The sequence below is a fragment of the Lathamus discolor genome, chromosome 5 (genome assembly GCF_037157495.1).
Source record: "Lathamus discolor isolate bLatDis1 chromosome 5, bLatDis1.hap1, whole genome shotgun sequence".
In the NCBI taxonomy this organism is placed as follows: domain Eukaryota; kingdom Metazoa; phylum Chordata; class Aves; order Psittaciformes; family Psittacidae; genus Lathamus; species Lathamus discolor.
In genome coordinates this window covers 79,117,341-79,405,698 of record NC_088888.1, presented here as the reverse complement: position 1 = coordinate 79,405,698, position 288,358 = coordinate 79,117,341, and the positions used below count along the sequence as shown (strand labels likewise).

General features: G+C 39.6%; 4 protein-coding genes across 16 annotated transcripts; all 4 read right to left on the bottom strand.

Moving 5' to 3' along the window:
* Positions 1-35,660: 35,660 nt before the first annotated feature.
* COL12A1 (collagen type XII alpha 1 chain) lies at positions 35,661-138,073 on the bottom strand. Of its 5 annotated transcripts, none has more exons than XM_065681412.1 (66): positions 137,718-138,072; positions 134,988-135,095; positions 126,642-126,758; positions 125,746-125,889; positions 124,820-124,876; positions 123,854-124,117; positions 123,576-123,740; positions 122,911-123,084; positions 122,125-122,415; positions 121,322-121,924; positions 119,710-119,982; positions 117,171-117,443; positions 115,970-116,242; positions 104,291-104,560; positions 102,205-102,471; positions 100,015-100,207; positions 97,207-97,328; positions 94,431-94,580; positions 94,225-94,344; positions 93,525-93,689; positions 93,197-93,343; positions 92,422-92,561; positions 91,139-91,268; positions 89,989-90,134; positions 89,582-89,711; positions 88,665-88,804; positions 87,786-87,915; positions 86,224-86,363; positions 85,830-85,962; positions 85,703-85,729; positions 85,270-85,412; positions 83,511-83,640; positions 82,553-82,692; positions 81,336-81,465; positions 80,495-80,637; positions 79,328-79,457; positions 78,239-78,381; positions 76,584-76,713; positions 76,266-76,385; positions 75,479-75,625; positions 74,569-74,685; positions 74,015-74,161; positions 73,481-73,555; positions 72,778-72,917; positions 71,585-71,708; positions 71,258-71,401; positions 68,867-69,031; positions 67,672-67,710; positions 67,440-67,578; positions 65,158-65,300; positions 64,654-64,763; positions 59,418-59,567; positions 58,129-58,206; positions 57,406-57,492; positions 56,491-56,544; positions 55,880-55,975; positions 53,541-53,594; positions 51,994-52,047; positions 50,669-50,722; positions 49,449-49,520; positions 43,446-43,481; positions 43,270-43,336; positions 41,501-41,689; positions 40,301-40,369; positions 39,109-39,279; positions 35,661-36,749 (listed from the first exon to the last, which is right to left on the bottom strand). In XM_065681412.1, exons 2-66 carry the CDS (start codon positions 135,058-135,060, stop codon positions 36,568-36,570), a joined length of 9,369 nt encoding a protein of 3,122 aa, XP_065537484.1. In that variant the 5' UTR covers positions 135,061-135,095; positions 137,718-138,072; the 3' UTR covers positions 35,661-36,567. The 5 variants fall into 5 exon arrangements, with proteins under 5 accessions (XP_065537484.1, XP_065537483.1, XP_065537488.1 ...); XM_065681411.1 differs by having other exon boundaries at positions 137,846-138,072; XM_065681415.1 differs by having other exon boundaries at positions 36,657-38,756; positions 137,846-138,073.
* A 14,347-nt stretch (positions 138,074-152,420) lies between these two features.
* LOC136015446 (cytochrome c oxidase subunit 7A2, mitochondrial) lies at positions 152,421-156,404 on the bottom strand. The gene is made up of 4 exons (XM_065681410.1): positions 156,296-156,404; positions 155,018-155,107; positions 153,499-153,583; positions 152,421-152,626 (listed from the first exon to the last, which is right to left on the bottom strand). The coding sequence occupies exons 1-4, from the start codon at positions 156,329-156,331 to the stop codon at positions 152,568-152,570; spliced, it is 270 nt and encodes an 89-aa protein (XP_065537482.1). The 5' UTR covers positions 156,332-156,404; the 3' UTR covers positions 152,421-152,567.
* Positions 156,405-159,714: 3,310 nt separating this feature from the next.
* On the bottom strand, positions 159,715-172,882 carry TMEM30A (transmembrane protein 30A). Its single transcript, XM_065681409.1, has 7 exons — positions 172,498-172,882; positions 167,240-167,356; positions 166,516-166,623; positions 165,343-165,430; positions 164,733-164,876; positions 162,666-162,872; positions 159,715-161,750 (listed from the first exon to the last, which is right to left on the bottom strand). The coding sequence occupies exons 1-7, from the start codon at positions 172,759-172,761 to the stop codon at positions 161,557-161,559; spliced, it is 1,122 nt and encodes a 373-aa protein (XP_065537481.1). The 5' UTR covers positions 172,762-172,882; the 3' UTR covers positions 159,715-161,556.
* Positions 172,883-176,725: 3,843 nt separating this feature from the next.
* FILIP1 (filamin A interacting protein 1) lies at positions 176,726-287,633 on the bottom strand. Of its 9 annotated transcripts, XM_065681402.1 has the most exons (8): positions 287,155-287,632; positions 256,414-256,554; positions 239,316-239,594; positions 220,511-220,684; positions 218,377-218,555; positions 192,002-194,804; positions 185,542-185,599; positions 176,726-177,535 (listed from the first exon to the last, which is right to left on the bottom strand). In XM_065681402.1, the coding sequence occupies exons 3-8, from the start codon at positions 239,586-239,588 to the stop codon at positions 177,495-177,497; spliced, it is 3,528 nt and encodes a 1,175-aa protein (XP_065537474.1). In that variant the 5' UTR covers positions 239,589-239,594; positions 256,414-256,554; positions 287,155-287,632; the 3' UTR covers positions 176,726-177,494. The 9 variants fall into 9 exon arrangements, with proteins under 9 accessions (XP_065537474.1, XP_065537476.1, XP_065537471.1 ...); XM_065681404.1 differs by lacking the exon at positions 185,542-185,599 and having other exon boundaries at positions 287,155-287,633; XM_065681399.1 differs by lacking the exon at positions 176,726-177,535 and having other exon boundaries at positions 179,659-185,599; positions 287,155-287,633.
* Positions 287,634-288,358: the final 725 nt, after the last annotated feature.

Genomic DNA, 288,358 nt, shown 5'->3' with positions numbered 1-288,358 from the left:
TCACCCAATCTTCTCATCATCCAGGCCATATATTCTTGGCTTCCAGATGAGCACTCTGGGGTCAGAAACCTTGCTAAAAGCACATCCACCTTCTTCCCCTCTTTCTCATAACCATCATCAGTCATTTCGCTACAGAAGGCAATCAGGATGACTGTTTCTGATTACCTTCTTGTCCTGTTTGAGTTTAGAAATGTGTTCCAAGAGAAGATCGTGCACCATGGTCTTCAAATGGACTGAGGTGAGCCAGCAGCTGACGGAGTTCCAGACTCTCTTTTTTGCCGTTCTGGAATATGAATGCAATGTTCCCTTTTTCTACTCATCACAGTTTTTCACAGACAATACACAGGAACCTTGTAGTCTCAGCAGCCCCCAAAGCGACTACAGCAGCCAACATTTTCAGCACCTTTAGGTCAGTCCCAGGAACCTGTCATATGTCCAGATGAAGTAGTTTGTAACTTATTCTCCCAGTGCTGGCTCCTTCCCAAACTGTTCTGATACTTCCAAGGGTCAGGGAGAAGGTTCTGTCTGTGATTAGTAAGATATAAAAAAGCCCCGAGTACCTCCCTGAGCCTTTTCCATATAAATAATACTGTATTATCTTATACATCAGCAGACCCACATCTTCCCTTTAGAACTTGTCCTTATTACTCAATTTCATGACCCTATTTTTAGATTTATCTGGGTTTTGACTTTCCTGATTTTGCCCCTAGAGTACCCTAGTGATCCTTTTATATTCTTCCTTTGTTGCCTCTTCTTTTTTTTTTTTTTTTTTTTTTACTTCAGACATGTTCACTGTATTTTAGTCCAAGAATCACTCTTTCAGTCAATCTGGCCTTGTGCTGAAACTTCTAGTTTTCCCACACAAAAGGATGGTTTGTTCCTGATCCCTCAGTGAGTTCACTTTGAAAGAGTCATCCAGCTCAGCTGGGCACCCTGCCCTGGCATGGCTGCTTCCCAGAGGATTTGCTTAGCAATTCCTTAAATAACCAAGTCAGTTCTCTGAAAACCTAGAGCCCTAGCTCTGCAATTTTATTTCCAGCCTTCCTCCAAATCCTGAACTCCATTGCCTCGTGCTCCCCACAGTATAAGATGCCACCAGTGACTGCATTTTTCATCAGTCTTTCTCGGTCTGTGGGCAGTAAGTCCTACAGTGCAACACACCTGGCCAGCTTAACATTTGCCTTGGGTTGTTTGTATGAAGCCACATTGTCCCCATCACAGTTGTCTGGATAGTTGAGGCCACCCATAATGGTAGGTCCCTGCAAGTGTGAGTGTGTTTGGAGATGTCTCTTCCTGTGTTTCCTAGCAATCAGGAGGTCTGTAGCAGACTCCTGAATGTCCCCAGTGTTACTTCCCCCCTGTAGTTGATGCAGAAGCTCCCAGTGGGCATGTGTCTAGTTTTGCCCTATACAGCTCTGTGAACACAAGATGTTTAATATAGAAGATGGCTCGCTAATCTTTCCTGCATGTTACTCCTCAGAGGCCTGTTTGCTCCGTGGGTTCTCTTCCCAGTATATTCTCTGTCTTATAAGAACAGCCCCTAACAGAGAGCAGCCACTTCACAACTTTTGTCTGCACAACTCCTGATTTCCTGGTTCATCAGAAGGGTCACTAGAGGCATCAGTTCATCAAGAGCAATGAATCACGCCATCGTTCACTCATCTGCTCATTGGCAGAACTGCCCATTATGTCACTCTGTTGTTCTGGTGAGACATATAGAAATTGCTTGGATTTTTTTTTTTTTTTCTGAGTTTCTCAGCACTATATCTCATTGCTTGCAATATCCTAGCATGTTAGAGGTATTCACTCTAGTTATACACCAGGCAATATGGACTAAGGAGAACACTAAAAATATCACTGGACAAATCAGCCCTTAAAAGATAGTCCATACAGGAAACAAACTGGAAGAAGTGATTTGCACAAAATACCCAAATTTCAACAAAAGCATATGAAAGTAGTAATCACTGAATAGCTAATGCACAAATATTCGCAGGAGCAAATGGGATTTTTGAAGAGTACTAAACCATCTAATATTTGCACATGGTTGCATATAAATGAACCTTCGTACCTTAGATTAAGTCATTCAGCTTGGAATCTTAAAGGTGAATTTGTACCCTTCACCCTTGAATCCATAAAATTATTTCATTGCCTGTGTTCTTTATGCCACAGTTTTAGAATTCATGCAAGCAACAGCTGAAGTGCCAAGGCAAGATCTAAAGTCTTTGTTCTATTAAATTCTACTGGTTTAGGCTGGAGTAAGTTTCACTTTATTTACACCTTTTCTTTGTTTTAGCTGCTGTGGCTCTTTCAACTGCCAGATTCTTTACATTTGCATTAAATTTTATAGTAATGCTAAGCATTTGTATATGCATCCATGTACTGAGTATCTTACAGACAGTAACTACGTTTATTTGCAGGAATTAATGTCATGTTGCTTTCAGTTAAATTCAAAACATTTATCTTCTCCTCCTGTAATTATATTATCTATTATATATGTTGAGAAAACAAGCTCTATAGTAAAAATTGTAAGTCACATTAAAACACACTGGCTTCCTAAATGTAATGTAAAACATTTGGGCTTCATTTTCTTCCAGGCACATGAAGTTTTTAAGACTTCATTTTTGAAAGATTGTCCTGTGCTCCATCATTCATATTTGTTTCTGCTCTGGCACATTATCAATTTATCAATCAATTTGCTATAAGATGGAATTTAGAATCCTTGTATTTTGTGGGTTTTGGGGTGGGTTTTTTACTCTTTTCTGAGTTCATCTAGCAACTCACTTAATGTCTCAGTCAAATATAAGCAATTGTCTGGAAGACAACCCATAGATAAATGCTCAAGTGTTAGCAGAGTGCACTATTTAACACTTCTTTGGTGCTCAAGCTGTATCAAGATATTCATTTTTCTTTTATTTCATTTCATGTTTGAAAAATAATATTATGACTTCAACAAAAAAATACTGTTTTCATCAACCATTGTTTTTAGTAACATAAACTAGGTGCCATTCAAGCCCACAGGGAATATTCTTAGATTTACATAAAGTCACTATTTTCTGCACAAAAACATTTGCAGAATACTAAACAATATTTTCCATCATATGAAGAAAACACCTTTTAATTTCTCATAAAATAGAAGGCATCCTGCTTTTAAAGAGTGGTTAAAGGCAACTTCTATTAGAAACATTGGAATTTACTGCCACTACACCACAGCTGTAACCCTCAGTATGCTTTGATACTGTTGACCATGTGTAGTTTACAGTTAGCCTCCAGATTCTAGAGTTAAGGTTGCTGTCAGAACAAAGATGGTCAGAAGGCTTTGTTCTTAAAGACCAAAAAACAGTCTTTGTGTGAGCTGATTCTAAAGAGAGTCCTGTTCCTGCATCTGCCACCAGCTCTTATTGAGACTCTGGGCAAGTCGTGTTCCTCATTTGTTTTTTCTGGATAATAATTCCCTTTTATCTGCCTGTTTCCAGTGCATCCTCTTTATTGCAGAGGCCATCTCTTCCATGGTATAAGAATTGCACCCATTGCATAAAACAGAGCTTGCTGGTCTCCAGTCAGGCTTGAATTTGATAGAGTAAATAAAACTTGTTCTTTCTTTCAGACCCGTGTCAAATACAAGGTCTAAATTGTAAAACGTAAAAAAACTGTATCAATGGGTAAATTTAAGCCATATCAAATTAGATATTTTCCAGCTCCTGACCCTGAACCTTTTCTTAAAACTTGAACTCTGCAAACCAAGTTATTTTTAGAATCAAATCCCTTGTCTAATTTATTTGCATTTCGCTTCAGTTTCGTATGCCTTTGTGCTTCTGGTTTCTGGCAACATCTGTGAGTAAGAATGCCAAAGACCTCTATTCAAATTGTATACTTTGCCAAATCAAAAGGGGAAAACACTCAAAATCATGCAAGGCAGTCTTTTCTCATGAGTTTTCTGTTCTCATGAACTTTGTAGGCCAATCTTGGAAATGCAAAAGTTCATAATTTAAGAGACATCAGATAAGGAACCACGCTTCTGGGATTCACCCATTTGTCACTAATTCCTCTTCCTTCTGGCAACAAAGACTGAAGACGGGAGGAAAAAACAACAAAGAAGGGCGAAAAGTCCAGAAACTTTAAAAGATGGAATAAGAGGATCCTTGAATAGACTCAATGTCCTGGAGAAAAAATATTAAAATACGACAATAGGATGTAGAACTGCTTTTAGAAGGTGAATTATGGAGAGGTAAAAGGAAGTGAATGACCAAGATGAACATCTAAACAGACAGCCATATGTGCTTTGCCTTGGAAGCCTAAGCTACCTTAGAGGACACACCACAGTTCAGAGAGTTAAAGCTGAGGTGAATGTTACCTAAAATATTTATTTTCCTATCACCTTTTTTTTTTTTTTTTTACATCAGTGACTGTTTTGTTCAGCAATATTGGTAGTATTTAAGGATCCTAAAGTTTATACATAAGAATCTGATTAAATATTTATAATAGGATTCTATAATTGTGATACAAGCCCATCAAAATTCTCTAAAAGCCACTATTACAACTCTTTGATAAACAATTTCTATTAAGTACTGAACGTCAACATGTGGGAACTTAATATAATTTCATAAAAATCCTGTTTAGGAAAAAAGTTAAAAAAATTATTCAGGTTAGTTTATTTCACTTGCATTCACACATCTGTACATCTACTTATGCACTGCAGTGTTCTGTGAACTCCAACCATGCTCTCTGCACTTCCCTAGGTATTTAAAGTCTCTTGGTAGAGAGAGCCTTATAAATTTCCATTGTTTGGAACTTGGAATTACATACACTTCAATCACATGGTTCTCATGTCACCTGATCAAATGATCTTAATCTTCTGAATTTTCACATAATTGCATAATTTTAGCCGCATGACTTTCATCACATTTGGTGGTATCAGGAGGCTAAAACTTCCCACATCACTTTGAAAATGTACACCTTTAAAGTTCTATTGTTAATCATGTTCATGGGTACCTTCTGGGATTCCCTGCAATACTTTCTTAGGCTCACAGCTGGTTTTGATTTCTGTGAATGATGAAAAACTCTGTTCTTCTCACCCACCACACACTGACCTTACTTTCTTTGCTGAAGTCACAAGTCTGCAAAATCTGTATTTTTTCACTAAAGAAACCCTTTTTATGACTACCTTGTTATTTTAATTACTGTTTGGCAGAAATCTGTTTAATTTTTATTCTTCAGTTCTAAAAGTAACAGAACAATATTGATTAATGGAAGAAACCACTTAGCAATCTAATAAATACACTAAATATGCATCTATATGATATAGATGCCTGTATAAAGACATACTTTTAAATGCTGTATACGGAAATAAGAAGGCAGAGGTATGAAATATATATTACTAAACTCTGATGAAAATTAAGCCTAATGATCTCTTAGATTTGACTCGAGGCAACCACACAAAATACATCTGCCTGGTTTGCACCATTGATTGTGATCTTTAGCATTTACATTGATGAGTACATGAATGGCTGAGACAATCACAGATCAGAGTGTCCCACAATTACTGGACAAAAAATAAATGGCACTGCCTGCCTCATAAATCACCCTGTCTAGAAGCAGTCACTTCCAGCTTGAAACTCTCTCTCTCCCCTTCTTTCTTAAAAGACTGACCTCTTTTCCAAAAAACAAAGCAAGCTCCAACTCCTGTTGCACAGTGGCCCCAAAGTAGCTTTTAACATTAGATAGCAAGTTCTTCTTTCAGTTTTATTGTAGCTGCTGTGTAACAAAGAGTAACAGCAAGCATTTTTCCAAGACTCATTTATGGTGTTCTATGATACCAGTCTATCTTTTTTAACTTTAGGCAGGATAGGAAATTCAGCCTCATCTAACTGCAGAGAGGAGCCCAGGAGTCCTGCCCTCACATGTAGAGCTCCACATGTTCACCTCCTTTCTCTTGTTTCTTAACAATGATTTCCAAATGAGGGAAGAGAACTTTGCAATCATCATTTAATACCTGAAATTATTCCCCTCCATTGTAAACAGCCTTCTGTCCGCTGTAAAAGAGAACAGAACACTCTGCTAGAATTCACCAAAATGGTCCTTTATTAGAGATACCTGATTCATGTTGCAGAAACACAGGATGGTGGATGAAAGCCAGTGTTCTGGGTCCAGTAATCCTGACCCCTAAACCCTAGAGGGCTTATCTTGTTGCAGCAATGCAATACAATTCACAATAACTAAAATCCTATCACCAACCTCCTTCTTTTTCAGCTTGCCACAAACTTGTGCACTTTAGGGAAGACTTTAATTTCTGCTGTCTGGGAGACAGACTGACATTGCTCAGATGCTAGGAATTTAACTAACGGCACACAAGGTGCTGGGCTGGTCAGAGGGAGTGACAAGCCTGCCCCGCTCTGGTCCTCCAGTCAACCTCTCATGATCCTGGTGAGGCCTTTCTAGACAGAAGTTTCCACTAAACATACACTTTTTCAGTGAAATGCAGTTAGGAAAAGCTATTCCTTCCCTTAATCACTTCAGCTTTATGCCTAATGCTCAGTGGGACATATCCAGGACTCGCTGACTGCGAAAGGCTCACAAGCCAGCCACTACTTTGAGGTGCATCTGTCTGCACTTACAGGGAGGGTGCCAAAAATAGCAAAGGTTTAGATCTCTACAGCCAAGATTTGTGAAAACACAGACCAAAAAGCAGTAATTTTCAACATCAGAATGAGTCAACTCTAACAGATGTGACAGATTAAAACAAGAGGTTAGAAAACAAAACTGTCCTTTGGCATGCAGGTCCTTTTCACCAGTCTTGTCTCAGGCCAACAGCTTTGTCCTGGCACCCTGGGTTGCAACAAATACTAGGCAGCCTGTGTGGGGTCCACTGGGAAGGTCTTCTTCCCATCACCTCCAAGACGTATACATTTGTTCCCTAAGCCTCTCAGAAAATTCCCAGTGTCCAAATGCTGCAGGGTCCTGCCTGCTGGCTCCCTCATGCTCTCACGCTGACTGCCCCATCTGCTCCAGATGTGCAAGCCTAGATAGTCCAATGAAATCTCCTCCTCTGAGGAGCTCCATCTGACCCAGAGAGCATATATCCAGGTCAAGGCAAGAAGGGGTGTCCCGCTTCCCAGCCATCCTTTCTAGCAGAAAACAACATGCAGTATATCTACAGCAAGTAGTAAGCATATCACACGAATGTGTTATCTACCACTGCCACTATTGCTTTACCTCTATGAAAGGCCACAATTATTCTCACGGAAGAGGAATGTAAATATTATAAGTCACTATCTGCACAAAGACAATAAATTCTGTATGAAAACAATTCTCTTCCCTTTTTCCTGTGTTTCCTCCCTCAGTTTCTCATATTTATCTTCAGAGATTACAATTCTGCTGACCAAAAAAAGCTCTCTCTCCTTCCAAACTTCACTTTTAAGTAGAGAGTGTGTTCTGTTTAGTTGCCTTTGTGATGTATGTTCACAGATGCTCCTCTGACTTTTCTAAGTTGAAAATGTCAGAGTCTTTTTTACCACAGCCATATATTTCTTCTACAGTTAGTCACTCACATGTAATGGTTCTTTTTGTTTTATTGTCTCTTGACATACATGTATCCTGACATACATCTCAGTTTTTATCTTTTTTATTTCTGTTAACCAGCTGTTGGTTTCCTTACAATTATCTGTTTCAATTTACTCTAAATTTCTCATAGACTATCTCTGGTCAAAAAATCTAAGCTCAGTGTGCTCTTACAAGATTGACCTGTTCATGTTTGGGGATTCATCAGATTATTTTATTTTAAATTTCAGGAATTATAATATTTCAAATAAGTATGCATACAGAACTGGCCAACATCCCTTCAGCCCTATTCTCACAATCCCTCTCCGTATTCAACAGCATACTTCAGTTATTATTGGTCAGTATTGTCTTTCTCCATTCTGTTCCATGGTTCTTAATCTCTGAAACTCACTTCTGTACTTGATTTTGGTTTTATGGTTATTAAATGCAAATAAAAAAATTCCAGGCAGCTCACCCTTATCATGGAAATGTAAATATTATTCCTTATGCAAATTAAACTAATTAATTTTTATTTGTTCCATACTTTTAATAATATTACATAACATTAAGATTCTGTATTACAATTCTGCTTTTTTGTTACATGTTTAAAATTAAAAGAAGCAGACCTCACTGTCTTGTAGGGTCCCTTCCTGGTGAAAGTGAAGTCTTTTTCTGTCCCCTGGCTATAGAAGGAGCTCCAACAAGTATAGACCCATCTAGATGTTGATTCAACTATGCACAAGTTTGAATGCCCAGGAATAGCCATAATGTAGATGTGTCTCAAGGCCTATGGAGGACTGATACTCTCCTTAAGCAGTATCCAGAGGACAGGAAAGATTGCCTTACAGATTGCCTAAACCTAGATGTTGTCATTGTCAAATGAATTCCACTTCTTGGTTTTGTTCAATTGTGCAAGTTTTAGTGCCCATGGCTGATTCTGGCATTGTCTGGCCTCTGGCTGCCACATTGAAAGAACGCCTTACCTAGCATATTTGCCAGCCTTATGTTGCAAAGAAATAGGTGCCCAATGTTATTTGCATCACTCTAAGGTATTTAAAACTTCCACACAAGGCTGACACATGTAGCCCAGCTTCCCTGAGATGCCTCATTACCAAAAATTCACCACCTTCATAGCCATTTCTCCCACACAGGATTTCTCCAAAAGCTTTAAAAAGGAAAAAGGTTTTCCAGTGTAACCACCAACAGAACAAAGGAGGCTAAAGTAAAAGCTAGTAAGCTTTCTTCTCTGCTAGGGACTACAGATTCATTCCCCCAAAAAAGAAGCAAGAACCCTTTCACAGTTGAATTAATGAACCTTTTTCCTCATTTGTGATTATTCAGATTACTCATTCATCAGCTTAATACCTCTCTAGCCTCAGTGTTCCCCATTCCTCCTAAAAGTGACCCAATAGTAAATTAAAACAAAGTAATAATTTAGCAACACAATAAGATATGTCATTACTGCAAAGCTACCACAGAGAGTTCCTCTTAGACATAATCAACAGTTTTTTCCTCTGATTATCTAATCCTGGCCAAGAATTGAAAGGCATTATGTACAACAGCACTTGCACTTTGCAGGGAAATAACTCCTCATTAGGTATGGCACTGCGTATTTATTGCTTGTTGCCATAATTAGTCGTAAGCATTAATGAGGGGGTTAGCAAGTGACAGTTTCACATACTCTTTCTTCGCTGGAGAGTCTGCCTATCTACTTTTTGTATCATGCTGTTCTCCTGGTCTGATTATTTTCTTCTTTGACACAGACATGAACCTTCCCCTGATCTGATTTGAGGACCCATGTCCTTTATTTCTTGTGCAAAGAACAGTGTTTCACTTCCCACTGCTGTGCTAGGCTCTTCGCTTCTGCAAATGTTTCCCTATGATCAACTCTGATTATGGGAAAATAGTTTAAATTCCCTGTAAGCATCATGTAGACATGTGACACTGTTACTTGCTTAATCATAAGCCAATCGCAGCTGAGAATGAACAAAACAAAACAGTGTAAATAATACTAGCAGTTGTGCAGCAAGAGCAGTGTAGTGCATGAGTCTTGCAGTTGAACTGAAAGTCTGTGCCTTCACCCATACTGGTGCTCTTTTGCTGCCTATTTGCTCCTAACAGTTTGAAAGAGTTGTCTGGCAGGTTGCATACAATCAAATAAAACTCCAATGTCCCTGGCATGTCTTTCTTAAAAACAACCCTCCTCTTTCTATGTCTTGGCTCTGTGAATGGGAGCTGTGTGAGCCATGGCACTATGCACTGACAGGTTCAAGAGTTGTTCTGTAGTTCACTCTGAAAGCTGCACTGGAGCACAGTGTATCTGGACTTGGCTGATTATACAATCTATTCTGAATCCTTTAGTCCCCTGGAGTGATGATCATTCCTGCTATTGCAAACTGTATAACTAATGTGTCAATGAAACTTAAGTAGACTTCAATTTAGACTGTAATAGCCTCATTTATCTTCAGTGTCTCAGGGGCCACTAACCATTTGCAGAGAAGCTCATTTTTCATCTTGGTGAGATTTAATCTTTGGAAGGTCTCTCTGACTTACTGATCAGAAAGACATTGAGGTGCTGGAGGCAAAGCCGGTGAAGGGTCTAGAGAGCAAGTCTTATGAGAAGCGGCTGAGGGAACTGGGGTTGTTTAGTATTTAGAAAAGGAGGACTGGAGGGGATCTTACCCCTCTCTAAAACTAGCTGAAAGGAGGATCGAGCAAGGTGGGTGTCAGTCTCTTCTCCCATGTAACAGCCGATAAGAGGAAATGGCGCAAAAACAACTGCATGAGAACAAGGGGAAAACGGTGCCTCAAAGGCTTTCAAAAGACATTGCCACAGAGCTTAAGTGAGAAGTTACAAAGCTGCCAGGTAAAGGCAGGCCAGAGCCTTGCAAATGGAAGACCCTAAGCATTGCAAAAGCTAAGGGACCGTGCAACACCACTTACCTCGCACACTGGAGTGCATGTGGTGCTCTACTACTTTTTGAAAAAATGAAAGCTGAATCTAACTTTGAAAGCTGATTTTGTAAAACTACTGTCTAACCAAGGGAATGGTAGTGTATAGTAGCAGAGCCGCTTCTCTACAAGACCTTACCTGTGTCCTTTACTTTTCTGGTACAGGATTTGTCAACTGAGGACATAATTTATGTAAAATGTATCTGTTAAAGGAACAGTCCACACAGACCAGTCTTTGGCAGCTCCTCAGTCTAAAGATGTCGAAAGCACATCTGATGTTCCTCCAGTTGCCCTGAATATCCTGTAAGTACCTGAGGCACATACTTGAGAAATGCTGGATTCAGCAGCAGCTCTTCAGGAAAGAGCTGGAAGTTTTGGTAGTTCCTAAACTGAAAGGATCAACTGTGCTCTGTTGTTGAAGAAAATAATCCCATTCAGATGGAGAAACAGGAACCTTATCTGCAAAAGACATAAAAAATAGATCCTTTTCGTATGCTTAGGATGACAAGAGTTTAGCTGGAATATTTTGTCCAGTTTAAGGTGTTGCTCTTCGAGAAACCTGTGGATCTATTAAGGAGAGTCCAGATGAGAATACTGAGGAAGTCTAGAGCAGGATAACCTGCAGGGGAAAAAAAATTGTGCAGTACACAAGAGACCAGATAGAAATAAGGCCCTTTCTTCGGAACAGTTTCTGTTCATCTGCTCTGTCCTACCTATAAAAATCCTAAAGTCGCCCAGGGCAGGCTGCCTATTTTAAAGTGTTTCCACAATGGACTGGGTTCCTAAATACCTTAGAACAAATTATAGGATGTAAGAATTCAGCTTATTTTCTTACTTTATGCTCTCCCTAGTAAAATCTAGTAATCCCTAGTTACATCTGACTTTAAAAATTACAATATCCTTCAGCTTCTGCTCTAGATTAAAGGATGATGACCTGAAGAATTAATCTTCCACCGATGTGCTGTTTCTTTCTTTGTAAATAGAATAATCTGCCAGCTCCTACATTTACACTCGTTGACAAGTGAAGAAGATGTCACTGTTCAAATATGTTGTTGCTTATTGCTTGGCTTTTGATGGCTTTATCAATAGCCAGTTAGCATGTGAGTTTTTTCCAGTTATATTGTTCACGTCAAAGCAGTAAGAAATAGCCATAGTGCCAGGATGCTGAGTTTATGGAAGCCACAATAATGTTGTTTTTTTTACTCTTGGAATCTTATTTATGGAGGATTTTGGATACTTTTCCAAGGTCAGTAGGTCTGTGTAAATCCAGAGGGAAGAAGGAGGCGTTTCTAAACATATTGTTTTCCAAAAACGCCTCCAAGTTAGTAGATGCTCCAAAATCTCCAGACTGTTGCAAATATCAAAACTTTTATTCTAGGCTTTAAATACATTGTCAACCTGATCCCACATAATATATGGGCACTAATTACGTGGATTTCAAATCAAGGTATTCATTCGGTCACAGGCATTTCTAGGTTAGATAAGCGCCTTGCATGACTGAGACTCCATGTCTCAGAATGTTTTATATTGAACACTTACTGGAGCAGGCACCCTGCAGAATGAATCCCACCTCACTGCTTTTTTGAGAGGTTATTATCCTGATTAATGAAGTGTTTAACTACATCACATATTCTCATCTCTAACACTATTCCCATGTATGCTATGCAGTCTTTCTTCCATTTCTTAAGTTTCAATTCTACCTGTATAAGAACATGAGCTATAGATTTATTTTTTTGTGAATGGTTTATATTAGGGCCAGAATAATTATAAAGAAAAATCCTTCCATGAGTAGCTATTCAGAACATACGGCAAATCTGAATATAAACCTAAAGGTATGTGAAGTTCAGTTTTTGACTGAAATGTCAATGACGATTTATGGGGTTGGGAAAAGGAGGGAAAAGCTAAATGCTACAAAATGTCACAAACTGACACTTTAACTGACCACATTTAAAAAGAAAATAACCTCTAGGATATTTCACTTCTCTTGTGATCTAAGCTGATGATAGAGAAGTTTGTAAGGACAATATCTTTTAGCAATTCAGTTCCTAGGAAAAGTACAGTATCTTACCTGTCTGTAAGCCGAAAATTCAGAGTAGGTTTCACCCTAACCAAGGTATTAATGTAGTTCTGCCTTTGTAGAATTCTTATTTATCGGTAGGAAATAATACTGTTGTGAATAGTAGTAATTTTGGCAGTGTAAGCAGCTATTTGGGAAATGGTAAAAATTATCCTGAAAGTTAACCACTGAAGAATTTTTCAATAGCCATTCTAGTCTGATTACCTTTTTTTTTTTATCTCTGAAGTCTGTATTCAGCTTTTCTAGTCTCTGCTAATCACCCCACTAATCTTTCTTGCTTTACACTCAGCCAAGCACACCCAAAAAACTCTCCTGTTAAAAGGGGATCAAACAAATTCAAGGGTAGCAGATCCACTAACGTGTATTTTTGGACTACAAACTGTTCTCAAGAGTAGGAAGTGGTTCTTTCTTTACTATTCTGTATGGCATTCAGCATTTTGTAGATGATTAAAACACATTCAAATAAAATTTTCCTTTAATTGCGCAGTTAAATAACTTGCAGACCTCCCTATAATTACATGAGTTCACTTCTATCTTACCTCAAGCCCCACTATTTCAGACACCAGGTCTTGATAAAGCTTAAGAAAGGAGTAGCATTGACTCAATATACAGATGGAAAGCCAAAGCCTGGAGATATTATGTGACTTGCTCAAAGTTACTCAGGAAGCAGCAGAGGAGCTAAATGAGTGCTAAGTCTCTTGGGTCTGGAACCACAGCCACGGCATTGCCTTCCCTCATCTCACCACTTCTATTTAAATGAAAGCTTCCTATATTAATCTTCTACAATTACATTCCTGGGGAAACCCAAGGGAATCTATCTTTTTTGGGCCTTCCGTGTGTAGGCATGTGGGCAGACGGGTGGGCAGTCTGCAGATGCCGTACATCTGACTGAGTAAGACTGTGCGGTAGCCAGAGATCAAGGCTGCCAAGCAGCTCCCTATGGACAAGGGTCAGAGCCTGCACATATCTAGTGAATGTCCAAATGAGGATGTTAGTAGACAAACTTCTGGAGCAAGAGAAATGTGTTTTGGCTCTTCCTTATGCCACCACGATGACTCGTCATGGTAAATCAAACTTGGAACAGGACAGAAACACTGGACACAAGTAAAAATACAGTTTTATCCAAAAGAGTGTTTTCCAGATTTCCTATGAGGTCAATGCAATGTTTTCTTGCTTTGAACGATATTGCTCCTAACAGTACAGGCATTATTTGAACAATACAGGCGCAGACTGAACAATTGCTCTTAACAATGCAAGCAATTAAGCTTGTCAGCTGGAGAGGTTAGCAGAATGAATGAAAGTGGAAAACTCTGCCATCTCTGACTATTTGCTTTGAAGTGAAATGAGGTGCCAAAAGAAGTATTCCCAAAAGCATAATTTTCAACCAGTAACCCCAAAACCCTTCTGTATAGGAAAGAAGTGGCTGAGTAACCTGAGATGCAATGAATAGGTCACTGGAGAAGAATATCTCCTATCTTTGTAGAGATGACTATTTGGGAAAAGCAGCTTCACAAAGATCTCAGAACTTCAGGCCTTTGTGAAGGAACTGCTCAAACTTCAGAGGGACCCTGAGTCCGCACAGAGAAGGGGTTAACTAACCACCCTTGAAGAAGATACAAGGAGCCATCTTTTTCTCTGACACAGGGACTTGAACTTTTTTCCCTGCTCACGCAGTGCTTTCAAGTCCACTGTTTTTCCGTGTCAGGGCACATCCTGTGAAATATATTAACTATTAACTAACAAACTGTAAGTCATACATTCTTTGTGCCTAATCCTCGGTCATATAGCTAATTGCAAGTCCAGATAATGTGCCATTAGGTGCAAAACCAGTACTCATAGTAAATGTAATAACTCCAATGTACCTTATGGGTCTGCCAAGAAACCTGGAAAATCTGAGCCAGGACAGGGAGACCCATTTATCCCTTCTTCTCTCATGACTGCCTATCTGTTGTGCTTCATCAGATAATTCTCAGAACCAGATTACATATTTCCAAAGGGCACACAGCTTTCACTTAGATTTCAATTGTGACAGCTTACAGAGCCTTAGTTGCAGCATTTTAACAGTTACCACACAGTCAATAGCATCACCTGGGGTTTTTTTGGTTTTCATTTCCAACTGCTGAATCTTTTGTTTTCTTTTTTAAGCTGGTTTGTTTTTTGTTGGTTTTTTTTTTTTTTTTAAGCAAATGAAAGTCATCTGTCCATGAATAGGTCTGGGGAAGTATTTCAATAAGTGATGGGACATGAACATATGTTAGTTTCTGAATGATACTGTGATCTGCTTCTAGGTTTCAACCTACATAATTATGTAAAACAGCAGTGCTGGGTAGTGATAACATGGCATTTTATGTAGATTTATGTTGCTTTTGAGGTGAACATTAATCCAGAAACTCAGGGAGACAAGATTGCTTTTTAAAAGTAGAATGTAAAGGATCGTGTAGATATGCAGATGGAGAACCATAGCTCAGGACAGTCAAACCTTATCTTTCACTGCCTTTTGAAAACCACATCCTGCAATAATATTGTATTTGAACAAGAACGGTGCTTTTACAAGCATTCCTTAGCTCATCAGCTCAAAGCTTTTGTTAATTATCTGTTTTTAGTCATGAGAGGTTATTTCAGTGTATGCATAGGCACATACAGATTTGTATTAAAAAATAGTGGTCATGTGAGTGTATGTATATTTCTACGTAGAGATAGAACATGATAGCTTTTTTAAGACATAAGACTGTAAGTTTAATTCGAAAAATGTCTATCCAATTCTACAAACCCCCAAACATATCAAGGCACCTGTTTCATACCTGTTTTCATTAAACAGAAACACTTCTCACCTGCTAGATTTACACATCATTTTTATCCCATCTTTCCCAAAGAACTTTTGCTCTATCTGCCACATCCTGCTTAAATAGGTGTTAAATCCGTGTTAAATCCTTGTTAAGTCTATCTCCCTTTCCCACAGAAATGACCACTTTTCTGTCCTGCATGGGGCCCAGGATGGGTTATGAACCTCATACCCCAGCACTGGAGAACTGTCTTGGGCTCAAAGAATAGGCCCAATTGTCACTATTGATCTCTGCTGATTATTTGCTTTGCGGTGATACTTCTTGTGTGTCAGTCATGGTCCAGGACTGCACAATCACAAAATGGGAAATTGATCCAATTTGTGTAGAAGATACAATAGTTCTACGCAGAGGAACGTTACTTAATCTGATTGATAGGCAACTCTCTCAACATATCACCAATTAGTGTTGAGTCTCTCACATACCACCAAAAAGGCATATGCTAAAATGTGTGTATTTATTGCATTTATTTGTATGTATGAGGAGGTTCCTCTCATTAGAAGAGCAACTTGGGAAAATGCATGAAGATGCTTCTTAGAAATTTGTAATAGAAGGACTTTGATAACTTTTACTGTGTTTTTTAGGACTGACTCTGGCAATAAATGGAATGGATAATAGAACGATTGTTGTGGTTTAAGCGCAGCAGGCAACCCAGAACCACGCAGTCTCTGTCTAACTCCCCCCCTTTTGGCTTAGTCAGTGGATCCCTTCTTCCAACTTTCATGACTTCCCAGCTACACATCCTCCCCCTAAGGGCTGACAGGCTTTGCCTGTGGGCAGTTTAGAGATGAGAGGAAGCAGAAGCTGAGAAGGAGCGACTGCTGTGCCTTTCTACTCAGAAGAACACCAGGACATTGCTTAGTTGCACCTGGGGGAGCAATTCCTCAAAAATGTTTACCCCATCTGAAGAGCTGGAGGATGTCTGTAGCAGACTGGACTACCAAAAATACAGTGGGAAAAACTGGGGAGTGAATGGAGCCCAGGCTGAGGGCTGAACCCTGGCTCACCCCCTGCAGAGAGGCAGCTTTGTTGCAAGCAAAGGAGGAACCTATGATGAGGTCTTACAAACCAGTGCAACAAACTTCAAAGTAGCCCCATGGAAGTCACAGTCTGCAGCAGTCAGCAGAATTAACCAATCTTTAGAAAGTACTAATGTGCTACCCATAGCAGAATTTTGAATACACAAAAGTAAGCCTCAGGGTCCTTACTCAGTGCTCTCAATTGAGGCTTTTATTAAAAAATGGGGATTAAAACACCCAGAACCCTGCACTATGCTTTGTCTTGACTCTTAAAATCTAAAAGTAGCCATAAGGTTGTGTTTGATATGACTCAGATTTGCCAAGAATAGCAGCCCTACCTATTCCTTCATTTTTAGATATCATAAAAAGAGGCACCACAGGAAACTATCAAATAGTAAGCACCTGCCCTGCATGCATTAGTGTTCTGGCATATACAATAAAACGGTGCCAAAACAGAGATGTACTAACCTTAGAATTACTGGTTTTGCTACACACATCCTACAACTCATTATGGCTGTGTGGTCCTGACAGTTCTTCCAGTTACTGGCAGGAACAAAGGGCAGTGGAAATCCTTAAATTGCCTACATGACAGATTAAACAGTCTGGTTTCGCAGTAGCATTGAGAAATGTTCTTTGCTTGAGATCACAAGGCTGAGCAAGTAAGCAGGATTTTGCTTGCATCGTATCATCATTAAATACGTACTGTGGTATTGACAAAAGCCAGACATTCAAAGATTGCCTACATTTCCTTCAGGCAATCCACACCAGATGCTGTCAAGTGACTTCTAGCAGTGCCCTGCTTGGAAAGAAGGATTAGCTGGATGATTCCTGCAAGGGCCCCAACTCATTCCAACATAAAAAATGTCACAAGGACAATATACAATAATTATTTCCATTTTTAACATATTTTAAGGTACATGATTTCAGGAACTAAGAAACATAGCTGGGAAAGCCTGGGCAGTGATGATGTGATTTAATCAGAACAATAATATGTAGTATAGCAGAAAGGAATTACTGAAAAGGCTGCCATGCATAAAAACCTTTGCTTCTACTGACTAATTGCATCTTTCTTTTTGGTATATCTCCAGAAAGCTTCCAAAAATATTCAATTAGGTTTAAAAAATATACACTTTGAATTATACTTCTGTTAACTAAAAGGTTTTGGAAGTGGTATGTCTAGAATAGGAAATTCAAAATCATAGAATCATAGAATCATAGAATAGTTAGGGTTGGAAAGGACCTCAAGATCATCTAGTTCCAAACACCTCACATTAAACCATCCCACCCAAGGCTTCATCCAACCTGGCCTTGAACATCTGACTATTGTTTAATAATCCTGTTTAGGATAGATTTTTGCAAGGAATTTATAGTCTAGTTTTACTTAAATGTAGATTCAGGAGCCAAATGCCCTTTATTTCAAAATGTCATTGCGATTTTAGGAAATTCCATTTGGAAAAAGATGAACAATTGCATGCCTGGTCATAGTAAAAGAAAAGCCTCCCAAAGGCTTGGGGGTGGTTTAAACTAATGCTCCAGACTTTCTTGTCTTCCTTCTGTTCTGGTACCCCCACAATTAGTAGCTATGGAGCATGAATGTATTAAGGATTGGATAATGCTGCACATAATAAGGAAAAAAGTTTTTTCCCCAAATGGACATCTATTTGTCCGTTTCTTCTGTCCATGAAGATGTGGAGGGGCAGCTCATATGGCAAGAGGAGGTGCTGGTACCTGTAGAGAAACCAAATGAAGTGAGATAACTACTGGCAGGAATAAGTCAGTGTGTGCCTTTTCTCTGTCCCATACCCAGTGCCTCATGCATCAGCTGCACTGTTCTCCTTTCTCCCCACACTCAACTCTGGCTAAAACAAACACTTCTTTCACAAAAGCTAGAAAACAGGAGTGCAGGGATCAGATAAGTTAGGAAATTCCTTTGTTTAAAGCTCTGGAGAAATTCAGATTAGATCCACGCAGAAAAGAAAAGGGGGAGAGGCAATAGACCCAACAAGAAAATCTGTTGTGGGGAATAGAATCAAGTCAGGAGGTGTACAAGAAAGGTAAAGTAAGACAGCCTTATCACGAAGTAGGGTTTCTTCTAGACCCAGTAGCAGAACACACAGAGCACAGGACCAGGAAAACCACAGGGGGGACTACAAGCAAGTCTGATATTTTCTCCCAGGAATGCCAACATGTGCCAGGCCCAGCTCCACCATCTGCTTAGCCAAGGTCACATATACAAGGCTGCATCCTCAGCATCCGTGTCACAATGCTCCGCTGTCTACAGGTTTGATATCTGCCCTGGACGGTGGAAGCAAGGCCCACTTTAATCTGATGATTCTGTACAAAGGGAGTCACCCTCCAGCAATAAACTCTTCCCAGTGAGAAGGTATAGGAACCCTGCTGAGGGACTGTAGCATGAGTCTGAGGGAAGACCATGATGGGCTGCAGAATGGGTCGGGTTAGAACCAGCTGACCTCTACATAGCGGTTTTGGCCCATCCTGACTCCCAGGAAAATCTCTAAGTTGCACATACTGCTCCAGTTAGTCAGTGTCCAATGGAGATCCTCTATCTCTTTGTATGACAAATGGAAAGAAAATCCAGACCCCAGAGGATTGCTTTGACTAGAAGTCAAAGTCCAAGGCTGAGAACACAAGCTGGATTTGACTCCAAAATATCGAAAACTATGCCTGTTATGAAGGAAAACTCAAACTACTCCCATTTTTTCCAAACATGAATTTGTACAGACTCCATCTACCTGGACTGTGCAGTTGTGCCAACTGGGCTGAAGTATACAGGCACAACCTGATCATGGGCAACAGCCTTTCTGATTAAGGGAGAAGTTTTTCTACTTCTATTCTCACAGGACTTATGGTGTCCTAAAGTGACTCTGAAAAGGGCACAAACTCCTGTTTCCTGCTCTTTCTGCTCACTAAAAAGGTCTCCTACAGCTCAGCCCAGTGCAACTGGGCTTGTTTTGAACTGTGGCTTTAAAGCTGATTTAAGATTTATGTGGTTAGTGTTTTATGTGGGAAAAAAGCTGTTTCTCACCCCCACATTCATTCTATGCTCACATATATTCCAAATAATCCACAAAAGGTCTGCAATATAATCATTACACTGGTCAAATATGAAAGGCAGTCTTGCAAAATTTTATTCACCCACACTGCCTATGTGAGTCACCTTTTATTTTAACCAGTAAGTAAAGCACTGTTTGTCTGTTGTTGTCACCACTGATGGAAGAAGATTTGAATAGATTTTCTGCAACAAGAAAGCATATTCTCCTTCAGTGCTACTTTTTTGATGGCATTTTTGCAAGTCTGAAGTCAAAGTGTTTCATTCTGATCTTATTTCATTGGGTTTTGTCAAAATCGGGGTGCTTGCTAGACATGAAGAACACCCAGAGCAAATATGAAACCTCATAATTTATCTGCAATTCTACTTTTCAGGATTTAATGAGATAGCTGGCTACCTTTCTGGAGAATTCTCCATTACTTCCCCAAATAATGAATAATTATCAAGTGATATTAATGAATCATTATCAGAGTTTGTGGTGTGTCCAACTGCTGATACATGATGTCTAGCACTTTCCCCAGCAGCAATGGACACGCTGGTAACAATCTGAGCATAAAGCTCTTCTGTCATAACATGGAAAGTGCAGTAAAGCTGAAGATTGTTTCTGTATTCCTGAAGCTGAGATTGATCAACCAGGTCAGCTTATAGGACTCCCATTGCAGAAAGTAATTGTTAATCATTTTCAGGGCATTTATAAGAAAAGCACAACAGGTTTTGCATCTTCTCGCTCCTGTTCATTATAGACACTACACCTCTTGGCAGTAAGTTACAGATGCTGAATGCAGTTTAAACTGTGCCATTGATTATGCTCACTTGGAGTTGCACAGGAATCCTCCTCAGTTCTCTCTCATAGAGAACTATTTTCAAGTATAGCAAACAGCTATTCTCTAGACCACCATTTCTCAAGAAAAGATCAACAAATTCTTAATTCTTTGGGTTATTTTTTTTATTCAGTGATTCCTGCAGGCCTTTTCTATTTGTGCATGTAAAGTTTCCCTGCAAATATTTTACCAATAGTCTAGTTTGCTCCAGTGACTGGAATTCTTCAGTCTGTTTTTTTGTTTGCTTGGTTGGTTGGTTTGCTTTTGTTTTTTTTTCTTAAGGGGAAGATAGGGTAATTCAAGTTCAAAGCACTCATTATCTCTCAAATATTGTGCATACAATCATCATAGAATCATAGAATAGTTAGGGTTGGAAATGACCTAAAGATCATCTAGTTCCATCCCATGCTAACCTTTCAGTGTAGTTTGACATTATGTTGCATTCAAACTAATTGTCTCAATAGACACTCAATAGTGTACATAGAAATCAATCCTGTGTGGTTTTTGCTGTTACATCAGTACCTGCATACTTTGCAGTCTTCACTATATTTATCATAGTATATATATTCATTAAGCCTAATCCCTAGTGGCAGACACTGTACCATGTAATCCCTTCCTAAATCACTCTTTGGGTACCAACTTTGCCAGGATCCGAATGCTCCTATAAGTTTCCCCTACCTACACTTACCTATCTTCATCTCAAAATTCAATGCTTCTGTAGGCTTATTTATATCCGAGGTCTGGTTCGGGAAGTCACTATACCCCTAATTTGCAGCCCAACTATATTTATGACCGTTTTCAGAATGACTCTTTCCCTTTGCTGAGATGTACCAGTTTGTGCCTAATATACTTCTAACCAGCAAAGTTTTTGTTACTTTTTAATAGCTGAGGAGTTGGATCACAGGGAAACTCGGCACTCTGGACAAATGCGGCAGGTTGGGTAATGGCATCTTTATTTTTGTCTGTGTGACTTGGATTTGAAAAAGCTGAAGCTTTGAACTCTGGCCTGTTCTCTGCATTTACTGGTAACTACAACAGACATGGCCCATTTGTGAACAGCTCAGACCTTTGGACACCACTTACATACACAAGACTTGATCCAAAATCCAGCGCACTGAATGGAAAGACTTCTGGTTGACTTCCATTCTCTCCGGACCACAAATACCTCATGGGTCTAGAACATACATGCTGTCTTTTACTGCTTTTTCTCCACGTAGTAGCACATACATACTGTCTCTGCAAATCTTTTCCAATTAATGGTCCAAAATAAAGACCCAAGTGCTTTAGCACAAAGTTTCCTTCTTCACAGCAAACTTTCAAAGAAGCATAGACAGCCACTGTGAGTCACCACACCCAAAACTACAAATGAGTAAGCAGCAAATGTTCGGTAAATATAGCACGGTATCTATAATATGCAGCAAAACAAACAGAAGCTTTGAAGCATGATTCCCACTATGAAGATATTTGTATAAATTCTGAGCCTTTTATGAAACTGCAGCAATCACAATAGCCAGAATCACGACAATTATGTGGGACTTAAACTCCCAGGTTTTTGGGTTATATATATATATAAATTACTTATGCCAATCTGTAGTGGGAGTCACTGGTTGTTTTCACTGACAAAATTTCTTGTTAAATTGCCAAAATCGCAAAATAATCCTGGGATGTTTCATTAAATGTAATAATTGAACTGAGCTGCTATGAGAATGGGAAAACTTGGCAGACTGCAAACTTTTGGCTCTTTGCACAGCCTGTGAGCAAAAAGAGATTTTCCCTGAGAGTTGTTAAGGATCTCAATGTGTTTGAGAGCAAAGAGAGCACAGAAACTTCTGTGCCTGCAGGGGCTCAACTAGCTCTTTTTGGAGAGTGGCAGTCCTGGGGCTTCTTGGCCACACATTGGCTAATTTGCATTAGTACAGTGTTAGTGCTGTGAACACATCAGTGGCACAAGTTAAAATTAGGGGGTTTAATAGTAATAGAACAGCTTGTCCAGTCACAGTGTCCACATAGCACTTCAGGACATCAGGACCACAGGAGATGAACCCGCTTCCTTGCGTGCATATTCATGTGGACACTTGATAGCCCTGGGAGCCGGGCGCTGGACAGGCAGCTGCTTGTACCATTTTGCCCCATTATTGCTCCCCTCTGAGAAAGACCTGGCTGTCACTGCAGGAGTAGGGCATGAGGCTCAGGCCATGTCAGCAGTTACTCAGAGCCAGGATGAGTCTCTCAGTTGGTCAGCCTAGGTAAGACACAAACTGAGCAGATCCTACTGTGAAACAACCATCTGTGTGTGTGTGTGCTAGTTCTTTAGGTTTGCTATGTGCTGTTCCCACCAGCCTGGCACTGCTTTGGTTATGCTTGACTTGGTCAAGCTCTGGCTAACCTTACCATGCTTCACAAGCAGTTTGTATCCCGCATTTGTTTCCAGAGTGTTAATGTGTATGTCTTTCAGCATCACAGGTCACAACACAGATGTGATTTCCTACAGTGCCTTTGTGCAAATAAGGCCAAGGCATTCTTCAAGCAGGCTCAGAGACACAAATTCACCTCACCTAACCAGATTAGGGAAAAGATACAGTGAGGAGAAACAGCTGAGCTGCAAATCAATATCCACACATGTCAAAATCCTCCCTTGATAAGAATGGTCTAAGTCCTCCTCCAGCCCAAGGTGGTGCCATGGAAATAATCTATTTACTGTGTCCTTGCTCTTATGAGGCTGCTGCTCTGTCTGAGGGTAGGGCAATGTCTTTCAGTTCATGAATTTCCAAAACCTGTGATCTGAAGTAACACCGCAAACTAGCGTTTTTTAAATTATACAGATTTGTGATCAAAGTGTTCATCATAAATCTGAACACATCCAAACCAAAGTTTCTTAGCTCTTCAAGGATGCAAAAATAAGAACAGAATAGGAAAATGTAAGAATCAACCTGGTTCCCGAGTTGCAGTTCCACCATTGAGCAATCCAGGCCATCGACCAATCCAGAGCAATACTGGATTAATGCCAAGGAGGATTATGATATCACAACAGAAAGGTTAAGATGACAAATAAAAGATCAAAAAGACAAGATGTCTATAGATATAAAAGATAATGATTGTTTTTCTTTCAGAAGTATTTCTTGGGAACCAAACACTGCAAGAACAGACTGTACTGGGCAAACAAAAGCAATGGGAAAACCCAGTAAGTTCACTTTCAATCACATCAACAAACTTGTCTCTAGGCATGACATCACAGCCCATAAAAGCCTTCAGTGCTAGGCTTTCATTCTGCTTTAAAAGCATCATGAGCATTAATTTTAGACTTGGCATGTTGAATAACCCCAGGGCAAAAAATGAAAACAAGTGATCAAGACTTTCCTCTATTCATCAAAGGTCTGAAGGCGGTGTTTCCCACCAGCTGACACAACATATTTCAGCCCTGTTCCTGAAGAGCAATGTAGCTAGAAAGAGCTATGGGGCACTGATAGTCCTGCTGGCAGCGATAGGAACTGCTAGCTTATCTTCTAAACGATCAGATGCTTTTTTTGTCAGCTGTACGTTGAATGCAGTAGAACCAAGGGGGTCCATCTAGAGGAAGGCATATAATTCATACCTCTCTGAAGCTTTGTGGCTGTGTTTCTGATAAACCATGGCAATAAACCAAGCTCTGATTGAAAGGCCTGAATCTACTTCTCCAAAAAGAACAATTCAGAGTAATGTCAAAATAGTATGTTGCATCTGAACAATAATTGCTACAGTGACAAACCACTGAAAGATAGCTGTCCGTGATCTTCCCTGGATCATTGCCTTTAGGAGGCTACTACTCTAACAAACGCCTCTTCTAATGGCTAAGAAGGCTCCCCCTTAGGTCAGTCACTGGCGTTCCAGTTAGCACTGGGGTCCATGCCCAAAGCTTTCACTGGGTGTCAGCTAATGAGTAATTTAAAGGCAGAGCATTTCAGCCACAGCGGGTGTTGATCCTCTATTGCCTTTAGTCCCTTATAATGAGGAAGGAGAGCACAATGGGACAGAAAGAGCTGAATTCATTATTGCCTCACATTTTTAATCTAAAAAAAGAAGTCTTGCAGAAATCTTGCTCCCCATGCTGACTACAGTTTCTTATTTTGCAAGGTGCCATGAAAAGGTTAAGAGCAGGAACTGAATGAGCACAGTCGAAATCAGATGCTGTATGACCTCCCCATTCCCTTGCTTTTCATCTGTTCTAGGATGGCTCTTTCCCTAAAAGCTTTTCAGTAGAAGTAATTGCCTTAATTTTCAATTCTGTACACGAACCAAATGACTGTTCTGGTCCAAATTCAGGGCTGCCTGAAAGCAGCTCAAAACCAGTTTTTCGAACTGTGGCAGAAGCTGGCCCTTGAGACAAAGCACATAGTTCTGCTGTGTGTGGGATCAGAGCTATGAAGTGCCATATGACCTGGGATGAGGAATTATGCTGGCCCTGGGACACCGCTGTGTCACAGAGGACCCAGCAGAGATGCTCAGAAGCCACCTCTGCACACATCAGGCTCCCATCCTCTTCCAAAACTGCAGTCACTATTTAGTGCTTTGTCATTTGTTTACGTTAAAATGTTGACCTCTCTAAGGGTTCACTTCTGAAAATAAGCCTCTGTTTTAAATGCTTTGACAGTGACTGCATGAATTTACATGACTCATGTCACAGTACTTGGAAACTTGCTATGTTAATGATGGATACTCAACATTTCTTTGAGATAAGTTTGCAGTGGGAGCTGCGGGGGAAGGCTAGACTGGGAAGACCTCAAAATCTGAGGAGATCATAAAACACTGTTAAGAACATGTGCATGCTGTATCTCAACAAATATTTTTACAGCATGAGAAATTGTGCCAGAAATTCAAATTCCATTCATTTTATTATACTTGCCCAAGTGTTTTGCATGCAGGTATGATTCGCTTTGCATGGCAGGAATTAAGAGCCGATTGCTGAATCAGAGAATCGCAGAACTGTTGAGGCTGGAAGACGACGTCTGGAGGTCATCTTATTCAATCTTCCTGTTCAGTCAGGGCCACAGAGCTGGCTGCCCAGGCTTATATCCAAAGAGTTTTTAAATGCATCTCCAAGGATGTATCTCCAAGGATGGAGACTGCACAGCCTCTCAGGACAACCTGTACCAGCGCTCAGTCACTCTCACTGTGAAAAAGATTTTTCCTTATGCTCAAAGTCTCCTGTGTTTCAGTTTGTGCCCAGTGCCTCTGGTCCTGATGCTGGTACTGGATACCGCTGAGAAGAACCTGGCTCTGTGATCTTTTCTCTCCCCATCATGCATATATTCACATTGATGAGATCTGCCCTGAGCCTTCTCTTCCCCAGGCCAACAGTCCCAACTCTCTCAGCCTCCTCTCACAGGAGAGATGCTCCTGTAATATCTTAGTCAGTTAGTGGCCCTCCACTGGACTTCCCCCAGTCTGTGCATATCTGTCTTATAGTGGAGAGCCAAGAACTGGACACAGTATTCCGGGTGTGGCCTCACCTAAGTAAAGAGGATCCCTTCCCTCAACCTACTGGCAACACTCTTTCCAATGAAGCCCAGGATACCATTAGCCTTTGCTGCTGGCTCATGCTCGACTTGATGTCCACCAGGAGACCCAGCTCCTTTTCTGCAGAGCTTCTTTCAATTTGAGTGGCCCCAGCATGTACTGGTGTGTGAGGTTGTTCCTCCCCAGGACTTCACACTTCTTGAACTTCGTAAGTTTCCTGTCAGCCCGTTTCTTCAGCCTCTTGCAGTCCCTGTGAACGGCAGCACAGCCCTCTGGTGTATCAGCTACTCCTCTCAGTTTTGCATCAGCAGCAAACTTGCAGGGACTACACAGCCCCATCGTCCAGATCATTAATGAAGGTGCTGAACAGGATTGACCCACTATTGACCCTTGGGGTACACCTCTGGTACCTCCAACTAGATTTTGCACCACTCACTGATCACAATTCTTTGGACTCAGACATTCAGCCAGTTTTCAGTCCACCTCACTGTCTCCTTATCTGTACATCATCAACTTCTCCATGTCAAAAGCCTTCCTGAAGTCCAGATAGACAACAACTACCTTTTTCCCTTAACCTTAGCCAAAGCACTTGTTAAGAGTTTTTTCTCCGAGTTTTCTCTGACACTAACCTCTATATTCATGTTCATTGAAGCAAGACAATGAGTTCTTACATGCTAGGCATTCTTGAAAAGATAACCATTTCATTTAGATTAAGGGTACATAATCACTTCAAGACAGGCACACATAAACTGTCCCTGCATATGAAAATGGGTTTTTACAAGCCACCTCCAACTTAGAACCTAAGTAGATATGCTAGTTTGGTTTTGAACGTTGGCAAAAATTGTGTTCTTTCAGCAGACCTAGCTAGCCATGACTGCAGAGCTAACCAGCCTACTTTAAAAAGCTGTTTAAAATCTGGACCCATCTAAAATCTAGTATAACTAGACTCAGTGCCGAAACAGAAGCTGAATTTTCTGGGAAGAAAAACTAAACTTAACTCAGGGTATGGAGACTTATTGGAAATCATAGAATGGTTAGGGTTGGAAAGAACCTTAAGATCATCTAGTTCCAATTCCCCTGCCAGGGGCAGGGACTCCTCACACTAGACCATGTTGCTACCCAAGGCTCTGTCCAACCTGGCCTTGAACACTGCCATAATTCATGAAATTCCATACTGATCCATTTCCAAAGAGTTTATTAAAAGCAAAACCCAATTGGTTTGGAAGGAACTAGTTCTTCCTCTAATGGAATTTCCACCAGACTGGGATGTGGCTTTTCCCACAGTACAATGCACAATGCTGCTAATGTTACAGGATAACCATAGTTTAACGTGATGTGCCAAAACCTACATACTAAGAAAGTGAGAAAGCTGGTTATAAATTTTGACTGCCAAAGCTGAATTTAGACATATGTGTAATTTTGCAGCATTTTGTGTAGCTGGTGATCCCGTGGAAAGAATAACAACAAAATCAGATGTAGCAGATAAAGCTGGGTGAACTTTAAACTGGAACAAAATGTCATACACTGTTGGTATTTCAGTAAGAACTTCCCAGCTGTTATATCTAGAGCTATTCTTGAAGCTGCAAAAGACTAAGTGTATGAAATATGTATCACATCAAATGATGAGAGTGAATATACATCTTATGAATCACAAAAGACACTTTTTCATCATGTATCTTGTATTCACTCTGTTTACACAGAATTCGAAAGAAAGAAAAGTTAAAAAGACACTCAACACAGGAAATACAAGCTATTTTGATCTTTTGGGGGTTCTGAAAGCACACTTTACCATATAGTATAGTATCTAAGTATCCCAGAAGCATTATGTCATATTGAGAAATATTTTCATGTAATTTTTGGTGTTGTAAGTTACTGTAAAACCAACATGTTATGTTCTCACTTACATACATTTGTGAGGCATTACAATACTTACAGAAAGATGAATAAAGACTGTTAGCAGCTAATAAAAATTAGGGAGATTTGACTTTTCTGAGCACTTTTGGGTAAGATCTGTACCTTGATCAGAAATGAAACTGTTGCTGCACATGCCCATACAGATATTTTTTCTTCTCTATTGTCTCTAACTTCAGATTGAAACTCACCACATGTTATGAGACTAGTTTAGAAGTACTTCTAAGAAGGGATACATCATATATTTTCTCTTGAGAGATCATGAATTCTTTATTTACTCTAATATGCAAGGTGGATCTATTAAAATGTACAATATTACCATGCAAAAAATAGGAAACATTGTTCTTTTGATATCTAGTCATGTATGGATGTAACATTGCCCATTCAGCTTTGAATAAGAGACAGAATGATTCATAATATGAAAAGATAATTTTTAAGATAAGGCAATTAGACTGAAGTTGAGACATGTCGCAAATGGGCTGAGGCAGTCACACACCATAATCAATTCTGCCACGAAGGATTGTTGAAGAAAACCTTTATTTCCGGAAATCTATAATATTGCTTCTGCCATAGCCCATACTCAGCTGAAAGATTATTGTCTGTGTCTCCTTTTAATATCTTTTCATCTAGAGCTAAATTCTGAGGAGAGCTGACTAAAATAGCTATTTATAAATAATTGGCTGTAGCTGTTATTCATTCTACATTTCTAGTTACTATTTCTATATACTGGTGCATAAAGCAGGATACAGCAATCATTATTCACATTTCTGAAAGTATGCATTTTTGAAGAAACACACCAATAACCTCCTGCTTCAAATTACTGTATTTTTAGAATATGTAGAAATTTTATCTGTGTATCTTCTGCCAGAAAGGGATAATGAGTATGTTTATTTAAAAATGTAGGTCTCTTACTTTCTGTTTTTATATTCCTGTAAAGCATCAGCTACAATATTCATCATTTTTCCCCCAGCTGACCTCAATGAATCACAGTAAATAACATTGCCTTAAAGACGACCATAAAGGTTTGTGCACAAAACTGTGGATTTTCTTACATTTTACATCTTTTCCAGTGTCTGTAGTCAGGTATTATATGCATCATATCTTAATGCGTATCTTAATTTATTCCACTTCTCTGTTTTCAGCAGTGGCCTCGTCTTTATTTAGTGACAACACTCACTTTATTCCATCCCTCCAGTAAGGCCGATGCTGCATTGAGTCATCTTCCAGTGTCAACAGCCATTGCTCCTCACAGCACACCTCCAGCCTTAAGAGGAACAGCCCAGATATTCCTAGTAAGGGGCACTTTTGTACAAGTTTACCATCCAGCCTGGTGAAGGAGTAGCCCTGGTGATAACCATTAAAACATTGTTTTCGTCAAGAGCAGTGGTGATCCTCATGAAAATGAGCAAATTACCTTGATTTCTGGAATTGCTACAAGTAAGTGGGGTCTGAATGAGGACACCTACCATGCAAGAGCTCCTTACAACATTCTCTGCCAAAGGTAGAATAGCGAGTTGTACTTCTCCATTCTCTTTCCCTAGTCAATAAAGGGTAAGCTTTCTTCCATCCTGGAAAACTAACCTTTCCTCCCACCCTACTCTAGGAGAAAATGCAGCCACCAAACTACACCAGCTGGTGACTGCAATTGGGTGTTCCCCTGTGCACTTTCCCCTTCGCTCCATCACATTTGATCTTCACTTTAGTTCCTTATTCTGAACCTTTTGGGTTCACAAATGTGCCAGTATAGCTCAATAAGAGAATAGTTAGGAATTTGTTGGACCAGATGCTGAGAATCACAGCTTGATATCCTCTACATGATATCATTTACCCGAGCAAAAAGTTAGGAACTTTCTCCTACCTCAGCTGGAGGAAGAGGTTGTGTTTTGAAGGAATTAAACAAAGACAATGTCCAGGCAAGATGGATACGGCCTTTACGGAATCTCTTCTTTTTTTTTTTTTTGCCTTGTCATTGTGGCTCACTGCTAAAGCTGTCACTGCTCTGGTCATAGCTCAGTGTTTGGGCCCGTGCTAATTAATCTATTACATTGAAGAAACTGTTGGGAATCAAGATGCTGTTTTCCCCTTCCTGCTTTTCTAATCACCTCTAATATCCCAGATTCAGGAAGAAATGGGAACAACCTGTGACCCTGTATATATTTCTTGTGCAAGATGGTGTCTCTACCCAATTTTCTTGACCTATGGATGGGGACTTACATTACGCCATCACATTTCTGTATCATGAAACACTTCAGTTTCACACTATTGTCTAAAGTAAAGCTTTTCATCTCTACATTCAAAACTTTTTCTCTTCAAATTTCTAAAAGCTTCACCTATTTCACAAGCAAATTTCTTGTCTCTTTTTTGGGGAAGTGAGTGCTGTAGAGGGAAAACATATCTTTGAGACATGCCTTTGAGAAATGGGAGAGACAGATGAAATGTTTGGCTCTGTTTTGACTTTTGTTGCTACTGAAAAGATTTCTGCTAACGAGATTGAGAAATATAACCTCAGGATACTACCTTGGAGGATGCACTCACTGGGATTTTACTGCCTACAGGAGTTTTCTGTCAGATATACTGTACACAAGGGCATTGCTAAATAACAGCAGAGAGTGTTCGTGGTATTCTGAAGAACTGCCAAGAAAACCAAGTCTGCAGATTACCCTTTATTTGATGTTATGCTGACATTTATCACATCAACAGAGTTTCTAGAACTAAAAACTTAAAACGTGTACAAAAAAAGCACTTGTTTTGTTTCTTGCAATTAGAAGACAGGTTTGAGTTAAAAAAATGTCTTGAACCATCTCCCTTGGTAATTGATACATGTAGCTACATATAAGAATCACAGAATCATAGAATGGTTTGTGCTGGAAGGGACCTTAAAATCATGTAATTCCAATCCCCTTGCCATGGCCAGGGATACCTTCCAGAAGACCAGGTTGCTCAAAGGCCTGCCCACCCTGGCCTTGATCACTTCCAGGGTGAAGAAGAAAATAATAAAATCTACACAAAAGACTTCCTGCTTGTTAATCTATTACAACAGTAACATAAAAGCAGAAAGAGAGGTAACAGTTAAGAAAGATACAGGGAGACTTGAAAAGGCCAATACTTCTACAAGTGTAAACAATAGGAACCCTAAATTCTATTTCTACACCACTACATCCAAAGCTACAGTTTCGGATGCACGACAGGCAGTAGCAAAATGCAAGTCACACGGATTGCATGATCTAGGAATCCTGGGAACTTTATTAATCTTTAATTTGTATATTGCCATCAAAATAAAAAGAAAACAAGCTTTTGGAATAGCAGGAGGGCAAAGGAAGTTGAAGACAGCAAAGAGACCCCTCCTTGTCAGACTTTTCTTTGCCAGGCTAAAGAGCCCCAACTCATGCAATTGCCGGGCGACCCAGCTGCCGGACCACCTTGGTGTTCTTCAGTTGGACTTGCTTCAACATATCCTTGTTCTTATCGCCTGGGAGTCCAGAGCTGCACAGGCAGGAGGGCTGAATAGGGGGGAATAGCACAAAAGCTTCAGGCAGGAAAGTGGACAAAGAAGAAGGGAAAGAAGATTGTGCAGGGCATGACATGATGGCACAACATAAAGACAAAACTGTTACTGTACAGTACAGTCATTTTAATTGTTTTTTTTTCTGCTCATTATCATGAACAGAGCCTGAAGCTGCAAACATTAAATAATGTGTTGCAATTTTCCAGTGGTGGTTGCTATGAAACATAAACAGCATGCCATTATAACTGATAAACATCTCACATTTGCTTCAGTTTGGCAGCTGTAAAACCAGTATTGCTCAATGTATTTATCAGTTTTATATACTTCTGCTTATCCCAGAAAGGAATACTTTTTTCATGATCAGTACTGGAGTTCTAGCAACTTTATTTTTCTCAGAGACCTATCATTCTGGTGAAGTTTATGAAAGAAATCTCTGGGTAGGTGCCCTCTAATGGAAAAAGACACAGCTTATGTTTTCTCCTTTATGGTATTTCCTGAGTATCTGAAGCTTTTCTACTTTAATTATAGTTAAAGGAAGAAAATCCACCTCCTTCAACATTTTTAACTGAAGAACTTTGCCGGGATAACACGCTATGAAAATGAGAGACAGAAATCATCTTATTTCTTCTCCTCTACTTTTATTGTTTAGTTAAATATTTAATATTATACAAATAATCTTGGTAGTGAATTGAAAGATAACTCGAGGCTGGCTACAGTGGTTGATGTTAGAGGCATACTGTGTTCTGAAACTAAGAGATCAATGGGTGTCTCGAAGTGAGCACCCAGAAATATCATGATCCCAAAACTTGTAGCAGCTGTTGAAAATCCAGTGATTAGCTTGCATCACTCCAGTGAGGGATAAATATGGGTTGCACAAAGAAAAGGCACAGTGGTCATGAACTAAACCTTCAAGACATCCTGGACTGTTTATACAGGAATAAAAGACAGTGTAAGTCAAACTGGGCTTTAAACCATTCTGAAAGAACAGTTCAGAAACAAAGAGTGGTTTTCAAGGCTGAAGAAATTCAGAACAATGCTGGCCCAGAAATGAAACTGAGAGCAGCATCCAGCTAACAGCTTCAAATGGTCTTGCTGCATTTCCTCGTCCAAAAGCAAATATCTTATTGTTAAGGGCTTTCTACATCTCTAAGCTTACAGAACGGATTTGCCGAATGAAATCAACACTGTAAATTGAGCCTTGCTAAATTCAGTGGCAAAACAGCTGATCCTACAAGAGGCAGGATTTCTGTTTGTATTTCAGAATCACCCTCTGAGGTGCAATTTGTCACAATTAGCTCAATGATCTCATGCATGACAAAAGAACAAACACAATGAGATGGAAACATTAAACAAGCAGCACAGAAAAATAACTCAGTGAAAATACAACTGAGCAGTTCTTTTCAGAGGCTAATAGTGTATCAGCACTAAAATCACTGTTGGAGTCTATTCTTTTTAGCTGAATGTCATCTAAGAAGTGTTCAGATGTGGAGAAGCCTTTGAGAACACTTCCTTTCATTCACACCTCTTTTTCCAGAGCATGACAGCGATGGCTGTGCATCTTTTAACTACCTGGTCAAGGAAAAAGTTTGAGGTCTTCTGCAGAATACCGAAAGAAGTAAAGCCTTTGTTAGAAGCTGTGTTTTATTCATGGCTGTAAGGTGCTCTGATCTTTTCGGTTTTGAAGACCAGAAATACTACCTTCATGTCAGTATCTTCAATTGGGTAGCTAAAGTAAAATCATACAAAAGGTATTCATTCTTATATTAAAAAGCCGACATGGAATAATTAGTGTTTTCACAACGCAGTCTCTTCCAAAAATGTTTTCCCACTTGTAACTTTAACCTGAGTTGCAGTCAAAAATGTCGACATGTTATCTCACTTCTTAAGGGCAGTGGACAACCTCAAGGACTATGTGACTCCTTTAATGTGTTTTGCAGGGTGGAATTTAGTTTGAAAACTTGCTATTATGAATTACTGCCTACAAGACCTATATTGATTGATCAAATTACCACTAATACACCTTTGCTATTTTTCTATTTATACAAAAAGGGACCTTCAGGGAAACAAAGATCAACTGCTTATGCTGTTGGTTGAAACTCTTCATGTCTGGCAAAATCAGTCACGGTGCCTTTATCCTCTTTTACAAGTACCTCTGTGCAGTCAGTGCTACGGCATCGAAAAGACTTGCAAAACCATGGCAGAAATAAAATTAAGGGAGACACTCTTTACACGCTTTCCTCCACTCCATTTTTGCCTATTATTGCACAGAGATCTCAGCCATAATGCACTACCACAATATTTAGCCTCATAAACAGTAACGCTGTCTGGGTGTTTGTGCAGTTTCCCTATCCATACTAACAGGAATGCAAAGAACTTGCTCTCTGAGCAAATATTTGTGGGATGCACAAAGACTGTCTTAGTTAAATTCCTCTCTGAAATGCCCCATCCTAATTTCAAACAAGCAGCAGCCCTTTCCCACCTGCTTGTTCATACCCACAGTTTTTGCCAAAAGGACAGAAAGCTTATACAATTAAAACCGAGCCTTTAAACATTTTCCTTCTTTAAAACTGCCAGACTACGTAAACTGCTCAGTTGTGTATGAGATACTCAGGAACCCAAACTTGTTTGAATTTGCATTTCTCCAGGATTTGCTCAGCTCAGCTTTGCAACAGCTTTCCCAGAAATGTCATCAGCACCCACACTTCCTCAAGAGTCATTCCTCTGAGAATTCCTGGAAATGTGTTGTTCTTCCTTGTTGGTCTCCATCAATAAATACTTGTTTATATGCTGTCCAAACATCTTAAGTATCTACTCAATATTTTGGATGAGCCAGTGAAACTCTTTTTGACTTCTAAATGCACTATCAGAAGAAGCCTCACTGTCAAACATTGCGGCACAGGTGAAGGGAGTGTTAACCAGGCTTCGGCACTATGGGAAAACTTTTATGAAATACATTTATCTCAAATTCAGAGATGGGCATGACTCATACAGCAGCATCTGTCAAGATTGGTACTAATAAAGAACATACACAGAAGGTGAGGCATGGTTGGTAGGCATTGGGTGTATTTGGGGAAGAAATAGCAAAATAATTTGAAATATATGTTTAAACAAAGTAAAAAGGGAAGCTTTTTTCAGAATACATGGGCATCTGATTAAGCTTGCCTTGGGGACACAATGGCAGAAAAAAAACAGGTGGGAGATCAATGCAAAACATCATTTTTTTCTGCAATTCAGAAAAAAAACCTTTCTAATCACTTCTCCAAATCTTTAGCAGCATCTTTATTTCTGCCAGACACACACGTTTCTCTATTGCACATGAAGCTGCAGGACATGTTTTTGATACTTAACTCTCTGCAATTAGAAGAAAACATGAAGAATAAAAGGCTTAGATTCTCTCTTAAATGTTCCTCAGTTTAGAAATTACTCTCTTACAGTCTAAAAGGCATATGGCTATAATCAGAATCACTCTTTGAAATGCCGTTTGCTTGGATTTCATTTCACTGATAACCGGTCAGGCAGCATATGGAGTTGTTGTATAATTTCCATTTTTGGACACTAAAATGTGTCATATAGCTTCCAGTGCAGGGTAAAATTCAGTGATCAGGAAGCCAGCCTGCTTGTCTAGCTTCCCTTCTGTGACAGATGTCTTGCACAAACTTAAGAAACGGCATTCGAGGTTTCACAATGAAGTCAAAAGGCTTTGCTCCAGCTTTTGTGGTGAAAGCCATTTCTACTTCTCTGACAGACCTTGGTTAAGATACCATGGATAGGGAGGATCACCACCAGTCCATTCTCTCCTTCTCAACTGTAAGTCACACTTCTGGCCCACCGCAGTTTTATCGTTCTTTCCAAACCATGCTCGCCACCCTCTCTAAGTAAGGTATGTCACAGCCATCACTGGGATCAGATCTTGAGCAGACACAGATGGCCTCCTGAGCAGACAGTAGCCAGCTTACATATGGTCCCAGCAGGATGGAGCACGGCAAACACCAGACACCCACTTCTTCAAGCAAGCTTTGTGTTTATACTGGACTCACTGCTGCCATGGCTACAATGCTCACAGCAGACAAGGAATTAAAAGCTTGTGCAGCTTTAGGTACCCACTGCAGGTCAATAGTTCCTCAGGTGGAAAGTCTATTTTTCTGCAACAGCCATCCATCCATCAGAAACGAAAAAAAAAGAAAGCAACTGCAGCTCGGAGCCCCTCTTTCATTTCCTTCACCAAATGACTTGCAGACTGAGTTGCTGTCTTATTCATAACTCACGCAGAGGAAGCCTTTCCCTCTTTTATCCACCCACCTCTAGACACCAAGCTCAAGTACCTATTTGAAGACTATTCCTATTCTAGTGGATTTGCCACCTGACATTTCCAAGTGATTAATACTGACAGAACACACACACATCAGTCTCACACGCCTTTCAAAAAAAGAACAGACATATAAATTTTCAGTAGTTTTATTGAAAAATGCCTCTTTCATTTCAGAAATAAATAATATAAGGCAGTGAAATTCACAATTTGCAGTTAAAATATAAAAGCAGCAATTCTATATCCATAGTCTTGCAAACAATTTCCAACTGCTTTTGATAACTAAGAAACATTGTATTCTGAAAAAAAAAACAAACCCATACTAAATATACAACATAAACATGCAATTCCATCTCTGCAGGATTGACTGCAATTTGGCATAAATGTTACTGTGTCTACAACAAGGAGATTTCAGGCATTATTAAACTGTATCCAGTTGATACAATGATTTCAGCTACTTAATGTTTGTGGTGTTTAAAGGAGATGTATAAGAGCAGTACATGCCCTGAAAAGTATAACTAAGCATAGAAGAAAATGACAATGATATTGGAAGGAGAGAGAATTTTTTGTGTCTTTCCTTTTAACTAGATAATGCGGACCTGTGACCTGACTGAACTGCAAACACACATTTGAAAAAGAGAAAGAATGTAAAGCTAAAGCAGACAGTCCTTAGAAAATTTGCAGCAGCTCTGTGGTTATTTTTGTTTTGGTTTTTCTGTTTTCTTTTTTTTTTTTATTTGTTTTTACATTATTTTAATGAAAAGGCAGCAATGAGATAACTGAATGCACATATTAACCTGTAGGCAGCCACTATAAGCAGAAGTATTTTACAAGCATTTCCAGAGCGATATGAAGTCTCTAGGTACACACGTTGCTATCCCCACATAAGCAAGATACAAAACAGGGGTGCGTCTGATATGAAAGACCAGAAAGCTATATTGCAAAAGAAATTATGCACTCTCCCTGTGTGTATCTGCAAATGCAAGAATAGCAAAACCAAAAACCACCAACCAAAAAAACCAAAACAAGACACAGATCTTTTATGGGTTTGTTTGTGCTTTTCTTGACAGTGATCTTTTCCAGCGCATGTGTTCAGGGTATTCTGGTGAATGCATTTCAACTCCATAGTCCTCATACTCGTCCTCTCTCCTGTCTGACTCCATAGGTACTACAAAGGGTTCACCTTCAGGTTGATAGGGTCCACTTTCAGGCACGTATGATTCTGGTTGAAAATAGTTGTCCGATTGAACATAATAGTTATCGCATGTCTTTGAATCCACAAATACAATGAAGGTTAGTTTGCCTACATAATGTTAGTCCAATCTTTTTTCCATATAATAAATATATAAATTAACAGTTCACTGGGGTATTTTTCACTGTTGTTCAGTAATAGCTTTTGGCAGTAAAAGGATAAAATTTTAAAAGGTTTTGTATTTATAATACACAAAACTTTGCAGAAAGAGTCTTAAATTATGCAAGGGACCAATTATTGTAGAACTATGAAAAAAAAAAAAAAAGAAAAACACAAAGCAAATCAAATTAAAATATTATTTTACAGCTATTTCAGTAAATACAAGCACTGGACTTTATTTTAAACTGTGTAATTAGTAGAAGACATGAAGCAGGTAAAATGAACAGGTGGCTTGGCATATACTAATTTTCTCTGAGGATGGGAAAGTAAGTGTAGACATAACTATCACCAGCGGCAATATACAGTACATGTCATTTTCTCGTGCTGTTCCTCGTAACAAACCGAGTTACAGCTGGTGCTTCAGGAACACCAAAAACTACAGCAAAACAGAAGAAAAATAATTATAAAACTTTGGTATTTATAACTGCAGTTACAGAATCCAACAAGATTACATATGAAAAAAAGGCACATGCCCCGATTCTGACATGTTGGTAACAAGCAACAGACAGGTAGAATTCGTAAGTTGTCAAAGATGTTATTCCAGCATATAGCAAGCAGCAGCAGGCTTTTATGCAAAAGCATCATGTAGAGTTGTTAACAGATTTTAGTGGATACAGTCCCATACAAATCATTTACAAGCCACAATTAGTTTACTATTTACATAAGTCATTTCTCATTTCCCAGGTTAAGTCTATCTCTTTTAATGGCATTACCTTTGCTGGTTAGTAGTTTTATAAGCCTCCTTCACCACTGAGGCTTTTGATGGTCTGGGTCTTTTTTAAAAAAAAGAAAGACTGTCTATTTTACTATTGAAATGCAACAGGCTTAATGAATTGACATCACTGTCCTTTATCTCATTCACAAGTTGTGTTAGTAAAAAGAATCTCCCCATTCTATGAGGCCAACATGGTTCAAAAACCATATCCGTGGTGAAATATCCATACGGACTCATTTTCTAATAAGCACGTGCGCAAACATCTCAGAAACAGGATTTTCATGTATTCAAACTGTAAGCAGCACTGGCGACTTAGAAAATGTGTTAGCCGAAACCTGAAACAGGTCAAAGATGATGTTAGTCTTTTAAAAAGTCCATCTGATGTGCAAAAACATACTTTCATCCAACTAAATAGATAACAGTTAAGTCATAGGCATATATTTATATATGTATACATAGCCGTTTACTAGAAAACACTGATGAATCACAGGTAGGATTTTCTTTCTTTTTCATTTAAATAAGAATTTTGTGTGAGATCTGCGCAACCCCCTGGCTCTTTAACCAGGAGCACTGAGTCTGCAAGTGTGTACATATATATATATATATTTTAATTTTTTTTCTTTTCATGGGTACATGCACAATATGCTACAGCAAAACATATCCAATAGTAGTATCACATACACTAATTTTGAGATGTTGCAATGCATACATATTAATTTGTTAACAATACTGTGGTCCTGCAGGATCCCCATGTTAAAATATAGTAGCATCTTTCCAGTCAGAAATTGACAGCCACTGTGACCCTTTATTTAGATTCTAGAAGCAGCCTACTGTTTTGAGCTACATCACAAAAGGGAAGGCTGATATTACTCAGGGCTAATCAGAGATTCCATGGTGCTTAACTTGGTAGAAATTGTAGGACAGTTGTGGGTTTCGGTTGTCTACGCTGTATAAATGAATGCATTTTATTTGTGGAAAAATTTTATTTCAGGTATTAATTTTGTATAAATAATCCTGACATTGCTCAAAAAGAGACACATGGAAATTGCCAACCACAGCATTCTTTTTATTTTTCAAGAGAACATGGAGAATTCAACCTTGTTCTGAAGACGATTGGAAGGGGGGGGGGATGAAGGGGAAAAAAGAAGAAGAAGAAAATGGTCACTTAAATCCTATGAGTAACATTATCAACTACTAACCATCTATGTTTAAAAAAAAATAAATACTAGAATATCTAGTTACCACTTCCTATTTAAAACAAAACACACATAAAATCAATTAAATCAAAGTCCAAATGACCGTTTATATACCTGCACACTACAATGAGGCAGGCCTGCTCATTGCAACCATTTCCTCCTGGCCACGCTAGCAGGACTGTCGCATGTAAAGCAGCTCAATATGAACAGCCACATCTGTGAAGGCTATTTAAGGCAAGTGAAGTTGTTCATAACCTACCTGGGAATCCTTGGCCATTGTAAGGGATGCTAGCACATTGGGATGAATCACAATATCCTGGTGGTCCTGGGGGACCTCGAATACCCGCATTTCCAGGACGACCTGGTGGCCCTGGTGGTCCTCGTGATCCTGTGGAGCCCGGTGGACCAGTTCTAGATTCTCCTTGTGGACCTAATTTTAGAATTGAAAGGCTGGGAGGCTGTTCTCTTTAAGAGCTAGCTTGACAAAATAGCTAACACTGCTGCTGTCTAGACTACACAGACTAGGTTATGTCTTTGGTGAGAAAACACTTGCACTTTGCTGCTACATGGGGGTCAACAGAAAGAAAAACGAAAGAAAACTAGAAATATGACTCATCATTAGTTGCTTCCCTGTGTGTGGCTTATTTAAGGATATTCACAGAAACTGCTTCAGTAAGGTTTGAGCCAAATGAGAAACATCAATGAATGCTCTGGTTTATTTCCGCTCTGTGTAAGATACGGAGATCTCAAGGGAAACTACTAGATCAGACGAGCACACTGGATTTCAATTAAAATATAGGAGTACATTAATCCTGCTGCCCTGTGGCCCCAGGATAGATGAGGTAATGTTTTTTTTGGAACCAATCTTATTATGGTTAGCAGAAAAAGTAAAGCTCCAAGTAACTGGGGCTACAATTTGCTGCAAGCGTCTTATGGGTCCTGTAACAAAAAACCATTTTAGCCTAGTAAACTGCAAGCAGAAACAAATGATGCAGCTGATTTCTGCCAAGGCATCAGTGAACAATATCGCATGATACAAAGACCAAAACCAGTGTTCAAATCATCTGACTCTGCCATCTTGTAACTCTGCATGTGGGAGTATTTTGTAGTCAGGGGCGATTTGTAGCTCTGTAATCACATATTAACCTACGCAAAAATTGAACTAGATACTTCAAAAGTATCGTCTGATAACATTTATGAAAATATCCATGAAATATTTGGACAATGTACTTTCAGGAAATGCATTTTCACACAAGGAAGCATGCCAGATAAATAAATTACATGATAAACACTTATTAGCCACATCCAAAAATCTTTCTTTTTTTTTTTCCCAGTAAACTCTAATACATGTCAAAAGCATGTATGTTCACCATATGTAGTCTGGTTCCCTATGAAGAAATTTTGTCTTTTTCTCCTACTTTTCTGTAATCTGACAAAACAAGAATATTTACCAGGTGGCCCCGGCAAACCTCGTGGTCCTTGAGATCCAGTCCCTCTTTCACCTTTCTCTCCAGGAATTCCTACAGAACAAAAAAACACCCCAAAGACAGACAATTAAAAAAAGCAATTAAAAAAAAAAACCAAAAACAACAAACCAAACCCCAAAGGAAGGAAACCACATCAACAGCTACTTCTTCTTGCTCTCTCATTGATATTAATATTTAGTTCCCATTACTTAATGCAACAAGGCTGGACAAACCTTATTTTGTACAGATGTCCAAATGTGCATTTGGGAAAATAATTTGGATTTAAATGTATTAACCTAAAAATAAAGTAGGATGCAGAGGTAATTTAGTGTGAACAAAGTTTCTCAGACCTAGAAAAGTCTTTGAGATACTTAAAGAAACACAGAACATTATTATTTTAAGCTACAAATAGGAAGGTATTTTCGAGCTTGCATAATTTTGTTACAAAGGATGCTTTATACATTCTTAGAAACAGTTATGATGAAACAAGTTTAAGAAAACAGAATTCAGAAATTCATTCTTCCTTGATTTTTTTTTCTAGTGTGTTTTTTTAAAGACTATATTAAAATACATGCTAGATAACACAGCACTGAGTTCATGCTAGAGTAGAGTAGCTGGAATAAGCAAAAGCCACAATATAGTACAGTCCAGACACCGCATGTCATTGCAGTCATCCAAGGTAGCCGTAAAATAGGTTTACCCATATGCCAAAACTCAGTTCAGAGTTGTTTCCCTCCTTCAGAGTGTTGTAGAGAGCCAAGGATGTAGACCTAATTCTTTCAACTCCTACTTTTTCTTCTTTGTAATGACTCATTTTCTCTCTTTAATCAAAGTTCTGTTCTGCAGAGTTGTGTTACTCCAAACAGCCTTTCAAGATGTAGCTGGTTAGTGCCAGAAGAGTTCTGAGAACATTCATTTTCCTGGGATATTCTGTTGAAGCAGCCAAAATGCTATACCACCTTGTGTTTTATGAAACATGAGCAAGGGAGAGACAGAGCAAAACACTGATGTAATTAACCTTGTCCTCCAGAACATCAGTGTCCCTCATGCAATCCAACTGACCTAACAGGCTACTGCTAAGTGTGGGCTTCCACATCTGACATGGTAAATGGATGAGACTGCTTCTCTGGCAGCCTCTGCGCTATGTCCACTGTGAAATATACAACTGCCTTGGAATCTACCCACCTCTTTCACCGGGTGGTCCTTGGACCCCAGGAGGTCCTGGGAATCCTGGTCTTCCTCCAGGTCCAGGCTCTCCTCTAGTCCCAGCAGCTCCTGGGGGACCAGGTGGTCCTGGTGGCCCTGGCTGGTTACGGTTTGAATAATAATCATTTGGGATTTGATTCAGCATTTGATTGAACCTGCTCATTTGACCTTCAAAAGGAAAACAAAATGGTTCAATAAGCTCTGTGAAATGAGTGAAAGTTTTTTATCATAGTGGGAAGAAGTAACAATTTATCTCTCTTCATTAAACTTTGTCCTTGTCCCCATTCAATACATTAGTGGTGAACTAGTAGAGATGAATTAGGTAGACATAACGTGAATGTCTGATAAGAAGTTACAACACAAATGGAGGATGGAGGGAAGAGAGGATAGGGACTTCTGGAAGCCAGTAACATTAATAAAAAATACTTTTAAAGCAATTAAAGTCACAAAATAAGAATTTGTTTACAATACTCTTGCTCTTAGAGTTCGAATTAAAGGTTATTTTTACTCTGAAGAACAGAAAGGACTTGTTACACTTCTAAAAGTTAAGTATCACATTTCTATATACTTTCAGATCTCTGAAGCTACCACAAATACAGTACAAATTATTCAGGTAAGAGACAGCAGCATACAGTCTATAAGGTCGCTTTCTTAAGCATGTAGGATGTACAGGTTTGTACCTATATACCTTCTGCATATAGACAAATTTAATTTCCAAAGACAGGTGTCTGAATAAAAGCAACAGCACTGTGAAATAATGCAGAAAGAAGCCTTAATGGGTGGCCTTATCTACCCCATTAGTGTAATGTGCCATTACACATTAGTATATCCCTGAAAAGATGAGCTGAATATTAAAAAAATAAGGCTGAGATGTTCAAAAAAGAGATGCTAAAAGATCTCAGATATGTTCTTATTCCTAAGTCTAAAACATTCATGAATGTATTTTTCTCCCTCTATGCTAGCTAACAGACATGTTTTAAATAGCAGCCGTAACAGACATATAAAAAGAACATACTGTCCTCCTCCCTGTGCACAAGCACTCTTAATGATCAAAAAGGTATATCTGTTTGCCTGAGTCAGAACTTACCCTTATTATAGAAATAATATTAAGAACAATTTATGGCCACATTTGTCTCTGTCCTTTTTGGAAGATGTACTAATAGCAAAAGCACTGCCTCAGGGACAGAGAAAGACTGTAGAGAATACTTCACTGGGCTGAAGAGCTGCACTGTGTGGCAGTAGAGGACTGAAAATCCATCTGGAGTGCTTCTCCAAATAAATATCATTTTTACTTGCTTAGCACATCCGATACTGTGCACTGTATTTACCCAACACTCATCTGTCTTTTCCTGTTAGCAGTGAGTATCCTTTTTCTCCCCGATTTGTTCCTTCTGAAGATAAGACATGTTTAATGAGAAAATGCATGCTGATTTTATACAAAGATGAAGTAATTTTGGACCAGACTGACAAAAGGAAGGTCATATGCCTCGTACAGAACATTAGACTTTCATGTGTATTTCCAAAGGTCACAGATTAGTTCAGGATCACACTAGCCATCTAGATCAAGCAAAGATTTAGTGCTACATTTTTTTCCACCAAATCATTGGCATTGGACAGCTATCAGATCACTCAGGCTCTTGTTATGCTCTGTGGCCAGTACTCCTCACCTTAAATTTAAAACATTGGTTTCTGTTTTCACAAAGTAGTAAATTACTAGATCGAGAAACAAAGCAAGCAACACTGTTTACCGTTTATCAGTTGTTCACAAACTTGTCTTGCAACTGCTCGCATCATGTTCTGAGAAGCAATGTCACCCTAAATAATCAAAACCAAAGCAAATGTTTTATTAGTAAGCATCTATGCTTCTAAAGATGGAGTTTTTAATTAAAAAATCTGACAAAGTCTGACTTTAAAGAAGACTTACTCTGTCACCTTTTTCTCCCTTCATTCCAGGTGCACCCTAAAATAAATACAGTAAAAATAAAGCAACTGAAGGATTATACGATTCCACCCCACCTATAAGTTTGAGACATGCAACTCTAGAACACATTTTGGCTTCTTCAGGAAAACAGACCTGATCCTCCTTGAACTTTAAATTTCAAAGATGCCAAAGCAGGTGCCAGAAAAGACTGGACAAGCAATGATCTTTTGTGTATGAACAAATACACTGACAGATGCAGAAGAAAAAGATCTGAATGAAATATTCAAATGGGGCCAAAGGAACTGACGTGTTCTGATACTGGAACCACACTGCCAATTTAAAAGTTGAATTTTTAGCATTACATTTCTGTAAATGGTGAATGGTCTTGTATGAGTTATATATGACTGTTTAATTTTAAGTCTTAAGCCAACTTATCATTAAAGAAGGTAAGTTAGGAAGAGTAACATATGTCTAGGAAGGGCAGCTGTCTCCTTGAACCCACAAGAAACAGACCCTGTGTTAAGAGATGGCACATAAGATGGAGACGCCATTAAGTACTTATACTATTTATAACAACAACTTTCCTGTGAATTTTCAACCATTTCTAGTCTTATGAAAGTATCATGGAAGTCTTAGCTTAAGCTGCTTTATAATTATTGACAACTAGACAACCAGAGCTAACTTTTGTCTAACAGCAATTTCCATTTGCCTTTGAACGCTTTAGTGGTTGTGGGGTTTTTGGTTTTCAAGAATACTACCTAAGTGAAGCAGAAGGGCTGATTCTAATTTTTATATATTTACGTGTTTATGGCTGGAAAAACATCAGGTGGACTGTAAAGATGATTTTAAATGCTGGTGATAGCACGCACTATCTACTTTGTATACAAAATTCTGTGTGTGCATCTCTCATACAACATTTTGAGATTTTAGCCTTATGTTTGCCTTACACCGCTATCAAAATAAAACACCGAGAAAGAGGAAACCGTACTTTCCAAAGAAAATGTAATTACAATGCTTGTTATGATGGATTTTTAAAGTTTTTCAAAATAGCAATGATCTCAGAAGGATGTTTATAACTTACTTTGGTCTATTTGACATGATTTTGGCCACAGTAGAAGTTGCCGATGTCCATTTAAAATAAGCAGAAGATTAGAATCACAATCATGTGACCCTTTGAAAAAATTTGAAAATCTGCAGTATTTTAAAGCTATTTTTTAATTCTGACATCAAAATATAAAAAAAAAAAATAAGAAAACATCCCACAAAATAAAACCAAATCAGAAAACAAACAAACAAAAAAAAAACAAACAAAAAACCCCCAAACAAACAAGACCAAAACCCTATATTTATTGCAAAACTTGCTTAGGAAACCATCACAAATAGCACTTCCAATGCTCTTGAACGCTCGCTGAGACAAATGTCATGTGTGCTAGATTCCAGGACAGTACAAACAAAACTTTGGCCATACCTATGGGTCCTGAAGTGGCAAGTGTGAGTTTTACAGATGACCAGCGAATGCAGAGTGAGGACACAGCTGAGTCCTAAAAATCTGTTGTAAATTCACCTGCCAGAAATGTGTCTAAAGAGCACAGCATCTTTGCTATTTAAAAAAAATGGACTAGCATGAGTTCAAATGGATTTTCACATGTAGCCTAAATTACTATTTGAACTCTAAGGCATATTTCAGAGGTGAAAGACCAGTATGGTCATTTGCTGTTCTGCATTGCTTTCCACATACTAACACATACATCATAAGTATTACTGCTTTTTTACATGGTGGTATTTCTTTAAGGAAGATTTCTGTTTATCACCATTAACAAAGCAAAGTGTGGGCTGCAGCTGTTTTTCATAACATTCCTACAGTACCCACAATATATTTCAACAACACAAGACAACAAATCATTCCACTGAGGTCACAAAAGATATAATTTGAATGCAGTGGCACTGTTTTGTAGACTTCTATCGAGGTCTGGAGCAAAATAATTCCTATGGAGTATGTTAGGGTGTGAACCTAGTATGTTCTCTGAGCTTCTTCCCAGCACTGTTACATACCCCATGACATGCTACAAAAAATATGAGGCAGCTCATCTATCACTGAGTTAAGTAGTTGGCATACAGTACATTTGCATCACACGTAACAGATCTTTCATAGAAAATTAATTGTACAGACTCAAATGAAAGGTTTAGAATGATGATGCCATAAGTGTGCCACTGGAATAAATTATGCCACCAAACAATTATTAATATGTACAAAATATATCCATCAAAACTACAAATATTCTTTCCTTTCTGAGTACATAATACCTGCTCATTGTATTTTCATTTTCTCTAAGGCTTTCATAGTACGTCATGTTGTTTTGACAGGAAGCAAATCATACAGTATGTCTTCTTGTTTACACTAGGTAAGTGCCAGCATTAGAAATCAGATTTCTGGTCTACTATCCTGACAATATTCTAACAATTACTTAAAATGCCATGTTCCAATGAATTCACTTGCTAGCACATCCACACAGCAGAACTACAGAGAAAAGAGAAAAAATAAGCAAACTTAAAATCTTCAAATCCTATATCGTGTTTCTAAAAATGTTTTTGCTGACTAGCCAAGTTCTTCAGACTGTCTTCAGCTACAAGTGATGTTAGTAAGACAGGAAGGTGCTCTGGTAACTAAAGCACAACATTGCTCAACAGTATTGCCAGCAAAAGTCCCCAGACTACAAAAATGCTAAGGCCTTTCTTTAATTATACTATGAAAATTGGAATAATAGTAAAATATATGATATACAGTCAATTTTACAATTAATTGAAAACAAATGAGCCTCATTCTTCAATTTATGACCTTGCAAAGATGTATTTAGCTTTATGACTGGAAATCTATAGGTTATTCCAATCTAATTTTAAAATCTGAAGATCAGAGGCTGACTATTTTAACAACAAAGTTAATTTTCTACCACCTGGGTGTTTTAGAAATATGATTTACAAAAAAAAATTATAACTGCAACTACTGAATTACTATTTGCATCTTCCTCCCACTTGGTTATAATTCTTCTTAAGTTTCAGTTTATTTCCTTTTAATAGACAAAAAAGTGCAACTTAGCCAACTGCTTGCCAGCACTTTGAGAAGCAGCAGCTGCTTCTGACATTCTCTTTTGTTGATATCCTGCAATGAGAGAGTCACTTGAGGTCAGTGTGAGGAAAAGCTAGTTTATGCTGCATGTGGGATTTTTCTGAGCTGTGGGCTGGGGCTGCAGCAAAGTTCTATGGCTGAAGGAGGACAAAACAAAGGATGTTTTGCTATTTTTACTTCACAGGATAATGCACTCAATTGTTTTCCCTAAAAGAATGTTTGCTCCCCACAAGAACCACCAGTTCGCTGCTCCCTAAGCAGCGTCTTTTTGAAACTTTATCTACGATGTCTGGATGGATGGATGCAAAGTCAGTAAACAGATGGTAGCAGAGAATGTAAAATGCTCAAAACCTGATTTAAATACCAACGAACATCTCCCTTATGTGCTCAGGATTACTCTAAAGGTTTTCATGTTGAATTTGGTCCTGGAGACATCAGTATGCACCCTATATAGAAAACATAATTGCCTTGCACCATGTCCTGGGGATTTTCTCAGTCAACAGTCAGACCCCGTTATCACAGAGCCTGTTTTAGAAACAAGACAGCTGTACCTTAAGATGACTTAGCCTGTCTACTAATCCATTGCCATTTTCACTCTCACACCCATAAAACAGAAGTACTGGAAATTTTCATCTCTGATAGGTTTGTATTTCCTATTACATTCATTCACAGAAAACATACCCATTTCTTCTTGAGCCAATATCCTCTTCTAGCTCAATGACTTTTTCTTACCCTTGCTGGTAGTTACCCTATGAAATGTGTACAGAATACTACCAAATTCTCACTCTCTGAACAGACAGACAGAGAGAGAACAGATATTTCAGCCTCCTCTAGAATAGCCAGTGCTCAATTCTCAACAGATTACTGGCTCATTTGTATTCTTATGGTTCTTTTCCCAGTCATTTTGTTACTACACTGAAAACAATGACCCAAGTTTCTCTTGGAAGTACTTATAAGCAGATTAAAAAGTCGAATTTCCTATTTCCATGAAAATTCATCTAGCAATTCAAGTATCAACTTGTTCTAGTCTAAGTACGCACTGAGGTAGAGAAATGTTTGCAGCCACATTTGTTGTGTGGTTTGCCTCAGCTTAACACATTAGTGGTATTCAACACATCAGGACAGAGCTCCAGTTGACTGCAGTCAGTGGGAATGTTTTCACAACACCAAGGCTTGTCATAATTTGCATAACTGTTCATCTTTTGCCTGGGGTGTAACATTCCTTGCTTTGCAGGGGTCCTTTACCTAAAATGTGCGGCAATATACCAGCAATACAGACTGTTCAGGTAGAAGAAAAAATGATAGGATCCGGTCAAAAATTATTTACTCCTTGTATTTATCAGAGGCAAGCAAAACCTTATTATCTTTCTCCGGGTCAGGAAGTTACAGATTTGGGCAGGCCTGACCCATGACACTGCAAGTTGCATTTGGCTATCAGGCAGCACTTTTGGCAATTCTAATGCTGGACACAAAGGAAAGCGTTGAAATTCTGTCCACCAGAAATCTGATAAAACATCTGTGCAAGGTGCAAGCCAGAATTCCTGCTGGGATCTGTTCTAGAAACATAAGAAATGGTAAGCATGATGCACAGTGTCCCATTACAAGAAAGTGCAACACCAGGGGGGTGGGTAGTGTGGGTGGGGTGGGGAGAATGTATTTCTAACTGAAAGGAACTCTTAAGATTAGAGCGTGGGAGAACTTACAACTTACATGGTGCTTGAGCAGGAGTTGACTGCTTTTGCTTTGCAAAAGCACTGAAACTGGGCTTGTAGCCAAATTTCGTTCTATGCACATTATTTACCTACAGAAGATCTTCACTGCTGAACCAGGTCAGCTATCCACTGTCCCAAGTGGGGGAAAACTTGGATATACCTGGTAGTTGGAAGCTCACTTGTGAACAAATTGCAGCACCTTGTGCACCGGCTGTCTATCAAGCATCAGACCTGGCAGGAATATCACATTAGCAATGTATTTCTAAAGCCAGGAAAGCTTCAGTGCTTTCTTAAGACTCTGTGTCCTCTATTGCAAAGAGAAATGGGATTTATAGGCTGGCAAATGCAGACTGAATTCAGTGTATATATGAGAAAATGACCCAGCTTCCAGGTGCTCCTGGGAACTTTCACTTTGTAACCATCAAGCTGCACAGCCTACTACATGTTCTTCCAAATTATCCAGCTGTTGTATACACAATGACACTGAAACAGGATGGAAAATTCTGACTGATTGCCAGACATTAAGTAGAAGTAATGAATGACTTCTCATTTCAATTGCTGTCTCCGCTTCTGAGTCAAACATAATTTTTCAGAGATCCTATAAATGAATCAGTTAAAATTTCTCCTGAAACTGCTGGTGGGAGGCAACACCTTTGTTCTTTCTCCCTATTCAGGATGTACTTTAAAAGTTTGAATTGATCTCACAGAAATCACCCCCAAATAATTTTGCAATTACCTTGTAAAAGGCACAAAAACTTTGCAAACCAGAAATTATTATATAATATTATCAAAGATTGTCCGCCTTCAGCAGTGTACCCCTCTTTTACTACACATACACACACACAAATATAAAGGCTTTCCAGTCATTTTGCTGACCTAGTTCTTCGTCCTCATGCAGTGTAGGAATATATGTCTTGGCACATAATAGTCTACGATCTTTTTAGTGGAAACCAGAGACCACAATTTCCAGCCCCAAGTATTAAACTCAGCAAAATGGCATACTGTAAAAATAAAATTGTTTGAAAAAGACAGGCTTGCGGTCTTAGGTCAGCTCCACTGTATTAACCACTGTCATAAGTGCAAGACAAGTATTTAAAGCAAAAAGAAGTCTCATATTCATAAAAAAAATGTAATTTTAAATTTGATACTGTAAGTGTATCATTATCTTACTGGTGTCCCACGATCTCCTGGTTTTCCTGGTTTTCCACTTGGGCCAGCAACTCCTGGAACTCCTGGGGCACCCTACAGTGGACAACATGTAAAATGAATTGTGTAAATCCACAACTGCCTAAGTGGTAATAAGAAATGTGTTACTGTATTGAGTGCAAAGCAATACTAAAAATGGGTCCTATCAGTCTTGGGTTTTTTCTGCTAGGTACACATCAGGCTTGAAAACTTTCCTTCATAAAAAATATTTTTGTTTCTTCATGGAAATGTGTCCTTTTACATAACACCATGGATTAACAAGCGTTTCTGAATATAAAGATTCAGAGTTTCTACATGGTTTTGGGATCACTCTTACTGACTGATTCCTGACGGAGTACAAGATAGTCTGGCCTTCTAGCTTCATCTAGCAGATCTGTGATCCATGTAAAAGTCCACAACAAGAAGTGTATAAAATTCATTCTAGTGATACTAGATAAATATGAACAAATGAAAGATTAGAGTTAGGTTATGTGATAAAAGCTTATCTGTACACCCACAAAGGAGCACATGAAAGACTGTTGCGGGAGAGCGGGGGGAACACATATAATATCCTGTCCGAGAGACTCCTGTCTATAATTTATATACACACCAGTTATATTTAATACCTGGTGTAAATGTGTGCTCTGTGCATTTGCTTACAAGGAACACATCTTCCACCTTGCTACTGGTTGGACCTGACAACATGGAGCTGCAGCAACTTGCCTATCTCCGGCTGTCTCATCCAGCATGAGTTTTTCTTATAACAACCAGCACGTTTTCTAACATGGTCCCACAAAACACAATGAAGTAGCTTTTTAAGCAAAAACTAATCCTCAAATATTCTTGTCAAGAAAAACTTGCATGAACAGGGTTTAGTTTTGTTTTTCTTACGTGCATACAAGTAATAAGCTGATTAGTTTTAGCAAATCTAGCTATGCATTTAAAGATCATGGCTAAAGTACCAGGTTAACTGGTCCTTCCTTTATGTACACTGGAAGAAATCAGTTTCAAAACCACTCTCACGAATGTTTGTGAATACATGCTTTATGCAGCTGTTTGCTCACCTTTTACTAAGGGTTTCCCAGATCTATTTAGGATATTGAAAAAAGGATCCATTTCATATTTCACAGAAACTGAATGTTAATGTGTCTCTCTCTGATCAGTTCTCTTATTCCATAGTATATCAAAGACAAAATTATATTTACCGCTGGTCCTGGTGGGCCTCTGGGACCTGTAGGACCATCTTTTCCTGTGAAACCCTGTTCAAAAACAAAACCATGGTTAGTGATTTATTTAAGACTGCAGCCCAATTAAAATGGCCTTTAAGATTATGTAACTGCAACACTCCTGGTTACTACTAGCATGTATTTTCAAACCTATCCATAATGTAATTTATGAAAATAACAATCACAACTAATCCTGTAGAAGGCTACGGAAGACAGCTTCAGCCAACTCACAAGATGTTCAGAAGCTGTTGACTAACTGAATATAGAATAAGTCTCTCTCAACATTTTTAAGAAAAGGAATCATTGCTCTATTCAGAGAAGAGCTCTCATTTTGTTGTTCTCTCACTCACAGATTAGCTGGAAAATCTGAGGTTTCTACTTAAATGAAGAACAACCTCCCTCTCAGATACTTCCCCTGCAAGAACAGATGCCATTTCAGTAACCTAACATAGCATACACATATTAGCATTGGTGGTCCATGGTCCACTAATGACTCACGAATCCAATGGTATGCTTTTTGGCAAGCAACCACTACATGGTGGTCTGTTTTCATTCCCAGCTACCAACTGTGATGAGAAGATAACCATAAATGTATAGCATCTCGGCTACTAATTTTGACTGTAAAGGCAAGTCATTGCATCAGTCATCTAAAAGGTGATATGCCACTGTGAAGACAAAAGAGATTTGCATAGCTGACCCGAAATTAGAAGAAAGGGATTGCAACACCTACACAGTTAAATACCTGTGTGCATGTCCTTCATTATGAAGGCATTTCAGAATTCCCCATTCAAAAGAAAGTTCTTAGCTCCAGATAGCCAAAAGTTAAGAAGCAAACTTCACCTTCACAGTAAGAATGCCACAGACAGATTCTTCACAGATATATCTGCCACACATTGAGAAAAGCAGAATTTCAAAGGGATCCTGTGCAGCAGCAACAGTATGTGGAAGAGAGCAAGGCTAAGTACCTCAGCAGAGCTCTGCTCAGTGGACATAGTGCTTTGTGGGAGCAGGCATCTAAGAACCCAGTCAGGAGAGTAAGCATTGCAATTCTTATAGTACATATCTGGCTAGCCTATGGCTATCTGGGAAGGTTTTCACTCCTAGATTTTTCCAGTCCTTCCACTTTTACCTCTCAAACTAGATACTGATAAAAGGACTCCTTTTGAAAAAGCATCTGAAAACAGATATGACAAAGTAAGAGGGGTGGAGGAGGGCAATGGACCAAAACAAAGAAAAAAAAAGCCAAAACAAAAACTACCAAAACCATTACTTGGTCTTTTAGAGTTAAAATGAGGTAATCTTACCCTTTCTCCTGGAGGTCCCATTGGTCCAGGTGGACCAGGTAAACCTGGGGTTCCCTAGAGGGGAAAACAATGATAAACTGCACCCCTGACAGAACAAATATCACTGCTATGCTAATCATTCCATTATATATGCACACATTTAAATATTAACTGTCTTTAGTTAAATGCTTTTTTGCATTTACAAAAATAAAACAAACCTTTAGGAGAAACCATTTATTTCATATACATGATACAAGAGTCTTCACCCTCACTCTACTTTTTACTTCCATTTCTTTATTAGCCCATAATTCAACTTCAAAAACAATTTTCAGTACTGGTCACATAAAACAGGTACATCTGCTTTACTGCCTTTACAAACATGACTTACAGATGTCATCTAATCCTTTAACACTTGGTGCTAAAGCATAGCTGCAGTCACCAATCAGAATGTATCCAAAGAAACAAAAATTAGACTCTTCCTTTAATATTCTTCCCTCTCCCCCCCTCCCATCGTCTTATTTTTTAACATTCTGCTGCTTGACTGTGCATATCAGAAATTCTCTGTTTCTCTTCCTTTTAGCTTCTGGGTAAAGAATAACCCCTAAAATTAAATAGGTAGGCTACATTAGAGAACACCTAGGGATAATTTCATTCAGCACTGTGTAGGATCAGTACCATTATTGTAGGAACCGGATATTGAAGTCTTGTATCATGTTGTCATGTTCTTCCCCATTTTCTGTCTAATTTCACCATACACTAAAATGTAGCACTGCTTTCTACAGGATGCTACTATTCAGGGTTATAAGGACTAATAAAACAGGTAAAGAATACAAGGCCCTTGGTCCATGACTGACCTTATCTGATATATAAAACTAAATCCACAAGACCATTTAAGTATCTCCCATGTAATATTTCTATCCCCAGTAAAATTAAGGATAATAAAGTAACCAAGGAATATTAGTTATATCACCACATGTTCAGATCAATGACCTTAGATTATCCACATCTGACTGATTATAAAAAAAAATCCTAATTTTTTCTCCTTAAAACATAATCCTAGTTTACAATATAGAAACCTGTAAGTAAGTGAAATTTAATATTGCTTTCTTCTTTCAGAAAGCATATGATTAATATCCCAAGACAATTTGACTTCCTAAAGTGGAAAGCAATTAGACAACAGTGCTGAAGAAAGGTTCAGGAAAGGTTCTGCAACTTTTATATTAGGAAGACATTCAAATGCAGGTGATCAGAAGTTAAGGGACCTTCCTGGGGAGTTATCAGTGTACTTTTCCTAATCCAAAGGCTTGTCCCTGTACATTCACTACTGCCCAGGTGGATATTTTGCTTGATTCAGTACAGCTGTTCTTTCACTCTTGCTGTTTTGAATGGTTTACTATTTCCTACATTTCACATTCCTAAGTGTAAGATAATTGTGTTTCCAAAACTATTGCTTAGGAAGGTATGAGAAGAGTCCACGATTTGTAGTGATGTCAAAGACAGCTGTCCAGCAGCCAACCTGCATCAGGAATACTGTGAAACGACATTATCTTGTCTAAGCGTTTACTTACTGATCGCCCTGGTAGTCCAGGCTGGCCAGCGTCACCTTTCATTCCTTGACGACCCTATAATTTTCATAAATTATTGTTAGAGATTCTACAGTAGATCAGCAGAATAATTAATTTGTGTAATGGACACAAAATATTTATGCAAGATACTTAAATTAAGGAATCCATAAGCCAACTCTGTGTTATGGAATAAGTCAAGATACATATACCTCCTAAAAGAAGAAATACTGATCTTCCCACAAATATTTGTAAATTCATTTGCTAAGGAAGTGACATGTCTTCTCAGTAAGAGAAACTGATATCAATGTCTTCACAGGCTGGAAAGCAGGGAAGGGTTACATGTTTTCTCTCAAACTCCTTTACCTTTCTCAATTGATGAACAGAGCTGTCTACACTCACCAAAGTTAAAGGCTTGGTATTTTTAAAGTATTGCTATTTTTCTCTGTCTCATGGTCTAAAAGGCATTACACACTTCCAGGACGGAAGATGAAAGAGCATATAATAGAATCATAGAATCATAGAATAGAATCATAGAATAGTTAGGGTTGGAAAGGACCTCAAGATGATCTAGTTCCAACCCCCCTGCCATGGGCAGGGACACCTCACACTAAACCATCCCACACAAGGCTTCATCCAACCTGGCCTTGAACACCGACAGGGATGGAGCACTCACAACCTCCCTGGGCAACCGATTCCAGTGTCTCACCACCCTAACAGGAAAGAATTTCCTCCTTATATCCAATTTAAACTTCCCCTGTTTAAGTTTTAACCCGTTACCCCTTGTCCTGTCACTACAGTCCCTGACGAAGAGTCCCTCCCCAGCATCCCTATAGGCCCCCTTTACCTTTCTCAACTAGCTTGTGTTCCACATACCCTAAAGCCCTGTAGTATAAATGTATGGTCTGAAATCACATGAGCTAAATCTGACAATACAATCTTTATTTTTCACAGTGGCTTGCATGATGATCCAGCATTAATAATTGTTGATGACACACCAATAATCAAATAATTTGTAAACACAGACTGCAATTACAATTGATATGAAAAATGAAATTACATGAGTCAAAAGTGGCGCTCTTACTTATTGTAAACTAATGAGAAGTTCCACCAATGTTTCTATTTTCATTCTTCAGAGGTTTCTAACTGAATATGACAAATACATGTATCTACTATTGTGTTCTGGCATGTGTTCTGTGTTATTATCAGGCTAAAGTCAAAAACACATTACTCCATCTACTAAGAAGGAGAAAAATGACTGCTACAGCTGAATCCAGGACAGTTGTGTTCCACATGTAAAAGGAATGTGATTGGCCTTTTTTGCTGTTTGGCACCTTTAGGTCATCTTGAAATTTCTCTTCACAGTATATAACAAAAAAATAAAAAGCATCTACACTGGTTAACAAAATCTGTCTACTTAGTCCTTACAAAACAGAAGGTGTACCTAATCTCTATCTTAAAGCACATTTTGTTTTCCATTTCCCAAATTACTTTACATACTGAGAAGGTAAAGTATGTACCAGTTTCAAATGCAAAATGAGACAGCATGCAGTCGGACACTACTTTTTTTTTCCATAAACTTTATATTTTAATCAAAAACTTCATCAAAAAAGTTCCTAATTATATTAAATTCCAAGCTAAACAGGAAACATCAGAATTATATTCCTGCTTTTGGGATGATTACTTATTAAAATATGGCAAAAGCAGTCAATACATTCAGAATGTAGACAAAGGGTTACCTATGCTATCTGCTATTAAAAACAGAATCTGGGGAAACTTCATCAGTGTTAATAAAGTTGCTCTGGCTTTGAAGGCACATACATGAAATCGGAAGTAGCCTCTCACTAAAATATGCATGCTGTTGCCAAGAAAGCCCCCTAGGAACAAAGGCCTGTTTTGTATGTCTAGATCTAGGCACCCATTGCCTCTCTGAACTTTCAGCTACTGATTTGAGCATCGAAAATACAAGTTAGACATGTAAACCTCTGAGAAAATCTTCAGAGTAATACTGTGTGCTTAATTTTCCTGCACCACAGTTTTATAATTTTGAATCCTAGAATTTGAAGGACTAGCAACTCTACAGAAAAGTTGTGAGACTGAAAATGGAGTAGCACAATGTACATTAGAACGCTTAGACTCTGTCCCTTCACAGGCATACCATAAGCACATGTAGCAATCAGGATAGAAAATGCAACCGTACTGAAAGAGACCGGCTTCATAATACTACTACATTGCAGGGAAAAATAAATGTTAGAGCAAAGCTGCCACTCTCTTCCAAGACTGCCATTCCCCATAGACAGCTCTAACTCCACACATTTCCAGCCACACTTAGAATGGCCACTCACCGGTTCACCTGGGATAGATAGCCCATTGGGGCCCTGTGGACCTGGGGGACCTTGAGGGCCAGGAGGACCCGTCTCACCACGAGGACCAGGCGGCCCCTTGAAGCAGAAAATTAAAGCAAGATTGTAAATGACAACCCCTGCTTAGATCTGTAACTGCAAAATCCTTTGGGTTAGACACTTAAGGTAAATCAGAAGCCTGGAGATACATTTAAAACTTCAGAACAACTGTGGAAACACTTATTCAAGCTGCATATCCTCCTGATTCATGTTGGCAGTCTCAGGCCAAAACACACCTTCTGGCAGCATTTAATTAGAAGTATAGCTGTCCCCTCTGTACAAAAGAAAGGACAACAATCCTGCAGGGTGTTTATTAACACCCTGATGCATGTACTGTAGTTTGCCGATGTGCAGTCAGTGCTTTCAGGGCTGCATACATGCATAAACTGTGTATATATAGTCTCAACAGGCAGGCTGCACATAAAAAACATATAGACATATTTCCAAATAAATTTTGAATTTCCATTCTTAGCCCAGCATAGAATTAAACATACAAAGTTTCATGCAGGTAAGCATGTAGCAACATTATAGATGCATTCCAGAAAGATACTTACAGATGATCCAGTCAAACCCCTTTCACCTCTGGGACCTTTAGCACCTGGGCCACCCTAAATTGAATATTTGGAAAGAAAAATTATTCCGTTCACGGAAAGCAGGGGTACATCATACCAGTGTGCATTTTGAATCTTTTTTATCAAATATTTACATGAAAGCCCAAAGTTCTGAAGTGCATAGATCACACTACTAAAAAGAGTACTAGGACAGAAAATGCATCAGAAACTCAGTTAAACCACACCAGCTTCAACCTTGCCAATTTAGCCCATGAAAAATTATTGTCATTTTTGCATCTGCAGATATAAACTTCTCCAATTTATATTCATCAAAATCTCTGGACACCTCTCTAGTAGACTGGCAGACAACTTAACTGGACTTCAGACTCCCCATGCAGCATTTTTGACAGCTTCAAAGTAGAAGTACTAATGGGCTGAGTATAATTCCTTTATATTCATACTGGTAGGAGGATATCCAACCCACAGATTGCTATCTCTCCACACACACAAAAAAAAAAAAAAACCCACAGGGTAACTAATTTATTTCCCTGACTGAGTAAAGAATCTTTCCTTGGAGTGAAATCCTGATTCTATATTTAGGAAAAATATTTGCACAGTCCATTAAAAATATCTTGTACATGAAGTGAAAGACAGCTGAGATTGAGCCAGATTCTTTCAACCTATCAAACAATGAGTAGTTATTCACAGTGATTACATTGGAAATATGGGAAAAGGATTATTATACAAATAAGTAGAGGTGGTAGAAGATGCCCAACTGTGGTTTAAACTAAGATGACAGGGGAACAGATTACCATGATATTATGGATGCATTGATCTCTCTGACTGACCTTTGTTTCACAAAACAACTTCCATAAATCTAAAAATGAGAAAATGTGTCCATTGCAAATAGTTACTTACAGCTGGTCCAGGGGGTCCTGGAGGTCCCACACTGTCTTGAGTACAGGTACAAGCATTTGGAAGAGCTGGGCATTTTGCTTCATCTCTCTGAAAATATAATCACAACTGTTACTGTCATTTTAAAGAGAAGTACTAGATGGCAGCATACTTTTCTAAAACAGTAACAGCAAGATTTTCTATGGTTGTGTTTGCAAGTAAAATACACAGCTAAACAGTGGTTTCCAAAAGTTTTTACAGGACCTTCCATATTTTTAAACAATTTTCCTTGTGAGCTATACATGATACTAACAACATAGACACAGGTAAAATCAAATTCATATGCAGTTTCTGTAGGTCTAATATTTATATCCATTAGACAATCAGCTTGCAATGACAAAGAATAAACTAGTTACCTTTGAATGTTACCTTAAGAACAGATTAAATTAAAAAAAAAAAAAAAATACAACTATTCCATTCATAATACCTAGGACCTTACATACCACTGGAATACAAAATATAACTGACATTTTTTCCACCGTTCCTAAGCAACTCAGTTCTAGCACATTATAACATCTCCCTCAGACACAAAATTTTGAAATCCGGTGTTGTTCACTGGCTGCTCCAACAACTGTGGTTTAGATATGTTGTCTATAGTATGAGATATAATACCAGGGTAATATTAATATTGTTAAATTTGCTATTACTAATGATTTTCTGAATAGCTGCTGGTTCTTTTATACTCACCATAGAAGGAAGATCACAACATCTGTCTCTGCTAGTCCAAACTGGACTACATACAATGTCAAAATTCTGGATTTCTAACTGTAAAAGAAAGGAGGACTCTTGAGAGATATTAAAGATGTTACTTATGAAATCTAGTGGCATTATCATTAAAAATTACTCCAAAACTAGTTTATTTTTATGTAGTTTACATTATTCAGACATTCACTTCTTTTTTTGACACTGTCAAAAAAAAAGGTTTAAAATTAAAACATTTCATAAATACATAAAAATTTATAAAATAAAATAAATTAAAAAAAATTAACCAAGTTTACAAAAGGTTACAAGAACTTCAAGCACTGATGATTGCTCTTGTTCTGTGCTAAATATGTGACTGAAGAAATATTTTGCAATACTGAACGAATATTACCAATGAACTTCTGCATCATCTGAGTTCCTGTGCACTTCAAAATGAAATCTGGCTGAAAAACTTTTGGACCAGCTCTAAGAACTAAAGTCCTTAGGTCATGTATTAATTCAGATTCATTTATGGAACTTTCCATTGAGATTATCAAAGAAAAGTTCTGCAAAAAGTCTGAATTTGGGACCTAGGTAGATTGTACAGTAAAAATGTTTGCCTTTCTTTTTTCACCTCAAGAGCTACAATCCTGTAGTTTGATACATGCAACCAAACATTTGATGGTGAGCACCAGGAGTCTTCTTCTGGGGTTCGGGTTTGCACATATGGGTCAGATTGCAGATTTAAATCTTCTAATATGAAGCCCAGGTGATAGCATTGATAGTATAGTTCATCCATCAAGATAATTGATGCGCCTTTCATAGCAGAAGCCACTTTTTCATTATAGGCTTATAGATCATAAAGCCAGTGTGGATTACTCTGATCACTCAGAGTAAGACACACCACAGTTCTTGACAGAAATAAAACCTGTTCATTGAAGAATGTCTTTTAGGAAAACAAAACAATATACATTTAAAGATTTCCAGTGATAGAGAATCCACAGTAAATGGTTCCAATGACTAAATGCTCTCTCTACCAGAAGAAAACCTTTCTGCTCTTGTTTGAATTTACCTGACTGCAACTTTCAGCTATTAGATTTTTATTCTTGCAATTCTGCTAGAATGAGAAGGTATCAAACCCAAACTCCTCAGCTGAGTAGATTGGGTCTTGAAATACAGACACTTAAAAGCTATAAGTACAATACCAGTTTCTCAGCAATCCTAAATCTTTAATAATTTTCCTCAGAAAATTTCAAGGACTTGAATTAATGAATGGATTAATATTTATTGCTCACTGTTGCTGATCTACGGTCGCCTTTTAGAAGTTTCCCAAGTATTTCATAGCCATCATTTGTGATGTTCCCAGCCTCCTTAATTGGTTTTTCCAGTATTTCACTGCAGTCAATATAAATCTTAACATTTGATGACGTTACGACAATATGGACCTGAAAAGAAGTTTAATGTAATATTTAGAAAAGGCACATAGGCATATTTGCTTTAATACTTTAACATAATTTCACTGTTTAGGTAATAGTCCTAAATTTTCTTCCTAGCAATCCTGCTATACTTTCAAATGGTGGAAAAAATTGGACATAAGGAAAGGCTATGACATTAGTAACCTCTTTAAAATCTTTTGAAGGTCAATAAGATGCATATAGAAGTACAGCTAAGAAGTACTATTTAATTTAATAGTTGAACTACAGTGATCTATTTCATTGCTTTAAGATGGCATTAAAGTGAAAAAAGAAAAAGAATTTTTGAGAGGAAATGAATAGAAGCTCTTCTTATCCTTTTCTGATGGCTAAGGCCACACAAGAAGTTTATGAGTCTGTGACTGCCAGTGGGCTAATAGACTGTCTGTAGTTCAGAGGGTAGATTTAGATCCAAGGATCCAGCGTTCATTTTCCACAGATGACTCAATCAGAGGCATTAGCTGCATTGAGATACAGAAAGTGAACAGAGAAGCCTGCTGAGAAAAAGACAAACTCATGGAAGAAGCAAGAGAGAAATTTCCATGAGAAAATTGGCTACAAAAACATATGCCAAAATAAGGAGAAACAGGGAAGAAGAGGAAGAGATTAATTATTGGAAAAAAAGGAAACTTAGAAGGGAGAAAAGAATGACTGTAGTAAAGTGAGAGTATGTTTACCAAGAGAATTAAGTGCTTGGGGAAAACACAGTAAACCTTAAACAGAAGAACAAACAAAACTGAAGTTTACGATTCCAAAAAATTTATAGTACAGATGGCAAATGTTATGCAAGTGAATTTCCTACATTTCTATGAAAACAAAACGCATTCAGGAGTCTCCAAGAAAGAAACAAGGATTGGACATTTTAAAAAATCTAATATGCAGTCTATGGAATAATATCTTAAGGCTACAGAAAGATTTTAGTGGCTTTATATACCTTATATACTGCATATACTTTATGTACAATATTATAATATCCATGTAATTGTTAAAATATCAACACAGTAAGATAAGCAGTAAAGAATCCTTGAAGTATGTATTCATGTTTTAAAGCTTCCGTTATCATACCACATAACCCTTCAGAAACATATTGCTATTTGATGACTGCTTAAAAACCTTGGCATGAAGTTGAAATAGAGATTCCCTTAAATGTGCTGAGTCAACAAGTGCCTCAACAATCTCCTGAGAATTTGTTCTTTTTTCCATATTAAATATTTTCCCATGCAGAATTGTCTCCAAGGTATCAGCATAGTTTATCTAACACTCTTTAAACATTATGTGCTTTAGGTAATTGAATTAAGACTTTTGAAACTGTCCTCACTTTTGTCATCTGAAATTTAGTTGGCATCACAGTTTAATTCTCAGTGCTGTGTATACGAGTGGGTTTTTAATTACCATTCCCAACAGTGTTTCTAGACCAAATTAAAAAAGTAATGAAAATATAACTGTGTCCAAAGTATAGTTTGGTATTACCTATCAAACTTTCCACAAAATAAGTACCATGCTAGAACTTTAAATTCATTATCATTTATATATCATATACTCAGTCATTTGATTATATGATTAAATTTTACGGATTAACTAATGCATCATGCAGTTTAAATTCATCACATACGTAATTTACTAATTCTGCAAGGTATCTAACATGCAAGTCCTTCTACTGGACTGAATTTAAATAAAGTAAATGACATCTGCATAGCAAAGGTATTTTCTTTTGCAGACATAACTTAAGAGACATGAATCTACATCCAGTGCTGAATTAGAACATCAATTTTAAAATGTTCAAACAGCAGTGACTGTCAAGCATTACATACCCATCCAAAGGAGAAGCAACCCCAGCAACCAAAAATAAGCAGAGCTTCCCTAAGTCATTGACTCAGCCAGCTAACTGCTGATTTAACAGCAGCTCTGAATTCCAGCTTGAATCTCATGGTCCAGGTACAAATCTAATAGAAATAGGCATCTAGTTTTTACTTTAGATAAAACATTTCTGTATTAAATTCTGCCACATTTTTGTTGAAAACAAAATCTTAACAGAAACATTCTCTTCAAGTCCGAACACACCAACATAAAGTATCAATTCTGACCATTTTCAGTGCCAGAAGGCACTGAGGTTTTAAGAAAACATACTTTAATCTTTCTTGCTGAACCCCTTCTAAGATAAAGTTTTATGGTGTTCTGGTCTACTGCAAAATGAACTACATCAATAAGCTAAGCAAACTATTATCCCATATGTACATCAGCAGAAAGACATACACTCATTATCAAATTTCCTGTAACTAACTACTATAAAACTGCAATCTAAAAGGAAGTCTAGCATGGTAAGAATAAGAATGTATATGTCGTCTGTCTCTCCAAAACATTCAGTTATAAATTTAACAACTGTCTCAGGCAGTCAGGATTTTTCCTATGGGACTTGCCAGATTCAACAGCTTTCACCATAGCTATGCTACACAAAGTGTTCAAGTATGCCAAAGTAAATTTCCCTGCACAGTTAGATGTAGTTAACTGTGCTTCACTGAATGAGCCAGTAAGTCATCAAATGAAAACCACAAAAATGTGTGATATTTTGGAAAACATATTCACACATTCTAAAGATTTGTCATTTCTTTGAAACTGGATGGTAGGAGAAATTGCAAAAGTACCTCTTGAAATGTGTAAATCTTACTTTCCTTCTTTCACCCAGCTGAACCTACTGCTATCCTTTATTTTAGGAGCTAATCAACATGGCTGATACATAGGGCTTTCCCAGCTGTGAGTTGTGAGTTGTGGAATCTCATGGTGGTATCATTAACAAGCTGACTCATATAGCACTCAGTAATCATTTCAGAGAGAATCCAGAGTCAGCTCAGTTACATGGTGAAAAATCCCAAATACAGCTCTTTAAATCAAGGCTACTCCTGTTACTTCAGATGCTATCAACACCTGAACTTTTGATTCCTTCCTGGGAAGAAAAATTAAAAAATAAAGGGGAACGACACACTGCACTAAATAACTCATATTTTTGCTTAGGAAATAGTCTCACAAGCAAAAATTCATAGTTCCACAGCTTTAAGGTAATGTGCAAAGGGCTGTTACTGCTGTACGTCATTAGGCATTTTAGGATTGCTTTCTGTTCATATGCATTTAACTACTAAAATAACACAAAATTCTGTGTTTTATTTCCCAGCTGTTTTCTAACAGCAAGTGTAATTAAACAGTTATGCATAACTGGTAGTATTGCTGGGGTTGCAGGTTGTTCCCCATTTGCTCTGAAAAATGAGTAGTGCTTCACTGTAAGCACTGTCAGACAATTGTGCTCAGCTCTATCACATTTAGAGGAACTACCAAAAAAAAAAAAAAACCAACTCAATGTCTATGAAATTAGCAGCAGATACTTCAACCAGACTACTGGCAGTACAGCATATAGAAAGTTTCACACCAGTGACTTGAAGAGGGGAAGTCTCAACTCGCACTGAAATCTAAAATGAGGCATGCTACATGCTGTTCTGTGTCTTCCTTCTTGGTGATGACTCAGCTTTCATACCAAAACGATGTCTATGCCAGAGTTTGCTGACAGTTTTTCTCATGCCAATAGATTAACACATTTCTTTAAAATTCAGTTTTCCTACTAAAAAAAGGGGGGAGGGAGGGGCAAGGCAAAACGCCGTATGCCAAGGACAAAATAGAAGCTGCATAAAGCAGGTGTAATCCAAACTTACTCATAAGTGTCAGTTACAAAGTCAATGACATAAACATTTCTTCATATATGCAAAACAATCAGCCATTAAATAAATTATAAACAAGAATTGCATATAACAAAGTAATTTGGGAAATTATCCTCTGTCAAATTCTGAGGAAACCAATAGCTTTTATAGTACTGTGTGATTTTTGTAGTCATCTGTGTTTTTAACAGATGAAGTCACAATAGCTGGCACCAGCTATCTTTCTCTGCTTTCAGCCTAGCAAAGTCAGGTTGACAGTGAGGCCTCTAGTACCAGGAAGTTGACAGAGACAACCTCTTATCAGTATCCTTGAAGGAATGCTTGTAGTGACCAGTCATGAAGGAGAGAGTATCATAAAGAAAACAAATGTTATACTATAGCCATATTTAGTCATCAGAAAAAAACTAAACTAAACAAAAGGGAGATAAATGAAAAGAATGTGCATAAATGAGAATGTGCATTTCAGCTGACCAAAAATGTTGCAACTTCAACTCAATTTATCTTAAATATACATACTTAACACAGCAAGAAAATCTTTTTAAATTGTGTTTTAGATATATATGTAGCCTGAGTTAAACACTTCCTGATAACTAGAGGTTAGGAAGCCTGGCAGGATCAAATTCTTATAATTAGGTGCACAAAATGAGAAAAGCAAACACAAAACTATCACAATTGAAGGCAGATGCAGTAATGGGAGGATTTTAATAGCCATTTTGACAATTCAAAAAAATATGAGCTTCATTCTAAATCACAAAGAGATTACACAATCTTTTGTGGGCTCTTTCCCATGATGGCTGTTTCCTCAGTTAATGTTACTTTGTAATATTTTAGGCCCAGTGAATTTAAGCCAGAAATATACCAATATACATTAACACATACAAAACATCCATATACATGTAATATGCTTTTTAAGCATATGAATCTTATTCAATGTGCTATTCATCTCCAAAAATTGGTTCCCTGACTTTATAAGTCAACAGCTATGTACTTTCTGTGGCTGCATTTTCCTTTTCTCTTAATGATTTCAGACTATTACACTATCCTCCAATCTTTTCTCATCACAGCTTCCTTTCCTATTCTTTCCAGTTTATCTTTTATTCTTCCTCTTTCATGTCTCAGGAATCAGGCTATGATGTCTTGTTCTGGTATATCCCCCCACTTTCACAATCTTGACAAACCTCTTAATAGGTTCAAAGAAGAGCTGTAACTTCAGAGATCTTGTTTTACATGATCTGTAAGTCTCTGTCAATTTACAGTACTGTATAAAGACTGGCCACTGACAGTGCCTTCTGCTTGTTTGTCCTTTGTTTCAAAGAACAGCACTTTAGAAAGCAAAATTCATAATTTCAATCTTTTACCTTATGGAAACTTCCATAAAAGATTTTCTTTACTTCATCATTATCAAAAGTTACAGTTTGAACCTCTCCACTTGTATCCTTGTTAAAGAATGACAGGACTTTGCTGGCAGCTGCAATGAATGAAAATTAAACAAATTTTATTTCATATGTACTACTGAAACCGTCATCCTAAGATACACTTATAGATAAAATGTAGCATACCATTCAATTGGGTAAACAAGAGTTACAGATGGTCTTAATGACTCATAAGAACATAGACGTATTTTCTTAGGTTTTAGAGGTAATACCAAAGTGGAAAGGTAGCTTAGGTGAATTATTGCTAGTCAAAAATAAAAAAAGCAATTGACGTACAAAGTAAAAACAAAAATTTCTTAAAAAAAAGAAAATAAAAAAAAATCCTTTTACCATGTAAGAATGCTTTGGGTTTGGAAATATTTTAGAAGCATGCATGCAAAGTAGCATAAAGTATTAATTCTATATGTGATAAAACATAATCATCCTTACGATCGAGCACAACTCCAACTTGTGGTTTGTAATCTCTGTCTGTAATCTGCCAAATCGCAAAAGGCTCATTAGGGGATTCAGGCAGAAGACGGAATAACAGAATGATAGTGTATGCCGGTGGCAATCCCTCTGGGTGAATCTCCCTGTTAAGACAATATGCAGATATTTTGTCACATGGAAACATATGGAAAAGAAGATCTTCGTAATTTTCTCTTTTTCAAAGAAAAGACATGAGAGTAACAGGGAAACCACAGTGTTTAATGGAACTGAGCATTTTAACTACTCTTTCAAAAGAGAGAGTACTTTGTGATAAAAACCACCACATTATTTCCTAAAATGAACTCACAGCTTGTCTTTAGCTGGTCCAGGCACCATAGTTATGAAGGAAGCCAGATTATGACCAAGAAATCTTGGAGATGTATTCTTGTGGCAAGGTTCTGTATAAACTACACATATTTAAAATTCCTTGATGATAAGTGAAGAAAAACCTACTGCCACATTGTTCTGGCCTGTTTTCAACAGGCAACAGAAAACAGCACGTAACTACTGCTGCCCTTGAGGCACAGATACAGTGAAGTAGTTATTTATTGTATTTTCTGCAATTGGTGATGTATTTGGATTCTGCATCAGTGGCAGACCTTTAGATTTGTGATGTTCAGACTGTTAGACATTAAAAAAGCAGAAAGCCAAAAGTAAATAGAAACATGCATTAAATGGCCTCCAGCATTTTCTGAAGGCAAAGGGAGGGAATGCAGGAAGAGGACTGTAAGAAAGGAGGTAGCTTATGCTTCTCCTTAACTATTATAATGGAACTAAGAAGGCGATTTGGCCTCATGAACATAAACACAGAAACCTCAAAATGGAGAAAGCAGCTTCTCTGTACTTTAGGCAAAGCTTATGTACCCATACAATTATGGACACTGCAGTAATAACCACAACACTAAGTCAACACCACCACACAGCACAGTGCAAGAATGAAAATATTGAAGTAGATATAACGACACTATTTATAAGTTGTATACCAAGTTATTTCAGATATGGAAACAACCATGCAATCAGGATCAGGATGCTTTTATTACTTTGCTGACTCAGTCTAAAGGGAGTTTTATTTTCTAGCATCTGATGAAAAATAAGTGCTCAGAATAAGCTGGTAAGCCTACTCTATGTCTTACAGCAGACAACAGACTATGTATCACAACATTGTAAAAAAAAAAAATTAATAAATAAATAGGAAGTTTGTCTCTTTATTGTCATCTTATAATTTCTTACCCGGCTAAATGCAAAGTTTACGTTAATGTAAGAGAGTTGCAAAAATGGAATTATCTTTACTTCTCTAGGTCATAAAAATCCGGGGTGTCAGAGACCTGTCACTCCCACAGCTATAATGGCATGTCAGTGAACTCAGAAAGTCCGCAAGTCCTCCACCTTTAAAGTTGTGAGCTGAGAAGGCTGGCAAAAATAAGTTTTTTCTTCATATACTTCAGCTTTCTTGACTGTGATCTGATCTTTACTCAGTCTTGCAGAATTGCAGATTTCAAAAGCTTGTATGAAAAGAAGATTAAATTTTCTCAAATTTTATAGCAATAATGGGCTATCTTTAAGCATCTCCTCTGACTCAGATTGACTTTTTTTGAAACTTACTCAGACAGGAGAGGAACAAATGTAAAAAGAAAAGGAGAGAGGTACTGCTCCCCTCTTAATAAAACTATGCTTTTAGGGGTTTTGTGAAAAAAATGTTGGCTAGAATGACCATATATTTATTACCTCTCCATAATCAAGCTCTAAGACCGCGTGCTCTTGAAAACTCCACTTCCTTAGCCAAATATGGCAACTCAAGTAGAAGAGAAACTACCCAAATGGCATCAGTGTGCTACCTACTGCAGTATGGTGGTGCTTCTGCAAAAAGTGGTGCTTATCCCTCCATACTGAAATCATTCCCCTCCAGGAGCACTAAGCTCTTTCTTTGTATGATGGAGGCTGGTGTTCAACTGCCTAAGGACAAACCATGGATTATATGCAACTCAAATGGTTGAGAAGCATTATATCAAAAGAGAGCAACAGACAACTGGATTAATAGTGAACAGATCACAATGGAAGAAATAGGTTTGCATTTAATGAGAACAATGATATATTTTCTTTGGAGTATTTTTCTTGGAGCTTAGAAAAAAAGAACATCAAATAAATGCAACTTCAATAACGTCATACTAATGCTGTCATCTATAAACTCTGTTAATCCTTCCTCAACTGCTTGCCTTAAACATGAGTCTTTCAAGTTTACCTACCGTATTGGCTGGCTGATAAAGGCATTTTTGTGGAGTCTATATGCTACATAGCTTGGGAAAGAGCCCGATTCCAGTGATACGCCTTGTACAGAAGCAAAATGCTTCTCTGTTAGATTATATGATTCCAGCATCTTGAAACCTTTAAATCCAGAGAGAAAACGAAAAATATAAACACTGTAGAGCTGGAAAAGACACAAATGAACCTACACCAAAATATTAGACTGTTACTTACCAGGTGAAGTGTATCCCTCCAAGTAAATGAGAGGACAAGCTAAAAGACATGGAAAAATATATAATTAAAGACTATAAAACCTAACATGATATGAATGTATATATACTTCATAAATTTTTATTACCAAAAGGTCTGCGCTATTATGCATTATCAATCAGCCAACTTTGTTTTATATTTGTCATACTGTGTTCTGCTCTATGTACTCTTAAAATATTTACTCATTACTTTTAATATATTTCTACTGTAAAAAATTCTATGGAATAAATATTTTAAGATCTAACTCATAAGAAGAAAGGAGCCCAATGACACAGTCTTTCCATGAATATTTAAAGCATGAGTCAGGCTGTATAATAGATGTCAGATTCACAAGGAAAAATTGCAGATTTATACCCAGCGCTTGAGGCAGTACACAGTTGCACATGACAGGCCTGAGAATTTCTCATTTTTGCCATAGAAGGATTTGACTTGAGTAAACAACTGAACTTTATTTAGATAATTTTAAAACAGCATCACACACTATAGCTGCACCTCTTTAGCACCCATAGACTGTGGGGGGGACCCACACTGGTGCATTCTGTTCCTGAAGGACTGCACCCTGTGGAAGGGACCCACGCTGTAGCTGTTCATCAAGATCTGCAGCCCGTGAGAAGAACTCACACTGGAGAAGTTCATGGAGAACTGTCTCCCATGAGAGGGACCTCACACTGGAGCAGAGGAAGGGTGCGAGGAGTTTTCCCCTGAGGAGGGAGAAGCGACAGAAACAACACATGATGAACAGACTACAAGCCCAGTTCCCCATCCCCATGTGCTGCTCATGGGGAGGAGGAAGGGAAATTGGGAGCAAAGTTAAGCCCAGGAAAAAAGGGAGAGGTGGGGAAGCTGCTTTTAAGATTTGGTTTTATTTCTCATTACCCTACTCTGATTTGATTACTAATAAATGGAAAACTAAATTCCCCAATTCAAGTCTGTTTTGCACATAACAGCAATTGGTGAAAAATCTCCCTGTCATTATCTCTACACATGAGCCTTCCGTTATATTTTTCTCTGCTGTCTAATGGAGGGGGGTAGTAATAGGCTGGCTTTGACGGGCATCTGGCACCCCGCCAGGGTAAGCCGATGTCACAGCTATAGCAGTATATAAGGCTAATAGCAGTGTATTAATTTGGGAAAAGGGAAAATAGTGTCTTCTACTTACTTGAGGTAGCTGTCTCACACACAAAGGTGACAAGGTTATCTTGAATCTTTTCAAAGGCATCAAAGTCATCAACAATAAATACATGACGCTCGCTGGGTTTGCTGGCAATCTTGGCCAGCTCATTGTAATCTACATCGGCTACACCAACCACAAATATACTGAAGCCTGTGAAAACAACACTTGTTACTTGAAATGTAGTAAATATACATTATCATTTTTCAGGTCAGTATTTCACAGCCCATCTCTATCATTGATTACTCTACCTACTCTTTTATCTGGCCTTTGTTATGAGCATATATTGTGAAGATCCTTTCATTTTATCTAAGCCCAGGAGGGATTAAACTAATTTTTTAATCTTTCTTTCAAAATTTTCTCCTCCTTCTTTCACTGGTTTTTATTGGGCATTATCCAGTCACACACAGACTTGGCTACCTAGTCCCCTCACTCTTTCATACAAAATGTACAGTCTTCTCAATTCTACAGTTTCTTAAATCTGTCCTGTGTGCAAAATCTCTGTGCAGACTATTAGTTATGCAGTTGTCGGTCTGTTGCCACCTCCTGCATGCTTCTCAGTTTCTCTTTCACTTTTTTAGGGTGGTATTTATCCCGCAATTTTTAACTTTCCAAGTTAACAACAAGTCTAAGCTGGTTGTCTAGTTTTCCTCTACAATCAACAGACAAGGGCAAATTCAGAATGCAAATAATCTCACCTTCCTAATACTGTAACTTCAAGACAGAAGAAGCCATGGTCTGCAGATGCCTATCTGTTGCTCTCTTCACTAGCCACAAAAAGACTCTACATTATGACCTTAGATTAGACATTTAGTTATTAGATGGCTTAAGTTAAATGATAAGAACCCAGACCCTAGAATTTAGTCATATCATAGGTGAACAAGCATAATCTCCTTCTTTGTCAGGGTGATTTTCCTTAAATTAGCATCTTCTTGCCTTCTGCATCAAGTTTTTGTTTCCTGCTAGTCTGTAGCTTTCACAGAATTCTGTCACTGACTCATTGCTTCCTTTCCCTTCTCCCACCTAAGTCTCCATGTAATAATTTGACCTTGCTGCCATACCAGAAAGCAAGGAAGAAAAAAAAAATCCTCATTGAACAATTCAGCACTATATAGAACAAAATCTCCTATAAAATTTCACTGACATTGCACAGACATTGGAAATGCTACTTGGAGGCTGAAAGCAGAATTCACATTTATTGCAAATTAGAAAGCTATCTTTATTTCAATTTTTAATCTTTCAGAAATATCATAATTATTCTTCTGTAGCCAATTCTGGTAAAGCTTTGGCCGAAATACTCTGCCCAGCTTTTGCATTTAAGATGCAAAGAAACCAAAGCAAGTAGAGAGGAGGGCAAAAATTATAAGAGGTTGAGAAAACATGATCAACAGCAGGTTGAAGGAAATGGATTTGTTCAGTCTAGGAGAGAAGACAGAAAGAGGAAATTACAACAGGCTTCAAATATGAAGGCCAATTGTAGTGGAAAGTGATCAGTTGCTTTCCTGGTTAATCAGGTAAATTAAAAGAAGACAATATCTTCATTAGCCTGAAGAAACACGTAAGTGAAACATGAGGCAAAGCCTTCCAACTATTAGGCTAGTTAAGTACTGAAGCAGATTATTCAGGGAAAGTGTAGAGATTTTTATGAATAGGGTAGGCAAATGTCTTTAGAAAACCTCTAGACAGAGCTGATTCTTTCAGATCATAGAGGCAGAGATGATGACCACTGATGGTTTACATGCCTGTGATTTCTGTAAGGAAGTACATAATTTCCTTACTCAGGGAACAGAACTCCAGGTGGATCAGGCACTGATATGCAGAACTGATGGGTGCAGGGACAGCAATAGATTATTAGACTCACATGAGCCACATTCAGCAAATCTGAAGAGGAAGTGCAATGTCTCTCAGTTCAAAAGTCAATGAAGGAGTCAGTTCAGACCCAGCTCCACAAAAAACACATACTTTGAATGAAGATCCATTGGTTTATACCAGGGAAAACATAAAGCTCAAAAAGCCAGGCCCATTACATCAAAAGCAGTAAAATGGAGCACAGTTCACAATGATCCTGGGGGTCCACACAGCAAGGAGAGAAAAAAATAACCAAAATACACATATATGAAACAATATGCATGAGGAATTACTTGAACACTTTGGGAAGCCATATCCTTCCCCAGACAGAAGGCTAGAGAAAGAAAAAGCAAGCCTGGTCTAGAGATTGTAAATCCTTTAAGTAGTTTTGCATTTTTCCCAAATACTCAGAATATGTTTTTGAGTCCATAAATTATGAGTAAAGGATTCCCAGATAACTGAAGCACCACTTATAATTTCACTGCTAAACACATAAGGAACTGAAACAGCCAGGTAGTGTGAATTGCTTACCAGAGTGCTGTATGACCGTTGCTGCTTTCCTCACCTCATCCTGAGACCGACCGTCTGTGACAACAACAAGTACCTTGGGAACACCTCTCCTCATGCCACTCTCCCAGGTCAAAACCTTTTCTTTGATAAATGTTAGGGCTTTGCCTGCAAAGCACACAATGAACAAGGAGTCAGCCATATTATCCACAAGAATTACTCTGAAAAGGCAAGAGCCACAGCAAAAACAGAACATAAAAACCTGATTGTTCAGCCATGCAATACTATGATAATGAGGAAGTTTCTGAAAATATTTTATGTTAAAGAAATATGATTACCACTCAGAATTACCTGTCCTTGTGTTTCCTCCTCTGTACTGAATATTTTGAAGAGCTCCCAGGGCCTGGGCTTTGTCATCAAATGTATTCAGTTTAAATTCAGATTTTGCCTCATCACTGTACTGCACAAATGAAACCTGAAATGGAACATAACACAATGCTGTCTCATACCAGACCAACAGCCTCAATTTAAATATTTATTGTGGTATATTAGTAAGCATTAAATAATTGATTTTTTTTTCATATATGTATGATTATGCATACACAGACATATCTACATACACTGATACCATCCCAGTAATACGCACACAACACTTCTTTCTTTCTTTCTCTTTCAGAGTATGAAATGTGATGTGATCTTAAATACATACAGTTGAATTATTCCTATTATTGTGATGCAGTATATTATTATGATGCTCTTCTGAGCAGACGTACAATATCTACAAACCCTCTTCCAGGTTTGTTTAGGAAATAAAAAAATAATTCAGCAATAGAATGTCAATAAAGTTGGATATATACTACATTGTGTATTCTCTTGCCTTAAATACTGAAATACAATCACTGAATGTTAATTCTGAAATTATCTCTTCAGTGGACCTATGTTATCTGTCTTTAGGATGGGATGAAGAGACTTCTGCAGATGCCTCTCCTGAACAGCATCTGCCTACTTAGTGAGGTTCTAGGATGCCCCATAAGACAAGGCTTATGGCATGCCAGCTGGACTCTATATATACAAGACTTCTTCCTTGCACTGAGAAATTAAAATGCAACCCTCACTCAACAGTCAGACTGACCCCAAAACAGATTTCTGATATGAAGCAGAGAAAACCTAGTGTATAACAACTAAACAGTGTTCTAGTTGCTGATGCCCTATACAAAAAAACCCATATATATATAAAAAAATAACCATACGTGGACCATACAACAACCCGGTTTCTCTGCCTGGAGGATTCACACACGCTACAACTTTTGTCTTTCAGAATAATAACATCTCAGGATAGACTGGATTCCCTTTGCAATTACAAAATGACTAATATATTTCAGAAATAATTATACACGTATACACATACACATGTCATACAGCAATCTAATACAAAGAAAAAATTACAGCATTCTGAAAGAAAGGAAAATCACATGCAACTTGAGTAATTCAGCTCCATCTTCAGTTTCTCTCCAAAATGTACCCAATGAAAATAACAAACCTACCTGGATTCCAGCAGGATTAATTAAGTCAAAGGCTCCTACTGTATTAAAAACAAATTTTACTACTTTGTTGAAGTTATCATCACCAATACTCCAGGAAGCATCAGTCAAGAATACTATGTCTGCTTTGGCACCTCTGCATACTGAAAGACCAAGAAAAGGAACACTTGAAACACGTCAATCATATCACTGTGAAATAAAGCAGATGATTGCTTCAAAATTTGAAAATTCAAGAATGCTAAATATTCAGCAAATTTCTCTTACCATGCAGCCAACATGGCAGATGGCTAATGCTCAATGCAAAAATAGTTATTAAAATTTTTCAAAGAAAAGTTCAAGAAGTGAGAAAGAGCTCAAGAATCAAATCTCAGTGTTCTAAATTACTTTTTTTTGCTGAGCAGCTAACTCAAAACATAAATTTTCTTCTGAGGGCAGACAGACTCACAGACTTGCTGCAGAGCTATAGGTTATCATGCATTATTTTTTTCCCTAAATGTATGCGCTTTGCTGTTCTAAACCAGAAAATGTTGAAGTCTAGTAAAGCTCAAGAGCAAACAGATGGCATTAGGAAACTGCTGCCAGACTTCACTTTCCTAAAATGCTGTGCTAGTTTTAAATCTATTTAAATTTATGAAAAATAGAATTAAACTCTTAAGCAGTAGAGCAACTACACAAAAGTAATGAGTAATTGTGCAAATAAACATACCATCCCTAGCTGGAGGAATTGTAGGAGGTGGAGGAGGTGTAGGTGGTGGAGTTGGTGCCTCTGTAGGTTTGAGGACTGAAATGAAACATTTTTTTAATTTCTCATGAATTATTTATTTCAAGGAAAAGCTCTAGTTTATGTAATATATTGCAATACAGAAAGATTCTAGTCTTTTCTCACTAACCTAGCCAATGTATCATTGGCAAAAAAATTTTTTTTGCATTACAAGAATAATGAGAGTATTGTTATTGTTAAAACAAAGGTACATTATTTCATTGTAACAGTAACAATTTTACATGAGCTGAGTAACACTGTACTATGATAACACATCTCCATTTTTCATCCAAGTGCTAGGAAACACTTGAAGAAGAGCATAGAATTTTTCTTTCCTCCATAAAGTCCAATTGACATTACATTGACAGAAACAGGAAAGATAACTTAAAAAAAAGGTATTGAAAGCCACTTAGGAGCAAGACAAGTTCTACAGATGAAACAAGTTCTACAGTCAAAACTGAAGGCTCACAGCATATCTACCTGTATGCTCCCTCATAGAGACTGGAGGTCCCTCGAGGTTAGGGGTCTGAACAAAGATGGTAGCATTGTATTCTGTGTCTGGCAAGAGGCCAGTAAAACAATAGCTTGTTTCTGATCCACGTACTGTGATTTCCTGTCCTCTAGAACCTGTCAAAAAAAGCCCAATGGAAAGAAAGTTAGAAACACTACTTCCCTTTTAATATGTGCACAAATAAGTGTAAAAATTAAAAACCTCATTAGAGGAGGTCAGAGCAGATGGGACAAGTCTTATTCTTGTCCTGTAATAGCCTTTCTAGACCAACATTGCAGTGTACTTGTGAAACGCAGGCGACTAGCAGATTCCCAGTAATGAAAGATAACTTGACAATAAACAGCGCTCCCTCTTTGCAGAACTTTCACCACTCTAGAAAAACAGGTTATGTTCAGAGATTTAAAGCTCAACCAGACGTATCGTGGCTTCTGGCAGGTGCTTGCCACCATCTTAAATAAGTGGTGTTGTCACTGAAATAAGACAATTATGTTTCCATAAAATGCAAAGAATTAAATGCACTTACCATCAACTGGGTTTAACTTCAGTCTGTAGGAAGTTGCTGACCGATGTGGTGACCATCGAATACAGAAAGTATCCCAACCCACTTTGTAACTTGTTAGGTCACTGACATTCAAATATACTGTGAACAGAGAAACAGATAAATTGTTTTCTGAAAAACAGTATGTAATGGGTGAAGTACATAGAGATGAAAACTATATTAGCAGTTCTGGTCCAGAACTTGATTTTTTTAGATACTCAAAGAAGGAAAGAGCAGTTCTAGCCAAATCTCTCCATTTTCTCTTATGCCCCAGAGATCACATCCTAGCTATTTACAAAGGCCCCAAGTCTGATACCTTTCCCATATTGGGTAACAACCTATTTTATGAGTTTTCATATGAAGTAAGTTGAGTTCTTTATAAAAGAAGAAACTTCTAAAAATGAGAATCTGACACATATATATGGCAGTATGAAAAGAATGTACCAAGTCAACAAAACTCAGGATGTTTAATTCATCTTAACTGAAGAATTTTTTAGAAGTTTCTTAGCTGAGGCCATCAACAAAATCATCTCCTTCTAAAAAGCTGGTTTCAGTCACTGGACATCCCTGTGAAATAAAAGCAGAGTGGCAAAAAGCCTAGACCTGCTTAGCATGGTTAGATTTTGTAGTTCCCTGAAGACAGTTAAAGATTGACTCCAGCTATAGCTGAATAAAATTTTAGAAAGCAGACTAAAAAAATTTATATCATCGAGTTATTACTTAAGATTTTATTTCCATTGCTGTTCCCATGTCTATATCATAGACAAATGACGTGTTCTCCACGAGAGGATATTCAGGCTTTCTAACAACCAACCTTAAAAATCCTCTTTTAATCAACATTATCTAAGGCAATATATGTATCTAACATGATGACAACAGAATTATTTTTACTTACATGTAGTGCCTTGATCTGTCAAAGGTATACTCATTCCAGAATCATACTGGGCATAAACATTCACATCATAAGTAGTACTGGGAGACAGATTATGCAAGGTGTAGGAAGTCACTTCTCCCACAAAAACCTCCATGGGCTCATTTGAACCTTGAATTGAAAGGATGCATTAAGGAAGTACAGAGATAGAGAAAGATTCACGATCAGGTGAACTACAGAACTATCTGCTGTCTTTTACATGTCATTAACTCCTAATCTCATTTCTTTTCTGGAATAAAACTTACTAATTTCTTAAATTGTAGTGTATTAGACTGTGGCAAATAGAACATACACATAGCTTTACAGGCTATTGTGCAATGTTTGTGTTTGATTTAACTTACAGAAAGATATGCATATTGTTGTACTGTCACATAAAAAAGATTCTGAAGGACTTCAGTACCTAAATTCCTAAATGTCCGATGCTCATCTCACATACATCAGTTCATACACTCAGAAGGACAGGAGATATTTAAGAAATAAAAACCAAGTCTGGTCCAGAACTTTATCTAGTCACCGCATTATATTTTAAACATACAATTTAATCTCTGCAATTGAATGTACGAAACACTGTTTGATAGCTTGTGCTTTGTATAAAATACTAAGACTTAAGCTTCCATCAAAATCAGTAAGCAAAGAAAAGAAAGAAATCCTTTAACACAAACATTTCATGACGTGTGATTTCTATTCGGATCACCCATTAGCCACTCACTGTTCTGAAAGTGACATGTTTGGAATGAACAGGCTTTCTTACCCACAGGTTTGTATACGATTTTATAGCCAAGAACAGGGGATGGTGAAGGATCCCAGGAAACTCTGAATCGTGTATACCATTCATCAGTTATATACATATTTTGAGGAGGAAGCAGGCCAACTGAAAAGAAAGAAAACCACTCTAATTAGACTAGTGACTGCTTTTCAACCTCTACAAGCCTACATTGTAACTCTATCAATCAGGTAACAATCATGTCAAAGACACAGTCAACATAATGAAACCTTAACAATGTTGAAGTGCTCAAGGAACATGTGTCTTAAATTAAAAAAAATAGTATACAATATTAAAACTAATTACCAGTTCTGCCATTCCCAGTCAGTTGTCCGCCATCTCCATCTTCATACACAGCCACAACAGTAATTTTATACGGTGTATCTGATTGTAGTGGTTGCAGTATCACATTATTTCTTATCCCAGGAACTGTTGTCTAGAACACAAAAGAAACAGAAGTAAACAAACTTACAGTCCTGTAACTGATCAATAATGACAGCAACCAGAACCAAAAATTTGTTTTGACTCTTGGTGCACTTTTTTTTATGTCCACTGTAGATAAAGTCATTCAGGATATTTTAAGGGTTATAGCCTATAAAAAATTATATGTATTACTTGAAATTATAAAACACTGTGGTTAGCAAAAAAGATAAATCAAATTGACTCTTAAGTCCCTGCCCTCACATCAGACTGAGATGCTGCAGTTCGTCACCAAGATTTCAGTATGTTCCCTCATAGAAAAGAAAAAGTCATGATGATGTGCTTGGAAATAGAAAAGACAGAAAAAAAATCCTAAAATGAGGATGGCAGTCAAAAGTCTCCCATCATGTTATTCGTGAGCTTCATTTCTACCTTTTCTTTACCCTTGTCTTAGGATACAATTTTCTTGGCCCACGCAAGTTAGTCTGAGAAGGAAGCTCTAAATATTTTTATATGTAAAAACACGCCTATTTATGCTTCTTTCAATCTCCCCAGCTTCTTGGTGCAGCCATGCACTCGTGTTCTCTTCTAATAAAAATACAGACATAATACAAAAAGAGATATTGCTCCATAAAGTGTCCATAAAGCACTGAAACTATGGAAAGTAACTCAAGATATCTGAAAAGCATGTCCCAGTCAACATTTTCCATTATTATTTTCTATGAAATGTTAAACATTTTCTGCAAAAAAGATGTATGTGTTGAAAAATATGTGCATCCTGATTAACAGATCCAGCAGGGAGTTTTCAAATGATGATTTTTTTAGCATGCCTTATGCGATAATATATAAGCAGTAATAGCATTTTAATAGCACTCCATACTTGTTACATTTTGGCTGGTGGCAATCAGCAGGAATTCTTCTATTGACCTCTACAGGTTCTGAGTTTGGCTTTGCTATAAACACTCAGAGAATTTTATAAGCTTCAGATTTATTTATGCTATCATTAAGCTGCAGGAAATTAAACACACAATTCATACTGAACCTGATAAAAGCAAGTCAGATGCTGAATCAACATTGTTGTTGCTTTCTTATTAAGCTCCACCCACTCTCTTCAGTTTATAAAAAGCAGGCTTGTGTTTATTCTGTATCTTAGCACACTGACTTTGTAATTAATAGAGTATGAATAGATGGCTATTCACTGTAGCACAATGTTTGAACTAAATGTCAGAAAGTAAGTTCTGCTCAGAATCTACTGATTAATGTGTGACTCTCATTTCACATTATTTTATACACAAGTTGGTTCATTAAAAAAAACATATTCTGCAACTTTGTGGAAAAACAAGTAAACAATCCCCCAAAAAACTGATGAATAAACCAACCAGTGTTTCATACAAATAGGTTCTCAGCATTGACAACAGTGACCAAATAACCTACAGAGCACACAAGGTGTACCAGGTGTAGAACAGGTACCATGGTTTTTCTGTAGCCTAAAGAATCAACAGAGAACCTCTTGGTGCTGACTAAAGAATTACAGAACTTACATATTCATCAATAGGGTCTCCCACAGTGGGTGAATAAATGATTCTGTACTGCTGGACTGGCCCATCAGCATGGTCCCATTGAACAGAAAGGCTGTTCGTGGTCTCATCGAACACTCTCACATTCCTTGGACCACTGCGAGGCACTAAAGAAATAAAATATGGAATGCTGTATGAAGTATGATTCTTCCAGTTTAGTGTCATCCTCAGTGATTCAAATACTGCCTTGAAACCAAAGCTAAGGGTCCTCCCTGAAACCCCAAATAAACACATACAGATAAATTTAGTCAATGATAATACAGAAGTGCCTGAGGTTTTGAACAGAAATAGGACCTTAACTGGAAGACTGGAGCAGTATGGAAGGGAGACAACATCTGAGGGATGCACAAACTAAGCATCTACACATCTACATCATGTACATACATTCTGCTTTTCAGACTCATGCAAACACATATAACTATAGCCTGTCACAAGTTTTAGGTGAATGTGGGGATTTAACAGAAAAAGCACAGAAGTAGCAAAAGAGGGGTGACCTATTATTGCCACAGGCAGCTCATTTACATGTTATTTCTAGAATGAATTTTAAAGATGCCAAGCGTAAGACAACTAAGATCCCACAAGTTAAATTGTAACAAGGAAGTTTTGGTGCTTAGGCATCTCCAGCAAAAACCCAGCATCTGGGGAGGCTGATGTATACAATTATCATGTAAGACACAGAAAATGAAGCACATTCTTTTCTGTTGACAGCAAATTCAACCCATCTTAATGTGCCTTTTGTTTTTTAAAGACAAACTGCTATTTGCCTATAATCACATTTCATGTAACAGATTTTACATTCTTAAACATTCAAATTAAGCTTATTTCACAAGTTAAAATTACATTGACGATTATGCAGGTACAATAGCTGCCAGACAACATAGCAGAAGATCACTTCCATGGAGGCTTACAATTGCTTCAGCCATAACTCAAATGTATTGATCTCAGAGTTGCAATGAACAGCTCACACTGTTTGTGATTTTAACCAATTTTACAAATTCTTCACACACACATTTCAACATATATTTCACAAAGCAACTACCGACTGCCTCTTACATGTTCTTCCCTGTGCTTGGCTTGGATTTCCTTCTCCATCTGCATACAGAGCTATAACATTTATTGAGTAAGCAGTGTCAGGAGTCAAGCGCTCCAGCATCACATCGCGAGTGTTGCCTGGTACCACAATCTAAAACAGAAACAAAAAGCATCTATATAAAGTAGGCTTCAGTTTATACAATGTTTTGTTAGAATTAGCAGTTTGAATAAAATATAGAAAAATTGGGAACGTGACCATGCTGCATATTTTCCAAGAAAAGTAATACAGGCTTAAAATAACCAAATAATATTGATAAAAATTCAAGAGCAGGTGCAAAAAAAAACCCCCAAAAAAACCAAAAATCACGAATCCATAAGGAACTCGCATTCTGTAAACTGAGTTTTTATTTTTTACATTTTATATTAAAATGGTTCAGAGAAAAAAAAAATCAGGAACAGAAAACAAAAAAGTAAATTCTGTCATGATTTACTGACATAAAAACGTTTTCTAACAGGTACTAATAGACAGGTTCCCACTTATGTGTGAAGTAATATGCAGTTTCACTTTACAGATGTAAATGATTCATTAAAAATTCCTAGACTTCCTTACATAAAAACATATACACCCATCTGTACATGTACAACATGGGTGTACATTCGGTGTGAGCACATTCACAAGCTTAGCTCCAAAACTGCACCTATTTCTCCACAAATCCAAGACCTCTTACTTCACATCTGGAAGCCAAATTTTTACCCATATCCACTGCTCACCAAGATCTAATTAAACACAAGTGATTTGGGCTAAACAGATGGTTTAGTTGTAAAATCGCATAAAATTGGTATCTGGAGTCATAATTAAACATTTCCTAATAAATATTTGTTGTTTTCTTCTCTCTTTCTATGATTCTATTCTATGATTCTATGATTGTCTTCTTAAGATAAAAAGAGGGAAAAAAATGTTTTATTTTAACTCATCTTTACCTGGTAGTCTTATTTCTTATTTCCTTTATTTCACCAAATTAAACATCTATTTACAATGGACTAACTTCCTGTAGACAAAGCGTTTTCATCAGGGACACTCTTGGGCACACAGTTGGCCTGAGCTTATTACTATTATTCTACACTCATTGAAGGAAGCAATATCCTCTGCACACTTTTAAGGAATAACATACAAAACAAATTACTCACAGATTCTGATGGCCTTGGGCCAGACAGTGGTGTGTAATTAATTCTGTACTGCTGTACTGGACCTGGAGCAGGTTCCCATCGGACATTCATGCTGTTTGGTGTGGGATTGTAAACTTGAATGTTTCTTGGTGTTCCTCTCTCCACTAGATCAAGGATAATTTAAATTAAGTTTTAGAGATTTGTTTTCTTTAGTTCTAGTTCCACTTGAATTTACAACAGTGCTCAAAGGAGCAAAAGAAGGGCATCAGCCCAAGATAAACATATTACTTTTGTTACCCCAAAATCTACAGATCTTAGAGTCTTGGTGATTAGTCTTTACAAACACTCCTGCCAGCCAGCAAAGTATGTATGTTTACACTGCAAATTGAAGGTATGATCATAACACTTTGTAACCCTATTGCTGATCAGGCAGCTATGAAAAGTAGCCCTAAACTACACATTTTATGTCATGCTGACTTTAGGAGCGGAAGCTCCCTGAAAAATTTTAAGCACATGGTATGGACATTACTATGGATTAGCACTAGTATTTTCCATTTGTTCACCAGTATTGCTACTGGCACTACTATTAAAATTTTACTATTTCACTAAAACTGTAAGTTTGCTGCACAGCATAAGAGCTGAGCTTGCTCAAGATGAATGGACTGAAAGCCTTCACCCAAATAAAAGCACAGAAAGTGGAGTAAGTTACAGAGATGCAACCATACCCAATCAGGTAAAGAGTTTCTTGCATTTATGTTTTAACTTTGAGAAAAAAGACTTGATGCAAAATCAATTTCTAATTATCTGAGCCACTCACACAAAAAAATCCTTACATTTTCTTGAAAACTATGATTTTACTTACAAGTTCTTCCAGTGTCAGAGACACGTCCACCATCCCCCTCTGGGAAAACTGGAACCACAGTTACAGTGTAAGGTGTGTTGGGTTCAAGAGTCCTCAGAATTACATAGTTTGTGTTTCCTGGTACTGTGGTCTACGAATTTAAAAAGAAAGGTAGAGTCATGACTTTACATAAACATGCAAAAATTTTAGGCTTTTTTGTATCTCACTCCTCCACCACATCTCATTTCTAGACTGGATGTGCTAAAAAATTCACAAACCCTGAAGCATAAAGTGATATGGTTCATGGTATCTTCTGGAATTACCTTTCAAGAAAGTTCTGTCTTGGACTTAACAAAAAAAGAGATTGTTAAATTCTATGCTCTTCCATATAATCCCTGAAGAGCTAGCTTCACTTTTGGGTCCTGATCCTGTTCTACTAATAACAGAATCTGCAGTGATCTCTTTAATGACTACTATTTGGCAGCTTAGAAGCATTAAAAGGTCACTTTCTAAATAAAAAAATAAACATTACATAAACACTAAAACTAATGACGAGAAGTAATGAGCAGCTCATGTTATAAAGTAAAACTCCACAGCATTTAAGAATATTTATCATTGGTAGCTCTCTAGATGTTATCGAAAGACTGGTAATTCATGTACTCCGCATTTCACAGGCACATGCAATTGCACAGACATGGAAAAAGAACACAAGTAGGAAGGAATAATATTTTTACAGTCTGAAGCATGGTTTCACATGTTCAAGATTGTTTTAGCTCCCTAGCAATTACATAATTTTAGGAGATTAGAATAAAACACCTATGTGGATTTTTCTGCTTTCACGTGTATCATCCTGGCTGACTGCCTACAGTCACATGTCATCTGAGCAGTGAAAATAGGTATAAATGAGGTCTGCTAACTTTATAGTCTTTTGTACACCCTGAATCAGCTTTACATTCACATGCACTGCCGTAAGAATAAACAAACAAAAAAATTGGTGTGGTATTAAATCCCTGTGCTAACAAATAATTACTGAAGGTCTACTATAAAATCAAACATCTGTAATACATATGGAAGTAACTGACTTTCATGAAGGTGCTCTCCCTTTTCTTTGAGGTAGCTATGAACAGAAAAAAAGCCAGTGCCTAATCAACAAGACCCACTTCACCTGGCAGCATTTCTCCACTAACACCATGAGCTACAAATTGTCTGAGACAGTGAAATCTACACAAAGTCTTTACCATTTCTTCTGCGCCTCCAGCTGTAGGTCCATAAAACACCTTATACTGTCGAGGACTTCCTTCTGCATGATCCCATCGAATGTTCAGAGTACTAGTGGTTGGGTCATAAATTAGCAAGTTCTTCACAGTAGTGAGAGGTTCTGAAATAGATTAATGAGCTGTCAGAAATGTCAAACCACATGCTTAATAGTTCATGTTAAATATTATTTGTTTTCATTAATCAGAACAAACCATGACACCCATCCAACAGCATAAGGAATGCTAAATATAATAAGAAAAAAAATCTTTTTGAACACTATTTTAGAATTACACAATGAGTTCATTAGGAATGTTTGGTTCCTTCCTCACCAAACACATTGCTATGTCTGACTTTGTATTGCAGGCTCAAAAGTAAACTAAGTACAAATGAATGAATAAACTTATAGTTAAATAATTAACTAATTAAAAATAGTGAATTGGCTTTATGCCTGAAATGCCTCGTAGCAAATCACTCAGTGCTTTCTATAGCATGATCAAAACAATACTATCCATGTAAAATAGTGGAGTCTCAAAGTGCACACTGTAAAGCTTCTGAACTGGAGGTGCTAATAGGAAAATAGAAAGCTCATGCTTAGCAACACACATATGAGAGTTACTTGTCTTCAGAGGCTTCAAAGATGTTTACTAAATTGTGGCATAAGACAAATAGATTAAGATGAGGAGTAAGTTCCATAGTATCAGTAGGTTTTCTCTCAGCCCTAAAAGCTTGATGCCCAGTCTAAGGTGTGGTTGCCCAGGGTTTCTCTACAGCCAGCAGATTTACAGGCCTTCTTACTTTAGATACTTGAAACCCACAAAAGGACAAATGACAGCTACATATGGGATGAATTTCACCACAATATTTTTTGTCAGCTAATTTGAAAAGTAATAAATCAATATTGTTTCACACCTAATAAGAAAATTCCAAGAAGTTACTTACTGGTTCTGCCTCGTCCTGTCATTCGTCCCCCTTCCCCATCTGCATACATTGATGACACAGTAATAGCATATGGTGTGTCAGGCTGCAGCTTCTGTATCACCACACTGTTCTGCCGCCCTCCAACCACAGTCTTCAGTAAAACAAAATAAGAGAATTAGAATCCCTTTTATTCTGCCCCTGTTATGCTGAATGTTATAGCGAAGAATGTAAACATTTGATGCGGAGTGGAAAACCCTATGATATATCATATGCTGTATGCTCTTGTGACTGACACTGACAGTAGACATTGAACAATAATAATATTTAGTACGTATTCATCTTAGCAGGTTTAGACAGTCCAGTGACACAAAGCCAGTATTCTTTAAGACCTCCAAACTTGCATATAACCACAATTATATATCAACTGCTAGATCTGCACCAATAAAAAACTTTTCTAAATTCTACCTTAAATATTTCAGTGGAGACATTGCTACTGCCTTCCTAGCAACTGCAGTTTAATCAAATACCACAGTAACGAAAAAAGCAGACGTGGAATTACTCTCATATGACCAAGAATTACTTGCAGACTGACATTAAAATGTCATGAACAGAGCACGAGTGTTTTGTGTGCTCTCCTTAAAAAGAGTTCTCTTCTCAACTTCCACTTCTGGACTCTATCCCATTGTGAATAAAGTCTATTAATTCTGTTCTTTGCACAAAGTTCAACAGAATGATCATAATTCTTTTTTTTACTCCAGTACCAGTAATTCATTACAGATACTAGTTAAGCTTACTGCTGTTCCTCTGTCTTCTAGTGATTTCTCACTAAACTTACATTTAACTATTCAATTCATTCAACAGTTCAACAACCTCAACTGAAATGCATGCTGTTCAGAAGAGAGTAAAAATGGATGTGAACTGATTCTAAAGTAAATATTCCTAGATACACTTCTGAACACGTGTGATCTCCTATTACTGGAACAAGCTAAATGAGTGTGGTTCTCATCTGAGACTGCTCCTCTGAGTCATTTGGCAGTAACCATAACAGCCTCCCACTGCAGAACAGGGCATTTTTAAGTAGCACACATTTCTGATAAACAGGCTGGCTGAATTACTATTCCCAGGCTGTGTTGTGTAGGCCACCAGTAGTCAACACAGCTCTTGTTGATGACACAAGGAAAGCTGGCTGATCATAAAGTACTGGCTCTCTCTATCACCACAGCTGCTCAACCAAAAGGCACTAAAAATACCTCAAACACTTCCCTAACTTATGTTTTGCATGGATTCATTTTTGCAACTGCTACTTCTGGGTGGTTATTCTGTCCCTAGTGTGGTCCACTGTATGTTCCACAGCAAAGTCCCTCTGATAGCACATGAACCACACTATGAAAACAGAAAATTCTGGATTATGGAAGTAGTCATGGTAGTTCATATTGTTGTGATAACTAGATATCTGTGACTTCTAGCCTCACGTGCTGTTTGACTTGTTCCTCAACACATTTTAACTTTATTCTAGTTATATCTATAGATCCTATGATTTTCAGGAAAAAAAGATGCATCCAAAGTTATTATTCCTCCATAGAAAGCAATCTATATTGGATTTGAAAATGGAGAAAGAAAAAGATGGGAATATATACCTATTCACTATAAATTTTAATCTTAATCTAAAAAGTGATTAATATATACACCATTGTACTTTGAAAATAAGTTAATTCTAATGGGTTACTTTGCAGAACTATCATTTCAGGTTGAGTAACTGAAGCTCTCCAAAATTAGTTACCGACTGTTCAGCACCATCCCCACTGATAGGCTGGTAAAGGATTCTGTATCTCTGCACTCGACCACTAGCAGGATCCCACTTCACAGTCAAACTGTGTGAAGTTGCATTATACACCTGAAGGTTTCGTGGACCACTCTTTGGGGCTGAGAAACATAATAAAGAAAAGAACAAATGTGCAATTCAAGCAAAAAGCAGGGACAAACCATTCATACTTTTAAGACTGCATGAATGTCTCAGCAAGAGCAAAATGTATTAAGTACAAGACAACACCAACTGTAATGTTTATAAAGTAATAAACATGCTGTAACCTAGTGTTTAATATTTGTCCAAAAACATAGTAACATTTATTAAATTATCTCAGCTTTTCAATGTCAACATCCATCACAGTTTAGAGAAAGGTAATAAAGACATACCTGGAAAATCAGATTCTTACCTTGTGTGGTGATAGGTACCAAAGGTACTAGAAAAAAATAGAAAGTGTTTTCAGAATTCTTGTATGTGTATGCCTTCTGATTTAATAACTATGAATAGCAATATGCAGAAACACTTCATCTACTTACATGTTCGTTCGCTGCCAATGAGGTCATCACTTTCTGATTCATCAGGATAAATGGCAGTAACTGAGATATCATATAATGTATCTGGATTCAGATTTTCAAAGACCAAACTGTTGTCATCTCCATTTAAAATAGTCTTGTGGAGAAATTAAAATAAATATATAAATAAAACCCAAGCAAACCGAAAGAGAGTGGGATATAACCGAGTAACTTTTTACACAGTAACATCACTACACGTGTCTGTAACTATGTGTTCTACAGTTCCTCACTCAATTTCCATTGAGCTCAACAGGAGGGCTTGCAAGTTATAGGCTATTTATTAAATACATTTCCGATTTTAGAAATATACCCTTTCAGAGACTGCCCACAAATTCTTACAATGACTGACTATTCTTACCTCATGTTTTTCTGATCTTCCATAGGGTCCCCAGGTTATTCTATATAGAGAGACATCTGGAGCTCCATGATCCCAAGTTCCTCTGAAACTATTTGTTGTTATATCTGTGATTCTAAGATTGACAGGTGCTGGCACAGGCTCTATTATGAGAAAAGGAAAGGTATTTCAAAAAATGTAACTACAAAATAAACACAGTTCAACAACAGAATTAGACAGGCAAAGAACTTAGAAGATTATGCAGAAGATTTATCTCTCAGTTACCATAATTCTAATGGCTACAACAAAATCCTGTAGTATAACTCACCCCACCTACAGTAAGCAAATTGTCCTTCATAAGTTCACATCACTAGGTCATCACCTGATAAAACAAATGTAGCTCTAGTGACCTCAGTAGAGGACAAATTTCTCATGCCTAGTCACAACAACTGCAGTTCTAGCTCTTGCATTTTAGAGTAAGAAGGAGCGATTGTAAACTCACACACTCAGAGGTCAAGCTCTTACGTGAGTTTATTCCGGATCTTAAAATTCTTTATATAAGCCAACTGAGTCATGATTGAATTACACCCCTTATTTAGAAAGAATTCATAGGGGTTAACTGCAGGTTAAGGAAGCTAAATTTTATAGTCAACAGGAAGAAATGAGTAAATAGGTTTAACCAGAGAATTAAACAACAATGAATTTCTTTTTCCTTACACACACATTCACACAAACCCACAGCTATAAAAGAAAGGCTAGCATAAAGGCAAGCAAACAAACCCTCACAAACATTTTTTAACACACCAGGCTACAAAATAAAAAACTGGATAAAAAGAAAAAAAAAAAAAAAGAGAGAGAGCATCTGCATGTTTTTTTCTCTTTTTTTCCATACCAGAGTGAGAGGCAATGATCAGGTAACATTGCTCATTTCTGCTCTAGCTCTTCTAGTTAGCTGTCTTCCTAAATCATACTCCTAGATCAGGATGAGGACTTTCCTGATAACAGTTTTCTCCCTTTAGTCTGTCACTTCCCTTGTAGGGAGACTGGCTTTTACCATTTATGCAACACCATTTTCTTGACTGTATTTGTTAAGATTACGCAGATGCTGTCTTTATCATTTGAGAAAAGTACAGACTGGTTTAAGCATTCCATGGTACAAAAAAATACTTTCAATCAGAAGCAAGATCATTTTCGTCTAATCCTCTAGCACATGCTCCATCTTCCTACTCACTTTCCTAGATTCCTGCATAGACTTGCTAAACCTTTCCTCTGCCCTCATATTTTCTTACTAATTCTACCCTGACACTCCTCCTTCAGCCTCTAAACAGAAGTAATTTTGCTTCAGTTGCTGGCCTGTCACCTCTCTGCAGACTGCAAGCTCAGTGTTTACTGCAGTAAGATACTCAACTCATCTAAGATTCCCTGGGATTGATATATTGCAAATAATGCTACAGATGCAAGTAAGCTATTTGTCAGACAGATTAAATTATAGTTCCACCTAAACTCAGTAATATATTACAACACACACAACTTAAATAGGACATAAGGCAAAAATAACCACAAGAAGAATTAATAGGAAAACTTACGAGTGACAGCTTCTGCGTTTATGGGTAGTGATTCCCCTTCATCATACACAGCAACAACTTTTATATTATAAAGCGTTTGGGAGGAAAGGTCAGAGAGAGTAGTGCTGGTTTTCAGTCTGTCAATTTCCACCTAAGAATAAAAACAGTAACTTAACAATTGTAAATTGCTCTATTTCTTACTCTGCATTTGTCAGAAATTCCTGTACTGAAAAACAGAAAAATATTCTGCACTAAATTTTGGCATTAACCCCTAAATTTACATCTGACTAATGAGTGCTACCTACCTACACCCTCGCAAAGTGTGTTGTCTCAAACACCAGTACAACTTGCGGATCTTTCACTGTTTCATTCTTTTGGAAACGAGGATGCAGACTGTATCTCTAGAAAATTCCCATTCCCTTACAAAAGCACGTTTAGTCTTCCAAGAGCTAGCAGTGCAATTATGGAAAGCTTGCAGATATCAAAGACATGTCTAATGATGCTCACATATATTGAGACAGTGAGTGAAAGGGGCTAATATACCTTTATTCCATAATCCTGTCTTCTCACTTGTAAACTGTTCTTAGAGCTTGGCAAGATAACACCTACGTGTTAAGCAAGTATTAAGCTCTTGCCAAAGAGTAGCAATCAAAGCACAGAAAAATTCTCCAGTCTGATGACTTTTTCTCTCTGGAGGAAGGAAAAGGGGGGAGTACCAAACAAATTCTCTCTTACTTATTCAGTTTCCAGTTTACCCTTCACCTGACTGCAATCATCATGAACTGATACTCTTTATTCTCGATGGTAGCTTATAATATTAATTTTGCTATTATCTTAGTAAACTAGCTCCTCAAAATAAAATCATCTTCTAGTACTTTCAAAAACATTCCTGCAATTTACCTCCTTCACATCAGCTTCATCAGCTATTTTGTATCTTAGGATGTATTTTCGAACTTTCCCTGGGGCAGGATCCCAAAGGATATTCATACTGCTGTGAGTAACATCCTGAACTGTTAAGCCTCTGGGTCCAGGTAAAGGTACTGTAAAAATAATTAGTAAGTGAAAATGCTATTCAAGGCAGAGGTATAGGTCTCTCACAGAAGGAAATACATTATTTTCATGCATTTCATTGAAATGGAGGCAATAACTTTCTGGGAAGTTCAATGCTCTGGTCACTATATGAGCCCACTGTCCCAGCAATAAGCATAATAGCTATAAACTGTGGCAGCTTCACCTTTGTAAATTATAAGCACAATAATTTGAGAAATATCAGTAATTAAGATCATAACTTTTGGTGACAACAGCCACTTTTTATGTATGGTTGAGAGTTCAACATTTTTTAAGAATATACGAATAAACAGACTGCATGCATCTAGCCCAGAACTATGCCTCTTACAGTAGAAAATGTGTAAGGAAAAGTATAAAAATAAGCCATGTTTAAATCAATTTTTCTTGATATGACATGTTTTCTTATAAATTTGTATACTTAAGAGAATGTCTGAATTTGGGAATAAGGCTTTTAAGATAACACAAGCAAAATTGAGACCTTTAAAAACACTATAACCTCAAGATTTGAAATCCAAATTCCTTCAATATTCAAGGAGAAAACTCTTTTATTCCTCTTTTAATAGTTGGTCTCTTTTCATTGAAATTGACATTAAGATCTTTTGGAAACATCTGAGTATTAGAAAAATGCATGAAGCACGGAAAAGATGATCTTCTAAACAAAACAGAATATATAAAAAATGTTGTATGAAATAAAATCAAAAGTAAATGTTGCTGAAGCATTAACAAAGCAAAAATCAAGATGCCCATACATGTAACTTCCTGGGTGGTGAGCGGGTCACTGGTCATATCACCAAACAATACATAAGCTGTTAAAGTGTACTCAGTATTGGGAATGAGATCTACCAGCTGCACCTCATTGACTGATGGTCCAACACGCATCTGCACATGAAAAGTAACACACCATGTTTAAAAAATGAAGAAAGCAATGGCAGAAATGCAAGCAATGATTTAACTGCACAGGAATTTTGTTTGTGAGATTCACAGTATATTTACAGCTTCCTGACTGATGTCACTGTATACGATATCCCAGTAAGTTCACAGTGCTTCAAGAAGTACAAGCCAGTTTCTCTTGACTACAATGGTAGATCAAGAAAATCTTCAGTTTTTCTTAATTTATTCTTGGTAGAGTACAGGAAGTAATGACAAATTCTCTCACCTCTTTTTCTGTTGTTGGGACTGTGGCATTCGCGGGTTCATACGTTAACAAATAACCAGTAGCCCCATTGAGAGGTTCCCATCTCACTCGCATGGAAGTTGATCCAATATCATAAACATTCAAGTTTCTAACTGAAGAGATTGGCACTGTCAAATAAAACACATATATTAATTTATTTCCTTCAGCTTTTTCACTTTTCATGTTTCACATCAAAGATAGCGCCACTGAGAATATGGCACATAGGTATTAGGGTATTTTGTGGGTAACAGAAAGTGATCTGCAAGTAGTGGTATTTTAAGTGGTGCTTAGTTTAAGAATGAGGCAATAGTCATCATATTTTGAATGTGCCACACATTTGCTATGCACACAGTTAAAACTATCTTACAAGACTACCCTGGAACACTTGAATATTCTAAAAAGCAATATTAACTCATATGAATGCTCTAATATGAAACAACATGGCTATTTTGGGATCTGTACTTCTAAAAGGGGGGTTGTACTTTTTTCTTGTTTTCTGTGTTTCTGAAATTATTGCACATAAAAATGCCACAGAATTCATAAAAATCATGTACATACTTTAAGGGTTTATGACAAGTCTAGTACAAAACAGTCAAAGAAGTGAAATGAACACCTAACATTCAAAATTCTTAGAGGCAGAAAAGTCACCCTATGTTGCACTCAGCGTAAATACACCTAAATTCAATGATGTAGACAGCTAACAGAAACATGACTAACCTCTGTCTTGTAGAAAAGATAAAATTATGTTGAACTGTCTTTTTGTTAATTTTATAAAATTAGAATGAATTTTTATCGTATTTTGGCTCCTAGTAGCAGCAATGAATTATCTAGCATAAAAAATAAGGAGTACACATTTGTATATGGTCAGATTTCATGTCTGCTGCTCTAATCATACAGTAGTGCTTTATGAGTCTGGAAAGAAGCTGGGACAAATGTGTTTTAGTACACTGCAGTTTCACTTTGCTAAAGTTTTCCAGCCAAGATCTGAACACCCAGTGTAACACAACACAATTTGGTCATTCAAATTAGAAATTTTGTTTCCTCTAAGAAGAAAGCTCACAGTTCTACTGGACAGTTCCCCAGCCGCCAAACTGGCTGTTAACATGTTATACAAGTTCTATTTCTAACTTACAAGTTGTTTCACTGCCGATTAGAGGTTCACTGCTTTCGTCTTCTACCACAGAAAACACGTTAACAACATATTCTGTTTCAGGTTTCAGATCTTTCAGAACTGTCGTGGTTTCCATCCTACTTACATAAAACTACATCAAAGAGAAGCAATGTTAACCACTGTACAACAAATGAACTTGTAATCTTATCTCTAAGATAAAAAAAAAATAAAAAAAATTGTGAAACTCTTCAGAAATCATTGGTATGGAGCTAAAGATAAGTATGGTCTTAATATTCTATGTATTTTGGCAGACAAACACATGTTCTCAACAGAGCTGGATATAGCTAGCAGCACTCACTGTGCATCCTGCTTTTACACATGGTTCACACTTTAATATTATGCAGCAGCATAAAGTGCCAGGGGTACATGATACATCTTTGGAAAGAAGTTTTAAACCTCCAGGATAATCTAGAGGGTTACAGCACATGGCATTAGCAGCACTTTGCAGAACATAAAAGCCAGCAAACAAGCTGTAAAGTCATTGTGCAGTAGAATGGCTGCTCTAACTTTAATCAAACCCCAAATCCTGAGATCATAATTTACTAAGACTAAATTCTCCCTGGGTCAAATCTGAGCTAAGATTTAAAAGCCACATTCAGAGACTGGAAATTCAGAGTTAGGTACACACAGGCACCTAACTTCAGTCTTCTAAACACTCTCCTGGCTGGTTAAAGTGAGTGATGAGCAGTTCAGATTGCCTAAACCAGGGCTGCTGGTTTCTGGCTCTCTGCATGGAGAAGTAATGACCACAGGATGAGTTTGACCTTGTGCATTAAGCGGTTTGTAGGATATGCTTAGGCACAGATTCCAAGTGCCATCATATAATATTAACCAAAGCACTAGCTTACTGTATCACTCACTGGTTTGGGGGGTTTTTTTACTAACAAGAAAATGCTAAATTACTAACATGAATATGCTCAGAAAATTTCTGCTACAGGCTTATTTAAACCAGTATATGACAGTGGAATATAAACAGAAAGGAACTGCTAGAAATACCAGTCAACTATTTTTAAGAAATACATCTTTCTCCTGAATTCACGATTTTAAAACAATCAAAGTGATCTTTATGCTCCTACTTTTTGTAATTTTGAGTATCATTTATGAGTCTTCATATTCTTGACCTTGGGAGCCTTCTTTCATTTACTGTTACACCATACACAGCACAAACTTCAGAATGACATTAGTGTATTGCGAAGGTCTGAGGTTATCATGGGCAATGTCAGAGATGCACATATAATACTAACCCGCTGAGGGCTACCTCCAGAGGTAGGGTAATATTCAACTCTGTATCTATCAACACTCTCAGGAGGTGGACTCCATCTCAGTCTGAAAGAACGAGGTGTCACTTCTGAAATAACTAGGTTAGAGGGAGGTGGCAAATCACCTACAAGTGGAAGTAAATTTCAAAATTATTAATTTATCTTATATCATCAGGAAAAAAAAACTAGACAAAAAATGCTTAGGGAAAAAAAATCTTTAGGTACTTCCTTATGTTTCTGTTTCCTCAGGAATTCTTAAAACTGTGTGAAGATAGCTCACATCACACTCAAGACCAAATAAGCTCCCTATCATTCCTACTCCATCTTCAACACCAGTGTTTCATTGGACAGCCATCGGCTAGCATTACTGTTTTTCTATGCTCAGATTTGATTTTGGGCTGTCAGACATTAATACTGGAAAAGAGCAGGGCTGCTGAAATTTTCCTTACTGAAGAAGTATCATCAAAGAATCTGCAACAACGACTAAAAAGGTGACACACTGAGCAACATACTTCCTGACTCTGGGAGAAAAGAAGGCACATCCAGCCATGTCATGCTGTGCTAGGTATAATACAGTCATTGTTGAAAAGAAAGAAAGAACCCCTGCAGGGTAGTCCAGGTGGTCTGCCTAACTTCCTCACACCAGCAGCTGAAAAAACAGCCCAAGGCTACACAGTGTTCCCAGTAAGTAATAAAATGGAATCTGCAGTGCAAGCACATAAATGCAAAAAGGATGAATTAGACTGAAAAAGTGAGGTACCTGGACCTTTCACACTATTGCACAGATTCGTGGTTACATCATCAACAATGTTAGCCAGGAAGGAGAAATCTGCAACATTGTAAGCATGGATGTCATCTGGATCTGTTGCAATCTGTTTCAATTCATTTTCATCTGCATTTTTAATACCTTACAGAGAAGACATGAAAACAAAACGTTATAAATTGTGGCTATGAATCATAATGCTATGAATGTAAGCCCCTAAACACATTCTTTGAATAATTTTTTAGGTACTTATGTATGTAGCCTCTTCTCTGTGCATTTAGCAGATGGGCAGGAGGGGGCTGGTGCACACCACCTCTTCACTTACCAATTGCATAAAGTTCCACCCCTTCATCTCTGAGTCTTCTTGAAGGGGTAACTACATCATCTTGTGATTTGCCATCAGTGATGAGAACACCAATTTTGCGAGCTCTGGGCCTTAAGCCTGCATCTTGTTTGAAGTTGTTTTTTAAGATGAAATCCAAGGCCATTCCTAGCATGATACAAAGAAGGTAACCATCACTACAAATTATTTCCATATGCTACTCATGGTAGAGGAGAGTATTTCATCCTGGTGATTTCACTCCATCATTCCACAATTTACTTCCTTCTAGAAGCACTTGGAATCTAATTGCAGCCTATCATCTAGACTTACCAGCAACTGATACTATTTCAGCCATGTCAGAGTCTCTAATCTCTGACTTTTTATGTATCACCCTCCTATCTGATCTCCTCTAGCTTCCTTCTAGGTCCTCACCTTGTCTTCATCCCAACCCTGACATGGAACTTCCTTTTCTTGTTCTCATATGCAGAGAGGTACTTGGACATCACCCAAGCTGTGCTCCACTACATTTCTCCAGACTTTCACTGAGTTTATATGTCTATGCTATGCCTGTTCTTTTTCCAAACATACTGAACTGTAACGCCCTTTCATCATGGACAAATTTGAACTCACTGAACAATACTGGCGTCATCTGTTAGAATTATTTTTATTGGAGCTTAAGGAAAACCCTGGCAGTATGACATACCTGTTAGAGTATTGCCTCCTTTGTATGGTAAATTGGCTACAGCCTCTAACAAAGACTGTTTGGTTCGGTAAGCATTGAGATTCCATTCTGTTCTGGGATCTCCACTATACTGTGCAAGACCTGGTAAAAAAAGCCATTATCATGCAGTTATTATGTGGCTGTGCAGCAGTTACACCTCATTTTCCCTCCAACATATGAGGACTTACCAATCTGTACTTTGTCAGGACCAATATCAAAAACTTCAACAATACGAGCAATGAAGTTCCTGACAGTTTTAAAATTTGGCCGCCCAATACTCCATGAGCCATCCACCAGCAGCACAATATCAGCTTCTGCTCTGGTTCTACATTCTAAACCTGCCATGCCAACCAGAAAAATACAACCTTAGTATGATAGCTTTCAACCAGAAAAATATATCCTTAGCAAGATAACTTTCTTTCTTCATCCTTTTATATGACACATGTCATGAGTTAGCTTCCAAAGTAGCTCTAGTTTTATTCACTGGCACTCTGTCAAGTATGACCTATTTGTGAACATTATTCACACTAGTCACTGGTTCCATGGCAAAAGCTGTATAAATTTCTTCATGTATGCTTCCTTTTATAAATAAGCCTTTGCAAATGCTAAGGCCAGTCTTCTCTTTTTGTCCTGTCATTATCTGTTTTGGTCTTTAAAGATGGTTGAGAACTTGATTTAAGAAGTTTTGTAAAAGATTACTAAACTGACTACTGCTATGGCAGTAGCCATTATCAAATTATCAAATTTACAGTACTTTAGTCCGTCATGGAGAGCTAAACTTTCAACTATGTAATACAGGATTTAATAGCATATACTACAACCACTTTCAAATAAATAACATTTCTGAATTTTCAGGGGAAAAAGACATGGTAATACAAGTGGTATAGAAGTTTGCACATACCGGAAAGAAAGCACACAATTTAGGCAAGATACACAAATATAAACACAGGTCAAGAGATAAAGAGGGGACAAGAGCAAACATTTATATAAAGCTGCAATGTTCTGAAAAGGTAGGAAGTTGTTCCAGATATCTTCACTTTACAACTTACAGAATAAAATACACATCATATTGTTTTCATCACAAGGAAAATCACAAAAAATTTATACAAAACAGAAAGACACAGTAATTTTATCCACAGCCATTTGCAAAAATCAGAAATAAATCCTTGCTCTCTCTCTTTTCCTGTAGATTGTGTTACCAGCTGCAAATTTTCTGGCTTCCTGCCATCAGAGCTTCTGGTCTTTATATGGAAGAAATCCCATTGAGAAAAATCAGCCACACTCATCACAGTTGAAAGATATTGTGATTTCATATATGTTCCACATAATTGATCCAACACTGTAGACTCATGAATATAACTATTCCATGTACCTGGGGGTTAAAAGTATGATCCTCTTCTGCATAGAAAATATAGATCTAGTCTTTAGTCAGGACAATAAAATCAGTTGGGAGTATGGTTTAAGTAAAATCATATTAGTACAAAAACTTGCATGCATAACTTTAATATGGCAGTTACAGTTAGCTTCATGTACAATATATAAGTTAAAAACTATTTTGACTTTTATTTTTCTTCCAACTACCATAGTTCCCCATGTGGAAAATTCTAGCAAAGGCACCAGACCTAGGGTGATGTTTTTCCTCTATCAATAAATAATGTGCTATTACATTTACAGGCTCAGATGTAAAATTCATTTTTCACATTAACCATGACTCAAATCCATGCATTAGTAAACCTAATTAGCTTAAAGACTATATCAGTGAAGACAGATACGACAGCTGTCATAATAAAAACTAACAAACTACTCTAGGTACAATTACTTTTCCTGCCAGACTTGTTACAACTTTAATGTCACTGATGGCCTGCTATGTAGTTTTTCTCAATTTTACCCTCTTAAGACAGAAAGAGACAGTAATTAAATAAAAATTTTCTAAAAATTTTGCGAATAACATTACATGAGGTATTTTTTACACAGTGGAAAAAAGGCATCAGAGAGGTTAAGCAAAAAGAATAGAGGAAACTGTCAGAAACTTTTTTTATTTATTTAACTCTGAAAGGTCTTTATAGTTAGGTTATTTCTCCACACCAAATTCTCTCTGATGGTTATGCAAACCTTGAAAGGGCAGAAAAGTCTTTATTTCTGCATGTCTACTTGGCTATTAAAAAGCAAAGATCTGATTCTTTTTGCTTTTCATGAAGGACAACTAAACCCTGAAATTCTCCTTATCCAGTATCAACTGAGAGTATCGTGAACACAACTATCAGTATGTCATGGCCCATTAACCACTCCAAGAGAGCTGCTACCAAATCTATAGCTGGAAGATTTAGCTATGCAGGGAGAAGCTCCCAGACAGATAGTGGAGAGCACTCAGCAATTGCATTTCTTACCTAAATCTCCTCCTGCTATAGTAAAAATAAATAAATAAATAAATAAACCCCAAACAAACTACTCACTGACAGTTACGTTAAATATAAACTTAAACAATACACAGCAATACTGGGACATTCCCAGCTATCACAGATCTTTGTTCGTGACACCTTAGTCTTAAAAGGAAGAGTCACCATATAAGGACAAGCAAACACTAAAGATCTGCTTAAAATTCCTTCTTCGACTCCTCTGAACACCCCTGCAGGAGAGCCATGCTCTCTGTTCAAGAATTTGACCTCATGTGATTTAACACAGATGTGTATGGCTTGAAAATGCAGTACAGATGGCTTTGAGTAATCAGCAAAGCATGGGTTGTCTGAGTTACCATCTATGTAAGATCATCCAAAGGGTGCGAAGGACTAGAATTATGAACTGGGACATACTTAATGGTCATTTTAGACATGAGGCTATGTCATCAGGGTAGGGAGTACACTGAATCCTGTAAACAAATATTTATGTGCATTAGAAATATGATAATGAAATGTTGGTCTTTTTAAATCCAAAAGCCAAGACTGTGCTTTCTTCAGTCATGTTTACCTCTAGATAAAAATGGCTCCGAAGTAGTATCTGAAAGGGTGGTCATCTCTTGTCCAACCAGGGGGCTGCTCTCTCCTCCTTCAAACATTCCAAAAACATTTACCTTATAGGTAGTTCCTGCCCTGCAACAGTTAAACAAAGATACTGTAAGTAAAATGACTTGGCTAGCAAAACACTGACACTTCACTTCTGAAATTCTCACAGAAAAAAATCCCCCATGGAAAAGAAGGTACTAAAATGCGAAGCCCAAAGACTACCTTTTCCACAAAACAGTGAAGTTTTGACAATATAAAAGCTGATTCTAGATTCTACACTTAAATTTATAGCCTTCTTCTCTCAAGTAATTTACGACTTAAAGCTCAGGAGCAATGCATCCAAACACAGGAAAAACCACCTGGAGCATGGATAAGCAAGTTGCTCCTGGACAAACTCAAATACAAAAAGGATGCCTACAGGGGGTGAAAAGGGTAGCCTGGGAGGAATACAGAGAAATTTTCTGAGTAGCCAGGTATCAGGACAGGAAAGCTGAAGTCTGGCCAGAGACATCAAAGGCAACAACAAAAGCTTCTACAGAAGACAAAAAAAGCTAGGGAAAATGTGGGCACTCTCTGGAAGGAATCGGGAGATCTAGTTACCCAGGATATGGAGAAGGCTGAGGTACTCAAGAAATTTTTTGTATCAGTCTTCACCAGCAAGTGCTCCAGCAACACTGCCCAAGTAACAGAAGGCAAAGGCAAGGACTGCGAGAATAAAGAACCAGCTGCTGTAGGAGAAAATCAGGTTTGAGACCATCTAAGCAACTTAAAGGTGCACAAGTCCATGGGACCTGATAAGATGTATCTGCAAGTCCTGAGGGAATAAGCAGATGAAGTGGCTAAGCCACTATTTATCACATTTGAGAAGTCATGACAGGCCAGTAAAATTTCCATTGATTTATAAAGGGGAAAAATAATGCCCATTTTAAAAAAAGTAAGACACAGAGAACTACCAGCCAGTCAGTCTCATATCAGTGCCCAGCAAGATCACAGAGCAGATCCTCCTGGAAAAAATGCTTAGGCGCATGGAAAATAAGGGGGTGAATGGTGACAGCCAACATGGTTTCACTAAGGGCAAATCATGCCTGACAAATATGGTGGCCTTCTACAACTGGGTTACAGCATTGATGGATAAGGGAAAAGCAACTGACATTTACCTGGACTTGCACAAAGCCTCCGATACTGTCTGCGCGACATCCTTGTCTCTAAACTGGAGAGGAATGGATTTGATGGACAGACCACTCAGTGGATAAGAAATAAGCTGGATGATTTCATGCAGAGAGTTGAAGTAAATGGCTCAATATCCAAGTGGAAACCAGAGACGAGTTGTGCTCCTCAAAGGTCAGTATGTGGACTGCCACTGTTTAACATCTTTGTCAGCAACATGAACAGTGGGATTGAGTGTACCCTCAGTAAGTTTTCTGACAACACCAAGCTGCATGATTGAATTGATACATTGGAGGAAAGGGATGACATCCTGGGGGACCTTGACAGCCTTGAGAGGTGTGCCTGTGTAAACCTCATGAAGTTCAACCAGGCCAAGTTCAAGGTCCTGCATCTGGGTCATGGCAATCCCACGCACAGATACAGCCTGGGCAGAGACTGGACTGAGAGCAGCCCTGAACAGAAAGACTTGGTAATATTGGTTGATCGGTTCAACATGAGCCAGCAGTGTGTGCTCACAGGCCAGAAAGCTGACTGTTCTGGGCTGCATGAAAAGAAACATGACCATCAGGTAAAAGAAGGTGATTCTCCCCCTCTACTCTGCTCTCATGAGACCCCACCTGGAGTACTGTGTTCAGCTCTGGGGCTCCTAGCACAAGGAGGACATGGACTTGTAGCAAGTCCATAGGAGGGACACAAAGATAATCAAAGGGCTGGAGCACCTCTCCTTTGAAGACAGGCTTAGAGAGTTGGTGTTGTTCAGCCTGTAGAAGTCTCTAAGGAGACCTTATAGCAACCTTCCAGTACCTAAATGGGGGCTATAAGAGAGCTGGAGAAGGAGTTTTCACAAGGGCATGTAGTGACAGGACAAGGGGGAGTGGCTTTAAACTGAAAGAAGGTAGATTTAGATTAGATGTAAGGAAGAAGTTCTTTCCTGTGAGGGTGGTGAGGCACTAGCACAGGTCGCCCAGCGAAGCTTTGGGTGCTCCATCCCTGGCAGTGTTCAAGGCCAGGCTGGATGATGCCTTGAGCAGCCTGGTCTACTGGAAGTCGTCCCTGCCCATAGCAGGGGGCTTGGAACTAGGATGAGTTTTAAGGTTCCTTCCAACCCAAACCATCCCATAATACTAAGACTTTTAATGATCCAATTTCTAATATATTTAGTATATTTGCATAACAGATATTGGCATGGTCTGAAGCCTACTTTATAAATCCAGGCCTGATTTATCTGAGAAAATGGATCAAGAACTAAACTAAGGGGTTTTTTAACAAACATGAGGTAAGAAACTTCTGGGAGGAAACTTTAGAAATCCCAACTTTTTTTACAGTATCCCATTAGTTTTCTCATATGCAAAATGCAGAATACAGGCCCTGCCCCTTCAGTTCCTGTGAGAACACCACAAGTAATGTGAATGAATAATCTTAGAAAGAGCCCTGCCAGGTGCTTTTCAGAGAGTGCATAACAAGATCCTCATGGCTTATTGACAAAATTATTTTCGTTCTTACTTTTGCCAGGTGTTTCAATACCAGATCATGATTAAACAAAACTCCAAGATAAAGTTATGAACTAAAGAAAAAAAACAAAAAAGAGATGGATTATTGTCCATACCTAAGCTCCTCTAATACGACTGTGCTGTCATATGGCCCCACTATTAATTCTCCAAGACTCCCGTTGTCTTCTGTAGGGTGGAAAGTTACTTTGTACCCCTTCACTCGCCCGGGAGCTGGCTCCCATGTTACTCGGAAGCTTGACATAGTTGAATCAGAAGTTCTCAGATTTCGAGGTGGCTTAAAGGGTGAGGCTGCAAGGATGGGAAAAAGGGGTTTAAATCAGGTCTGCTTACAGAAAAAAAAAAAAGAATAAACAAGTATGCTCTTATGTAAAAATCCATATGAAAATCCAGTATTAATGGCAGTCCTAAACTCTCTGTACCTTTCCTTTGACATAAAGTCAAGCATCAAGAGGTATAAGGTAAGATTTACTTCACTTAATTTTATCTATCTAATCAATAGGTATGTGAGCTAGGTTTGTTATTAAGGCTCCCTCCACAGTCAACAGACTGAGGGATAGATAGCGATTCATCTCACCTATCTTAAACATTCATCTGATCTTCAGTAAATGTTGAGAACAGGTGGACTAACGACTGTCAGTCTTTCTCTCTATTAATTATGGAGCAACTAGATGAGCAGCTTAAGTTAGCCCTCTCTGGTTTATATGGCAGCAAATAGATGAGGCATATAGACCAAAAGAGAGAAATGAAAGCAGCTTCCCCTCAAACTAACACTGGAAAAAACAGAATTCACTGCAGGCAACAATCACACCCAGACAGTACTGTTACCAATATCACTTCTCAAGCTGCTTCTTTCTTCAGAGCTCTGGGTCCCAGAGGTCAGAGTATGGAGACAGTGGAAGCAAGGACCCTTTCATAGAAAAGGTCCTGCCAACAGTCCTCTCCCTTTACAGGCTCCAGGCCTTCACCAACCACATGTATGGCAGTATGTCAAAAAATAATTCTTCAGAGGAGTGCAGCGAAACAGCTTGTGTTTTTTAGGTCAAGAGCAGTTTCCTCTGAAGACTAACAGCTACCCAGTGCGGGTCAGTCCTCATAGACAAAGTGGTTAATAAGCCCACTGCGAGCTTCTGCATCACTTTTGCTTTGTATAAATCTGAAGTGCAGTTGTAGAAAATGCTGCAGCAGTATAATCTTAAGTTACAAAAATGGGAATTAGAGTAAACAGAAAGTCACCACAACCATTTTGGAGTGAAAAGGTGGAGGGAAAAACAAAAAAGTTTTTCGTAACCTTTTGCCAAGGTAATTGTCTAGCTATAACTGAATGTCCACATATAAATGTCCACAGATTGTGAATTCCCCTGAGAAACCATAGATACACTCCCACTCACACGGAAAAGTACAGCCTCTCTGTCTCACCTCCTGTGATACTCCTCCCTGAATTATCATGACAGCTTGAACTAACAAGATCACTCAGGCTCCACTTTCTTCCAAAGTGTGATTACCACAACTATTTACACTGAAAGCACAGAGGCATATCCCATATCAAGATGCATAAAAAATCAAAAGCAGCTGGATGATCTGAATTTATCTGGTTGATTTCATCTGGATGCCAAGAGAACATTCTCTTACAAAAACAAAGACCAGCATCAGACACATACTAAAGTCAGAGCAGAAAATTAGTTTTGCTTTTACCACAAAAATTCCCTCTCCAGGACTTAATAAATATTTTAGAGCTACAGCTTCTGAGAGAAAAGAGCTTGTCCAGTAGACCATAGTCTCTGAGGTCAAGCTTCTGATTATGGCTCTTCAAAATCACCTGCTCTCCCTTTTTATTAATTCAGCTTTTCCACAAAAAATAAGGTGACCAAAGAAGACAAATCTAAGTAATAAGATGCTGGGTAGCTATTTAATCAGTGCCCACAACCAAAAGGCAAATTGTGAAGCAACTGACAATACTTTATTTAGTCTGTATAAGGTCTTCCTCTCAAAACACCTTGTTTTGACTACTGACAACAGTTTTTCAAAACCAGCCCAGTATTTTCAATGAGATTTTACACCATATTTACATTCCCAATATCAACAGCAAGAACCTGTGCTCAGGCTATGACATAGTGGAGTTCTGAACAAATCAAACTGTTGTCTTAACATCTGACTTTTTTTTTTTTTAATTTGCCCGTTCATTCAAGATCTTGGCAGACTCCACCATACATTTCTAAGTACCATGATAATCAATTTTAGGCACAAAACTTTACTTATAAAATCCTGTACACACTTGTGATACATACCTGTTGTTCCTTCTGCTTTTCTTGATTTTCCTTGTCCAAAATCATAAATTGGGACAACGCTGAGGTCATATGTAGTCCGCGGCTTAAGTCGCTTTAACACTATGCTTGTAGCAGGAGCATTTACTCTTCCAAACATTTGTCTTCCTCCACTGCGTGGTCGGTAGTACACACGATATGACAAGACTTTCCCAGGTGAAGGCTGCCATCTAACTCTCATTGTGTTTTCTGTTTCGTTGTCTACTGTCACAGTCCTGGCATTTTGTGACACTTTTCAGTGTAAAAATAGGGATAAGTGTTTACTTTGTCACATAAAGATGTATTTAAATGCATGCCTACAACATTCATTCTGCTGTATTAAAAAAAATAAAATTGCCCTTTTCAAAATTACAGTATTTGATTGTGGGGAATCTCACAGGCCACTGTCAAATTATTTTTTTCAATTGTAATAGACTAAACAAACACAAGTGTACTTTCCACTATGACACAGCGTAATTGGAAGTTTTATTTAGTCACATTCTTCAATAATCTATTAAATAATGGATTCAGCACTCTCAAATGAAAGTGGTAAATTATAAAGCCACTGTTATTTTATGAACACGCTGTCTTGTAGAGTTAAGATTTTCTAACTTTTGCGTTTACAGATCTTATAAGGCACTGGTAAATACCTAAACTGCTGGGTGTCAGGCTCCATAAAAACTATCCTCCAAACAGTGGTGAGTGACTTTCCAAACACTTGGAAAATCACTCACCACTATGCACATGGACTAATAAAGTATTTTCTCTACAAATTGCATTCAGCTTCTAAGAGATATTTTCCAGACTGTAAAAATGCTACAAATGCTCTGAAACGAACTGAAAGGTATGTAATGCTGGCTGTCAGATGGAATAAGACATCTAGGTTTTGGCAAAACAGAACCTTCTTGGCATGCCAGAATCAGTCAATATTTCATCACACGGTAAGGAAGACTTTGCAGGCTACAGTATCATCTCCCAGTCTTAGGAAGTGACAGTTTCTGTGTTTATATCAGAAAGATGCGATGTTAGTCTCAGGTCTGGGTCTATTGATAGGCCTGACAGCAGGTTCCCTGGACACTGAGAGAAGTAACAAATGATCTGGCTAAGCTGCCTACTTAACCAGGAGAAGGCAGGACACCTAACGCTGCTGTTCATGAAGAAAGAAGGAAGATGTGGGACAGCAGTCTGCATTGACTCTGGGGAGTCAGCTCTTACCAATGGCAGCAAACACTGCTCTTGTAAGAACTTAAGAATAACTGGGCCAGGGACAAAGGTTAAAGTAGTTCAGCAGTCTGTCTCCAACAGTAGTCAAAACAGATGCTTAAGAAAGAGTACAAGAACATGTAAACACACAATGCTTCCCAAGAGCACTTCCTCAGGCTTTATATTCGTATGGCCCCTTTAGACAAACAACAGAAACATGAAGGCTGATCCAAGGCATCCCTTCATTCATTCTGGCTCCTCTGCTTGCCAATTCTTTCTATAAAGCAACAAGCTATGCCTGGCCTCTCAGTGTTTTTTACTTTGCCTACACTGCAGAAGAGGCTTGAGCCTGCTCTGACCAACACTACATGATGTTTAGAAAATAAGAAAAATGATCTCAGGACAGGTAAATAACAAACACTAAAATCAGTCAGTAAGTGATCACTCAGTTTAAGGACTGTGCAGGTTGGAAAAGGCAATAATTTGGAATGGAAATTCACTGATTCTGTGGGATTTACCCATCTTTTCTTTCTCGATCTGTAACATTTCTTCCACCTGACTTCCAGCAGTTATACAAAACCTGCGAAAGTCTGGCTTTAGAGTAATTTGCAGACAAAATCACATCTTAAGGTGGAAGTAACCTTGCTGAATCCAAATCTACATGACATAGGAGAGATTTTCCTTTTATTTAATGGTCAAACAAAAAAGCCAGAATTGACTGATCTGATGTGGCATTTTGGTTTGTGGGGAAATTTCAGGGAAAAAAAAAAAAAAAAAGTGAAGAAAAATAAGTTCCATTAGCTATAAAATATCATAATTTCATCAAAAACAGAATGTTACAATAGTGGCAACGGTGCACTACACTCACCATCAGTAAAAGCCTCTCCTTCCACTGGGTCTCCTTCTCCACTGCTGTAGGTTGCATATACTGAAATCCTGTATTTAGTCTCTGGTTCCAAGCCTTCTAGCACGGCATCCACTGTATTTCCAGGCACTCTCTTCTCTCCCATTGTATCATCATAAAGCGATTTCCACACTATCCTATAATTGTTAACTGCTCCTGGAGCTGGTGTCCACGATAACCCAACTGTAGTGTCAGTTATGTCTGTGGTAACCAAATTACGTGGTGAACCACGCTCTACAAGAAAGAAAACAGCAAATTGTCTCTAAAATACAAACAGCAAAAGTTAGCAAAGTACAAATGGAAAAGTAAAAATCATCATAACAGTAAAAGCAAACATTTTCCATCAATATTATTTTCAGCCACATACATTTGTATTTCCAAGAGAAAATTGCTAGATTTTTCAACAAAATGCTTAAAGATAACTTTAAACTATGAATGATCCTGTCTCTTACCAAGCAAGATACTTGGCAGTTATGCTTTAGCATATGCAAAATAAAAATGGCATTAATCAAATACTTGGAATTAAGCAAGTGCTTAGATGTGCTGTGGCTTATTTAGGTAGGTTTTGACTCTTAAGTAAAAAAATTTATTTCATTCATTCCTCTTCATCTTCATGTGTGTAACTTTTATTTTGGGGTGGGAAGGTGGTAAATAAAGGAGACTTTTACCTGAGTCAAACTGTCTTTTCTCTGATGACTTTATGTTCTTATTTAATAGTACTAGTCTTATCTTCCAGACTACCACCAGATCTATCAGCTATTTCATTTTGTTTATAACTTATTTGTTGTGTGTTTACTTCACGCTGCACTTACAGTACTGCCTTGGGTTCAGCAGTAGCAGTCATTTTTCTCCTTCTTAGTAGCTGGTGCAGTGCTGTGGTTTTGACTTTCAGCCTGGGAACAACACTGATAACACCGATGTTTTAAGTTGTTGCTAAGTAATGTTTACCAAAGACTTTCTGAGTATCATGCTCTGCCAGGGAGGAGGGGAAGCCAGGAGGAAGCAGAGATAGGACACCTGACCCAAACTAGCCAAAGAGGTATTCCATACCACAGCACGTCATGCCTAGTATATAAACTGGGGGCAGTTACCTGGAAGGGCTAGACCACTGCTGGGTATCGGTCAGCGGGTGGTGAGCGGTTTGTTGTATTCTCTTCCTTTGTTGTTTCCCTTATCATTATTATCATTGGTGGCAGCAGCAGTGGTTTGTGTTATACCTCAGCTACTGGACTGCTCTTATCTCAACCCATGGGAGTTACATTCTTTCAATTTTGCTCCCCATCCCTTCAGGAGCAGGGGGAGGAAGGGGGGGAGTGGGTGACCGGCTGCGTGGCTCTGGGTTGCCAGCTGGGCTTAAACCCCAAGACAAGTACAGAACACTCTCCATCTTTCCACTCACAAGACTTGTACCTCTTTCCTCCCTGTAGTTTGTTCCAGCCAGCTTGGACCAAAGGAGACAACTCATTAGTCTGAAATCCAGCTGACAGCTGCATGCATGAGTCTCACCTAACACATCAGAGTAATTCCACTGCTTAAAAATGGAGCTCATTGGTCTGAAGAGGCGCAGTGAAAGGAGTGCTTCTGTTTAATGTTTAACATACATTTATAACATATGTTCAATTTTCCTATTGCAGTGGCTGGCTTTGATGGCAGGAAAGAAGCACTGACTGGTGGGTTTATTGCAATGGGGGGGCCTCACTGCAGCAAAATCTGCAAAAGGGATCTATGAAACCACATCCACATATACTCAGAAGTACTTGATTCTTTGGTGTTTATTCTCGGTGGTCTTTCTCCCTGTACAGACATTCTTGAGAGACCGCTTAGCAAGAGGTCTTAAACACCTGAGGTGGCCTCATGGCATCACAATTAAGCTTCAGTGCACTGAAAAAAATATCCTATAACCCTATATTATACCACAGAAACCATGGGACCAGATTCAAAATCTCTGAACACAGAGAAATTCACTACCTATCCAATTTCCACTGCTTAGACTCATTGCAAGAACAGACCTCACTGTTTTGAGAAGCCTGAAGCAGTTTCAGTCCAAGACTGAGCAACAGGTTGCTCTTAGTCATATACTGTGTTGTCACTTTTCATATTCATTTGTCTTTCACTTCCACTGCAAATATGCAACATTTCCAAACATAATCCCACTGGAGCAAACAGGACTGCCTGTAGAAAGCTTGATTTTGCAATTATTTCATTGCCAGCACAACTTCATTAAAACTGAGCCAATGAATCAAACTTGGTTTAATGGCAAATGGAAATTAATATCAACCTATCTGAAAACAGTGCTTACCGTATAATAAAAATTCAATACCTATAGAGGTTACAGAATCAGAAGGTACCAGTCCAATCACAAAGCTGATTCTCAAATATAGCTAATAGGGCATGTAATATAATTCCTTTGAGTGTGTAATATATTTCCTTTGTGTTGCGGGTTTTTTCTAATTTTAATTCATTGTCTTGGGACATCCCATCATGTTTTTCTGCAGACAATCCTTTGTTCATCCTAACTCTGCATCAGTTCTTACAATTTTACTCTTCAAACCAGTTTTTAGCTTCACAATATAAATCACCACAAATTATGTCATCTTCTCTTCAAAAAAAGTTAAAGATACAGAGGGTTTGTTAAAGTTTACTTGGTTTTCATTTCACAACAGTCGTTGCATATAGTGAAAAAGTTCTAGTAAAAAAGCTTGATTCAACTCATGCTTCATGAAGTCCCACAGAATTCAGTGACTGCACTAAATGAAAGTCAAGGCAGAATCTAAACTCTAAAGACTGATTTTCCTGGAAGCCTGAAAAAAAGATTTGCCTTCAGAAATAAATTACACCAATTTTTCTGTCTGCTTTTAAGCTTCTATTCCAAAACCTTGGCTTTTTCATACAATTAAAAAAAGAAAAAAAAGCAATCCAAATGGAAAAAATATGGAAAATCTAACTTGATAGAATGCACAGATGTCTCACAATAAAAACCTTTCTTTCCATATTTTAATGTAATATAAATATACAAGTCACTTTATTTTGGCTACTTTAAAACATGGCTCTGCCACAACATGATTTCAGCATTAAAGTATCTGCTACCACAGCACAATTTTTGCAAGTCTACTTTTGGACATTACAGCTAATGATATATGTTGGAAACACTGAAAAAAATCATTGCACATTTAAAACCGCTATTGATTAAGTCATTATTGAGGACATTAAATAACAGAGGAAAATAATTTGCTTGGAATGGACTGTAATGAATATCATTTACTGTTGGTTCTGAAAGAAATAATCTTTGGAACTAAATGTCTTTTTTATAAGGCAAGGTAAGAGAAGGAAAAGGGACTGGGATTCCTACCAAACCACTAAAACTAAACGGAAAATTTTTACTTCAAATAGTTGGAAACTGCTGACAAGACAACTTACCTAGTAAGGGAAATCAGACTTTTTATATGTTACACTGCAACTGAGAACATTTCTTTAACATAACACACTAACTTGATTTGCACTTCGTATGTGAGGTGGAAGTTCACTGACAGCTTTTTTCTGCTGCACTGAATCTCCCACAACTGCTTTGGTATTAGGAGAACACCGGTGTTCAAGATGCAGTCCAACTGTAAGTCTTAATTTCTTAGGATTCCATTAAATATTCCACTCACAAGTGGTTATCAAAAGACTCCTGTATTTGCTGACTTGAAAAGGAAGCTAAAGTACACTCATTATTTCATACTGCCCCCAAGCCATCAGCATGTGAGGAAGCAGTTGTTTTTCAGAAATTCTCCCCTAACCGGCAGTAGGTCCTATGGTGTTCTGGAGCACCAAACCAGCTGGTGTAAACACAGCTGTAAGCCATGGTGCGTACGTACACAGTAAAACAAAGTGCTTGCGTGGACAGGTCAAAACCTTGCCTAGACAAGCATGCCAGCCACCAGTTTCAGGCTATCAGATTCTCTAAGCAGTCTTTAGCTCAGTGTTGGTCTGCCTACAGTCCCCTGAACCTCTACTATCACTCAGTGCAGATGCACTCTCAAAAATTAACTTGGTAACTTTTAGTCAGGTGATTTTACACCCAATTCTGGACTTCTGCAATGCCCAGTTTCCATGTTAGGTTTTTTTACTATAGTATGCCAGACACACAATATAATATTAAAGCAGTTTCCCTGTGTCCACTTGGCTCACTTCCCATAGCTCTCCAGCAATCACTGTTGTTACTGAACACAAGACTGTGAATCAGCTAAAATTAAAATGTTAACATTCATAAAAATGAAATGGTGTTATTCAAATGGCCTTTCCCCTCAGAAACATTTACACGACTCCAGATGATTTCAGTGGGAGTTGTACATGCCGTTTGGACTCAAAGTTTAAACAGTTTCCTGTATGTGCTCTTAAAACCAGCTTTCAAAAATAACCTAAAGCAGTAAATTTCACACAGAGCCATGTTTCATTTCAGTTAAACATTGGATTGATATAAGCCAGCATCTGAAAAGGTCAGAATCAACTATATAAGTGAGCTTTCTCTTGCAGAGGCATATATTTGATTCCTCCCTTGTTTAAATCAGGAATACCCCATTAAGTAGGCAGGCTAGGTCGCTGCAGCCAACGATCCAAGTGCGCCCACCAGATGAGATGGTCGCAGGATCACTTTAACGTTTTACTCTAACGATCAAACTCTCCTCAGCATTGCAGCAGGCAGTCACTTTGGTCAGCTGATACCCTTCCCTCCAAACCACAAAGTAGAGGGTTATTCCAGGAGTACCAGCCCTCAGGCACATTGAGAGGGCTCGGTGCAGGGGAGAGTCAAGTCTTGCTACACAAAGGGAATGCTCACTTGACTGTTTTAGAAAAAGTTTCCTGCTCTTCTGCTACTGGGAATGCAGAAACATGAGAAGACACACACCAGGAAAGTTCTGACCCAAAACAAAGGTACTTTGGACAGAGCACTTCTGAGTCCCTGCTCTAGGATAAAGCCAACAGGTATTCATACTCAGTCCTTTTAATATCTATCTTTTCCAATAGTTAATCAGGTAACACTAATCTCAACTGTCTAGAAATATCTTTTTATTATTCATTCAAACTTCCCCTGTAGTTTGCTTATTGGGTTTTTTGTTTGTTTTTCCTAATATATATTTTGTTTCCTATGTAAAAGTAAGAAAATTTTCCACAGATTAACAGAAGACAATTTAAAATGTCAGACTCAAAAATCTTGGAATGCATAATATTAGAAATGCATGAAGCAGCATTAAATCTCCTGAGGACACACTGAGTACTTGTTTCTGTCAGGACGGAAGCAGGACTATGTAGTCTGAACATTATGTAAAGTCCCTGTGATACGCTAAAAACATCATTGTAATAAAATGTCACTTGAATTTGTACTATGCTGTCTGTAGGAGGTCATTCATTTTTAAAGCATTCTTATGGTACCATAGAAACGGCAAAACGAAATAATTTCTTTTCCAAATGACTGCTATTTTCTGACAAAAAGGAGGGGGGATCCCCAGATATAAGCTCTAAGAAATGTATGCAACAGAAAATAATTTGAAACTGAAAAGTGACCTAGTGATGACAAGTTTTTGTACTAGATTGATTTAGTACAGCCCAGTTCTCACAGCACAAACAGGTACCTATCAAACAGGATGGCAGGACTAGGCCCTATATCACTGAAACATAAAGGTTCTCTTTCTAAAGGGAAAGCTACTGTAATGAAACTAGGCCTCGAACTTATCTCCTGAAATTAATACACCACATCTCTTGTTGTTTATTCTAAAGCTTACAGAAATAAGAATAAAATGGGTTGATAAAGTCTGATAATCTAGACTAGCAGCCTCATTTATTTCAAAAGAACTACATCCATTTACACCAACAGCATTTCTAGCTTAGGAACTTCAAAGATGTAAGTGGAAATGCTTTGAAATTTCTCAGCGCAAGCAAGATATGAATCTGAACACAATTCTTTCCAGAAAAAAGGAAAAAAAGACTTTTTTTCCTAAATTCTTATGAAATTTGTATTATAAAGGTAATGACTCCCCTGCTTAGAGTCAGTAACTGAAATATTAAGTCTGTTCTGAAAAATATATAACTGCCAGCAAAAGGACACTCATAAAATAGATCTGCAGCTTTTAAACTTTTCAAACATTCATTAGGATTAAACATTTGTGTAGATTGCTTAATCTAGCAATGATTTTTTTTTCTGTAAAACAACTGCAGATTATGAAAGTTAATCTATTTAGCAGCTAATGTACAGTATGTTCTTTTCATCTGACAGCATGCCTTTGAGCAGAAAAACAAATTCTTGCCAGACTTAAAACCACCTCTCTTATTAAAAAATAGATTAGAAAAACAGTAGCTCTCACAAACCACTTGTCTGTTGCATTTACATTCACTGCCCTTACCGTGTTTGTCATTGTTAGTTCTGGTGTACAATGACTTGGGCAAAATCACATGATCCTCCCCAAAAAATGAAAGCAAAATGGGGTTTGGGTATGTTTGGGAATAAGAGGAAGACTTTTTCCTAAGGCATTCCAGTGGACATTTCTTGCTTATTCTTCAATTTGTATTTATTATGTATCATCAAATCTGTATTTATTATCTATCATCAAATAAAATTCAGTGCTAATTTGTTTAGTTCCCCCAGTTGTCAAGCTTTGCTCCACCACACGGCAAATGGCAGCCTGCACTGACTTATTTTAGTTTAGCAGTTTCAGTGACACCGAGTGAGCTGAGGGGAATCACAGCCAACAAAATATGTCTGAGGAAAATTTTTCCATGGCACTTTTATAGAAGGGCTCCAACCAAAGCTGCCTGGTGATGGATCACCATGCACTTTTGAAAGTGAGAGGATAAAGTGGAGAGTTTTCTACAGCACATATTTTGTATGTGCAGTTGTGTTTAATGCACTATGAAATATAAAGCTCCAGAACTTTCACCTTCAGATGGTACTTCATCAGTGCAGATAAAATCAGCCAGTGACTGAAAAAGGCTGTATAAAAGGCCAGAGCATTATAAATTTCCTAAAATATGGATTACTGAAAAAGGAAAGCGTACTCCTGCATCAAAGGGGCAAAAGCATTGTTTCCCTTTTTTCCGCTTCAAAAACACAGAAAAGAAATAACCTATTCTCTCGGAATAACAATTACCAGTATGATATGTAAATTTTCTGATTACTCATTTGCTAAACTCTCTGTACTGTGTTGTCTGTGAACAGTTCCTAAAATTCTGATCCTCTGGCATGTGTTTTATCTTTGACCTGGGCCAGATAGCTTCTTATAGAAGAGCTTCTAGCTTACAGCTTATAGCTTCTTCTTATAGAAGAAATTATGCAGTTACTTGGGGGAATGTTTGCTCTCTCTGTTTTATTCAGTGAGTCAATAAGGGCATGCATACGCTTAGCAAAAAGGAAAACAAATGAAGAAGCAGAGTTTAGCCAGCTGGTAAATGATACCAGGTACACAGAATGATTGCTGGCTGGGTTTGTGTGGATCAATCTTCCCGAGTCCCCTGAAACAAACAAGCCACTTCAAAACACTGAAAAAAATGCCTTGCAGAGCAAAGCAGAGGAAGAGGAGGAACTTCCAAGAGAAATTTGTAACTACTAAAAATACTTTGGAGATAACATACATAACGGAAGGACCTTCAATCCATGCCTGGGCAGACATCTTCTTGCAAATAATGTTTGAGCAGTTTAAAAAGTTACCAGTTTTTCTATCTCTGCTGAAGGCTACCTTTGCAACTGAATACAGTACCAGCCCATATGAGTTCCCCTGCTACATGTACAGCAAAATAAATCATTACTGAAGGCAGTAAGAATGTTTGTCTACACCCTCAGTCTCAGGGGACCATTTAGTGATTCAGTAAAATTCCATTAACATTTGAGACCTTGGATTTTTCATTTCCTGCCACTTGACTATACAATAGCTGGAAAAGCTACTGTATCCAGCTCCTCTTTTCACACTTTCCTACTGGTGCTGAAATGTTCACTGCACCCAAACTGACTTTCCTTAGATGTTGTTATCAATACCATAAACCAACAACTGTCACAGTTTGAAAGGTAATCTCAAGTCTAGCTCTCGATAACGATGATAAACTGAAGTGGCCAGCAACTATGGTATCACTGACTGGGTAGGTTTGGTAAGAAATCATATGGTGAAGACATCAAGTAAGCCCCACTGGGATTCCTGATAGAGGAAAATACTTAAGTGCTCAGTACTCCAGTGTTGCTGGCAATGAAAAACACACACTGCACTATTTTGTTTCTCAGACACCATGGCTCATGGAAAAACTAACTGAAATACTTAACACTTCTTTATGCTTCCTTTTACAGCTTTTTTGTCATTACTGTTGATAAGTTTATTTCTCCAGGAGTTAAGATCTGTCCCATTCCCAGCCTCAGTCAGACAAGTTATGTCAGTCAAGTATTCACTTCACTGACCTGTGTAAATTTTCAGGCAAGACCAACTGTATTTATTTTAGCTTCACAGGCAGCAAGACTTCTCTTTTCAAGTAAACTCTATACTAAGCTTTGAAGTTTGAATGTTGCCTTTCAGTTCCAAAATTGCAACACTTTTAATTGTCTGGTTTTCCTCCAAGGTTTTGTCTTTTTATCCTTCAATGGGATAAGAGAGCACCATGCAGTGAAATGTCTTATATGTACTTTAACAGATATTCTCAGAACCCTTCATACCATTAGTCAGAGAGTCTTTTAAAATATGCATGGACTATGTTCAAAGAGTTTTGGTCTAATTTAAGTATTTTTATTACCCCACAAAACTGCTATATGATGATTACTAAAATACATAGTGGATGTTCCATGAGAAAACATTGTGATTTATGTCCCTGCTGTCATGCAAACAGAACTCTGTATTCTAGTCTTTACCTTTGATCACCCAATAATGAGTGACATCTGTATATACTCTTACTAACATTTTATCTAACCAAGAAAAATTTAATAGACAGCTTCAATGCAAAGAGTAATATTTTCTGGAGTGTACCCTGACAGGATTTTCAAATCCAGCTGAATCTTCAAAGTGTATGCATTTGAGTCGAAAAGCTGTGCCTGCCAAAATGGTAAAAGTAATTTTTAATCTTCGAAGTGTATGCATTTGAGTCGAAAAGCTGTACCTGCCAAAATGGTAAAAGTAATTTTTAATTTGATTTTCTCCCAACTCAGGAATTGTATAAAAAGTAGTTCAGTTTAGTGACAGGATGTTTATTTATTCATATTGATCCCAAGACAAAATCTGTCACAGAATTTCTTACAGAAGGTTTTAATTCAGTTGCTTAGAGTAAAACCTCCTACAGGAATGTTTCTTTGTCCTTTTAAGTGCAACATCCATTTTAAACTCCATCTGGTTGCATATAAACCCATTCCTGAGCTATAGTCAACTATCCTTTTAAATTCTTTGACTCTTAAACCAATTTTCCACTGCAGAAAGACCAAATCAGAATCAGAGCCCTCCTAGGGAGGGATAGGTGGAGTATAAAGGACAAGACAGTCTCTATCTGAGACTGAAGTCTGTTTTTCTGATGACACCATATTCTCGATTCTTCTGTATTTCATTCACTGCTCTCTCCATTTAGAATGTGTATCAACTGAAGCTCTAGGCAACACCTTAGAAGACTTTTCTATTGCTCAAGTTTTATGATAGGCTAAAAAGCTAAGCTTATTTTATGAATTTGCAACACACATGATCACTCCAGAACTGCATATTAGCAAAGGTTCTCTCAGGTTTACTACAAAGATACTCAGTGAAAACCTTTCCACCAAATGTAAACAGTTAACTTAGTCAACCCTTCAGTAAAATTTGAGGCATCTCCCTAAGGAAGTGGACAACTCAGTCTGTTGAACAGAGAGACAGACACTTTTCAAGATCTGCAAAGGAAGACCAAGGCATTCGTCTCTCTGCTGACAGAGTTAAAAAGAGGGGTGTCAGGTTCCTCTATCTACTTGGCATCTATTCAGTTCTTGTCTGAGAGTGAAATTTGTATTTCTGGATGTACAGGTTTAACAGAAAGAGTAAAGGAGACTCTTACCCAGCATACACTACAGCTTTGTGAATCCACTGCGATGTGGAGATGTGAATTCAAACTTTCCCAGACAATAAGGGCTACAGCTCCACCCCCCCTCTTCCCTTCAAAAAAGTGTTGGACTTAGAATACCACACAAAAGGAAGTGGCAGCACTTCCACCAACAGGGAAGTTCATTAATTCATGATTACCCCTGGCCTTTCTAGAGGATATGGGGAGAATTCAGCTATTTGCTCTCCTTTACCTGGATTTCAGCAGTGTTACAGGCAGGTGACAGGTTCTTTTCTCTTAAAAAAGAGGCATTTTGTATCTTGCATGGGTAGTGAAAGTGAGAGAGTTAGGGACCTTTCAACATAAATCACAAGGTGCCAGATTCTCTGGTGGCTGCACCTTGTCTCAGTGGAAGTCGGTAAATTGGATAATCATCTGAGACTTGGGTAGTGGGCCAGGCAGGAGGTTGGTGCCTAGCTCTCAGTTGGTCCTTCTACAGTCAGTGAACAGAGAAAATGAGACCTCAGGTGGAGTGCCTGCCTTCCAGAAGTATGTCTTCCTTCATCAATCACTGAAGAATCCTAGAGAGTCAATGCTGCAAACTCCAGTGTTCAAATAAGTGCCTAAATTTTAGTGGCATGAATACAGCGTATTGGTGAATCATCGGAACTAATTGTTTGTTCACTTGTTTTTCCAGGTTCCTATTTAAAATATATTTTCTGGTTTGTTTTCTAACCTATGTCATAAACAAAAAGTTAAGCTGATGTAGAAACTGAGGGGCAAGTATACCCCTACTTTAACTCCATTAGCGTCAATGAACAAGATTTAATTCCATGTAATTAGTCTGAAAGATGTTTTCAAGTGCCTTGCCCACACAGCTGCAGTGCCAGACTTTAGCAATACATACCTGGCCAGCACAGACCACAGTCACACTTCCTTTCAAGGCCTAGAAGGCAGCTTTCCCTATCCTCTGACATTTAACAGAGGACACTGAGAATGCTCACAGAGAAGTCTGGGAAATTCTCTGCTTGAAGGCAGAGGAGAGCAGCCTCCCCTCTTTATAAGAGAGTCTTTGGCTCCAACTTACACTTTTGCTAGCATTCTGTTAATGCTCACCACCAGGTTATTACTCCTATTAATTAAAAGCAGGATATGATTCATTATTCCTATGACTAGACTAGATGCTGCTTCTCTAACAAAAATATGGTCCCTGAACACCGTCCAGTTTCAGTTCAGTACAAACCCTGCGAATTTTCAAATGGATGAGATACTTTGACCCCACTAATTAATCCTGTTACATTAGAAACAATCTGTCACTAAAATTGAGTAAGGTTGAGAGGCATAAGACAAAGATATTTCACTAAGGCTGGTATGGAAGTACAGTCAGTTTTTTGGTACTTCTGACAATACCTTTTTCAAGACACCCAGAGTCCCCTCCACAACCAGTGATTTGACCCCACTGTTTTCTCTAATGGACAGTAAGTTTGGAAAATCCCTGTAAAGTAGAAGAATGTCTGTATGCCTATTTTTCATTCACATATTTACTTCTACAGAAAACTCAGTAAGACAGTAGTACCCTTTAAGAGACGTTAAACATTAGTCAAATAAATTAATGACTGTGCAGAAATAATAAATAATTACCTTCAAGTGTTTCTCCCTCTCCAGAAAGGGCCTCTCCTGCTCCAGATGCATACAAGGCAGACACAGTCAATGCATACCTAGTGGCTTCATCTAAGCCTTTCAGCACTTTAGAGGTAGTATCACCTTTCACAGTCACTTCCTTAGTTTCACCTCCTGAGACTGGAGTGTATGTTATAAAGTACTGCTGCACTTTGCCAGGAGCAGCACCCCAAGACAGCTTCATTGTTGATGTTGTAGCATCAGAAACTCTCAAATTTCTTGGATTTCCTCGGACTGCACATGTCAAAAGATGTTGAAAACAAGTTGAAGCAAGCTTCATCTAGGGGTTTATTTTTTTAGGTTAACATAGGACTTACCGCTGAAAAAAATTATTCCTGAATAGCCTGCACTAACACTGCTACTGTAATCAGGATTTTATAATTCTATAACTCTATCCCCACAATCCTCAGGCAAAAATGCCCAGTAAAGTCTTTTTTCTCCTATTTTTTCTGTTAAAACAGGCTCAGTCCTGGAACACTTACACATACTAGCACCTGAATATATATTCAACTTCAGCACACCAAGATCCATGCTGAAGTCGCTGTCTGCACAATCAAGTCACAGATCACCAGTGAAACATGAAATTAACACATTATGGTTTGACGATAGTTTTTCTGTCTTCTAATATTTAAAAACTTACCGAAGTTTCACCAGTGATCAGGACATTTCTACTGTCTCTGTACTTTTTGCATTTTGTTTAATAAAGCATAATACCTGTTAAAGGATCATACATTTTCATACAAGTTAAGGCCACAGTGATAACTTTACTACATTAAATGTTTCATTTATTCCTTGTTAGCCACTCAGATTAAAGTGCAAACAAGGTTTTTTTGCTGAAAAGAAGTGTAATTTAGATAACTGATAATATGAAGATTCACAAGGACAATTAATTAAACATACAGGTAGATTATTCACCCGTTACCTTCCTGCCCTGCTAGATGCTGCAGGTTCAATAGACTATATCTTAAAATTAAATATTACAATTTTGGTAAATTATATTGTCTTAAATTACATCTCAACTAGGCTTGAGTAATTTTATAATTCCCTGCTCATATGGGATAATACATATGGCCAATGGGGGTTATTCTCTTCTCAGTATGAATATGTCAACATGCAGGGAGTTCTTCTCAAGCTTACTACATTCACAACATTGATTATGTACCTTCATCAGTTTTTGCATATCCATTCAGAGAATTCCCAGGCCCAGACTGATACTCAGGAATAACAGATACTTCATATCTTGTATCCTGGATCAAGTTCTGCAGAATAGTTGATCGTTCATTTGCTGAGACAGTCACTTGTCTCCTTTCTCCTCCCGTAAGTGGTCTATACACAAGCCTGTATCGTAGGACATTTCCTGGTGCTGGAGTCCAGCCAACTACAAAGCTATCAGTAGTTTCATCTGTTATCCTTAAGTTTCGAGGAGCACCTTTAACTACAAAAAATATAAACATATAATTTGTAAATATTTGCTGTTAATCAAGTAGTATCTGAAATGAAATCATTCCAATCATTCTGTCAGCTTATCCACTTTATCAAAACAACAGTTTATATTGCTGTCCCATTGTTTAATCATTTCTGAAAATTTATGGGCCAGAGTTACAATGAGCAGTGTAACAAAGCTGTCCCCAAAAGTACATTAAGCTCAGTTTATACACACACTTCTGAAAATTAAGATAGCCTGGCTGTGTTTAGTGGCAACAGTCAAACTGAACTGTGTGGGACACTTGGGAATAACTAGTAGGGAAGTATATTAACACAACAAAATATACAGGTTTCTCTGCTGTGGCCATTTGCTTCTGCGTGACCTTCGCTTGCAGATAGCTGACTACACACAGACAGCTCTCTGATTTTAAAGAAATTACCAAGGGAAATGCAACAGGGGAAAAAAACCCATTCAAACACAAAAGCAAAGCTATTGCTTTAAATTAAATTTTCACAATAAAAAATATATTCATTGCAATATAAATTGCATCTAGTGTTTAAAAAAGGCTTCTGATTTTAATTATAAACTCAAAGACAAAATATAGCTTGTTATCCCAGAAATTGAGGAAAAAGGGTAGTGAATCATTTAATCTAGACTGCTCCTTGACAAAAGATACAGCAGCTCAGGTCATTTCGTATGAACTCAGTGGGCACACCAAATAATAACTTGTCCCTTCCAACATCCATTAAGATCTAATGCACTGCAAGTTGCCTATCAGTATGCTGCAGTGTCATGTAGGTTTTGGGGTTTTGTTGTTTACTATCTAAATCATAATTCAACTAGAACATTATATGCCAAAAGGATTGTTCTTCTATGTTCAATCACATGCCTGTTAAGAAAGGAGCAATTAATAATCATAGTTTTAAATAATCAAACTTGTTTTCTACTCATGAGAAACACAATACCCAATTTCAAATTCTTTAAAAGCTTGAAACCAAAATTAGTTACAAAGAAAACTGTCTGGCCCAAATTGTTAGCTAGATCTCCACAGACTGCTGCTGATGTGTGCATGACTGCAAAAGAGCTCTTCTCAGACATATTGGGACATCATCAGATCAAGATGCTGCCAATTATTTAAGGCATAATCAGTTACAACATGGGAACACTGATTATTTTTATTAAAGCTATTCCTTCTCCTGTCCTTTACACTCAAAAGTTACATTTTCTATCAGCCAAGATTTTATTTTCCTAAGGAAAATTTATGTGTGGCCAAAACATTCTGACTAGCACAGTCATGGAAACATGCACACCAACAGTGAAACCCGTATCTTCCAAATTTAACATCCAAACTATTTTATAAGCATGTATTTCTATCAGTCCTAAAACTAAAGAGCAATTAACAAATTTCCCTGCTGTTTCTTTTGCTCCCTTGGAACCATTTATATCACCAAAGGTCACAAAAGACAACATGGAATAATGAAAAAGAGTGGATCAATATTTTAAAAAGCACTATTTAGACTAGACTGAGTATATAACTACTGGAATAGAAAATCAAATTTATTGTCATTGTTCTTCTTTAAATGAGTGGAAATGCATCATGGCAACTCTACCAAGAAAAGGTACTGCTACCATTAAATTTACAGCCTACCACTTACATTTACAGCCATTAATCACATAAACTCTCAGTGACATCAATGGAAGTTTTGAATCAGTAAGAGTTATTGGATCAGACCCACGAAGTTCTGATGAGAAACAGCTGACTAAAAACTTAGCCCCCTTTAATCCTATGGTATGTAAAACAGGATAAGTTAGATGTAGACATGGCAAATTTCATAGGTACATGCTTGACTTTAAATGTATTAAAGTCAGCGTACATTCCTGCATCAGAATCATAATTATTAAATGGAACAGAATAAAGTTGGAAAGGACTTACAATCATCTAGTCCAATTTAAGTGTATATTAAGATTGATACATGTCAATGAATATATTATTGACAACACAACATTCGAAAATAGGTCACTACAGAGAAACACAGGATCCACCCAACTTTCAGGGAAAATAAAATCTGATCTTAAAAAATTAAAGTGGGCCTATTCTTGGAATTTTATATCTTTACTAAATGCATTGAGAGGCAATTATGTTTATTCTCATCCCACATACTAGTACAGCTCCTCAGGCTTCGCTGGCAGTTCCACATACACCCATTCTCTCAATTAAGCAAATTCTAATTTGAACAGATGACTCTTTCATGTCTGAGAATAACAGGAAGCCTACCTTCTAAGGTGGTTTCCTCTCCATCCAAGGGAGGGCCGTCACCATCTTCATATTCAGAAATCACACTGACTGCATAAGTAGTTTCAGGTAGCAAGTTTGTGAGAACTGAGCTAGTACTTGAAGCTGGTACTGAAACAATAAATTCTTCTCCACCAATTGCTACTTTATATTTAATGAGATAGGACAAAACCTCAGATCCAGCTGGAGACCAACTCACTTTGAAACTGTCAGATGTTACATCAGAAAAGACCATATTCTTTGCAGGTACATAAGCTGTATGGAAATAAAAATGCACAGATGAGGCATACTTGCTAGAATATTTTTAACACAAAATCTCTAAAATAAATTTCAAATGTCCCTCAATAATATGATTTATTCTTATTGAACAGATAATTTGTTGCACATGCAACTGTATTTGTTTTCTATACATGCTTATAGCCATCAAATGTTATTACGATCCTTTTTAGGTTGTGTCACATCATACAACAATGACTAAAGGCACCAACTCAGTGATTTCTTCTTAAATGAGAACAGTTCATCTAAAAAAATGTACTTATGAAAATTTAAGTCAGAATCTGATGATCACGTTGGGTTCCCTATGTCCCATGAACAGCAGTGACATTAATCCTTGGGTTTTTTTCAGATCTAGATTAGAAACAGGACAAAATAAATCCCGGTATTTTTTTCAGGAATGGAGTCAAAGGGGAAACAAGGAACTTGACATGAGGCACAAACACAAACCTGACATCCTGGGCTTGTTTTGCTTGGCCTAGTCAGACTAACAGTGGGGATGTTAAGACTGCTTGAGCCCTCTAAAACAAAGGCTGCTTTGCTGGTTTGTTCCTCAAAGCTATCCTGAAACAAAAGGCTTATTTTTAAAGAGAGTGGGGTTTATCAATACTGGGGACTATTCAGTGTTAGTGTTCTACTAAACATAAGTAGGGACACAGAGGGTGCAAGTAATCATAAGTAACTTTAGCTGACCAAAAGCTGGTCATTTACAAACCTCATAAATATTAAACACTACCCAAACTTGTCATATTTGGATGCATGTGAAGACCATAATTTCAGTCTTCACAGTTAGATTGAGATTAACATCGCCTAGCATCTGCTGTCTCAAATTGTCTTGTCTACACCCATTTCAGAGGACTTACTCCAAAAATTTATCAAATCACCTCTGGCGGTGTTGGCATTGCTCCATTGCCTTTGAAATTCTAAAAGACAAGCTTATACTAGCTACCTCATTTTGGACAGCTTATGAAGAGTGGCCCTAGTTAGTAACTGTTTTACTCAAGACCCTGAATATAAAAGCATAGCACATACACTAGGGTCATTCCAGATAGACACACGCTTTAATAGTTTTCTAAGTACCCAGGAAGAGAGGGGGGAAAAGGTATTTCTCCAATATTTTTTTCATCTCTCCTTTTCAATTAATTTCTTCCATTGCTGTTAATATATTGAAAATGAGAACCAAATCCCCAGTTATTAAAATTATCATTTGTATATGGAGAACTTAATCAATGTCAATTCTTTAGGTAACTATAAGCACAAAACATTGGTTCAGACCTCTTTTCACTGCATTTTCTACATTTCTCTAATAGTAGTTACTTACATTTTTTCCTTATAGCAGCCAGTTCCTGCTCAATCCGTAGGCAAACAGACTGTGTAAGTTCAAATGATATTCTTTGAAAAGCATCAAAATCTTCCACTGTGTAAACATGGGTTTCAGCAGGAGGTGATGCAATTGCTTCTAACTCTGTACGTACTGCATCCTTCACACCAACTGCAAATATTTCTACATCTGCATCCCTCAGCTTTATTGCAGGTTCTTTAAAAGCATCTGACGATTTTCCATCAGTAATAAGAATCATGACTCTTGGCACATTTGGTCTTGATCCTTTGCTAGTAACAAATACTTTCTCCCTCACATATGTCATCGCTTTGCCTGTGTTCGTAGATCCACCTCTGTAGGGGAAGTTGTTAATAGCCTGAATTATGTCTTCCACTCTGTTGTATCTGTTCAAAGAAAACTCCATATGGGGATCTCTGCTGTACTGGACAAGACTTATCTGTACTTTTCGAGGTGATATCTCAAAGCTTTTAACCAACACTTCCAAAAAGGCTCTTACTTTAACAAAATTGGCGATACCAATGCTGTAGGAACCATCCACTAAAAACACAACATCAGCTTTTACATCCACACCACGTGAGCATTCTGCAAAGAAAAAGAATCATCAGTATAAACACATATTCAACAGCCACAGCATTACATACCTGGTTGCTTATAAAGAAAATAAACCATGCTAAGTAAAGCTGGTTTTCATAAATAATAAAGGTATGACATTAAAACAAGCATCAGAGGTACAAAAACCAAAAAGTTACTGTGTGAAAATAACATAGTAGCTCCTTACTTACCCACTTGAACTTTTACTTGCTGTGTTTTTTCCATTATCGTTATTGGCTCACTGGGGGTCAGTCCTTTCATTGCATAAACATTAATTTGATATTCTGTGTCTGGAGAGAGATCTTTAACATTCAGAGCAGTAGTCTGAGGACCCACACTCAGTACATGTTGTTTTCCACCAGATATCATTGGAATGAACTGCAGCCGATAGCCAGTTATTTGGCTTGTCGATGGATCCCAAGTGATCCTAACAGATTTTGAGGAGATCTGAGTGGCCACCAGATTTGAAGGAGGCTCCACCACTGAAAGCAATCAAAATCAAATCCAAAATATCAATTACAATAATAAAAATATTTTCTTCCACGTTTTTAGTTCTGGAATAAATGTAGTTATTTTTGCTTAATCTTTACTAAAAATCCCTTCTTTTCTATTTATATTTTTAGTCATAACTAAACAGAAATGAATTGCAGGGCAGCCCAAATAAATGATTTTTCCCGTTTAGTACATTTTTCCATAGAAGTGATGCCTGTGTTCAGATGGGCTGCATGAGACTTCTGATAACTGCACATCATTGTGTTGCCCTTGAAACTATGGAATAATGGAGTTATTCCAAATCTACTACATCATATTCTTCCCTCCTGTATCTAAATGCACAAAGCTGAGACCTGTTTTCCACACTTCCTAAATGAGGCAATGGATCAAATTCCAAAAATAAAGCAAAGGAAGTAGAGATAGCCCTTTAAATGTGTATTAGAAGAAACTGAGATTAATAAATACGCTTGTATAAAATATCTCACCTTCTTCTCCACTAACCAGTTCATCTAGTTGTTCATCAACACCAGAGCACACTTGCAAGATAATTTCATTCTGTATATCCACAATTCCATCAAAATTAGCCACATTGAACACATGCTTCAGTGAAGGCTGAGATGCAATTAGCTTGAGTTCCTTTGCGTCTGCTGCTTTGATTCCTAGAAGTTGCAATAGACAGAACTGTGTTAAGTGGCCACAAAATACAGACACCTGTGAATGTATTCATAAAGTATCAGAACATGCTGGGGTAAAGCTGAGCTCAGTTCAGTTCTGTCTTCTGTCATTATCAATAATTAAACTACAAAATAATGAGTAATGCAATGAGGTGACATAATCTGCTTTTAACCTGAGAAAATAAAGTGGTATCTTCAATAAGGCCAAGGTTGAAACTATGCTTGTCAGTCATCTTATCTCCATATAGGAGCTACAGAATTACTATGAAATTAACACAACTGTTATTGTGCATGTCTTGAGGGCACAAACAACCCATTTCAAGGCATACACATGGAAAGAGTGGCATAGTGAACTTCTTGAAACAGAGAATCTGTAAAACATATAACTTATTCTTCAGAAATGTTAATCTATTAATCAGATCTAAATCAGATCTCAATCAGGAATGATAATCTCTCAATAGGAAAACTCAACGTACCCAAAGAAAAAATTTCAACTCCTATGTTGCGAAGCTCTCTTGCAGGAATTTCAACTTCATCTTGAGCTTTTCCATCCGTAATGACAATTGCTACTTTGGGAAAGCCTTTTCTTGCTCCAGCAGACTCAGTGAAGGTGTTTTGAACCAGGTAATCGATAGCCTCACCTAAAAACACCACCATAGGCTGTGTTTTACTAGGCTTGAATGAACCAGGATTTAAAGCAAATTTGGATTATAAAATGAAATGCTGAACAAATACGTATGTGGGAAATCTGTACCTGTCATTGTGTTGCCACCTTTGTAAGGTATCCTTTTAATTGCATCAATAAGATCACTTCTTCTGAAATACTGATTTAAATTGAACTCTGTTCTTGTATCTGAACTGTACTGAACAACTCCAACTCTTGTCTTTTCTTCCCCAATATCAAAAGCTGATACAAGGGCAACCATGAAGTCCAGAATATATCTGAAGTTATTTCTCCCTACACTCCATGAACCATCTACCAGGAAAACTAAATCTGTCATTGCACTTATGGAGCATTCTGGAACACAAAAAAATAAAATAAATAAATAAATAAATAAATAATCTCTTAGCAAATTAGCAATTGCATTCTTACAAATCAGTGAGAAATGCCTGACAGAAACTTAGTAGGTAAAAGACAAACCGAACAGATTAATAGACTGACATTCTTATCTGGAATATTTTACTTGGGGAAGCATTAGTAACATAAGTGAACACCCATACAAGCCTTCTACCAGCTATCACCAAAAGGGAAATGTCACCTAGATATTCAGTTTTTAGACACTTCTCAGGCTATTTTACAAGATCTGTTATTCCATGCCAGATGAAAACTCACATACAAAAATTTTTGCAACACTTTGATGTTACAGGAACATTTCCTTTTGTACCACTTCTGTTTTATATCTTTTTCTCCCAATAAAAGCTGCACAGGCTCCTCTGCAATGTCTTTTATCCACAGCACAATGTCTTTTGTTAATAGGAAGACATTCATAGACTTCCTCAGGTTAGTTGCGTAAAACTCCTAGTTTCAGTATCAACTTTGCACCTTAGGCAGCTATAAACCCCTTCCACCCCAGTCCCTTCCCAAGTTTTCTTAGCTCTGGACAATTTACATGTTAATTTCATTGCTAGGTAACAGAGGAACACAGTTTAACTTTATAGTGCCCTACAACTAGACCTTATCTCTAAAGTGTTAGATAAGTTGAAAGATAAAACACCTTACTTTGTAATTGAGCCTCAACCTTCTTTTCCTCTGGTAGCCCTGGACCACCTGTTTGAACTGCACAAAGCACAACATAAAGAGAATTAATGGAGGAAATCAGGTTAAACTTGTAAACATCAAAAAAAAGTGTGTAGGGAAATACAGACACAAATCTGACAAGCCTCAGAACATGAAAATATAAACGCAAGTCATGTATACATCACCTGTGCTTACAGGTTTGACAACATAGCATTCAGGTCAACAAAAAATACAGAAAATTCAAAAATAATTAAGAATCCTCTGAAAACTAACTGCAACATCCCTGGATGAAATACCAGTATTACCTCTCTCTAACACATAGAGGAACTCATCATAAGTAGTTCTCCCATGGTTGTTTGGGAAGCCTGGTGTATGTGACAAAATGTGTCACAGAGGATATCTGATGTGCTTAACATTTTTTATTTAATTGGATTTATTTTATGCTTTATTTATTAAATATAAATTATAAAAAATTGAGTTCCATATTTTACCACCGTATAAATCTACTGAGTCACATTTTATTGTTTGATCAAAGTAGTTAGCCTTTTTTTTTTTTCCTCACACACAGTAAGCCAGTTGGATATGTTTGCTACTGAGGTCAATAAGAGCCTTTCCCTTGATTTCAGCATATGCAGTTTATTGGAAGTAGGTTTAGCTCAAAAGAGCCAGTGGCCTCCTGCAAAGAATTCTGTCAGGTGGTCAGACATGGTGTACCCATATTAGTCTCCTCTTATCACTTGCAAATTACCTCTGCTTCTACTGGGAATTATTCTTAATTGAAAAAGGCTGTGCAGACAGCTACATCTGATCAGAGTTTAGGTATGTGGCAATTTTGTTGAGGAACTGGAACAAAGCCATATTTTGTCCATGACCACTCCTTTATATTGCTTGGTATTACACATACTTACTTGTCAGTTGGCCAAAAACAGGTAGACTCTCCTCTCTTTCATCATATGAAGCTATTGATACAACATACTCTATATCAGGTATAAGATCTGATAAGACAGTTTGGGTAGTGCTAGGTGAAAGAGTAAATTCTTTAGTAGGTCCATCTGCAATAAATATATAAAACAGTTAATACAGCCTTTAAATCTAGTAATATCAGTGACAGTTGATCAGTAGGAAAAAAAATGCAACGGAGAATAATCTCTCTAAAATCCAATGACAATTTCAGAATTACACACTTTCTTTTGTCCTGAATTATGAATTTTGAAACATGAAACTTCAAACTAACCTGTTCTCAGTAGTGATCAAAATTACTGAAGTGTTTAATAAATTACAGGAAATTTGAAACTTAAAAAGCACATAAAAAGTGTACTATTATCTAACAAGTCATGGTCCAGTTCTGATTCAATATCACATTTACATTGATTATTTCTCAAAGAGAAATAGAATAATGGATGTCTTACACAGAATTATCAGGAAGTTATATGACCTCACTGCATTGTTACCTGACACATGCAATACTTCCCCGAGGAGAAGTATTTGAATGAAGTAGAATACAATTCCCTAGCTAAAGTAAAAGCACAGAAGAGTAGCAGAATGATAACTCTACCTTCCTTTTGCTCCTCACAAAGGAAAGGCATCCAAAACTTACTACCTCCAGTCTCAAAGGGTAAACACTATGATAAGAAAAAACTCTAACTTGGAACAATCACTGCTTCTTCCTGTACGCCCTTTGCTGTTACCCAGTCTTGATCAGAAACTTCACAAAGACATTAATAGCCACTAAGTTAGATATAAGTGAAAATAAGCCCAAGTTTTCAAAAAATGTAATGACATAATAAAATTTTACAGAACTTACCATTTGTTGGAACCACAGTTATCCTGTAACCCACTATTGCATCTGGTGGCCTTTTCCATGACATTTGAACATTATGTTCATCTATAATTGTAAAATTCAAGTCTGATGGTGGATTAACTGCAAAAGATTTATACCAGGATGTTTAACAGTTTGAACAAGCTTTGGAAAATGAATAAATAAAATAATTTTAGCAAAGCTTACTAAAATTGTCTTTGCATAAATTTGTTTCCAACAAATATAAAGATATGTTGTTGGAAAAAGAATAAAATTAAAAGCTGACAAGATATGACAAAACATCAAAGAGTATACGCATTACAGAGGACAGCACAGAACATATGTTTCTTGAGTTGCCAAGACATTCAAGAATGGCCAGCAAAATCAAGCACAATAGAAAACACATTTGGATACATGTACAATGAGTTCACAGATAATCACCACATATGCAAACATTTCACATAACAATTAAAGGAAATTTTTTTACATGCTGGGTGCAATCCGTACAAGCATGCCAAATCATAACCTGCTTACAATATCATGAGATCATTTAGGACATTGAGAACACAGTAGTCTTCTTAATGAGACATCAAAGAATTGATCAGCTTTTCAATATACTCTCTGCGTAGTTGTATTTCTTATCAATTTCACTGAATCTAGGAACTTGGCAGAGAAAAAAGTATTTTTAAGAATACAGGAAAATATTACGCATTTAATATTCAGTAAACCAATTTCTGTTAGGGTCTAGATCTAATATACATCTAAAATGTATATCAGTAATAACGATATACTGATGTGTCATTTTATTCCAAATATGGAGAGCTCCACCCCTATGTTCCTAGAAGCCACTATACTTTGCATATGGCTGCAAAAGATTCAGGAACTAAGGGGATAATAAATGGGACTTGTTTTGGTTGCAATTTGCTGAAATACTTGAGCTGATGTAAAAGTTCACAAAAATAAGATTCTACCTGTTTACACCAGATTGATATACAATTTCTAAGGTGTAAACTGTTGTTTTCATGTTCCCTTTGCAGCAGGTGTACCCATACTAGTAGTGGCATTTTAACATAAAATGCCAGTATGGTTCCAAACAACACAATGGTTAATTATGAAAAGACAACATCAAAGTATATTTATGGACATTTATTTTACAGAATTTATAGAAAACAGCAAAGAGGGCACCAATGATCTGAACAAATGACTGCAAATAAAACTTGAAGGAGCTGATGACAGAAGTAACTGAACAGTAACAGAAAGAAATAGTTTTCATACACTATTTTGCAGCACCATGCATATGTAAATGAAATGTTGATTATTATTTTTTTTTAGCTTCCCACGATGGACAAAAGCCTCCATGTACAAGTTTCATTACACAAAGACGTTTCATAAATATTTTATAATGATATTCTCTTTGTAAATTCGGCATGCTTATTCATGCAGTATTTTACTGACTCACTGTCAGTGCATGGCAGGTGTACTACATATTATTGTTTAAATAGGTCTACAAAGTAAGATTAGATTCAGCCATACTTTCCTTAACTACTTGTGAGACCATTTTGCAGGCGTTTTTAATAGACAGATCTCTGTTTCATGGAAGACCTCCATCGTGTCAGATTTTGTTTCAGTTTTGAATATAAAGAGCAGATAAAGAAATAAATGCTAGAATGTACACTTAGGAAAAGACACTGTCCAATTGCAATAAGTAATACTGAGCTCAAAAAACCTGGCAACCAATTGTGTAGGCATCTTTTTTCTTTTAATTTCCTGTCATTTCCAACCATAGGATAATATGGCTTTGTAATACTGATACAATAGATAAGCTAGTACTGAAGTAAATGTTATTTTTCCTATTGTCCATACACAGGCAGTGAGATTAGACCATTAACCTGCATGCATAGTTTATTCATCATTCTGTTTATGAGTATCACAATGCTAGGATAGTTACTTAGTATGAAAATCATGCAACACATGTTAATAGTAAAATACACTTAGGTGATAAGAATATCATTATAAAATATTGTTTCAGTAGCAATGGCTCAGGACAAATTTAATGCAAAGGCAGAGACAACTGACCTGAGCATGCTTTTAAAAAAAATTCAGTACATGGAAAAAGTAGCGCCACCAACCTTGCAAGTAAATTGGCATGTTGCAGCAGAGACTTTAGGCTTTAACTACTGAAGGACAGCAGCAGCCCAACTTGTTGATATCCAAATGACCGGATTCCAGATAAACTGAAAAAATTGACTGTGAGGAAAAGTCTTTAACATTTGACAGGAATTTAATCCATTTTATGAAAATTCAGATGTGGATCTTGGAAGGTAACAGGAGTAGTACATTGATACAGAAGCGATGTATCCATTCATCCAGGTGTTCACAGCCTTTTAGAACAATGGCATTCCAGGGGACCTCAGAAAGTCCCCTCATACATCCCACAGCTGAGATATGATCAGCCACCTCATGTCACCACTGACATGTTAGCTCAGATCATTCTTAAAGAAATTACTCCACAGAAATTATTCCAATGCCTCACTGTCTTTCTCATCATAAAGTTATTCCCAACACCTAATCCCGGTCTTCTTTGCTGCAGTTTAAATGCATTCATTCTCAATCTGTGGCTGACTTATGAAATTCAATCACTGAACACTTCTCCCCTTTGAAATCCAGAAAGGAACTTTGCCTGAGTTAAAAAAAACAGTTTGGATCCAATGTTGTCAAAATGTCTTCCAGATGGCCTGTGAGGTTTTGATACTCAAACAACCTCCAGAACATCACATGGGTCAGATTTCATCCATATGAAACCAGTTGCAGGGTGAAGACCAAACCGGGGTCATATGATTGAAAGCAGTAAGTCAATCTTAAGTACAGCAAAACGTTTAGATGATAAAAAACTTATTGCAGTAATCAAACAGAGCAGCTGTTACTTCACTGTGTTAAAATTCTTCTTTCAGAATGGAATTCACCAGTGGAAAAATAAAAAATCTGTAATACAGAATCAGACCAGACTTCTAGGAAGAAAATGCCCCTGGTTGTGGTGGGAGTTTGTCTCATTACAGGGGCAAATCTTAAAACTGCACCCTAAAAAGGCTTATGTGTAAGCACAGCTTTACTCAAGCAAGTAGTCTTGATGTCAGGCTATTTGCATAAGTGAAGTTGCACCTGTGCTTACAGTGTATTGACACTGCTGATCAGCCTGATCCTGTGTCCATCAAAATCCATGCCAAACCTCTCACTGACTTGTCAAGGTAGAGGACCATGATTGTAACATGTAATGGTATTATAGTATTGACTTCATACAGTGATTCCACTGCTAATGCAGAGAAATGTAGGGCTCCCCTACAGGTTTTCAGCGTATTAAAAATGTGTCTTGCTGTAATGAGAGTAGTGTTTACACAGTGTCAATTTCCAACACTCTTAGAACTAGGATAACTTCCTCAATTGGATATCCTGTCTTATACACCACAACAGTAAACGAAACCAACAAAAAAATATCAAACATAATATACTTAATTCATTGCCGCTCCTGGTATTATATACATGTATAGTAACAGTATCTTTTCTCAAACAGAAAATATAGAGCAAGGCATCTTCCTCATGCTATGTATGTCTTATACTAGCTTGTATGCAATACAAACCTAATCTACAGATTTTTACAGATAGCACAATGTGACTGCCAGAGGATCCTAATTAATATCTGCATAAGAGAAAGTAAAATATAATCAGAAGATCAATCAATTTAAATATATAAGTCTATAAACAGACTTCAAAGTGGTGTAACTTGTAAGTAGCTACCATCAACAATCCCAATGTGAAAAAAAAGTTTGTAATTCAATCACTGGAAAAGACTCCCTATAATTAGCATGTGAAATAATATGTTAGCCCATGTTAACATAACATACAGGCCATGGAAGCTACACAATAATTTCAGCCCTGCTCTCACTAAGATAAGCTCTGCTGAGGCTGGAAGAGGCCAAAAGTCCTCATATATTATTTTCTTAATAAATAGCATGGATTTGACATAAGTAATTAGATCAAACCCCCAGCAAGCTCCTTTAAAGCCAATGCTGCCAATCTGAATGGGAAAAAGAATGAGCTATTGCCTAGGTACTTAGCCAAGAACAGACTCTCAGCCTTGTTAGACAGAATCATAGAATCATAGAATAGTTAGGGTTGGAAAGGACCTTAAGATCATCTAGTTCCAGCCCCCCTGCCATGGGCAGGGACACCTCACACTAAACCATTTCACCCAAGGCTTCGTCCAACCTGGCCTTGAACACTGCTAGGGATGGATATTCATTGCAATCACAACACAGCAGCATTGTCACCCGTATGTTTTCATTTTTTAATTTTATACATGTATATGAAATTTCTTCATATAGCTCATAAGTGTATTTTGAAAAAATCATTTAAATATATGTATTTCTAACTATATTTACATAACTAAACATAACTGCATACCAACACACAAACTGCATGCATAAACATATACCAACTTTTATGCACGTTTGTGCATATATATGTATGTGCACGTGTGCGCATGTGTGTGTCTAAACATACACACATGTAAACTTTGCTTCTAATTAGCAGTAGGAAAAACAAGGACTTATAGTCACCCTTACATATATACATATATTTCACACATCAATCCATGTGATTCTCTTCTTGGGAACATGGAAATCAACAACTACTTTCTCAAAAGACAGAAATCAGACATCAAAAGGTAACAAAATAATGGTCCCACCAACCAGTCCCAAAGCAAATAGGTAGTTAACTTCAAAAGTTTCAGCGATCCTGGATCATCTCTAAACCATTCAGTCAATGAACTCAACACAAGCTTTGTTACATGAGAAACTTTTTCCCATTTAACAATAAGAAGGTTTGTTACATTGAAAAGTCAGCACCTTCACAGGCTCAGTGAGGTCACACAGAACCAAAGATTTCCTCATTCCTTTCCTGTGCCTTTTAAAATCCCAAATGGGAAATGTAAGGTACTACACAAGCCACGACATCATCACAGCATTACCTTAAGATTATAACAAACAGGCTATTCACATACTAATCTACCTGGCTTAACTATGACTAAAATAATGAAAATAAATCTTATCTAGTGAAAGGATATAGATTTTCCCCTGGCTTTTGTGAACACAGATGGAAAAAGTAATGCAACAGAAAGAAAACTTGACATGAGGACACACAGGTAATGCACTGGAGTATTACGGTGTAGGACTAAAAAGGCAAAAAACACTTTAAACACAGCATAAAATATAGCATCATACACAAGAAGTTTAAGCTGAGAGATGTCAGAAGGATTGCAAAATAAAACAAGAAGAATTTCACTGTAAAAGAGCAAAAATGCTGAGGATGAAAACAGATTTGCTTCCCTGTGGGCAGGGTAAACAAACAGCTTCCCCAGTGAAATGCCATGAATGCATTTAGGCTGCGTGCTGTTTTTACACCCTCTACTGTTACAGTGATTGTCCAGCTAGAAACGCCTGTGTTGCTGTGTCTGTATAAAAAGCTCTGACACCATTACTGTAGCTCATTGCCTTGCCAACAGCAACAGAGCACAGCTCTCATGAAGTACTCACAGAGCAGCTGTGATGCTGATGAAGAAACAGTTTCACCCTGGAAGATTTAGGAATCTATGAACAGCAGTATCAGATAAACACCAGATCTACTCTCAGGATAGACTGAAAAATGAAAGCTGAAGGAAGACAGAAAAACAGAACTAACATTTTCCTTCCCTCTGCTTTCACTCCTTCTTCCCACCCTATATCAACAATCTACCACATCAAAAGGCCCTCTGCCTATCTCCTCTAACTTTTTCATCCTACCAAATGTCTGCCCACACCTTAGGGAAAGAAAATTCAAACTGCATCTCTTGTGAACACCATAGAGAAAGTTAAAGGGACAAAACAAAACGAGAGAGAGAAGTGGAGGGGACAGCAAGATGGAGAGGAGGGAAGAGGGAGAGAAAACTGACTGGTGGGATAGAGATTTGCTATAATGTAATCTGAAAGTTGGAAAAACAGACTAAAGGACAAATGTCCACAGAAGAGTGTCAGTTCAGCAGACAGCATTTAAGCTGTAATGAGACCAGAACTAAACTAAGTAAGATACAACATGCAATTTACAAGTTGATGTAAAATTGAAGTACAAAATTAAAACTGTGCAGGAGGATGACCAGTATAATGCAAACAAAAAACACACTGCAAAAAAAGCTTTACAAAAGCAATTTCCACCAGAGTAAGTCCCAAGGTACTCCTAGCTTTGAATTTCCATTTTCAGCACCACTATTTCTCACTGCACTTCCTCATCAAGACATTTTTCTGCTCTTACTTCAAGACTCTGAAGCTGGAAGAAGTTTCTCATAAAAAACTGATCACTGTGAACTAGATATTTTACTTAATACACAGTTCTGAATGCAGAGTAATGCAGGCCCTATCCAGGAGCTCTCTACAACTCACAAGATCAGTTTTGTTTACTGATGGCACATCCTTCAACCTGAGAGCTAAAGCTTGGCCATCTTGTCTGCAATGCATCTATTTTTGCCATTATTAAATAACAGTGTGCTTCTCCAAATACATTATTGTAGCTTCATTAACAGTACTCAAGCTATGACTGGTTCAGTCAACACTACAGCTAAACAAAACACCTTCACTTACATTTTGAAATAACCTGCTCCACACACGTAATCCCTGGTGCAGAACAACAGCAACATTACTCTAGTTCAGAGTGAGCTCCCTCCTAACATGGGGAAATACACGCAAATACATCCACTCCCTTCCTCCATCAAAACTGTCCATTGCTTTCTTTGCTTTCTCTGGCATGGCAGTCCTCAAATGCAACTCTGAAATTACTTCAAATGACCTTTTCTGGTTCCTCAGCCAACAATAACGCAGCTCAAGAGGGAGGCAGCAAGCTGATTCTCTCCTAGGGTGACCAGATGTTTCACTGCTGGCAGAAATGTCATCTTTTTTCCAGAAAGCCAGTGTACTTTACATCTGCATGCCCCAAGCAAGTACCACTGTTGGGGGAGCAAATGCCCCACAGATATCTCTGACACACCATGCTTTTAGAAGCCATCAGCCAAAGTGACCAAGTCCAGACACAGAAGCTTAACACAGGCCATGATCAGAGAATTTGTTCGGGTTCAATACAAAAAGAGAAGGAAGGGGAAAAAGCTTATCAGTTGGCTGGCTTCTGGGTTTTTTCCAGTAAATCCTAGGAGTTCATAGCCAGTGATTTGGTTCACCCTATGATGGTCACATCCCGGAGGTCAAGCAAGTCATTTCAGCACAGGATGTTCAGCATCTCTATTTCTCCTGGCAGCCACTGGTGGCAGAAGCACTGTTACTATGACCAAAGCAAGGCAGCCCACTCAAATGGTGACTGGGGAGTCAAACGCACCAGGGCCAAGCCATTTTGAGCCACACTGTAGCGAGTGTAGTGTCCATGATGGGTCTCCCCAGACCCATGATGGGTCTCTGCAGCCGGAGGCAGGACACTGCCATGGGCTGACAAAGACCTCAACCTCCAGAGACTTGGCCAGGGCTCTGAAAAGAGGAGGAGGAGGAGGAGGAGAAGAAGAAAGGCCTCGTTGGGGGTGACGGCGCCACATACATGCCAAAGCCTTGAGGCCCTGACTGCTACAGCAAGGCCTGGCCCAGGCACAGCCACCCTGCAGTGGTGCCCAGGCCATACGCCATGGTGGTGGCAGTCCCCCTAATCAAAACCAACATGGAAGCCAAACCACCCCAAGGGAGGGAGCAGCCACCCCAGGGCTCAGCGGGGGGTCGCCCCACTGAGCTGGGGAGGCTGGTGAGCCGGCAGGCCAGCAGGGCAGGGCAGGGGTTCCAGCCAGGACAAAACACACAGGCGCAGAGAGCCAAACTCTGTTGGAGTATTTTATTTCAGAGCTGTGGGTTGGTGGGTGGTGGGTTTTCCGTTTCCTCTCTCAACATAACTAAATGAGACTACAGCACAGAGCCTGGCCATTCTCTATCCGTCATAGGGGCAGCACCGCAGGCCCCAGCCGTGCCAGGCTGTCCACTGGCAGTGGGCTCCTCGGGCACGGCACCGAGGCGGCCCATGTCCTGTCTGTGAGGTGGTGTGGACAGCACACCAGAGAGACAGAGAGGGAGCTACCATTCGGCTGACTAGCCGGGAGAAACAGAGCACAGAAGGAGCTGGGCAAGGAAGAAGAGGCATTTCTCTGAAGGAGAGAAGGAGAGAACGCGAGGTAGTTACACGCAAAAACAGAGAGAGAGCCCGTAGCTCAAAGGCTGGGTGGGAGGCTTGCTGGTCAGCAGGGCACTGGGGGCAAGGGGGCTGGGGGGGGAGGGAGGTTACCTTCAGCCTCGATGGAGGAGAGGAGGGTGGCTGCACACAGAGCAGCGACTGCCGAGCAGAGCGCTGTCTTCATTTCTGCCCTTTCAGATCACAACAACATGAATGAATCTGCAGTGATGGGGGGAGAAAGGAGAAGGAAATGATACGCGTGGATTAGAGGATTGTGTGGGTGTATTCATGAGACATAAAAAAGACAAACCATGGATTTCGCTTTGTTCCCTTATCCCCAGCCCCACCCACAGGACCAGGTTGAAACCTCTAGACTTGAAAGCTGTCCAAGATGATGACAGATCTGCATGACTAACTGGAGAGTCTCGTCTTGCAATAATGTGCCTTTTGTTGCTGAACCGTTTCCAATCTCAGTGAGCACACACGGCTTTAACCTAGTTGGGGTTAATTTGATCAGGGAAGCACAATGAAGATCCATGCCTCTGCACAGGCAGGAGCCAGGAGGGAGCTCCATGACTTCATCGCTGAGTGCAATGATAGCTAATTCAGAGGTCATTCCTGCCTTGGATCAACTAAATGTCTCTTTCAGCTGGAAATTTTATTCAGCTCCTTTTTCATAACTGTTGAAGCACTTACTTAGCTGTGTTTTAGTGGTCTCAAGGCAGTTTGGAAACTGTAATAAAACTTTTTTTGAGGGGTTCTGCTCACTAATATGCTATTCATTTCTTGGTCTGAAATAGAATATACAGAAGTGTGTGTAACACAGCTGAAACCTGACACATCTGTCTAGCCACGATGTTTCAACATCTGATAATTCATTTACATGTCCTGAGAGAAAATAGATTCAAAATACACTATAAAAAGCAGGCAGGTGAAAGAGTCTTCCAATCACTACAGGTTGTCTAGCAAAATAGGTGGGATTAGGCCAAATTAGTGATTCCCAATTGCAAGCATCTCTACCTTCATAGCTATATGTTCTAGGTAACCTCAAATTACTCCCATATTACACCAGTAAAACTTTCAGATTTTTTCCTTGTCTAAGTAAAGGTTAATACGACCAGTCCTCATCGCATATGCATATAAGTGCTCATGAAGTTTGGGGTTTTCTATTGTGCAAAGTAGGGGAGGGGTAATTTATTTGAATAAAGTCCATAAATGCATCACATATCATAATTAGGCTGGAGGAAAGAGAATTCCAAAAGCAATTAGGCAACAGATTTTATCAGGAAAGTGCCAAGAGTGAAACAAGAGAAACATACATAAATCATTAGTCCGCAGAAACAGCTGAAGGGGGAAATAATATCCTTCTGCCATCTAGAGAACTAACCAGCAAGGTACATTTAGTGAGGAGATGCTATGGAGATCCGAGAATTTCTCAGTTGCTGACACTGAACTTAACAGGTTTCTGCCAGGCAGCTTTATGTACTTGCCTGAGCCAAATGCCTGTGCTGCAGATAAAAATACCAAGAGGCTGCAGAAAAACTAAGCAGTGGTTTCAGTCCAATGATACTTCCAGTAGCTAAACAGAAGAGTAATATTGATGTTAGCAACTCCCTGACACCAACACAAGAAATACCATGGTTAGCATTAAATTATCCCAAAAGCTCCAAATTATATCACTGTTCTGTGTGGGAAATAGGCATCCCTGAGCACATCTACTGTGCTCTGCAGTGAGTTTAAGGATTGCCTAAACTCAAGGTAAACTGACTTTTGTCGTGGAAATGGCATATGGGCTTGGAGTGCCATCTTTTGATCCTTTTGAAGAGCAACAGAAATTAATCAGCTCATAAAGGCATCTAAAAGTTGACTACTGCTGCAGGTCTGCCATTTCCGATACGTATTTTTCTGTCAAAATATAAAACATCTCAGCCAAGGCGTTCATTTGCCCACCTAGAAACACTCTGTTTTCATCTCGCAAACTTAGGAGCGCAGAAGCCTGGATGCAGCGGAGGGAAGGTCCTCGCTCTGGCTCATCAGGGACACAAGCAGACTATGTCAGGACTAAAGGTTTTCTCAACGATCTTTAGAAACTACTTCTAAACAAAAAATAATAGTAACAAAAAAAAAAAACCACACACAAAAAAAAAAAAAAAAGCCAACACGGTCTTTCACCAACGCCAGACCAACCTCACAACCTCATACTAATTCACCCTACAAAAGCTTAGCCAAAGCGTTTCCAAACCACACAGTGCACAACGCTTACCTCTTTCAAGAAGAAAAAGTAACATAAACGAAAACGACAAGGGAAAAACAAAAAAAAAATACAACCACCAAAAAGCACTACCTATCAAAGGCATCGAAAAAACCACCTTGGAAAGAGGAGAAAGCATCACCGGCAGCTGTACACACAAGGGACGGAAGCGAGAGCTCCTGCCAAAGCCGCAGCAGTAGCGTGCCTGCAGGCGCGCCGGGCGCTGACACCAGGCTCCGCCTGGAGCTTCCCACCGGAGGGAGCCACCGCGGCCGAGACACCGCCACCGCCGGGCTCCCCCGTGCCCTGCCGGGGCCCCGATAGCCAGCAGCCCCTCGGAGCGCTCCGCTCTCCGCCTCTCCTCCACCTCGCCGGCCTCACGCCCGCAAGCCGGCGCTGGCATGCCCAGCCCGCACACGCAGAGACACACAGACGCTCTTTCCACCTTCCTGTGCCAGCCTTCAGCCCGACACTGCCAGTCTCAACCATAAAGCTTACAAGAAGGAGCTGTGTGCGTGGTGGGTAGGTGCAGGCAGAGGGGGTCGGCCGAGGGGAGGGCAGGGGGTCCCCGCTCCTGCGCGGGCACAGACCTTCTGGGGCGGCTGCAGGGAGCCGGAGCCGGTGGCAAGGTAGCTCCTCCGGCGGTGCCTGCAGCTGCAGCAGCAGCAACCGTCGGACCTGAATAAAGGGAGAAGAAAGGATGAAGCTCCGGAGGCACCTTGTGGAGGGAGCAGCAAGTAGCAGCGGCGGCGGCGGAGAAGCAGCGGCAATAGCTGAGCACAGAGGAGGCGCCTGGATTACTGTAGCTCCCGATGCGAGGGGTCTGTCTGGGAAGACTTGCCTTCTCCAAGTGGGAAGAACCTCTTCTCAATCTGCTACTTAATAGAGGGCTGTTCCCAACTCTCAATTTACCCTCGTAAGCTGTTACGAAACTGCAGGGAAGGTGGACTGCTGCCACCGGGTGATATATGCGCTGCTGTGCTCCAGCAAGGAAGGGGATCCACTTCTGGAAACTGGCGCATACCTCCGCGCATTCCTGCGGCATGAGGCGGGCGGCCGCCGCGGCAGCGCGCCCGGAGGCAGGGGCCCGACCCCGCCGCCCCCTCCCTTCTTCTCCCCCGCCTCGGCTTCCCAGAGGCGGGGAACACGGGAGGGCAGTGGAAAAACTGAGTCTCTGGGTACGGCTTCGAGGGACGGCGGCACGGAAGGTGTCCCCGAGAGGGGGCTTCCACGCAGTCCCCGTGTTCCCCCCGTCGCTGACTCCCTCCCCGGGGCTGTTCCCCGTGACAGCCGTGCAGCTAAGCGCTGGTAGCGGCGGTGCCGCGGCCGGCAGCCTTAGGGGCAAAAAGAACGTAGTCATTTTGACGCCGTTCAGGTGTGTCCGGCCTTCATCCTATGCCTCCTACATAAGTTAAACCACCCCCTCAGCTTATAGGTGGGTCGCTTCGAGCGCCGTCGGTGCCGGGTGCCGCCTGCAGCGGGGTGGTTGCGGCTCCACGGGCCAGAGGAGACGGGGTGTAGGGCACTCACAGCCTTCTCCCTTGAACCCTGCGTGGCCCCTGCCTGAAACCGTATGCTTCCAAAAGAAACTGCACCCTCCAAAAGCGGGCAGCCTGTTGGGCTAGAGGCTCCACGACGGTTTCCCCTCTCTTGCTCCCGGGGCTCCCGGCGCGGTCTGGCCTCTGCAGCGTGCCGTGCCCGACGATGACACGGCGGGACACACGGTCCCCTGCCCGGTCTCTCCTCCGGAGCCAGACAGGGCTTCCAGGGGCTTCGCGCCCTAACGGTCTGCTCCCGCACCCGTGAGGAACGGTATCCCCCGTAACGCTCGCAGAATAGGCTCCTCCGGGACCCCTTCGGGCTAAAGCACGGGCCGTCACCGTCCCCGCGGAGCGGGTCGGCACAGTCGGGATGCGGAGAAGAGCTAATCTTGGAGCGGCATGCAAGGGGAGCCTCTGCGGTATTTCACGGCCCCGCCGCCGGGCCATTCGCGGTGCAGGGGCGCCCCCCGGCGGCGACGGAGGGCACTAGCTGCCGCCCGCCGGTCCCCTGCCGAGGTTTCCCCGGGCCACTGGCGTTAGAAAGCAGTTTACGAGGGAAAGGGGCGGCAAGGAAAACAAAACCGGGAAGGCTGGGGAGGGGGCAACACCGAACAAACTCGCAGCCCCTGTCTGGAGAGGTCGGTAAGATTTCAAGGTCATGTTGATCCCGTGGCAGCTTCAAGCACAGACGTGAGTTGCAGAGCAATTAGGGCAAGTTTCAGCCTGGGTGGAAGTGGGGATTAATAGTTTACCAGGGCGTTTTTTCACAGGATTGGGAGATTAAGGACATGTCAAGGGGAGGACTTGTCGCTCCTGAGCTGAATAAGGTTCCCTGCTTTTCTGTACCGAGCCAGTCATCTGCATGAGAACCCAAACGCTGGAAAGAAAGTATCCACCAGAAGCCGTGCCCTGGCGTTTTCAGACACTTTGGAAGTGAGTCAGCTGCTCTCTGGGACATGCCACAGCTTCAGCTGTCTGGTATTGATAAAATGCACTTTCCAAAAGCAACATCTCATTCGCTGATAAACTTTCAAATACTCTTGACCTATTAACCCCCTTGCCCAGCTGTTGAGTTGGATTTTCTCTTTTGGCATTTCGGCATGAGGAATTTAATTTCTTCCTATCCAGATTTTATACATAAAAGCACTATTTCTAAGAAATAATACTATTTTAAATTTCAATTTCATTTCCTGAATGAAACCACCAAGAACACCAGTATAAATGTGGTGTGAACAATAGTTTCCAAAGAATGGACATAAGGGGTTACAATGAAATATCCTTCCATAGGAAATTAATTAATGTAAATTAGATATTTTTATCATTTGTGCACTGCAAAGGTATTTTTTTACAATGTACTGTGGAGTTTTTCATCATAGGATATCTGAGATTCTATGTCAATAGTTAAAATCAATGCAAATAACAAAGGTAGAAGAAAATATGTCTTATTCTATTTAAATCACTAAAAACAATTATTTTTTAATCTTTAAATAATTTGCTACAAATATACAGCTGTATTTATATGAGCAGAGACTTTGAAACCAATGGGTCTGTCGGGGGTGTGATAATCTCACAGAGCCTCCCTCACAGACTGAGGGCCGCTGAGGGGACCATCTCCCATTCCTCTCAGCTGACCAGCTATGCTTAATTTCCCTGCATGAATTAAGACTTAGAGCTGGCAAGAGTAAATAATGCATTGACTCCAGCAGGATTTCATTCTTGTCTTTAACTCTTTGTTCTAACTACTCTAACTATATTTATCCTAAGGTCTTGTCCGTGTAAAATACACCAGTGGATTGCATTTAGAGTGTGTCCTTCCATACGTCAACATAATTAAATGGGTTGTTTTCAATCAACTCTGTTGCTATGTACATTCATAGTCTGAGTACATAGTATGTGATGCAGAAGGCATTTCTGAAATGCATAAACATTTACTAACACTCTCCTGTCTGCTTGTTTCTTAGACAAGTGTTAAACACATTAAGACCATGCACTCCAACTCTGCAATTTTCTTTGCTAAGCTGAATAAATTGAAACAGTGACAAATTTAAGTACAAAAATCAAGATTTGAATTAATAGTGATGCTTGTAATAATATCGGCCATTTCTGGTGTAGGTATGTGATATTAGTATTGCAGGTAACCTGAAATCTCTTAGAAATTTCAAGCTGGTTTTGGGTCTAGAGTAATTCAAGCTACTTTGTGTTTCTGGCATCTTTTTTTGTTTCCTCAGGCTGCATTGCCAGGACAGAATAAAACAGGATGTTCTACATTTCAGCACGGTAAACCTTGAATATCATTTCCATTGTCTTAGCCCATTTAGGAGGCCCATTTGTTCCTTACAACGCAAAGGACAGTTTTCCAAAGGACAGTTTTCCAGTGTATTTTATTCCCTATTAAATCAGTCATAAAGTTAATATTGCACAGTATTGTGTCTGCATCCATAAAATGGAGGACAAAATACAGCAAATGGCTTCCTCCAGGCCCTGCCCTTCTCTAAGAGTTTTCCAGTCAATGGCATGAGAGGAACTCAGTCTGGTGTTTATTTGTTTGGATAATTTCATTTCAGAGCTGGTATTCAGAGACCAGTGCTAGTCTGACCTCTCATAATGAGGAATGGCTTCTTATATTAGCAGTGTTCAGTTTCCTACCTGAAATCTACTCATTTAGTGGAACAACTATGGGAGCAGCATCCCTGGAGAGTATTGCAGCCATGAAATAATTATCTGCCTCACCAGGTATGTTTTCCTTAGCAACTATTTGTTTCTTTAATTTCTCTAACTGATTTTTCCCATCATGTGATGCTCTGAAAGTAAGAAATTATTGTGGCTCCAAATAAACAGAACTAGAAAAGCAAATAAATCATTAAAAAGCAGAGGTATAAATAGAAAGGAACTGGCCCTTTAATATGATTTAGTCTTACAAAAGCCAGTTAATTTGTAGGCCTTCATTTTTTAAAGATATCAAATTTTTAATACTAAAACTGGAAAAAAAATAGATGCAATGATTTTATAGTCCTTTCCATATATAAACACAAACATGGTTTATATCAAAACATTCCTAAATTAAGTTGCTTTGTTTCAAAGAAGCTGGTTCTTTATTTCACAACAGAGTCTTGATCTATTTAGTAAGTATTCCCTAATGAAGCCAGTACAGATCCTGCTTGATTAAAGAGGCCAAGAAAATAAATTAACTGAGGACAGTGACCTTGGATATTTATCAGGTATCATATTATGTCTTAACACAACTGTTCCCATCAGAGCAATGGACTAGCCACAGAGACTTGCAGATGCTGCTCTAAGCATTCTTCTTCTCCATGTGGCTGAGGGGTCCCCAGTGAAAGAACATACATTAAGGAAAAGCATCATTTTAAAAAAATCAAAACACTTCTAAGTGACTATCTGCTATTTGCAGAACTTTGTAACACCGTGTCCTCTGAGTACTTAATTGGATTCAACATATGATGAAAGGTTAATAGCCATGGGTTCCCCTACAGTTGGTAACCCTTCACCTACTTCAATGTAATTATTCCCTACAAAGAAGCACACAATATTAATCAGCAGCAAAGTCTGAAATGGTGGAGTGCCAAGCTCTGAATAGGAACATTTTGCTAACTTTTCTTGGTACTTCTATGTCATAAAATATAAATATATATTATGACAGCAGGGTCTGTTTAGGTGGTAGGTAGGCTTATGGTGAAGATAAGCTTGTGTCTGAATCCAAAGGTGTTAAAGGTTCAAGTTGTGTTAGCTAATGAGTGATCTCGTCCCATTGTTGCAGACAGTGGAATAATAAATGATAATGGCGGAATCTTAATCAGGCCAACCCCTGATGCTGTAATTCTCTCCCCCACTGGCACAAAAGGCATTGAGTATAGAGCATGCTGTGATTCCCTGACTGAGGAGCAGGTCAGAGGGAAGCTATGGAGGGGGAATAATCAGCTGCTGCTTTGCTTTTTCCCCATATACATCTTTCCAAGAAGGCTTAGAGGATGTAAAGGTCAGCCCCAAACTTTCTGTCAGTTCAGCAAGACAAACATTCAAAAGCTTAAACACTCTGACAAGCAAATCCTATACAAATGCACAGAACAATCATAAAGGAGGATGGAAGAGATCCTGAGAGGCCATTTAGTTCATCCCCCAGGGCTTCAAAGAGAAACCCTCCATATCACACTGAAGTACTAACAGCATACTTGGGGGAACTGTTTCATAGTGGCTGACAACAGATAATAACTTGTTCTAGGTGAGTTGCATGTTGTCCATAGCTGGACTATGAGCACAGCTGTCAGAAATAAGTTGGATCGACAGAGTAAAAGTCTATTCTGAAATGAAAGAAAAAAATGATTCAGGAAGAAAAACCTACACCAGAGAAGTCTGTATGGTTGGATAATTCCACAAAAATAGTCTCAGTTTAGCAAGGAAAATTAATTGTCTGCTCCGCTGGCATCTCTGGAAACTTTCTCCCTGGGAACAAAGAACCAGGACTGGGAGATCCCTTCTTACATGTGACTTCCAGACATGCAGTCCCCACCAGTCTCGCTAAACACATACTGCTGTTACAGTATGTCTGCACTTGACGGTCATGTAATTCTTTGACCATTTCTAAACTTCAGGAGAGATGGACTCCATGATCATCATCATCCCTGCTCCCCTGTTCCCCCACCCTCCCAATCTCAGTGCCTCGATATCCAGACTGGCAAGCTGTGGCATTCACCACAGCTCTTAACTCTCCAAAAGAAAGGGCACAAGAGGCAAACTTTGGGCTAGGACACGGCCAGCAAATACACAGGGCCCAAGCAGATACTTCCATTCATGTCATCTCTCACAGGTATTGATGGACACATGGAAAGTTTGAGGTCTTGTGAAAAAAAGAGTCAGGCAAGAGCTTAGTTTGTGGGCATTAAGAGCACTGCCTAGGGATTACCTGTCAGGACACTTATGAACGCCACATGAGCTAACTTTAGAAAAATAAATTTGTTTCATTTGCACAAGCCGTGATTGGATAGTGACTGAAGAGGAAAACACACGGAGCAAAACAATGCAGATTTAAACAGCATTTCTTAATGAAGCCTTGTGGCTGCCGCTTTCCAGTACGTTGAATGCCGATAGTTCCAAATACCAGAACATAAGATTTATTTGGATTATAAATAGATGTTGCCTTGTGCGTCAGTATCAGAAGCACTCTGTTGTGTAAACAGAAAACTACTGGGGGCTTTTTCTACCCTTAAAAATTACTTGAAAGCTCCTACCCACTCTTTGCTGACAGCCTTTTTCACCTGTTGGAGTTCAGTGTCTCTCTTGTGTATCATCACCTCTACAGCCTGCGGAGAGGCTTCACAAGAAGCTGTTAACATGTCTTTTTTCATATGCCCTTTTCTCTGCTCTCTTGGTTGCTTTCCAGCTGGCCACACTACTCTGTCAGTTTTTAGCCACCCAGTTTATTGAACTTGTCTTGGTTTTGGCATTGTCCTGATTTCCATTATAATATATTTGCCTCTGGGGAAACACGGTTGCTGCTAACTCCAGTGACTCTTATTTGTTTTGAAATATATATATATATATATATAAAAAAAAAGCCTGCCTAGAATTTTTTAAACAAATATTTTTTAAAGCACAAAATTACACTCTCAGACACCACCCAGGTTCTTTCCATCCTTTGTTATTCCATTTTCTAGAGCACAAATGTTCAGCTGGTAAATCTGACCTGCTGCTCCTTTACCCTCTGCCCACTGCTCTTTGAAATGTATTTAGGTGATAACAAGCTGCTTAAGGCACATCACAACCTGGGGCTTTACTACACCATGATCTTCTTTCCCAGTTAAAACCAGCGGCAGCTGCAAGATGAGGTCCCTTTCTTTATGCTAGGAGTAGTTGTTAGGACCTTATTTGCTAATAAAAACAACAGAATCTGCTTCTCTAACCTCCAGAGAAGCCGAGAAGTCAGGCAGGGGTTGTGCTTCTTGACACATGCCCCGCCATCACAGCTTTACTGCTTGAGATCATCAGCTGCACCCATTACTCTGTCCTGCATGGTCACCTCAGGTGGCATTTGGCTCTGGGTTAAGATACATACAGGTGCCTGCATGTGAGCCCAGAATCTAAACTTCTGCATTGGCTGATGAAGATCTACTTAATGAACTCAGCAGTGCCTGAACAGTTTAGCTACCCACCATCCGTAGTGCTTAGCTCAGCTGCTTTCACACTGGGCTCTAGAGCCATTTAAGCACCTTGTAGCACCTGAGACCTCTTGTGAAGCTGCCTGCTACCACTGAGGACCCACATACACACATCTTGAACTGTACTAGACCACTTAGGAAGCAGAAGTGGACCCAAAAGGACCCACTTAGGACCCAAGGCCTAGTGCTGTTTTGGGTGCCATGGGCTCCCAGGTGCTATTACACAAGTGTGCAAGTCTCATGAAGTGCCTCTGTTGTATTTGCCAGCCCCAAGCAAGTGCCTCAAATATAGCCTGAGATGGTGCTAGACACCTAAGTTTAGGCAACTGGATTGAGCACTTTTACTTTTCAACTTCATATTTTTGTCAGCCAAGTCTCCTGCTGCTCTGTAGCCTGCTCATGTAAATACCTGTTTGCTGGGGACCAGAATGAGACCAGCAAATGGGCCTGATGGTGATCAAAAGATGTTTAAATAGTAGTGATTTCTACTCTCCACCCATCTGGTTTTGGATCTCAGACCTGAACGGCGACGTTAAGATTGTGACAGAGGTTCCTGCCTAACTCTGTAAATTACACCATATGCAGCTTTTACTGCCTAGCCATATAGTTGATGTCTCTCCCGTACCACTCCCAGGTTTTGTGACTTCCTTTCAGAAACTGCATTTACACCCCATAACTAATTAAGCAGGAGTAAACAAAAATTGTGTCTCCCCTCTTCTTTTCCCATTAATCTGGCCATATATTTGAGTATTATTTATATAATCCTTTCTTGTTGTTGTCGTAAGATTTTTTCCTATTTTATGATTTTAGTAGAAGAGAATTTCTTGGTATTGCTCTTCTGAAAAAATCAGGCTATTTGTGTGAATGTCTGGGTATGGATTTTAGGAGTCTTAGGCCCTTACAAGTTTATATAAGTTTAGGCCCTTATTTCTGAAGGTCCCAGCCAAAGGGAGAAGGTATACTAACCTCCTGGTGCACTGCGCTCCAGCTCTGTGACACAGTGGTCCCAGTGCAATGCCCCACACATGGCACATATTAGCAAATGCACTATATTTAGCAAAATGTGCCCTACTGCTCCTAAGAGACGACTGAATAAACCTTGATAACAAAGTTGGCCTGGCTCCTTTGGGACTTGTAACTTCCCACTGAGCAATAGAGATCATAAAAATGTTTTAATTATATAATTCCCTTTTGCATAGTGTTATGGTAGATAAGATTGCATGTGTGGGACAGCCGTTCCATTATGAACTTCAGGTCCCAGGGCATTAGTCATCCAGAGTAAGTGCTCATGTGGAGATGAAACAATGTGGAACCAATAAGATATTAAACAAACATACATAACTCAATTAAACAACACATTTGTAGCTTAAAGGGACAGATGGAATAACAAGTTCCTCATTGCACACCTGTAGGAACAGGAGCTGCTCTTGGGAACAAACTGCCTCAGCATGTGAGACAAGCTCTGCCAGCACCAAATCTACCTCTTTCCCTTTTCTTCCCAAAAGCATTTCTGAGTATCTATGCATAATGTTACCATCACATTGGTGAGAGTGACTCCAGGGGATTTGCATAGAGGTTCTTAGAGGAATATTAATTTGGGAGTAGGAACCTCCTGTGGTCTTTTCCATTGTAGTTCCTTCCCATGTTCTGGTATGTGTAAAGCTTAAATATTACCAGATCTTAGGATAGCATCCCTTTCCAATTTATTTCTGTGCCCACAGGACAGCATCTTGCTTTTCCACAGCCAGCAAAGACTCAACAAGACAGGAGACAGACATTTTCACTACTGAAAATACCAAAGCTAGTAACATAACAATAAAACAGTGAAATACTGGTGAGGGGGAGAAAAGATAGTTACATACAGCACATAAACCAGACACAAGAAAGATCCTTATGTTTCAGAAAGTTCAGATTGATCGATTGGGAACTCAAAGAAAGAAACACATTACCAAGGAGAAATTCATTCCTCTTTGGCAGTGCTCTGTAGGACATAACAGGCTATATGCCATGGGAGTATTTTGTGAACTGACTACAGATACTGGTATTCCCCAAGGAGCTAAAACTAGGACTGCCTGACTGGGAACTCAGTGGGATAACACACTTCTCCCAAGTACCTCCCAGCCCCCAAGAGTGAATCTGGTTTGCCACAACATTTATAAACAGGAATCAGGGCTATTTACTTTTTTTTTTGCGAGGATGTCTCTTTCTGAGAAAACAGATACCAACGTGCATTAGCTTTGCGTGTGTTTCAGGGAAGCCTGTGATCAGTTAGTCTGATAGAAAACCTGTGAGCAACTCTTGAGAAATATTGAGACAAGACCAAAATGTATCACATCCCATGTGTGCTGCCCACCGAGTTCGAAGACTTGAATATTCGCATTCAGTGAAACTACGGTGCAGCCAAGAGATTCTCTTCAGAATGCACTTCTGGACAAACCATTATTTTTACAGCAGAATTGACTGAGTTCTGAAAAAATAAGTGCAAAGTCTCAGACAAGTCAGACCGGAGAAGGTGCTGTTACTGTTAAAAGGAACTTCTTAGAAAAATAATTGCACAAGCATGCACATGAAAAGATATGTTCGTTTTGACTTACTCATCCCCTGACTACCTTATTTAGGGTCAAGTAAGGTTGATCAGATTGATTTTGTCTTTGAAAGTCTGATTCACCCTAGTAGCTATGAAGGTCAGCCTCCAGCATTTTGATGGGTTGGGAAAGCCTGGGTGATTAAGGAAGGGCTGCTTAATATGAAAGATGCAAAAACACCCTATCATCACACTTCCTCATAGCTCAGAGCACTGACAGCAAAGGTGAGAAAAGTGGTGTTTTTACTCTGAGATCCCAAAAAAGAAAGAAAAAGAAAGTACAGGTAACATTGTGCTCTTTGAGACCTCTCTGGTGTTTTCTTTTTACTTCTGAGGGTTTCTGAACTTTTCTCATGGTGTCTGTTAGAAAGCCAGTGCTATGATACTGTGTATTGTTAGTCCTCAGAGTTTTACTGGGGAAATGTTCATGAGCATCAGGCTAATTGGACTTACACTTATATTCAGCAGCCAAGAAAATGTAGCCCTGGGCACAGTTCTAAGAGCAGATAGTTCTGAGCTACCTTCCAAAGGGACAAAGTAAACCATGGTCTGTACATCTGGAGTCTCAGAAAGGATTGTGTAACCTAGAACTGCAATACTGAGGATTTAATCTGTATCTGTTTAATCTGATTATTGTTTGAATAGTTATTTCTCTTACAGTAGCAAAAACAAGTTGCTGGGTTTTTTCCGTTCTGCCAAAGCTGGCACATTACTAACCTTTGTTAACCTTCAAGCCATATAATTTTAAAAGCTTAAATAATGCAAAATAGGGGGCTAGGGCAATGGAAGAGATGGAGTACTCATTGCCTATCTAGCAGAAAATTCCCCCCCGTGTTTTCGGAGTGACAATTAAAACAACCCAGCTCAGGAAGCCAGGACAGCATTCCTGTGTCCTCAGCTCCAGGAGGCTTTCCCATCCTTTAAAGCAAAAAAATATAAAAACCTCATAGCTAGCATTTCTAATAAAAGTAACTGAAAAATAAATTTTACATGAATCTGAAAATAAAGTTTACAGGAAATGCCTTTTGGGGAAGATACCACGTTTATTGCCTAAAGACAAATCAGAAGTAGGACAGCAGTAAGGGAGCAATACTGTATATTAGTATAATACCTAACTCCAGAAAATACTGATTTAAGGATGGTAATTGAGCACTACAGTAGCAGAATCAGACAAGAGCTCACAGTTTGGTTGTGTTAACTTCTACCAGTCTATGACTTCATATCACCAACCATTTCAATTTTTTTTTTTTATGTAATGTATCATTTCTTCACATCAGCAAGGAGTAATAGATGCTGCTTGTTTTATTTTCTGCTTCTCATAAAATGCCAGGAGGCAGACTGAAGATCTTCAGATACTTCCAAACACTTAAAGTTAATTTTAGCCCTACAGAAGATGCATAGCCCTATTTTTGCATTTTCCTAAAGACAGTACAGGCAATATAGACAGTTTACACCTTCTGGCAGACTGGGATGCGGGCATGCCTGCAACAAATTACACATATAGAGGGAACAGTTAGATGGGAATTTCCCTGCTAGCTTTGTAATACAGTCCCAGAAAGTGGTGTTGAGCAGCTGACCGTGGGTCTTGTTTGGTTTTGTCCTCCTACTGTTCCTGCAGCAGAAAAAATCCAGACATGCTGGCAGACCCATGGCTTGCGTACGCCACCCCGTGAGCCCTCAGCGGCAGCACAGCAGATTTTTGTCATTTGTTATTCATTTAAATAGCATTTAAATGCTTGCATTTACCCCATGTGCCCTCCCGCCAGGGCTGCTGCCTACAGCACAGCTTGCAAGCCAGCACATTCCTGAGACAGCGGATTCTGAGATGCGGTTGATTGAGAGAACAGCGGCTGCACGTTCTGCTTCAGTTGCACACAGAAATGCACGTTTACCACCCAGCTCATCGCAGGGTTTCTGTTATTTAAACAATTGTTCTTATTTCAAGATTCTTCACAATTCCTGCAGCTAGGAAAGGATGTAGGCTTTTAAAGATTTTGATCTTTCTTTACACTGCCTTCCAGATGCCCACCACTTGGTCCATATCTTAGTAGTAACCCTGGGCACATGGTAGCAGCTGAAGCTTTACCAGTGTCACAGGGAGCAGTGATTATTCTGCATGTTGTGAAGTACAGCTCACTGTGCTGCGAGGTTTCTCTTCCTTTTAGGCATTAATGCTCCTTCCCAGATAAACTGCACCCCATGTCCCAGACCTTCTTCTGGGACATCCATCCAGGCAGTTCCTACTCTTTTGGTCATGAAGCTGGCCAAACCCACCTGTACAGAGAGTCTACCACCAGGGGTATCCCCCCACTCTTCTTTTTTTAAGATTCTTGATTCTCCTATAGAGTTCTGAGTACACTGGCCCTTCCCTTCCATTTTGCCTCAAGTTTAACAAGCATAATCTGGTTCTCCCGGATAGGAATTGAAAGCTCTAAACAAACATAATCCATAAAAGGCTTAAAATAGTGCTGTAGTGGGAAGCTAGATTTTTGTGCTAATTTTCACATTTTGGGAAACACACTGTTTCCTTGAGAAACAAAAGGATTATTTTGATGTTCTCAGATTATTTTTAGAAGCTCTATTTGTTACAGAGTCAACACCAGACTTTCAATGTAATAACCCACAAGAAGCACCTTGTGGAAGAAAGGCTACAAAAAGCACAATGGTGTTAGGAACATAAAACCTAACTAGGGATGCACAGCACTGGTTCCTAGAGATGTCCTTCCACAGTAACTGCAATAGTCAAACTAGTAAGAGACATCCAGGTAGCTTACAAGTAATTCTCATATTCATCAACTTAAAAATACTTTCTAGAAGCAGTTATCATAGAGCAGGCATTTTCACCGACAGCACTAGCTGCTTCAGATATAAGACTTGTTCCTAAGTACATGACAGCAGCTAATAGTTATTACTGGGTATCCCTGACTAATTCTAGACCACAACTTTTTCTCCCCCAAAGATAATGATGGCTCTCCAGTTGTATTTGTGGCTGTCAGTATCATAGCAAGCTAATAAACACCCCCTCGCTAATGAAAGAAGACAACTTTGGAAAGGATCATGATCAAACCATTAGTGGTATCAGCCATTTGTTGTGTGTCTGCATACACAGAGGGCTGTCACAGTTCTGCTGGTGAACACTCCTCAACCAGGTTATTGTTAAGGTACATAACCTAACTTATGGCACACAGTTAAGATTGCTGCCAGAAAGCTTGGAATGACCCAGCAGTAATGACATTGGAGCAGAACTGACAGCAATCCCAGAAACCATAGTGTTTACTGAGCTTTAGAAGTAGCAGCTACCAACACCCTGACACAAGAGTAGCAGCAGCCTAAAACTCAGCCATGCCTACAGCCTTTGCCTCATTTTCTTTGAAAGGTCTTAACATAACACATTGAAAGATTCCTGCTTGCCCTTTAGGTTTGTAAAATTCATGGTCATCTAGGTGGAAGCACACAAATACAATTGTGGCTTCATTCAGAGCTGTGTTACAGGAATGCCAACAGCCATCCCTTAAACACATATGTTTCTATGCCCCAGAGAAGCAAAGACGCTCTTCAGAGAAACAACAATGAAACCCTGGGGCAGGTTGCGCAAAGGCTCTAGAATCTCCATTTTTGGAGATGTTCTCCATGTGACTGCTCAAGACCCTGGGCTAGGTTGCCCAGGACAGCTCTGAAGTGGCAGAAGATTGGACCAATTGACCTTCAGAGGTCCCTTCCAACCTGAATTATGCTAAATTGTTTTAAATCTAATGCATTTAACCTAAGTATGTACTTATGAACTAGACCTGCTCCTACCCTGCTGGCATGGGGCAGTCCTATTCTTATACTACAGAAAAGTACAACTCATAGAGACAGGAGTCTCTATTCTTATACTACAGAAGAGTACAACTCATAGAGACAGGAGTCTCTCTAAGTATTTAGCCTATCCTTGGAGTTACAGTGACTGCTAGAAAAATTCTTCCAAGAGGGCATTAAACCTGACAAATATTAATAGGAATTTGAAGATTTTATAAGCACTGCCTTCAGTATCTTCAGTATTTCTGGCTTAGTAGGGTCCAATTCAGCCTCATCAAATTAGCAGTGAGCTGCCACAGTACCTGTACAATTAACAGTCACTGTAAACCTTTTCAATTGAGAAGTTCTAGCACTGCACCAGTACACTTCGTATTTACACTTCTTGTTCCCTTCCACCACTTTAATTACTTGCTCTAGAACACCCTCAAATTCTCAAACTTTTTTTATACTAAAGAATTGATTACTTATTTACCTTAATGACTGGGAACAAGCTGGCTTTAGCCAGGAGGCAATGACGAAAGATTACCAAATCTTAATCATTACTAAAATATATGTTGATTTCATGGGCAGCAAGATAAACACATCATCACTTGTTAATTGTATCTTCATGCTTAGAAATCTTCATTCTTTTCAGGAAATATGACATGCCATTAAGCTGCAGCAGAGAAAAGCCTCTAGAAAAAAAATAAATGTATTAGATGAAGGTGCTGAATGCAACTGAGACTACTTAAAGTTGCAGAGGACAGTGTTACCTCTACACAGTAAAACCTCACCTTGTTTCCCCTGCCTGTCCTTCCTAATGAGCCTGGCTGCACTTTCCATTGCAACACTGATCACAGGAGCCATCCCACCCTGTCTCTGTGGTGCCAACAGGATCGTAGGCCTGCAGGCGTGTGCCTCTCGCTTGCTCTTCATGCTATGTGCATTTGCACAGAGGCATTTAAGCTGGTCCCAGATGAAGCTGACTTACTGGCCAGAGTGACTGGAATGCCTTTGTACTGCACTTCAGCTGCTCTCCAGCTGACCTGTGATCCCACTCCAGGCTCCGGGCGCCTCCTGCTGGCACTGGCATCAAACTGGTAGGAGTGGGATGGTGGGTTGCCTTCCGCAGCAACTTGAGTTTAAAGCCCTCTCCACCAGCTTGGCAAGCCTATGACCAAAGATGTTCACACGCATGATACAGTCGAAACCACCACACCACCATGTAAAACTGCTTTATTGATTGCAGTTAACATGTTACAGTTAAATTATGATCCCAAGCTTTAAGCCAGCTGCTTATAAGCTGCCGTCATAGTCACATGGAATTGGACGAAGAGATGCTAGCCACTGAGGCATCTTGAACTGGAATTATTTCTGCTTCTTGGGCATTGAAGCGACAGCCAGAACATAAAAAACATAGACTGTTCCTGAAAAAGACACAGAAAAGTTATCTTCAGAGAGGTAAGAGAATTACTTTCAAGTCAGCTTTCTTTTCCCAGTTTCTTCCCAAAAGAAATTTTTATAATAAACAGCTGGAATTCAGACACAACACATTTCCATAGCCAGGTCTCCATGGTTTTTACTTGTCAGGGACGGGGGGGGAACAATTTATGTTTTAGGGGGAAAAAAAAATCCCTTAAATACTTCTCCATAGACTGCATAAAGAAACAAGAAAATAAAAAAAGGGGGAGAGGCATATTTGTGGAACCTACACAATCATGAAGTAATGGTTACTTAAAGTAAATGAACTGAAAATCTATCAGATCAACACATTAACGTTAAGAGGCTACCACAAAATTATCTAACAAGCAGCATAAAGGTTAAAAACATGCAGTATCATGCAGCTTGGATATATTCCACAATATTCCACAAGCTTTCACAGCATGTTAAGTCTCAGCACATCAAGTATCGCCCAGCACTGAAAGAAGCTAGGCTAGCGAGAAACCTGGTGTATGTGTGTGCTGTGATTACATTTTACTCCTTTCAGAATAAGCTTTGCAAGTAGTTCCTAGTTTTCTGTAACACCATACATGAATTCTGAAGGAGTATTCAGCCCATAGCAGTATCAGTCAGGGGGAAAAAAAGCCATCTGAAAAGCTGAACTTCAGAAAACGCAGATAAATATATATAGGATAACCACATAGTTTGGTTTTTCTCCTCTCTACATGCATTTTGCATGTTCTGAAGGACAAACTGAAGGAACTGCATAACTATTTAAAGGGAACACCAGTCATGTTGGAGATTGTACCAAAGAAAAAGTACTTTAATAGCAGCATAAATATTTTAGTATTAGCCTTACCAACAACTGTGAGACCCATGGTGATTTTATACAACACATTATCCATTATACCACCTTTGAGATGCACTGGGAGGCCATTATCCTCCTAATGGAAACAAGGGGCAAAAAGAAACTATTTAAATACAGTTCTTGCAACATCACGTTCATATAACAAGAATTACCCAGCACAGGAATTACTTCCCCAAATTATCTTCCCAACAACCAAAAGACACTGTACCTTATTTAGATTCAGCTTTGTCTTTCAAACTTTCACTCTGGTATCAGATGATCACTCACTAGAGAAGTATAGTTGATGTGTACATTCATCTCTAAAGCAGTGACTGACAGATGCCTAAATGCTTCTGATGACAGTCACCAGGATACAACTACCATCCCTAAAAACTTACCATCTCCAGCTTAGTCAATCCCTGCTACAGGGAACAACAAGGGTAGGAGCTTCTACTGTCACCTGCTGTCATTTGCCTGTCATACAGCAAATTGTTTTTCTCCACCTGAAGTAAAATGCCTAAACATTGGATCTATGTGATCTTTACCCTTGTCAGCAAGTTTGCACTGCTCTGGAATTGAAGCTGGCCTCAATGGTGGTGACCTGCAAGCCAGCCCAGCTCACCGTGCTGTCCAAGAAAGGAAATGTGAGGAGGAAGAGACCTCCAGCAGAAAAAGAACCTCTGACCTCACCCATCATCAACATCCCACTTCCTCTTGGCTTGCAATGAACATTGTGCTCCTTAGGCAGTGTCCCAACATGACTGGCTTTCTCCTTCATTTGGAAGGAAAGCAACAAGACACAAAAACTATTAAACTGAGGCTTCTAACCCTTTCACATCGCTGAAGCCCAGTCTAGTCTATCCTCAGTACAAAGCTACTGCTCCAGGTTATGGCTCACAGCTGGGAGTATGCTTTTGAGTACCCCCTCCTTTGGCATTTGAAGAATCACTGGTTCTCACTAGGTGGCCCTATCCATCAGGAAAAGAGTAACTCAGAAGTTATATTTAAAGATTCGGTATTTTTCTGAAGTTAATCCAATCCCTTATGACCTTTACTACCTTTAAAACAGAGAAATACAATAATACCACATCCTCATTAAGAATTCTGGGGCTCATCTATGAGCTATGGATACAGCTGTAAGACTGCAGGCTTAACTTTTCATTGTACTTCTGTCCTCTCACTTGCTGTTTTTCACTATTTGTTCTTAGGACATACTCCCCCATCTTATCTCACTTCAGAGTACTGTATTTATGTACAGTACCTACTGCTCATAAGAAACTTAGGTACAAATCACTTCACAGAGTAAAATAACCTAAAGAGTCAGAAGTCAAGTATGGATGTACTCTTCATCTCTGTAGGAAGTAACTGCCAATTTCAAGCACTGTAGTCACACTACCGATTTCAAAAGCTCATCTCTCAGATGTAAAGAGAACTCTTAACAGTTCTTTTGACACAAAACACACACAATGATCATTTACTAAAGCAGTGTTATTCTTTTAACATTACCCTACTATCAGTGCTCATTCCATACCTGAAAAAGCTTCTGCTTCTCAGGAACTCTATTTATAAGCTGCCTGCGTGAAGCAGTGCTTATGGTCCTCTGGGAAATCTGGCGCAGACCCTGAAATAAAAGATAAAGTTTTCTAAAAACAGTGTCATTTTTCACCTACATCCAAACTGGGTAGAAACAGTTTCTTTAAAAGTAAGATAGAAGTCGAAGACAGAGGAAGTAGGTCTCAAACAAACGAGCAAGCAAAACTTCACCAATCCCCCCTGGTTTTGAATTCAGTCAGTTTTTCAACAGGCTATGTAAAAGACTGATTACCTAAAAAAGGAGAACTCGGGGAAATTACTTTCAATAAGATACAGCAGATTTATGGATCTATAGCATAACCTTCATAAGTAGTATCCTCTTTCGGGAAATCTCGACCTCTGCCCCTTAGATCTCAGGTTTAGGCACCAGTTACTGTGTCTGACTAGCGACGGGGACAATATTTAAGACAGACGTCTGCGCAGACAAGGATCTGCTGTCGCAGCTGCAGTTCGCCTGCTGGCCACCAGCACAGGAGCTCACTTTCACAGAGCTGAAGAAGGCACTTCTCCCCTTATTCTCCCCCTCTCCCAGTTAAAGGCACCTTGCGGTGTCCTCAGCCACGAACTGTTTCCATAGGCAGCCCACACAGGCGGTAGTAAGCACGGGTCAGGCCACCAAACCCAACGATCTGTAATTCTCCCGGTGGCTCAAAGCCTGCTTTCACAACAGGTCACGTCTCAAAGGTAAGAGCCAGCTGTACCTCTAAGCTGCCCGCAGCCCAGCCTCCTTCAACCTACACGGTAACACCGATCCTCCCCCACAGAATTACCACCACCACCAAGGCGGCCACAGCGCAAACATCCGGGCGATGCCGGCTGCCAGGAAGGGAAAAACGCACCTCCCTCCGTCACCCACCCCAATACAAACTTACCTCCTCACAGGCGGGCTCAGCGTGCCCCAGACTCAGCTCTCACCCCTCCAAGGACGCAGAGCTCGGCACTAGGTGGAGCGAGCGGGCCAGGACCCGAACTGTAACGCTTCCTCCCCTCGTGCTCCCCGTTCTCCCACTCCTCCCTCCCGAACGGCTCCCCCAGCAGCACCCGGCGGCAGCGGCCCGCAGAGAGGTCACCGGGCGGCCGAGCCCCGCTGCCCGGGCGGGCGCCGACAGCCCCTGATGGAGCCGTGTCCCCACCCGCCCTGCCGCGCCAGCGGGCTGCGCTGCGCTGCTATCCCCTCCCTTCCCCTCTGCGGCCCGGCCCGGCCCGGCAGCCTCACCAGCACGTTCCGCCACATCGCGGCTCCTGGTCCCATCACCTCCCGCCGGCAGCAAGGGCAGCGGAAGCGGAAGCAGCCGCTACACACACCCCCATGTGCGCACAGAGCGCCGCCGCGGAGCCTGCAGCGCCACCCCGCTCAGCCAGCCGCGTCAGTCCTCCAACGGGGAAGAGAGTGATGGGCGAAGGTGGAGCTGGAGGGGTATGGGTGCCGCGCAGATGCTTGGCGAGAGCCGTCTCCACGCTGGTCTAAGAATGGCTGCTCCACTCGCACCGCCATGACAGCCTTCCCCCCAGTGAAATAACGGCGGCGGGCGACACCGCAGCGCAGAACAGGGCCAACTGCTGCCGCAGGATCCTGTGGCTACTTCTTGCCTTCGAAGGGCACACTGGCACATCCATGACAGAAACATCCCTCAGCTGCTGCCTGTTTCAGACCTGCACAGGGCTGGATGCGTGTCCCAGAAGAGTACCGCCATGGGCTCCCGGCTCTACCCATCCCCTTCAGCCATCACGGAGGCAGGACGCAGGGCCTGACCCAGCCAGGTGTGTCCTACGCCCCTGGGACAGATGTGGCATCCCTCATTCAGCCACTACCCACACACACGAAAGAACCCTAAAATACCTATCTGCCCACTGCCTTGAACTCCCCTCGTGGCAGGGACACTGAGTACTTCGGAAGTGAAAAAAGAAAAGCCAACCTCAGCTCCGTGCTTTACAATATATAATTGCAGTGAATCAACACCAGATTTGTAGGAAATGCAAGCCTATTCACTTCCGAAGGAAGACGCCATTTGCCCTTCAGAAAAGCGCTGTGAGCAGCCTGTGGTTTTTCCTGCATTGCAGATCTAGCCCTATAATTGCATCTTCTCATGCTTTAACTATACGCTGAAATACAATGCTGTCAGGAACACTGCTTCCTGGCTTTGCAGCAGTTGCAGAGCACTCAAGTTCTTGGCATTACACTGTTTTCGCACTGGTGCCAAACCTCATAATGAATAATGTGTGTCAAACACGGCAAATTAGTGCTCAATCTAGTATGGAAATGACAAGGATCGTATCTCAAAGCATAGCACTTCCCAGCCTGAAGGGCTGCCCCAGAAAGAAAGTGAAAATACAAAGATGAAGTATTAATAGGTATAGTCTTAGCTGACTTGGAATTATTAAAAATACCATTTAGAAAGCATAGTCATGGAGAAACACGGTGTTGTAACAGAAGAAACTGGATACATTATTTAACAAAGTTTTCAGCCACTTACCAGTGCCATTACAGAATACTTGGAATCCCTAACTACTACTGCAAGATGGATTTCCATTCATTCCTCTTACAGCCTTTCCTCTTGTAACTACATATAATATTTGCGTTCTGATTTTTATACACAGTTGTATTTAGATACTGGTGAAAGGATCATAATCCCCAGATAAATAATTATTGCTTATTTTCTGCTGCATGGTCCATTCCCAGACAGGTCTGAACCTAAAATTCAGTGCTTTTGCCTGTCAAAATACACTTTACAACAAAAAGGCCATACTTACAGCTTGGCATGTGGGGTTACGTGCCAATCAAAGCTAAAAGATGGCTGCTCAGAGAAAGCACACCTGGTTTCTTCAGTGCTGGCTAATTTATGAAGCAATGAGAACTTGAGGGAAAGAGAGATGGCATCCTGCTGCCTCTGGCTGAGGGTACTTCATTAGAAGCAAACTCAGACTGCTTTTTCCTAACTGGATAGGGTAACCTGTGCATGTATTGTATCGCAGAATAATAAAACTGTTAATGAAAACTCAATGTTAAACAGTTTTGTTTAAGATGGACTGCAAACAGGGCTGTTAATCTATATGTTAAAAAACATTTATCACAAAAAAAAGTTTAATCTCTTAAATCAGTAATAGAAGGGTATGTAAACCCTGCTAAAGAGATCACACAAACAGCTGAGTTAACATTCAACCCAGCTCTGGGAGTGGAAGCCCCTGGTGCAGCAGGACAGCTGAAAATGACCATTTTTTAAACCACCTCCTCCTCAGTCTTGCCTGCCCACTGGTTTAATTATTTTCTTGCAAACAAAATAATTGGCTAACCCAGTTAAAAGCTACATTGTGTATGAAGAGAGAAAACACGCTGTATTCTACCTTGGTATAAGCATTTTCCAAGTTTTATAATACACTAAAATTGCGTTAGAACTTGCTGACAGCACAAAGATTTGTTTTGATGCTGACAAGCATCTGTTGTGAAGCAAACACAAACTTCAACCACATAAACCCAAGCCTTAGCAGGTGAGCCTAGAAACAATAGTATTTTCAATTCTCCCAAGAATGTCACAGTCCAATCTTTCCTAGTTTCATAACGGAATCAGTGAGGTCACTGATTATATCCCTGGCTCTCTAACTCCACTTAAAACATCTCACCATTTCATTTCACAAAACCTGGGCACAATTCTCAGGTACAAATTCAATTAAACTTGGCACATAACTCCCCAGTCCGGTTTGCTTGAACTGTTTCTTTTATGTCACCTGTAGGCAAAATCAGAGTCCAGTGAGAAAGAACTCCACATACTTCCAATTCTACTTTTACTTTTTGAGCCTCAGTAATTATTGACTTACACTTCTATTCCTTTATTTCATTCCCAACAGGAAATGAGGAAGATAATTTTCCAATTTCAGACTTTCTAGCAGCAAACTGTGTAATTCAAATGATGGACAGTATTACTTTATTTTCAAACACAGGCTCAGCATGTTTGGAATGAAAGGCTTACAGGAAAGGCAGTTTCTTATTTCAGACTCATGTCATCTAAGGACATGCTTATCAGGCCATTTCATAATGGACTTTGGTCTTAACTGAAACTGTCAAGCAAGATTAGACTTCACATTTAGGCACAAAAGGCAATACAATGACTGGAACAGATTCCATAAACTAGAATGTAGGGTATTTTTACATGAAAATACTTGTGCTAATCTGAAGAAAACTGAATACCAAAAAAAACAAAACAAACAAACAAGAAAAAAAAAGGCAGAACCACAAAAAAACAAAAAAACCCACCAAAAAACCAAAACCACAACAAAAAAGGCAAACAAAACTCTTTTAGGAACTGAACTTTCTACCTCAGAATAGAAATTTTCATTTTCACACTGCTAGAAGCAGCCTCTTCCATAAACTTACCACATTGTTAAGAGCAGGAATAAACTTGGCTTAGATGTTCAGAGTTCTTTTCCTACTTTGGAAGTGAGAACTTTAGCAGGCTGTTCAGTGCAAGTATTCGGTATGTGGTACAGTTTGGGGTGTTGGGGGGTTTTGTGTTTGTGCTGTTTGGGTAAATGGTTTTAATTCTGAACACAGCTCAAAAAGCAGCATTTCAAACTTGAAAGAAAAAAAAGGATTATGAATGAAGCAGAACACATTTGCATTTCAAGTGACAAACACAAAAGTTTAAAAATCAAAATAGTTTAATAACCAGGAATTGGGAGACAACCCCTTACTTGCTTACTGTATTGTTGGACTAGCAGCTACTCTACAGATGAAATCCAGTTTAACATTTTGTGCGAGTTTTCTGCCTTCCAGTACAAAAAGATACATGCCCTTATTTTTTGTTATTCCAGCAATATCAATACAACACTGTAAATAAAATCTTAAAGCTAACTGTTTGAAAGCCCTGTGCTGCCACACTGTACTGTTCAAACAATTATATGGAGTTACAGAAAGCTGGCACATGGAAAACACTGCCTTCTTCCATAGTTTGTACAGACTTGCACACTTGAACTGTTAGCTCAAAAAGATTACACAAGTAATTTAGTAAAAAAGGTCATCTGTTTCTGATAAATTAATAGTGGTATTCATAGATCAAACTATTGGATCATGAATAAAAACTCCTTGCACCAATTATGCAATCCCAGAAATACGGCTCACTCAAACTGAATTCAAAAAGAATGTCTTTTCATCCAGATGAAAATACATGTATGTTCAAGAACAAAATAAAATCTCTTATTAAATGGTTTGCAGAATTTATTAGGTCTTTTAATATACTCAATACTTTATCAAGCTAGTTGCATTTAAAGTGATCTCTACCATATACAGTTTCTGTGTATCATCTAAAAAAAAAGTCACCAAAAAGTAATATTTTACAGGTTACAGTTAACTTTTAATTAACCTAAAACCAAACCCTTCTGCAATTTAAGACACTATCCTGCATGTGTTTCTAACTGCTGTACTTTAATTAGGTTTCACAGCAAGCTCAACCTGCATTTCAGTCAGAAGAGGTTACTGCCATCTCAACTTTTGAATCTTAACACTGCAAAAAACATTGTGTTCACTCCAAATAAAGTATATGACAATTCCTTTGCAGCAAAGCCTGCTCAGAATACATATGCCTCAAGAAAATTAGGAAACTCCTCCAGTAAAAGAGATTCACTCAAATCTGTAAACGGAAAAGACATTTTAGATTCTTCTTTATTAATGCTTGGTCCTGCTTATAAAAAGCAGAATCAGGATTCATAACAGGTAAACTAGTATTGGATATGACCTAAAGCAAAGAAAATTAGAAAAAAAGCAGACTGTACCAGCATCAAGCATTTCCCAATTTAGAACAATCTTTAAAAGGGACTCACACAAATAATTAACAAATAAGTTTTCTGGTATCTTCATAGGATGCTAGTTTACTGGCCAGGCACATATATGGTAAATAAACAAAGAATCCAGGATGCTGAAATTTACACAGCACTTAAAGGATTTAATGTAACAGAGGCGTGTGGGATATGGGAAGAATACTTAACTTATATAAATATATTAAAATCTCAGCAAGAAATATAAGAGCCCATGCACACAAGACAGTAAATTGAAAAAACATTTAAGACTTGACTTTTCCTTTCAACAGCACTGACACCTGAATTCTAGAAATTCAACAACTTACAGTATCTCAGAACAGTCCTTCTCCACACAGTCTAAATGTACTGAATCATATCAACATTACGCAGCACATGAACAAGCAGCAGATGCATCAAGGGAACAGGAGCTATATGCATCATGTGGCCTGCCCAGTTAGAGGCAAGTATCAGAAAAGCTGTTTCTGACACAGGCAGAGATACAATCAAGACAGCCAATTGTATACCCATCATTTTCAAGAGTTAATCCACAGTGTGGGAAAGGGGAGCTTTAGATAAAAATTATGCACCCAGTCAAGAAGTGACAGAAGCAGACATTTATCTTTCAAAAACTGCGTCTGTTCTGGACTGGCCTTGATGCACATGCAGTACATTTGTTTTCAGAATGCAAGATTAATTGGGAATGTCTGCACTAGTGTTTCGGTTTCCATATTTGTGATGGATGATCAACAATACAACTCCTAAGAAGAAGCATATGGACCCAACAGTGATGTAAGCAATTCCCAGAAAGGGGTTTTTCCCTCCCATCCACGAGATGGTGCTTAAGATCATTCTTTTTCGTCCATCAAAACTGTGTACAGGATAATCTGAAAAACGTTAAGGAAAACAAGCAGCACATTTCCAATTCTAGCTTTATGTGGTCAGGCACATTAAAATCTTGGACCATTTCACTCAGGTTACAAATAAAAAACTGCTGCCTTTGAATATTGGCAGTGAAAATGTGATACATTTAGTTGTTCTTTCAGGTGAAGACTAATCTGGGCACTGTCAGCTACTCCAAGAAAAATGCCATGTTAGATGATGTTGACCCTTTTTAAGGTAAGAGTAAATGCACAATTACATAGGGTTTTGAAAGCAGATTCAGCAAATTGAGAAAAATCTGAATTTTAGTTCTTGAATATATTTTTATACAAAATTTTTCTTTATGTTGATTCAGTTTTATGTGCACTGCCCAGAGGTTTGCAGCAAAGGAGGACACTGCAGTAGCTATTTAAAAATGATCATTAAGTGCTTTTGAATTTTAAGAATTGGGTAACTATGACAACCCTTCTCTGGTCTCTTGCACTCACACCTAGTCTTTAGTTTGTCCAAAATAGAATGAGGAACCTCCACCTGATCCACAGCTCTGCCATTTTTCTGACTTCCAAAGTCAGTCTGCCCTTGATTACACATTGTCATTACACCTTGAAGGTAAAATTCTCAAATTTCTAGCCTACCAACTACCTCTGTTCTTTCATTTTTCCTACGCTTCTCTTAATTCCTTTACAGCACCCAGGCAATCAGATTTCCCTCTCTCAGTAGGAAGCTACTAATTCTACAACAACCCACACAGAACTAGAAGATGGTAATAGTCTACCATATTCTCACTACCAGTTTTCAACCACTGCTCAATACCATTTTTTAAAGGAAAAAAGGCTAGCTCAAATTGAACTTGCACAAATATATGCCTGTGTAATCCAGCTAAGGCCCTCAGCCACTTTCAGAGGTTTTTCAAAGGATACTGTATGCAATATCCAGAGAGTATTTTCCAGCCTGTAAGGTTGGCTGTAAATTGTTCTTCCTTTCAATGAGACGATACAGCTTGCGAAACGTTGGCAGAGCAGCAGTACGCATCCACACAATGAAGTCTTCATTGATAAAGCCGTTGTTGTCAGGTTCAGAGTCCAGCATATACACTGGCTTGGGCCAGTTTACAGGTTTTGTCGTGCCTAGGATGAAACAAACAAAAAAAAAAAAACCCAACAAACCAACACTGAAGTATTTCAAATACAGGACTAAGTAGCACAAAGGCTCGTCAAAATTAATTCAGGTTATTACGAAAACACATACTAGCTTTTGAACAGTATAAACAGACAGGTTAACTCAGTACTATTTCAAGACACTGGGCCTGTTTAAGAACTTTTTATTTGCAGCTTAAATAGTTTAATTTAAATAAATGGCTTAATTTACTCTCATGACAGCACTGTCCACTTCTTTAAAGAAACTTGCCTCCCCTAAACATTTATATAGCCTTGTCTTGTTCCAAAACATTACTTAGCGAGATAGTTCTCCATTATGATGGCAGCTCCTCTGTTCACTTGTTAAACAGTTTGACCACCACTTCCTGGACCATAAGCATATAAAATTATGTACAATATTTTAGATTATGCCATACTAAAGCTTTTGCTAATTTTATTGGAAATACAATTCTACATCATATTAAGGTAAGGTATCTGCTTTTCCAAGGGTAGCATCACATTAGTAACATGCAATTTGGCTGTGACTAAGCAACAAACCACATCAGGTTAAGCCTGAAGTTATTGTATACGCTGTATGAACACACAAGCACACACCCCCCATCTTAGAGCCCTGAGGAAGATTATTTTCAGACATTTGTAGCCAAAGAAAACTTTGATTTACCAAACTGTATTTAACCTAACAAATGAGACATGTATCAATCACTTCTAATCATAAAAAGGAATCAGTTTTGTGGTTTGGGTTTTTGTTGGGTGTTGGGGTTTGATTTTGGGGTTGGTATTTTTGTTTGGTTGGTTCTTTTAGAAAACTTTGTATAATCTAGAGGTAGAAACATTTAAATGGAATCTCTGTATGAAGAGTTGGATTAAAAAACTGCAAGATTTCAAGTTAAATCCAAGCATTATTGCAGTTGTGCTGGTTTTGGCTTGGGCAAAGTTAGAATTTCTTCACAGTAGCTTGCATCCTGCTGCATTTTGGATTTGTGATGACAACAGGGTTGGTAACATGCTGATGTTTAATTTATTGCTGTTTTTAATTTACTAAGTGTTTATACAGCCTCAAGCCCTTTTCTGCTCCCTCACAACAGCGAGTAAGCTCGGGGTGCACAAGGAGTTGGGAGGGGACAGAGCCAGGACAGTTGACCCCAAAAGGGATATAACACACCATATGGCATTGTGTTCAGCAATAAAACTGGGCAGGTAGAGGTAGGCAGGGGCTGCCACTGCTCTGGGACTCAGTTGGAGGTAAGCAATTGTTTACTTTTGCATCACTTGTTTTTCGTGTATTTTCCTCTCTATTCAATGGTTGGGTTTTTTGGGGGGTGGGGGATAAGGTTTTGGCATGTTTGGGGGGGTTGGGTTTTAGGGAGGGAGGGGAGGAGAGAGAGTTATTTTGAGATTTTTACCTACAAGCTTTTACTTTTCCTATTCTCCCCCCATCACCACTGGGCAGGGGCACTACTGTTAGTGAGCAACTGTGTGGTGCTTAGTTGCCAGCTGGGGTTAAACCATGACAGCAGTGCAGATCCTGGGCTCTTCTCAGTATTAAAGGAGGACAAAAAAAAAGATAAAGAAATACACACAAAAAAAATTACAGTAGAGGTAAAAACCACTTTCACACTTCCATGTGAAATCTGCAGCTTTCACTATTTAAAGACAATCTTTATAGATAGCAGAGCAGTCCTTAGCTTGGACTTCTTCAGGGAACCACAATATTTTATTAACACAATTCAGTACAATGTTGGCAGTGAGGTAAAACTCACTGGAATCAAGATGTTTTTGAAGAGCTCTGTTATTCTTAAAATGCTTGGGTTTTTGTTGGGGTTTTTTTACCTTGGAAAAGTGCAGTTAAGTTATTTCCATCTCCTGTAGGATTCCTGAACTTTACATTTTTATCTGTCCACCACGCAATGCCTTTTTTAATCAAAGTAATAGGAGTCCTTGTGTCATTATCAATGCGGTACAATTCCAATGTATCTAAAGAGAAAATCATATTACAAAAGCAGCTGAGGAAACCTCCATTAGACAGATGATCATGACAGGCAGTTAAAGTACTACTTCCAGGAGAACAAAGCAAAAAGAAGTGGACAAGGCTTTTATTACCTGCCTGCCACAAGCACAAGCTCTTCTATAAGAGCCAACCTATCTGAGACAGTAGTGTATTATCCATATATTTTATCTATGTTCCTACTCATAGCAGTAACAGCTTCTCAGAACAGGTATTTCCATCCTTTGTGTGCTATCAGATTAAATTAACTCCCATAGAAATTTTGGAAAAAGCAACAGCAGTACAAGGTATTTATTTAATTCTATGAATGAAAATGTGTTGATTCGAAACAAAAAAGCCCAAGATGTCTTTACTCCAAATAACTTGCAATACAGCACAAAACATACATTAGATCACAAAAAACATCTAAGTGATAACTTGAAAGTGTTACCATACCATTAAACATACTGTTGGCAATAGCTCCACAAGGAGCAATGGGTTTGTCCTCATTTGTGCGGTAAGGCTCACATTCCTTACTGGGATTCTGAAAGTTAGTTAAAATGAAAAAAGGCAGATGAGTCTGTGCTAGCTTAACCAACTAACCTGTTCTTTACTGCAGTACCTCAATAATGTGCACATCTTAAGTGTACCACAAAATACTCTTTTCACAAATCAGGCTGTTTACAAATACTACAGCATTCAATACTAGTTAGCGTGATTGATTTTTCTTTTACAAAGAGGAACAGAATCTAAATAAAACATGAGTAATGTCAGAATCCCATCATGGTCTTACTAAAAATAAGGCTTTTCTTGGAAGCTATTAGAATTTTTTTTCCTTTTATCTTTTAATAGAAACAATTTTCCAACATGCAGTACTCAAGTATTCTCTTATTAAAGGCAGGGTGTTTTAAGTATGCATCAGTGTTATAGAAAAATAAGACTATAAAAGAAACCAAGCGTAACATAGAAAACAAAAGGCTGCAAGGACTCCAACAGCATGCCAAATATTTTTCCGCATTAAAAGCTCACTTCCTCAACCTCATGTCAGTCATGCAGCTTCTTGAAACTCTCCACTTTTTTAAAGATTACAGGTAAAAAGGGAGAATCACTCTTGCTGGAGCAAGAATGCAGCTGTATTTCCACTCTTCGTAAAAATCAGGAAAAGGAGAGGTCTGGCCCTAAACATTACACAGCACCCTGAACATAATGCACAGTACTGATGATTTCCAATACCGCTGATGTTCAGTATTGAACCAGAGTCTACAGAATGGATGCATTTAGCTGCAATATTCAAACTAACTGCTGGGAAATCAGGTATTTTACACTGAAAGCAAAAACTTCAGACAGAATGGATACAGATAGATACTACTGACTGAAGACAAGACAGCTTAAAACTACTCAAATCTGAGCAGTGACTGGAGCACTGCATTGCTGTTTGCATGATGAAATTACAAACATGAAATTTTACAGTATGTTACACACATTTTTCTGTAAATAAAATACAAATTCCCTATGGCTGATCTTCTGTTAAGCAAAAAAACCCTGAATGCTTCATAAACACTGCCATATGGCGATTTATGCAATAGTCAGAAGTTAGTTGCTTACTAATACCCATGCATGAATACCTACAAGTAGCGAACTGTTATCTCCATTTAGCTGGCTGTCATCTCGAGATTTCACATAACGACGATGGTTTTGATAGAAGTTGGAAAGTCCGTAATACATGAATACATTGCTCTACAAGAAGCAAGAGGGGGTTTTCATTCACACAAAAGCTTGTATTTTAACCTATTAAACTGTTTACTTTACAGCAACATTCATTAAGTAGGAGCCTCAATATTTTTTCACACTGAATACGTAAGAGTACTATCCTAACATGAGCTGACATCAAACAGTCTAAACATGCCATTAATTATCAGAATGCTATACAGCAGCACTCAACACCAATGTTGTTCAATGTTAAGCACACTGTACCCCGTTATGTGCCTCCAATGCCTCAGAAATGCACTCGCAGTATTTCCAGTTCTTGCTGGATTGATTTTTTGTTAATTGTGCAGGAATAACTGATCTACTCACCAGCTGTATGGCATATATGGTAAATGTAAATGTGTAAAACACAAACATTTAATGGAATGTTGCACATTTCCACATAAACAGAGGCACTTAAAAACATCTTATGCCATGCTACTGAAAAGGCACACAAAAATCAGATCCACGTTCATAGGAAAACTAGAAATAATCCTTTAAAATAGGAAAAAAAAAAGACTACTTAAGAGGGATACAGCTTTCCTACCAATTAGGAAATAACCCATACAAACTGTTCTAATTTCACTTTGCATACAGGGTAGCATACCTCAAATGAATGTTCCAGTGTGAAATTGATAGTGCAAGTACAAGGTGGGGTGCTGTCCCAGGACACATTTAGACATTTGTTGCAGGGACTGGAAGGCTCTGTTCCGGTATAGTCAATCTGTAACAGAAGACAAAACAGAAGAGTCATTACTTTACAATGGAAAAGAAAGATGAGTTGATGTGGCAGTTGTTTTGCAACCTTAACCCGAACACCAAAAGCCCATTCCGGCCTATTTGATGATATCCAGAGGTCCCTTCCAAGCTGAAAGATTTTGTGATGCTACCTACACACTCAATTTCAGCCTCAAACAAATTTAACTCTGAGGTAGGCCATTACTGCTGTGGGAAAACAAAACATACATGCCAAAACACACATGCCAAAACACAAGCACCAGACACTCCAAACATGCTTTCAAACACACACACACAGACACACAATATGCCAAGCAGATCTGAGCTTCTACATGGTCTCCAGAGAGCTTAAAATTTTTCAAGTCTAGATATTTAATAGAAAAAGTCTGCATTAGAAAACTTGCTTTGCTGACCATTTTTAGCAATCTAATTAGAAGATCAAAAAAAAGAAAAACAAACCAAACAAAAAACCAACCTCAAACAAACAAACAAAAAAAATCACTTCATGTCCAAGAACTGTCTTAAATAGGGAAAATTAAGACACTAATACTATTTTGCCAGGGACAGTAAAACACTAGATGGACAAGAAAGATGATCCCTGTTAATCTGGCTTATACAATATAACCTTATATAGTGTAGTTCAAAAAAAGCCATTATTTGAAGCCTGTACATATAGGCTACCTTGGCAGTATGCATGACATATTCCTGGCCATGAGCTTACCCCGTGTATGTATTTCTATATTTACTATGAACTTCCTATTTAGAATTTAGACTCGGGTCGCTGCAGCACATACCAAGTTACAGCAACAAGCTCTTTAACAGCACTATCATTTAAACTACAACACCTATGTAGTTTTATGAAAAGCTGCTGCAAAGTATTGCCCCGATTTATGCTTGCAGTGAAATGCATCAAGAATTGCAGTGATTTATGATCTGTCCTAGTATGAACATTAGCAAAAAACAAACATGCAGTTTCAAGGTTCAGGGAACAATTGAAGCTTATTTTCCTCTGGATCTTCTTCAAGGTCTCTCTTCCTGCCATGTCTTTGGTATCTATTAAGCTGCAACTCTTCCCTCAGCACCTTTATTAGCATCTGTTCTGCTGCCAGACTTTTGACAGATGAGATGTACACCCTAACGAGCCTAGCTCAAACGAGTCGGCTTCAGAAGCTATCAGCTGGCAGAGAGAGGATCACATAATCTCTGCTTCCTTCGCTGAGCAAGGTATTGAGTTTATTATGCTGATCTAGAAATAGCAGCAATCCTGAACAGCTTTGCGTAGCTACAGCAGACCGACTGACCACCACTGCTCTCAACAAACAACAGAGCTGATTTTTACAAGGCTAACTCAGTATAGCTTTTTTTTTTGCTGCTACAGTGAGCTTAAGCAAGCACTTCATTTAAAAAGAACTTAAACCTGTTTCCTGAGCTAGTTCTCCAGTGTGTGGAGAAGTTTTAGATCAAGAACAAACTCAAATACTCCAAGGCTGAAAAAAGATCTGAAGACTTCACTTGAAAAAAAAAATGACTGACTAAATTCTGTGGAGCATAGAATTGAGGTATACTGACACAGAACCACAATTTTGACCATTGCAATCACCTTCAATGCTACCCCAAGAGCTTTCCCATACAGTAACTGCCAACAAGTGGGGCTTTTTTCTGCATCCACATTTACAGGTTACATTCAACAGTGTTTATTTAAAAGGACAGAGGTACCTGTCTTCATCTCTTGACAAGACAACAAAACTAGGACCTTGAGATACAAAGTACTGACTTTGGGGTCCACAGCAGAAACCCACCTGACTCAACGTTCTGTCCCTAGCTCAGTATGACAAACTCACACAGAAAGAGCCCTTCCCAACAACTCCTCACTATATCCAAGTTATCCAGCACCAATTGCTTTTCAGGCAGCTGCTGTCTTTCTCAGTCTATTTATATGTTTGCAGTATAGAAATAGTAACTATTGCATATATATTTTTTTTCTCCAAACCATTTATGATTTTATAGATTTCACATATTTATCCTACTCTGGCAAGATCTCCTTCCCACACAGTTAATGTTCTGGATATTCCTCAATTTTTATCACATACTAACATATGCGATAAATGCCAACTTATCTAAAAACAAAACAAAAACTTATAAAAAAAAGCTTTTTTTTTTCCTAAAGAAAAAAAAAAAGGAAATACAGAACTCTCACCCTTCCCCTTTAACAGGACAAAAAAGACACATCTACACAGCAATACTCATTTCCAACCCAAATGAACTACTTTTCATTAGAGAACCACAAAAATGGCTGTTTATACCTTTTCAAACAGTGAGAAAATGCTAGAGAAAAACCAGCACAAAACACCCACAATTCACTTAAGCCGTTGGAAATTTTCCACATTTGAATTCAAGAGAGTTTATAAAGGAAATCAATGGAAAAAGCTACATTTTGCTGTTCAATCCTTGCACCTGTACAAGAACAGTACAGTTCACAGAGATCCTGATGGCTACAGTATCTAGCTCCAGGAAAGGGTGATTTGAACTGTACATAAATACGTATTTCAGGGGCATAATTCTTATTCAATTCCAATACAGTAAGTTTACACGCAAGTACCTATGTACAGACACACACTTAACAACTATGCTATTGTCTAGAGGTGTAAATACCTCTGCTTCCTCCCCCAACTACATTTTTAAAAGAGCTTAGTCACTGCACCCAGATTCTAGATGTCTTGTCTCCCAGAGCTAAATTTACAGCTACTTATGAATAACATTTGGAGGTTACTAACAATCCAGCATACCAACAGGGACATAGCTCAACATACAGGTGACAGTAGTGTCTTAATCTGTATCCCTCACCAGTGTTTAGGGCCCAAACACTGGTCTTTAAAATGTTTAATCTATACTTCGTTACTGCAATTGTAAAGCCTTTTTTTTCCTCCAAAATTCAGCTGCCTTTAGAATGATAATCTCTGGATTTTTGAATTGTAACACTTGACAAAACATGCATAAGGATCAGAAAACAGAACCCAAGTTTCCCCATTCTTACCTGCATACCCTGACTGATCGTACTCTCAGAAGTCAAGCACTCTGTTCCTCCTGTCATCACAAAAAACTCATGGTATGGCTTGGGAGAGCTTCATGTGAGGTGGGTGATACAAGAGTGAACCCACTCAGTAAAACAAACAATCCCTTTCTAAACTTGAATACCTTGAAATTAGAAAGGGTGGAAGGTGGAAGGTCAGCACCTGCCAACAGGTTTCCAGATACAAACTGCTACTATTGCTTTATACATGCAACCCATTGCATAGTGGAGCATCAGTCACACTCCCATGTCACCTACAGATTCTTGTAATGCACATTAGATGGGAACATCCAGTTTCTGCCTCCTACTGGAGCTTTTCAGGAGTACATAACCGAGATGCTTAGCAACATGGTATATAAAAATTCCATACACAGATGCAGTATACAGTAATATAAATGCAGTGTATAACATAGTAGCAATATAGGCACAGGAAGTCACTTGGTTTTGGACTCATGAAACTGATGCATTCCTTGTCCTTACAGATCACAGAAGAGCCAGTCATAATGAAAAACCAAAGGCGATATATGGATCCAACTGTATTTACCATACAAACATTAGTTTGTAAACTAAGACTTTGTATCGCTTTACTAGAAATGGCTATTTTAAATGCAATTGTGTAAAAAAAAAAAAACCAACCAAAAACCAAAAACATTGTTAGCAAGGATTATTTTTTTTTTACTTCTCTCCCTTGAGCATCCTGTTAAAAACACGTGACTGTATTTACTTTAAATATGACTGTAATATGGCAGTTTAAAAGTCTACATGCCCAGGACAACTTGGTACTTGTATCAAATTTTAGATGTTCTTCTTACCCTCAAGAAGCAACTGCTTTTTAAAAATATGCTTACATACAATATTTGAACACTGTAACATACACTCCACCTTTGTTTTTTACACTTTTCTCCTTGACTGTAATTTTAGTTCTTAATATAGTAGGAAAGGGAACCTTAAATTCGTTTAACATTGTTCACATTTTAACAGAAATATGAATATATAATACCATTCATTGTCTGCCCCAGAATTTCTTTAGTTAACATAGTTAATGGGGCCTCACTGCCACATGGATACCACTAGCCAAGCCACTGTCTTGAACACTACTTACACAGAAGTGACAACTTACACCGATTAACTAGAATGATTTGATCCACAAGAATTCATATTCTCCCATATAGCAGTCCATCAAACAACACCTCCCCTCCCCCCAGCAATCAATCTTGGTCACATTAGCTAACCGAAACTAATCATAGCTGTTAATGTGCTTTCCAAGGCTGTCCCAAAGCCATCTGGGTTGTTTCTTTACCACACAAAGTGATTCTGTTATCAAATGGACCTAACTGTGATGTACAGTTTAGTTTTCAGCTAATGCTCAGCCAGTTTTCCAGCAGTGGTGTGGTTAATTATCAGATGTAAATGATCCAGTTTTGCTAAGCATAACTATAAAAAGCCGCACTCTGTGCTCGTTGCTAAATTTAATCCAGACACCACGGTCTCCTATAGAGCATCTAAACCATTAAATCACTAGCGCACGTTAAGAACTATAGCAATACCTTCACCAGGTATTTCAGGCCAAAGCTTTGTCCTTAAACTACAATTACTCTGGAACATCGAAAGATACACAACTCATTGCCGCAAGCTATCCCAAGGACGATGCACATATATGTCCTGTACTGCTGCGAACAAACCTCGCATTGGGCTGTGCTGATTAAATACCGGCCTTAAGCTCCCTGGAAGTTCACTCAGGAACACGAGCAAAGCTACCCTCTGTGCGGAAAGTAGATACCCTATAAGCTCAGTGTCTGCTTGGGTAATTAACGGACGGCTTTGTAAGGAGAAGAGACGTTAAACTGCACCGAACAGCCAAGCAAGCTGTCCGCTCACCACAGAAACCACCTCCATGTCCCGCCGAGCACCTGCAGGAAGCGTCAGCGGCGGGTTTCGCAAGGAGGCGCATGCCGCCATCGGGAAGACTTCCCAAACACCTCTCGCCCGGCCGGACCCGGCCTAACGCACCCAGAGCCAGAGCCGGGCCCGGGCCCCAACCGCCCGCCGCCGCGCACCTCGTACTCGCGGATGTTGTTGGAGGTGACGAAGATGCCGATGCCGATGGGGATGAAGATGAGGCCGATGATGAAGAACGCCGGCAGCACCGTGCCCGCGGTGAGGATGGGCTGCCAGGCGGGCAGCCGCTGCTGCTTGAACGCCGTGTTGTCGGGCTTGCGGGTCTTCACGGCGCCGCCGCCCGCCGCGCCGCCGCCGGGCATGCCGACGCCGCCCGAGGGGTGCCCGTCCGCCTCCTCCTTTGCGCTGTAGTTAACCGCCATCGCGCGCGACCTGCCCTGCGCGTGACCGGAGGGCACCGCGCCTGCGCGCTCGGCCGCGGAAGGCCGGGCGGAGGGAGCGAAGGAAGCAGACGGCAAGCGCCCCCACCTTCCCGGTGGAAATGCAACGCATGCGCAGAAAGCGGGGCGCCCGCGATCCCGCGAGGGCGAGCTGCGCGTGCGCCCTTCCGCTCGCTCCGCCAGCCCTGAGGCGGGGAGAGGACGCGCATGCGCAGTAGCGCTCGGTGAGCTGGCGGTGACTGGAGCCCTTCACTGCCCCCTTCTGGCGGCGCCGTGCGGCGGTTTGGCCCCGTGGGGAGCGCCCCGCCGCGGCGGTGAGGCCTCCGTGCGTCCCGGGGCCTCAGCCAGGCTAGGCCGGCCGGCAGCGGCAGCCGCCTCTGAGGGGAAAAGCCTTGTGACCCCCACTGTGTGTGTCAGGGGGAGACCCCCTCATCGCCCGCCTTCCCACAGCGTCCGAAGAGGGCTGCTGGGAAAAGGCAGCACCCATGGGGTTGAAAAGGGAGCCGTTAAGTGCAGCTTCCCGCTGTCATAAACAGGAACAGCGCCAGCGCCAGTGTGGTGGTGGTGTAACACAGGAAGGTTGTGAGAGCCTATCTTAATGAAGTTGCTCATAGTAACCATCACCACAGGGAGATTTTTGCACTGTCTTCCCGCTTTGTTGTCAGGAGGTATGTGAGTGAATCGGAGTGCGGTGAATGCACATACAGATGTTGCTGTCAGAATTGGTGCTTTTTATTTCCCTTGGGAGCTAATCCTGCTTCAGTTCATTAAATAGTCACCATGTGGAAAGCAGTGTCCGTTTGTACCCCAGAATACCTGTTTTGTCAGGCTCGAGACAATTAGTTCATTATTTACTGCTCAAGCCAATGCAACATGCAAAGTCCATGTTTCTCACTGTATTGGCTCCTTTGCTTTAAAGTTTGTTTTGTTATGATTCTATAGCCCTTTTATTATACAGATTGTAGCCAAAATGCACTTTTAGACAGTATTTATGTATTTTCTTGATTTTATGAAGAAAAATGAACAACCACAAAACAACACCCCCCCCCAAAAAAAAAAAAAAAAAACAACCAAAAAAACCCAACAAACAACCCAACCCAAGCTATTTAATTAACTAACTTTGTAAGCGTGTAATCCAGTCTGAGACTTTTTAGCTGCCCGTGGAACAGTTTCCCTAAAATAGATGTCCTTCAGTTCTCTGAGGAACCGAAAGTTTCACCAAAGACCACCGGGGGGAGCAGCCACTTGTGGCAGTGCCGCCTTTTTGTGGAGACTCTAAAGACCTGGCCTCGTTAAGACAGTGTAGGAAATCTGGGCATCAAAATTAAAGGACTGGTTTGGTGCCTAAGTAATTGCATAGGGTTCAAAAATTTATCGTATTCCTTGTGGAATCTGTGCTAAAACTGTATCTCTTCCCTAATTAATCTTTTCCATTATCTTGTGGGCCCTACCTTTAGCTGTCTCCCACTAGCTAAGCCTCCTTTTACTGTTTCCACCCTTTTCTTTATTAGCTTTGGTTTTCAGTTGCCAGCTTTAGTTATAGGAACTGATGCAGTTAAACCGGCTAATATTTAAAACACGGAAGGCAAATAAAATGCATTACTGGCAAAATAGATTATTTCAGGGAGCAAATCTACAAAACTTAAAGCATTAAATACGAAGTTTTCAACTTGAATGTTACTGTTCAGAAGAAGAGGTAAAACCCAACAATTCACAGTAGGAGGTGGAACAGTCAGGGCAGTAACCTCCATTTTTCATCTGTTTTTCTACACTAGAGATGGTTCTACTAAACACTTTTGTCTCCTCTGATCCAATTATGTTTCACAATGAGGCAAAAGGGAAACTCACTGGCTATAAATTTTTTTTTTTTTAGAAATCTAAGTATTTGAGATTTTTTTAATAGATTGAAACATTCTATTTTATCACCTATAATTATACTAAGGTGTATCTTATATAATATATAGTATACAATATATAGTATTTTAATAATACTATATAATTATGCTATACCCAGAGGTCTTTCAATCCTCTTTAGACAGTAAGAGATCTTTAAGAGAAAAGTTGATCTTGTACTTGTTTTCAACTACTTAAAAGCTATTGATATCTATAGCCCAAGATAGCCTCTACATTATCTTAATCTGAAAGCACTTCCTGATTCCTTTCAAATGACAATACCTGTAGAAATTAATCATATCTTTAGTCTATATTAGCAGACTTCTTCCCAAGTGTGCCCAAAATATTGGCTAATTATGTGGCTAATGCACTTCCTTTACTTACTTGCTTCAGATTCATATCCAAATCAGGTAATGTAAAAAATTGACCAGGAATATAATTGCATTGAAGATGAAATACACCTGTCAAAGCACCCTTTGCACACCTGAGTTTTACCCTCCAGGCATTTCTATGAAATACTTTAGCTGCTTGCCAGGTGTCAGATCAGGATGATTATTTCAAATGCACCATGACTGTATTTATGCTTTAAACAAACCTTTATTTTGTAAAGCTTAAAAACTTAATGTATTTGCAAAACCATAAATAAACCAAAAGGAAACAACTTACACTCATATGGAAGTTAGCTTTATATTAAAATCTAGACAAGGAAAAAAATTTTCTACGTTCATTTGGACCTTTTAAATCTAGACTCAATTTCAGAGTAAGATTTTACTTATATCTTACTGATATTTAAAGGCTGAAGTTTATTGCAGGCGTGTCACTGTCACTTTCAAATAGTTGGCAGTTTCATTCCAGGTAAACTTAATGTAGTTCTTACATGGACAGGTTTTGATTTCCAAGTAATGCTTTGAAAACAGAAGATCTGGGTCATTACAATGTTTGTTCTACTGCACAGTAGGTTGAAATGTGTCACATACTAAACTTTATTCACCTCAGCTGTATCACTCTCTCAGAGCTGTAATTCTTCTCGGCTCACTCTAAAATATGATCTACAGACATAGCTATGTTACTGGCGTACATTGTGTGCGGTAAGGAAAAAGACCAGTCCTTTAAAAACTCAGTGTACCAGGTAAAATATAAGCTATATCAACAAAACAACTGTTTCGCGCAGATAAGCAGCATTTGTTTCCATTACTCAGTACAGCTCAATTAGCAAACTGTTTGCAATGCAGATCAACTCCAAGAAAGTTTATACAGGTCCCAGAATATCCTGTGTCTCTACAATGTCAGCATTTGCTGCAGAACTTATGTCTAGAAGGAAAAGCAGGTCTCATGGCTCCCATGAAGATCAAATTGACTACACAGCAGTGCGATACTACAGCTTCAAAGATGAACTGACCTAGTCATCTCAGTGGGATGCCAAGTTAATGCACTTTCTCTGGCGTCTCGAAGTGTATCTCCTGCAAAAAAATACCATTTTCCCTTCCAAAAAGTAGTTTCTGCCAGTAACTTCTGCAATTCAAAAATCTTCAGTATTTTAAGTATGTGCCAATGACTTAGATTAAAAATCATTAATGATGAAATGTATAAGGAAAAAAGACCCTCCCTGGGTTGTATCCAGCTTTATATATAATTCATTCAAAAATCCTTTTAAGTATAGCTGCCACAGAACTCTCTGGATGCTATTTGAAAAGCTGCAGCCACCTGTGTAAAATATGCCCTTCAGTGTAAGGCAGAGTGCACAGCACCTCATTTCTACAGTCATACTAGTTCAGGACTAAATATTCTGAACATACAATCAAACCAGAGATGTTTATCTCTGCCAGTGCAGTGAAAGGACAAGGTTAGAAACCATGAAGTCATTAAGTGCTTGGTGATAGACTCCTCTCCGTATCTTAACATCTGAATCAATTTAACTGTGTACATCACTGATACCACAGTGAGATATGAGTCAGAAAAAGGAACTTCCAAAGCCATACATTTTGTCCCTATAAAAATACATATATGAGTACTGTCAATCTTAAGAAAACAGAGTTAAAATACAAACACTTGGTTACATTTGCATAGTTGTGAAAATTTATTAGTTACAGTGTAGTGAAAATTAACTTTTTTGGTACAGGCAGAAATAAAAACATACATTATATATATATAAAAAAATCACAGCTTTAAAAACTGGCTTACGTTGTTTAAAATGAGTAAATCTGGTTGCATTTCAAGGCATTGGACTTTAATACTTAATTTTATGCCAAACCATCACACAGTGCAAGAAATATTCTGCAATAGTACAAATTCCATACAGCAGGCTTCAGAGTATTTAGTCTCACAGAATCTCATGGTGGCAAAAACAAATGTACTGAATACACAAAACATCGCTGAAGTTCTTCTTTCTTTACACAGTCTTTATTACAAAAATATCAACTTGTGAATTTGACAGTGTATTCTACAAATAAATGCACCATGAACAACAGGAATTGAAACTTTGGGAGTTACTTTACAAAGTGTATTATAAAAATAAATTATATGGCAAACATCAAACAAAATCAAGCATGTGCCTTAGGCTTTGCAAATAAAAGTGAAATTCAGGTGGCAGAAAGACTGCTTCTTTCTCTTTGACTATGTACTTTCAAAATACCAGCAAGGCCCTTCATTCTTAAAGCTCTACCAAGAAACAATATATAAAATATAATGGAAGCAATAAATACTTCCACAAGTAATCAGTAGCACAAGTGACCCTGGTGTTGATGGCAGAGGGCTTCTACAGTGTTCCATCCAACTCGCAAAGAGGGTAGTGCACACAGAGAGCATAGAGCAGGGGCAGTAACTCATCTAGAGTTCATGCGCAACTGGTGAATGATGACACTCTCTAGAAGAAAAGAGAGCAAAACACTTGGTTTTATGAAACTGCAAATACTTTACAAGTTACTTTATAGAACACAATGGCATTGCAAAGCATTTTACTTCTAGGCAAGTCTCACAGACTTACTCGCACATCACTGGTTGATAAAACTCTGCTGGCTAATGCTACAAAGAGAAACTAAATTAAACTAGGCTAAGGCTTAGAGGGCCTTGGCTTCCACTTCCATGTCAAGACCATCATTTGGTTGTCCATAGGGAAAAATAACAATACAGTTGAATGGATTAAACCACAGGGACACACAGGTTCCAGTCCCACACCCGAAGAAGACCTGGATACGGGTCTCTTCTGTCCTCTCTAATCAAACCCATCATAAACCTGTTGGCAATTTTGAAATGGGGATGAGGAAGAGGTATGGGGTTATTTCTCATCTAAATTTGTGTTAGAAACCTATGCTAGCTTTACTCAGCAAGTCTGCTTGAATTTTGCTACTGACTTTAATGGGGATAAATTTCAGCCACAGTATGCAAAACTAAGTGTTGGCATTGTCTTTGAAAGGGTTTAACTTTGCCTTGTGTGTAACACAGGAGATCTCTCATCCTGATTAATCTTTGAGCTCTGCTGAAATACTACATGACCTTTCTTCATCTATCTATATGCACTGTGCTTACAGTCAACTTTTTAATGTAAGAATTTAGCTATCAATGACATTTTTCTCTGCAAAGGTGTAATTTATGCATTTCAGATAACATAACTGTACCAGTGTTAACTAGAAACATGCAATTATACATTTTTAGACATACTTATTTTCCTAATTGAAAATAGTTTTAAGATTCTTTCCTCTTTTAATAGTCTGAAGATTTGTCATGATTTACACGACCCAAGAAATTACACTAATTGTACCATTATTCCCTTTCACGTTTGACTTCTGCCTTTGTTTCCTAACTAATATTTGCAAGATGTTTGATTAAGTTCATTGTAAGAAGGGGAAAAAAACCACAAAAAAACCCAAACCAACAAACACAGAAATTTTCCGTGTACTCTTAATGCCAGAACTTTGCCACTAGATGGCACACTCCAGTGCTGCGTTTCTTACATGGTGACTCAGAAAAGCAGGATTAAGGCAACGTTGAAGAAAGTATGTTAAGGCAAATGAAATAATAGAATTTCCCAAATAGAAAGTATTTATTTTCCCTATAATTTATCAATACCAAATGATTTTCACCAAGACATGTATACCAGTTCTACGAAATCTGAGCAATGAATGTGAAGGATCTACAGTAGGATTTTACCTTAGAACCAGTGCTGTTCTCTAACTCCAAGCACTTGCAGAATACGATGTAAAAAGCTGCATTTATATAATATCAGATTTTAACCTCAGGTGAACTCTCCCATTAATTTCAATGGGAGTCACGCAAACTCTATATGAAACACTTTTTCCTTAATATTCATACACATTACATATTAAGAGTTTAGATGCAAAATTCTAAAAACTAAATGGGTAACAGAAAAAAACCATGCTCCTTGTAAAGGCTAAGTCACTGACTGAACAGCAAAACTGTGGCACGCTCCTGAATCAGTCATCTTCCTACAGACCAAGAATAGCAATGATGCAGAAAACAGGAGAAATAATAGAAAAATCAAGTCATTTCCACTTCTCGTATTCATTTGTTCATTCATTTCTCACACATATATGTATGCTCCTACTTTGTCTGTTGGCTGTTTATGTTTGAAATGCTTATATATGTAAAAATATATGTATTATGCACACACATGCACACACACACTCCAGTTACTAAAAGGTGTCTGAGCAGATCTTAAGCTAAAATTACAGTAGGACAGATTTTGTCAGAGTTCTGTTTGACCAACCTCTGTAGGAATATTAGTAGATCTCTAGGATACAATTACATATTTTTTCCTACGGTTATAGTTATCAATATTTCAAGGAGCTATGAATTTACTTAAACAGAACAATTTATTTTAATGACAGGAAAAGAAAACAAAGTTAACGTAAAATGTCTAGTTCTGCTTTCAGTCCCACTGATGTAAATCAGAACTTCTCCAGGAAACACATCACTAACAGCTGGCCTATGAAAAATACTAGTTCATATAATGAAGCACATCAACCGACATTTTAACATACGAAGTTTAATTTCTTCTTACAATATACACAAACAAATAACACCAGATAATACAAAAGTGTATGTACCACAGACAAGGCACGCCCAAGCAACAAAGAGAATTTTACATCAGTATTTCTATTTTTTTACTCCTGAAGAGAGTTTTCGAAGTGAAGAACCATTCATACCTGACTCTCAGAGCTGATAGCTCTGCATCTGAGAGCGGTTGACCCTGACTGCATCTTCCAAAAAGCCTAGAGCAGTGTGTAGGGAGTAAGATTCAAAGTGAAGTTAACATCTACAATGAGAAATGTTGCAAAGAGTTTTGCCAGAGAGAGCTCAGGCAAAATTAAGGGGAAAAAGGTAACTCCCAGTGACACAGGGGATCGAAACATTTTCCTAAATGAAAACTAGTTTGAAAGATGAGCTCACAGAAAGTCCTGCCAGCAAAATACAGGTTTCAAGGTGACTCAATGAAATCAGCCACTGATGTGTGATGGGAATATATAATTGGTCTGAAAATTGTCCTGACTGTGCCAAGCACCTGAAACCCAGCAGGACAGTAGCTTACTCTCTTTAAAGACATGCTTTTCCAGATCTGATCAAAATTATTGAATAGTCATGTAAAGATTGAGCACATTTTAGCACGTGTCACATATTTCAGGCAGTAACATATGACTTGGCATCCAGGTGGCATGAATCAACATACTAATGTGACTCCAGAGACGACTCACATGATGCTAATTACTACGACCTGTAAGTGGTTTGAGGTTTAAATATGGTGACATGCATACTGTATGGGCATGTTCTGATGAGCCACAAAATGTCTATCTGTTTTGTGAAAAAATCACACTAATGGATGTCATGAAAGGAAAAAAGATGGGCAAAATAAATCAAAATCTCTGTGTAACTGCTATTATTTACTTAGCACATGCACTGATCTGAGAGGAATCCCCCAGGCAGTCGGGTTGAAGTTCTGTACTCCCTCATTTTCAGTCACACTTACTCAAATGTATTGCTCTGCTATTGACTACATTAGCAACACTTGTATGTAACAGTAATTCAGGTGACAGGATCTAATCTAGGTAACGCAGTGGAAAACTAGTAAGTTTCTTATTAGGAACTAGATTTAAAATCATAGAATCATAGAATATGGTTGGAAAGGACCTTAAGATCATCTGGTTCCAACCCCCCCTGCCATGGGCAGGGATAACATACTAGACCATGTCACCCAAAATCACAGAGATCATCTGGAGAACTGAGGGTGCACCTTCTCAGTCCACATGTGCTGCTCATGAGTGGGTTGGTGTTCTCCCTGCTCTTCCCCTTCTTCACCTTACTGCTGTCCCAAGCCATACGTTCCCACTGTTGGGCTTGAGTTATCACTACTACCTATATGGCCACACAGTCAACTAACAGCAAATCCTACCAAAAATACAAAGATTCGTTCTCAGCCAGCTCAGTTCCTGATGAAGCACTCTTAACTATCAGCATTACTCTTAAGTTGCTACTTAAGTTTTGCTACTGAAATTTGCTACTGTTCAATTTCATTAAAATACAGAGAAAAAGGTAGGAAAGAAGAAGCATGAAGGTGAGTCATTCAGATGATCCCCTTGGCAGAGGAAGGCATGGTTTCTGCATTGTACTCCTGTAATGTAGAATACACAAGAAGCCCTGTAAATAAAAGTCCTAATATTTTCTTATGGATTGGTGTATCAGAGTTCAATTTTTTGGTGCCTAGTAAAATCTGAGGTCTGAACAAAGCTTTCCTTGTGCTATTTCTGACATCACTCTCTTGTGCTCGTGCTTTGATGTTGTTCATTTGAAGAATGAAGGTGAGCTCATGCTACATTCTTCCATGCGGTGAGGCACTGCTAAGGTCTTGTTCCTCTTCTCTATCACCCTTTTCATTAAACTAGAAGAACTTGTTCTGGAGACGTCTATTTGTCAGGTTTTGTTGAAATGGGTTGATGCGTTCAATCTCACTCATCAGCGAAGGACAGATGGAGGGATGGATGAACCCAGACGCTTCATCTTATAAGCCTTCTTTTCTGAAAAGGCCAGGCTCAAAGGCAGCCTTTGGAACAGGGAGCAGAATCCAGGGGGCTCCCTCCTTCTAGTTCAATATCCTGACTGCTCAACCACTCTCTTGTTCCTGCTCAATGAATACAGAAGCCCTCCATTGCAGAACAGCACAGCCTTTATAGGAGGGAATGAGAATGCTGCCTTCTTCCCTCTCAACTGTCAGTGCCATTGGTGAACCTGGCTGGAGCTGATGTGGGTTTGAGTCTCCTCGGATAATGGTGAGAAGGGGGACCAGTCTCCTACCTTTGAAGAAAGGCTTCAGTCAAAAGCTTCTTAAAATAAGCAGCACTACCCCTACGTTTGTGTAATATTTGATCTACTAGGAGGCATTCATGATACCACAGGTACTTTAAAACAGTCACTTGTTTCCTACACCTTCCTTCTTTCTTTTTCTGGCCCAAGCACCTGGAACTAAGCTATGCTAAAGCCTTTATGCCTTTTTTGCCAGATTCCTTTTAGTTCAGATCAGTTCCTCGGTTAAGTTCAAACACTTGTGCCAGCTCAAAGGACAGCTACATGGAAGTAAGTACTTTCTTGGCTGGAGGTGACAAAGAAAGGACTACAGCTTTTGACTCCAGTGTGGGGTTACATCCTGACTTTAAGTGACCGTGAAACTGGGGCTTGACTTAAAGCCCTTAAGAGGATTATGGATATCATATATAGATTATGGATCTCAGTCAGGTTCAGAGGCTGCAGTGCTAGTCATGTCACAACTGGAACACTGACTAGACAAGGGCAGTGGAAGAACTTCAGGAAGATCTTCAGGATACCTCCGGGGCTTAGGTACTGTGTTAAGACATGGCCATCTAAATTGCCTTCTGGAGCTGACCTACTGAATGGAGACTCTTCCTAGAGCCACTAAACATAACTGTCTTCAGTTCAGAGGAAATTCCAGTATAAAAAAGGCCGTTATGCTTCAACTTTTAAGACATCTGAACTATAGGCTTTCTTTTTGCTTCACCTGACCTTTCTTCTGCCTTTAAGAAACAAGAATCTCAAGTCAGTTAAAACAGGTGTTAAAAATGATAAGTACAGCTAAATACCTATTTTTAGCTACTGTTTAAACCAGTTGCTTGATTCCAACTCTTTAGGCTCCTGCTATGGAGCAAAAGCTCCTTTGCATTTTGCTGCCCCCAGGAAAAATAACAGGACCCTTGGTCTGACCCGTCTGGAATTTATCATGTCTGTCTCACAAAATCCTACTGACTCTACAAGAGTAATCCCGAGCTTGTGCCTGCAGTTTGTATTCAGTTGTGCTTATCTCTGTGTCCTGGATTTCAGGTACCACTAAGACTGGCTTGTTTCTTCAGGTGAATTAGTTTCTTAGATCTCAAGCAACTCAAACAAATTTTTCAGCCACAGGCACATGTAGGATATTGCCTTGGATATAACAACAGTTAACTAAGGAACTGCATTTCTTTGAAGCAAGGATCTGAAAAGGAAGGCGTAAGGCAGCTGTAGTTCATCACTGTATCAAGCCACATTAGCTTGGGGCTCATGTTCACAATATTATTTAAATGTCTGTTTTGACCTGAAGACTTGCTTCAGTGCCAGTATTTAGAGTAAATATCCGGAAGAAAAAGCTCTTAATGTGTTTCCTTCAAACATCTGCTAAAAAGTCTACATTACAATAAGAACAGTAAGATCTTGGCAACAATTTATTGACAAATTGAGGCTTTTAAGTGATAACACATAAAAGGATTAGTTGAGAGGATCTGGCGTATTTCTGGCATAGTAAGTGCCATTGGTTGCTAGTTCCAGTTTCCAATTTTTACGTGAAATAATGGGAATTGAGTGTTGTGAAAAATGCTACTAATAACGAATCTGATTTTCAGATGTCATAGGAACCTAAACATTAACAGGTATTGCTTGTGCTACACATGTAAAAACTGAAAACTACTTCTTTCTGATGCAGCAGCAGCTTTTACAGCACAGACAAAATGCCCTTCATGTGAATAATGAAATGCCACGTTTATGCTGGGATAATGGCCATATCTGGATCTTAAATTGGAAAGCAACACAAAGTGCAGACTGAAGACTAAACAACACTTGGATTGACTATAATTTTGTTGACCTTCCATAGCAGATTCTTTCATCAAATCTCTTCTCCCAGACAGAAATCCATTCAATATTTCACCCACTGGTGCATTTTCTTTTCTGTGAATTGTATTTATTATTTATTGGTGGTCTTCTTGCCTTGCCTTCTGAAAGCTATTCCTAGCCACTGGGTCCTTTACAGCTTGCTGTGGTGGCTGAGGTATTATGCACATTTAAAACTCTCCTTTATCAATGTGCTCGACTCCATTTCTTTTGGTTGTGACTTTCTTCTGTGGAAATAGATCACTTACTGGAAATGCCCTTTCATAACTTTACTGTTATTAAAGAAACAATCATAGCAATCATCTGTATCCACACCATTTCCATGCTGGAACAATTCCTTAATACATGCTTAAAGATGCAAACATATAAATGAGGAAATCACAAAGAGGGAAGGAAAAACAATGAATCACCATGACATTGTGAGACAGTCTGTATCTAAGACAAAATATTTCAAACTGAGAATTGAGAGCAACTTCCATACCAAACCTTCTCTCTTTCACTGTCTGTACCTGAGCTGTGCCTTTAGATAGCAACTTCTGCCAACAGCAGTCTGTGCTGACATGCCCTCTAAGACGTAAGGATGCTTGGCAACTAAGGTTTAAAAATAGCACAAGTTCACCCAGCCAGGAAAACTGAACACGCAGTGAAGTCAACGGAGTGACTTGCTTCATAGCCTTTAGTGGTCTTTGGATCAGGCACAAATGGACTGTATTGATTTTAGCCAGATGAGTGTTTTCTCAAGCTTTTTCTAGAGACCAAACACCTTCTGGCTCAGTTGCCTTCATCAGACCCCTGAGCTGGCAGTATCCCAGTGTGTGTAAGTCAGGGACCTGATTGTAAGTACTGTTCACAAGCATTAACCCCCTGTGGAAGAAAGAGCTGCTGTTTAGCATGGCTGCTGCTGAACATTGTGCAACCTCCCTCACCCTTGAACTTTGTAACTGCCTTCAGAAAGCAGCTCACCACTGAGAAACACTGATTTGGATGGAGACTCCTACAGAGAAGGCTGGTCACACAGTGCCCATCCTTTCACTCTTCCTCTCCCTCCCACCACTGAGGTACTAGCTTTTATTAAAACAGGACCTCAAGTGCACCGTCTCCTGGCATTGCTTCCCCAGGCAATGTGACATCTCAGCAATGTGATCACAGGCAGGAAGGCAAGTGCCCCATGCAGTAGCAAAAGTGGGAAGTGATTTGTTAAGGTGGAAGACAACCTAGTAAAAGTGATCAAACTCCTTTTGATCTATTAAAAAGTGGCCAAGTCTACCATTAAGAATTCCTGAGCAAGGTTACTGATCTAGAGCAGTTGCCTCATTCTCGCATCTTAGGCTGAAAATCTTCCTGGTGTCCAACTGCCTTATGATTACTTTTAAATTTTCTTTTTTAAACTTCAGTAAGAAAACAGAAGGATGTTGTTACTTAAGTAGTCACTGCACACACATTAGTTTGTTGGAAGTGACAACTCTATTAGTACAGGCAAACGTGAGCAACTACACAGACAGGGGGCTGACTTCCATGGTAGCAGTAAAACCTGCAGAACATACCCCCTGAGCCACCGCCATCAGCCCTGACCCCCACCCAGGGAGGCAGAGCTGCTGGCTGAAGATTTCTTCAGTTCTATTTTCATAGACTGAGTCTCGGCACGAGGCTCGAATTTTGTCACATTTCCTGCTCCTGGGGCTGCCACTACTGGCTTTCCTGCTTTCATACCTTTTGACACAGGAATGCGGGTCGGTGTAGGTCTCGGGGATGACCCATCCTGTCCAGTCTGCAAAGGAGAGAAACAGACAGAAATGACATGAATAGAGCACTAGTTCCTCTCGTATATGCTCATCTTATGCTTTTCATTGGTTCTTCATTTACCTCTCCAGCAACAATGATGTCCCAAATCACACCTATCAGCAAATTAATGTTCACATTTGGAACCTGGGTGTAGCACATACTGGTAGAGTAGGGGCAAAGGTACAGTCAGGATCAAATGGGTTTCCCAGAGCTGAGGTTGGGTGTTTTGTATCAAGATGTCACAGGGATGGAAATCCCTGCAACACTCTGATTCCACATCACGATGCAGAGCAAGACAGCCTTAGAGGCTACTGAAGAGGCTATACTGGCTTAGCTGTCACACAGGTACTATATTAGCATCTTGCACAGCGGCTAGCATGGGTACTTAAAACAGTATAGCCACCTGAGGCTAATGCTGAACTCAGAGTAACAGCTGTGTTTCCAGAGCTGGGGCAAGAGTTCTCAGCATTACAGACGAAATTAAACTTTGCTTTAAACTGAGGAATTCAGAATACATTTTAAAAAACTCAAAATGGCCCAAGTGTTTGAGGAGCCAAGCATGGGGCTGGCGACCCAACACAGCTCCTATTAGCAATCTGTGCTCTTCTGGAGCACCAGCTGGAGGCCAGGCTGGCTATCCTATAGGTTGAAAATGCAATCAGTGCACACACTTAGGCAACCAAATCCCACTGCGTAAATGCACAAGGAGCACCTGGATAGGACAAAAAAAAGACTCCAAAGGGCCAACTGCTATCTTCTCTCCATTGGCCAGATAATCTTGTACATACTCTTGCCAGGCCAAAAATGGAAGCTACCCCTTATGGACCATGACCTAAAGAAAATACTTATAACCATGACAATTCTGAAAGAAGAATGTGTTTTATCTTTTGCAGTGTGCAATACAGACACAAATATTAATGGTGACAACTTCAGTGGTTCAGCTGAATTTCTTATGTGGCTTTTTTCTGTGCAGATAATGGACAAAAACTTGATCTCACGCAAGAAAACACTTCTCATAAGATCCTGGAATCCTAGCTAGACCCATCTGCTAAATGACCGAATTCTGCAACTTACGACATGTAAGCAAAATAAACCTGCTAAACTGCTGAAATAGATTGAATTATGGGATTGTGTCGAACACAACATGTATTTGCACATTTACTTAAAAATGCTCTCTAAAATGCTCCACGAAGCAGCATTTTTCTCTCTTGAAGGATTTCCAGCCAGTAGCATCAGAGCATTCTGTCTGCATCTTGAGTATTCAAAGGAAAACCATTCCTTAATCTTCTAAGAACAGTTTCAAAACCCCATGTGTACACACACACAAAAAAATCACAATTGGAAAACTTGAATGCTGTCTGCCTGGCAGGAAGGAAGCCATTTTCAATAACTAAAAGCAACATTTACAATAGCAGTCTGAAGGCTAATATGGAACTCACATGTAGATGTCAAAACAAGTTAGGCCCATACAATTCTGTAGGGCAAAACATGCAAATGCATTCCATCAGCCTTGGAAAATATGTCAACATCCCAGGGAACCCAAATGACAAACATCTTGTACTCCCTGAAAGAGTTCCACAGTGTGTAAACATGAGGCAATCAAATGAAGTAGCTGGAATCTCAAGCATTTCTTCAGCTTTATTCACATGTAAATTATTAACTAAGGATTTGGGTGCTTTCATGTTACTAATTTCAACCCTAAATCACTCAAACACACTTTGAAAAGAGCTCTATCTTGCTTTAAATTTCTTAGCCTTCCTTACAGCATACTGACATGCTGAGCATATGGAAGCTAATGCCTGCTTCACACGCAGCTGCAGCTGCAAAAGCATTTTGTGTTTGCTAAGTGAAATGGCACAAAGATGGCTCTCCAGCAAGCCTTTGGCAAGAGTGACAGGGTAAGCAAGCAGAGGACACTCTGGTATGTGTCTGTAGTGTCTGTGGCAGAGAACCCACACGACCGTCTGCCTCTTGGTCATTTCTTCCAAGAACCAAGCTCTAAGCAATTCCCTCCAGCCCTGTTTGTGTGTAGGCTGCTGTCTTCTGGCTGATACAGGAATGTGGCTCCAACCAGAAACCAAGTCATACGCAGCCAGCACAGAGACGCAGCCCGGCGGGATGCAGAGTGATGCTGGCTGGCTCTGAGCTGGCAGTACATGGTGCTGGAACAGCACAAGGGGCCAAAGCAAGGTTAGCAAATACATTACTGGGCACAAGATAAATACACGCAGCCACTAAGCTGGTTATGTCAATAATTAGCACTCGCTGCAGACACTGGCAGGTATATCAAGCTGAGAGCTTGCAGTAAGATTGGACAGTGCCATTGAAGGAAGAAAAGCAATCTGAGTGTACAGTACATTTAGCACGGTTTTTAGTAGTTTATAACAGATCCTGCTTAGTGCATTTTATTGCTACACCAAAAAAAGTGCTTTCATGCACACATTCACTTTTGGAAGATTCGAATAACAAAGGTTCAGTATTTGTTCCCATCAGACTAGGGACTAGCTTGCACTGGATAGAAATGGTTCAGTTCAGTGGCTGACACAGATAACTAGTGCAATTTGAGATGCCCTGGTCTACACAAGCTACAGGGGCTGGCAGTTCAGACAGGATCCAAGGAGACATGCAACCTCTGATAAAGCAGCTGGAAGTTAGGCAGTCTACTTGACAGCACTTAAAATGACACTATACAAGTGTGTTTAGGCAACTGAATCCTGAAAGTGTGGGACTTGAGATCCAGTCGATACCATCAGTGGAGGCCAGTGGGCAATCCAGCTCACACTGAAGCAAGCAGGTCTGAGCTGAGCCAGCACACAGGGCTCAGTGCTGACAAGGGGACTGATGACTAGGGACTGACGACTAGGGACTGACTCAGTTTCCTGCACTGAGGCATCTTGTGCCATCTGAGGTATCATGTCGGCATCCAGTGCAGAAAGGTACAGGTCCATGTAATATCTACCAGCCTCATGCACATGTCTCAGCTGCCACAGGGCATGCAGATAGCACCATGCACCTCTATACCAGAAAGTGAGCTGAGCCCTGGATTGTTAGTAACTCCAACAAAAGCTTAGAGCAGATGTGGGACACCTACAACAAACTAAATTTAGATGCTGCTCTCAAACTAAATGCTGCCAAAATGAAAGTAGTCTTATAGCTGTGTTAGCATGTGCCCAGTTAGCTCTGGCACCCAACAGCCTTTCTGCCATGCCTTCCTGCCTCGGTCACAGGACACTCTGCATGGTTGGTGCTGTGCCACTACGCTGGCTCTGCTGCAGCTGGGATTCCCTCTGTTCCCTCCAGATTTGCATGTCATGGGATCCACTATTTACCCTGGCAGGATAAATAAGTGGTGCTGGATGTCAGGCTTGCAGGAAGTGGGGAGCACAGAGTTGAACTGATTACAGGACTGACACCCATCCTGGTTAGTCAAAGATCCAAAATCCTACAGCCAAAGATAAGGTCTAAATAAAAAAAATAGCATACACACACCACAGGGTGGGTTTTTTTTGTCCCCCACATAATATTTGTTTTTATTCTGTGGGGGTTTTACTGTAACTATATGAACTGTCCTGGGAACAAGGACTTGGGCTAATGTGCTCAGGCAAGACTAACAACCAGGCTACAGTTTCAGGCTCATTTTGGTCTGCATATCCTCTGGTCTCATAGGCTTTAATTTTTGGTTATTCTGTGGTCCATCTGTAATAAACAAAATAAAATCATCTGCTTGGTCTGCTAGGGTAGTCCACATATCTTCCTGGGAGTGGGCTTGACTCTATCAAGCTAATTAGGACCAAACCACACTTTTTCCACTTCCGTGGCAATTACCCAAATCCATAGGCTATCATACAAAAGGAAGTTACCAGCAAAGGGTTGTGTTTGGTTTTTTCCAAACACCTTTTAATCCATGGGATTCATGGAATTCAAAAATCATGATGGTCCTTCACGAAACCACAGTCTCTGGTTTTATGCAGGGAGAGAGCACAGTTCAGTCTGAACCTTTAGAAGTACCATGTGGGTACCTTAGAATTAATTTCACTTGCAGTACTGAAAGTGACTTTATAAGTTCAGATTGGAAGAAGAGTTAAATGTTTTCAAATATGAAAACAGTGACTGCAAATCTGTTACAGCAACAGATGAGAGCAAGGAATTTCAGGACTATATTCCCCTGTGTAGCTTGGCACTGCATTAGGACATTGTACAAAGCATCACGGATGAGGAGACCTAAGGAAAAAAATAAAACCAGTGAGCTAACAAAGCAGCTGTGGATCAGATTGCTTTTTTTGAGTTTATGAACTTAACTCTCAAAATTATATCAATGTTGATTTCTTCTAAGGTGTCCTGGGTTCTAAGGTGTCCTGAGTGAGCGGCTGCATGGTTCTGAGTTACCGCCTGAGCTTAAACCACAACATAGGATTACTGAGTAAATGGTCACAGTTTGTTTCTTCTGACTAGGAATACTGAAATGTGTTTGCAAAGTAGTCATTTGCAAAACAGATGGTGAATCTACAACTTCTGTTTTTTTCAGGGGGTTAGGGAGGACAAGGCATATTAAGGCTTGTTCAGAGTTCCTTGCTCATCTAACTAGGGATCTTGAAAAACAAAGGGAAGCATAAGATAAAGTAAATCTTATGGTTGAAGCATTTCCTTACATTCCAAATCAGGGCGAATGAAGTGAAGAAAGAAGCCACTTTTTAGCCAGATGAAAACAAAACAGAAAAGTTTTGTCTGCCACAGTTCAGTGCATCATCACAGTAGAGATAGACATCTAGTAAAAAAGAATGAGGAACTCAAAGAAAAGAAGTTCTCCAAGCTTCTGAGAGACAAAGGAGTTTGTCAATGAACTAATTCAAGACTTAAAAAAATGAACAGTTCCCTCTAATATATAGGAAAACACTGTAAAGTATTTACAATACATTATGTATGTGGGGAGAGAGAGAGCGTGCATGTGCAATCCCAAATAGATCCGTATGACGAATGCAAGTTTTCTTAAGTCAGAGGGCTTAAATAGCAATGGCAGCCTCTCTCCAGAAGTGTGGAAATACATCTTAAATACACTTTGACATTTCAGCTTCGAAAGAAGTGGCTGAAGAGGAGTGTTGTAAGGGTCTGCAGACTCCTGAGTGGCATGGGCAAGTGAACAGGGGATGACTATTCAGTGTTTGTCAAGATACAAGAAAGAGGCTGTAACCAATGAAGGTATTGCATAGAAGGTATCAGACAAAAGAGCGTTTTTCCCAGAGCCCACAGCTGAATTCACTGCCCCCTGATGCTGTGGAAACAACAGTATAAATGAGTTCAAAAAGCAACTAGAAGAATAAACAGAAGAAAATGCTGCCACAGTCTATTAAACACAAAGATGTGGCTACAGGCCCTGGTTCAGAAAGAAATACCCACCTATTGCCAAAAACTGGGAACAGACACTGAGGGAAACATTACGCTGTGTGTTTACCCATTGAAAATAACCTTCCTCTGAGCATCTGTTGCAGGCTCTGTCTAGCTAAATAATCTTTTGGACTAACACAGTACTGCTGGTTTTCTGTTTTGGTTAAATTCTTCTTTCCCAGCGTATTTTCAACTAAAGCAATGCAAAGCAATGCCCTGTAATAAAGCTGGAGGGAGGACTATTTTAGTATGAAAAAGAAGCCAGAGTACCACCACAGAGGCACAGAGAGAATATAGCAATAAATACTCCTTCAGATGAAGCACTATTGTAATACGGCACTTACAGAAGTTGAGAATTTCAGAGGAACAGAAACAGCCCTACTATTCAGTGGTGGAAAGAGGCTTGGAGCTGTAAGCAATGATACCATGTCTGCCTATTTATTCCTTTGGAGTTCAGTATTACAGCACTTACTAATTTAATTATAACTAGAATGGGATTATAGCAAAGAAATACCAGTCTGCATGATCAGACTCTAAAGGCTTGCCAGCTGGGCCAGAGATCATTAGGAGTATTTTCAGAAGTCAGAAATTGCACTCACCAAAAATAATACAGTTTCCTGCTCTGTCATCTCCATCGTTCTTTGTCCCTCTCTGTCTCTCACTTGCAGCTTTACAGGATCAATTTTACAGGATTGCCAGTATGAAAATAACTTTAAAGGAACTTTGAAGACATTTCCTTTGAAAGTTACCCCTTTGAGAGATAATGCCAATAGTATAATGCCAGTGATAATGCCAGTGCCCAACACTGGTACAAAAATATATGAATTGGGCAAATTCTGATTTTATAGTTGAGCTCGTACCTCAAACAAATACAGGGAAGTCAAGAGTTTCTCCTCACACACACCCACCCCACCCACCCCTTTTTTTCCTGCTGGGGTTTCAAACCCAGCCTATGGTTGCCCTTCTCCTTACCATGGAGACTGTATCACAAGACTCTGCTGCTTACCACTGATTGTGTTCCTCGGGTTGAAGATGTTGTAATAGGCGTTATAGTGATAGTACTTGTCACCTTGCTTGCTGCAGGTCGCGAGGACACATTGTTCCGGGGTGATCGAAGGACAGTGCCGGTCACAACTTCTTTCTCTGCTGCTATGTTCACCGGTCTGACTGTTATCACAGGACTCACACCATCAGGCGCAGCACTGGGAGAGCGTTTAAACTGGGAACCTAAGTGGATGTGGATTTTATTGTCTTCTGTTGTAATAATGTTGGCGTTGGCATTGTACTTGCGGATTGGAGTTGGGACAGTTTGTTTTTCTGGTGTGACTTTGAAGACAGCCCTCCCCATGGTCATATCTTGTGACTGCGGAGAGACAGAGATTTCTGCCGGTGCTGCGGATGTTGATACTGTCATAATCTGAATTGGTGATGCGGGTCTGTCAGCAAACGGTGCTCTCCCTCCCTCTGGGGACTTTTCCCTGGTGAATGTTGTTATAGTGACAGGAGACATAGAACGATCTCGGCCCAGTGGACTTTCACTGCCTTTTCCTTTTTGTTGCATAACATTTGGAGAGGGAATGATGGTTATTCGTGGCTTCTGATTTCCCAAAGTAGGAATGACAGTGGTACTTGAAAAAAATTCCTCTGAGGTTGGACTGGTTATCTCCAAAGTAGCCGTGCTGTTCTCATGATCTGGTGTCACCCGAATATGAAGAGGTTGGCCCTGCTTTGGTGAAAGGACAACCTCCCCAGGATGCGCTTGACTGTGAGTTCGGGCCCCTTTATCAGGAGTTGCCTGAGCCCCAGTTTCCCTCTTTCTCATCCATGGTATCCAAGATTTCCTCATTGCAAGTTCATTTGCTGCTGGAGGATATCTCTCGAGCACTGAAGAACGCTCCATGGGTTTTTTCAGACCTACCTGCCGCAGGTTGCTCATGATGTGGTTCTCCTCCTGGAAGGATTTCCTTATAAACACTGCCGGAGTTTCTTCTTCTGCTGCTTCACTGCTTACAGCATCTGTTTGCACGCCAGTGGATGTCACAGGGACATCAACCATTCTTCGTCCATTTATGCTGGGCCTCAGAGCACGGCTATAACGCTTAGAAAGCTCCAGCTCTCTTGTTAGGTTCAGAACTTCCTGACCCATGCTCTTGTTTTTATTTTCTTCTTCCATAAACCTTTGCTGCAGAACTGAATAGTCGACTTGGAGCTGAGAAAGCTGGTCTTCTTTGTTCATCAGCTCATGGATTTTTTCCTTAAGAGCTTGAACTTCTGCTTTCAAATCTCTGCTTTTGGCCTCTTCCAGACGAAACCTGTGCCTCAGCTCTGCCTCTTGGCTCACTGCTTCACCTTTTTCTATTGCTTTGGTTTTAGCAATCTGAAGTTTCATCTCTTCCAGCTGTTGAGAAAGAAAGTTAGCTTTATCCTGCTCAGTCCTAAATTTCTGTTCTAGCTGATCATACTCATCTTCTGTCTTCATCAAATCTCCTTCAACCACTTCCAATTGTTTGAGACGGTTTTTCAGTCTTTCAATTTCAATGGTAAGTTCTTTAATCTTGTTGTCCTCATGACAACCATGCTCTGGTCCTTTCCTGGTTCGACCTCTTGTAATTTCTCTTTCTACTTCCTCCATACCATCAACTCTTTTCTTTAACAGGTCAACTCTACAGCTTAGTTCAGAGGATTTTTCTTCTTCGCCTCTCAGCCTGCTAATTACCTCGTCCCTTTCCTTTGTCAAACTAGACACTTTTTCCTCCATTTCAGATTTCAGTTTCAAAAATTTCTTACTTTCTTCTATCAGTTTCTCCGTTACATCCATAACTTTCCCTTGCTCAACTTTAAAATTCTTGGTTAGAACCTCGACCTTTTTTTCCTCCTGTTTTATTTTTTCCATCATATTTTTTCGTTCATCAACCAACATTACAGTAAATGACTTCAGCTTTGTGAGGTCATCTTTTAAGCTTATTTCAGCCTTTTCCAGCTTGCTTTCCGATGCCTCAAGGTCTTTCACTCGAGTCTTCACCACTTCCAATTCATTTATCAAATCCTTAGTCAAATTCTTTTCTTTCTCCAAGTTTAAGTGTAGCTGGGTGCATTCAAATTTGCTTTTACTGAAAGCCTCTTCCAGCTTCTCTAGTTCTGACATTCTCTTCTGCAATTTTTCCACTTCAAGTTTCAGTTCTTTGCTATGATGCTCTTCCTCTTGCAGTTTATTTTTCAGCTCTTTACACTGGGATTCAGTTTTTGTGATCTCTTCATCTTTCCCCTCCATTTCAAGCACACGCTTGCGGAGGTTTTCCACTTCTGCCATTAAGCTAGAGTTCCCACATTCCCCTTTCGCTATTTTATCTCTTAGTTCTTGAAGTTCCTCCTCAGCTTTTTGAAGATTTTTGTTAGTTTCTTCTAGCTCCTCTATTCTGCGAGTCAACCCCACTAGCTTAAGCCTTAGCTGCCTATTATGTGACTCTTGATAAGCCAATTTAGCAGTCATCTCCTCATGTTCTTGAGAAAATGATGAAGTTTTGTGTTCAAGTTCTGCCTCTAACTTCATCAGTTTTTGTCCATCTTCTTTTGTTTTTGCACTAATAGTTTTAAGCTTTTCTTCTTCTTCCTTTAGTTTTTGGGTTAAGTCTTGTATTTTCTGGCTTTGTTGACCAAGTTGTTCAATATGCATTTGTCTTTCATCCACCAGCATGAGTGCAAATGATTTGAGCTTGACTAGTTCTTCCCTTAGTTTATTGAGTCTCTTTGTATATTCCTTCTCCTTCCGGGCTTGATAGATCTTCTCTTGCTCAAGAAGTTTCTTCAACCTGAAACAGAAGAAGAGAAACAAATATATATATAGATATATATAGGTGTACTTCTCCATTTTTTAAATCACCCTCGTTTTCTTTTTTCCCCCATTAGTAACCTAGTAGTCTTTTGAAAAATAACTACCTGCTACACTTACTTTCCCAAACCAAATATTTTAAATTACAAAAGTTAACTGAAAACTATATAAAATCATTTAGAAATCTGAAGAACAGTTACATTTTATACATTGCTAGAAAACAAATACATCAGATTTCAATTCCTTTGCATTTATTTCTGTTAGGATGATGTTGGTAAAGGTTTATCACATCCTAACAGGACAGGTGTATCTACTTAACAATCCATTTTATACCAAACTTGTTTTACAAGGTGGATTCCTCCTTATGTCTTGCATACACAAAAATCGTGTAAAATAAGACAGAAAATTAAAACTAATTGCTATATGCAGTCATAAACAAATGAATCAAGCCTGGTTATAAATAAACCAGCAGGACAGAAGATTACATTAGCACACAACTAATAACCATCTGGGCATCACAGGCATAAGAAATTAGCAGGAAGACAAATTTGCCAGCACAGTGACTATTACGTTAAAAGGTTTCTTCTTCCAGGCACATTTCCATTTACAATAGTAGATTTCGTGGACTGCAAGGATCAGACTAATGAAACCCTTGGCTATAACTAACCTCAGCTAGAAAATGCTTTTCTTTATATGGTCTGTAGAGCTGATTTTCAGACAGTATAAAAGCTCACAATACACAAATTAGGTATATCCTCATTAAGATAATGGAAACCTACATTTTCCAGCCTTACTCATGCAACATTTCATTGAAGAAAGTATTAGTAATATAAGTAATTTATATCTGTAATTTATATTCAGGATATGTTGACATCAGTGCAGAAAGTCCCTGCACATGTTGCAAGCACAGATTTACAAGGATGGTGGTCCTCGACTGATCGGGAGATACAGATAACACAGGGATATAGCTACTAATGTAAGAACCTTATTGCAAAAGCAGCAATACAACTTAGAAAAGACATGGGTATGCATGCTGAATTTACTGTGCAATGACATGTTTTTCAAACCACTGATGAAGTATCTTAAAGTCCCACATCACTTATCACGACGTGTGATGATTCAAATCCAATTGTTTTGCTAACCCTATGTCTGAAGCTTTTGAACACTTTTATAAGTATTTTTATCTTAAACGCTGGACTAACTGATGGTGGGTGAAAGACAGATATACATTCCTCTCTCTGCTGCCCCAGCAACAAAGTGGTGCAAAGAGCTCCGAGGCACAAAGCTGTACACAAAGGATGTCTCCCGGAACCCTCACCTGACCTCTAAACTCATAACAACAGCCATATTAACTTGGTTAATATGCAACTGTTAATGTTTTACTCCTTGCTCCTGGGGAACAGAATGAACAGGAACTGGAAAGAAAAGCTGTAAGAAAAGAAAAGGAAGTCAGAAAGCAGAACACAGGATGCAGTAGGTAGGGAAGGAGAAGGCTGAAGAATGCATTTGAAAACAAGAGTCGGATAGGATGTGGGAGTAAGAGAATAGTAGGAACCAGCAGGAGAGAGAAAAACAAACAAAACTTGTAGCCAACCTTGCTGGGTCACAGATTATTCTCAAAAAAACCTCTGTAGCTTTGGCAGCTCTTTGGAAAGCACTGAAAGGGCGTGCTGGTGGATGTCTCATTATGGGTCAAGCTAGAGTGTCAAAAGGTAAAAAAGGACCCGCTGCCACTCACAGAGCATGCACTTTTCACACTGACGAAGGAACTTTATTAGCATGCAATATGTTCCCTGGCTGCTCTATCACACTGCTTCACACAAGAGCTTCTGCCAAGGACCCTCCCTTATCTCCCCCAGGCTACATTTTCAAAGAAATAGTATGCACCCTTCCACAAAATACTATTCACCCTGACAGAATAATGTGCCCTAACCTGGTGGTGCTCTAAATGACCCATCTCCCAAAGTCATGAACATATATATATATATATATGCAAGAATGAGATCTTCAAAACAGAGAATGTTTCCAGCCTCCCTTGTCCCACAGGAAACTTTTAAGGTGACCCCTATAAATCAAAAAAAAAAACCCCAAAACAAACAAACCAAAAACCAAAACCAAACCTGGAGACAGCATTTTGTTTTCTGTTTACCACTTTTGCCACGTGACAGCCTTTTGAATTCTTAGGCTGTTCATAAAGGACATATGTGATTTTCATGCAGCAGCTGCTACAGGTGGTACATGCCAGCCAGGCTGCTAAGCAGAGTGAGAAATAATTCACTGGCCACACATTCCCCCATGATTACCTGAGAGTCTACTGGTGAATACTGCCAAGAAAGACACTGAAAACCCCCCCAAACTTAAACTAAGACAAAGAAATGCCAGGGATGAGACTGAGCAAGAGAAGAGGGCACATTAGCACTTTCGTTGCCTTGTCTTACCTAGCAGGAGAGCTAGCAGTGGGGAATAACTGGCCTGGCCTCTCTGAGAAAAGCAAAAAATAAAGCACTGCAACTGTGCCTATACAAGGAGGCGAATTTGCCAACATGTTTGTGCCAAACAAGGCAGGAAGCACCTTGCAGCATTTTATCCTGTCTCAGCTTTCACATGGTGAAACCAGACTGTCCTAGATTCGACAAGTGAACTTTCACAGGAGATACTTGACAATATTTCTGTTTGCCATGTCCAGGAAAACTGCTGCTAAAATCTGGTTCTGTGAGGGATAGATAGGGAAGCAGCATTCAAATCTGTGCAGATGCCAAAGTAATAAACAAAATGTTACACCTTTTTGGTGTTACTTCTAAACACTAAAATAAAGCTGTTTAAGCTTGCCCATGCTTTTCCATCTTTGTACAACTCTCATAGCTCAGTGGTTAAACTGGAATTTCAGGGACTGTAGGGTGATGTCCCCTCTTGATGCTCACAACTGATTTAGTCAGGCTTCTCATCTGACTGCTGCTGCTGCTGCTAATGTTTGGTAAATCATGCAGACATGCACAGGCTCCAATGCAGTACAAAAAGCACCTCAGACTCACAGCACAGTGTGTTATCCAGAGCAACTGCACCCTTGGCTTGTTTGGGTGGTTTTTTTAGGTATGAAAAGAAATATTCAGACACAACTGGGTAATCTGCATTCGTCAAGAAGAGTCTCAAGGGCCTGGCATGGGCCACAGCAGGAAAGCATATCTGCTTCAGACCCCTGTGGAGAGAGGGCTGTACTGCCTGCTCCTGCTGAGGTCTGCACAGCACCTCTTTTCCCTGTGTGTTACTACACATAACATGTTGAAACATGCAGCCCAATTCATTCCCTGAATACATGGTCTTCTGCTGCCATGAGATTCCGTGCAGTCTCTCCCTCTCCTTGCTATGTGTCCTCCCCACAGGATTTGAAGACAGGTGCCCTACAACGGTCCAGCATTCATACGATCACTCGACCACACTCCCTGTGGCAGTATACTGGATAAATAAAATAGCAAACCCTTAGGTGTGGGTATGTGCAAACTGTTAACTGCCTCAGCCAAAAACAAACACCCCTGGACATCCTTCATGAATGGTGTGCTGGAAGCCGCCAGCAAAGAGGAAGATGGCAATGAATGGGCCGCAGCCAAACCCTCCCTGTCCTCCTTCCTTTGGGTTTGGTGCCGAACCATTTTAGTGCACAACGTCTTTCTGCTTCCCTTTCCCTTCTCTGAGCTTCAGATTGATCATCAAATGCATGACAGGTTGCTGACAGCTGCTGATCCCTATCCCTCCAGAAATGTGGCTTTATTTCTTTTGTTATGATTATGTTCCTGTGCTGACTGCCTTGCTCAAGGCTAATCACTCCAGGTGTGGATGGCAATTTTGACTTAAGGCAAACCTGACCACTACCATACTGTCCCCCCTGCCCTCAGTGACGTGCCAGCTGCCAGGAAGTCCAGTTATTGCATCAATGTATTTATAAGAGACAGTTATGATTTACAGCATAGACACAGTCTGTAAAACAGCACATCGGGTATGTTGGAAAGACGTATCCAACACAGGCAGGGCTTTGGTCTGCTGTGGTGAGTCCCTGAGTCCACCCTGAAGGACATGTGACAAAGAACACGGATGGCTGTACCTGCTCCTTCCAATGAAAAGTGCAGAGCACTTGAAGGGCTTCTTGCTGGAGTCTGCTGGAGCCATCTGGAGCCATCAGAGTGGTTTAACAGTCCCTATAAGGCTGATCAGTTAATTGAATCAGTAAAGCTACAGCCTTCACTAACCACATGCACTGTGCTTCCCATTCTATTTCTGCATATGTCAGATTCAGCCACGGAGATGCACGGCACTATTTTCATAATGTCTCTTCTCAGACCAAAGCAAGACTTCAACATGAATTATAACTTACAGCTGGAGAATAATGCTTTTGTGCTTTGAAAGATGTTGCAATGGTTTCATACCTGGAGAGCTCCAACAGACATCACCAGATTTTAGATGGGATTTATTTTATCTGTAAATGGTAAAAGCAATAGCAGCAGCAAGACTTTAGCTAAAATCAAGCACTAGTTCTTGTCTACATTTACAAAAGAAATTACAAATAGTGGTCAGTAGATATTTTCTTGCCTCCTAAAGGATCATAAACTTCATGACTACATTCGAAATACAATAAATGTAGCAAAACAGGAACTATAAAACCACAGCTATCAGACTGATAGCTGATATGAGAAGCCATTCTCCAAAGGGGCTTACAATATTTCAAGAAAATATGAAGGAGTTTCAGTTATCAGGGGAAAGATACTCAGTGCTTTCCAAAAACGCACCTCTCCCCTCAAAAAAGCGTTCACCTCAGGAAGTTTTAAGCAGTGCATGTTAAAGTGAAAAGCCCCCAACATATTTATTGAAAAAATATAATAGTGTTTGTATTGTCCTTTCCATCTGTACTTCCATCAAGGTGAGACATCACAAATACTAATAAGACGCTTCTCATCTCTAGTGTAGAAATGGGCTTTCAGCTGTGTGAGGAAACCCTGGTAAGGCAAGCCAGAGGATGGCCTGAAAGGACATGAGCTGCCTATGCAGTTTGCATATGTGTGAGCATTTTGGCATCACAGTTCAGCTGTATTGGCTTGGTTTAGCTCCCTGCTTTGCAAACAGCCTAAGCCATGAACACTTCCCAAGGTGTCTCACAGTGGCACTCAACAGAGGAGCTAATATGTGGGGCAGTCTGGAGGGAGGTGAAAAGCTATTCCCCCTGCCATCAGGACAGGGGCAGCTGGGGGAACAGTAGATAAAAGGAAGAGGATGGGGAAAAGCAAAGCAGGAAAGGTGTCTGGAGGACCTTTTCACTGAGTTCATACACAGCTTGGAGGTCTAGAGTTCCTTATTTCTGCTCTCATACAAAGCCATCACAAATCTACTGTAGCTCCTGTAGTACCTTATTTTGTCATTTAAACTCAAATGTGCATTGCAATGAGATGTAATGACTTCTATCCTATTCTGTGGATGGCCAGTAAATGGGGGTTAAGAGAAGTGCCTTAAGGAGGACTTGGTTACTCTAAAGATGAGCTGACTGATAAAGGCTGCTTCCTCCCAAGGGCCCAACAGCATTTCTGCCATTCACACAGCAATCCCAAGGAAGCACTGGAAAAGCAAATGCGTACGCAAGCTCATTTTTCCACTTCAGCCCTAGAGAGTTTGCTACTGCAAATGTAGTCAGAGACTGGGTAGTGGCAGTGGTAGCTAGGAAGCTGCTGCCCATTAAGTGATGTGAGAGGCTGCTTGCTAGAGCCGTGGGACAATGAAAAGCAGCAAGAGCTGGTTAACTTAATAAAGGAGCTCCCTCTTCATTTTTTTTCCTGTTTAATGTACAACAGCTGATTTTGAAGATTATTTCTACAGGCACCGGGAAATCCTCTGCATGCCAGGGCTACTTCTGAGTGCTTCTGTGTTTGGGGCCAGGCTGAGATACCCAGAGGCTGAATTTCACTGATTCTGAGCACTTAGTATTTCAGCTAAAATCAAAGACAGACAAAAGGTGGTCAGGCTCTCTAGGAAGCAAAACAATCAGGGCTAACACTCAAACTGGGCAATTCAAAATTAGGTAATGCTTTCAGATCATCAGCTGCAGTCCTCCCCTCCTATCCATCTCAACTGAGGGAGAAAAGATGTAAATTAGATCAGATCCCATAGCAAAAAAGAATAAAGCACATCTATGTTACTTTCTCCTTTCTATCCATGAAACTTGAAAGGCAGGGAACAGAGAAATATTTGACTGACGCTGCTACAGAACTTCCCAAGTTGCTGTTCAGTTTATCACAGGGTCAACTCTGAAAACAAATGAAAACTTGTAAAAACAATCAGTTATTGGTTCTAGGAACTCTAAAGACAAATTTTTGTGGCTACCAGCTATATAAAGTTGAAGTGTACAAGCCTGCATATTCTTCACTGCTTGAATTAACTTTTGAGAAGTGCTTGTAGCAGATATCAAAAGCAATATTGTTGCTACTTCAAAAACTGTGACAGTTCCCAAATTACGCTTAAAGAAATGAAATGTTTACTTAGAACACATTGCTTGTCTTCTACAACCACTTTTCCTCCTGCTTTTGTCTCTAACTCTGTTTTTGTAAAAACTAAAATCCAGTGTGCTGAAATAGTTCATTTGTGTTGAAACTGTCTTACTTCAACTGAGCAGTGTCTAAAGGCCTTATTTTGTAATAAGAACACTTACTAGATTCAGTGTCCCGTCACCTTCCCAATACCTTGTTCACATATGAAAAGCACCAAAGTCCTTTAAGAGCAAAAGACCAAAACCCATTCAGGCTACAAAATAGTATTGTAACTGGACAGTCATTTTTTTCCCAGCCCCCCGATTATGATATCCCCGTTAATTTCGCAGGTCAGGGGAGGGGAAGGGGGGTGAGCAGAATGCATGCAAACAGCATCTGTGAGGAAAGGAAGCAGCAGCACCCAGCCGAGCGATGGAATCTGCCAAACCTGTCTCCGAGCTGCGGCTATCCTTCCCTGACCCCTGGACGCGCTGTCCGGGCGCGGCAGTCCCGCAGCACGACCCCACGGGGAGCAGCCCCCAGGCTCCAGCCAAACACTCAGTAACACCGGCTCGGGGCCGCCCGCCCCCTTAGCACGGTTCTGCTCCAGCAGGACGGGGAGCCGCGGCGCCGGGAGCAGGGCTGCCCCGGGCATCCCGTTCCCCCCGCAGACCTCACGCCAGCCTTGTGTCCGGCACTCTCGGTTAACCGGTGCAGTGCGCATGTACGGGAGCAATTAGCACTGCTCAGATTAAAAATAATAATAAAAAACTGAGTTATCTTACCTTATAATTAGACCTTTTTTAAAAAAAGCTACAAAAAAAAAAAAAAGAAAAAAAGAAAAAAGCCCCAAACCTAATGGAAAGGGCCCGCTCCAGCTCACCCTCCGCCGTAAGGAAGGCGCCTCGCACCGCTGTCGTGTCCCCCCGCCCCGCAAGGTGACGGCTGCGCCCCGCCGCGGGGCCGGTGCCGGTCCGGGGGGGCTGTGCCGGGGTCGGGGGGGCCGTACCGTCGGCTCGGCATTGTGAGCTCCCTCCCGGGGCAGAGGGAAGGGGTGGAGCCGCCGCTGCGGCTCGGAGGGGCAGAGGGGTGGAAGGGGTTGAAGTGTCTCGGTTGCTCGGTTCTGCCAGCGCCTCGTTTTAGTGTCGCTTCCAGGAGTTGATTATTGACAGACCCCTCCGGGCTTACAGTTTATAGGTTAACGATTAAGGAATAAGAATATGATCACCGAGAACGCGTGTGAAGTGCTGTCGCATAGCTAAGCTAGGATGCACAAAAGCGATGCTCTCCAGCCCGAGTTGCCAGTTCATTCCTCTGACTCAAGAAAAGTTCACGCTGCTTTTCTGTTGTCTTCCTGGTGTTTGAAGCGACAGTACCACTGTCGGTAAGCGCTGGCTGATCTTAAGATCAGTTGGTAATAGCGTAGCTACATGAAGAAAATCCCTCGTGGATTTAATATACGTGCATATTTGGTTTTGAAAATTCATGCATAGTAGCAAGGCTAACTGAAGGTCTGTGTGAGGTCTGAAAAGCACCACTCTGCTAGCTCCCTGTTTAAAGAAGTTATAAGTCAGCCCTTTTGTTCCCAAACCAACACAGAAGAATTCGGGAACTCCTCCTATTTGCCTAATGATTTCCTAGATTGCCCACAGTCACTTTTTCAAGTCTTTACAAGGTGAATGAGAACCCACTCTACCTTTTCCCTTCCCTTTTTCTTTCTCCTTCATCTATTCTTTCCCCTTCCCTTTCTCCCCTCTCTTTTCCTTCCCATTCACCTTCCTCTTTTCTTAAGCTTCCAATACCCAAAACCACTGAAAGCATATCATGTCAAATATTGCACATAAAAATGGACCATATCTTGAGAAGGCACCTAATTTTGTGTTATTTTCCCTTATGACCCTCACCTCATTCACCATACAGGCTGGACAGTGCTCATTTGAAAAGCAGGAGCTTGATGATTGATTTTATGCTCTGTGTTCAAGACCCTATTTACCACATGCTCTTAGGAGAATTATTCATTTCTGGGTAGAAGATAGAAACACAAAGGGACTAGGGATCGGTTGGGACACCTGCTCTGCGGTGCGCAGGATGTGGTTTTCAGAGCACTGCAGGGTGGGTGCTGCAGGTGCTCAGGTCACAGCCCCCTTTGCCTCCAGACCAGTAGTGCATGCTTCAGACTCCTTCATGGCAGAGCCCAGATCTCCAACAAGCTTCCCAAAATGAGAATCAGTCTTAGAGTAAAAACCATTCACAACCCATGTAAATAAGCTTCACATGACTTAACTAGTGCCATGTAGGAAATCCGCCACACAAACTCAGCAGGTAGAGTCACATTTTCCAGGGAAACATATACTAGCCTTAATCATTCTCTCCCTTTTTATATTGCCCTACCTCATTTACTAAATACTTTCCAAAAGATAAAGTTGGGGTCCTACAGAGAAATTGTTGCTTCCTGTGAGCAAAACTGCTACATCTCAATATGTTTCTGGTTTTCCAGTGTCAGAGGTTTCTATACAAAACTTGTGCCTGGTTGTGCAATTACAAATGATCACATGCATCGAGCAGACAACTGTTCTGCTTACTCCACTTCTTTACTTACTGTGTCCTTTGCAATCCCAGGAACTGTTCTGGTAGAACAGAACATATTCTTTAAAAAAAAGGAAATTGCACACACAATGGCAAACACTAAAACAGATACCCACTATCAAAATTTAATGGTGCAGCATTGGCACTTAGTGAGATTGCACGAAGAGTTTAGATCCTTCAGATTGCCTCTATAAAAGTCTGCACTCTGAGTCAACAAAATAATTGATAGCAATAGCAGGTTGTCAGCCTCAAGGTAGTTTGATACTAAAAAGACATACAGCACTTTGCAAGCAAGGTTGGAAACTCTCTGCTGACAGACAGGTTTGAGGCAAGCAGCTGAGAGCAGTGCTCTGCCTCACTTGCAGTGCTGTCTCTGGTAAACCACCCCATCCCATGGGCATCTGGTTACGCACCCCATCCTGCTTTTTGCACAGCTCATCCAGGCCCGCTGCACCCACCGTTTGGTCCCAGGCTCCTCCTCATCTCTGTACGCTATTTCTAACCCCCACCTTTCTCCAGTCCACAACCCTCCTAGATGTCCCCTCATATCTGCTGTGGCTCTTTTTTTGTCTATGATGCCATGCTTGGGCCAGGCTGGAAAACCGAGCCACACATGTTCCCTCATCTGTGTTTTCATGGTGTCGTCTCAGCAGAAATTTCAGGGATGTCAAGAGGATTTTAATTCTTCTATTAGGAAAACAACTGTGAGTTTATAGCAGTCAGCTTTGTAAAGATATGACATGAGCAAGGGAGGGGACAATGGGTGTCCAGGCCAGAAATGATCACTATCTCATGAAGTCCAAACACTCTGCATGATCAGCAGGCCAAGAGAAGTGATTCTCCCCCTCTATTCCACTCTTATGAGATCCCATTGGAGTATTGCATCCAGCTCTGGGGCCCCCAATATAAGAAGAATGTGGACCTGTTTAAGTGATTCCAGAGGGGGGCCATGAAGGTGATCAGAGGACTGGAGCACCTCTCCTGTGAAGACAGGCTGAGAGAGTTGAGCTTATTCAGCTTGGACAAGAGAAGACCTTATAGCAGCCTTGCAGTACCTAAAGGGGGACTACAGGAAATCTGGAGAGGGACTTGTTGTAAGGGCATGTAGTGACAGGACAAGGGGGAATGGCTTCAAACTGAAAGAGGGGAGATTTAGGTTAGACATTAGGAAAAGACTCTTCACTATGAAGGTGGCGAGACACTGGCACAGGTTGCCCAGAGAAGCTGCCCCATCCCTGGCAGTGTTCAAGGCCAGGCTGGACGGGGCTTTGAGCAGCCTGGTCTAGTGGAAGGTGTCCCTGCCCATGGCAGGGGGTTGGAACTGCATGATCTTTAAAAGGTCCCTTCCAACCCAAACCGTTGTGTGATTCTATGGTAAAGGTACTTCATGTATCATTATTTCTCAAGAGTGCCTTCACTTTTAAGTCACATCAAAGGCTGGGAAAATCTAACTTGCTCCCCAGAATTTCATGAGCCTTTCTGTTTATGATTTCATTGTGATGAAGTATTCCAAGAAACACATGCCTGAGTAAAGCAGCACTTGCAACTTTGTAAGACCAGATAAGAAAAACACCAAGAAATAAAAGCAGGGGAGGGAATAAATAGGAATCCCAAATTCCAGCTCATCTCTGAAAGTCAGAGATTGTGCTATGCATCTGTCACAGTTGTCTGCTATAGAGAGTAACTGGGAAGCAAAGGATGGAATCGGTTTAACTACTTAATGATGTGCTAATACACTACACATTTATTCGATAAGTTGCTCTCTTTAATAAATCACTAACCTCTGCACAGCAGTGGATTCTTCTTGTTGATCTTAGGGACTTCTAACAAATGATTGCCTGATTATAAAATTCTCTGTAAAGAAGGCTTTGTAACCTTTCCAGCAGGCTGCCCTGCTCTCTGCTGGCTCTTATCTTCAGTGAAGAAACACACGTAACATTTAGAGCGAAGGCAGTGCTTGCAGCTCTTTCCAACTTCTCTAACAAGTTACGAAAAGCCCAGCTATTTCTGTTTGTGCAAAACAAAACTTTTGCCAATTTTGTGTTTACTTACATACATGAAAAAGTATGCTGTGCTGTTTGCCAGACTTAATTTTTTGTTCAAAACACCTCTAAAGCACTGCAAATCTTCCATCATTATTTTGGTGGGTTTCTTCCTTCATTTGTTAAGTCAAACTCATTTGGTAAGTCAGACTTGTCTTCTATTTTCTACTTAGCCAGCTGCATACTCTGAGCGTAACAGATATTAATGCATTCAGTAGCATCTTGACAGAACATGAAAACTTTGAATACTGGGAGAGAGGAAAGGCTGATTTTAATTTGCCGCTGAAGATCTAGTGAACAAGGTGATCCATCAGGCCTTTTGGAGACAAATAAGTAATGGAGATAAATACAGTAAATTCTTGAAACATGATTTTGTAGGAAAAGCCTGAGAAAAAGACTTCAAGTTGGACTCTGTGCTGTTATATCTCAGGAATACATTTTATATGGCATACGTCATGCGCACTAAAAAAACTTCATTTGGTGAGCTGCACTGACAACTGGCTTTGTTCACCTTTTGTCTTATTTAAAACAGGTTGTTCATGCAGCTGTTAAAGAAACAGTGCAAGCACACATACATTTGCACACAGGCTTTTTTATTACTCCTCAGATCTTTCTAAAAAAGTCATGCTCCCTAGATTTTAAATTCTTCTTCTCTTTGCAGCATGAAAATTGCCCTGTTAGGATTTGCAGTCTTTTGTGGAAACATGATTCAGAAGTTTAACAAAAGCATTTCTGGCTTTGTTTTCCTTTCCACTCCCCCCCCCCCCCCCCCCCCCCGTTTTTTTTCCTTAACACTTGTGTGTATCCTTCTGATATCTGGGAAAGCTCAGTATCTGCAGTACTAGTGGGACTCCCTGAAGGAAGTGATTACAGCTGAAGTAGGACCTGTCTATGTCCAGGATACTCTTTTAAAGTATGATTAGATCATTGCTTTGTGAACAAGCACCAACAGTGTAATAGAAACAGGCTGTGGCCCTTTGACCAAAGCATCTCTGGAGCCCTGGGAAGAGGTGTCCAGGGCCTCAGAGAAGCAAGTGAACACGGCAGAACGGTTCCTTGCTGCCCCCTGTGGACCTGCCAATTTTAGCGTTGCTTGCTTCACATATCCATGCCTTAGAGCACCTGCTAATACTATCTTCACCTATCTGGTCTCCACGCTTGGTTTTCTAAATTGCTCACTTTCGACTTGCTAGATGTTCATGTGGAAAAATGACGTGGAAGAGTGAATTTGAGGCTTTGAGAGCAGGGAGAGCCGTGTTTTTTCTCAGCTTACCAGGAGATACTTGGGTCTTTTAGCAGTGTTTTGGCTTCTTTTGCTCATGCTGGGACATGAATTAAGCCTGACTGATTTTCACCCATGTGTTGCTTGTCTGTTAGCAGCTGGCTCTCTGTTGTTGCACCTTCTGCAACCTCCCCCACACCTGACTTGTCTGAGAGTGGTTTTATAGAACAGAAATACTCCATCTAGAGATAAGCCGCATTTTTAGGTGTGTCAATAAGTAACTCATAAAGAACAGTGCTAAAAATTCCCTAACTGGAAACTGAAAATTAAGGCAGAATTACTTTTTTTCCTGAAGTGTATCATCTGTTGGTGCAAACAAGTTCTGGGAAGTCCCAGAGCCTGTACTGTGTTGCATCAAGCAACATCATTAATAGGATGGCTTCTGCTTCATTTTTGCTGTATTTTTATATATATGTCTTTGCTTGCAGCTCAGGCTATCTTCCATCTTCATCTTTTTGCCATCTTTCTTCTCTCTGCCATCCAACTGGAAGGCTCTACAGCTGTCTGCTTTTGCCAACAGCTAGTTCCCTCACCCTCCCTCTGTTCTTATTAATCTCATAATTTAGATTCACTTCCCATATTCTTTTTCTCATGTCTGCCATCTCACGTCTGCTGTCCCCTGACCTAAACATGCCTCTTTGCTATTCTTTGTCCTTTACCTTCCAGTTCTGAGTTCAGTTCTTGCCCCACTGCTTTAACTCCTGATGAGCTTTTCTGGACTTCATTTTCTTTTGTGCTTCTTACTGACTCCTCCTTAAAGCAAGGTGATCCAGTGACTGACTGGGATCAATAGGCACCTGAGTCCTACACCTAAAACTAAACATCCACCTCACTGCTTCCCATTTGCTACGCCAGTGAAAAAATGCATTTGGTAGAGTGAATAAAGCAAGTGGGCAGGTAAAGACAAGAGAAAACAGGCTCTGCAGAATTGCTGCTTTGTTTTACCACCAAGCAACACAAGTGATGGTGTCTGGAGTCACCATGACAGGGTTTAAAACATGGGGAAGTGTTAAAAAAAATAAGAGTGAAGAGTTTTAAAATCTGGATTTAAGAAGTAGCATCATTCATATAATTGCATGTGTGGGGCTAGTCAAGCATGGAAAAGCTCACACAGCTGTACAACAGCAATGCAGCTTGAGAAAAAGAGTCTGCTCAAGTGGAGTCAATATTAAAACTCCATTTTCCTTAATGCAGGGTCTCAGATTTTCTTAGAAATACAGGCTATGTGTGCACTGGCTTATGTCATACTTGGCCACCTCAGTCACAGCTTGACACACGGATAAAACAATACACACCTATAAAAGCACAGAAAAGTAAATAATCTCATGAAGATTCCTTCTTGATTTTTAGGTATGACTTCCTATGAACACCATATTCTGTGATTCGGTAAATAATGAATCCTTAGTAAAATTATCAAACGCTGTAAAAGAGCAGTTAGCAGCTGGTTTTATGAACTAGAAAGATACTGATAGATTTTAACATCAGCACTGAGTAATCTTGGCAGTCACACCACATTCTAATACACTATGTCCCAACTGTCAGTCTGAAAGTCTATGAAGGTATTTCTGTTAATTTTCATGCCAGAAGCTTCAGCTCTTGCCCTGAACACAAAGGAAAACACACCTACCCACCATAGCCATATCACAACCTCACCTTTGCTAGTTCTTTAGTTTTCCAGAGATGCAGCATAAATGGACACCTCTTCTCCCCTAACAAACAAACAACAAAACCCACCACAACTGTGAATTCTTATCTTTGCTGCTTGCATTAGATTTGTGTCTATTGAGAGGCAATTATAGAAGAAACTGTCCCCACTGTACACCCCACAGCACTCACCCAGGAGATGGACTCTCCCAGGATTTGAGTCTGGTGTTTTAACCTCCTACTTGTTACTTATAACAGGATACAAAAAAAAGAAAGACTCACATAGATTTGTGAAATGCAATTAATGGAGAACTGTAAAAGGGAAAGATAGAAAAACCAACATACATACAAATCTGATTTTTGGGAAGATGTGTATCTTGCAGGTCTTGTATTTTGGATGTTACACATCCTTGGAAGTCCTATCATCTTACCTGATTTGAACATCACTCTCCATCTGAGGTTATTTGGGCCTCATGAAATACATGTCTTTACACATGCAATGGTGAGGGGCTTCATCTGAGGACCATGGAGACACGGGCTGACCACAGCCATCACACAAGAAAGGGAGCCATAGATGCTTCCATCCAAAGGAAGACTTGCAAGGGGACTGCATCTTGCACCAGCACCTGCGATCTGCATTACTTGCCCAAGAAGTTACATACGTGGTTTTATTTGTCTCCTCAGCCTGAAGCCATTCCAGCTTGTACTACCCTTTTCCAAGGTAATATCATAACCACCAGCCTGTTGCATATTTGAACAGCTGAAGGAAAGGACAGGGAAAATACATGTACCCAGATGGAGAGCAAGCAGGGAGAAACTAGGCCAGTTTCGTACACTAAGTGTGAATTAGAATATGCTCTTCTTGTCTCTGCTTGCTTTAAAATTTCTTTCTGCCCTGTCTGTGTTGCCCTCTGAATAATTGCAGGGTTTACACATCCTGGCATATAGAAGTTATATGAAAATAGAATCAAATGGGAAATAAATATTGTTGATAAATTATTTTTCTGGAGACCAAACTGTTATGCAGGAGCTTAAGAAACTCCACTTCAGAAACTGCTGTACGTAATACATTTATATATGCCTAGATATACTTCTACAGATACAATGCACACCCTGTTTTAACATTTTCAGAGTTCTATCCCTGATTCTCTGTAATCCCATCAATCAAGAAGAGCTATATGGACTTCAAAGCAATTGCAACAATGCCAGCTTTGTGCTTATAAAATCCAGCATCAGGTTGGCATTTTTACAGATCAATTATTTCTTAAGACCTGAAGAAGCTGGATGTAGAGAGTTCAGTGTGTTAATGATGGACACAAAGCAATTGTGCTTGCCACCAAAAGCAAGTTGGACCAACAGCAGCACTTGGTCTGTCAGATAAGGACAAGAGCCAGTCAGACTAGGACACACTCTTCTCTGTTGTAGGACTAGCAGGGCCCACAGTGTGAGTTGTGCAACAACTGCAGGCAGCAGTGCCCTATCCTCCACACCACCCACCTGCCTTTCACCAGTACGGACACTGTTTTGCCCCTGCTGTTTTTGGAAACCAGGTTTGTATCCCAGCCAGTAACTTGCAAAATGAAAAAATGTTGAAAGCTATGCATCATCTTAAAACAAGTCATCTAGGAACAGCCTGATACTTAAATGATAGAAGATAATACATCTACCCCGTTTCAGTTCCTCTGAAAATAAACATTTTACATGGAACTGTACAGGAACTTTCATCCTGCAATATATACACTTCTCACCAAGAGATACTTTTTCACCTATGACATAATTGCTATCATCAGAAAAGCATTGCTGTCACTCTACTATAATTTAGCCTAATTTTCTGCTCATTTCTTTATCTTTTCTCTTTAGGGCATTACATATTCATCTATGTTACTATTAATCATTCCCTAATGTAAGAAACTGGATATCAGAGCTGTGTGAGTAACTGATTTTTCAGTTTCAGAGCTGAACCAAAAATTCAGTAAGTATCAAAGAAAAAGAAAGAAAAAGCAGCTTTATTTTTCTTTTTCTTTCTCATTTGAGTAAAAAATAAAAAAGTTTCATGTGGATTTCAGTGAAACATTTGTCGATTTGAATAAGTAATTTAATTTCCATCTTTGTCATTTTTAGGAAAGCAACAAATAGAGAGGACCATATCTTGGGACCATTCACCAAACCAACAGGTAAAAAATCCTTGCTTTTTGGAAAATGGAGAGACCTGGACCTGTAATTCCTGTGTCTGGGGGAATTTGAATACCCAGGCACTGACCTACAAGAATATTTTCACCCCTTCGGTGAAAAGAACTCAAAAAGTATGTAAGTGATGTGCAAAAGTGGAACAATTTTACCTGAGAAGAGTGGGAACGGTGACCCGAAGAGATCGAATGACACAACCAAGAAGGCCTCTTCAGAAAGGTGGGTTTGGACCCCAACATATTGATGGGAGGATTGAAAGTCTCCCATGGACCACGTGAACAGTACAATCACAGGGTTATTTGATAAGGTTTTTTGACTAGCTGGTCTTATGAATTAAGTCATCAGATTTTCTTTGATGACATTTATAATAATTAGTCAAAACACTAACTATGGCAACACGATATTATAATCATGGGCATATACGAATATGTGCTGAATTATATATTTTGTTTTCTGCATTTCTTCCCCCTCACATTTCCACAAGCTTTGGCAAATTTCACAAGAACACTTAGTTTGGATTTCTGTGCCCCCTAGGTTTTTTCTTCTGCCTTAAGATTTTTCCACATATAACCCTTAAAAAGAAGTGGAAACTGAAACAATGCAAATATAAAACTCTGCTGGTAGAGATACTGCAGGAATGAGAAGAGATGCACAACTTAGCACACTTTCGCGGAAAGAAGGTGCAAAAAGCATTATGCCTCTTTAGGGTTAGAAAAGCTTCAGTGTAGGCTCAGTGAGTCAGAATAACCTCCCTAGACGAATGAAATCTTGAGGTTCTTCACACAATTTAGTGGAAGTTACCTCACCATATAGAACAGGTCTTGAATACTTGCAGGGCATTAATCAAAATAGTAAATCATATTCTTCACTAATCAGTCTTTTCATCTCCATACAGGTAAACTTCCATGTAAACATAAAGCAAACATCCAAGATATTCAAGCTTGAGTGCTTATTAGCACAGATTTATACATGTAAATAAGTGGCATCTCTTTAAATTTTTAAGAAATTCACTGAAACCTGGCACTTCAACTGAAACCTGTTTCTAATCTTTCTGAATGAGGAAGCAATTTTCCCTACATGACCCTGATTCAGTTCTTGTTTTCTTTGCCTAAAAAATGACAACTTAAAAAGATGGCCTCAGTAGAGCTGTGAACTGATATTCATTTCAGTAGTATAATAACTCTGAAATACGCCAAAGGCCTCTTAAATGTTAAAATTGTTACCTATTGCACCCTGGACAGAGTTTGGGTTCGTGAGTAGATTTTGGATGAAGTCATTTTTTCCCCCTGCCTGACCCTGGAAGCATTTGAATTGATGATTTTAGCAATCAGACTTGCTAGGAATAATGAATTACATATAGTTTTGTGTAATAATTCTTTCTCAAGGGCTGTGAAGCCGATGCCTACTTAGAAATAGTTTTGGAAGAATAGCTGAAACAACACATGATGCCATTTTATATAACCCCAGAAGTGACTGAAAGACTGGCCAGTTTGGAGGACTATCCAAGTGTGAAGAGATGGATTTGGATTAGTCCCAGCTCGTGGCAAGCCTCACATTCTGTAAAACTTGCAGTACTTTTCATATTGCTTCTCCACAGTCAGATGTGGCTGTTTGTTCTCATTTTTAAATTACCTTTGGAGCCATTTTGTTGCATCTAGGGACCAGATTCATTAGTTAAAACATAAACTCTGAGCAGTCACTGCCTTCCAGTCAGCTAAAGCTGTTAAAAAGCACCTGCAAAATGGATGACCTTCAGATTTACTTAACTGTGCAGAAAAATTGTATTTGTCATTTCCAGGTTTTTCATTTATTTCTTTTAATAGACTACCACAGAGTTTGTGATCTGTGATTCTGTGAATGTATTACATTGACAGAAAATAGCCAGTGTTTCCAAACCATACAGATAATAGCGTGTCAGCCTAAAAGAAAAGAATAAAAACTGTACTGTTGTCCTTGTCTTCTACGTTGTAAGATTAAAAGTTTAGAGATGCACTTACTGAAAAGTAGACAGAGAGTGACTCAGTGCTCTACTTTGGCCAGTAATGTGCAGTAAGAAGAGTAACTACTGTAGGCAATAGTGAATTCCCACAGTCCCATTGGGCTGGATTTTCCTTTTTTTGGGTCACAGTTTGGAAACCAGGACACAGAAGCAGTCACCATAAGAGGAAAAAAGCCAGAATACAAAAATGGCTAAGAACTCTTAAAGGGGAAAAAAAAAAAAGGCAAAAAACTTTCTGTAAAGTAACTTAATTTCCACACTTTAAAGGAATCACCAACAGATTACACAGTTGCAGGCTATAATCTGTGCTTATATGTTTGCATCATACACCTCACCCCAAGATCTCTGTATGGGACTATTCTTACCACAGAATTCGCCTTAAACTGGTAAATCCCAGAGATTTATTAGCCCTGAACACTTCATACTTTTGGCTTGTTTGTTCTCTAAAGAAGTAATTGATAGATACTCTGCCCTGCTGTCTTCCTGCCAGCTTCTTTGTTTTACAGTCTCCATAAAAATCAAGAGAGAATGCAAACTGGAAAGGTAACATACACAAAATCTCCACGCTATGTCTCACTCCAGCCTTCACACTTGCTTGGGTCCATGAAATAAAGGGAAACAAAGCAAGAACTTCCCAGTGCAAGGCTTGGTACTGCCATTTCGTAGGAAAAGGGAGAAGAGGAGCTTTGGTAATAAAAGCAGAAATGCAGAAAGAGGGGGGTAGTGGGGGAGAGATTTTAAAAACTTGCTAACATTAACGCTCCCATTTTTGTTTCAAGACGGCTGTGTGCTTTATTGCTCACAGATCAGTTTCCTTTGCAGGTGATGCGGGCCCAGAATTACATCACCAGCAGAGCAGCCAAGAGCATCTTGGTGCCAGGATGACCAAAGCCAAGAGGAATGTATTATCACAGACCTCTGAGGGACTTGCCAGTGCATTCCTTGCTGGGGGTGCTGCGATGGGGGAGGCAGAGAGGAGACAATTTTACTCAAAGACTGAAAGGAAACTTTGTGGAGGAAAGATCTGGGGTCACAGTCCTGCTGTCTCCTCTAAGCAGATCTAATTATGGCCATGTACTTCAAAAAGAGGGTTTAACTAAAACCAGATTTAGCAGGGCACTGCTTAGGAAGTACAGACTGAATCCCCAGCCTTGCCTTTGAGGAAAATGCGAAATGCTTCAGTGCACTGGGAACGCTGTCACTGTGGTTGTAAAGAATAATTTGAAGCAAGGAGAGAGCCAATTTTAAATCCTCAACACTTCATTGAATAAAGTCTTACAATAAGATGTGACTAAACATAATATCAATGCTTTCAGAAAATACTTACATTAGATACTAGGTGTATATTTACTGATACATTTTGTGGTGAGGTAAACAAGTCTCAGCAGTCCCAGGGATTGTGCTGGAAATGATCAAATTACTCACAAAGCAGTTGCACAAATCTCCCTTAGTGAGCTCCATCAAAGCCCGTCTGCCACATTGCACCCTGTTTGGCAAACCACGTCCCATGCATATGAAAGAAACTCCCTCCTCCCCCAATTTTTGAAGTCTTTCAGGCTATTTCTGCCCTCTGTCCTGCAGGACTGGCTCAGTGGTTCTCACCACAAGGCTGTTTCTGGACCGTTAAAATCAGGGGGAGCTTTCCAGTGCTTTTAATGGCAGCAAAACGTGCTGTCAACAAACAGTATTAAAAGAAGAGTACAAGACAATTTTTTTCTAGAGATTAACACCTCTAAAAATGTCAGGATTTGAAGCCTCATCTCCTAGGTCAATTAAGAGATTGAAGCAATGCAGAGATTACACAGAGCTCTCCCCTTTGCCACCAGAAGAAAAAGTCCAGCTAATCAAATAAAAAAAGTTTGTGCTTGACTCTAAATATCAGTTTCCACTGCAACTCCAGTCAGACCCTCATTCTCCATCTGCCGGACCAGAGACTCCTTACCCCACCATCTGCCACCAACAGTCTCTGAAGGGGCCCAGGGGTCTCCAGCTCTTCTCCTTGTTCCTCATCCTCATCAGAAGGCTCTAGAAAGATGGCTGCTTTTGCATTTCCAGGGTAGGAGATGCCCAAGAAAAACTTAATGTTACAGGAACAGCAGCTGAGATGGGCAAGCGTGGAATATGGGAATGTTGGTCAAAAGGTAAAAATAGAAAGTCCCTAACCTTCAAAACATTCCCATTTTTAGATATTATTACAACATACCATATGGAATTTTGCACAGCCACCATGTCTGTAGAAGCACCTTCCACTAAAAGTACCAGATTTCTTTCATCTCTGTCTGGCAAACAGTTGTCACTACTCTCTTCCTGTAACATGCCAACCTTTTCCACAAACTTTCTGCAGCTTAGCTGCACCTGGTGTAGCAGAGCCAACGCCAACAGCCAGCTTTCTCCATTTACCCATCCTAGGTGCCTACATTCTGAACATCCTGGGTACAATTTTATCTTTTTTTATGCATAATTATTCTTGACAAATCATGTTTTCCTGTTAATTCCTTCCTGTGTAAGGCTGACCTAATGACTGCTCCTTCACAAGGACTGTTTGCTTTCATATCATGTTGTTGTGGATGGATTAGAGATAATGTATGAAAGTGTATGTAGAAAAACAATATTCCAAAGTAAATACATTATGAGAGTGCTAGAAATACATTAGAACTGATGCATATTTCTGCTCTTAAAGAATTTCTTTTTTATCTTGTTGAGACTTTCACAGAGCAGCAAAAGCAAATGTAGCCTGTAAAAGTTGGTGTGGACAACAGTGATCAGGAAAGACTGGTAAAATACTGTAAGGAAAGAAATTACATTAATTACTTAAGTCCAGGATAGAAATTATTCCTGCTCTCCTTATACCAGACTGCTATGAGATGGCTGTCCCATAGGACTGTTCTTCCTCTGGCTCAGCCTATCTCCTTAACATTATAACTGTGAGTGTAGCAGAGGGGCTGATGGGCAAAATTCACCTTGGTGTCCCTTTTTTTTCATGGAGACTACATGTCTGTTCAGCTCATAACAAAATAAGGCCCAAGCCTCAAAGCACCACAGTAAAATAGATTATATATAGTGGTACTTACAAAACAAGAATGATTATGCAGGATCCTTGAGAAAAGCCTTTGGACAGGTCACTTCTCTGTCCCAATATGCAGATTAAGTGAATATTGGAGGGGTTTTTGTATGTTTTAATCTACTGTAACTTTCCAGTACAAACTCCTTCTTTTTGATAAAAATCTATTGCTGATTACCACTTCGGGGCTTTCCTGAGAAGTCATCCCATCACCTTCTGTTTTGCCATGAATATAGCTCTCAAGCAATACTACTTCCACTTTTTAATACCTACAAAGATGTGGGTGCAGCCTCAATTTCATGTGCACTTAGCAAACAAAGATGAGGCGTTGAGATCATTTAAGACTATATACTAACGTGTGGTTTCCAGACTATCCTGACTTTGCTAATCTGTTTTGCCAGTGATCTTGGAGGAGGACCTTGAAGAGGGACAGACAGGCATGAGTGGTTTTCTATGTTTGCCTACATGCCATGTTCTCCGTGCTTGGTCACTACTAAACTTGAAATGAATTTTCTTATTAGTGCCTTAGACAAATAGAGTGGATTAAATAGCAAACATCAGGTTTCTCTTGTCACTCAACATAAATCCAAAGGGCTTCAGCACTGCTATTCTTCCCCTGCAGCCACCGGTACAGAGGCACTGGCAACTAAAGCCGGGGGATTTAGTTGCTCTGAAAGATCTGCTTTCAATAGAAGTTCATATTCAAATACTTCTTTTTTTATTGCTGTTTTTCCAAAACTTATAGAATGAAGAAAACCTGAAGTTTAAAAGAAACAAAAGGACAGGAAGAGTATCAGAAAATGCCCACAGAGATGGGACTTGATATTTCAGTGGTAGTAATGTGAGACAAAAAGATTTTCAACCAATTCATCGAAGGAAGTCTGTTCAAAACAGGTCATAATCCGAGGCTACATAGCAGCCTTCATGAACTGAGCTAGAATAATAAGAAGGCAATAATTGTCAAATTAAAGTGAATATAAAATATAAAGACAAATGTAAATGGTATTTTAATACCACTTTTACTTTTGTAGCATTTTAGTTGCCTGAATGCTCACACATACACGGATATTCTGCATGGAGAAAAAATTACAACTATGAGAATCAGATGTGAAATTGCTCCTTGGAAATAGACCAATTCTTTTTTTTTTATTATTATTTTTCTGCTAAAAGATTCAAATTGCTAAGATCCAGAAACAATTTTGTCCTTTAAAGTTTTCCAATCAACCCAGGAAAACAGAGAGACAGAAACCCAGCAGCTATTAAACCAGGAAATATGGTCACTGTAGCTCATGTGCCACCTACTCAAAGCTGGCACTGAACTGCGCTCAGGAAATACACTAAACAATTTAGCTCCTGGCTTTTTGCAAATGCCTGCCACCACCAGACTGTGGTTTCCTCAAAAGCATTTCTTCTTTGAACTTGCCTTACGTGTTTTTCTCAGAGCTTTTTTGAAAAAGTTGTGGATTGATTTCAAGCAGTTTGGTATGAGCATGAGAATTCCACATTGAAAAACTGAGGCTGTTAGCAAGTGCTCATTCTTCACCTACGGTAGGTGCTTTTTGTTTTCTTAGAGCCTCAGAGAACAAATTACTCCCACAAGGAGGACAAACACTGGAAGAAAAAAACCTGGAGCATATAAGCCTGTGAGATAAACACTGCAGATAGTCCACTGCAGGCTGGGCATGTTTTATAAAACATAAAAATAATTCCTTGCAGGGGAACACAGAACTTGCCTGCAGCATGTGACTCCAAAAATATGAAAAATAATGCAAATGGCTTGTGACTTTGCAAGCCCAAATGTGAAGGGCATGGCAAAATCCCTACCACTTGTGTGCCAGTATCCTAATGTGTGTTGTGGTTTTCCTTACTCTGTCCTCCTGCTGTGACAAACAGTGCCCCGTCCTTCATGAAATGCAGCACTTAGCTAAGCATGCCAGCCTCAAACATAGCCAACATAAATAACATCTGATCAAAAGCTACCCGAAGGTGAACCCAAAACGGGCATGAGTAATTCAAAACAAATTTGTTTCTTAATTCAAGCGCACACTATACGAACACTTGATTGTATTCCTCCAGCTCTAGATTTTCACAGTAATGTACTTACTAGTAACATGAGTGGACCAACATTTACAAATAGTTTACACATGAGTTTAATGTCATTTAAACACAGAAAATACCAGACCATGTCACTGCTGAACTAACAAGTTCTGGAATACCGGGAATACTCTGAACTGTCTTGGATACTCACCTCTCCCGCTCTTGTTCCAAGAGGTTGGTAAAGTCATCGCTCTTGTTCATGTAATCTGTATGTTTATGTTTCTCGTTTTCTAGCTCATAAACTGTGCGGCGATGGCACTTTTCTGCCAACAGGAGCTGTTCCAGCATGCGCCGATATGTCTCTCTCTGCTTTTCTTCAAGTCTGTCCAGCTGGATGTAGGAAAGGAGAATACACTGTTTTAAAGGTCTCCTTGCTTACTTCATCTGATTTATTAACCAACAGTGTTGTGTTTGGTAAATGCAAGTCCCATAATTTTATGTCTTGGGCTTTACATAAAGCAGTGACTAGAAATAAGAATAACTGTCCTGTAAAAGTAGAGATTTCTTTGGACAGCATGTGAACATTTGCACAGTTCACAGATACACAAAGGATAGAACTTCACCTAGTTTTAGGGTAAACAAATAATATTGTTCCAGTGCAGAATTTCCTCTCTGGCAAAGTGCTGTGCACACTTTCCTCATTTCACACAGGAAAAGCTGTAGCAAATGCCAGGGCAGAGCCTGAGTTCATGAACCTAGGTGAGGACTAGACACTTACATGTGGAACGTAAGGTATAAGCTCGAGACTGAAATTCGGGTTATACATCTTCAATGTACCTGTAGGACTGCTGAGATACAAAGTCTTAAACTATTTAGATTCAGTATAGATTCAGTTTTATATTACCAAATACAATTCATAGCAAGCCTTAGATTTTTCCCCAGAGCCTGTTTTTGACAGAAATTTCTCCAGGGAGGTGTGTCTAAGAAGTTGCCAGGGCACTGCAAAGCCACTATGGCTATTCATGTTGCTTCCTTCACTGCTTATTGGGAGCAGATGACAAACTCCATCCTCCTCCCTGCTGAAGCAGCCTTCAGCCTTGGCACTTCTCTGCTTGCCTGCCCCCTGCCCTGCCACGCCCAGCCCTTACCCTGCCAGAATTGCATCTTGCTTAGCCCCAGCTGCGCTGTGCAGTTGCTGTTTCACAGGGTGTCTCTGCAAACTGAGGGAGACAAGGACGGGAGGGCCACGGTGACTTGCCCTCCAGAAGCCGACTATGGCAAAGTCAAACAATCATTGTGTTTTATAAAGGAGCCAGGCTGGGTTCAGCCTAAACTACTCTGAGAACAGATCTTTTGCACTTATGAAATTTTATCATTGTCCTATTTTAGCTCAAACATAACCCCAGTGGGCCTACACATGACAAAAGTTTTCCACTGAGGTTCCTGTCAAATTACATGCTTCTTTAGACAGAACACTGCTAAGCTCTTTTAATCGTGTTCAACAGTATTTCATGCATGCTCTAAAATGTTAATGTTTGCTTTCCTTATTTACTACCATCCCCAAAATTGCAGAAGATGCTTCAATAAGAATACACAGTATAAAGAGATCCCATGGTAGATGCAATTTGTGGTGAAAAAATTAAATGTTCTAATAGGAGGAACTATGAAGATTTAGGTAGGCACTACAGTATATTATACTGCATGTTATTGCATGCTCTTTCTCCATGCCCTGGACTGTTATTAATGTATAAACATGAGCAGTGGCTGCTTATTCTGGCACTCATGCTGGCCTCAGACATTCCCAGGTCTATCCTACATTCATTTGCTACTTAGATTTTAAAGCAATGGATCAAGTCCTACAGTTCTCCTTTACAGGCTGAACTGATTTTGCAGTACTAGAGCTTAAGTAAGTGACATAAAAGGATCACAGATTTATGATCCCATAAATATGCTCAATCTCTGCTAGCTACCCACATGATAGTGGTCTAGCATGCCAAGAAAATCAACGAGTGCTTACCAGTGCTGTGAGCAGTAGAGGTTAGAGCCTATAATTGAAGGAATTTAAAAAACAGAAATGTAATACCTGCAGATTTTGTTCTTGCTTAACAGCACCAGCCCTAAGAAGCATACAAGCTCTTTATTTTCTGTCATCAAACCCAGTGACTTTGCTTCCAATTTATGCTGCAGTTGAGTGAACAAGAATATTCAATTTTTCTCTGATTTCTCATCATTCGTACAAATGCTGTCTTACACTCTTGCATGCTTAGCACAAATCCAAAAGATGTGAAGTCTCACTTCCAGTTAGGATTCTTTCTGCATAATGACAAAAATCAAGAAGTTATTACCTCTGAAATTGGTTTCTCATAGACATCTTCCCCTATGGACTTTTCCTGGGCAAGGATGGCATCCCTGTGTAGCACTCGGAGAACATTCTCTGGAGCTGCAGATCCATAGTGAGCTTCTAAAACTTCAGGTTTGGTTTTCTCTGTCTTCAGCATGTGGATCACATCCTCCCTTGCCTGTAACATTGCAAATCACTACCATAAGCCAACCTATTAACCAACAGTGAAAACAGGGGCATTTCATATGTACAGACTGCACGCACAATAACAAAATAAATTAGAAAAATGCCAGGCTGCCAATGCCAATATGAAAACTTTGGGAGACATCACAGTAAACATGTTCTGTGCAATCCCGGTGTCATCCTTGTAGGCATAAATTATTCTATTCCTGCCTGCCGTTACATTTGAATGCTATAAATTTTTATGTGGGTTGCAACTATATCCAGGGAACATCCTTACTCTTCATATACTTCATCTTATTCACCTCCCATGTTGTCCCCTGACTGGGGTAAGGAGATGAGTAGAACACGCAGCACAAGTGAGCTGAATTAATATTTCTCAGACAGCCTCTAATCAAGTATTTCCTAGCCATTTTCCTACCTGACTTTGTGACTAAAGTCTCTTCAAGTAACTTTTAAAATGAGGTTTTCTAACTTGTTTGTTTAAAGAAAACCCTAGAAAGGTTGCAGACCCCAGCTAACCAGGATAACTGGCAGCAGATCCAAATAGGCTGAGGAAACCTTCCCAGAAGCATAGGAGGGCTGCTGACACTGGAGCAGGGAGCATACTTGGGAGCAGTGGTGCTCCTGTGACTGAGCAGAGTGCAGCTCCCAGCTCCTGGTCCCTTTCCTGGATGGGAGCCCCCAGTTTCAGGCAGAATGGTCAGGCATCCAAGCATGATGAGACTGCTCTGCAAGGCCACCTGGCTATGAATAAGGGGCATTTTAGTGCTATGCTGCAGACAAACATTTAATCCTGAGCTCTGCTTCTGATGACACTTGCCAACATCTGTTAAGACATCCATAAAATGGGGGCAGGGCACTTGCTTGTCCTTCAAAGCAGGTTTACAAGGCCAGGATCCAGGAAAGGGCTGTAACAGGTACAAGTTTTAAGTGGGCACAGAGTTTGCTCCCAGGTTTCCCTGGAAAGCATCTCTCTTACATCCAAAGGGATGAGGGGCAGAGAAGTACCAACAATTTTTCTCTCACCTTCCCTTTTGACACTCAACCCGTGTGAGCTTGGGAAGCAAATTAAGATCTAAGGAAGGTTTTATGAATATTTTGGCAAAAATCTCTTACATGCAGTACCCCTATGTAAACAATAACTGTTTAGGATTTATGAACTGACCAATGCTTCATATGCTCCCATAATGTTCATAATAGCACTCTGTATTATCCATGTAATAAATCTTAAATCTTTACCCAGTACCACAGAGGCATTTCTGCTTTTAAAATGAGCAAGTAAATAATGTCAGCAAATAGCAAAATATATATATTTTTTAATAAAATAAAGCAACATGCAAATAAAAAATCTGAACTTGAGACAAAGACCATGCCATCCAGTCGAGCTAGCCCTATTATAAAAAGCTAGCTGCAGGGGCTTACTCTGTACAACATTTTCCAGCCTTAAATAAAAGCTTTGCGCATGTGTGCAAGATGCAAAATACACGCTGGAATGACATTAATGTTGTTTCAACATGAGCGTGGGAAAGGTGCATCATTCATGCATGTCAAAACTACAAGTGAATTATGTGAGATAGTCCCAAAGAGTGCCAAAAAAGCATGTACACCTCGCTACATCATGTCCTGGGAATACGCCACTCTCAGTATAGAAATAGTGTTATTTTAGGAAAGTTTTAGAGAGGTTCAGGAATATATCATTTTTTACATCCCTGTAAAAATAACAGTTAATATAGTGTCTTTGTTACTATGAGGCTAATGCTTCTATATTGAAGAAAAAGCCCTTAAAAAGCCTAACAGGACAGTATGATAGTTCGGGGGGAATTTATAAATACCCAGATTTTATGACACATTGTCTTAAGTCCTTTTAGGAACAGACAGTTTTGGGGCCATATCTGCATCCTGCCCCAATGGATGAATTTAGTGTCCCACTGTGTACCTCAAAGGAGTACACAATGCACCATGTGCAAAGGAGCGCCAAAAACCAGTAAGATGAGGGGGCAGCCCCCTTCTACCCTCTGCACCAAGGGCCTCAAACAAGCCTTCTGAAACCTTGATTCATTTTGGTCCTTAGCACAGAAAGCTCCTGGCCCCACGTACCCCTTTCCTTCAGGACAGGCATACCTTGGACACTAGGTTATCTGGGAGGGGAGGATATGTTCAGTCTCTCCTGTCAAATCTGGGCCTGCCAGACCCCAGATGGCATAATTAAACATTGACAGGGCCAGGCAGAGACAGCAGAGACAGCTCGGGATGCGTGATTTAACACTGGCTCGAGAGAGTAAAAGATCTGGACTCTCATCCCTGCAATGGTTATTTAATGCAGTAATAGCTGACAGAGGAACCAAACGCGTCGCTTCCCAGTGACCGCCCCAACCCCTGTTTAGTTGTGCACTGCCATGATTACTTCCAGCCTCTTAGTCTTTAATCATTGATGATTAAAATGTAGCAACTTTAGCAGGAGAGAATGAGAGTCCCTGAAACAGCTTATAACTTGTCAGCTAAGAAAGGTTTCTGGAATGTAGGTTTGAGTGTCCCAGGAAGCAGCAGTAGTTGATCCAGGGGAGTGAGTGATGCTGAAAGCAGGAACTGGCACCCCAAGCAGGAAAAAAAGTGCCCAGGTTCTGTTCAGAACTTTGAAGGAAACTCTGTTCATTGCTTCATCTCTAAAAGAAAGCAGTGACCCAGGTAACTCCAGGGGACAGGGCACAGCTGTCAGCCCTGAAAACCCCTCACTGCAGCCCCAGGGGAGGGTACTCAGCCCAGGGACAGCCTGGGTGGCACCATCCCCAGAGCACAGGCAGATCCCAACTCACATGCCCCTTCTTGGGCACCCCATGCCCTGCAGGCACTTGGGATCTGGATCATGTTAGCATGGCAAGGTGCCTTCTGCCTTTTCTTGGCTTGACCCTGGCTCCTATCATTACCTTTACAAGGGTGACAGCTAATGCACCAAGTACTCTTGTTTCAATGGATTTATGATAACAGTTTGTGAAAGGCAAACTAACAAACAGACACTCAGGTAGCTAGGAAGCATTGAAGCAAAAAGAGGGCCTCATGCTAACAATAAACTAGAGACAAATTTGCTTTTATTGGTCAGCAACAAGCCCCAGCACAGGAAGATTCTGAAGCTCAGCCAGCCTAGGTCAGAGAGGGGCTCAGGTGACATCCTGAACTCCCATCAGCCTTGGGATTTGCAAACTCAAGTTATCCTCTCTGAAACTCTTCAGGACAATACAGAGGGAAGGAGCTGAAACAGCAGGCCTGTATAACTTGTGCTTTCATGTTTTCTCCAAATGATTAATTTTCCACTTCAACAGCTAGAAGAGAACTCATGTTGAAATGTTCTCATTCAATGTAGGGTGAGCAACTATCACTATATCAGACTGTGGGATACAGACCATTGTCAGAAAACAATCAGAATAATCCTGTAGAGGAACACTTGGGCTACACACATACCTTGATAGAGGTACGAGAGACTCAAAGTGAGAGGTCCTAGCTAAGAAGAAGGAACCATACTGGCAAGCTGTTTCTGATGGACACTATTGTAGGTGCCTCCCTTGTCTCGAAACACAATGTTTTTTGGCATAAGTCATAAACTAGGAGACAAACACAAGGAAGAGATTTCAAATTGGAAGTAAACTTGTACATAAATCCCAGATCAAAGTTGTTAGCTGTTCTGGTAGAGGGAACATGGTGTTTGGCACAGGAAAGTCATCTCTCAAGTCCTTTTTGTCTTGTTTTGTTGATGCTCTGACAAGGGAGAGTATTCAAGCATGAGTAGACCACATATTGCAACAGCTTGTAACACAATGAAACTTATTTGCGTAAGTCCAAAAGACTGCAATTAGTCAGAGAAGCTCTTTAAAGTCAAGATACAGAATTTAGTAAATGCATATATTTATTTCTATTGTTTTTTCATTACTTAAATTTTCCTACAGAAGACTTCAAGCTGACTCTCTACTACTCAGATTGTGGATTCTTGAAAATAAACATACTTTTCTGTGAATAAAGTGTCCCCAACTAGTTGATTCTCTAAACAGTAGGAGCCAGGACAAAATATTAATGAAGAGGCCACACTACCTCCTAGTAATACTCTTAAGGCAAGAAACACAGAAGGCCACATATGTTGAGAGGTATTTTTCCACGCTCATATTCTCCAGGAACAAAGCCTGTTTAGAGACTCCCTGTTCATCAATATCATAGAACTATAGAACAGCTCAGGTTGGAAGAGACCTCAGAAGATCATCTGGTCCAACGTTTCATGGGAAGGGAAGCCTAGATGAGATCATCTAACACCATGTCCAATTGCATCTTGAAAACTTCAAATGATGGGGACTCTACCACATCCGTGGGGAAGGGTGTTGCAGTGATTGTTCTCACTGCAAAAAAAATATTTCTTTTTTTAAGAGAAACCTCTCCTAGTGCGACCTATAGCCATTGCCCTTTGTCTTCTCCATGTTGCACCTTGTGGAGAGAGAACCCCTATCCTTTGTAGCTGCCCTTTAAGTATGAATAAGATCCCCCCCAAACCTTCTCTCTTCCAGGGAGAAAAGGGCTAATTCCTTCAGTCTTTCCTCATGAGATAGGTTCTGCAGCCTTTTGATCATCTTCATGTCCTTCCTTTGGACCTTCTCCAGCTTGTCTGCATCTCTGTTGAACTGTGGGGACTAGAAGTGGACACTGTACTCAGTTAACTCCTTCAGCTCTCCCTGCTAATAGGAGAACTGCGAAGTTGGACTGTATCTGAGCCTTGTTTTATACTTACTGGAGGTGCCAAAATCTAAAGGCTGATGACCTCACATCCTGAGTATGTCCATGGAGGGGCTAAAGTGCTGTGGGGCACTGCAGTCCCACACATCTTTGGCCACTCTTCTTTTCCTCCTTTCTAGTACTTACTGATTAGTGCACTTTTTTAAGATGCTGGGGTCTATGTTTCTACCTGGGGAATAAGAGATGATGCCCCCCTTCCCTCAGGAGAGCATGCTAGCTGCCCAGCTGGAAGGCTGATGTGATTCCACTCTTTACAGGACTACCCTGAAACACTTTCTGGAAGAATAAAAGAGAAGGGCTTTCTTTTCCTCGCTAGCTTGAGCAGAACAGGGTTCTGAGTTCCAAATCTTGCTTTACTGTGTGCCTAGTAAAATATTTAAATTATATAGAAAGGATGTAAAGAGGTCCCTGCATAAAATTGAAACCATTTAGGAAACAATAGCATGACTCTGCTGCTTGTAAAAGAGAACTGGCAGCCTAGCAACCAAATTCTTGGTCAATGGGAAGACTGTTACACAAGCCCGGCATTTGGACGTGCTTCCTCCTCGTGCCCTGCCCTGCCAATTTACTACAGCCTTCTCTCCCCATTCCCACAGTCTTTGGCCTCTCCCATGAGACTGCTAGCAAAATTCAGCAGCCACTAAACAGGGGATTTTTGCCACAGGCAATTTGTCACCTGGGAAATGGGACTGAGCTGATCAAACTCGTTTCATATAAGGCATCTAGTAAATCGGAAAAAAATTCAGTGGTATTCAAGATGGGATGAATGGAGTCAAAGTAATCACTGTCAGCTGAGGGTGAAACCCACCTCAAGATCCTTTGCCAGCACATCTTCTATGCTGTTCTGAATTTTGTTTGTAAGTCGCCTTCCCACAGATTCACTGTGCCTCTCTCAAAATTGGCTACCAGTAATTATTTCCTTCATAGCTTCATGTTTGGAGCCACCTACAATATATCTAACTACTTCAGAGCAATCTAAATATCTCAATAACATGATGACATTCCCCTTAATTGATAGAAAAAGTTTTGAAAATTTGGGAGCAGGAGAGGTATTTACAAGGAATACACGTAATATTTGGAAGATCTGGTATTCCCAGCTTTTGACTATTTATTTTTCAGTTATCATGACACTTTGTGATGTCTGCACATAATGGAGATTTAATGTTTATGAAGTCTTATTTTTCTTGCCAGTGATTAATGGCAAGAAATAACTATCAAACCACAGTGAAGAACCTTTACTTCTACTTGCGTTGTTGTTACTTGCATTGCACACAGTTCAGGTTATTTATAGTGCAACAGCTGCTCTGTACTGCATGAGAAACTAGATAATGTCACAGGTTCTCCATGTAGTGTTGTGGTCTTACCAGTGGCTGATTTCCTAAATTCCAGTAGACTTTACAAACATTTCACCTAGAGCTAAGAAACATCACACTCAAGGCATCCTTCTGTGGGGGATCAGAAGGATGTTCTCACACTGCACAATCCAGAACAAGCTCATGCTGTGTCACTGCAGGGCAGAAATAGGCTTATTTCTGAAAATTCCCATTAGACACCTCAGAAAGTGAATATTGTGCATTCACTTAGTTCGCTTTAATGAAGAAAGCCTCTTCAGGCAAGTGTACTCAAAAACCTGTATCTGCAAAACTTTCTTAACACTAATCCACTAATCCCTATCTAAACCCAGTGACTTCCTTTCTTACTTTAGGAAGGAATTCAAACAATTAAAAGGAAAGTGCACCTTCTTCATTTTGTGTCTTGATACTATGAATATGAATAGAGAAAACAATAAAATTACCCCTGCCTACTGGGATGACTCTTTTGTTAAAGGCCTCATTCCTCAAGCTATCCCTATATTTGAGGATTGGTTAGTAATTTATCTTCCAGCTCAGATGCACTCTGTGTACAAAGCCTGCTTTGAAGCTGGGAAGTTAGATGCTCCAGTGCATAGAGCATGTACAAGGGTCCTTTTTGCTAAAACCTCAAGAAATATTTTTCTCTCCTACACCAGATATCTGAAGTAGCCTTGTTTATATCACTCAGTTATTCTAGCTATGCAAAATGCTGGCTTATGACACGTATACATAGCTTTTCTTTCAAGGAAGAGAAACAGCAAAATTCTTTCTTGCCTTTCATCTTAGCTTAGTTTCCTAATACTTGAAACTGTGGAGTTTACTTACATGAATTTCTTTTAGCATTTCTAGACTGAGGCATATGTACATGATTTAATTTGGAGGTAAGGAGGTGCCTTCAGTGATGAAAAGTGACCATCAGTGGGTTTGGTTTTGTTTTGTTTTATACCAAAGTTTAGTGAAATATATCCAGAAATGTAAGTATTCCCTCACGACCCTGGGGAAATGAAACAGAATTGTTCTATCTTCTCTACACCGGGTAGAACTTTCTGGCCTTGTATGAAGATTTTGGACCTATACAGTATATTTCACTTTGTTGTGCATTATCTTACATTGATAACATAGAAAGTCCTTCTAAAATCAACACTGGAGGAGACACACATGATAGACCAGCTCATCCACCACACAAACACTCTGAAGTAGCTCCAAAAGAGCTACATCCGAAGTTAGTTTGGACTTTTCTGTTTAAAAAAGTCCACCCTAAAGACTGCAGAGCTGAGGAGAAGCAGCACTGAGCAATGTATTACTTCTTACAGCAAGCTTCAAAACAGATCAAATGAGCACTAGAAGACATCTGTCTGTTATTTCCTGCCCACACAGCTTTGTTCTGCTTTATTGCCAGAGAGCTCCATGGATGATGTCACTTTTTTCTGAAGAAAACAGGCCACCAGAGTCTTTCACTGACATAATTAATTATCTGTAGTCTGGGCCATAGCCAGAAAATTCCCATGGCAAGGCCCCCAAGAAGTATTAACTCCACACTGCTTGATGTTTCCAGAATTTTTAGGGTCTGGGGTATCCTGTCTTGTCCTTTCACACTGAAAGTGTGCTTTGCTCGATACTATTGAACCATGGGGCAGCTACTGCAACATACAGAATTATAGTGCCATGATCCAGTCAGCACAGAGAGACCATTATGAGGGGTCCCTGTCAGTTATGCACATGAATCTGCATGTTGGGATATGTTCTACATGGTTCAGCGACGCATCACAATGGCTAAACCCATTGGTTTGGGTTTGCCATATCCAGTCATATGGCAAACATCTCAGTCAACATTACAGTATAATAACAGACTGCACCTGACCCGGAGCCTGCCAACAAGCAGAGACCACAGATTGATCCAACTAGTCAGCAAGGAGAGGAAGGAACATCTGTTAAAACACCTTCTTGGACACCTGAACAAGATGAATCATTAACAACAGCACAGGAATGACTATGTTTGCAGTTCAGTGCTGCAATCATACAATCTGTGTTAACCAGTCTGGACTGAAACTCAAGAGATCCATGGACCTCATTCCCGTGCTTCATGCATAAAATTAACCTTACCATACTCCAGTTTCCATTTCATAATGGAAATAATACTTCACAGGAATGCTGTGAGATTTAATTCATAAGCGTATATAAGATCTAGGTGCTAATGTGATGAATATTACGAAAAATATAGCACTCTGATATCAATGCCGTTGTTCTCCTATCATTTCCCTCCATTCATTACATTCCTTTATTTCCTCCACATTTATGTACTTCTATGCTATCATTCAATTTGTTGAAATCCATTGGAAACTAAAAAGTATCTTTGCTAAACACGTAACTCAGGTTGTCTAAATTGCTCTTTCAAAGTGCTTCATTGGCTGTATAAGGAATTTAAGCATCTGAAATTAGAGGCTCTGACCTGAACTTCAGGGAGGCACTTGAGGCTGCTGGTGTAAGCACTACCTCTCCAAGAGGAATAAACCAGCTAAGGTATTTTTTTTTCTGTTGTGACCTAGGTCCCTTCTGGCAGGAATGAGGATGCGTGGAGCAGGATGGAACAAGAGACAAGATGGTGCCAGTGGGGCCATAGCTGTCAGGATGATGATGTTCAGAGGAAATCCTTCTGCCTCCTCTGTGGAGACATAAGAATAACTCAGAGTGGGATACTAACAGACATAAGTGTGTATACATGTATAATAAACTGTATACACAACTTTTCCTTGTGCAAATATTTTGTTGACTTCAACAAGCTGTTTTTCAGTGCTTTGTGGTACATGGATGTGCATTCAAGTTTCTGATGACTGATGAATGGGCAAGAACAGTAGGACTGCGCTACAGCAAGCAGTCACCAGCGTAGCAAATTACTTGAACAGAGGAGTTGCCAGAGGAAACGAGGGAAGTGGCTCAAACTCTTAGAGTGAAGTGACATAGAGAGGGTGGGCCACAAAAGGTGCAGCATAAGAGCTCCTGGCAGTGCCCATGATGCCTTCATAGCCTCCAATGTCTTCAAAATCCCCCTGATCCTCCCCTGTGTCTGTCCTTCCCCTTTCCATCCTCTACCCCGCTTGGACATTCTCCCCTCTCTCCATCCTCCCATTTCATTCCTAGAATGACTCTGAAGCCCATCAAAATGCCATTTTGCCTGAAATGCTAAGACTGCCTGAACCAATACTGGGGAAACGGGTTTTCATTATGAAGCTGACCGCATCAATACATCTGTTTCTGACTTGTTTATACTTGAAAGTGACAAATGCCTGGAAGTTACCATGCAACTGTACTTGGGTTAGTCAGTTCCACTCATTTTGCTGCCATGGAAGAATTTATGCTGATTTTTTTGCAAAGAAAAACAATCCTTTCCAGGATAAGAAAGACTTGCAAAATACAAACCATTCCTGTCTTAGGAAAGGACTGCCCTTTATTCTCAGCAGTGTATCATTTTGAGTGCTGCATGTGCACAGCCCTAAGAAGTAAGTCACTGAGCTCATTTTATTTTGGACATCATGCAAAATTGTACACTGAAGTCTACAGCAACTTCATGAAGATGTGGCAAGACACGGGATGTTCAGTAGGGCCAGCACTTTTCTCTGTGAAAATGCTACATTTCTCTCATTTTAGTCAACCAATAGGTGGAGCCTTTAACCCTAGAAACAAGACATTCTCAGATAGCCATGCTCACACAGTTATTATATAAATACTTATATTTGCTTTTATTGAAGCTCATTTTGGATGGAAAATAATCTATTTTGCTCTCAAGAGCTTATTTGATCCTCAGTTGGAGAACAGGAGACACAAACTTAATAAATATTCAACTGGGACAGCAAAGTTAATAAAACCAGAGTCAGCTACAACTGCAGTATTAAATTAACAACCGGTGACTCAGAGCACTGGGCAGCATTATGACACATAAGACATATGCTCATTGCAAGCTTTCCCAAGAATCCCAGATATTTTAAAGCCAGAGAGTCCCTGCATCTAGCATTTAGCATTACAAAAGGCTTGGCCATGTCCTCTCCCACAGAGTGAGCTTTCTCTCAAGAAAATGAGAAAAGACACAAGCTTGCTCATTAGTGTTGCTCTGAGTACACGATTTCTATTAAGTAAATCATAATTTTTAAAAAAGAGTCGAATTACATCAGTTAATTAAATTATTTAAAAATTTTGCAAAGGAGAATCAGTTAAAGACACGAAAGTTTTTAGGAGGTAATCCTTACTGTTCTGTTTTGGACAGCAGACCAAGAATTCTGGGGAAAAAAACCCAAGTTGCTCATACTCTTCCTTCCTCTCTAGACAAGATGTTCAATGGGTCTGAGACATCAGCCAATTGTTCCTCAATTTGACCCTCCAAGCCTAAATAGCATGATAGATATAGTTCTGTTAGGTACAGCTCACGCATTAACAGAGCAGGATTTTAAAATGCCTTTGTGAAAGAGGTTTTCCGCCTACAGCTGTCCAGTGACGGTGATATTTTATTGAGGATAATTACTTTGAAAAACATAATTCTAAAGCAATTTTGTTACCAAAGAGATGGTTATCATTGCTATCACTGATAGTACCTCTGCCCTTAATTTCAGAGGGATCAGGAAATTGCCAGAATAGCACAATTTAACTACATTTCAATATACTACCATATCTTTTTTTTTCCTATTTTTTTTTCTCTCCCATAAAACAGCAGGGCTCTGTTTTAAAATTCATGATTCTGGGGCTAGCTAGACAAGCCCTGCTTACCTCCCATAGTATCTCCTACACTTTGCATAGCAAGGATTGCAAGTTACAGAAAAAAACCCCATACTATTCTGGACAAAATTCAGCTCTGGATATAAATTATTCAGTGAAAATAAAAGAGGGCATTTGTGGTCTGAAGTCTATCCTATCTTCATTTTTTTTTTGTCCTGCAAAAGCTTGCTTCACCAGAAAAAAGCAAAAACCAAGGGTTCAGTCAGAGGCGAGAGAAAGTTTTAATTCATTGTACTGATATGCCAGACATTTTTAGGGACTTTTTAGGCTTTCACTTTGCTACAGTGTGGACGCCATCCTTCTCTTCACTGTCTTGACTTTTCTATATCCCTTTTCTATGTCTCTGTCTTGGCTCCCTTTATCCCTGTTGTATTCCCCTTTTTCTTGCATTCTTTTTCTTCTATTGCCCAACCTCTTTCTTCTCATTCCATTCTCCTTAAGTCACCTCTCCCTCCTCACATTAACCCTATCCTCTCTTCTTTCCTTTAGCTCTGTACATGCCAAGATTTTTCTCTCAGGGAATTTGAATTTCATCTGTATGATATGCTCAGAAAATTCGAAACCATTTTAATCTAATTAACAAGACTTTACAGTTATAAACACTTAGCAAAGCTGCTTTACATGCACTGTTCTCTGGCTTTACCAATGCCTTTCACTCTGTCTCCTCTTCAGCTTCTCAAACTGAGATTTTGCTAATGACCATCTGAAAACTCTTTCTCTTCACTCTGTTATGTACTCTTTCCTCAGGTGCCAAGGCATCTAGTCGAAACTTTCTCTTCTTTGGACAGTGGGATTGAGTGCGCTCTCAGCAAGTTTGCCGATGACACCAAGCTGTGTGGTTCGGTTGATAACGCTGGAGGGAAGGGATGCCATCCAGAGGGACCTCGACATGCTTGTGAGGTGGGCTGATGCCAACCTTATGAAGTTCAACCATGCCAGGTGCAAGGTCCTACACCTGGGTCGGAGCAATCCCAGGCACAGCTACAGGTTGGGCAGAGAAGAGATTCACAGCAGCCCTGCGGAGAAGGGCTTGAGGGTGCTGGTCGATGAGAAAATGAGCATGAGCCGGCTTCAGTGTGCGCTCACAGCCCAGAAAGCCAACCGTATCCTGGGCTGCATCAAAAGGAGTGTGACCAGCAGGTCGAAGGAGGTGACTGTGCCTCTCTACTCTGCTCTCGTGAGACCTCACCTGGAGTATTGTGTGCAGTTCTGGTGTCCTCAACATAAAAAGGACATGGAACTGTTGGAACAAGTCCAGAGGAGGGCCACGAGGATGATCAGGGGACTGGAGCACTTCCCGTATGAAGATAGGCTGAGAAGTTGGGGCTGTTCAGCCTGGAGAAGAGAAGGCTGCGTGGGGACCTCATATCAGCCTTCCAGTACCTGAAGGGGGCCTATAGGGATGCTGGGGAGGGACTCTTCATTAGGGACTGTAGTGATAGGACAAGGGGTAGTGGGTTAAAACTTAAACAGGGGAAGTTTAGATTGGATATAAGGAGGAAATTCTTTCCTGTTAGGGTGGTGACACACTGGAATAGGTTGCCCAAGGAAATTGTGAGTGCTCCATCCCTGGCAGTGTTCAAGGCCAGGTTGGATGAAGCCTTGGGTGGGATGGTTTAGTGTGAGGTGCCCCTGCCCATGGCAGGGGGGTTGGAACTAGATGATCTTAAGGTCCTTTCCAGCCCTAACTATTCTATGATTCTATGATTCTATTACTATATTACAATTATACATTAATATACCCAAAAGAAACACATTCTCTTTCCACCCACTTATCTAACCCATATTCCTTGCCTGAGCTTTCAGGCAGCTCAGTATTTAATAATATCCATACAAGAGTATCAAGAAAGGCACTGAAGAAAAAAATACAGGGTTTTATATGGTGTTTTTAACCAAGCAATTCCTAGGCGGCTATCACAATCTTGTTTCAACGTCTCAGGAAGTCAAGTTTGAAACAAGGGCAGTTTAAGGCATTACATGAAAGTTTAGACATTGCAGCAAGAGGACAAAGAGAGATAGAAAAACACATCACAGCCTCAGCTACAGAGTCAAACTCTCCGACTTATAGAAATCTGACAAGTGATTGGAAGGCCAAGTAAAGCCATGTCAGCAGAGAAAGGGAAACTTTGAACCCAACATACAAGGCACCAGTGAGCTCTCTCCTACTGTACTGCGTGCAGTTCCAGCCACAGGCATTAAGATAGATAAACCCAGGGTGTAACTGGTGGTGATCAAAGGGTGATGAAGACATGGAAAGCCTACTTTGCTAGAAGAAATTAAAAGGATGTGGCATGGCTAGCACAGCACCACAAAGGCTCAGAGGGTGCAAGACTGCTGTCTACAAATATATCAGGCATTAAACAGTAGGAAGAGAAGTAGGCTTTTTGAAGTATGATTGGTGTATAGCACAATGTCATAAAGGTTTCGCTCAACATAATTACAATTGCACTAACATTTAGCAAAATGTCTCTTTTAATTTCTAAATTTTTCAGTTCTGGAACTGTTTTCCAATAAGAGTTGCAAGGTAAACAAGCCACCTAATCTTAAAACACAGCTTGATAAATTAATGACAAAGGTTAAATTAAGTGGTTGCCTAAAGAATTTGCTGCTGGGACTTGATTTACAGCAGATCCTCTACAATTTTATGTTCAGGATTCTCAGAAATATGGTTCAGTCAATGCATCTGCAGTATGAGGATAACGAAAGCCGGAGTTTGGAAGTAAAAAAAGAATAAGGAAAAAGGTCACAAACAGAGAAATAAAGAAGGACAGAGGAAAGCTAAAGGAAGAGGGAAAGTTAGATATTAAGAAAAATAATATAATAGAATGACTATAGAATAAAATGTATTAATAAAATATGTAGCTGTATAAAAAGGAAAAAAAGAGGAAAGCAGAAAAATGGAAATAGTAGAGAATTTTCCTTTCCTTTATGTTTACCAAACTTAGTCTTCTGATAGAAAGACAGATGGTAAAATACTAAAATACTTTTAGAAATGTTAGAATGCAATGGGTAGTATATCACCTATACCCATGTGGATACCTGGTAACTGAGTTTGCTGAGAGAGAGGATTTCTTTCATGGCAGGATGTACAGCCACTGTTATCTAAGTGTTTCAGAAGGACTTTACCAGATAGAACAAAACACACAGACCTCACTCACCTCTGCTAACCCTTCCCTGATACACCCAAGTCAAGTGAAAGTCTTACAGCCCATCCGAAGGTGAGCTCCTCCTGGCTCTGGATGAGAGAGCTCTTTCCCCCATGATTGTCCCGTTTCAGACACCAGCAACCAGCCCCCTGTACCTGCCCTACAACAACCCCTCCTGCAGCAGATGAAATCACCAGTGCAACCTGCAGTTTGGTAGTCAGTGGCACAAATGCAATTAAACTACTAGCCCCAGGCTGGCAGTCCTGGAAGGATCTTTTCACAAGCAACCTCATCAGAGAGACCAAATCAAACTGGACATGATAAGAAGAGTTAGCTTCAAGCTAAGACCAGGATATAGTGGGAGCACACCTTGCTGGGCCATGGGGTGCATGGTGCCAGGCAAGGGGAGACATTCTTCCTGGGGAGCTATAGTTCTGACACTTTGTGTGAGAACTCATTTTTCTTGGAAACCCCAATGATTTGTAGTGGGATGCTGACTTCATAAATCTGTTTTCATTATTGTAGCAATTTTTTTCCATACATGCAATAGAAGAGTGAATGGTAAACATGTAAGAATACTGCTCTTCAGTTTCTTTTCAGCCCCTAACCAGGAAATGTTGAAAATCAGTGTTGATATTGCTGGTGATTAATGGCTGCTGCTCAGAAAGTGCACAGGGAATATATTCGTGCCAGGACAAAGCCATAGGTCAATGGACAAAAATCTGTGAACAACAGGTAGGTTCATATCATCATTGTAAAGATCCACAATGCCTGTATTGCTCTGTAATTAATAATACTCACACTGAATTGACTGAAATCACTGTAAAAAAACAGGAAAATTAATGCCATGCCTTCACATCCAATGTATTCTACTGGTGTTTGAGGTTTTCTTTTCAAATCAGTTTTGCAGTATTTAAAAAATTAGATTTTTCCCCCCAGGTATAGGAAGAAACCCTTCATGGATTTTTAGTCCCTATAAATTTAATTTGTGTTTAAAGACCATGTAATCATTGGTTTTTTATATGAGCAGTGAGCTCTCACAAGTGAAAAGACACTCTACTGAGCTATAAGGTCTTTAAAATCAATCCCTGTCATCAGTTCATTTGTTTCCCACTCTCTTTCAGAGAGGTTGTGCTTAAGAGCTCTCCTGCCATGTATATTGGGATCCATTTTCATCGCCACAGCTTCTGTATACTTTTTCTCCCTTTTTGTTTTCTTACAAAATAAGGCTTAGGCTACGGTGACCTCAGCCATTTATGAAAACCTTTCCTTCTCTATATTCAGTAAGTGCATGGGGCTCTGCCAGGAAATCTGATGACAGGCAGGGCCGAGTCCAACTTGGCCTTAAAAGCTAAAGCACAGGCAAGCTACCTGAGGTCATTATAATAAAAAAAATCCCCCAAATAAAGAAAAGTAAAAAAAAAAAGAAGATATAAATATTGCTGCCAGGGCATGTCTCTATGGTTAACTGGCACATTCAGGTTCAAAAAGCCCCAAAGGACGGACTCAGAATTGATATCAACAGCAATGTGGCACAGGCCTATCTTTGCTATGTCGTCAGTGAACTAAGCACACAAAGCATATGTATACATTATTAGTTTACCCTGCTAATGCTGTGGTTGTCATGACCAAGTTGCTTCCTGTGACTGAGCTTACTGGTTGGGGTTTACAAGGCAGCGTCATCTTGCTCTGCATTTGGTAATGCAGGCATAAGATTCCCCCTGTTCATTGCTGCTGAGTAAACAGTCATGATATTTTACCTTTTTTTCAATTTCAAAAAATATTGGAACTCCCTACAGGTACAGCCTGCTGTTATTCTCAAAACAAAGTCTTCTTACATATGCCTATATAATATTTGCCTTGCCAGTATTGAAACGGCTTCAAGATAAACCCACAGACAGATTTGTCAGTCCAACAAAATGCCAGCCAGGCACCAGAAATGTCCAAACTGATCTGAAAATGAAAAGCCATGAAATGACTCAATGCATTAGGTCACTGTGACAGCCAGGAGGTAATATCAGAGTATTTGCTTTGGCTGGAGTCTTCCTTGGCTCATCTTTGTAGTGACAAAGCCAGGCTCTCATCTCAAGCCAAAGTGCCATAGCTTGCTTGCTTCAGTAACGGTTCAACATAGGTACCAGGCAAATAACTAAAATGGGTTTTTTTGAAGTGGAATTATAAGCTCATAGGGATTAAAAAGAATAATGATTCTCTTCCCTGCCTGGTAGTAAGGAGCAGAACAGACATACTCTATGGCTACCAGCATGGTTGTCTTTATAATCCTCCTGTGATTCTGGGAAGCTTTAGACATGCCTGACATACTCTGTGGGTCTGTCTGTATGAATATCCCTAGAGTATTGTCCCAGAAAAGTATCATCTTGGTGAGGAGTTTCAGCCCACATTACAGTGCAGATGGCAGCTATCCTCATCATTCCCATAGGGATAATGAGAACACGGGCAGATTTTATACATTGTGTAACTCCCCCCCCCCCCCCCCCCAAAGACTGCGGTAAATAGTCACATTTCAGTGTATCGAACAGGAGAATTACTCAGAGATAAGAATAAAGAGCACATTTATTGCCACCCAGGAAACGTTAGGGATTTTCTTCACCTCCCCATTCCAGATCACAAACGTGACTTCAGGGTAAATCTTTCTAAACTACATGAGCATGATAAATTTCTAATGAGGTTTGGCTCTATTCACCACTGAAGCTGCAAGCTAACTCCATCTTTCAGGAAATGATATATGCAGGGTTTTGTATAAAGCCAAATGAAGCACTATAAAAATGGATACTGTTTTGTAATGATAATTTTTTTTTCCTTTCTTTTCAAAATTGCGTTCAATAATTCTTCCTTTTTCCTGCAGTTTTTCACTGCAAAACAACTGTCTTCTGCCTTTATGAAAAAAAGTTATTTAGCTTGAATGCACATTTAATGAAACTTGAAAGTACTTTCTGACAAACTGAAGGTGAATTATGCACAGGAAGAGTGATACTTAATGATTCTTAATGAGATGAAATCTCAGACTTGTGGTAATGGTGCAACTCAGTTGACTCATCTAACAAAGAAATTAACAAAAGAGTTGCTTCTTGTAATCAGATAAGACAGTAACAAGTACAAGAAACAATACTAATTTGTCTTTGCAAGGAAGGGAATGTGGAGAGTGCTGGAGGCCAGATGCTGGAGGCAGAGCTCTAACTGAACCCTGTATATGCAGAAAGTCCAGGGACCATCTTAAGACCTTTTTCAGAATTGGTGACTTGAAGTTCTGTCTCTTGAATATTTGCATTAATGATTGTAATTACACTCACCATATTTGCTTGTCTTTCCCCCACCGCTGAAATCGTAGAATTATAGAATAGTTAGGGTTAGAAAGGACCTTAAGATCATCTAGTTCCAACCCCCCTGCCATGGGCAGAGACACCTCACACTAAACCATCTCACCCAAGTCTTCGTCCAACCTGGCCTTGAACACTGCCAGGGATGGAGCACTCACAATTTCCTTGGGCAACCTATTCCAGTGTGTCACCACCCTAACAGGAAAGAATTTCCTCCTTATATCCAATCTAAACTTCCCCTGTTTAAGTTTTAACCCACTACCCCTTGTTCTGTCACTACAGTCCCTGACGAAGACTCCCTCCCCAGCATCCTTATAGGCCCCCTTCAGGTACTGGAAGGCTGCTATGAGGTCTTCACGCAGCCTTCTCTTCTCCAGGCTGAACAGCCCCAACTTCCTCAGCCTGTCTTCATACGGGAGGTGCTCCAGTCCCCTGATCATCCTCGTGGCCCTCCTCTGGACTTGTTCCAACAGTTCCATGTCGTTTATATGTTGAGGACACCAGAACTGCACACAATACTCCAGGTGAGGTCTCACGAGAGCAGAGTAGAGGGGCAGGATCACCTCCTTCGACCTGCTGGTCATGCTCCTTTTGATGCAGCCCAGGATACGGTTCGCTGTCTGGGCTGCGAGCGCACACTGAAGCTGGCTCATATTCATTTTCTCATCGACCAACACCCCCAAGTCCTTCTCCGCAGGGCCTCTCTGAATCTCTTCTCTGCTCAGCCTGTAGCTGTGCCTGGGATTGCTCCGACCCAGGTGTAGGACCTTGCACTTGGCATGGTTGAACTTCATGAGGTTGGCATCAGCCCACCTCACAAGCGTGTCGAGGTCCCTCTGGATGGCATCCCTTCCCTCCAGCGTATCAACCGAACCACACAGCTTGGTGTCATTGGCACATTTGCTGAGGGCGCACTCAATCTCACTGTCCATGTCACCAACAAAGATGTTGAACAAGACCAGTCCCAACACTGATCCCTGAGGGACATGAAAATGATTCCCCTGTGGTTGTTTTCTGCCTCTCTTTAAGTGTTTAACCCTTCCAGATTCCCCTTTCTTAATCAGCTCTGATGGGCATTTCTTTGGCTCTGGTGGCTGCATATAGAAATGTTAAATAAAGCAGTACTTAAAACTATAACTGTTCTATGGTCCTTTGCCTTAAATATGCATGTCCCTGTCAGCTGAGCCCTGTGCTTTTTGGACAACCTAAAAATAATAAGTACCAAGAAAATACAGTTTAAAATATGTTTACTTTACCTGCAATTCTCCTTCCATTATACTGAGGAGTTTTATCAAGTCCTCTTTAGAAAGCTCTATGGACTTCTTGTTCTTTCGTTCAGTAGGTCCAGGTGATTTTGAGTGCCGTTTGACAGTTGCTGAAACCATGACTTCATCTTCCTTCCGATGAGGTTTGTTCTTTTTCTTGGCATCCTCCTGAAGTTTTTCATTCTCTGCATGGCTGATGACAGGCTTGGAACTGGAGAAGTGCCCATTAGATGAGCTTTCTCCACCTTGGTTTCGAGATCTCATCCCTACCTAGAAAGAAACAAACATAGAGATGCCTTTATAAACTAAATTACTTACAGAAAGACGCAGTGAAAATACTGCCTTTTGGAAGAACAGTCTTCTAAAAACTGGAAAACTCTGTCATGCTCAAAAGACAGAGGCAGAAAGCTCAGCCATTTCAACAACTCTGTGTGTGGCAGCCAGAGAATCCAGGGCATTAATTGTAAACTTAAGAGAGTTGCAAAGTAAGGGTAACCATCTTTTTCAGCATGCCAAGATGCTGATATGAGCTTAAATGTTAAAAGTGATGCAGGAAAATTATAAAGATCATTTGCTAGTGTTTCCTTTGTTTCAGTCAACATTTTGATCATTCACAATTCATCACTACAAAACAAAGCAGGTTGTTAAGCAGATCTTATTTTAACATGAGGTTTGTTTGAGAGACAGGAATTTAATTAAATTTTAGAAAAGTGTACCCCTTGAGTATAAATTTTCTACAAGAATGGAGTGACAATGCTTGATGAAAAAGGTCACTTGGTAGTTTCTCTGAGTAAAGCAATGGTTTTATTCCAAGTAACCAAGAAAAATGAGGAATAGAGAGTAAACCAAGTGTTAAACTCCATCTTAAGCTAAATACTGCATGAGATTATTAGACAGTAAGTGTCATAAAGGAAAGTTCAAAAGAAGTTTGAAAAATGAGCATAGAGAGACTGAAACTGCTAAGAGGATCACCACAGTCCTTCCAGAAGATTCAGGGTTTCTCAAAAATGTCAGGTCATGGTTACTGAATGCTCACATCTCTTAAGCATCTACACCACACTCTTAGACTATGTCTATCATAGGAAATTAAACAATGACAGCAAATGTTCCCAAGCTCTGGCACTTGACCTACAGTATTGCTAAATTTATGGCACACTCTGTGGCACACTTCTGGTCCAGGGAAACTACCACTCTCCCAAATAATTCCTGGGCACAATTCAGGAAATAACTCAAACCAGGTACAGATGCAGTCACCCTGTTCTGGAAGAGAGTTTAGCAGTATGAGCATGGCTGGATTGTGCTATTTGACCCCAGGTGACAGAATGAGGGCCCTGGCTCTGTTTAGTTTACAAGTAACATAGCCTTGGTGTCACACAAAACTGTGAGAATCATCCTTCCTGTGTGCCATCCTCATCAAACAAGTCTTCTCTTATTCCTTCTGCTGAATGCCATTCAGGAATATCAAATTAACCCACTTGCCTTTATCTTCAAATCTTTTCAAGTTCTTCTCTTTCTTACCCATCAGCCCTTCTCAAGTTGTTATCCACAGAACACATTCCACTAAAATTAGCTTAATTTGCCTGTCTCTTGTCTTCTCATGTGAATATCTCTCTCCTTTATTTCCCCTTGACCATGCAAATTTGCCAGAGAGTTTGCTAGCCCTTAAAATCCAATTTACCCTGTAAGGTCTCATCCTGTGTCACTGACTAGCAATGGCACAGAAGACAGGATGGGTTCATCAGTGTGTATTTCATTACTTACCATCATCAAACAGATGTGCATAGGACACTCAGGTACATTTATACATGGCCGTATATTGCTACCCTGTCATGTTGCTATTGTTTTTTGTCACCTTTCTTTGAAGATGAAGTAGGTCTTTATAATTATATTTAGTGTTTAACTGTAGATTGTTATTTGCAATCTAACATGATCTAACAATCATAATTTGTAAATTATGACAAAAGATATTTGTTGTAAACAATACAAAGGCAATAGTGAATTTAGGCTTGATTCAGGGCCAAACTGAGATGCAAAAGGTAAATTGGTCTCCTACAAATCAGATATTCTTCATGCTATTTGAAATTACTTGTATAACAGACAAGGGAAATTATCATGAATTTACTCTTTCCTTACTTCAATTTACTTTTGTATATGACCATATATTTTAGTACCTTAACTTTTTACTTAAATCCAGTTTACCCAAGATAGTCTAATACTAGAAAGCAGGATCTGCAGAGAGTATTATCTTGCTTTAGATCAACTACAATTTGAGCAAACAGACTGAAGAAAGCTGTGTATGAAACTTGCCCAGTTTCTCCATCAGTAGATTTAATGAATAATATTCTTCTGCTCCCAAATCTTTCCTCTTATATTTAAATTCATCTCTGGATTTAGTTTGCAGTTTGTTCATTAGTCAAACAGATGCTTCTCAACATCACTAACATCACACATTTTGCTGATAAGAATCTCAGACCAGCAATTCACTAGTGACAGGGTAAAACCTAAAATACATTGTCTAATCAGCTTGGATAATGTTACACTGGGCCTGCTACGGCTTGCTACTTATTTGACTCAGGCCACTGTTATAAATCTCTTGCTCACATTAGCCTTGCATTTTGGTAGTTTCACACTCAGCAGGAAGATTGTCTTTTTATTATTATTGGTTACTCATGTCTTAACTTCATTAATTCAGTGGAATTCATCCAGCAGTATAAATGGGGAGAGAACTAGACCTTATGTTTTCAAGTGAGTGAGTTTCATGATGAGATTCCTTGCATTGTAGGTCTGCTCCTATCCAAACAATACGTGATACAGGTATACAATGGCCTTTAACTTCCTGAATGCTTATGCAGTATGTTTTTCATCAAGCAGTTTGGATTAAACACATGAATTATGCTTTCTAAAAACAGATTTCCATTATAAGCATGAACAATACCTGCAAACCTCAGGAAATCTTTTAGGTCTCAGGTTTGTAATGGAAAAATAAACATTGCACTATGTTTCCTTTCAGATAGGGCTTTTCAATTTGTTTAGCTTTAATGGGTTTTAAACTTTCCAACCATGCTTCCTTTCAGGATAGAGCACTCGGGATTCAATCTGTCTCTATTTTCTAAGTGTTTCCTTCTGAGTCTCTGTGGGTCACAGCCTCCAGCCACTCTCATCTCTAAACCAAACGTGTTTTTCATGGTTTATGGTGAATGGCTTCATGGCTCTAGAACATCCTACATGTTCTAAGAATAAGTACTGCAAACTGTCTTTCTTACATATGTTTCCAGTTGAAAACAGATTATTACATGACAGTGTATTCTGCTTTGTAACATGCTGCATTAGCAATTTCTCTGTAGTAAGACGACACAACTGTTAGACCCAAAGGTGCACAATAAACTTAACTCATGACTAGTTGAGACATATCATCCACCTCAAGCATTGTATAATCAAACAGATGTACTTAGCTGGAAATGCTAGACTACACCAAAGGTGGTGTGTCACTCTGCTACATCGTAACTCAAGACAGCCACTTTGATCCATCTATCCATCTGTCCCCGTGGGAGCTGAGATAACAATCCATGAAGCCATGTAAAGGCTGAGTAGTTGACTGTAGGTTTATAAGCACGCTAACAGAGAAATACGGAATTCATATTTAAAGTGTGTTTTCACTTGATGTAAATCAATGTCGGTCTATAAAGGAGAGATGCAAATTTATTTTTAAAAAATTTGTTCCTACAGCAGCAGAGCAGCCTAGCCGATTCATCTGGAGTTTTGCATCCACTAGCAAATTAGAATATTATTGTCACTGAAGGAAGTCAAACTTGGCCTTTTAAAACATTTCTTTAGAACTTGTAGGTTTATTTTGCATCAAGTCTTACATCACTGGGAGTGTGACAGACAGCCTGCCACTCTCAGGGACATTGCCCCTGACAGCCTTTCTTTGCATAAAAGCCTGCCAAAATCAGTGTAACACCAACACCTACTCTGTCTTCAGTTGTGATGTTGATACTTTTCCAACATGCTATCCAAATGCAAAGGTGGTGTGTGCTGAAGCCAGAGATGCAGGTGAACTCAAGCTTAAATAATGACAGAAAGGGACAAAGTTTTGCTATTCACACAGTAATTTCCAAGGATTTTAAGGGCCAAAATCAACGGCATGATCCAGCTGTTGTGCAGTGCTCTAGGAATACAAAACAGCTGTAAGGATGACTGAGTTTTAATTAGAGCAGCGTGAACTAGCCAGAACATACCAGTGATCTTGGCTGAAATACTGTGTGCTGGAAAGGAGTGCTTAGCATTATCATTTTGGACATTCATCTGTATTTCTGATGGCATTGTAATAAAGAAGAAAAGTTTCTGACCGGTTGCATGAAATCATTTCAGTATGTAAATACCAAAATCCCCAAACCTTGCCTATCTGTTGTTTCACCAGAGTTCCAAAATCTATTCTGGGGACACTGCCAGTCTAACATTGGTAACAAATGACCTCTGCTGTCTGCACTGATCAAGTCTATATCTCTTACAGCATTCCTGATCTGTGGAAGGGATTGTGTTCTCTGAAGAAATAGCTGGTATGATTTATAATGACTTTAGCATTTAATATTTAAATCTACTGTTGGTTTTGGTTGTTGGTTTTGGTTTTCCCCCACCCCTCACCATACTGCATATTAAACTGGAAACAGTCTCCAGTCAAATAAGAAGTCTTTATATGATCAGTTGCCTTGATTTCGACATTTATTGGCTACTTATTTCAATATGTGCTCACAGCATTGGTACTTGGCATGGAAACACTTTAGCTTCTCTTCTGTTTCACTCATTTGTTAAGCTTTAAGCACAAAAGACAAATGCTACGATTATTTACTTAGGTCTGTATTGTTTTTCTGGGCATAGGTCCTTTGGTTTTCACAAGTTAGCAATACACACAAGATTTCATGAAATAACCTTTATGTCAGTTTTACTGACATCAGGAGGAAGTCTGTAAGGAATTTGCTGAGTAGGATGTCAAGAGAGGACAGGCTGCATACTGGTCCAAACCCTTCCCCTGTCAACGGCAATTTGTTTTCCCTATAGCTCTTGAAATGACAGGTTAGATTAGGCTCTGTTAATAGCTCTATTAGAATCAGATAATGCAAAACTGTTCTTTGAACTTAATGTGTAGTCCCTCCTGCTAAATGATCATACTGATTTTGGCTCTGTAATGCTTTTCTTTAAAAAAAAAAACAACAATAATAATGCTATAATATGCACAAACACACACAAAAGTTGATTTACAGCCATGATATGGTTGTTGCCTTTGGCTATAAATTTGTAGTCTGGAGTTCAGTTGCAGATCTAACTGATTAAGATATCACATGAAAGTGCTGGGTTTCTAACAGGCTAGCAATGTATTGTAGTGTCAGGGCAATTGGGTTATTAGTGAGCCAAAACTGGAATTATTTCTCAGCTGTGGCTTTGGGAAGTGTATCTTTCAGAGGCTCCACTGTGCAGGCATTTGGAGTGGAGCAAAGCACTGTGCAGAAGCGCCTGGTACACGGGAACTTGCTGAGAACTCAGGCACTGAGCAAGCCACCTCTCTGCCCAGTGGTTAGCAATCGGCGTATATGACCAGGAGTGAAAAATATTTTAAATATACTCAAAATGGAGACCAAGCAATATAAAACCTCCATCAGATCTTAAACCCCCCATAAATGAGGAAGAGAGCTGTAAATTTTTTTAAGTATTATCAGTCTGTATCTACAAGTAGTGAGTACCAAGAAAAAGCACCAAGCAAAAACACAGTGAAAGAAGACACCCTCTCAATATGTCAGAAAGAGAGGAAGATAGGGACACCAAATTGACCTTGTTGGTTTAAAAGTCTTCAGCAAGAACCACCCTAGATGGGGATGGATGACTTCAGCCTCAAGGGATTCAGGTATCCCTAACTAAGGCTACATAGCCTCAGTGCTGTAGCTTTCACAGGACAAACAAGTAGAGATGCAACTCTTCGCAACACCTTAGAGACTGATTAAATTATTTGATTTATTATTAAGATATTCCTTATTATTACTTACTCCAGGCTGTTTTCCTGGACTCTGTGAGTGTTGGTTATAATTGGTTTGTCTGAGCTGAAGAAATAAAAAGGAATCATAGTACCGAGAGGTTATCATCGGACCAGGTAGGAACTAATGGCGTCATTGTGCAGAGGCAAGTGCTGAGCAATGCTGCCCAGTTGGACTTGGATGCTGCATGAAGCAGACATGTGTCAGACTCCAGACTATGTGATAGCTGAACAACGCCATGTCAAGGGAACGCAGACCTCATTCTTGGTTTTGCTTTTGCAGATGACTCCAGTGCTTGTTTCAGTCATGCTAGTCAGAGTGCTAAACCAAATGACTAATACAATGAAGAATGGAACAAATATCTACCCTTAGCAATTCTGGAGTTTCCTGAATTTCTAAACATTCACGCCTAAAGCACTAATGCATTGTTCTCTCTAACCCTCCCCCAGTCTCTTGCCCTCCTATGCATCATGACTTATCTGCAATAGAAAAAAGAAAAGGTCTTTGTTCCTTCTGACAGTATTATACATTACCCATGTGTTTTTGTGGGAGTATATGTCAGCTGCTTGTCCTTGTTGCTAGAGAACTGGCGCAGAAGTATGGATACTTTATGGATCAGGATAATTCTCTACTCAGTGAACAGCTTAAATAGCCAAGCTATAAGGCTGTAATTCTTATATAGACTAGGAGAGGACTTGTGGCTAGTCAAGCTACATAACACCATACTGCCTTCATCTTTTCACCTGGTATGCTTGTTGCCCTGGAAAATCATTTGCCATAACAGGTGTTAGGAGGAGCAATGCCCAAGCACGCATGCTGAGCCTCACACACTGAAGAAGTAATGTTCATATCATCCTGTTGATGCTGCCTTCATAGCAGGATTTGCACCACCTCCATTGTGAGTGCTACTGTGTGGGCTCCCTCTCACCCTGTAAGCCCTTTCCCAGATGCAGCACACTGGGCTGGTCCCTGGTCTGCTTCCACTGCATGCACTCAAGTGAGGAGGAGAGGCCATAGCATTGCTTAGAGGAGCGCATGCAAGAAAGAGATACTGACCCATAGCAGCTGGATGTGACGGTACCTCCCTTGTTTTGTCATACCCTAACATGGAGTCTCATCAGTGGAAGAAACTTAAGTCTTTTTAATTACTGAGAAAGAAGGACAATTTGTCCTTGTTATGGGCACTTGGCAAAACTGCAGTGACTGTTTAAGATGCAAGACACAGACTATTTTTTTCTATCAATCACTGCTATTTCATTATTCCTCATCTATTTTGGTGAATAGAACTTTTCATGCTGCTTGCAAGTAGTGTAGAAAAGTAGCAAAGTTATAGCAGACACAGTTGTTCAGGTACAGCATGAAAATCAGCACAGCCTTTTTGCTTTATCAAAGATTTATTTTATGGCTTCTAAAATTGATTCTTATAACAGGGGAACATAGTAGGACATGGATCATGTGCACCAAGGATTATATCAACAATAGTTCTTTTCCTTGAAAAAGGAAATAAGAGGAATAAGCATAAATGTATTTTCAAGAAGAAAAAGATTTCTGACAATTCCATATCCAGGTGCCATTCTGAATAAGTATAACCTGTGTGAAAGTAGAAAAGGATTTCACAAAACTAAGAAAGGAAACCCAGTCATCACTAACACAGATTTATACTGCTTTAACACCATTTTCTTAATTCCAAGATAAACTCTTTTCTCACTAAATTATAGCATAGATTTACAAAGAGCAGAGTTTATGCTGGTGTAATTCCATTCATTTTGTAATTTTCAGGAAAACTTGTGGTTTCAGTTGGAATACTTTTATTTGAGTAATGCATGCTGACCAACTAAGGAGCAACATAGACTAGTTTCACAAAGATTCATGTTTCCCAGGCTTCGTCTGGAAAAACATCTTGGATGCATGAGGCATGAGGAATGGTAAGTTATTAGATCATCATTCAGTCAAAAAAAATAAGCTTTTATATATCACTCTACCCATGTTTTGATTATTGTGCTTCCAGCTGCTAGAAAGTACAAACAGGAGTCATGGAGAAGAGACAGCTCAAGTAGCTGACACCACTAGACAAACACGCTGCTAGGTCTAATGAGGATGTATTCTCCAGAGTGGCCATGTGGCTGGAAGGGACTGCCCAGGAGGAAGGTAGGTGGCAAGAGTGCTAACTGCCTGTGATGCAGCCTTTCTAGCACACTTCAGCTGAGCTGGGACACATGGGAGTAGGCTGATTTCTACTCATCCCTCTTCCCGGCATGTTCTCAGCCCACTGGAGTGTCCTGTGCCCAGAAGTACTCCCAGTTTGAAGGAAAAGCACGGATCCTTGGAGGAAAGAAACGCCACTGCTTCCTGGCCCTGTGTACCTTGCACCCAGCTGGTGGACCCTGACAGAGCCACCCTTTGCTGGATGAACACTGTGCCCTATCATGATTGTTCACGTTTTGTTTTACAGCTTTCTGCCCCTTCGAGTTATGCCGTTGCAATTGAAAATCAAACTGTGAACTTCACATGAAGATAAAGCTAACAACGTCACCATTAGTTTCAGTCCAAACTCACTACACATTTGTTTTATCACTTGACAGCCGGAACGTGCCTGGAAAATGGTAAGAGAGGTGATGCAGATTAGCTGGCCTTCCAAAGATTTTTCACTCCCGCAGATCTTTGGTGTTAGGTAAGCATTAGTCATTTCTTTTTGTTGACACCATAGAACCAAGCCGATAACCTGCAAGACCAAATATACTGTGGGCTTATGAACCACACTATATCTCTCATAAGTAGTTTCTATGACCACTGCTCCTATAATGCATTTTCTGCTTCTAAGACAGCAGGAAACTGCTGAAAGCAGCAATAGGCAGGAGCAGGCTGATTACAGCTCTTGCTCTTGAGTCCCTTGGACCTATCCCCTCAATGACCAATCAAAATACCTAAACCTGTTATATCGCTAAGGGTACACAGCACGGAAAGTAAAGTCACTCTGTGGTCCTTGCAATCCTGCTTTAAACTAGGAATGAAACATGTGACAAATAAGGAATGCAGTTAGGAAACGAGGAAACTAACTCTTATTAGCTTTCTACAAAATCTCTTTCAACTTTTCACTTTAAAATTGTTTTTTTCTTTCAAAATTAACTTGTATTTTAACACATGTGAGACAAGACAAAAAGCTCAATGTCCCAAAAACAAAATTCAAGCTTTGGGTCAAGGGAAGTATACTGCTGTCTCTTGCTGATCAGATGTGAATCACGAGTCCTTCAGTAGCCATGACTTGCACAGCTCTGATTTTGCTGAAATCAGTAAACAAATGTACCTAAATTTTACAACTCACTAATTTATCCTTCTTTTGTTTTATGCTGAGACAAGGAGGCACAAACGCACAATGTAGTCAGTTTTAAGTAACCTTAAGTTTTATGGCTTTGTAATGGAAAATTACTGCAGTGCTTGAAGGTAGTTGACATAGTTTCAGGTCCTTAGGACCCTAGTACAAAAAGTGTATGAAAAGCAGAACAGAAAAATCCTGGGGAAGGGGAGTATCTGGGACTAGCAGATGTCCAGGATGGGCGCAGTTAAACTAACTGATAAGTAGAAGGACAGGATGATTGTTATGTTTGTGGTGTTCATGAACCCGTTAAGCTGGTGTAAACATCTACTGGGGAGTATCCCGGGACTAGCAATGTCCAGGATGGGAGCAGTTAAACTAACTGTAGTAAGTAGAAGGACAGGATGATTGCTATGTCTGTAATGTTAATTAAGCTGGTGCTTCAACGACTGACAGAAGTTATGAAGATTGTTGGGAGAAGTACACGACCCTTAAAGACCACCATCACATTTTTTGTATGCATGTGGGAAACTTTCTGGAAAATGATGTAATTCATGTGTAGCCTCATACATAAGGATGGCCTGTATAGCAATACGGGGACACACGTTAGGAGGAGCTATCCCCCTTGTCTCCCAGCTCCGCAATAAAGAATACCTGCTTGTCAACTTGAAACTCTGTTGGCGAGTTTGTTCCTGGAGTTTTCTCCGAATCAATGCAAATAACAAACAAAATAATCCCTATGTAGATGCCCTCACAGATTTTGCAAGGGAAAAAAAAAATCATACAAAGGACCTGTATCTTCTACAAATATTGTCTCCAAGAGACAACAGTGTAAAAACACATCTGCAGCATCTCAAATTTCAGCTGTCAACCAAAGCAGGGAACAAGTTCCAAATCTCTCTCAGTGACTCCTTTGTAGGAAGTTTCAGTTGTTGATAGACACACAGTACCAGCTTGCACATGAATGCCTGGTCTTTTGATGAGAGGTGAATTTAACCCCCTCCGTTAGGCTAGGCTGCCTTCCACCTCACAGAAGGTTCCTCCTCTGTGGAGTTTAAAGGGTTTCAAAACAAGAAGTTAAAAGTAGTCTCTGATACTAAACCTGCCCTTGAGTTTCACTATCATTTTTGGTGGCTTTACAATAATATTTTTCCCATTGGAAGAAAAAAAAAGAAAAGGAATTCTCTGGCTCCATGTATCCTGGAGATTAACCATGTCCAGGACTGCACTCTGACTGTGAGGCCAGCTGTCCTGGAAAATCCTTCAGGCTTTTAAGCCCTCTTAGCATCCATAACATGCTGGCTGCATCCACGCTGCCCACTGGGAATTCCTCCTAGCCCATGCTGAGGCCTGAAACATGCTCTCAAATGATTCGGGAAGGTGCTAAGTGGGCTGGACAAAAGTGTGCCAGGGACCACTCCAAAGGTTTAATAAGAGTACAGACATCCACCTTCCAATATCCATGCTCATGGCCTGGCACTGTTTAATTTACAGCCTTTCCTTTCCACAGCCTGCTCCTTTACAAACAAAGGAAATGGAAAACTAATCAGCCGTGCAAAGGGAAAGTGCAACTCACCATAAATACACAGTCTGCAGAGAGAAAATAAGCGGAGGGTGGTGGGAAAACAGAAATAATCCGTATTTTTTTCATGTAAGTTAGGTCAAGGCAACTTCTACTTATTTAGAGGTGTATTTTTATTGAAGAATAGTCTGGAAATAGTGCAGTTCAGCAGGGATCAGGAAGAAACAGGGCAGCTGAAGCAGAGCACATCCCCGCTTCACACGAGGCTTCTCCTGGCTGTTGCTGGGCTTCATGGCACAAACTTTGAGCTCTTCTGCTTCCTATCACTGATAAGAGGACTAACTCTTCAAGGCCTCAGAATGGCCCCTGCATTATTCAAAGCCCCAGCCTTAACTTGTCTTTACTGTTTGTAAAGAGGTAAAAGTAAAGGAGAGTCTTACTTCATTCCTGGCAGTGCCAGCCCAGTGACTGTCATTATTTCCCAGTGATCATGCAGGCTTTCCACTGACTTCAGAATTTGTGGCAAAGAAAGTAAAGAAGTAAATGTCAGCCTAACTGATTTAAATAATACCAGTGCCTCATGCTGACAGGGAGCCACGCAAAAACTTCAGATACCTCACCTGGGCACTGAAAATGGCTTCATCCACTTTAATAGCTTTCATTTATATAAACCATATTTATGTGCCTCTTCTAATGTCTTAGTTTCAAAATCCCTAGACAATTTCTTCACTTGAAAAGAATGAAGTTTAAGAGTTACCGTGCATGTACAAGTTTAGCTGGTTTTGATGTTTTTTTGAACAGCCTGTCAATGTTAATCTGCTCAAATCTTCACATGGCTTTTTAGTTCAGAGCAAAAAGTCAGGCTAAGATGAAAACATAGCATAGCTACTTTGAGTAGGGAAAGAAAAGAGAAGGAAGAAGCAAATAGATATCTTTGCATGGGCTTGGTCTTGCATTAACTGGAATTACCTGCTGTCAGATTCAAGTTGCTTTAATGTCTGTGACTCTTTAAAATCCAGTTTCAACAGGGATAAAATCTAAGTGAATTGTGTTTGTCTTGTTGCAACTAGCCAAACACCCCACCTTAAGTTTTTAAAAAAGGATGAATTTTCTTTTTTTCTTTTTTTTTTTTTTTTTCACTAGGACAAAGTAAAAAAACTTAGCTGCTTTTTTTAGAAAGTAATTTCAGTTCAGAGCCATGGAAAGATATCAAAAAGAGCTCCTACAAATGGAGTGGGTGTTTTACAAGGCTACATGAAGTTAGAATCATCTGCACTGGCACAAATTCATACTGTTCAGCTTTAAGTATCTCACTTGTGTGACCCAGCTAGGAGTTCAGGTTTCATCCATAATCTGCAGCATCTTTGAAATGGGGCCCAGGCTCTCTGAGGTTATGTTAAGACTTCAGGCCTGCCCTTATCCTTATCCTCAGTCATGCAGCTCCAGTGACCACTGCTGAAACCTGCCATGGCTCCTGTCTATCAGGGGAAGCACCTCCTGATTTTCTTTCCACAGAAAAAGGTGCTGTGCAGAGGGTGGTATGGCTACAGCCTCCCTGTGAGAGGACATGGCTGGAGGACACTACTGCATCCTGCCCTTGTGATGTGTTGGGAGGTCTCAGTTTTGCCCCTCTGAGCCACCACTGACCTTTCTAAAGAGGTTGTGCCCTTAATTTGGGCACATCAGTAAAATAACTGATAAACTGGCCCTGGATCCATAAACACATCATCAGAAAGGCTGATTCTGCTCTTGGGTGGGGAGGCAATAGCAGGTATTTGGCACCTCGTTATCAGCATCTGACACAGTGCCACACTTGGTGGCAAATGTAAGGACATGACAGAGGCTGTGGGACTGTGTCCACCCCTCACAGGCCCTTCTATAACCAACCCTGCCAACTTTGTTTTAATGAAGTCGCAACCTCAAGTGGTGTGTGATGCTGGGGTGGATTTTCTACAAGACACAGGCCACTGCTGCAGGGACACTTCTGGCCAGGAGGAGCAGAGAACAGTGTTTCTAAAAAGTACTGAAAAGAGTCAAAAGGCCACTGTTACTGAGATACCTAACCCGGAAATGAGCTCTTTTGACTCTCCAGACACAATTAATTTGTGCTGAACAGTTTCTTGGGAGGAAAAGAGGGGAGAATTTCGCCATTATTGGCCAAAACAACTAATTTAAGGAAAGCAATAAAAAATGTATCTGCGTTAGCTTTCTTTTAGTTAGAGCAAGTGAAACTAGAGACTAATTTTTAATAATTAAGGTAAATCTGGAAAAAAATTAACTTAATAGAATTTTCAAGTTTCTATTTCCTATGAGGATGTAGGTGACAGGAAAGCAATGTGGGTCTCAGTGCCGAAATGAATTGGTGTGTTCCTTTAAATATTAAGGCATCACTGGGTTTCTCAATACAAATTTAGACTGATTTGACTTTTCACAACAATTCCAAAAAGTTTGGTCACCACTCAAAAAAAGGGCAGGGCAGGGAGGGGGACACGGGACATATGCAAATGGTATATGGTTGGTAAATCAACTAAGAAACCAGGTAAGAAAGCTGCATATAAATAGAGAAATTACTGTTTCGATTTAATGAAAAACTGTCTGACCCAGCAGTTATGTAATGTCTCAGCATTGCTTATTTGTTTACTTAAATATTTTTCAGCTGCCTTCAAGGAAGTTTAGATGACTGAGAAATTACTTTGGGCTGCTTCTCCTGTGCATATGTGGCGAACCCATGGCCTTGGCAAGGACCTGCTACGGTCACTGTTGGCAGCTCCCATCATGTCTTGGCTCTGTGGGCAGCAGGCTGGACCCTGCACTGCCCAGGCAGCTGCTTTTTTAGGTGTAAATGCTAGTTATGGTCAGAAGGGTAGTTTTTCCTCTGATTTGCTCAAAATGTCATTGTTATTGCTTTTTAGCTTCTCACTTGTGGGTTGGGAAATGGAAGATAAACCAGCCTTCTTCTTGTGAGGATGCAAATTCACCTCTTGCCATATTAAGGTACTATATTTAGTTATCTTAAGACACAAGACGTGACAGAAAGTGTTCTCATATGCTCATTTCCCATTTCATATACTATTTTACTCCCAGTGAGAATAAACCTGTTGTGGTTTAAACAAAAGTCATCCATAAATCACACAGTCGCTCTCTCACTCCCCCCACTTCTTGCCCTCCCCCTACTCCCGGAGGGACGGAGAGGAGAATAGAAAAGAATGCAACTCCCACGGGTTGAAATAAGAGCAGTTTAGTAACTAAGGTATAACACAAACCACTGCTGCTACCACCAATGATAATAATGCTAAAGGAAATAACAAGAGGAAAGAATACAACACCTCAACACCAGCCAACCAATAACTCGCCCCACTCCCCCCAGCCGAGTACCGACCGATACCTCCTCCAACCCTGCAGTCCCAGCCCTTCCGGGTAACTCTCCGTTACATCCTGGGCATGACGTGCTGTGGTATGGAATACCTCTTTGGTCAGTTTGGGTCAGGTGCCCTGTCTCTGCTTCCTCCCGGCTTCCCCTCCTCCGTGTCAGAGCATGAGGCTCAGAAAGTCCTTGGCCAGACCAAACATTTGAGCAGCAACTAAAAACATTGGTGTTATCAACACTGTTCCCAGGCCAAAAAGTCAAAAACACAGTGCTGCACCAGCTACTGCTAAACCCAGGACAAAACCTCACGCAAGTTTCTATAGCTAGTGACAATGCCTAAGTGAACTTTCAGTACCACCTCTTTTCTCTTAATATTCACTGCAGAGACCACAGATAAGAGCGTTTTCTTGTCTGTATTTGTCCACACATGCACTGCAGGGATTTAAGACGTGAAAGAGTTTTTTTCAGACCTGCCCACCTGAAAGTTAAAGGGCAGCTCTCCAGAGCACCCAGTAGCCTACTGGTAAGCACAGCTGTTCAGAAAAACCAAGCTCTGACTACCCAGCTGAGCCTTCACTGTGTATATACTGAGAACCTTTCAGAAAAGTCAGGACAAAGTCCTCCTGTTGAATAAATATTTCTTTACTGAATTATGAAGAGTATTTTATACCTGTAAACTTGAGAGACTCTGCTAAGGTAAATGTAATTTGAGAAATGCCTACTTTTGTTTATTAATATAATATTTATCAGCTAGGAAACTAAATTAAATTCATCAGTTCATGTCCATTTCTATTCAGTCACACTTTCAGATTTGCTTTTAACAGCACAGTGCTTTACGATTTGTGTATTATCATCTTAGAGAAATTATTAAATTCAGTTGAAACCCAGAAAACCCATCTGCCTCCATATTAAGTTCTGTAACTCATTAATCAAAGTTGATTTCAAAATCCAGTATCCTACTACACCTTTTAAATTCATCCCACACAGCATCATTGACTGCATGCAAAGCAAACAACATAAATTAAATGCGAAATTAAAAATCAGTCAGCAATTTGTCAGTTGCTTCTAGGACTGCGAAACCGAGCTGGTAGGAAATGGCCATGTTTAGAGAATCTCTGTACAGCTGGGCATCTGCCATGTGCTTGACCTAAGGTAGCTGTCATGCTTGCAAAAAAATCCTGATTATGATTGTACATACTGATACAAATGTAATCACTTTTCGGTGTAAAGGAAAACCAAAAGCTTGCACAGAAAAATGCTTGGAAGCACGTGCCAGTGTGGTAGCATGGCTCAGCTATAGCACCAGCCTTCCCAGCACTAGAAATCATCTGGCCATACCCCACAGAAAGCAGCAAACACCAAGTATTCAATAAGCCTCAGACTTGTTGAAATAAGCATGTGTTGAAGACAGAGGATTATAATTAGAGGGATAGTAAAGCCTGGAAAATAAAACCATTGTCAGAATGCAGCATTTAGCATTATAGCACAGACACCATGAACGGGTATGCCAAGCAGGCTTAGCTCTCCTGCCTTTTGCTCAGCCAGGGTATGAAGTAATGTTGCTCAAACAATTTCATGACATTATCTCTATTTAAGTAAGCAAGAACAAGGCTGGGGAGTTCTGTATAAATACTTGTCACTGACTGATCTCTCTTGAAGATGAATTTCTAGAAAGGAAAAACCCCAGAGTTATTCTTCCCATTGTATCTTCAAGAAAGATGACAGCGCAATTTTATTAGGCTTTCTCAAACCTCAGAGAAACTTTTCCAAATGCCTATAAAGGTGGAGGAGTAAATAAACGGTTTGTTGAAGTAATGGAACAATTACAGGACTTCATAACTCATGCATATTTTTAAACAAAAAAGAAAATACCGTGGGTTTTTTTTTTTTAATTAGCTTTAAAAACTCTATAACCAGAAACTCATCATTAGGATTTTGTACTCACCTCGACTTTGTATCAGGGAAAAATATTTTGTTTGTGTAACATTGTTAGGCAAAATAGTAACTATACAAATTTAAGAAATAAAAACTTATTTATGCCAAGTTAATGGAAATTAGCAATGACAATTTAAGGAGGCTTATGTGATGTATTGCAGGTTTCAACCAACTAAAAATAGAAAAGCTATACAAGCCATAAAAATTGCACAATGTACAACTTTCAGTTCCAGGAAGATTGTGCTTGCAATCCTTGACTACAAATGGAGTTGCTTTCTTACTGTTGAGACAGATCTTCTGGGACCATAATTAGTATAGACAATCCCAAGAATTCAAAATGAGTAGACACTTATGATATTGGGATTAAAGTTGTGGAATTTTTATTAAATCAGTTAGTGATTGCCTTCCAGTTTTTGAGCTGGGTTTACAACTTCAAAGAATGTTCCAGCACCATGAGGCATTTTAAAAACTGTTACTGTATAACAAATGTGACGGCAATGAGACTTTTAAAAGACAGGCAAAATCCCACATGAATATTGTAAGACACTCAGTATGGTCATAAACGTCAGCAGTGCCTGCTGAAGAGTTCCTCATTATGCTAACTTGTTAACTCAGGATGCTTATTACTAACTCATTAAGCAAAAACAAAAATCAGGGGAAACAAGGTACTTTCAGGATGTCCTTGGTAAACCTCAACAGTCCCTGGGGACTTTTACAGCCCTGCAATTCAGATGAGACTTTGAAAGACAAGAGATGACATAAGTCATCTTAGTCTCCTCCTGGAGCTGATATCTGCAGGAAGCTCAAGTGCTGCTTTCCAGCCATGCTATTGCAACAGCATCTCCTAAATGTTATTAATTTAGAAGCACAGCTCCACCTGAAAGCTCCTGTGTATCAGCCAGACATCCCATGGTGTGGAGTCATACCTGTGTTGAGGGATGCTTCCACAGCAGGGGCTTCGCTAGAATCTAGGTCCGGAGTGGGGAGGAGGGAGTCGAGGATGGAGGTACTCCTGTGCCATCACTCTGCCGCTCCCACCCGAGGCTGACTGGGGTCCCTGATGCTCCCTAGAGAAAAGATATGGCTCAGGGGCTGCATGCAAGGACAAAGAGAGAAGCAGCATGTTCTGCTTGCTCTGCCTGCTAGCCAGGTTAGCTAGAAAACAACTTCCAGACTTCAAGTGGTTTGAAAAGTGTTTGTGTTTTCTTTTTTTTTAGCTTAGTTATTCCCATCAGCTTTATCCATGTGTCCCCAAAGCCATGATAGAACATGGTAACCTGAAGAATGCAGAATATGCTAGGTGACATGTTTTCAGGTATGATACAGTATACCAGCCCACATGGTAAAACCTCCTGCTTTTGCTTCCTCCTAAGAGCTGGTACTAGAGGTAGCAGCTTTCTGCTTTAATTTAGCAACCAACACCAAGTAACCCCCTCCATTCAGAAAAGCAGCCATATGAGGGAAGAAAAAAGCTGGTGGGTAATATGCTGGGTTCCTCATTTAGTAGATTAGTTTTGCAGAATATGTGCAATGCTATGCAGTGCAATGAAACGATGAAATGACAGCAGAGAAGAGAAATAATATGTCCAGCTTGGCCCATCTGTTAGTCAAACTGCATGTAGTCTGCGGACTTCTGGCTTCTCAATGAAAATGCATGACTTCCTTGGCTGATCAAGCTGGGCAATCCACAGCACAGCAGCAAGACCTGCAGAGCAGTTTCTTTCACAGCCCACAAAGAAAACAAAGGTAGGCTGCGGACATGGCAACAAATCCACGTACTGTGGAGATAATACCAGACATGGAGGGAACTGGAGCATTGCTTATTGGAAAGCTGTGTGTGTTGCAAGGTATATGGGGAACTGAAAGAAGGCAAGGTCTCATGTTGATGAAAGCTCATTCATGTATTTGATTAGTTTGCATAAATGAACAGAATTTGAATCCATCTTGTGGATTTCCTGAATTCTGCCCTGACTTCCTCAACTGAGCAGCACAATTATGATATAAGCAGTTTGGTAGGTCAAACCCACTTCAGAGACAGCTAGCATGGAAAGATCAGAGCCAATGGATCTGAGCAGCTATGTGTCCAGGCAGGCTCAGCGGCAGGACTGGCAGTGCCAAAGACCTTCTGAGGACTGAGAGACCATGGCAAAACATTTGGGTCAGGTAGAACATGGTGTTCTGGAAAGCTGTGATATTTTTAAAGAAAACTGACAATTTTGATCAACTCTATACACTGACTGTTATTTAAATAATTTATATAGGTCTCCTAATAATAATGTCGTCCTACTAGGGATGTTACCATTTAAGGAATAAAGCTTGACTATTAGGGTGTCTAAGTTAATAACAGAACAGTGTACGGCAAACTTCCCCCTTATTTCTTAACAAACTGTATGTGATTTCCTGCAAAGTAGTAAATATCAGCTTGGTATGTGCAGATTTTATTTTTTTTTTTTTGTCCTTGCTCTGGATTGAAATAATAAAATTTATTGCATGATGAACAATACAAGGATAGATACAATAATGGAATCTCAAGCAGCCATAATCACAGTCAAATTGGTGCAAACACGTTAACTTGACCATATAAGAGGAAAAAAACCCCATCTTATTTTATTTATAAACACTTTCATTTTCTTTAAAACTTGTTTAGCAAACATCAGTCTTGAGCAGCAAGTTCTAGGACAAAATTGAGCAATTATCTGTCTGTTTATTTACTTCTTAATAATAGAAAATATTTCCTACACGTGCAAGAATTCAGGTTATCACACCGCTATACCCACAAGCTCTGAATTGTGTCTGGCATGACGGTTAAAAGCAGCAAAGTAGAGATAATTTGTATGAGACACATAGGATTTACAGGAATTAATTCTTCATCCTACAAAAAGGTTTTCCTTCTAAAAAGTCAGTGAGATTTTTATCATTCATTTTAACAGAGGAAGGATCAAGACTATTGTCTTTAAAAAGCTAATGTACAACTATTTAGAGCTAATAAAAGAAAGTAAGCCATGTGTTTGCAAAGACCTTCATTTTCAGTGATTCACAAAATATAAGAAAGTATAGTTTTCTGACAATACCAGCTCATATTAAATAATAAGATTACCAAAAAGGTAGGTCAAGGCTTAATGAGTCAAATTCTGATTTAATCTGTCTAGACTCTTCTGAGTTTAATGAAGTTACTTTGGATTTTCATGAGTCTAAACGAGATTAAAATCTGATGTACTGAATGCAGGAAAAAAAAAAAGGAAAAAAGTGGCAGTGTTCATAATTTGCAGAAACCTTGTTCACTGGAAACATGGTTTAAGAATAGGCCCTCAAGAACACTTTCTCTCCACTATTGTTTTAAAGTCATCTTACAAACGTAGTAACTACACCTAAATCTTCCCAAGAGGAGATATGCTGGAACACTTTTCAGAATTGAGTAATTTAGATCCTCTGGTGCTTTACCAAGCAGCAGGATAGGTAGATCTTTTACACTACTCTGGAAAACCTTTTTCTTCATTAAACTTTAAAATACGTTGAAATAATATTTATGCATACATGTGCCTTATTCTCCACTTTAACTAAGTAATGCTACACTAAATATGGTGAGCAAAAGAAACACTCAGAATATCACTGTATTCAATTAAAATACATTAAAATACTCTCCATGATATGACATTGTGTAAGCCATTGAGATTTTGCCACTGACTTGAATAAAGCTGGCATTTCACTCACAGCCATCACACAGGCATATGAAAAACACTTCTAACTACTCGTTAGGCTAATTAAAGTAGCAGCATGCAGACTTTGCCTTACTAGCATCTTTAACCTAGCAGGGATACAGTAATATCACAGCCCTTTGCACAGCAGGATGCCTCCTGGACTGCTTTTTCCATGCCAGTTGTTAAGAGTTTTAATCACATACACTAAATAGAATCTTTTTTTCTTTTTTTTTTTTTTTGCTCTCAGCACAGTAATATGAAGCTATTGACTCTCTGTAGAATTTTTTTTGAGAAAGCATCTCAGCTTTCTATTTTCACATACACATGCCCTTTTTCTGCCATTCCACTATGGATCAGGGAACCAAACTTATCAGAAGGAAAGCTGAAGTTTTCTTTGGCATGTTGGCCAAGATACCCTAACAACAGCTTTGGTGAAAGTGCCTATACTCGCATTGATCTACAAGCCAGGAGCCTCAAAGGAGCAGCCAGGGAAAGCAAAGAGCTTTCGAAGCTGTTTTTCTCACTCCCTTGCACCTCCAAGCTCCAGCTGTCACACTGGGGATGGTGAAATGAAGAACAAGTCCCTCTGGACAGACAGTCTGGTGGGCACTGTGAAAGTCTGGCTACGCACAATTAGTCAGAATAGGACACAAACTGAAGCTGATTTTGGCAAGCACCTTATGCCCTGCCAGAATCACAGAAGGCTTAAAGGGGCACCTACTTCCCAGGACCCACAGGCCACTAGTGGGGCAGGCAGCATGAGACAGTTTTCACTATCAAATCAACTCTTTGATGATGACTATTAATGTCAGAAACGTCTGTTAGAATTACAGTTCCATTTAATTTATTGACAGAGCCCAGAGGGCCCAGGACCCCATGTCAGCCCCTGTGGGACCATCAGCTCCTCTCCCAGCGGGGCCAGTCTCCATCTCCCCACAGCCCTGCCCTGCTTGGCCATGGGCCTTACTGAGCTGGACCCATTTTTGTGCCCACAGCCCATCCTGACCTTGTCCAATCCCCAGGGAAGTGCCTTATGCTTAAGGGTTGGGCTGCCCTCAGCTCACTAGCCCTCACAGAGATAACTCCTTCTTCCAGCCCCCAGGGAGCAGCCACCCATGCAGTGCCCTGACATGTATTTCCTTAATTGTGTTTTTAATTGCTTGTAATCACAGTTGGAATTCCCTGTTCTCTTGCTTAAGAAATAGCTTGTACTTTAAAAGCTTTTTATTTTCATTGATCTTCGTATATACATGTATCAGCTTAAATTTGTGCTTCTCTTTTCCTACAGCATACTAGTGAAGTTCTTTCTTCCTTATGCTACAGCACAAAGAAAAACTAAAAAAGAATTTAGTGTGTTTATCCCCAAGAAAAAGAAGGATTGTAGAAAAACATATGCCTCCCCCCAGTGCAGCAATGTCTCTCCTCCACACTAACAAAGGCAGCCTCCACTCCAGTGATCATGACTCCAAGTGCTGGGATGCAGACTCAACATGACTGGAAAAAACTTTTTGTATGAAGCTCCCCTTGAAACTTGATTATACTATCTACCCAGTAAGGTTTAGAAATAAAATAGCCCCCGAAAGACTTCTGTCATAATCTTAACAGCTGGAAGTCAAGAGTTCCCTGGAGTTTTCCAAGAAGGTGTGGCATAGGATATCAGGGGATACTGGATTTGACCAAATATCCTTTTCTCTGTGGTCTTAGGAGGCAGTGGGATTGGTTGTTCCCCAGTCTCTTTTGCTTTCCAGGGGCTCACACTGACAGAAGCATTCTGCAAAGCTAACTCCAGGGAACCAACCCCCTGAACTCTGCCATTAAAATACAAAGACAATGCTAGATGATCTTAAGGTCCTTTCAAACCCAACTCATTCTATAATTCTATGATTCCATGATTCTTTGCGAACACAACTGTGGCTTCTCCAGGAAAGACTCATCACTTAGTAGAGTGTTCATAGGAATTTTCTGTCATTGTTAAAAAACTTTCAAATTGCCAGACCCGTTTCTTTGATGATTACTGTCATAAATCTAATCAGCTGCACATTATGCTGGCTGAAGGTCTTAACCAAATCATAATTTCTTTGATTTCCCAGCTCTTGATTAAAACTCTAAAACCTTTCATACTGCAATTTCAATCAACAACTTAGAAAAAAGCCTAATTATTTCTGATAAAGATCCCCTTAGAAGATTTCAAAAGCTTTACTCAATCTCTCAACTATTTGGCAAAGCATATCCTTGCAAGCCTGAAATTATTATTCTCTTTGCTACAGTTTCTTTTATTATGCTATTATACAAGACTCTTGTACATTGTCATTTGTAGCACATTACCTCAGACTTGTTCAGGTACAAAGATGGACTTCTAGAATGACCAGGGGAATAGAGAACCTATCATATGAGAAGGCAGAATGAAGAGCGTGGCTTGTCTAGCTTAGCAAAATAAGGCTGTTAGGGGATCCAGTTGCTGTCTATAAATATATCATGGAAGCAAACATCAGAGATGGGGGAGCCACTTACAGTAAATGACTATGCTGGCAAGGGAACCCATAGGCACAGATCGACCAGAATTTAATCTATGCTAGAAACCAGAAACAAGTTCTCACTTGGACAAATGAGATTTGGGAACAATTTTGCAGTTGAAGTAACAGCAGTAAAAATCCTAACTCCACTAGTGGAACTTGAGAAGTTTATGAAGGGGATAATAAAATGGGATTCTTGCAATATTAGGGTAATAGAACTGATGATCTATTCCAGTCCTGTATTCTTGTATAAAGCTACAGTATATCATGTAGATTCTGTAACCTTCAACCAGAATAAGATATGTCAATATACTTTATATGCTTCAAGCTATTTAAAAACAAAACAAAATCAATCAAACCTCCCAACCAAATAATTCAGTTTAGTAAGTGTATTTGTTCAGGGTAGTGGTAAAACTTTGATAATTTTCTTTTCCACAGTGACAATAAATTCAATATAACCCAAATGTATTACAAAATAAACATCTTTTATGTTCAGTTACCCAGCACTGAAATTCCTGAGATTATTGATAATTAGTTCGATTTGTCCTCTAGCACTGTTTGAGGGTTATTACAAATTTTATACAATATTTTATTCAGAACTTTAAAACCTTTGCAGCTGAAGTTCAACTGTTATTTATGGTATTCTGCTCTAAGCTATAAATTAATTAAGGACAAGCACATTTTTGTGCTAATGCATTTTATGTTGGAGGGTATCCAAAAGATATAGCCAAAGGAACAGAATTATGATTGTTTCTCGTTTACTCATAGCATGGGTTCTACATGTGAGAGGAAAGAATTTTGTTAAAAATAGGGTCATCTGGTTTTGGAGATACTTAATAGAACTTAATTTTTTTCATGCTTAAAAGATTGCTTATGCTGAGCTTGAAGTAGAAACCCATGAACTTGTACAAAGCAGAAAACTTGTTGGGTAAAAGAAAAGTTTGGCAAAAAAACTACTTTCATCAAATGCAGTATTTACATAAAAATCCATCATTAATAAAAAGTATTTATTTCTGAATGTATATACATACACATACACAGAGACCCCCCTGAATGGGACAAAACTATGGCCATGATGGAACTATGCATATTTTCACTTTTCTGTAGATCCTATTTGAAATTTTGACAGAAGTACCGGCACAGAACCTTCATATAAAGTGTCCTAGCACAGAGAAGGCAAATTTTACTGTGAAGATGCCCAAAACACTACTATAAGATTATATCTTATGGCAATTAATAGTATTTTAATCTGATTTACTGTGCTCCCACCTAAACTGGCTTCATAAACATAGTACTGGCTTTGCTGGTTTTGCTATTAGCACTCGGCTTTCTTAACCCATGAAGTTAAAACTCTCACCAGTTTCTTGTGAACAATGATAATTACAGCTTTTCAGATTCAGCATTAGATGCTCAGGAAGAAAGGATCTAGTAGAACAGAAAACATCTCTCCATTGTCATCAGTTAATGGATAAGTTAGGACTGAACTACTGGCTTCTAATAACTTTTTTTACCTTGAATAAAAATACTTCTGAAAGCATTATAAACTTCTGGCTTGAATGAAATGTTGAAAATCAAGAACTCATTTAAACATGTGTTTGTCTACGTAGCTTTGCATGTACTTTTTCATTTTGATATCATTGCCTTTTCCTTTTACTGTATGCACATTCACTCATGTACTGGGAAGGAGCAACCATCTTCTCTAGACTCTTCTTATTCAAGATCCTTCCTTCATGCCTCCATGACACTTTTTTTCTCTCAACTAAGCAATCGCAGTTTCACTTTGGCTCTGATGATGCTAGTGATTTTCATCACATCCTCTGTTACTGTTCTCATTTGTGCTGGCTTTGGCTTTATATCTTCATCATAGTAGCTAGCATGGGGCTGGATTTTAGATTTGTGCTGGAAACAGTGTTCATAGTTCAGGGGTGTTTTAGCTATTGCTGAGCAGAGTTTACACAGAGTCAAGGCATTTTTCTGCTTCTCACACCACCCCACCAGCAAGTAGTCTGGGGGTGCACATGAAGCTGGGAGGGGACACAGCTGGGACAGCTGACCCCAGCTGACTCAAGGGATATTCCATATTACATGGTGTCATGCTTAGCATATAACACTGGGGAAAGAAGTGGGGGGATGTACGGAGTGGTGGTATCTGTCTTCCCAAGTAACCATTACACATGATGGAGCCCTGCTTTCCTGGAGATGGCTGAACATCTGCCTGCCCATGGGAAGTGGTGAATGAATTCCTTGGTTTGCTTTGTGTGTGCAGCTTTTGCTTTACCTGTTAAATTGCCTTTATCTTAACCCATGAGTTTTCTCAGTTTTATTATTCTTCCTCACATCCCACTGAGGGGGTGGGGGTTAGAGTGAGCAAGAGGTTGTGTGGGGCTTAGCTGCTGCCTGAGGTTAAACCATGACACGATTATATGTTTTTAAGGATTCAGTCAGAATCCTTACCTCAGAAATATACATGATGTATATACATCAAAACAGTCTTGTTTCCTCCTTAAACTGCTACTTTCCTCTGCAGCAAAGAATAGATCTTGATTTGAACAGAACCTGTCCATGTGCTCTGAACTCTTTCAGACGCAAACTGGTCATGCATAATTGTAGACTGATGATTTTTCAGAAGGCTGATATTCTGAAACATTTTTCATACACGGGGGGAAATGTGCTCACTACTTTTGAGAGAAAACTTGTTCCATATTAAAAAGAAAAGATTCTGAATTCACACAACAGTAATTCTGAGAAAATCTTAATAAGCCACATTATTTTGTTCAGGTTTGTTTATCGGGTACAAGGGATGGCTTCACTAAGGAATCTCCAGCACTGTAAGTTTTAAGTCTCTGTGATTACTGGTATAAGTATAGTACAGCCTCCCTGTACTACAGCTGGTATCTGTGCTCCTCTGAAATATTAGGGAAAAACAGTCTAGGGATAGTTGGAAAGTTTATAGTACTAATTCTAGATCTAGACCCCTGGGTAACAACTTCATATGAAGGTTTTCTATTCATTTGCTGAGAGAGACAAACCTGCTCTCAAGAGTCATACAGTTATCAGATCATTTCTGTGCCTCATGGCAGCAGAGAGCATTTGCCTTCACCTTTCTTTGCTTGTCTGCAGCTCAGGGAGCTGGACTCGGTAGGGCTCCTGTGTTGACTGCCTCCCATCCAGGCTGTGTCTGGGAAGGAACCCCAGGAAAAGGTGGGTGACTGACATCTTTCAAACCCATGGAGTTCTAGTAGAAGACTTGTCTACGGTACTGTCATGTCCTGGCACCTGCTGTCTTTGGCTGGTTACTCTTGCTTTACACAGGCTTTGAAGCAGTATCCACCAACAAACAGAACAGGCTGGTTCTTCACACACTGAGCAGCAGATCTGCAGAACTGTGGCAGATCTGCTTTGTCCGTGGATGCAGAAGTTAACGTGAGTTGGAGGGAGACAGTAGAGATACTTGAAAGAAACACTTATGGTTGCTAATCAGATAAACCGCATCAGGTTCGGGCCTCCCCTGGAGGGAGGGAGAGTTCTCAGGGGAAGTTTCAAATCCTTGCCCTGCACTTGCTCTCTCCTGCTAGCTGCTTTTGGCCACTGGTTTTGTGTTGGTTGGTTTGTCTGCATGCCTGGGGCAGAGCACAAATGCGGTCCCCAGCTGCCACAAATTATGCTGTGGAGTTCCCTGCAGCTGACTGAATAGCAGGGGTTGGCACAGAGAGAGTGCAAGGCTTAAACCTCACCTTGGGAAAACTAGTCAGCAGTGTACTACTAATTTCTTATTGCTAACTTCTCTCTTTTCATCCAATTGCTTATGGCAGGACATAGAGACAGAAGGATTTGATGCTCACCTATTTTAAACTACTGTGGCTTGGCAGGGGCCCTTGAAAGCAGGCTTCTTTATCCCACTGTAGGTCTGACACAAAAAGCATATTGTTATCTCACTGAGAATACCTTTATTGAATTGTTTTAAATGTAAATGTTATGCTTCCTTTACCGTCTGAATGCAAAAGACTTCTATTTTTAGAAGAAAAACTGTAATTCATACCCTGCAACAACAAAAGCCAACTGTATCCTCAGCTGAAGTACACGAAAATCATATCTCCAAGCAAGTCCTCTAGAACTAGCTTATGTTAGTCTTAAACAAAAATTTGTTGCCATTACTGAGCAGTTCACATCAAGAAAGCTTTTCTTGCAAAACAGTATTTAATGGGCTTGCAAATAAGAGCAGAACAGCAGGGAACTGCAAAATGTTACCTCAAAAGCACTTGCCTCACCCTTAAATTAAATCCAAAATCAACTCTTCTCACGGACAGAAAGAAGGGCAGAGCATGCTGTTTGTCAGTGGGTATGTGAATGAGTTGCATGCCATGGCTCAGATGTCACAGCACTCTCTTCAGCAATGTTTTTAAGCTTTCAGTAATGTCTCAAGCACCTAAAATTAAAGGTATCTTGAAGAGCAAGGATCTTAATCTTACTTATATTGAGATATTTATGTTTATAGATGTAACAGTTGTTCCTCGGAAACTTCATAGTGCTGGAGTTGTAAGTTTTCAAAAAATCTGTATCCAATTTTTTCTAAGCCAGAAAGACTATTTAAGATAAAAGTACTGGAAGCATAAATTATGTTTTCAGAGCTATGTATTGAATTGCTTCTTAATTGCAGAATAGTCTGATATCTGCAATCATTAGCAATGTTTGTGATGCATGTCACAATTAAAATTCCACATAACTGTATTTTTAAAATGATCTCTTCTTTTACTTAGCCATTTTGTTCAAGAATCCCTTTCTCATGGATGAGTTGGTAAAATATGCATCACTTAAGGCTCTGTAAAGAATGCAGCCCCTGCTCTGCTTTATGTCAGATGATTTCATCAGCTCTTGGAGAAGGATTTGAACAGGGATGTTGGCAGGTAAAAGTCCCTTTGTTTTGCTTTATAATAGTGATAATTTATAATTTCAACAAAACATGCATTGTGCATGAGCAGTAGAAAATAATGCAAGAAGAGGGGTGGTCTTTTCTACTTCATGCTATCACTTTAGGAGGTTCTGCTTCTCTAATAGGAGGAACAACTCTTGGGGCTTTAAGGCACCACCACTGTCCTTTCATAGGAGAGGAGGGCTGAGGGATTCAGCCAGCATCAAATCCTTTAGAGCTGCTGCAACCCACAATGCTCTACTTCTCCATGGAACAGTGTAGAAAGCTCTATATGCCCTGATGTTCCCACTGCATAAAAGTTGTGTGCTCCATTCTGCTGAAGACAAGGGTTGAAAGTGGTTACTTGAGTTTCTGGTTGGTTGGTTGGCTGCTTACAGTTTAGTCATTGACGCATCAAGAAATCCTTATTCTCTTCTCTGACAGAGCTTAGAATTGTCTATATGAGTTTTTTATGTTACTTATTGAACTGCTGTTCAATAAAAGATGGTCTTCCAAAACCACATATGGTTAAAATAAGCTTTTTTTTCTGGGAATTTTTTCCCTTACTCACATATTTCCTTTTGAGAAGGAGGTAGTCCTGTGAAATCCTGTGCACAATTGTGCCTGTAGTGCTAAGCACTGTTTGTCCATGAGGAACTAAGAAGACCCAGTGAAGTATTATTAGTTTTGACTCATCTGACCAAAGTATCATCTGCTGTGCTCATTAACTACAATAGTTCAGGTGGAAACATTGGTCCCCGAGCTCTATTAAAATTGTCTGTTTGGTTTTTTTTAATCATCTAATGAAAAAAGAACAAGGAAACAGGCGTTTGAAGCAGAACAGGAGAAAGTAAACAAAAGTGCATGCAGAGGAGATATTAAAATAATGCCTAAAGAATAAACTCAAAAAAATCAGTCTAAACATGTGCCACAAATTCTTTTCCAATGCTAGAATTTTCCAGCATTGGAAGTTCAAAATATGCTTGGAAAGCAGTCACTCTATCTGTAATCTTAGAGAAGTCTGATTCAATAATAATAAAATATATATTTATAATGCAGAAAGGGTTTTATGTGATTGCTCAGATGATCCCAGGCATTTGATGTGTTCAGATGAGAATAACACGAGGATTGTGTCTAAACTAGTAGATTAAACAGTGCCAGGATCTGGTCAAACTTTTGGTGCAGACTAACAAGTGGTCTTCCTGGAATGGTTCAGGAATTAATCCTGGCTGGTGACCAGCCTAGCCAGGGGGTGGTAGCCTGGACATAGCCAGCCTGGTTTTAAGGCTAAGGAAGTTCAATAATGTATGTATGACCGGCTTGTGACAACTGGACTGAGGTTCAGAGAACCAGCATTGGCATTGTCTAATTTCCTGACAACAGACATAGCTAAAGTAGCACCCATAGTTTTTTTACACTTTCTGTATGGCTGTTACCACATCACTTTCAGAAAGGATAAAACTGTGAGAAGCGGAAACACGTATTGTTGCTCTAGCAAACCACAGCAGAACTGCAAAACCCTGATTTTTGAGAGGAATGCAAGCAAATGAGAAGCACTCAGACAGATGGCACAGTCATATGGAAGGAATTCCTGAGGGGGAGTGCAGCAGAGAGAAGAGGAACAGTGAGCATGGCAGAAATATGGGAAGAGCAGCTGCCATAGTTGTTTCTACAAAAGTAAAGAAGGTTGTGCAAATTGCTTCAGGAACCTGCCCCGTGCTGAAATCCAAAGGGAAGAACTAAGGACAGCTTTGTGGGAAAATGTAGTGCCATGCAGATGGGTGAGGTTGGGCTCTGAACTGTTACAGCTGTTAGAGAGGGATCAAAGATGATCACTTCCAAAACTCACAGCTGGAAGAACACTGGGACCCAAAGAGAAGTCTAGCCCACCTGGCAGGCAGCGGCAAATGCCAAACAGAACACAAAGTTCAGACCACAGAGATACATGAAATGAGATAATTCTGATTCCAAATGAATCAGTTGAAGATTCAGATAAATTCCCAATAAAAGCATACTCACACTGGCCAAGTGTGCTTGTCGATTACCCTCTGCCTTCCTGATGAGGATAATCCCATGGCATAAGGTGATTGACAATCCCCCCTATTACTGGCAAAGAGATCCTGACTGACAGGTACAAAGGTTTCATACAAGGGCTTGTGATAGTGCTATTCCTTTCCAGTGTCCCTTCCTAGCAGCAAGAACAATCATGCTGTTCACACACTTTTTCCCACTGTGGCATGGGCTTTGCCAAAGAACTGTTGGTGAAACAGATTAAACAAGAGCCTTCACCTCATTTCCTGTGCTATAGCACTGTAGCATCAAATGAAGAAGTAACTGTGGGAAGAGTATTGCTTGATCCTGCAACCCTGAGACAGAAGTACTCTTTGGAAATGGCATGTGCATAAGCCAGCTGCAAACACATGAGATGTGAGGAAATGGGACAGCATCAGCATATGTGGTCTATTCTGACAAGTTACTTACAAATCTCTATTAGGTACCCCTGGTGAAATGCTTTTTCCAGTGGTTCTTAGCCTGGCATAACTTTCACAGGGATGGCAAAAGTCAATTCACTGCCACAGAACAGTTTCCTGACCGAATTTCAGTAGATCACTCTGGAACGTGGAGATATTAAAGCTCTTCAGCACACTGGTTATAGGATTGTTATTACATGGTCAAACAACAGTTTTCTCTCATTTCATTCTTAGAAATGCTGAAAGCATTCTAGTTAAAACTTCCAAAACCAATTCACACTCAGCCAGATATCCAGCCTGAACAACTGAAGTTTAGCAAAGCTGTAAACAACTGGGCTTCATACAGACTAGATTTTTTCATGAAAAAGGTCACGCAAAATTACATAGGGATCTTGCTATCAGCTTGCACTGTAGTATGTCTTTTCTTCTATGTCGCAATTTACCATCACATTTGTAAGTCAACTGGCATACTTTTAATATAGCATTTAATATCTGCTCAAATTTATGCTTCCCATTTGCATCTACTGCTAATTCATAGTTGATTAGCTAAATTTTGCTAACACGATGACAAAACTTGAGACTAATAGAAATCCTTCAAATGCCTCTACTAACAGGGCTTCAGATTATTTTCTAGACAGAGAAATCTGTGTCAGCCTCACAAAAAGTATCTGCACACAACATCTTGATTTTTCCCAGTTTTTTCGTGACTTTCAGCAAAAACTCACAAAATTTAAGAGAAAGCTACTGAAGTAGTTGACTTAGACCAGCTACTTCTTTTTCTAAGAATTAAACAGATGAGACTCCGAATGTACCTATGTTGATAAGACTGCTTAACAACAAACCCATTCCTTCCACTCTGTGTTCAAAACCAGGCATTTTTAAAGATGCTAAAAATAAAAACCAGAGATTTAATGAAATAAATTCACATATTTTTCTTAGTAAAGAAAACTCTCACTATCTACTTCTCAGTGGATTTAACGGTTTCTTAAGAGTATATGAAAAAAAAGAGATGGCCATGATCAGTAAGCTGACATACACAGCACCTTCTCAAAGATGCCCTAAGAAATTTCTAAATACTCCTTATAATAGTTTCAGCCAAACTTGGGTTTTTTTTTCCTTTATTTGACCTGCAAATATCCTATTTTGGAAGCACTCTGAACATACATAAAGGTAACACAATGTCTGCAGTTTGTTTTCCTGCTGCAATGCTGTATGACAACATTTTTAAGATGAATCTATGTGACACTCTGCCAGACTTTTCTGCGATGTCCTTGGGAATTTTGACCTACTAACTACAAACAAGTTTTAATGCAAGCTGTTTAAGGCAGGCTTGTTTCCATAAAGAAACTGTTTTGATTTTAGGGTTATACAGATGAAATGTTACTCCTTAGAGTCACACTCCAGATGATTTCACTGAATGGCATGACAGAATTGCAAAGGTTTTGCCATCCTTGAGAAGCCTGCGGAAGTGGCTGTTGTAACAAGCCAGTGGAGTTGTACTGAAGAAGACAAAATAATACAAAATTAAAATACAACAGTACCTACACTAGATATTTCATAAACTGTCAAAGGCTACATAAACTAGTATTATCATTGGGCTCATAGAAAACCTAGGTTCGTTGTTTTCTTCATAATACAGTGACACCATATTATTTATTTGTACCTGCAGGGTTTTGGTTTGTAGGTTTTGGTTTTTTTCAGTAATGGCTTTGTGCTTGGTTACGTTCTCTATGCAGAGAAATGGGAAGATGAGGTTAACAGAAATATTCTCCAGCATTAAATCAGTTCTCGTGTCCTAGAGAAAGGCTGGGACACCTGCACAGTCTCTAAAGGCTGAAAGATTCTCTCACTTAGCCCCTGATGCTACAGTTAACACATCCGTCCTGCTGCTAAGGCTTTGTCCCCTGGGGATTCTGACCACAGTACGACTGGAAGCAGAGCACTCTGTTTAGAGCCTGCAGCTGAAATTGTGCTGGGCAGTTTATCTCAGTAAACAATGAATCCTACCTAAAAGCAGGGGTTTGACTACTCTGAAGCAGATCTGGGTCAAATTCTGTGAAAGGTTTCAGAAAAACAAAAAATGAAAATGGAATGTATGAACTGCAGAAACAGCTCCTTTTGCCATTTCAGATCTTTTTTTTCCCCTAAGATCACAAGAAGCCACAGGTGCTATCAGAGTGAAGCAGAAAAATGATGAGAAAATGGTTTCTCTGCCCTCTTTTTGACACGTGTCCCAGTTGCCTGTCAAAGCCCAGTAGTGTTTTAACATAGAATCATAGAATAGTTAGGGTTCGAAAGGACCTCAAGATCATCTAGTTCCAACCCCCCTGCCATGGGCAGGGACACCTCACACTAAACCATCCCACCCAAGGCCTCATCCAACCTGGCCTTGAACACCGACAGGGATGGAGCACTCACAACCTCCCTGGGCAACCGATTCCAGTGTCTCACCACCCTAACAGGAAAGAATTTCCTCCTTATATCCAATCTAAACTTCCCCTGTTTAAGTTTTAACCCGTTACCCCTTGTCCTGTCACAATATCTTACTATACAGGAAAAAAATGTTGCTCAAATTGTCTGCATGATTCAAAATAGGTATTTGAATAAAAATAAGTGAATTTTGAGGCACAGGAAGTAAGAACTCTGTGACTTTGCATGTAACTTCAGGTCTTTCCAAGTGTCAGCTCCTGCTTCAGTGAACATTTAAAGCATTTAATATAAAGTAGACTTTTTTCTTCCCCCCTGCAAAGAGTAAAGCAGTCATCTCAGAATACCTTGTATTTAAAGTATCTTCCTGGGAGGTAGAAGACTGTGGTTTAATCCCTATAACGTAGCAATAAAGTATTCTAACCTTTTCCTTTCTGGGTTGTTTTGGGTTTTGTTTTTTTTTTTCATGGTTCCAAACTCCCACTTGTCTTGCTGTTGTTTAAATTTTGCTAGAACAGCCCCATAATAAAAACAGTATTTTGCAGTCTGGTAAAATATTTAATCCAATCTAAACCTAATGTGCTTTACTGCAAATACTGAAAAAACATAGCAAAGCATGTATTTTTTTATTATTATTTAGATTCAGCCATCAATCAAAAAAGTACATATATAGGTATAGTCTTAATCATAATTATTTTTCCTGAGAATTCATTTGAAGGACTAACTGAGCAATGCCTCCTTCCCAATTTTATTTTGGATCTCTGTTACATGCTGGCTGCTTCTGAAACCTGTTCTCCACCTTTTTCTCTCTTGCAGTTTCAGAGGTTCAGGGACAGAACTGGGAGCATTGTAGATGTTTTTGTTTTCTCTCTTGGAGGAAAACAGTGCTGCCTTTGTGAAAATTTCCTTTGTAGGTGAATCACCGCAGAATTACTGAGTGATTATTACAAGAATACTTTTATGAACCAAGAAATCAGTTTGCTAGGGGAAGATACAATAAGATGGATAAGGTTTGTTGTTTTTGTTGGGTTTTTTTGTATTGACCACGGTAAAAAATATAACTAAAACAAAGAATCATAGAACAGTCAGAGTTGGAAAGGACCTTAAGATCATCTAGTTACAAGCCCCCTGCCATGGGCAGGGACACCTCGCACTAAAACATGTCACCCAAGGCTTCGTCCAACCTGGCCTTGAACACCGCCAGGGATGGAGCATTCACAACCTCCCTGGGCAACCCATTCCAGTGCCTCACCACCCTAGCAGGAAAGAACTTCTTCCTTATATCCAATCTAAACTTCCCCTGTTTAAGTTTTAACCCACTACCCCTTGTCCTATCACTACAGTCCCTGACGAAGAGTCCCTCCCCAGCATCCTTATAGGCCCCCTTCAGATACTGGAAGGCTGCTCTGAGGTCTCCACGCAGCCTTCTCTTCTCCAGGCTGAACAGCCCCAACTTCCTCAGCCTGTCTTCATACGGGAGGTGCTCCAGTCCCCTGATCATCCTCGTGGCCCTCCTCTGGACTTGTTCCAGCAGTTCCATGTCCTTTTTATGTTGAGGACACCAGAACTGCACACAATACTCCAGGTGAGGTCTCACAAGAGCAGAGTAGAGGGGCAGGATCACCTCCTTCGACCTGCTGGTCACGCTCCTTTCGATGCAGCCCAGGATACGGTTGGCTTTCTGGGCTGCGAGCACACACTGAAGCCGGCTCATGTTCATTTTCTCATCGACCAACACCCCCAAGTCCTTCTCCGCAGGGCTGCTCTGAATCTCTTCTCTGCCCAACCTGTAGCTGTGCCTGGGATTGCTCCGACCCAGGTGTAGGACCTTGCACCTGGCATGGTTGAACTTCATAAGGTTGGCATCAGCCCACCTCACAAGCGTGTCGAGGTCCCTCTGGATGGCATCCCTTCCTCCAGCGTATCAACTGAACCACACAGCTTGGGGTCACTGGCACATTTGCTAAGGGCGCACTCAATCCCACTGTCCATGTCACCGACAAAGATGTTGAACAAGACCAGTCCCAACACCGATCCCTGAGGGACACCACTCGCTGCTGGTCTCCAGCCAAATATTGAGCCATTGACCACAACTCTTTGCATGCGGCCATCCAGCCAGTTCTTTATCCACCGAGTGGTCCATCCATCAAATTGATGTCTCTCCAATTTAGAGACAAGGATGTCATGTGGGACAGTGTCGAACGCTTTGCACAAGTCCAAGTAGATGACATCAGCTGCTCTACCCCTGTCCGTCAGCTCCGTAGCCCCATCATAGAAGGCTACCAAATTGGTCAGGCAGGATTTCCCCTTAGTGAAGCCATGCTGGCTGTCACCAAGCACCTTGTTGTTTTTCATGTGCCTTAGCATGCCTTCCAGGAGAATGTGCTCCAAGATTTTACCAGGCAGAGAGATGAGACTGACTGGTCTGTAATTCCCCGGGTCTTCCATTTTCCCTTTCTTGAAAATGGGGGTTATATTTCCCTTTTTCCAGTCATCGGGAACTTCACCTGACTGCCATGATTTTTCAAATATGATGGACAGTGTCTCAGTGACTTCATTCGCCAGCTCCTTCAGGACCCGTGGATGGATTTCATCAGGTCCCATGGATTTGTGCATGTTCAGGTTCTTAAGATGGTCTTGAACCAGATCCTCTCCTACAGTGGGCCCAAAGTCTTCATTCTCACAGTCCCTGCATCTGCTTCCAAGACTTGGGTGGTGCAGTCAGAGCCTTTGCCAGTGCAGACCGAGGCAAAGAAGGCATTCAGATCCTCAGCCTTCTCCAAATCCTGTGTAGCCAGTTCTCCTGAGAGCTTCCGGAGAGGGCCCATGTTGTCCCGAGTCTGTCTTTTATTTGCAATGTACTTACAGAATCCCTTCCTGTTAGCTTTCACATCCCTAGCCGAGTTTAATTCTAACTGGGCCTTAGCTTTCCTAATCTGGTCCCTAGCTTCCCGGACAACATCCCTGTATTCTTCCCAGGCTGCCTGTCCTTGCTTCCACCTTTGTAAGCCTTTTTTTTCCCTCAAAGCTTCCTCAGCAGCTCCTTATCCATCCAAGGAGGTCTCCTGGCCCTCCTGCTGCACTTCCTTCTAGTTGGGATGCAGCACTCCTGAGCTTGTAGCAGGTGATCCTTGAATATCAAGCAACAGTCTTGGGCCCCCCTGCCCTCCAGGGCTATATCCCATGGAACCTTACTAAGCAGGTTCCTGAAGAGGCCAAAGTCTGCTCTCTTGCAGTCCAGAGCAGTGAGCTTGCTGCAGGCTCTTCTCACTGTTCTGAGGATCTCAAATTCGACCATCTCATGATCGCTGCATCCAAGGCTGCCCTGGAGTGTCACATTTCCAACCAGCCCTTCCCTGTTGGTGAGCACAAGGTCAAGCATGGCACCTCTCCTTGTCGGCTCCTCTATTACTTGCAGCAGGAAGTTGTCTTCCACACAAGATATAAGGTGATAACTAATATAAATTATCAACCCATATATTGCACAGCTATATATGAAATATTATTTTTACTCCCAGATTCAGGTGCCTATTTTCTTAGAGCATGGAGAGGATATGACACGGGAGAGAAGAGGAGCTGTTGTTGCGTTATTAGCAACTGTGAGATGGCTGATGTGCTCCCCCGACACATGACTGGACTACATCCCTATTTCTGCCACTCCATTACAAATGGCCAATATGAATAATTGCATAGTTACAGGGCTGCACTGCGATGCAGGTAAAGCGACGAATAAGGCAGCATTTTCAATCTAAGTAAGGGAGCCTTGAGATAGGGTTGATGTTGGGGTGAACTGAAATGTTATCTGTCAGCTGTAGCTGTCAGCAAAAATATTAAAGAAAGAGCAGCTGCATCATGCCACAAGCAGGGGAGTGGAGCAGTTGTATCTCCAAATAGATTTTAGAGTCAGACTGTGTTTTCTTTTAATGAACCCCAGTAACAGTCGTGGACTGTTTATTTTCAAACTTGCTTTGAGCCAGTTGATAATGCCACTGCTTTTAAAATTGTTTAAACAAATACTTGAGATGCAAGTAAAGAAAAGCTATTTAGAATAGCACTTACTGAAAGGTGCGGCACTACTCGTACAAAATGTAACTTTTCCTGCTATTTTCATCTTCTGTACTTTTAATTACACCCTCACCCATTTAGTGTATAAGTGTTGATATAAAAATAACACTGGTATGATAATAAAAAACCCTAACCATGTTTCTCAGTTGGAAGAAAAGTTATTGGTTTATTATTGTTACTGTAGCATTTATTCTTCCTTTTCAGACCATTTAACAAGATACTAAGCTATCTGGGAAATATTTATTAAAGAATAATATCTTGCAGTCTTTTTGTGTTGCTATTAAGGAAAACAATCAGCAGCCTCCTTCGGTTCCTGAATTCCAAGATAAATGTAATAAAGCTTGTGGCAGGGTGTTATTGTTTACTGCTTGGAAAAACTTATGCAATAGCAGAATACTGTTCTGATTTTTGAGCTGCTGCTAATGAAGTACAACCAGACAGGGTACATTGCCATGAGTCAGGAAATCTGGATGTTCCTGGACAGAGGCCAAGGGAGCTTAGACACATCAGAGATGTGATGTATATGTATCCTCTGGGGGAGATACACTGAGATGTTTTCAAGCATTTCAAGCTGCCTGATTCAAGAGGCAACCAAATGACCACCCTGAAATGCAGTCACTAGCTGTCTGTTTCTCAGAGTCCCTTGTTTTCACACCAGGAAAACAAGAATGAAGTAAGCTGTTCAGGGGAGTGTGGAGATTAGATATTAAGTTCAGCCTTGAGACAGTAGGTCCAAACCCTTGGGAGTTTAACTTTGTTCACTCTAAAAAAAAAAAAAAAGAAAAAACCAAAAAAACCCACATAACACACACAAAAAAAACCAAACCACCCTCCCCCAAAACAAAGCCCTTAAATTAAAAAAAAAAAAAAAAAGATGCAACAAAAGAATGGCATGACTTTGTAAGAGAATGGGTGCTCCACTCTCGACAATGCTAAATCAGCTGCTGAAATGCTGGTCTTTCAGTACAGAACTATGGTACTTATGCAACTCTAACAATTTTTAAGACTTCAAAATGTTCTCACTGTAGGTCCCTATTTTTCAAGTGAAATTAAGTGGTTTCCTAAAACTAGTTGAGTTCACGCAAAAGATCACCTCCCTGTTTTGCAGCTTAACACAACCACTGCAGGAGACTTTAATTTTTCACTCTCCCCACTCTTTTTTTTGGTAGGTTTGTTTTCCTTATCTTCCCTCAACCATTCCCTGCACTGTGCCCCAGGGGAGGACTACGGCTTTCACCGCCTCTCAGCAGAGAAGGACATGCAGAGGAGTTTTGTCCAGGTACATGAGTGGCTGCTTGGACTTCCACATTTCACACCTTTTATCAAGGGAAGCTCTCAAAATACAGACCTGACCTCCCTTTCATGAAATCGAAGGAAGGGTCATTTATTACCACATTATTTCCTCCCCTGGAAAGGTTTTCAAGTAAAGTAACAAATAATTTCCAGACCTCCTACTTTGATCTGGACTAGCCTTGGACTCGCCTTCACCGTTGCCACTGCCATTACACCATGGCAGGGCATGATGTTGTAGACCTGCATTGCCTTCAGTAGTGTTTCAGCAGCTGTGGCTGCAAGCCTTGTCCTGCCTCTTCTGTTCTGTGGCACATTCATGAGTGTAGGATTCTGCCCTGCTCTCAGACTCGCTGTCCCTTCTGTCTACTGGTATTGCCAATCACACACATTCGAAATCTTGAGATAATCTTCCAAAGCTGCATGTCAGGGGATTTGACGGCCTCACATCATGGCATCAGATCATCTAGAGCTCACAAATATCAATTCTCCTGAAGCCACCAGGACTGTTTTTTAATGATTTTCTCTGTTCTTAATTGAAGTTGAGACTCATGCAATGGCAATGCAATTGTCGAGGGTAAGTCCTTATCAGAAATTACAGTTGCCAAGAACTGAGTTGCTGCCATTGCTTTAACAAAGTAGGCAGGACTGGAGACCCTGGTTATTTGCTGAGCCTGCAGCAGACAGGCAGCACTGCAGGACATTTCTGGTTTCAAGGTGCTCTACCCAGTATGTGGAATTAATGTGGCCTTCCCTCAGCCCCATAGTGGCTCCAGGGGAGTCCCATAACAGGCTAATTTAGGCAATCACCCAAATTAGTCACCTGCCCACCCCTTCCCTCAAAGGTCCTTTTTCCTCCAAGCTGTTTTTTTCCCCAGATGCCTCCTCCCTGTACCAGTTCAGCTTCTCCTGGGCACTCCCATAATAACAAGTTCACAAGCTGACAGTGCCAGCTCTGCCCTATGAATTACTTCTGGTGCAACTGAACTGGAGGAAATGGTCTTGTTTTTCCTGAAACATCTTAGTATTGGTATTAGTTTGGTTTCTATTTTGGTATAGTTTTGTTCCTGCAGCTTCCTGGTCACATCCCTGGTCCTCATCTTTCCTTTTTCTGCTGTGCTTTTACCAGTACAGCTGATTTCTTGCTATTCGCAAGTCAGGGCACAAATATGTTTCCCTCTGGGGAGCTCCTCTAAAAATACATATTCTTGTCATTCAGACTAATCTAACTTCTATTCCTACTTCTCTCAACAGAATCTAGTTTCCAAGGAGGGCTATTTAAGTCTCCTTATTCAAAGCTGTTGACATGATGTTCAATACTGCAACATCTCAGGTTGTCAGTGACTACTATATTTATTCTTGTAACATCCCAGGTGTTATTAAAAGTGTAGAAGTAAATAACTTGCTGAGAGTCATATAAGGAGCCACTGCTGTGAAAGCCAGCCATTTAACCAGCCTTCCTCTCTACTGGTATGATACTTAGCACTTCACAGTTTAAGCTAACACTATTTGAAAGATATAAACAACAAAATTCAAATATGGCATGAATATTTTGGAGAGGGAACCTGAATTTAGCAAAGTGTTCCTGATTAATAAGCAATCTATCAGATGTCCTGCTTCTCTTACAGCCTGTTCCCTGCCGTGTGATTTAGTTGTTGTTCAATACAACTAATGCTGGAGGCATCTAAATTAACCTTCCTTGTGTGAAGTTATGCTTGCCTCATTTTTTTATATACTTGCTGACTTTGAGGGATTTTTTGAGTAGACAGTAGCAGCCTGTAGAATTGTTCCCACCCTATTTATTCCTTAAACTTACAAACTGTTGTGTTCAGAGTCTTCACTGAATACTTATACAGATTATTCAGTTTATTTCTGATATTTTCCTGCGTTTTCTTTGTTCTATCTAAGCTAAGGAGAAACTCATTACACTGTCTACAGTTAACATCACATATTTTTCTAGCACTTCGTTAGTTCTCAGAGACCTGTGATAATACAGGTTGTGTGGCTGGTAGTGATAGAGGGGCTAGAAACTAGTATCACTGCAGGGAAATTGTTTTCTTGCAGCCAGGCAGCTGTGTCACTGTCACAGAGAGAGCTCTGAACAGGTCTTCTTGGGCCCCCAAGCACCACAGCAATCCTGTTGTATATTTCCATTTACAAATAGATCAAATTCTGCACCAAAGGTACTTAACATTGTACTCCCTCCGTCTTTCTAATAAAAAGCTGTTCCAAAATAATTTGGGGTTTAAGAACACACCCTCTGAAAGCAGAAAAATCAGTTCTTTTAAAACCACTGCACAAATGGATTCAAGGCAGGGTATTTAAAGACACTGTTATCTGGTTAACCCATGGTTTAGAGGCCCCCAGCTGTAAAACACTAAGCTTCTTGTCCTCCTGCTGAAGCAATTCTTTGTATAACCTGTATGCGTGCAAGGGATTAGCTCCTCAAGTTCCTCTCTGCAGCAAGCACTGAATTTGCTCTAGACAAGTACAATGGGATCTGAGACCTCCATACTCCCACACTGCGAGAATTCCCCAGTCTTTGATGATGGCAAAATTTCAGTTACAGCATCCAGTTCTAGGAACATTACTTGCTGAGATAGATATCTAAAGAGAAGAATAGCTGTCTTAAGAGTTTATTCTTAATAGGTATGAGAAATTATATATGGAAAGATTGCCTGCCACATCCCTTTGAGTGCCACAAGGCCACTACCTTGTCCTTGTTTCATGCTATGGTAATCACCACCAGGTAAATTTAGATGCTTGCTCAACCAAGGGCTTTTCTAAACCAAAAGAGCTAGTCTCAGGTTGGTTCAACCAGAACTCTATCTAGGAATCCTGTTTGCCATATGTGCATCATTCTCTGCTCCTGATTAGGATACAATTGAAAAGAGATGCTCAGGAAGAACAGTGAACTCAGCAGTGGAAGCAGTCTGCAGGGTTTCCTTCCTCAAAACCAGCATCTCTGTTTTCCTTCCTTATTTGCTTATTACTTACAATCTCAATGCTAGTTTTTCAGCTTATTGGACTTCCTAGAAAGATAAAGATAGCATATACTCAACCTTTTATTTTCAGAATTCTTTTTCAAAGAGATGGCACCTTAATGGCATCCTAATTCTAAATGTTTGGCTTTCAAGCACAATGTGGTAGAGAGGAGGAAGGTGTCCATACTAAAAGCTGGAGTGAACTAGGGTAAAAAATTTTATACAAAATTTTTGGCTCTTATTATGCTTAGTTTAGATACAACACCTCAAACATAATAAAATTGAACAAAACCCACCTATCAATATTGCTTCTTTTGCAATTTTGAAAGAGCCAAAGGCCTGTGATTTATACTAGTATCAGTTGTTGCTCCTGCCAACTTTGATTCAGCATACGGATTTTGATACAGTGATTATCATCACTGGCAAAACATTCCTCAGCCAGCCATGTTCAAAACTTTGTGGTCCAAATAAAATGTGAGACCTTAGAATAACTGCAGATTAAAAATACTCAAGATAACTGTAAACAATCAAAGCCCTGAGCAACCTGACGAGATTCTGGAGTTAGCCCTCTTTGAACAAGACTGGATGGCTTTTGTCAGTTCCTTCCACCTTAATTCTGGTTCTGTAACACCGTAAGTGGCACCTCTTATTCAGAGAGCATACCACTGTGACCCTGCCTTTTACTATTTGCAAAGTGATGCCTTTTTTTACTTAGATTCTAGCTTCTGGCTAGTGGAAGTAGTTGCCATAGCCAGCTGCCTCATAATGTGTTTCCTCTGGCACTCAGGAGCTCTGTTGCCAAATGTGTCCCTCCATGCAGAAGGGACATCTTGTTCTCCGGTATGTTTGACATGCTTGAGGACATCTAGCATGGCATCGTTCCCTTCCTTCTGACTCCTGCCCAGAGCCAAGCATTGGAATGTTTATTTTTCCTCTAAATAATTTTATCAGATTGAAGAACTGAAATCCTTATCTACTGGAATATTGTTTGTGTTTCATTTTATTACCGAAGTCCTTGTAGAAAAAAAAAAAAAAGTAGGAGAAATGAAACACTATAGAAGAACTCCAGTCATCTTTACTGTAAAAGTTAGATCCAAGAGGTTTTGTGATTACAGACAGTGGGGCAAGTGAAACTTTGGGGATAAGTATGAATGACAGACACAGGAATTGAATAGCTTTAGCATGAGAAATATATGCCTAATTTAAAAAAATATTAGTCAGCTTTACACCAAAGCAGTCATAGTTAATCACATGTGCTTTGCCACCCTTTCATTTACATCCTTGCCTATGGCTTTTAAGGGGATATTTTTTCAACAACCTGGATTATATATTTTTAAAGTAAGAATGTTCTTTGAGTCACATAACTTGACAGTGTGAGGTTTTATGAATATCCTACCTATTACGTTCACAAATCTGAACTTCAGAATAAATTGTATATGTTTTCTTTAGTGTGTATTTGTTGTCACAGTAACTGCAGTTTTCCCAATAAATGGAAATTGCATCGTTTCCTTCGTATTCAGGTTATTGCACTGAAATAGCATCATGAACTCACCACCACTTCTCCCTTCCTGTTGTCAAGCTAGTTCTCATTTAGCTACAGGAACAGGCACTAAAACAGGTTAGTTTAGACATGCACACATTAGAAAGCTGAAGCAAGTCTGCTTAGCCCCATTACATCCTATGACTCATGCATGTGTGGGAAAGACCTTATTTTCACAGAGATCTCTTAGATAAACAAGGCAAGTTGGCAGCAGTTTGATTGCACTGATGTTAGCAGTCTCCTGCTTTCTGTTGCGTTCATTTGCTTTGTATTTTCTGAAAAATGCAAGCAGTCTGATAAACTCTAATGAAAATTCTTGTCCCAAGGACACGCAGGATTTCATTTTCAATTATCTTTTTTTTAATAACAGCAGCCTTGAAAGCAGTTTCTAAAAATTCCTTTTCTTTTATTATAATAGAATCCACTTTTTCTTTTTTTTAATTTGTTAGTGAAGCTGTGGCTCTTGCTATCCACTCTCATGACACACTAGTCAATTACCTCCCCCCCCAAGCCTACAACCCCCTAAATACTGTGGACTTCACATAGAAAATAGATTTAACTTCCAAAATATTACTTTTACATATGCACTGGAAAAAACTTTTGAACAGCATAAATCACAAAACATTATACCCTTTGATGCCATTTCCCCAAAAAGAAAAGCAAAGAAAGCAACCCTTACTGCATTAAAGAGCTCTTAAAGTATACAAATAAAAATGAAAAACTTTATTGCAAATTCATTGAGGTTTTTCCTCTGAAACCCCACTGGCTTAGATCTGAAAGAGTCTGGCCACATCACAAATAATGAAGATTTTAATTGCCATTTTATCAGCTTTGAAATGAAACACATTTGGACAATGTACAGCAATCTTTTAGATCCACACACCCCTTTGCTTGTGTCAGCTAAGAGCAACTAGATGGGTTGCCCATTTAAGGGAAAAAGTACAAGCTCCAGCCTATTTCCCTGTACTTCAGATGTGTTTGTCCCACTCCTTCAGCAATGTATTCTGTAATGCCAAAAAGCATTTCTTTTCTTACAAAAGGCATGCACACGTGCACATACATATGCACATTTCTGACTAAGCTTCAGCTCTCATAGAGCTGCACGATTAAGGAACTGGATGCTGGAATTCTTGATTTTCTCCTCAGTTTTATAATACCACATATAGCAATTAACTGGAGGGAGGATTTATTAACCGGAGGGGGGAGCGATGCCATTCCATTGCCTTGGAGCACTACTCACTAAACAGCCCAGGATAAACCATGCATTTTAACAGCTGTGCATCTACAGAACAATGATTCCAAACTAAAAATGCAATTTTGCTTTTAGGATATATGCTTTTAAATGTAGGAATTGACTTCTGCGTTGTATTCGTGAAGTGTGCAAAGCATTTTGGAGGAGACCACAGTCTATGTAATCTCACATATCATCTTTACAGCTAGAATTTGTATGCTTTACTTGTGGAAAATATTCAGAGATATAGTGATACAGTCCAGCCAAAGCGGAATGAGAATTATAGGGCAAAGCCATCTTGAATAAAAAAAAAAACACGAACAAACCACAAAACCCAAGCTGTCCCAATTTAGGAAGACTTTGCGCTTGCATTGATACTAGCACTTATTTTGCTATAATAGTAAGAATAAAAAGGAATACAGAAAATGCAGACTATCTGCAGAAGCTGGAGGGAGAGGTGGAAAGACCCAAAAATAAAAGGAAAAAGCTAATCAAGTCTCCAGAAAGAAGCAATTTTTACAAATACATTACAATCTTACAATACAATACAATCTTCAACATGACTAGAGACTCCCACTGTCTCTCCTGAACAGGCAATGGGCACAATTGTTCCTGTCCTTTGGACACCGTACCTCAAAGAATAACTACCAGACTGTGTTACAAATGCCTTATTTTTCTAGTATCACTAACCTGGTACAAATATTAGCTACTAGAGGAGAAAAAGAGAGGTTAAGAAATCTTAATTCTTTATGAAATATTGTTTCCTCAGTTATTCATTATCTTCCAATATCAAGAAAAGCCTGTATTCCCCAAATAATCCCCTGCATTCTGTATAAAATTAGGACACAACTTTTAGTAGAAAAAAACTGAGAAATGAAAAGTGAAAAGGCTAAAAATGAAAAGCACCAGAAGAAGATGATTCTGAAAAGTACAGGTGCTTGTGCTTCTTGTAAAGAAGCATTAAAACTTTTCTATACAACATATTCATATTTTTTTATCACATACACTATTTTATCTTTCTAGCTTTCAGTTCTTATCTTAGGTTTTGCACACTAAATATTTTTTTGTGAAATAGGAAGTAGGAATATTTGGAGTTCCTTCTCCTTTGTCTTGTGTCATCTGGCTTCTTCACAAACTTTACAGCTCTATTTCTCAAAATTGCATTTTAGACATGTAGAACTACAAAATCCCTGCCCCCAAATTCAGTTTATATATTAAAATAGTATGTCAAACTCTAACAACAAGCTTTGAGACAGGAAGAAACAGGAAATTAGAAAAAAAGTAAAATGTCTCTTTGGAAAAAATATTTGGACAGCAATACAAGATGATGCATTTTGTTAAATGCTCTTGAGGGGACTGTAAATTTATATATTAATTATTGAAGACCTGATCTTATTAAACTCAAAGGAAATCTCATTCTGAATTCAGTGGCATAAACCTGGCTTCTGACACAGCACAGCTCTGAGGCACATTTTTAATTTATGCCTGGGGGGCACATCAACTGTTTTAGATGAGATTACCTAAAACCTTAAATGAAAAATGTGTTGAATCTGTGCCAACAGAAAGATCCTGTATCAGGAGGAGTTTTACTGATACACCTGCATCAGTATGGAAATGGCTACACTGATGAAATTGTATCTCAGAGGAAAAAACAGGTAGAAGTAAAGATTTCCCAATGTAATTATGCTTACTCCATAAGCTGCTTCATGGGCACAACCATATTGTCAGAACCCTACATTGGTCAACATAGCTCTGCTAGTAGACAAGTTTAGTCTTTCCATCACATTAGTGCCAGGTGCTACAGTGAGACGCACTATAGAAAACTCATGTCATTAGGTCAATGTCAAGCTCGATAAAGCCAGTAGTGTAGTAGATGGACCATTTAACACCAGAGCCAAAGGTATTACTCTACCAGATATGAGCAGGAGTTGGGGAAAATCAGGGCACATGTGAACATGAGTTTTTAAGATTAATTTCAAGTCTTCAAATTTGGTACTAAAATGAACCACATGTTCTATAATGAGACTGAAAGACTGAAGTGATAACAAAACATTTAAGACAATAACTTTAGCTGTGGCTATACTGGCTAGAAGAGGCCCTAAATTATAATATTGACCCAATGAAGGTGAAACAATAACCCACAGCCAGAATCTGGAAGTGGATTCAGATCGGGAAGAATACACAGTCTTTAGCACCATGAAAAGCACCATTCATTCCAAAGTTATGGGAATATAAATAAAATCAGAATAATATCTAATAAGGAAAATAAATGGGTATGCTATGTCTACTTGTCTTCTAAGAAAATCTCTACAATGGGATATATCGCCAAAACCTAAATTGCTTTTTGATTTGATATAAAATCGAGCTTGGTTTCACTGGAGTCATTAGTAGAGTTGGCTATTCTTAAAATATGAAACCATCTGTGGAATAGACACGTTACATATTCCACAGATTTGATTGGAAAATCCCAGGGCCTCTTTGTGGACACCTGTTGAGAAGAGTAATTTTAGCCTCCACCTCCATTTTAAAGTAGAAAGGAAGACAGATGTATGTAAAACCACAATTCCATGTATTAGAGTTAGAAGTTGCTATCAGACTGTTCAAAAATCACTTATTTGACAGTTTTCAGGCTAATTTACCTTTTTCTTTTAAAAACTTTGCTCAAAGTAAATTGTGGAAGAAAAGTAAAATTATAAAGTCATATATTATGCTAAGCAACAACTAAAAGCAAAAAGCAGTTGATAATTAGCATAGCATTTTCCAGGTTTCGTCATCCCTACATATTCAGAAGGTCAAATTAGCCTTTTCTCCAAAGGTTATTATTTGACAATTAACTCTGTCAAAAGAAGTGGTAATATTCACACTAATGTCAAGATGACAAAACCTGTACAAATCATATTGTTTCAGTTTCAGTTCTCACTGTACAGCCTTCTTAAAAACAAAAGCAAAGAAAAAACCACAAACCACCCAACCTTCTCCAGATATGTCTATATTAAAAAGCAATACTAAAGCTTCCTTTTGAGATTTAGATATGGGATAACACAGTGCTGTAGTAATTCCACAGTAATGATTATCACATTAAATCATGGCCACCAAAAAGTATTCCTATTTAGTGCTTAAGTAGTGTGCCCCTTGCTATGAAATAAAATGTAAACTATTATTTTTAAAGAATTTTCCTCCATCCTAATAATCCATTTATCTTATTGTTTCACAGGCAGTTACATTCTTAGCCATCAAGTCAAAGCGGCTTCAGAGTATTTTAATTTCATCAAATCTGTAAGTATGCCACTGCTAAGATGTGGTATTGATGTCATTTGTATAGTATGCAGAGATGAAACTAGAATTATTAGCAAGCAAGACCTTCTCATCTCCCTGAGGCAGTCACAGAGTCCACAGACTGTGTCAAACACCACAGACAGTCAGCAGAGACTCGCTCAGTCCATTCCTTCTTTAGGACAAATATTTTTCATCTGAAACAATACTACATAAATCTGTGAACAGGATTTTTCATGGGTTAAGTGCATTCTTTAAATCTTTGCCTTCATAACTGAATTCATATTACATGTGAATTCATAATCGGTACATCTTTTAAAAATTCATGCATACTAATTTTCTTTTGTTTTAAGAAAATGGCTTTAAAAGACTGCAGGGGGAGGGTGGGATAGGGGGGATTCATTCTTCAATTGACCAAACAGCTTTTGTCAGTTTAGACAAAGCAAATCATACTAAGCAATTCCTCCCTTAAATTACATGATCGTTATGGGACTATCTGATATGCATTGCCAACAGATAAACAGGCTTCCATTCTGTTGTCAGTGTAAAACATCTGAGCACTGATTTCTCATTTATTTTGCTAAAAGAAACAAATACTTTAACAACAGTGATCTAGCTCAAGCACGCTTGTCTACAATAAATGTAAGGTCAGTCTTTAGGACAGTCGCATTATACAACAAATCAATCGAGCAGAGATACATATTTGTTCTATATAAAAAAGTACAAGAGGAAGAACCAGGAGCTCATGTCAAAAGGATAGTATGAAAGGCACCAGGTGTGCCTGTGTACTAAAAGTTAGTAAGGAAACAAAAAGTACAAATGCACTGGGTCACAAAGTATTCAGTTCATTCAGTTAGTGAATGTGAATAGCTATTTCCCCTTACTTCTTGCACAGGCTGTCACTTTTAATAGCTGCTAGACTATCACTGGTAAGGGATGAGATGTATTCTATTCTTGAATGTTGGTTTGTCTTCTGTCAGCATGTAAGCATATATAAGCAAGATACATGTCAAATTCTATGCACACTTTTTCATATTATTACTAGGCATTTGTTTATGCTCGTTCTAAGAACTGCAAAAGTTATTTAAGCAATGTTTTTCTGTAATGAAAGTCTAAAATAAAAATCTAAACCTGTTATCCCCGCTTTTATCTACTGATGCTTCCAAACTATGCAGAAGATTGTTCATAAAAGAAAAGAAGCAATAGTCACTAGAAAAGAAAACTTCTTTTGAAAAGAATGCATTGGAATGGTTAATTCAGTCTTACCTGTCAGCAACACAAACCTAGTAATATCCTTCACAACACAAGATCGCAGTAGCTCGTCCCACAGCACTACCACAGTAGCAGACTGATCCAGCCCAGGAGAACACAAAGAGAGAAACTTTTCCCACTTTTGTAGGTCTACCAGCAGCTAAAGTAATGAAGGAAATGGTTTAGAGAACAGAAGACCGGAGCTGCTTCTCACAGAAATTCCAGGCAGAAGTAGGAGGTATACTCTGTCTGTGTCTCACCCAGACTTTTGTTTAAAAGTTTTTTCAACTGTTGCTAGGTGGTGTTAGGCTTTGGCAGTTTAGTTCTCAGATTGTATTTCCCCTCTTCTGGTCTCTTCACACAGTGTTACAGCAATGACTTTGTTGAGCTCAGCTCGCTTGTGCTATATTTAACCAGTGTTCTCAGCAAGTCAAGCCTGTCAACAGCTGAGAAGTTTGGAGCAGGCTTTGCCGAGTTCCTCAGCTGCTGAATTATCAGTGGATGTAGCACTGCACAGCCCAGCTACTACATTCACTGAAAGATTGTGGGGAAACTGTCAAATCCTTTTAAGGGCTTCCAGTGACTTCACAGGAGTAATTACTATTTAAAGCACAAAGTACAAGATATGTTTTTAGGCATATATTTCAGACTGCTAGAGAAAGAATACTTGTGTTCACAGCAGATGAGTTCAATTATTTATACAGTGAGGATTTTCCTAGGAGAAGTAGGAAGTTTATAATTTGAAAGGTATGCACTTCACTTGAGGAAAAATTACACGTGGGGAGAACTTTTTGCAGCATGATTTTTTTACAGAGTTCAAATATATTAAGATGACACAGAGAAATTAATGAAAGGTTTAAGCTGGAAAGTTTTCAAAGTATTTCAAAGGTTTAAGCTGTAAAGTATTCTAAAGACAACCTTTTCCTCCCAGACCAAGAGCTTCCTAGAGTCATTCCTACTCTGTCTCTAATTGTCACTGAAGAATAGAAAAGCCACGCAAATCACACCTTGTTTTATATGAGTATTAGGAACACATTACTTAAGGGCTGTATACATTCTGATGTACCCACCCTTGCTTCTGGATCTAATTACTGCTCCTAATTCTAAGCCATAAGTTTCTTAATCAACAGACCAATAGTAATATTGGGCAGCTTTCAGCCCATAAAACCACCATACCAAGATTCTCCAAAGATGCTGCAGATCTTGGACTCCAGAGCAA

Excerpts from the sequence above, each read along its gene's own strand:
- COL12A1 (XM_065681412.1), bottom strand. The coding sequence starts at position 135,060 with ATGAAGACAGCGCTCTGCTCGGCAGTCGCTGCTCTGTGTGCAGCCACC. Across the intron at positions 124,877-125,745 it reads TGTTTTTGGCCAACTGACAA|TTCAAACAGGTGGTCCAGGG; the intron begins GTAAGTATGTGT and ends TGCTTTGTGCAG. Across the intron at positions 79,458-80,494 it reads GCCCAAGGCCATCAGAATCT|ATTGTGGTACCAGGCAACAC; the intron begins GTGAGTAATTTG and ends TTTCTGTTTTAG.
- FILIP1 (XM_065681399.1), bottom strand. The coding sequence starts at position 239,588 with ATGAGATCTCGAAACCAAGGTGGAGAAAGCTCATCTAATGGGCACTTC. Across the intron at positions 218,556-220,510 it reads ATGAGAAACCAATTTCAGAG|CTGGACAGACTTGAAGAAAA; the intron begins GTAATAACTTCT and ends TCCTACATCCAG. Across the intron at positions 194,805-218,376 it reads TTGGAACAAGAGCGGGAGAG|GTTGAAGAAACTTCTTGAGC; the intron begins GTGAGTATCCAA and ends CTTCTGTTTCAG.
- LOC136015446 (XM_065681410.1), bottom strand. The coding sequence starts at position 156,331 with ATGGGACCAGGAGCCGCGATGTGGCGGAACGTGCTG. Across the intron at positions 153,584-155,017 it reads AGAAGCAGAAGCTTTTTCAG|GAGGATAATGGCCTCCCAGT; the intron begins GTATGGAATGAG and ends TGTTTCCATTAG. Across the intron at positions 152,627-153,498 it reads CATGGGTCTCACAGTTGTTG|GAACAGTCTATGTTTTTTAT; the intron begins GTAAGGCTAATA and ends TGTCTTTTTCAG.
- TMEM30A (XM_065681409.1), bottom strand. The coding sequence starts at position 172,761 with ATGGCGGTTAACTACAGCGCAAAGGAGGAGGCGGACGGGCACCCCTCG. Across the intron at positions 165,431-166,515 it reads GAGATAACAGTTCGCTACTT|AATCCCAGTAAGGAATGTGA; the intron begins GTAGGTATTCAT and ends ACTAACTTTCAG. Across the intron at positions 161,751-162,665 it reads CTCTCTGGATATTGCATACA|ATTATCCTGTACACAGTTTT; the intron begins GTATCCTTTGAA and ends AACGTTTTTCAG.